This window comes from Phodopus roborovskii, unplaced genomic scaffold, assembly GCF_943737965.1.
Source record: "Phodopus roborovskii unplaced genomic scaffold, PHOROB, whole genome shotgun sequence".
Taxonomy (NCBI): Eukaryota; Metazoa; Chordata; class Mammalia; order Rodentia; family Cricetidae; genus Phodopus; species Phodopus roborovskii.
In genome coordinates, this window is record NW_026126433.1 from 9803828 (window position 1) to 10092185 (window position 288358).

Below are 288358 nucleotides of genomic sequence, written 5' to 3' on the forward strand. Positions count from 1 at the left end.
ACATATAATATTTCATGTAATGGCTTTATGCACTTATGTTATACTAAAATGAATGTTTTTACTTTTTACCTTTTTCTCTCCAACTTGTTTTTAATTATAAACATTGTCAAACATAGTGCAGAGTGTGATGGTATATGCCCATTAATACCAGCACTCAAAACAAAGAGGCAGAGGCAGACTCAGAGGCCCATATATGGGAGTTCAAGCCAGCCTGATTTACATAGTGAGTTCCAGGCCAGCCAGGGATACAAGGTGAGACACTGTTTAAAATCTCTAGGCCTCTGCCTGATCCATGGAAAGGATTGTAGTGCAGTGCTGGCGTTACAAGTGGAGGTCCTACCAAGATCGGGAAGAAAGGATCACCTAAGAGACCACCCTCGGCCAGCAAAGTAAGTGAATAAGGGTGTATTGAAGGATGGGTGCTAGTAACTCTAAGGAAATTCTCAGTGGGCAATTAGTGGCCCTGTTGAAGAGACAGCACACCAGAATTAAAATCAAGACAGCTAAAGAATTCATTGCCACATTAGAGAAACTTAGTTCCTGGTTTATGCACTCTGGAGGCTTCAACATCCCCAACTGGGAACAGGTAAAAGTAGATCTCCAAAAGGCTTATAAAGAAGAGGGGCCTGATAATTTCCCTATTGCCACCTTATCCCTTTGGTGTCTAGTTGAAGATGCGCTCCTGAGCAACAATGTCAAAGTAAAAGAACAAATGACAGAGATGAATAGGACTTTTGAGGAAGTACAAGATTTAGAATCTGTGAAATCTATCAGGGAACAAGAGGGATCTCAACTAGGAGATGATGGTCCTACTATAACTGATGAAGAAGATACTTTAGAAGCAGAAATTGAACAAGTAAAACAAAGAGTTGCTGCAACTGATGAGTGCAAATGCCATCTGCCATGGCACATCCCCTTTTCTTGTGATCCCTTTAGTAGGGCCTCTGTGCCTCGAGGGATAGAGAAGGAGGTCAAAGGTTTAATAACCAAGGTAGAAGCGTTAGGAAAGACAAGCTTTTCCTGTGACTGAGACAGTGGATCCTCAGGATAACAGGGTGAGGGAGCACAGCTGCTAAATTTCAAGGATATAAAACAACTTAAGGAGGCTGTCGCTGCTTATGGGCCCCATGCTCCTTTCATTCAGGCAATTTTTTGAGTCTTTCGCAGTATTAAATTGCACCCCTAGTGACTGGATGCAGCTCTGTAGAGACACACTGAGTGGGGGGGGGTGTGATTATTTGCTCTGGAGAGGTGAATTTCAAGAAAATTGCAAAGAACCCATTGCACCCATTGCAATGCTGCTGCCAGATTTCCTGCTAGGAATTTAGATATGTTCACAGGCACTGGGCAATATGCTGCCCTTGCTGCTCAAATTCTTTTTGACCCAGTGGTCTATGCACAAATTGCTGTTGCTGCTACTAATTTTGGAGGAAGTCACAATTGTTCTCAGCAGGTCTGCCGAGTGGTTAGCTGCTGGACATAAGAAGTAACAGCTGTTGTGGTCCGAGTATCTGGGATGGTACCTAAACGGAAGACCTCCCCTACAGATGACCAACTTGTGCAGCACAGAGGAAAAAGAGATTTCGGGATCATGGCTGGGAGTGTTATTGCCATTGCTGCCTTTGCCACTGCAGCAACAGTTTCAAGGATAGCCCTCTCCCAGTCTGTAAATACCACAAGCACAGTGGATCAACTACCATGTGAATTGGCTGAAGCCTTAGCCACCCAAAACACACTCGATATCTACTACAGATTGGCATTTCAAACTAAATCTACAAAGTAGCCTCCTATAAGCACAATTAGATTTATTGTGGGAGGCTGTAAGGAATATGGTTTTTCCACCCACCACCCAGTCTTGTCCCGCCGCCGTGCCAGCCCCAATTAATACACAGAGATTCTGTATTTGATATAATTCTGTTGGCCAGGTACTAGTTTCTTATCAGCTAGCTCTGTCTTAATTATTAACCCATTTCTATGTATTTCCAGGTGGTCTTCTTACCGGGAAAGGAGCCAGCGTCTCATCTCCCCAGTCTCTCCATCTCGACTCCTCCTTACTACTTCCTCTTCCTCCTTGTCTCCTAGGTCCTCCTATCTTCCTTTCCTATTGGCCAACAGTGCTTTATTCATTAACCAGTATGAGAAACATATATACATAATGGCATCTCCCATCAGGAGGTTCATGTGGCTTTTTGTTCTCTCTCTATTTCACATATAACTGTGTTATATCCGCTAAAATTAAGAATACATCAGTTGTTGTTATTTTTCTCCAGGGATCCTGGAATGATCAGTTTTTAAATTATACACATGCTTTAGCCATGCAGATCATTAACTTCAATGAAACCCGAGTACCACCTGCCAGCGCAAAAGACCTTTTACAAGGACTTCAACTTTCCAGAAGATTAATTAGAGAATGGATAAGCTCTCTCTCACTGGGGCTCATAGCCCTTGCCTTTGGTGGCAGCAGATCTGCTTGATCTGCCTATGTCACCACAGCAGTGGACAGGCCCAGGCCAACTTTCAAACAAGACAGATTCTACTGTCTTTAGCTCAAGAGAACACCTCTGCCCAAGTATGGCTGAACTTACAAATGAACTGATCACCAGAGACAAATAAGGCAGAAGGGGGCAAATATCCAACCTAAAACAGAAAGGTTACCAGCCTGGGTGACTTCTCCAATGATGGGTAAGGAATTACGCTGCCGTCCTCTGAGGCCTAAGACAGGTGTTAACTTATATTAAAAGAAAGGGGGACCTGTAGGACCCTGCATAGACATCCAAGACACCTTAAGCAAGCTTGAAGCTGTTGGCTGGAACATCTTGCCCCAGAATTGTTATTGGTACTCTTCCTGTTTTGCTAACACACATCTGCTGGGGAGGAGTTAAGCCTGAAAACTTGTACCCTTGACCCTTTTGTTTTCCACTGTGCTGTGAGTCAGTATACAAGCCCACCCCATCCCCTCAATGAATGGAATTTGCCATTCTGACATTGCTGTTGAACAAATGACCTGCTGTCTTGTCTCTTATTTCAATCTCTAGGCCTTTGCCCGGTTCATGGAATAGATTGTAGCGCAGGCGCTACATTCTAGGTTTAATAAACCTACCCCCCTTTTTGTTCCTCCAGGTAGCATCAGTAGCTGCTTTCTGTAGATTTTCTGCTTTGTGACAAATGTCCCATTCTTGTAGTCCTCTGCTGCCAAACTGAGCTCAGCTCACTCAGACCTTCTGGGGTTCTCTTCCTTTCTGAAAAGTCAACTGGGGATGACCTTTCTCACCTCTGCAAATACCTTCATGGTGTGTGCAAGGATTGTTTTGATCATTGCTGACTGTCTTCTTCGCCCCGTCATAAATTTGATACATCAAAAGACTGTAAAGATGCACAAAGCTGAAACCCCTGAAAGTCCCTGTAGACTCCATACTAAGAGTGACTAAGGCAGCATAAAAGGAATTCACAAGCAGTGAGGGGTGGGAGGCTCAGTGATACCAAGAAGCCAAGCATTGTAAGATCTGAAAGATAAAAGTTAGGAGAAATGAATGAAAAGTCTTTGTTTAAGTTTTCCACAAGGAATAATAACAATTCCTAACACCAGTCTTTGAACTCTCCAGAAAGAAGAAGGGGCCCCACGTCATCGTTTCCACTTGACTCAACCTGATGCATCTGGACTACAAACATCACCCTAAAACCAGTTTGAGACTGTTTTGCTCGAGACAACTCATGACTAGTTAGCTGTAATGGTGCACCTTCTTATTACACACTGGCCAGAGTTTCAGATAGAACTACAGTCAAGCATTTTCTGCCACACAGTGACTAGTTACATATGTCACAGCCAGTTCTGTTGAGAAATTTGGTTGCTAAAAAGTTTCTTCCTACAGGATCCCATGGAGCAATCATCGTCCCATTTCAGCAGGAAGTAACCTTAAGATAACGACACCCCCTTTCCCTACCCTTGGAATTTTGGGATAATAGTCATTTTCTTTGGGTTGGTTTTAGTTATTTAGGGTTGGGTATGGAAGGTGATACTTACACTCGGGTTTATCTTTTAGACAGGAATAGGGTATGGTTGGGAAAGGTATGATTTAGATAGGATATAGGTAGATTAGCCTATTTTCTTGTGAATTTGAGTAAGAGTGAGATAATAGTATTTTACAGCTTACATTGTTATATATTCTTATATGTGGTAAGCTATGTAAAATTAAGTTTATATTTTGTTATATTGTGTGAAATCTTTCCACTTATGTTTTATGCACATTACTTTACCATATTCTATGTATGTATACTTTTACTTATGTTCAAGACATTTTGTATATTGATACAATTTATGCACATTTATTCTTGCCATATTCTATGTATGTATACTTTTCTTTTATTCAAGACATTTTGTATATTGATACAATTTGGGGTATTTATCACGCTGCCCTTCATAGTTCTACCTCTTGTCTTGACATTTCTACTTTACCTCTATTTTAGGGATTTATATGTATGTATATGTACATAGTTATATTGTTTAGGTATTTGTTCCTACATTACTCAGCGAAGTTTCAATCAGTTTTTTAGCTAAGTTCCTGAGTATTACAAAATATCTTCACTCATGTTTCCTTTACCTATGAGATTAGTCAGATATAGATGCTTAATCTTCAATCACTTCATAGACATGCAGAACATGGCATTTAAATGTTTTAATATTAGCACTCCGTTGACATGAGACACTGTTGCTCCTGACAGCACGGTGCACTTTCCAGAAAATATGTTGGACACTGTTGTTGCTCCTGCTGGAGTTCATTCTCGCCTCAGCTAATGGCCTGTTGGGCAAAGAACTGCCCCCACCTTGACTACTGATTTGGACATGCAATCCTATGTGCTTGCAGGAGACAAATATAGAAGACTGCTGGACCTTGCCAAGTCAGGGTAAGACAGCCATTCTACCTCCCTGCTGTTGTTGTGGTCTGTCAAGTTCTCTTGGCCTTAGCCAAAACTGGGTGTACCAACGTTGCTGTGAGACCTAGGGTGACTGTCCAGGTAGCTTGCTGTTTCTGTTCTTGTTACACCTTTGGAAGTTGCCCATCCACACTTCCTGTCTACCCTAGTATCGTTATTTTCCTTCTCAGGTCTTGATGAGGTTGAAGATTAAACTATCACAACTATTATTCTCTCTTCCTAGTTAGATATATTAGGTACTAGACTTATGTTTTCCAGCTTAGGACAACTCTATTGTAAACTCTGTTATGCCTTTACCCTAGGACTAGATATGTAGGTCATTTTGTTCTCTATTTTCCTTTTCTTAGAGCACACTTGTTATTCACTGTTTTGTGTATAGTTTTGTATCAAGCCTAAATCTTTTCTTTAGACTAAAAGGGGAATTGTAGTGGGATATTTACTTTGTCTCCTTCTGTGGCACTGACCACGCCCATTTTGGGGTGGAGCCATGGGCGGAAGTGACCTGTGGAAGAAGATCTGAGGAAGAGCTGGGGAATGCTCTCTTGCTTGCTGGACTCGGACAGGAGAGCATCCGGTAGAACTTTCTGGTGTTCATCTGTCTAGGTTGTAAGTTATTTCTCCCTGAATAAACATCTATTTGGCCTCTTTGTTTATCCTGATCCTTATTTAACTGCAATAATGAAGTATACAATTTGAACTGAAGTTGTGAGTTAGTGGGAGAGCACTTAACTAGTATGCATAAGGGCTATGGGTTTGATTCCCAGTACTGCACTCCTGCCACCTTGCCTTCCCTGGCAATGATGAGTCACATCCTTCCAACCTTGCCTTCCAAAGTAAATAATGCCTTAAGTTGCTTTTGTCAAGTCACATTGTCATACCAGTGCAAGGACTTACTAATACATATCCCTGCCCTTTCCTCTGATGGCACAAGCCTTTGTCTCTAATGGAACTCTGTAACTAGCTTTGGTATTTCTTTTATCCACAGATACTATAGGTGAGACTTTCTGGCTTCCAGGAACTGATGAGTCAAATTTATCTGTCTATCTATCTATCTATCTATCTATCTATCTATCTATCTATCCATCCATCCATCTACCTATCTATCTACTATCTATCTACCTACCTATTATCTATCTATGTACCTATCTATTATCTATCTATCTTTTATCTATCTATCTATCTATTATCTATCTATCAGATAACACTAACTTTGGCAATTTTCTTAGCACTTTGACCTTGACCTCTTGATTGATCCATTCCTTCCCAAAAGTCCTTGCCTCAGCTCCTTCAACAATAACTTCAGAAACTTGATATGTAATGAAAAGTCATGTTTTTAATTTCTCCAGAATTTCATTCCTAACAACAAAAGAAGCAACACACATATGATGTGTGTGGTCTGGCTCAAAGCTAACATGTTTTGGTGCTGTCTATGGAGAGTACAACCTGGTGGACTCTTGGCTCCTGTCCCCCAAATCAAACGCAAGCTGAGTAGTGGAGAGCATGCCTACCTGGGAGCAGGATTTTAGGGGCTTGTTAACTGTCTCTCCATTGCTCATTCCAGCAGAGAACTATGTATAGAAGGGGAATTTCCTGTTCCTCTTCTCTGTATCTTTGTTTGGATTGCCTGCCTAGCTATATTTTGCCTGGCTATTGACTTTAACATCTTTATTCATCAACCAATAAATATTTGCAGCCTACAGAATATCCTACATCAACTAAGTGTTCTTTGAAGGTCTTAGACACATGGGGAGTGTGAAAATAAGAGGAAATGAGTAGCCAAGTTGAAAAACTATGCTGTAGTAATCAGACTTCCGTACCAAAGATTCACGTAGTCATTATGTAAACTCAAGTGGGAATCTCAGTGGATTTGTCACTGGCTCACATTACAAAAGAAACACTTGGGAAGAATTTTATTTTCCCCCAGCCTCAATATACTTAAGTATATTCCCATGCTGAATAGTGAGAGTCACATCTGTGTTGAATGGCTGGTTTTCTTCACCAAAGTAAAAGGTAATAGCCATCAGCTCACATACCTTATTTCTCTGAGTGAAAAAGTAGATATTTAGTTCTCCAAGACAACACCATTATTCCTGACTGCATTTTTCAGTATACATCACTTTCTCAAACTGTGACCCACCTAGAAGCTTCAAAATAGCAGAAACAAAAAGAAGGCATGATGTTTTAATGTTTCTATTTGCCATGAAATGATGCTTTCAAAAGTGAATTTTCTTTCTTTTTTTATAATTTTTTTATTTAATTTTATATAACAAAGTCCAATTAAATGAAAACAAACATTTATACACAATATTTGGGAATTTGGGCATCGTTCTTTCCAAACTACTTCCTGCTGGTAAGGGGCGCTGTCTTGGGGGATTCGAAGAAGATTCAGATATCCTAGCTGTAGTCTGTAGGGCTGTTTTGTCCAGCTGTTTGGAATGTAGGATCAGCTTGTACTCTGCTTCAGGCGGTCTGGCGTGATCAAACCACATTAGTCTGGAAGGAATCCACATCTTTTCATTTTCTGTGGAAACAAAAATAGAAATCCTTTTCCCCAGTAACTTGTTCTTCAACTTAAATTTTGGAGTCAAAGCATTTTTTTTTTTAATTTATTATTTTACATGTCGATCCCAGTTCCCCCTCCCTCCCTCCCTCCCTCCCTCCCCTCCAGCCTTCCCTCCCTCCTTCCCTCCCTTTTACCCTCTCTGCCCTCTCACACGCACTCTAAACACCCTCCCCTCACATCCCCCCACCACAATTCCATATGTAGGGGAATGCCATCCAGTTGTGGTCATGCAGATGTGACAGGTCCTGTGAAGTAGGGACTAGGGCTTCTCTCCTGTCTCTAGAATAAGGCAGTTATCCCTCCATGGGGGATATGTTTGCAAAGTCCTTTTGTGCACCAGGGATACATCCTGGCTCCACTGTCTGAGGTCTCTTAGACTGCTCAGACCTTCTGGCTGAGACCCATATTCAGGGGGGCCTGAGTCAGTCCCCTGCTGGCTTCCCAGCTATTAGTCTAGTGGCCCTTAGCTCCTCCTTGTTCAGGTAAGCTGTCTTCTCTATGTGCTTCTACCACATGGTCTTGTCCTCTCCATCTGTTTCTGGGTTCTAGTTCGACTCAGTGTTTATGTATGTGTGCTTGCTCCTATTTTCAACAGGCATTAGTTGAGGGCTCCATGGAGAAGTTAGTTGTTGATCTCACTCTCTGGGAAGGGCATTTATGATAGCCTTTCCATTGAAGCTGAGATTGTTAGTTGGGAGCAGTCTTGTAGTTCTCTTGACCTTTCTTTGTGTTCAACTTTATCTTCAAACCAATATTGGCTCCCTCTTTTATGTTCTCTCTCTCTCTCTCTCTCTCTCTCTCTCTCTCTCTCTCTCTCTTTCCTATCTTCCATTCCTAACCAGGCTCAATCCTCCTGGTCGCACATGCCTTCCTCTCCTCCCCCTCATTTTCTCCTACTTCTCTCTCCATTCACTGTCTTCCCCCCACTTCACCTGAGCTCTGGGGGACTTGTCCCTTCCCAGTTCTGTGAGGGACTTTATATGAATCTCTTTTGTGGCCTCCTCCTTGACCTAAAGGGTCAAAGAAAATTCTCTGCACCTCTCTCTCCCTTTTGATGTCTAACAAAAGACCACATAGGGCATTAATATATATGGTAAATAATGTGTGACAGGATCTTTCCATGTAGCCCTAGCTGCTCTGGAACACAATACATCCTCCTGGCCAGGCTTACACTTGGAGTCATTTGGCCATTCTTATAAGAGAACCCAATGGGAATATGAAGACTGTGACTTGAGGTTTTACAAACATGGAAAGAAAGTACACAATGAAGAAGCAGAATACCCCAAGAAATAATCAACTTATGAAGACAGGAAGAAATACATATGCTTGAATGAAGCAAGTGCGCTAATGTGAGAGGAATGTCATTTGGGTGTGTGTGGCTGCGAGACTCCATGCAGACTACCGGGCTCCCTCCTCCTTAAATCCAGACAGCTGCATATTGCTCTCTCACTGACTGGTAGAACAAGCAGAATGTCATACTCATAATAATTTGTGACTTCCAACACTAGGTTATAAAAGACATATGGCTTCTGCTTCACCTCATGGACCACTCATTCTTGGAGAAGCAGGCCACATAGCGCAAGGTCACCCAAGCAGCCCTATGGTGTAAAGATCTTCACTTTTCTTGTGTTTCAGGTGGTAACTTGGGTGTCAGTTTTGGAGAAATTGCCAAGCAGAAATGTGCACAACACAAAACCCAGTGGTTTAATGTGAAAGAATAGGGCTGCCTGTCTGAAAGAATTGAATCTTGGTACAGTTCTGTTACAAATAGAATGTGATGCATACCACTGTGTGAATAAAATTTATAAAACAGTATATACATTTTGCAACATATTGAAGTGAAAAGATAAACATAAAATTCATTGAAATAATCCTTATGATAAGGGGGGAAGTGACTGAGGTCCAAAGATGAAAAAAAAAAAATCAAGCAAGAAACATGATCTTAATATGTGGTCCTGGGTGGTAGACGGTTATTAACTGAATCCTTTGCAATGGAAACCTAAGTGCAGTTTATCCAAAGACAGGGAGAGAAAGATGGAAAAATAAGTCCAGATATTAAAGACATATGAAAGTGATAAAAGATATAGTTAACATCCAATGACATCCCAGACCAATCTGCAAACATAGAGAGGCCTGTGGACAGAGCTGGGCCCTTGTTCTGGGCAGAGCAATAGGTAATTAGAGTCAAGATGCCTTTCAATAAATGCCTAATTTTGGTTTGCATGGAGAGTCTTTGCATACTTGCAAGTGGTAACTTTCTTGTGAATGACAAAACATTATTTAAAAAGAAGCTCATGAAATAGTATGTGTGGATTTGCAAAAACTTCTTGTTACTTCTCATAAGTCACTGATAATTTTCCTACAGAGTTTTCTGGCACAATTCTAAGCCATCCCTTCTGCCTATTGTCTAGAAAATAGATAGCCAGATATGATGGGAAAACTACTTCATTTTAATCTTTCATAATCTTCTAAGTGAGATTTTTGAACTGACATTTAATTCCATTATCATAATGTTAACAATACTTCACATTTTAAAAATAACAATTGAGGCTTTTTAAATACCAAAAAAAGATTTACAAAATCAACTCCTTATTGCATTACTCTAATAGGAAAAATAGCTCCTATTCCTTTGGATTCTGCTCCAAGCTTTATGGATGGATGTAATCAGCCTCACATACCATTAGTGCAGGGAGGAGAGGGGAAAGATGGCAACCTTTCTGTTCATTTTTCACATCCTCAAACAACAGGCTCAGCATTACAATACATTTAAGATGAGTATGGAGAGGACTATAGTAGCTTCCGGGAAATGAGTTTATGCCCATAACAGATTTTTGGGGAGGAAGGTAACAAATAAAAATTGTGTATATTGGGGTTGGAGAGAGGCTCAGTAGTTAACAGCCCTTGATTCTCTTGCAGAGCACTGGAGATTGGTTCACAATTGTCTATGACTCCAGTTCAAAGGGACCTGATCCCCTCTTTTGGTCTCCCTGGGTACTAGGCACACAAATGGAACACATGCATACAGACAGAATACTAATACAAAGAAAATAAAATATTAAAATAAAATAAATTGTGTATATTTAAGATATATAATATGATGATTTGATATATAGAGACATAACAAATGATTAATAAAGCCATGACATGAGGACTTGTGGGTGAGAGCATTTAAGGTCTACCCTCAAGTATAAAACACAATTGTTATTTATGATAGCCTTGTCTTTGTTACTCTTCTATTGGTGTGTTGAAACACATTGACCAAGGCAACTTATTTTTACAAAAAGTGTTTAATTCGGCTTATGGTTTCAGAGGGTCAGGGTCCATAATGGAGAAAAGGAACATCTAACTCTTATCTTGACCTGTGGGTAGGAGGTAGAGAGACAGAAAGAGAGCATGCAAAACCTCAAAGTTCATCCCCAGTGACATGCCTCCTCCAATAAGGCCATAGATCTTAATCTTTCCTAAACAGCTACATCAGCCGGACACCACATATTCAAATGTACAAGCCTATGGTGCCATTCTCACTCACCACCACAAGCCTCATGTTGGACATTTGATTCTCAAGACTTCATCTTTTAACTGAAAGTCTGCAGTCTTTGACCAAATTTTTTCCATCTTCTCCATGCCTGGGTTCTGACAAGAACATTCTATTTACCTATACTGCCACAAATGGCAAGACTTCTTTATAATGGTCAAATGGCACATGTGTTTGTGTGTGTGTGTGTGTGTGTGTGTGTGTGTGTGTGTGTGTGTGTGTGTTGGAAATTCTGCTGTGGTGATAAAACAGCATGCCTAAGAGTAATTTGGGGAGGAAAGGTTTTATTTCACCCTAAAGTTACACATCACACTCAAGGCAGGAACCTGGAGGCAGGAACTGAAGCAGAGGACATGGAGGATGCTGCTTATTGGTTTGTTCCTCATAACTCAATTAGCTGCTGTCTTATACACCCATGACCACTATCCCAGGGGAGGTACCACCTCAATGAGCTGGGCCCTCCCATATCAATTATCAGTCCAAAAATTGCCCTCACAGGTTTGCCTACAAACCAATCTGGTAGGGGCATTTTCTCAGTTGAGGTCTCCCCTTCCCAAATGACTCCAGCCTTTATCAAGTTGACATAAAATTAGCCAAGACAATGTGCATGTGTAGTGTGATATATATGTATAAAGTCTTTGTATCCATTAACTTATTCACCTGTTGATGGGTACTGTATTAGTTAAGGGTATCTAAAGGAATGGAACCAATAGAATGAGTGTATATATATACACTCAATTACATTATATTTATTAGACTGGTTTACAGGCTGTGGTCTCAGGAGCCTAACATGCCCAGCTCAAGACAGGAAGGCTGAGAAGGTAGTAGTTGTTCAGCTCATCGTGTGCTGGATGTCTCAGCAATCCCAGTCCAGCCAGTGGATCCCTACAGGGTTCTTGGAGAGCTGCTGGTCTTTAGTCTACACTGGAATCCTGAACAAGTTGTGCTTGCTATTGGCCACAGGAACAGGACAAACAAATATGTTAACAAGAGTGAGGGCAACCAGGCAAACAGAAGAAGATCCCTTCTGCTATGGCCTTTTAGAAGGTGCTTCCCAGATTTAGGGTAGGATTTCTGCTTTAAATAATCCCAGTAGGGAAACCACATACTGGAGCACCAAGCAGCTTAGGTTTTAGTTGATTCCAGAGGTGGTTGAGTTGACAATGAAGACCATCATAGATACTTAGGTTGATTCCATACCTCAGCTTTGGTGAATAGTACTGTAGTGAATATGAAACACAAATATTCCTTTGATGAACCATATTAGTTACTTTCTTGTTTCTGTGATAAAAAATACCCTGACATGCAACACACAGGATAACATGGTTAATTCTGGCTTTAGTTCCAGAGGGAAAAATTCCATAAAGTCTGGGAAGGCCTGGCAGCAGGAAGATGAATAATGACATTTTCATCTACACACTTACACAGAGGAAGCCAAGAGACAAAACAGGGAGTGGGACAAGGCTATCAACCCTCAAACTTTGCCTTTTGTGATGGACTTCCTCCAGCAAGGCTCTGCCTTCCAAAGGTTCCATAACTCATCTGCCCCCCAAACAGCATTACCAGATGGAAACCAGGTTCAAATGCTTGAACCTATGGAGGACATTTCTCATTTAAACACCAATATGCATGGTTTTCAGCCCATATATGTCATACCAAAAATGGGATTGCTGGATTTTAGGCAGTTCTATGTTTAATTCTTTGGGGAACACCTCCAACCACTGGAGGGGTAAGTGTGGGCCTGTTTCTGGCCTGCCTTCTGGTGCCCTGCTCAGAGCGTCCTGAAGACTGAGGACTGCCTGCAGGGGGCCCACCCTAGTGGTTCCACCTCCAACCATGGGAGGAAGCAAGTGAGGGCCTGTTTCCAGCTTGCCTTCCAATGCCCTCCTTGGAGCGCCCGGAGGACTGAGAACTCAGTACTGCATTCCAGGGAGCCCAGCTCAACCAGAGTCTGCCAGCATCCTGGTCCAGCATCCAACCACGGGAAGAGTCCCACCACCACCCACTGGAGTAGGTGAACCATTGGACTATTGGAACTGCTTGCACCCACCAGAAGAGAACTTTGGTTCCATGCCCACCAGAAGAGGGAGAGACCCTATTAGTATGCACTGGAAGATGAGAAGGGTAGGTAACAGTATAAGAATAAGAATACAGTCCACAACAGAAATATCCATATGATGCCACCAGAGTCTAGGGACTCCACACCAGCAAGATTTGAACATCCCAGCACAGATTAAGCAGAAGAGAACAACCCGAAAAACATCTTTATGATGATGATAGAGACCCTCAAAAAGGTAATGATAAAATCCCTTAAAGGAATGGAAAAAAAGATCCAAGAAATGGGGGAAAACAATTCAAACAGTACATGAAAGCTGAAATAATGACAAAAAAAAAAAAAAAACAGTCTGAGGGAATGCTGGAAATAAAAAAGTTGGGTAACAGATCAGGAACAGATGCAAGCATAACCAACCAAATATATGAGATGGAAGAGAGAATCTCAAGCATTGAAGATACACTAGGAGAAATAGAAATAGATTTATTGACCAAAGAAAAGCTTAAGTCCAATAAATCCCTGACACAAAATATCCAGGAAATATGGGACACCATAAAAAGGCCAAACCTAAGAATAATAGGTATAGAGGAAGGTAAAGAAACCCAACTCAAAGGTACAGAAAATATATTCAACAAAATTGTAGAAGAAAATTTTCCCAACTTTAAGAAAGACATGTCAATGAAAGTACAAAAAGCTTATAGAACATCAAATAGAGTGGATTACAAAAGAAAGTACCCTCACCACATAATAATCAAAACACCAAACATACAGAATAGAGAAAGAATATTAAGAGCAGCAAAGGAAAAAGGCCAGGTAATATATAAAGGCAAACATATCAGAATTACACCTGACTTCTCCATGGAAACTCTGAAGGCCAGAAGGTCCTGGATAGATATTCTACCAACACTAAGAGATTATGGATACCATCTCAGGCTAAGCTTTCAATCACTATCGATGGAGAAACCAGGATATCCCATGACAAAACCAGACTTAAACAATACACATCAACTAATCAAACCCTACAAAAAGTTCTGGAAGGAAAACTCCAATCCAAGGAAATTAACTACACACACAAAAATATAGGCAGTAGATAATCCCACTTTACCAACAGCCAAAATGAAAATGGGAGGAAATCCACACACAATACCAACAACAACAGCAAATCAAACACAAGCAAGAATGAACAACCAATGGTCATTAATACCCCTCAATATTAATGGTCTCAACTCGCCTATAAAAAAGGCACAGTTTAATAGAATGGATATGAAGACAGAATCCATCATTCTGCTGCATTCAAGAAACACACCTCAACTCCAAAGACAGATGTCACCTCAGAGTGAGGGGTTGGGAAAAGACTTTCCAATCAAAAAAACCCAAGAAACAAGCGGGTGTAGCAATACTTATATCTAACAAATTAGACTTTAAAATCAATCAAAAGAGATGAAGAAGGTCATTTTTTATTCCTTGCAGGAAAAACCCATGAGGAAAGTCTCAATTCTGAACATCTATGCCCCAAATACAAAGGCACCCACATTTGTTAAAGAAACATTACTAAAACTCAAATCTTACATAAAACCTCACACACTTATAGTAGGAAATTTCAACACTCCACTCTCAACGCTAGACAGGTCCACCAGACAGAAGGTTAACAAACAAACACAGGAACTAACAGAAATTTTGACCCAATTGGGCTTAACAGATATTTATAGAACATTCCATCCAAACACAAAAGAATATACCTTCTTCTCAGCTCCACATGGAACCTTCTCTAAAATCAACCACGTACTTCACAATATAGTAAACCATGATAGGAAAAAAAAATAGAATAACCCCCTGTATCTCATCAGACCACCATGCTTTAAAGTTATAATTCAACAACAACACAAATTGCAGAAAACCTACAAACTCATGGAAATTGAACAATGCACAATTGCACCATTCCTGGGTCAAGGAAGAAATAAAGAAATTAAAAACTTCCTAGAATTCAATGAGAATGAAGACACAACATACCCAAACTTATGGGACACTTTAAAAGCAGTGCTAAGAGGAAAGTTCATAGTCCTAAGTGCCCACACGAAGAAACTGGAGACTAGTCACACTAGAGAATTAACAGCACAACTGAAAGCTCTAGAACAAAAAGAAGCAAATTCACCCAGGAGAAGTAGACACCACGAAATAATCAATTTGGGGGCTGAAATCAATAATGTAGAAACTAGGAGAACAACACAAAGAATCAATATAATAAAGAGTTTGTTCTTTGAGAAAATCAACAAGATAGACAAACCTTTATCCAAACTAATGAAAAGACACCACACACACACACACACACACACACAGAGAGAGAGAGAGAGAGAGAGAGAGAGAGAGAACATGCAAATTAACAAAATGAGAAATGAAAAGAGAGATATAACAAGAGACACTGGAAATACAGAGAATTTTCAGGTCATACTTTGAAAACATATACTCCACAAAAAATTGAAAATTTAATGGAAATGGACAATTTTCTGGATAGATATCACTTACCAAAATTAAATCAAGACCAAATAAGCAATTTAAATAGAACTATAACCCCTAATGAAATTGAGACAGTCATCAAAAGTCTCCAAAAAAAAAAAAAAAAAAAAGCCCAGTGCCAGATGTTTTCAATGCAGAATTCTACCAGAAATTCAAGGAACAGCTAATACCAATATTCCTCAAAGTGTTCCATACAATAGAAGCAGAAGGGTCATGGCCAAACTCTTTTTTACAAGGTTACAATTACTCTGGTACCCAAGCCACAAAAAGACACAACTAAGAAAGAGAACTACAGACTACTATCCCTAATGAACACTGATGCAAAAATACACAATACAATACTAGCAATTAAAATCCAAGAACACATCAGAGAAATCATCTACTATGACCAAGTAGGCTTCATCCTGGGGATGCAATATATGAAAATCCAGAATTTTAATCCACCATATAAACAAACTGAAAAAGAAAAACCAAATGATCATCTCACTAGATGCAGAAAAAGCCTTTGACAAAATCCAACACCACTTCATGCTAAAGGTCTTGGAGAGATCAGAGATAACAGTAACATACCTAAACATGATAAAAGCAATATACAGCAAACCAACAGCCAACATCAAACTAAATGGAGAAAAACTCCATGCAATTCCTTTAAAATCAGGAACGAAACAAGGCTGGCCACTTTCTCCATATATCTTCAATATTGTACTTCAGGTACTAGCTAGAGCAATAAGACAACAAAAGGAGATCAAGGGGATCCAAATTGGAAAGGAAGAAGTCAAACTTCCACTATTTGCAGATGGTATGATAATTTACATAAGTGATCCAAAAAACTCTACCAGGAAACTCCTACAGCTGATAAACACCTTCAGCAAAGTCAGGATGCAAAATTAACTCAAAAAGAATCAGTAGCCCTATTAAATACATACTGAGAAAGAAATCAGAGAAACATCACTCTTTACAATAGCCACAAACTACATAAAATATCTTAGGGTAACACTTACCAAATAAGTGAAAGACCTATATAAAAAGAACTTTGAGTCTTTACAGAAAGAAATTAAAGAAGATACCAGAAGACAGAAAGAACCCCCATGCTCTTGGATAGGTAGGATAAACATAGTCAAAATGGCAATCTTGCCAAAAGCAATCTACAGATTCAATGCAATTCCCATTAAAATCCCAGCACAATTCTTCACAGACCTTGAAAGAATAATCCTCAACTTTGTGTGGAAAAACAAAAGACCCAGGATAGCCAAAGCAATAGTGTACAATAAAGACAGGGGCATCACCATCCCTGTCTTCAAACTCTATTATAGAACTATAGTCCTGAACATAGCTTGGTATTGGCACAAAACCAGACAGATAGACCAATGTAATTGAATTGAAAATCCTGATATTAACCCACACACCTATGAACACCTGATTTTTGACAAATCAGCTAAAATTATACAATGGAAGGAGGAAAGCATTTTCAACAAATGGTGCTGGCACAACTGGATGACGGTGTGTAGAAGATCACAGATAGACCCATGTCTATTGCCATGCAAAAAAAACTTAAGTCCAAATGGATCAAAGACCTCAACATAAATCCTGCCACACTGAACCTCTTAGAAGAGAAAGTGGGAGGTACCTTCGAACTAATTGGTGCAGCAGACTGCTTCCTGAACATAACACTAGTACCACAGACACTAAGAGCGACAATTAATAAACGGGATCTCCTGAATCTGTGAAGTTTCTGTGAGGCAAAGGACACTGTCAACAAGACAAAACAGCAGCCCATAGAATGGGAAAAGATATTCACCAACCCCACATCTGACAAAGGGCTGATTTCCAAAATATACCTAGGACTCAAGAAGCTAGTCATCAAAACACCAAATAATCCAATTAAAATATGGGGTACAGAACTAAATAGAGAATTCTCAATAGAGTTATCCAAAATGACTGAAAGACACGTAAGAAAGTGCTCAACATCCTTAGCCATCGGGGAAATGCAAATCAAAACAACTCTGAGATACCATCTTACTCTTGTCAGAATGGCTAAAATCAAAAACACCAAAGACAGCTTATGGTGGAAAGGATGGGGAGAAAGTGGCACACTCCTGCACTGTTAGTGGGAGTGCAAACTTGTAAGCCACTTTGGAAATCAGTATGGCAGTTCTCAGGAAAATGGGAATTAGTCTACCTCAAAATCTAGTAATTCCCCTCTTAGGCATATACCCAAAAGAAGCGCATTCATACAGCAAAGATATCTGTTCAACTATGTTCATAGCAGCATTATTTGTAATAGCCAGAACCTGGAAGCAATCTAAATGCCCTCAACTGAAGAATGGATGGAAAAAAAATGATGTACATTTACACAATGGAGTACTACTCAGTGGAAAAAACAAAACAATGGAATTCTGAAATTTGCAGGGAAATGGATGGAACTAGAAGAAACCATCCTGAGTGAGGTAACCCAGTCACAAAAAGACAAACACGGTATGTACTGACTCATAAGTGGAATTTAGACACAGAGCAAAGGATTACCAGCCTACAATCCACACTGCCAGAAAAGCTAGGAAATAAGGAGGCTCCTAAGAGAGAAAACATGGTCCCCCAGAGAAAGGAAAAGGGACAAGATCTCCTGAGCAATTGGGAGCATATAGAGAGGGGAGAGGGAATAAGGAGAAAGAAAGGAAGAAGAGGAGGGAAAGGATGGGCATGAGGGAGCAGGAAAATTGAGACAGGGAAAGAATAAAGGAGAACAAGGAAAGAGATACCATAATAGAGGGAGCCATTTGAGATTTAAGGAGAAATCTGGCACTAGAGAAATGAACAAAGATCTACAAGAATGAACCCAGCAAACATCTAAGCAATAGTGGAGAAGCTTCTTTTAATGGCCTTCCACCATAATGAGATTGACCACCTTATATGCTATCCTTGATCCCTCATCTAGTAGCTGATGGAAGCAGAAGCAGACATCCACAGCTAATTACTGAGCAGAATTCCTGGAAACCAGTTGCAGAGAGGGAGAAGTGATGAGCAAAAGGGTCAAACTAGGATGGAGAAACACACAGAATCAGCTGACCTGAACAAGGGGAAGTTCATGAACCCAAGTCTGATAGCTGGAAAACCAGCATAGGACCCAGATTCCCTGAATGTGTGTGTTAGTTAGGAGGACTGGGCAGTCTTTGGGGCCTCTAGTAATGGGTCAGTATTTATCCATAGTATATGAATGGACTTTGGGAGCCCATCCCACATAGAGAGATATTTTCTCAGCCTAGACACGTGGGGGAGGGCCTAGACCCTGCCCCAAGTAATATGACAGACTGTAAAGTCTCTCCATGGAAGGCCTCTTTCTTCCTGGGGTGACTGGGATAGACTGGTTTTTGGTGCAGGTGATAGGGGAAGATGGGAGGGTGAGGGAACTGGGATTGACATGTAAAACAACCTTGTTTCAAATTTAAATTAAAAAGGATAAAAGAAAAAGCAACATAAAAAAAAAGAAATTAATTGCCCATAATGGCTGTTCCAACTATCATGAGAAATTTACAAACTCATTCTACCTGATGCTTATTGATGCCAGCTGTGTAAGCCCTCTACTGATGCCAGCTGCATAAGCCCCGGGCCAGCCTCTGGTTACTTGAAGTCAGTCATGCAGGGCAGATCCCCTCATGTTGAAAGCATTGCTCTAGGCAAGCTTCTTCCCCTTTGTCCATACTGCTCTCACTAATGACTGCTGGCTGAACTTATGCAAGGGGAACTCCAGAAGTAACAGTGCCATTTGACATTTCCTAGGTTATCTACTTCCATTCACTCAAGATAGCAAAGCAATGACAGCTCAAAGAAAAAGTTCTATCCATGTCTAACTTGTGAAACAATGAGTTTGACTGGAGTTGCACACAGGAACAAATTACAACCATCTAGAGATGTGGTCTCACCTCAGGCAGCATGGCCATCAGAGATCTCCACTGCAGTATGTGGAACTGATGGGTGTAGTGAGAGATCCACCCAGCTGCACCTGTGGCACTGGCCACGCCCTTTTAGGCGTGGTCACAGGTCCGTAGGTGAGTGTGTGATATTTGGTCTAGGGTCTGGGAGAGGCTTGCTCTTGATTCTGGCCTGGGTGTGGATCCTTGGAAGGGTAACTTGCAGATCATTGGTTTCTCGTGTAAGTGACTCCTCCAAAAATAAAATATATAACCCATATTTTATCTTTGTCCTGTGTATCTTAATCTGTACATCCTTAGATGGGTGAGGTGGTTGTGGCACAGGAAAGCAGAAGCGGGGAGGAGAGTCTCTCCTCACTCATTTTCCTTCTTTTGTTTTCTCCTTTATTCTTTCTCCATGTTCCTTTTCTTTTTCTTTTTTTAAAATCCTTGAAACAAGTAGAGAAGGATTTCAGAAATTTACTGTATTTCTGTCTATCTGTCTGTCTCTCTCTCCCCAGCTGGTGAGACATCAGTTTGAACTCTTCTACCATCAACAATGAATGCATCATAGAAACATAGACAAAAACATCTAGTATCTTCTTACCTTGGCCTCCTGTGTTATGTTTTCCCACTGGCCTGGTCTCATAGCTGTACCAGCCCCAAATAACACAGAGAGATACTGTATTAGATATAATGCTGCTGGCCTGTTACTAGTGTTTCTTATTGGCTAGCTCTGTCTCAAATATTAATCCATTCTATTAATCTAAGTATTTCCACCTGATCTTATCTTACTGGAGAGAGGGCCCGGAGTTCTACCCTGTTGGTCCTACATGTTGAATCTCCCCCTACGTCTCCCTGACTCCTCCTTGTCTTCTAGTCCCACTTATATTGCTTTCCTATTGGCCAACACTGCTTTATTCATTAACCAATACGAGAAACATATTTACAGAATGACATCTCCCATCATCTCCTCTTTTCTGTCTAAATAAAAAGAAAGGTTTTAACTTTAACATAGTAAAATATATAACAAAAGTTATCAAATAAAAACCACAGTAGTTAACAATGTTCAGCCCATTAACATTTAGTAAGATTTAAAGAAAATATTCTATCATCATTTGTGTGTCTAAAGTTCTATATGTAACTTTAATCCTAAGGAAAACTATAACCTTAACTATCTGTCTTCAACCCCATCAAAGACTACAGAAGGATAATATATAAACTCTAGAAATGACAGAGATATCTTGCTACATGATCAGTCACCAGAAGTTTGTCTATAATGTTCTATCTTCAGCCTAAAGGCCATAGTGTGTCTGGTAAACTGAACAAAGCAGGAAACTTTAAACTGTCCTCCTGTATTGGCAGTTTGTCAGTCACTTTTCTCTGTGTCCTTTCTGGCAGACTCTTCCATAAAGCAGGAATCCTGTAGCAATGTCCATCTTGTATCAGCAATCACTTTCCTGTAGGGCCTGCATGACCAGTTTATACAGCATAAATCAAATAGTCGAGACAAGAGCACTGGCCAACAGCATTATATCTAATACAGTGTCTCTGTGTGTTATTTGGGGCTGATGAGGCTCTGGGACCAGGCTGCTAGAAAAACATGCTTGTAACAGAATGGCACCTGCTCCATGCAGCACGAGAACTTTCACTTAAAACTTGACAAAAGCTTAAAAAGGGGTTTTAGAAACAAAAGAACAGAAACAAGCAAGGCTTCTTGGTAGGAGCATTTTTCTCGGTTGGGCCCTGTTTTGCTAGAGACAAGCAGCTCCTTTAAGAGAGGTTTCCTGACTCATCATAAGTCGCAAAAAACAAAAAACAAAAAACAAACAAAAACAAAAAACAAAACAAAACAAAACAAAACAAAAAACCGCACAGCTTTTAAGAAGCACTGCTAAAATTTCAATGGTGTGTATGTGCAGCTGGATAAAGTAGCTGGGTATGAGGGCACATGCCTTTAATTCCAGCACTTGGTAAGCAGAGGCAAACAATCTCTGTGGTTTCAAAGCGAACCTGGTATACAGAGTTAATTCCAGGACAGACAAAAGTTACACAGGAAAACCCTGTCTCAACAAATAAAAAATAGAAATAGAAGAAATAGAGTAATAAAAAAGCCACACAAAGATAGAAACAATCTGTATGCTATTATATTGTCTTTAAATTGTTTGACTGATGTGGAAATAGCAACAATTGTTAAAACAATTGCTGCTGGACTAATCCAATTTATATATTTTAAAAATGCTTTCACTTCAAAATTTAAGTCTAAGGACATGTTACTGGGGAAAAGGATTTCTATTTTTGTTTCCACAGAAAATGAAAAGCTGTGGATTCCTTCCGAACTAACATGGTTTGATCAAGCAAGATTCCCTGAAACAGTGTCCCAGATGATCTAACATTCAAAACAGCTGGGGCAAGGCAGCCTTGCAGACCACTATAGCCAGGATTTCTGGATCTTCTTAGGATCCCCATGACAGTGCCCCCTACCAACAGGAAGCATTTTGGAAAGAACAATGCCCAAATTCCCAAATATTGTTTATAAATGTTTGTTTCATTTAAATGATGTTGGTTATAAATGGTTAATGACCACAGCCAATCTCTTTAAAGGGAAAAGGGGGATTATGGTATAATATGAATACTTTGTTTTGAATGGATTTCATTTATACAATTTAAGGTCAATTTTATGATATGTATATGTTTAGGTATTGTGTTTATATAGCTCATTTAGGAATGTAATGTATAATTTAGTACAGATTATATTTACCTATAATAGTGAAAACTTATTGTTAGGTGAGTTAGGTTTTCTAGATATATAGAGATAAATTTGAGATGGATAGGCATTCTTCAAACCTTTCAAAGACCTACAGAATATGGAATTTAAAACAGTTTAGTGTTTTTCTTGACAGTGAGACATAACTGCTCCTGGAAATACCACCTGCATCAGAAAGGAAGATGGACATCAAAGAAATGTTTTATGAAGTTTGCTTTCAATATGGCAAGACTAGCCATTTGGTCAAGATACTGCTCTTGTCTGGACTGTTTGACTTTATGCTGTATAAACTGGGTGTGTAGGACCCACAGGAAAATGACTGCTGATACAAGATAGACATTGCTACAGGGTTTCTGCTTCATGGAGGAGTCTGCCAGACAGTCTACAGGATACAAAGAAAAGTGACTGACAAACTGCCAATGCAGGTGTACAGTTTAAAGTTTCCTGCTTTGCTGAGGAGTCTGGCAGACACACTATGACCTATAGGCTAAAGATGGAACATTACAGAGGAACTTTGGGTGACTGACCAGGCAAGTTGTCGCTGTCATTTCTAGAGTTTATATATTATCCTTCTGTGGTCTTTGAAAGAGTTGAAGACAAATAATTATGGTTATAGTTTTCCTTAGTTAAGATTAAAGATAAGTTACATATAGAACTTTAGACTCACAAAGATAGGATATATGATGAAATATTTTCTTTAAATCTTGCTAAATGTTAATGGACTAAACATTGTTAACTATGGTTCTTATTTGATAACTGTTTTGTTATATATTTTATTATGTTAAAATTAAAACCCTTCCTTTTAGACAGAAAAGAGGAGATGATGGGAGATGTTAAAAAATAAAGCATTGTTGGCCAATAGGAAAGCAAGATAGGCGGGACTAGGAGAGAAGCAGGAGTTGGGAAGAGGTAGGTAGGAGAGTCAACATGAAGGATGGAGAGAGCAGAATTCCGGACCCTTTCTCTGGTAAGCCAAGACCACACGGAAACATTTAGATTAATAGAAATGGGTTAATATTTAAGACAGAGCTAGCCAATAAGAAACACTGGTTACAGGCCAACAGCATTATATCTAATTCAGCATCTCTGTGTGTTATTTGGGGCTGATGTGGCTGTGGGACCAGGTTGGCAGAAAAGTGCTCGTAACACCTGTGTCTGCCTTCCTTCCAGCTTGAACCCTCTACCTGGAGATTGCTGTCATTTGATTGCTATCTTATTCCACATTCTGCTACTAGAAACAGAGTGGGAAATTTATAAACAATACAAATTAGCCCACAGTGTTGGATCTTGGGAAGCCCAGGAATGCATGTCAACGTCTGGTCAGGGTATGCTGCTTTAGGACAGGTCAGAAGGGCTAGGAGTTCACTCGAGAAAGGAAGAGAAAATTGGATTGAATGTGTTCTGCTTTCATGAGTCCACTCCTGTTGCTACTGTCCTGCTCTTTGGTAATGGGATCGATCCATTCACAGTGGCAGATCCCTGATGGCTTCATCATCTCTTCATGAAGGTTCCATTTCTTCATATTTGTTCAAAGGAAATTAAGTGAACTTGCAGTGGGGACATTCCTGTACCTCCAAGTGTAAGGGAGTTGAAAAGAGGTCAACATGGACAGTGTGAAGTGCTTGGAGGAGGCTGTAGCCCAGAAAGTCCTCATAGTAGCCGTTATTACTGCAGGTGGTGATTATGTCTTCCCTGGTGTCCTCAAGGAACGTGCTCCTCAAACTCCAATCTTGGGTGTTTTCTCTATGAACATTCAGTTGCCTCTTACTCTGCTCACTGTAATTTTGAAAATTGAAATAGCTCTGCACTCCATTTGCTAAACTAACAGAGTGCAGTGGGCACCCGGGTCTGACTTCTTCACTGAACTTTCCCCGATACCTTGATGGGATGTTGTTCAGTGTGTCATCATTGAATGCCATATTAATCTTTTAGAATAAATTAAAGAATTAGGTCATTTTTTAGAATAAACTAAATAATTAGGGTTAGAGTTAGTCACTGTGTCATTGCACCCCCTCCTTTGGAAGGAGTCTGTGCTACAAAGAATGCTGTGATTCTAAACTTGGCCTTCCTTGGGGCCTCCAATCATGTGTGTATAGAAGGATGTCAGAGACATATGGTGCCACCCCTAAGAAACACCTATTGACTCTGGTTCTGGAAAATCTCCACACAGAATGATAAATAAGTTTCAAACAGACACTGATTATATCAAAATTTTAATTGTATACTGAAGGCATGCTTCTATAAAAAAAAAACAAAAACAAAAACAAAAAAACCCTAGCCAAGGTACATAAATCCCTGGTTCCATACCAAAGCCAAAGCCAGATGTTAGTATCATTTGCAATGGCCCATGGAAGGCACACTCAGGATCACAGTGGTCCTTGATTTCAGTTCTCAGAAGATAAACCCAACCCAGTGCAATCGTCCAGCTGCACATATGCCCAGTTGCACTGTTTACAAGTGGTCAGCTGGAAAAGCTCAGTTCAGTCAAGCACATCTTTCCAAAAGCTAAACCATGTGAGTCTTGTTCCCAAAAGTATGTGACTACATTCCTAAGACAAACACATTTCAAAATTCTGGGTCCTGAGACAGGAAGGCTGGACAACTCTGCTGATGGGGAAAATGAAAAGTCCCCTGAATCTATTGATCTTCTGTAGAAGGACAGAAAGCCTTTCCCTAAAGAGAGGTAACATTTATTGTGTGTCATGTAAGCATGTGAGTGAGGCAGTATGCGTGGCATCATTCTAATAAAAGGCAATTATCAAAACTAGGAGGTCAGTTTGGACTTGACAATCCTTCAACCAGAGGCCTGACAGGGCCATTGACGCTACCACTTGGCATTTGCTCTTTGTGTCACCATGTGTGTGTTCCAGCTGCAGAACATCAACTTTGCATTTCAAACACTGCTGGATTAGTGTTTTGGGTTCATTCCATCTTCTATGACTAATTTAAGTAGAATAGTCAAAGGGAGGACATGATGTTCAGCTTCCTGGAATCCAGCAGGCCTAGAACAACACACAGTGAACTGCATTTATCTAGAATGAAGTGAAAAATGACTGTTGCTTAGAAACAGAGGGCAATCAAATCTGTGGTTTGGTTGGACTGCCATCCAATCTGACTTTAAAACTTGAAATTTAAAATGACTGTTGCAGCAAATTTCCCTTTATACAATGTTTGATTGCTTTTAAAATTAATAATCATGAATGGTAAAACAGGAAAGGTAAAACTAAAGCTAAATTAAACTATGAAATGGTTGATGCTTTTAGATTTTTGTTTTATGTTTTTGAGACTGGTCCTATGAAGTCCAGGCTGACCTTGGCCTCACTGCATAGTTGAGTGTTCCTTCTGCTTCTGCCTGGCAAGAGCTAGAATTACAGGAGTGTACCACTTTGCCTTGTTATAATGAACTCTTCCCATCACACGAGAAGCAGAACTATCTCATGTATAAACCGAATTATCATCAGAAATCACGTTATGGTGTTGCCTTTCTTTGGCATCCCTTCTCACTCAAATCAGGGCTGAGAAGTGACTCAGTGGGTAGAATGCTTTCTTTGGGAGCGTGATGGTCTGAGCTCAGATGCTCAAAGCTCATGTAAAAGCCAGGTGGCGACGTACAGGCACAGACAGGCAGATCTTTGGTGCTCACTGACCAGCCATCCTACCCAAAATGGCAGCCTCCAGTTCTACAGAGACCCTGTCTAAAAAACAAAGTAGTGAACAACAGTGGAGGGCAATAGAATGAGATCCTACATGGGGTAATGGGTACACGAACACACACACACAGGTCACAGGTTTTTTTTTTTTTTTGTTTTGTTTTTTTTTTGTTATTGTTGTTGTTCCATGGCAGACCCCCTGGGTACCTTCTCCAGCACACTCTTCAAGGTTGAGGGCTGGGTCACATCACTTCAGATCTACAAACTGCTACGAGTAACTGACCTTTTTAGAAGTTAGGAGAAAGATGAGGGGAGAAGAGGAGGGAGAGAAGAACATGGGGGAGCAGGAAAATTGAGTCATCAGAAGTATAGAAAAGAACAAGAAAAGGGATACCATAATAGAGGGAGTCATTATAGGTTTAAAGAGATTATCTCACACTAGGGGAATGTCCAGAGATCCACGAGGATGACCTCAACTAACAATCTGAGTAATAGTGAAGAGGCTACCTTAAATGTCCTACCCTGATAACGAGATTGATGACTACCTTATATGCCATCATAGAGGCCTCATCCAGTAGCTGATGGAAACAGAAGCAGACACCCACAGGTAAACACTGAGCTGAACTCCTGGAATCCAGTTGCAGAGAGGGGGTGATGAGCAAAGGGGTCAAGACCAGGCTACAAAAACCCTCAGAGACAGCTGACCTGAACAATGGGGAGCTCATGGACCCCCAGATTGATAGCTGGGAAACCAGCATAGGACTGACCCAGAAGACCCTGAACATGGATCTCAGTTAGAAGGCCTGGTTAGTCTAAGAGACCTCTGACAGTGGAACCAGGATGTATCCCCAGTGCTTGAAGGGACTTTGGGAACACATTCCCCATGGAGGAATACTCCCTTAGCCTAGAGACACGGGGGAGGAGATGCTGCTAGGCCCTATCCCAAATGATTTGACAGACTTTGATGATCCCTCATGGAAGGCCCTACCCTCCCTGGGGAGTTAATAGGGGAATGAGACGGGTGGGGGTGGGGATATGAGCTATGAGGTAGGCGTGGGAGGGAGAGGGAACTGGGATCGATATGTAAAATAAGAAAAATATATTAAATTAAAAATCTTTTTTAAAAAGAGGGGCTCAGATTAGAGATTAAGAATGACTGTAGGGAGAACTGCAGATTCTTAGGAAGAAACAGAAGGTAATGGAATGCACTAGGGAAGAATGGGGGCCAGCCAGAGGGGACAGGGGATGGGCAGTGGGGAAGGTGAGCAAATGAGAACCAAGTATAATGACACCTATGTATGAGACTATCAGGATAAAATGATGACCTCAAATAATTTAAAAGCAATGTAGACTTCATGTATGTATACATGAATATGTGCATGTATGTGTGTGTACACAGAAGGTAAAATTGGAGTGTCTTTCCTCTTGCTCTCTGCCTCATATTTTGCAAGGGTCTCGCTGAATCTAGAGCTTACGGAATGAGTTGACTGGCTGGCCAAAAACCTTGGAACTCTCTTGTCTCCCCCCTACCAGTGTTAGGGTTTCAAATGAAGGCGACCCTGCCCGTCTTCTCATACAGGTGCCAGAAATCCATACTCTGATGTTTATGCAACAGACCCTTTGCCATACAGAAAATCAACTCACCCAACTATACTGGCCCAATGACTTTGCAACTGTGTTAATTTATGATATATTACAATTTTCCTAAGTTCTTACATAAGAAATTAACTGTCCACAATTTTACCACCTGTGGACAAAATCATTTTTGAAAAGCACTTTAAAAACAAATATTTTTATTTCACAATGTGAAGCACAATCAGTCCCTTAAATTTCTTTGTGCTGCACTGAGGCTCAGGGTTAAGACCACCCCACTTCAAGGACACTTGGTTTGAAGGGAATTGCCACACCCCACTTGCTTGGTCTGTATCCACAGCAGCACCTTCAGGACATCACCATTTTCTACTCCTCACTTATTATAGACTTTTTTGCTTCTTGAAACAAAGATTGTTACAGAGATTGGCAGGACATTGGGTGAGGGCTGATGGGCACTTCAAAAGGTTGTGGTCAATCTGAAATGCTGAGCAGGTCTGAACTAGCTTTTCAGGGCACAAGCTATTCAAGTCTCTATCAGATATGATGATGTAGCTTTCAGAAGGGAGTAGTGGTGTCCAAGAATGATAGGCAATCAGCTCATGGTAGAGCTCATGCCCAAGCCCTGTGCGTCTTGGCAGACAGTTGAACTCTAAATAGTTGCCACAGGAAGGGATTCATTACAATGAATTTCCCACAAGGCCCCTCTAAGTAAATCTTTTTGAGAAGATATAGTGGGGAAAACTTGCCATGGAAACCAGCAGGAGGACTAAACCACTAAAACTCAGTGTGTTTTTTCAGCTCATTGGCTCCTCTTCTATACCATATATTCAGTCCACAAACATTGATTGGCACCTCCTTTGCATTGGGCTCTGTTTCAGGCTCTGAAGGCTAAATAACCCATGAAGTCCCTGCTATGTACAGCTCCCATTCTAGTAGGTGGAGACAAATAAACACAGATCACATGGTTCATAACAGTATAAAGTACCGGTCTGCATGCTTCATGTCCTCAGTCCAGGGTAACCATGAAGTAAAGAGAGGCTGACACTGGTTACAGCAGTCTATTGCACATCTTACATCATCCCTTCCTCTAACACAAGTCTCACTTTCCTTATCTATACAGTGGGGAAGGGTCAGAGTAAATGATTTATTATTGGTCCTTGCTGGTACTTTATGATCTTAGGAGAACATTGTGTGCAAAATCAAGAACCAGCTGGTTGACTGTTTTTATGTTTTAAATATTTTTTAAAATAAAGAACAATGAATCTTTAGGCATTCTATGCACATTGATTATTTTAAATGCAGTCTTATCTTTATCTGCAAAGTGTTTTATTCACTACAACTATGAAATGAAATCATCTCACCATCCTTGGCCATATAAGAAATAAGTTATTTATTCATAGAAACATATTCATTTTCATTGTTGATTACAAATCCCACCTTATTCGTGGAATGTTCCCTAGGGGTGACATCCTCCCTTGGATGTGACTGTTGCTCTGTTACTAACCCATAACACTGGCTTTGTGGTCCTGTATCATCTTTTAAACCAGCATATCTGTTCATGAAAACATGAGTCAAGAGTTGCTTTGAAGAGGATCCCAAAGGACCCCCAGGGTTGCAGGAACCCACAGATGCTCCTAGGATGCAACAACTCTGAAATTTGGTTTATCAAGGACACCATAGCATCTGAAAAGGAAAATGGATATGCACATTTCAGACTGGGACAATATGAATTACTATTGCAACTTCTTTGGAAGCCATGTTGGAATGTTACTGTATAGTTATCAATGCAAGCAAAGTAGCTCATCTTTATAATCAACTACTTTCCCCCTAAAGAAGACATAGTGGGAAAACTAGAGGGTAAATAAATAAGGTTAGATTCCTGCTTGTTAGCTGGAAGGACTCATAATGCCTCCAGTTCTTTTGGAAGACAAATTACATCCACCGGATTTCTCCATAAACAATCCAAGTTTTTTCCCAACTTGGTGGCTAACAGGGATGCTACATACTGTGGGGAATCTTGTCCCTTATATAACTGAACTGGATCCCCACTGACACCTGGGAGATTCTCTGTGTGTTTATCTGGTTGCTATGTTTTGGTACACCCTGCACATGTTTACAGAGTTTATCAGATGGGCTCAATGACAAGGACACAGCTTGGCAGTATCTTTGGGAACCAAGGGAAATTTCTTCTTCAGTATTGGAATTTAATGTCTTCCTGTTGTTAAGACATGCCATCGCTGTCCTCGGAAGTGCCTAGTTTGGGTAGCTTGGCAAAGCCTGTGAGTCCCTACGGTAACTGAAAAGGAACAAAAAGCAATTTCTTGGCTTAATAAATACCCTCATGTCAGAACTAAGTTGGTACAGCATCCTCTGGAACCTTGAAGACTCTCAAAGCAGCTCTCCACATCTTTCATTGATAAGCAATCTCTTACACAGGGCTGTATGGAAAAAGATGAGGGCATGCCTGGTGGGCCCTAGCTGTATAAATGAGCATCAGAGGAGAGCAAGAGAGTTCAGGCACTCTTGGCAACTTGGATCACAGTTCACAGTTACAGGCAGATTTGTGTTAGTACAGGAGATGGATTTTGTTTGAGCATATGCCATCAACAAGAACATAGCCACTTTTCTCAAGGCCAGGCAGGAAGAGTATTGAAGGTATGCTTATGCCAAGTGCCCTTACACCAATGTGACCACTGTCCCCTCATCTACTCCAAAGAGTCCAGTGAGATGGTCACGAGGGTTCATTGGACCTCACTTTGGCCGTGAGGTCCTTAGGGAAGTCACCATATGCAAATGTAGTCTTCAGATTGGAAGTCCCTGAGTTACAAAGGAGTTTGTCTTAAGTCCAAACCTCCATGGGCACAATTGCTTCTTTAGTTCCTACAGAAGGCAGCAGGTTTTCCTCAGATAAGAAATAAAAGGGGAATTGCACCAAGAAGCCTCGGATCTTTCTCAGTTCTTCCTCAGCACGGATGGGGTCATCTTTTGCTAATATGGGCTTGCTTATAAAGTCTCTCAACTGCATTAAATTGTGCACTTCATCATTTGGAAGGCAACGGAACACCTGTTAAAAATGCAAATTGGAAATTGAGTTATTTATTTAAAAACAAGCACAGGTTCCTTATGGAAAATGTTCATTCCAACAAGCAAAAAACTTTGTTTATGAAACATTAATTTTCTGTCAAAGCACAGGCTGAAGGGTTACTGTTTACATCTGGGCATAGTGGCACATGCCTGTAATGTCCAGCACATGCAAGCACATGTAGCACATGTAGTTGTTGTTTTTGTCTACAAAGACAGACTTGTTTCCATTTTAAAGTCCACACCCACACTCTTACTTCATAATCTATAGTGCTCATTACACCACAGAATAAAGACAAGCTGGCAGTAAGGAATGCTTGCTAGGAAGGACATTAAAAATAATAACCATCTTGAATTTCACTAGAGATCCCTGTCTAAGGGAGAAACATCCAACTCTCGTTCTCTGAATTTTAGTTTTGAAAGATATGCATGTCAACAAGTTCATTGTTAACAGTTGTTAACATGCAACCCTTTGCTAAGAGAAATATGTTTCAGACACTCCAGCACTTTACCCCTGCATATGCAGGAGTTACATGAAAATGAGGACAGGAACCCACAGAGTCAGCATCATTCCTGTACCCAAGAGATACAATTCCACAGGGCCATATGCAGGTTTATCCCATTATGACCAAAATGTCTTTTCTCTTCTTTTCTTCCCTATTTCGGGGGCTGAACAGGCAGTACAATGAGTTTGTAATGTTCTGTCAGCACTTGAGTTTCCTCATAATAACCTGGAGTCCTCAGTATGAAATGAAGCAACGTAGACAACTGTCCAGCCCCATGGAGAAGATGGCATGTCTGTGCAGAAGGGGCTCTTGGAGACCCCAACGGAAGGCAATTCTTACCCAGCTTCTCACATATGGTCAACAAATCTGGCTTTTTCCTGAGGTAACCTATTCTACCATCAAACAACACTTAACTCTTTAATAACCACAGGGAGGAAAGGAAAGCTCAGAGAGTCAAGCTGCCGCACACAGATTCCAGTGGGCACCAGCCAAGATGAGTTGAGCACACCCTAACCCTATTAACCTACATTCTCTTTGTCACTAAACATCATCAAAAGCTGCTTAGTCATGTGCTTTTGATGAGAGCCCTGCATCCTATGGAGGACAGGATATCACTAAGGCCTCTTCTAAATGATGACCCAGGGCCTTGTGCATGCTAGGCAAGTACCCAACCACTGAGCTACATCCCCAGCCCTTTGATCTTTGAGACTCAATAAAATTGTGATGAAAATGAATGAAAAAGGACAGAGACGGGGTGACAGCAGGTAAGTAAACCTCACCTTATCATAAATGGTAGCATTCCGAGCTGCTGTTGAAACCCAAATCTCCTTGAAGAATTTGTCACTCACAGGATCCTGAAGGTCCTCACTTGGATCAGAAAGATAACCAAGGACAAGCCTGAAATACAAGAACCTTCTAATTGAGTGACCAAGATAAGCTTACACTGGTAGCAGCAAGACAGATCAACCACAGAGACAGAGATCTTTCCAAGGGAAGACAAAGAAGCCATTAAACCCATTAAAACTTCATTTTTTTTTCTAAAACAATCCTTTTATGTAGCCCAGGATGATCAGCACCCAAACACTGGCCAAAAGGCAATGTGAGAAATCCTTTCCAAGGATTAGCTCACTAAATCCCAGCTGCAATTATGCCCACTTACAGATAGAGGAATTAAATCGGAAGAATATAAAATAATAAGATAAAGCAAAAGCCATATCAAGTCCAGACAATGTAGCTGTAATGTTTTAAGATTCATAACAAGATCTCTCTGTCAGCCGTTCCTTAGCTCCCTGTCTGGTCCTGCAAGTGATGCTGGGTAGCCTAGCACTTCCCCACTGTCCTCCTCATGTGCTTTGCTTTCATTAGAGCACTTGCAAAATTTTATGTCATTTTTTTCAACAGGTCCATTTGTCACTAATAGATTACAAATTATTTGGGAGAGCATGGCTTGGCTATTCTCATATCTCTGTGAGTGTCTGACATAAGAAATTATAAGTTAAGATGTCACCTAAACTGGTCACGTAGACTCAAGAGACAAGAAATAGCAAGAAGGGATAGAGAGAACATTAGTTGGTTTTCCAAAGGTCCTGAGTTCAATTCCCAGAAACCACATTGTGGCTCACAACCATCTATAATGAGATCTGGTGCCCTCTTTCAGACATACATGCAGGCAAAACACTGTGTGCATAGTAAATAAATAAATAAATATTAAAAAACAAAAAATAAATAGCAAGAGAAGTCACCAAGTGGGAACAAGACAGGTTTTAGGAATCATATTAAGAAAATATAATAACCCTTGTTCTTAAAGGAATCTGTAGATTAAAAAACAATCCCAGCCACTGATCATATAAGGAGACCTGGTTCAGAGAGTAAGCCCTGGAGCTTACACAAAGCCTTTCTCATATGCCTTGTGAACTCAGTAAACACCAGAAAGGCCTCTGCTAACTACAGAACAACAGGTACACAGGCCATATGAAGACTGCTTTTGATGGCAAGTGAATGAAAGGACATCCCACTGATGACATTAGACAGAAGGGAGATAGGACCTGGCTTATACAGTAAAATATAATTTCTAAGCAGAGGCAGGAGGGTTGCTGTACATTTGAGCAAAACATGGTATACACAGTGAATTTCAGGCCACAAGCCTAGGCTACAGAATGAGACTGTATATAAATAAATAAATATAGAAATAAGAATAACTGGACAAGGAGACTCATTCTATCCTGTGTGTATCTCTAGATCCAGATAGATAGATAGATGGATAGATGATAGAAATACATACACACACACACACACACACACACACACACAAAACTATATTAAAAACAGACTCTATGGGCAAGGGTTGAAACAGAAAGCAATCAGGATCCCTGACAGCAACACAGCTGAGACAATAGTGACTGTGGTTTAGGGAGCAATCGTTTTTGCCAGTAGAGGAGTAGTTGTTAGAAAACTGTTGGCTTTAAGGACAACTGACCTAGAAGTGGCCTTGCCATTTACTGGGTTGGCGGATTCTGTGCATAAGCTCAGCTAGTGTGCAGAGACTGGGAATTCTACCTTGAGTCTGCTAATCGATCATGTGAACACGTGTGGTAACACTGAGTAGGCATTTTGCTAAAGGGACCTGGAGTTTGAAAAGAGGCTTGGCTGAAAATACCAACTTTCCAATTGCCCTAGTTTATATGCTCATAAAACCATTTTTATTTTTGGAAAGAGTTCCCTAGAGGAGCGAGTATAAACAGTGAAGATAACCCAGTGTAGCTGGAGGGAAGAAAGGCAATGGACTAGGCTGGAGAAGGGCAGAGGACACAGAATCCCATAAACACATGGAAAACTAAGTCAAGGAGAATTTGTCAAATTTATACAAAACTGACGTCCGTGATCTAAATATGAAATGTCCCCAATAGGTTCATGTGTATGAACCTGTGATTGCCAGTGGAATCATGGCTTTGCTTTGGAAGATTGTGGGATCTACAGGATGTAAGCTTTTAGGAGAGGAAATATGGCAAGGGAAATGTATCCTGCAATGGGTCATTCCTCCCTCCCTCCCTCCCTCCTTCTCTGTCTCTCTTCCCTCTCTCTCCCTCCTCTTTCCCTCTCCCTCCTCTCTCCCTCTCCCCCCCCCCCCACCCTTCCTTCCTGAGGAGGGAAAGGATGGGACCAGGCACTTCATGCTCCTGCTGCATTGCTTTTCCTGCCATGGTGAACTTGGATCCCTTGAACTGTACGGTAAAGTAAACCATCTCATTAGACTCTGCTTCTTGCTGGCTGTTTGGTCACCACAATAGAAAAGTCAACCAGCACAGTGATGGCAGTTTAATAATGTGGATACCATTCAGTTGTCATCCTTTCTGTGCTCAAGCAAACGCAGACGTACATCACCGGTAATGGTTGTAGAATTTCCCATCATGTATAGTTTATGCAACCAATTATTTTATGATGGGCATTCGTGTCATTTCCAATAACAATAATAACTTCTCATTACAATGAGCAAATACCATAATGAATACACTTTAGACATAATATGTAACATTTGGTGGTTTTCTGCAATCATGAGGAGGAATTCTAGAATGAAAATTCCTGAGTTAACCAACATTTGAAACCAGGTGGTGGTGGACCACACCTGCTCCACTCCCAGCACCCAGGAGGCAGAGGCAGACTGATCTCTGTGAGTTACAGGCCAGCCTGTTTTACAGGGAGAGTTCCAGGACAGCCAGGGCTACAGGGAAGCCCTGCTTTGAAAACAAACAAACAAACAAACAAACAAATGAGAAAAGAAAAAAAGAGCAATTATAATTATTTAAGGACAGGCAGTAAGGCACTGTACACTCTTCACACATCTCCAACAACAACTTGCAAGAGTTCAATCTGTTTCACAGGTATTAAAGGCAACTGGTTTCCATCTCATTCTGTACTTTTTCTGCTACATAAAATCTCTCTAAATAACATACCAGGGGTATACTAAGATTATTAAATTTTATAGCCTCAGAAATTCCATTTCTATTTCAAATAATGTTTCCTTTTTATTACATGAGAATGACTGTAAAACAAAACAAAGCAAAACAAAAATGACCCAAACAATGTTTGCACACCCCTGGCTAGCTTCTGAGAATTCAGACAAAACTTTATTGCACTAAATCTGAAGAATAGAGAGGCTATGAAAATTAATTAATTAGAATAGCACCATTAACTTGGGACACATCTAAGAAGCTGGAAACTAAGCCTTAGAAGTATTTCCACGAATTTATTCTTTAAGTAAGAGGTGAGATAATGTATCCACTAATTTATGAGTTAAAGACTTGTTTGTGGGAAAGCCATTTAAATAAGTCTATAACAGACAATATTTAGTTCTAGAATACTTTCCTTTGTCAGTATTTAACTACATGAAAATGAACAACTAAATATATGAATAAGTTTGGGTGAGGACAATGTTAGAAAGAAAATGACTTTGCTTCTATGTCTTCAATATGTATTTGATATTTAATCACAAAATTAGGGAGACAGAAACATTGCAAAACAAATTATCTGTGTTCTTTCCATTGTGCACATCTCCCATCTTAAGTGACTCTGAGCTCACCTGTGTGGCTGATGGCTTCTAGTGAGTGGCAGTTGCATCTGTAAAGCCTGGTACTTCTCTAGGATTTAATGGACTGTTTGGCTCATAGTTGTGACATTCACTACAGACCCTGGAGGTTGATTCTGTCTCTATTTAGAATTGATTTCACATTGAAACGGGTCTCTCAGTTTCTATTCAAAAATAGCCCAGATGGAAATGTATTGAAGCTGCATGTTAAAGTGAAAAAATGGCTGTGCTCTAGGCTACAATACTTATCTATGGAACACTTCCAATAAAGGGAGGGAAAACTGACAAGTTTTGTGGTGCTTTTTAAATATATTATCTCTATTTGCCAATGGGGTAAAGTTAAAATCGTTGTTCAAGAACAACTGCCTTTTTAAGAGTGTGAAATTTTCCAGGAAAAATACTACACCTGGGAATTAACTTCTCATGAGAGGTATAGGTTCAGCATAAAGGGGAAAATGAAGTTTTACTAAAGATCAATCCTCCTGTTATAAAAATGCTAAAACTTCAGTAAAGAACAAAAAAACTGGGCATGGGGAGATGGCTCAGTTGATATAGGGCTTGCCTTGCATGTATGAGGATCTGAGTTCAAGCCCCCAAACTCACAGTTGTGCTGGTAAACCCAGTGTTGGATTTAGCTGGCTGATCCTGCAGGTCAGCCAGACAGCCTGGTGTAATTGATGAGGCTAGTGATTCAAGGCTTGCTGGAGCCAGCCTGGCCTAATTGGTGAACTCCAAGCCAGAGAGACCCTGCTTCATAAAGAAAACTGCACAGTGCCTGAGGAAGAACACAAAGTTGTCTCCTGACCTCCACATGCATGTATACACACAAGCACCTGTGCATACATGGGCAGTTGCACACACAGGCACAGGCACATATATAAGCATATGCACACACATGGACACATGCACCAACATGAACATGCACACACACACAAACATGCACACACATGAGTATGCACACACCAGCACAGGCACAGGCACACACATGGGTATGTGTACACACATGAACATGCACCCTGGCATGTGCATACACATGAGCACATGCACACATATGGGAACATGCACACACACATGAACATGCACACACACTGGCATGTGCACATATATGGGCACAAGCACACACCTGAACATGCACACACATGGACACATGCATACACATGGGCACAAGCACACACACTGGCATGTGCACACACATGAACATGCACACATGAGAAAAAGAGACATTCAGAGACAAGCAGAGAATAAAGTACTATATAAATTAAGGCTTATGCCGTCTTCATTAAGGTGACTCAATATTATGAAGACATCAATTATTTAATGTTGATCTGCTACACTGCCAGTTAAAAAGAAAACTAAGAACATAAGAGAATTTGAGTAAATAGTCCTAAAGTCCGTGTAAAAGAATAAATATTTAAATAGCCTTATTTGTTCTAAAAACTACACTGAGGAAGTAGTATGACTGAATAACATTAAAAGCTGAAGCCATGAAAATGAAAATGATGTCGCACTGGTGTGTAAGAAAACGGACTTTCAATATGATGTGACAAGAATAGGAGGAATCACAATTATGGCAATTGGCAGTATCATAAAGAAGCATTTAACATCAAATAAACTTCTGAGTGTGGTGGTGCACACCTATCATGTAAGCACTTGGTGGGTGGAGGCAGAAGGACCAGAAATGTAAGGTCAGCTCAAGCACAAAGGGAGTTCAGGCCATCCTAGGCTACACAAGATCTGATCTGAAGTGTGTGTGTGTGTGTGTGTGTGTGTGTGTATGTATGTATGTATGTATGTACATAAAGCAAGGTATGGTGACATAGGCCTTTAACCCCAGCATTACGAAGGCAAAAAGCAATCAGGTTTCTATGAGTTCCAATTCAGCTAGGGCTACATAAGGAGACCCTGTCTCAAAAACAAACAAATACACCAGCAAACGTTTAAAAAAAAAAGCAGGTAAATAACTACTAACCACACACACCTTTTGACCAGTTGAGGGAAAGAAAAATCTGGAGACCCTGTCTCATTTCCTACATCAAAACATTCTACTCTGTGAGGCATGGTGGTGGACATTTGAAATCCTACCACCAAAGAGGCTGAGATAGGAAGGTTTTGAGTTTAAGGTCAGCTTGGGCTATATAATAAAACCCCGTTAAAAAGAAAGACAGAAAGAAAGGAAAAAAAGGAAGAAAGAAAGGAAGGAAGGAGGGAAGGAAGGAAGAACACCGTTAAATGCAAAATGTAAACAAATACCAGGAAGAAAACAAAAACCAGAATCCAAAAGTAACTGTTGATCTTCGGCTAGGGAATATATTCTTAGCAAATAGGTAAAGGAAAAAAATAATAAATTTGATTAATAATTCACCCTAAATAAGAGTAAGAAGAAATTGCTCAACCATATTCAACAAAATAAGTAGTCATTAAAAGAAAGTTAATTTTCCAGGAAAAAAAAAAAAAATGGGAAAACTCACAAAAGGGCAAGAATTCTTGGCTACTAAACACATTAAAAAAAAAAAAAAAACCTTAAAATTCACAAAATAATGAAATTCCACTCAAAATTAAAAGTTGCCAAAAGATTAACTATAATAAGAGAGGTTGAAGAAATAGAGTGAGCCGTTAAATTGTTAGTGACTTAAGCTTCTCTTGTCTGAAAAAAAAGTGGCACATTTTTTGCTCACTTAAAAAACAAGCAAACATACAAAAATGCCTACCTCTTTTTATACCAGAAAAAAGTTGTGGCAGACATAAAGATATGATTTTAGGGAATTATGGCATACACACATGAAGTATGACACAAACATTAAAATGCTACAGAGTAACACTGACAAGGAAAAGCATGTGCAGCATTTAAATAATAAAGGATGTTCAGGGACCAGGAGTGAATCCCAGCACTAGGGAGGCAGAGGCAGGTGGATCTCTATGAGTTTGAGGCCAGTCTGGTCTACAGATTGAGTTCCAGGACAGCCAGGACTGTTATACAGAGAAACCCTGTCTAAAAAAAAAAAAAAAAAAAAAAAAAAAAAAAAAAAAAGATGAGGGATGAGGAGAAGGAAGAGGAGGAGGAGAATATAGAATATACAGGGAGGGGCTGGCCTGATGACTCAGCAGGTAAAGTTGATTGCCTCCAAGTCTAAAAACCTGAATTTGTCCTTCAGGACCCTCAATGTGAAAGGAAAGAACTGACTCCTACAAGCTAGCTATCCTCAGACTTTCACATTCATGTGCACACACATGCAATATATGTTAGTACATGTGTGGGGAAACAAAAGAATGCTAGATGCCAAATGTAAACATTATTAGCATACTGTGAGCTACGGAAAGGAAACCCTTACTGTATTGCCAGGGATAAGAACCCACGCAGGGGCTTCATCAAATGATTAAAGTAGAGCTGTATGATCCTACCCACAATCCTGTTAGTGAGTTCCCCCCAGAAAAGTTATTTCAGTGAGTCAGAAACAGCTGCAACCCCATGTTCACTCGGTGTTCCTCAGAAAAGCCAGAAAGCAGAAACAAACCACATGCCCATCAACTGATGAGTGAATACAAAAAACTCGGCTCATCCATACAAATTAATGCTATTCAGTCCCATTTCAGAATGAGATCCTGTCATTTGTGACCACACAGACGAAAGTAGTGATCATCAAGGAATAAGCCAGGTGTTGAAAGACAGGATGGTTTCACCATGTAGATGGAACATGAAAAAGACCTCACAGATGTTTGAAAACAGAATGATGGTTACCAGTGCTTGGACAACAAGGAAGGGGGTGTGAAACCTGGTAGGTAAATGATAACTAAGTCATTGTAGACATGAGTAAGAAGTTCTGGTGAGTGTCGCAGGAGACTTTGGATGGGTGTGGACTAGAGAGATAGTTTATTAAAAAAAAAAAAAAAAAAAAAAAAAAAAGGAAAAAAAGAGTCGCCCTGCAAGCCTGCTGACCTGAATTTGATTTCTGAAACCCATTTAACAAGCCAGAGGCAGCAGGGCACATCTTTAGTCCAGCACTCCTACAGTAATGCCGGTGGAAAGAGTCTCCCAGAAGCTAGGTCCAGCTAGTCTAGAGTACTCACCAGGGCAGAAACAACAGAGACCCCTGCCTCAGCAGGTGGGGAGAGAACTGTCTCCCCAAACCCAAAGCTGTCTTCTCATCTCCACATGTGCATCTTGGCACCGCCCAAACATGTATCATAAACATTTTAAGTGATCCTCACACTAATCTAGTGAACACATATACAAACACATCACATAACACTCCATAGATATCTGCAATCTATGTATCAAGTTAAAAACAAAGTTTAAAAACTATTGGCACTAGGCGGTGGAATTACAAGTGAATTTGCCTTTTTTTTTTTTTTTTTTTTTTTTTTTTGCCAAATTTCTACAAGAGAAAAATAGGTTGCAAAGCAGAATCCTGTCCCTCTCTAATTAGTATATACATATACGTAAAGATATATAAAGAAGGCCACTACTTTAAAGAGACTACTTAGGTTCACCCACCACTGAAAGGATATGGAGTATTTTCAGCTTAAAAAGTGAAACAATTATTTCTTTGTATGTGCTATAATAGGAAGCCAGTGGGTTGATTAGCAAAGTACTAATTTTGAATTCTCCCCTGCCAAACAAAACAAATTAACAGCACTTTTCTATAATACCAATGGTTTGAAAGAATTCTCATTGAGCCAAATAATTAGTAATAAAGGTGATAATACAGCAATATAAGCATTTGAAAGGTATGACTATTTTTTTGTTTTTGTTTTTGTTTTTTTTTTTTTGTTTTGTTTTGTTTTGTTTTGAGGCATGGCTCTGCTGAGTTCTGTGCACTGACAGCAAAGGACGGGTTTGTCTGGAATGAAGCTAGATCTGGGGAGCCAAGTCTGCCAGAACTGAAGAAGGAAGAAAGATGGCCATCAAGATGGCAATCCTATTGGTAAGAAATGCAGTGCCTAACACATGCTCTCCCTGTGTGTGAGCAAGTTGCCAAGTGGACCATTATCACAGGAAGGATGAAAACAGTGGAATCACAGGGCATCCCTCCTACAAGCAGTATAAAGCACAACCCTTGACTACATCAGAGGCACCTGGTATCTCTCACTGTAGAGGCCACTACTGCGAGCTCAAAGGTCCTTGCTCTCACAAACTAAGGAAACAGGAATGTCAAACCACAAGATGGTCTTTTCAATGGAAGAGATGTATAACTTGGTTTTCCACCCACAATGCTGGGGATGGAAGTGGTTAATAACCTGGTGATTTATGGTATCTGTAGGGCCAGGCCATACCAAGATCCCACAGCAGGATAGGAGGTTGCCAATACTCTAGGTGTTCTTTGCATTATCTTTATGTTCAGGAGTTCCCCCAAGCTCCCCTAACCAGGACAAGAATTGGCTAACAGCTCAGATGACCTGTACACTATCTGTAGGACTGAGACTACACCAGATCCTCCCCTAGGTTCTTAAGATAACGCATGTAGCCTATCTCTTCCATCTTCATGGAAGAAGTGACATGTACTATGAGAAGAGTTTCTTTGATGTAATTATGCCTCCTATGCACAGGGGATTGTGTTACAATGGGAAACTTTTTTTTCAAAACTGCACTGTACTTAATTATGCCTATAATAAACTACTCAGGGTCAGGGTAGTCTGAACCAACACTGGCTAACTAAGTCATGTGAACCTGATTTCCTCCTTGCCTCACTCAGATTGGCACTCGGCTGGCCCTGGTGATCACAGAGAACCCTACAGGTCACAAGTGAAATGACATCAGAGAAAGGGCAGTTCTAGAATCATAAGGAGCTCCTGACAAGTTCTACTGTTCGGGGAGAGGTCAAGGTGTTGACAGACCATTCAGATTAATACCTCCAGGAAGTTTTACCTGTTCCTTGCTTAGTTCTGAGGTAAGGAGCTAGAAGTTAGTGAACAAAGGAGTGACATGTTTAGAAGGGTGACTGTTGGTGATAGACTAAAGGAGCCGTGTGCAGTTAACCCTAGCCAGAGCCAACAACAGCACTTAGTCCCTTAGATTCACACAGTTTCATAGCCCTCAGCACCCTGTCTGTCTTGAAGACCAGGGACCTCTCATGTCTGGAATCCTTTTAAACTTGGGAAATGCAGTGTTCATACTTAAATCTACTGCCACAACCACTAGGACACTTTTACAAGTACTTAATATATCCTTGCAATTTCTTTTGTGTGCCTGAAGTTGCTCATGTCACAGTGCATGCGAGGTCAGAGGACAACTTGAGGACATTGGTTTTCTCCTTCACCATGCCCCCATGTGTGGGTGACAACTTGAGGATTCTCTCCTTCCACCTTGTAAGCTAAGGGGATTGAACTCAGGTCATTGGGCTAGGTGGGGAGTGCCTTTACCTACAGAAGTACCTTCGTATTTAGGTTTTTAAAAGTGAAGTTACTTTTAAAAACTTAAACAAATCCTACCTAGATGGTTTGATCTGGCCTGACCTAAAACTGATTACATTTAAAATGGTAGTTTGTGCTATTATACATAAAGATGACAGCTTATTTAAAACACATACACACATATGTACATACATATATATATAGAGAGAGAGAGAGAGAGGGGGGAGTCATTTTTTTATACTATTGTGTATATCCTCCACTCTGAGAGACATTGTTCTATATTAAAAAAGAATCCAGCATGACAGGAGTGCCAAGAATGAGATGTCACCCTGAGCCCTAGCTCTCACTGTGGCTGTGGAACTAATAACAGAATCATGGCTCTGTAGGGATCACCTGAAGCAATGTAGCCGGAGTCCTTGGGCAAAGCGGCCAGCTTGGTATTCTTTTCCATCCATTGTTGATGGGACTGTCTCCGTGTCCTGCACTATGACAGCCATTTCACTGTCTCGCTTCCCCAGCATGCTCCGGTCATTGATGTTGGCAGAACCTAAAAGGAGAAACAACAGAAATGGACAACTTCTCATGACAGCCACTGCCAATGGCCAGCCCTATCCATGCTTCTTGGCTCACAACACCCCAGTTTTGTTAAAGTGATCTAGGGAAGATGTAGTTTACGGAGGTAGGGACCTCTATAGCATTAGCCCATGTGACCCTTGATCATTCTAAAGCAGTCTAGATTCTCAATGTCATCATCTTTATTAGTGATTAGCTCAGGAGATGGCATGTGGCATGGTTCCAGACCATAGAACATGAAGGAAAGCTTCCAAGGAGCTTCTGAGAAAGCAGAACTTTATACTATCTTTCCTATCCTTTGGATATTGACCTCAGAAGATCCATCATAAGGGGCTAATCCAACAAGCTGAGGCTGAAGGATGGGCTAACCCAAGAAGCCAAGGCTGAAGGACAGAGAGAGAATGCTCATAAGATGGAGAGATGGCTCAATAGCCACAAGTGCTTCCTGCTCTTCCAGAGGACCCAAGTTCATTCCCAGCACCCATGTCCAGTGGCTCACAACATCCCATAACTCTAGAGCCAGATGATCTGATGCCTTCTTCTGGCCTCCATGGACACCCTCTCATATGGAAATACACACAATACAGATAAATGAAAATAATTGATAAAAAAAAAAAGAAACCCTACAAAATGCTGTGGAATATTACTTTAACTATGCAAAAGTGTGTTGCATTTGTTTAACTAGGAAAAGATGTATTACATTTGTTTATGCTGCATTATGTAAAGATGTGTTGCTATTTCACCTTGCCTGCCTAAGGCATCTGATTGGTCTAATAAAAATCTGAACTGGTGGGGATGGTGGGCAGAGAGAGTAAGAGGAGAGAAGAGAGGAGAGAATGAGAGAAAGCTAGGGAGATGCCCAGGGCCAGCCAGGCAGCAAGACACAGTAGGACATACAAAATGAAAGAAAGGTAAAAAGCCCTGAGGCAAAACAACGATGGAGAGAAATAGATTGATTTCAGTCATAAAAGCTAGTGGGACAATTATAAGATAAGGCCAAGGGTGCACAACAAATATTAAGCCTCTGTGTCATGATTTCAGGGTTGGCAGTCCAAGACAGCCTGCTGCAACAAAATCTGGAAGACTCTAAATAGTTAACACTAGAGCTTTCTTATATTGTTTATGATACAATACATTCTCCTTATTGTTTCACATACCTGCATTTAAAAAGATGCTGATTACTTGAGTCATGAAGGTGTTCAAAGAAAACAGCACACCAACCAGTTCAGTACAGAAGTTGGTGGGTTTTTGTAAAAAAACAAAAACAAGAATAAGCTTTCTAGTCTTCAAGTTATACAACCAGGAACATTAAATGCAGGTCACAGTTCCTGGCTAATCTGAAATACAGTTTGCCATTGATGCTGTAATTCTGCACCTCCACTTATTTGGCAGGCCACAGCTTTGGTATCAACTTTCTCTATTTTGAAACCTCAATTCAGGGAGGTAGTAGGGCATGCCTTTAATCCCAGCACTCAGGAGGCAGAGGCAGGCAGATCTTTGTGAGTTTAAGGCCAGCCTGGTCTAGAGATAAAACCTTTTTTACTTGAAAAGGACCAATCTTTTATTTACTTTTTCTGAGTGTACTAAATATTCCTTTCAATCATCTGATTCCTCACAATAGAAGAAACACTGTGGTGGATTATGGTAAAGCATAGATTAGCTTTAATATTTACACCATGAGGTTTGACAGCTTTTTTTCAATTGTTTTCAATTACATGATTTCCTCTCTTCCCCTTCCTCCTCCTAGCCCTTCCAATGCTCCTTGCATTGCCTTTTCTCAAATTTATGGCCTCATTTTGTTATATATGTTCATATATAACAATAGTGATAGTGTTATATGTATAAATGCATAAACACAACCTGTTTAGTTCAATTAGAGTTACTTGAATGTATATGATTCCAGGGCTGACCATTTGGTACTGGATAATCAATTAGGAGGTCCATCCAGTGAGAGATTATTTCTTCCACCCTCAGCATTCCTTGGTTCCCTGCAGCTCTTTGTTTAGTTGTGAACCCTGTGAAACGTCATCCTTCCATGTTACTTGTTGTATTTGTTCAGGTCTTATTTCAGCTGTTGTGTTGGTGAGACCAGGGCTGCAGGTAGGGAGAATTTGCTGGAGTGTGTCATTTGCATCCCCTTCTCTAGCCCAAGCATTCCTTCCTAAGTGCATGAATGGAACTCCCCTGGTTCTTCTTTGGGATTTCACTCTCTTCTTGTCCTAAGCAGAGGCCACTCAGGAACTGGGTCTGCAGGACTGTCTGGTCCTTCTCTAGCCAAGATGAGAATCTGTGAGGTGGAAGCCAGCCTGGAACCCCATATATAGCCCCAAATCCCTCCTGTGGCAGTGGTCCCTGACTCCAGAGGGCAGTGGTACACTCCTGGCAGTGTGAGCTGAAATGTAAGTGCTGTCTGAAGAAGCCAGTGTAACAGACTATAGAAACAATGGGCACCAAAGAAAGGAGAAATCCCCCCAGATATCCCATGCTGGGTGAAAGAAAAGACTGCAGCCAGGCAGGAACTTGTTTCCTGGCAAGAGATTTCACAGTTGTAACAACTTATCAGACCACCTCCCAGCATGAGACTGAAGCTCACACTGATGGGCAGGACCACACCTTGATGGGCACTGCTTAGATGCTCATAACGTCAGCTCTCTGTTTAAACTTCACAGTCTTTCTGCAGAACCCTAAAGATGGACTTAAAGGCTTCACAGGGTCTCTTTTTCTCAAGATGGCCACATTGAATAAATTCCCCTCCCCCCTTTTTTCTGTTTCCATTATTAAACTGGCTCTTTTAATTGCCTTGATGAGGATGTGCGGCTTGGGGCACAGGCTGTAAATGCTGGGTGAGCATGGCGATCCACCCGCAATCGCAATATAAGGTAGGCAGAGACAGCAATTCCTGGAGCAGGTTGGCTAACTAGATAGTGTTGTTGGGTTTTCCTTTACTCTAGCCCTACACTGGGCATCAAGACTTTGATATTCTTTGCTCTTACTCTTTATTCTTTTGAGGGGCCCACCACCCAGCTCTCAAATAAATCACACACAGAGGCTTATTCTTTCTTGTAAATGCCTGACCTTAGCCTGTCTTTGTTTCTAGTCAGTTTTTTCTTAAATTGACCCATCTACCTTTTGCCTGAGGAGATTACATGGCATATACAGCAACAAAATTAGATTAGCTGAAATTACCTTTGCCTTACACAGAGACTTATACTGACAGGCAAAGAATGATGTAGAAAGATGATAAAAGTGGTCTATAAAGATGTAAAATGTAAACATTTTATTAAGCCAGAATTTGAGTAACTATAGCAGCTTTGGCTTGAGAGTATTTCTTGGGCACTCTGACCAAGAGTTAATAACACACTGCTTGGGACATGGCAGTATGCCTGGGATTGCTTGAAGCTTGTTTTGGTCTAATGTCCTTGTACCACAAAAGCTACCAGCCCGAGAACAGGCTGTCATATGTCCCCAGATTCTTAAAAATTGGGTTTTGGGGTTGATGAGTAAAGATGGTTATGAACGGTAACTTCATCAATGACGTTAAAACTTGAAGGAAAATGATTGGAAATGATAGCTCTGTTCTACCATAGTTTATTAATGATGACTAAAAGATGAACAAGAGAAAATGTTAAACATATGTCCCAAAACAAAAATGTGATCTATGTTTTGGAACAACATGAATGTATCCCTACTTAATAAATTTTGTATAAATAAATAAAGACGCACTCTGGTTGCAAATCAGGCAGGAAGCAAAGTCTTCCCAACCACCATGGCCTGGCTCATTTCCTTGCCTCATCTACTCCTTACATCCCAGGCTGGGATCTGTATCTCTACAGGGGGGTGTGCTTCTTTGTCTTTCTTTCCTAAAATGAAATTAAGTGTCCTATGTCCAATTCCTCCCGTTGCTGCTCTTGCATACACCCATCTTCAGATCCTGCCTGAATCCTGAGCTGGACTCTGGCACTGACCTTTTTGCTCAGTATTTGTCCTCAGTGTTTGTACTGTTGATAACAAATATGTACTATCTGTATACTAACTTTTATGGAGCTGATTTGTTTTAATTAAGCCAACACCTTGATCGTTTAAAAACCATTTCTGCATCTGTTATAGGAAAATGGGTAATTTCTAAATACAGCAAAATACAAAGAAAAGTATATGAAAACAAACCTTGTATCAGTTACAGAAGGGCACTGATCTTAAAACAGAGATATGTCATTTCACTAAAACACAGTTCTGTCCACTTCACCCATATCAGCAAAGCTGACAGCTCCACATCTTGATCGAGAGTATCCAAGACATAAACATTAGAAAAAATACTGGTAAGCATGGACAGTAACACTTTAGCATCCTTCTGGCTTTGACTGTTACCTGACCTTGGATCTGTAGGAAAGGTCACATGATATGGGATTAAACACCTCTTGTTCAAAACAGTTTCATTGCTGATTTCCTCTCCTCCCAATCCCAGAAACCTAGGCAATTGGACTCAAATAAGAATAAGGGAATAATAATTAATAAAATTAGGGCTATTGATATGGCTCAGTATGAAATGACACTTGCTGCCAAGCCTGAAGATTGGAGTTCAATCCCCAGTACCTTCTTGGTGGAAGCTCATTCAAGTTGGCCTCCGACTTGTACACAGAAAAACATAGCATGTATAAAATCAACCAAATAAACAAAATAAACACTTTAAAAAGAGTCAATGAGGTCAGGCAGATGAACAGATGTGTGGTGTAAGCCCTGCTTCTAAATGGTGTGTGCATACAAGTCCCTTCCATTGCTCTGCATCTCTAATTCTATATAGATTAAAAACAAAAGCAACAAAAATAGGCCGGGGTGGGGGGGTCGGAGATGCAAAAGAAAATGACTGTCTCTGAAACAGTTTAGGTGTTACATGACAAATCTCAACTGCCAATGAAACATGGAAAAGCAAGGACAATTGAGGCTCAGGGATATCAGTGACAAGAAGCACCAGCAGAGACCACACACTTACCAATAATCACTGTGTTGTCATCAGCAATTAGCAGCTTGCTGTGGACATAGATGAGCTCAGTGACTAGGTTCCCTTCCAGCTCTGCATGTGTTCTCAGACCACAAAAGGAAATGTAATTTATCCACTGATTACCAACTGTGGATCAAAAAGAAAATACATCAATTTTGTTTTCCAAGACATATATATCACTTAAGCAGGTTATTTATAATTGTAAAATTTAGTCAGGAATTTTTTTCTGATAAAGGGAATTTACATTGATAGCTTGAAGGAGCATCCTAGTCTCATTCTGTTTCTGTGACAAAACACTCTGACCAACAGCAACTTAGGGGAGGAGATCATTCATCTGATTTATCTTTTCAGGTCCCAGTCCATCACTGAGGAAAGGAAGTCAGGGCAGGAGCTCAAGGCAAGGACTTAAGCAGACCAAAGGAAGGACACTTGCTAGTTAACTCTCTGGCTTGCCATTTCTGGCTCAGGCTTAATCATTTCTCATCTGTTCTAGAACCACTACCCAAGGTGGACTGGGCACGCTACATCAATTAACAGTAAAAGTATCACTCATAGATACATCCACAGGTCAATATGAGGTAAGCAACTCCTCAATTAAGGTTCCCTTCTTAGATGACTCTAGACTGTGTCATCAAAGGTAGCTAAGACAGTGACTATATTTTTAAAAATCATATTGAAATGTCTTCTGCCTTTTGCTGAGACACTCTAAAAATGTACTCCAATCTGAGCCATTTAATGATTTGGTGAGTTAACTACTGAGGAGTAGAGGCAGAAAGGACAACACAAGATTTCAGTATCATGGCTGCTTCTGTCTGTTGACACCTGCAGCAGGCAGTTTAAGCCAGAGGACAAAGGCATGTCAAAAACCATAAAACACATTCAGCACTAAATAGCAGTCAGTCTGCTGACTACATAGAAATGTTGCCAGTTAAATAATCCTCCTCCAGGATGGGGAGGAGGGCTGTGAACTGCTACCTTCATGACATGGCCACTGTACTCAGGAACTCACAGCAACTGTGATTACCTGTACAGGAAGGGGCCCCATCCACATTCCATCCTAGGTGGGGAGGGGCTTCTGAGAGGCCCCATCCTCCTTGAAAAGCTATTGGCACTTAATGGTTGCTGGGGAAAGGGGAGCCATTTTCTTTAGAGGTGTAGCCACTGCTAAGTTGCCTGTGTTCTTGCAAGCAATGCTAATTAATCTCAGTGATGCCCTAAAAAAGTAAAGAAACACAAAAGCAGGAATGGAGAGGTTGGGGAGGAGATGAGAGAGAGCAACGAGAGATGAAAGTGAAAATACATTATATACATATATGCAATTGTCATTTAAAAATTCTCCCTTCTAGGACTTTGCAAACGTGTGCCCCATGGAGGGATAACTGCCTTATTCTAGAGATAGGAGAGAAGCCCTAGTCCCTACTTCACAGGACTTGTCAGATCTACATGACCCCAACTGGATGGCATTCCCCTACATATGGTATTGTGGTGGGGGGTTGGGAGGGGAGGGTGTTTAGAGTGCATGTGAGAGGGCAGAGAGGGCAAAAGGGAGGGAAGGAGGGAGGGAGGGCTAGAGGGAAGGGAGGGAGGGAGGGAGAGGGAACTGGGATCGACATGTAAAATAATAAATTAAAAAAAAAAAAAAAAACAAAACTCTTTGACTCCAAAATTTAAGTTGAAGAACAAGTTACTGGGGGAAAAGGATTTCTATTTTTGTTTCCACAGAAAATGAAAAGATGTGGATTCCTTCCAGACTAATGTGGTTTGATCACGCCAGACCGCCTGAAACAGAGTACAAGCTGATCCTACATTCCAAACAGCTGGACAAAACAGCCCTACAGACTACAGCTAGGATATCTGAATCTTCTTCGAATCCCCCAAGACAGCGCCCCTTACCAGCAGGAAGTAGTTTGGAAAGAACGACGCCCAAATTCCCAAATATTGTGTATAAATGTTTGTTTTCATTTTATTGGACTTTGTTATATAAAATTAAATAAAAAAATTCTCCCTTCTAGATCACTAATACTAAGAAAAGAAAATAAGCTTTATTATGTTCCATACTGGGAAATTTGGTTTAGAGTGAACAGTACCAGGTTTGTACTGTAAATGGCTATTTACTTATCTTACCACAAGACAAGACCTGCATTCCACACCTAACTATAATGACTACCATGGTCTGCGTGTTGGTCACAAGGTTTTATGGTCCCCCTCCTTCACTGTTTTCTCCTGCACCTACATCTAAGACTCAGAAAAAAATGTGTGTTGGGGGGGGCAAACTGTCATGAATTCTAACAAAGAAAATTGAGACCCTGTCTTTCTTGAGATTATGAAACATAGTAACAGACCCAGTGGTAACTTATGTTCCTTTTGCTAAGTGGCCTAACTTTTACAGATGTTGTAGAATATATTTTTCTGGCACCAGTGCTATGCTACATAGCTTGGCATCCTCGTCATTACTCAAGGCCACAGTGCCCAAGCTTTTGATTCCTTCTTATCATCTAGGGTGGCTTCATGATCCCGAGTATAACATTTTAAGCCACAAAGCCGTTTTTCAATGGACTTACAGAGAAAAGCCTTTGCCAAAGTAAATATTTTTAAAACAGTGATTCTCCTATTAGAAGTTTCCATGCACATTAAACAAGAGTTCTCAGTGTGCATAGTCCACGCCCATCTCTAGGACTTGCTCAAGGTGGATTACAGAGTTGCATGTGTGGTTCCATGGAGGATGGTTTGTGGAGGTGTTTAAGCCCCCAGAGAAGTTAAAAGGAGGGCAGGAAGGGGAGACAAGGAGAGGTAGTGGAGGAGAAGGAAGAGATGGGAAGGAGAAGGAAGAGCTAAAATGTCAGCATATAGAAGCACAGCATGAAAAGACAGTGAGAGCCCAAAAATTATCCCAGACTGGACATAAGGATCAGAGCAATGTTCTGGTGGGTAAAGGCTATTGCCTCACAAACCTGACTTTGAACCTTGGAACCCATGGGAAGGTAGAAGGAGAGAACTGATTCCTGAAAGTTGCCCTCTGTCCTCCACATTTGAGATGTCACTTGTTTTCCACCAGCAATAATTAATGAATACATTATTTTAAGAATCTGAAAGTATTTAACAATCATTTTTAAAAGACTATTAACTAGTTGCCAGCAGCTTGGATTTTAAGATGTGCAATAGCGTATGTATGGTATCTGAAGCTCATGTTTGCACTATTCTGCAGCAGGCCTTGTCAATCACTTGTCAATCAGCGATGCCCAGCCACAGTGCATACCACCTTCTACTCTGCCTCACTCAAACAGTGGGGCTCAGAAAGTAGAAGGTGACCAAGAAGAAAGCTTAAGGGCAGGAGCTGGGATGGAAGGAGGAGGAAGAGAGGAAGGAGAGAGGACAGAGAAAAAGAAAAAGTCTCGCTGTGACTTATCAGATACAACTGGCATGCAGCTACCCCGACCTCATGTGCTAGTTGAAGGAAGACAGACATAACATTACTAGTATTTTATTCTATGATGAAAACTGACTTCATAGAAAACAAATACAAAGTTGGTGATGTGAACGTGGTGTTACAATTCGGAACATGAGTGACTTTTGAGGGAAACAAAAATCCAACAACACAAATAAACACCTTTGTGAAAAAGGGAAAGTCCTGTGGCATCCCCAGGTGCTGTGGAGACAACATTCCAGAACTAACTATGATTGGCATTGATGTCTGGGTACCAAAAGGAAGGGTGGGCTCTCCATGAATGCTGGAAGCTTACAAGACACTTTTGATTTAAAACAACAAAACAAAACAAAAATACCAAGAATTAACACAGGCTTATTACTTAAAATTGGACTTTGGGATATCTGTGTATTTATAATCCTGCTTGAATACCCCTGGCCACTAATTTACTTGGCCCTAAAAGGTTATAATTTACAAAAACTCTAAAAGTGATAAGGAAATGTTTTAAACTGGACACCATGTCTCTGGAGAGATTATAGGCCCAGAGACTGGCTGGGGCTGGAATTCTTTGCAGGGACTTAACTTCCTCACAGCTGCAGTTTTGTTATTGAAAATAACTAGAGCACCAACCTCTGCATACCCATTCCTCCACCCAGTCAGGGAGCAGGCTGCTGGGGCTTAAAACCCACCAGCACTAACTGAAACAAAACCAACAATGTGACCCTCTGCTTCAGCAAAGGGCACTGTGTAGTTAATCTTTTCTCTCCATGTTCAGAGTATGAACACTCCCCCACAGAGAAGCCTTATTTTGATTTGCTCCCAGGGTGCTTAGAAATTTTCCCCCATCCAGGCTTACCATTGAAATTGTTTCTTGTGTTAAAATCCAATTTATTTCCCCTGAATGGCAAAGGCGAGAAAAGGGTCTGGAGCCAAAGAAAGAACTTTATCTTAAGCTCGGGACATTTCCACAGCTGAGAAAGGAAAGAATACGCTTGCATTCCTTTCTCTCCTATAACCTCACCTTCATCTTGCAAGCCCCATCAGGCAGCATGGGATGCCTTTCCTACTCTATTTATCAATGTGTCTTGTATACAGATTGATTCATCAACCCACAGCTATCAAGGTAACACTCTAGGACATCTGCTCTCTCTTGGGCACAATTAGGTGATATGCATAACTGTGCTTGAACAGACCAGACCACTAGAGAACACTTCCTAAATACACAGCACAGATAGACATTTGTGTGCATGTGTAATATACCTGTAGAACAGTGGTTCTTATCCTGTGGGACATGACCCTTTTGGGGATTGCATATCAGATATTTATATTACAATTCATAACAGTAGCAAAATTACAGCTATGAAGTAGCAACAAAATTAATTTGATGGTTCAGGGTCACCACATAAGGAAATGTATTAAAGGGTCACAGTATGAGGAAGGTTGAGGACAAATGCTGTGGGGAAGTTTAAGCCTATCTATCTATCTATCTGTCTGTCTGTCTGTCTGTCTGTCTGTCCATTCATCCATCCATCTATTTATTTATTTATTCATTTTAGGGAGACAGAGTCTCACTATGTAGCTCTGGCTGTCCTGGAACTTACTCTGTAGACCAGGCTGGCCTTGAACTCACAGAGTCCTGCCTCTGCCTCCCGAGTGCTGGGATTAAAGATGTGGATTACCACATCTAAACCCATTTAGTTTTTCAAAGCAATGAAGTCCCCTAAAAATCCATAAAGTCTATAAATATCTCCACAAAACTCTATAGCATGAACCCCACCCCCACTTTAACTGTATACTACAGGTCTGGGAATGTGGATCGGGGACAGTGTGTTTGCTTAACATGTGCAAGACTCTCTACTCAATACCAGAAGTGCAAATAAATAGTGTGCACCTCACTTTTAAGATACTTTATTCCCCCATGCCCATCTAAGTCTCCCCAGACTTTAGCAATCACTATAGAACTTTCTATTGCTATGGATTTGCCTATAAAAGACATTTCATAAAAGTGTAACTATACAGCATGTGACCTCTTGTACCTGGCTTCTTTCGGTTAGCCCAGTACTTACATGGTTTCACCCATACTTAGCACATAACATTTAATTTCTCATTATCATTTATCAGTACTTCCTCATCATTATGATGAACAGAAAGATACAGAGCAGGAGACCCAATGTACATTTCTGGACTTCTTGTGTGCACAAACATGCTCATAAAATTTATACATTGATCAGCTATTGGACATTGTACAGTTTTCTCACCTTGACTATTTTAACTATGAGTACACATGTGCAAATTTTTGTACAGATGCATTTTCTATACTAAGGAAAATTTCTGGCTTATACAGAACTCTGTCTAACCTCTGAGGAAGTACTGACCTGACCTGTTTTCAAATAACACTGTGCCAATTTGCTTTCCCAACTGCAATGCATGAGGGTTTGGGTTCCACTATTTATACATCATTGTCAATACCTGATCACTATTTTAGCTATCCTACAAGGTGTGAACTTGTATCTTATTGTAGTTTTCCCCAATGGCTAATGACATTGAGCATCTTTCATGTATTTATTAGTCATCTCTGTATCTTCTTTGAAATCAAATGTCCATTTAGATTTTTTTGTCTTAAAAATGAGCTATTTTTGATTATTACTGAGTTATATGAATTTTATACATATTCTAGATACTAATCTCTCATATATATACATATATACATATGATATATATATCATATATATATATATATATATATATATATATGATGAGCAAACATTTTTCTCTCACTTTTTTTCTTCTCTCCTCCACTTAAGAATGTACTAGAAAGAACTACATCAGTGAAAGGTGGTACCTTGCTTTGTTTCCTTCCTCATCATCAAACATTATGGAAAATGGTTATGGTATAGGCTGTAAGAAGTACTATGAGCTAGTGGACCAGTAGGATTAACACAGTATAAATGTCCATCTTAGCAGAAGCCATCTATGAATTCAATGCAGTCCCCATAAAAATTGAAAAAAAAATAGTCAATTTAATATAGAAAAACAATCTCCCACCCCCCCCAGAATATCTAAAATAATCTTATGCCATGAAAGAACTTCTGGAGGCATCACCATTCCTGATTTCAAGCTCTACTAAGGAACTATAATAATAAAAACAGCATAGTGCTACCATAAAAATAGACAGATGGATCAATTGGAATTGAGTCAAAGATCCAGACATTAATCCACATACTCATGAACACTCAATTTTTTGACAAAGAAGCTAAAATTATAAAATGGAAAAACAAAAGCATCTTCAACAAATGGTGCCGGCATAACTGGATATCAACATGTAGAAGAATGCAAATTGATCTATGTCTATCTCCATGCACACAACTCAAGTCCAAGTGGATAAATCATCTCAACATAAATCCAGATACACTGGGAGGAAAGGAGCTGAGAATATATGTAGACAGTCCTTGTGAAATTCCTCAGTTAGCATTGAAATTATAAAAATAAATAATAAGAGTACAGAGATGCATACACTATTTATTACCCATGTACTCCGTGCACAGGTATTTTCATGTGAACATTGATTCAGGCAATTCAATGAGAAGTGGTTTACCTCAGAAGAGCATTTGTGAAGACATTTGTGTGAAGAAAGAACTTCTGTAAGCACACTACATGAACATCCATGGATAGATACCATGGCAGTTCATTTGATTAGAATCGGAGGTGTGAGTGTGAGGAGTTTTCTAGATTAAGTTAGTTACAGTGGGAAGTTCTTTTCTAGTGTGAGCAGCACTGTTTCCAGACTGAATAAAAAGGACAAAAGGTACAGCAGCATTCATCCTGCTCTGCTTCCTGCCTGAATTCATCTGCTTCCTGATTGAATTCAATGTGCCCAGCCTCCAAAGCATCTGCTGCCCTGACTTTCTGCCATGACCTAGTATACCTTCCAGCTGTAAACCTGAATAACCCTCCTCCCTTTAGCCGCTTTGTCAAATAAGGGTCAGAATGACAAGGAGAATAATGGATAGATGTTGCCACCTCATCTTCATAGCTATTTCTATCAACTCCTGATGTTTTCTCGAAACAGTCACAGAAGAGAAGGAAAACACTTACGCGCTGGCTTTAATTGTCCAAGGATGGAGTTATCTCCTCTGCACATGGTTCTGAAAACATGGAAAGGCATAGTTACGGAGGTTCCAACAACCAAGGCTAACAGCAATATCTGTGGATGTTACCCTAGCCCAAGTGAAAATGGGACAAGTACTTCCATGAGAAAATGCTTTGCCCATTTTCAAAAGTTAAAACTGCAATAGGATTTTTCTGTAATCTTACTGAAAAAAGTTATTTTGATGAGAATCTTTGGAAAATCTATAAAACTGATGTCACATTTCAGAAAGAGAGATGGTCTATGAGTGAACTTTCCCTTAGAAAATTTTGTGACAGCAAAGATAAGATTTAGGAGTCTTCACAGATAAGAGCATTTATAAAATCATCTTGCTTTCTGGGGTGAAAAGGACAAACTCTCATCAGAGCATCAATAAGTAAGCAGACTATTATAAGGTCTAAATTTATTATAAAGTCTGAACTATCATAAAAATAGCCCTCACATTGGGCTGTTTCCATCAAGTCATCAAAAGCCTGTAAATGAAAGAGGGAGACATTTCCTTCTGTGATACAGTTTTGGAAAGATGTCCAAGCTTCCACACGGCACCTCTCATGTATACTCCTGTAAACAACACTAACAGAACTCACTGGTTCATAAAGACAGAGAAGGGAAAGAAAACATGAGAGATTAGTAGAGAAGAGGTAGGGGATGGCCTAAGTGAGAGGGGACAAAAGAGAATAAAGGAGTGGATATGATTAAAACTGTATGCATGTAAGAAAAAAATTATAATAAAAACATTATAATCAGTATATGCTAATAAGAAATTTAAAACTTAAAATAAAAATTATTTGAGCTTGATGACAATAAAAAGAAAAAAATAAAATTCTGTGTTCTATCTGCCTATTGTATGAATGTAATTAAAAATATAGCCATGCATGGAAAAGCTGATATTACTAAAATCTACACCAGCAAATAGAGATGTTTTTGCATGACAAAAGGTTTGGGTTGCTGAACAACAAACAGTCAAATATGCATTTCATTCAGCTGGTTTAAAAATCAAAGAAACAGTCATAGGAAATACTCACAACTGACATTATTCCAAAAGTAGTATTTGAATTGCCAAGAAAGCAGAGAACAATTAAACATCATGACATGTGCTCAGAAGAAAAAAATCTTGGTTATGTATTAAGTCAGATAACATTAGATATGGATCCATCTTTAGTACAAGTACATAGAAAAAATATTTGACACTGCTTCAGCACCAATATTTACTTCAAACCCTGGCAGATATACAGACACAAGTTACAAGAGTCAGTGGAAAAAAGAAACCACCTGCTGGGCATGGCGGTTCATGCCTTTAATCCCATGCAAGAAGACCTGTTCCACATGCTGGGCATGGTGGTGCATGCCTTTAATCCCATGCATGAAGACCTGTTCCGTGCATGCTTTAATCCCATGCATGAAGACCAGGGTTCATTCTTAGCACTGCAAACTAGGCATAGTGGCACACATTTATATCACAGTACTTGGAAGATAAAGGGAAAAAGATCAGACATTCAGAGCCATCCTCAGCTACAGGGAGTTCAAGTCCAGTCTGGGTCATATGGGGCTTAGTATCAAACACTGCCACAATCCCACCCAATGGTGCTCTCAAACCATGTTATCAGAAGCAGCTGGGTTCCTCTGAAGCTAAGCATGAGGCATGTAACCCTCCTCACCCGTGTGACCAAGGCCCTGAGCCCTTCTCTGCTTGGTCCTCTATAAAGTCGTCTTCTCCACTCCCACCCTAAAAAAGGATGACTGGAAAAGTGTGAAACTTATAAAGAAATATTATGGTTGTCATCTCTGCTCTGTCTAACTGATGCCACCCAAATTATGTCATGTTAGCACTTATTTTCTTGCTTTAGTTTTCCTTACTTACTGAAAAGAATGAAGGTATTAGTAGTATAAAGATAATTTTCATTAATATTGTGTATTAAAAATAAAATAAAATAGGCACTAGTTGGGTATTCAGGAGGCAGAGGTAGGGGACACACTGAAGTTCAAAGCCAGCCCTTGTCCACATAGCAAGTTCCAGGCAGCCATAGCTACATAGTGAGACCCAGAAGAGTAGAGGAGAGAGAATGTGGGGGAGAAGGAGAGAGAGATGGAAAGTGAGAGGAGAGAGGGAGAGGTACAGTCAGAGCAGAGAGAGCTTCATCATGTATTACTGTGACATTTGAATTTTATCACTTAGTGAAGACTAAGGTTTAGATCATGTGTAGTTGAAATGCACCTGTAGTTGAAGTGCATTATTGCCTGTAGAGCGTTCCCTCCGCCTGTGGAGATATCGCCTTCGAATCCCGGCAGCAGTGGTATCACGATGTACACCCGGTATCTCTGGCCTTCCCTGCAAAAGCACGTGCACAGAAATTCACAAATGGAAAAAAAAAAAAAAAAAAGGTACCAGTTACATCACCAGTCAAGCAGGTCACGAGGCTTTGTAGACAACATGAATGCTTCCACACAAACAACCACCTATGCTTAGCTTGGATGGCTCTTGGACCCCAGCTATCACTGTGGAGTGCTATGCTGAGTGATAAACTCAATTTGGCAGTAAAATGGAATTGTATCTACTTTCTCTTCTACACTTGGCAGGACAGAATGTGATTTGAAATAAGTCTTGCTGGATCTCTCAGAAGAGGGTATAGGAAATGGCTTACACAAAGTTTAGGGAAAGTTGCTATCACAATGATATAATTTTAAATCAGATTCTATTCTAAATATATGAATCCCTATGTGTATATATAGATAGACATATAATATAACAAGTTACAGCCACAGGGATTCAGCCCACAGCTTGGCAAGTTGTGGGCATTCCATTTGTAACCGGGTGCTTCCCAGAGCCCATGTCTTAGATGCAAACACACAGGAGTCAGTATATCTTCCAAACAGAATAGTCATTGTTTAGGAACTCTAAAGGTCCAGCCACAGTATGTTACCAGGGATTCTTCAAGAATTCTGAGTGACTAGTGACAATTTTTATTTTATTTTTTAAACATTTACATGTGTATTCATGCATGTGTGTGTTCATGCACACATGTGTGCACGAGCGCAGTCAGAGAACAACTTTTAAGAGTCAGTTCTCTTTCTACCTTGCGAGTCCTGGGGATCAAACTCAGTATCAGTCTTGGCAGCAAGGACATTCACTGGCTGGGTCACCTCAGTGATCCTTATTTTATTTAAAAATAATTATTGTGTGCATGCAGCATGAGCACACATAAGCTACAGTCAACATATGGAGGTTATAGATTAACCTTATGCAATTGGTTCTCTTATCCCTCTTTCCAAGGATTGAACTCAGATCTCCAGGTTTGGTGGCAAGCTCCTTTACCCACTGAGTCAGCCCCAACCAGTACTCATTTTTAAATCCCCAGCACATATAACACAGTATCTTCAGGCCAACTTTTAAAGGAAACTGAAGCTCCTTAACGATAGATATAACAACAGAAGAAAATGATGTATACTCAGAAACCCATAATATTATGCTAATAAGCATTTCTAGTCGTTTGACTCTGAGGCAGGATATTGTCATCTCCAAAGATCATGCCGGAGAATGGTACAATAGAGTCAGGGAAACCCTCTCATAATGCTTTGTCTAAGTTTAACATGTAGCGTCAGGCTGTGTGTGTAGCTGTCCTCAGCCACAGGTTGGATGGCCCAGGAGGCAGCACTTACTGTGAGAGTCCCAGACTGCTAAAGCCTCCGGAGTTGTTTGTAGAACACACATGAAGAGAAAACTTGGAAATGAGTGTGGATACCCACAGTGCACAAATAGCTCGCTTGAGGACATTTTCTTCGCTGCTGGCTAATTCTCGTAGGTCATCTTGCTTAAACCTTTTGTATTGTCAGAGCGAGCTATCTTCTTATGAACAGCGCAAGTGCCCCTTCTCATGAGATTTTTCACTACTCTGATGGCTCAGATCTGACTACTGGGCAGTGTGTGACAGAAGCGACTGTCAAGGGACAGCAGTGTGGAAACTCAGCCTGGCAGCTGGGCTGAGAAATGAGGCATTTGAAGTAAGCTGCTGCAATGTCAAGAATTACTCACTAGATGGCAACCATATCTTGGGTTGGAAAGAATACAAAGAAACTGAACAGCCTAAGCATGGGCTGGATTAGGAGAGAAGGCACAGTCTTTAAATGGTAAACAGGACGAGAGGAAAGATCAGGAAGCCCTAAGCCATTTTCCCACAGCACCATTTAAAAGCTCAGATGCATGCAAATGGAGACCTAAGGACCAGAGCCACACCATTTGGCCTCCACTGCTTTTCTAGTTAAAATCATATACCAGTGAGATCCCCCACAATCACCCCAGTGATGCCACTGTGCCCCACCCACCCCGGAGAAGCATGGCTCCTCAGCTCCTGGACCAGGATGGACTTTGCTTCTAGGTCACATTCATTAGTGAAGTTCTCTGACATGCAGTCAGAACCGGGTCACACTGTCCTCTTCTTTCCCACAGACAGTGGCCAGGAAGCTGACCCACAGGCTCTGTGCCTCACTCCATAATGACATGCTCGTGGCCTGGGCTGAGGGCTGACCTGCTCCAACAAACAGGGTGGACTGTCCACATGCATTTCTATTTTAGGCAGCATTCAGTAGAGAACCCACGTTCTCAGTGAGTACTGTTGGCTGGAGAGGACGGGGTCAGGTTGAAAGAATGTTTCAGTAGAGAATAGGTCAAGCTACTTTTTTATTTTAACTTTAATTACATTCTATTTGAATTTTCATTATGGAAAATATAATAAAATGAAAAAGTGGGCAATTTTGACCATCATAAGATATGTCTCTTCATCAGTAATTGTGTGCATAATTTTAAGTGACTACCTTCTCTATTCAAAGCTTTTTAGCATCGTAGATAGAAATGTCCCTTCCCAGAGTCCCTGGTGATCTCTAGGGACTTTCTGTCTGGATTTTGCATGTGAGTGTCCTTTGGGGGGAATCTAACTTATTTTTCTTAGAATAGTACCCTCAAGGTCCATCTTCACTATGGAGTGTGTCAGAGTTCCTTCTTTGTGGCTGGATTCTATGTTGTGTATACACTTTCATCTGCTGGTGGCTTTTGTCTTGTGGCTATTGGGAATAAAGCTGCTATCAATATTGCATTATTAGGCAGGGCATGCTGGCATACGCCTTTAATTATGGCACTCAGATGCAGGGCCATGCCTAGGAGTTCCAGGTTGGACTGGTCTACATAGTGAGTTCTAGGCAAGCTAGGACAACAGAGTAAGGCTCACTTAAAAAAAAAACAAACACCAAAACGGAAACAGTCTAGTAGTCAGGATTGGCATATCGTGTCAGTCCTTTTTGGGTATATACTCAAGAATGGAAATATTGAGTCATATGGTTATTCTATGCTTAGTACTCCCAGGAATCAAAAAAATAAATAAGACTTTCCACTGAGCAATGCAGTGCAAAATATAAGAGAATTATACAGAGAAAACAACAAAACGTCTCTCTTCTTTTGTACCCACCTCTGTTCCCTCCCTGAGGGTTCTCATACTCAATGACCTCCATGGCCCTGTAGACACAGTCCATGATCTAAACACATATATGTATTCCTCTCTTCCACACAAGGCTAGAATGTTGTGACTACTTTCCTGAATGCTATTTTTCTTTAATTCACTCAACAGAAAAAAAAAAAAACATATATATATATATATATATATATATATATATATATATATATATAATCACTCCTCAACCCTGTCACTCTTGAAGACCTGGTCTTAGTGATGCTGTCCTGTGGTCCTTGGGTTTTTTTTTTTTTTTATAATGAAAAGGTGACTTTAAAAGAGAGCCCATGGGAAGACTGAGAAGTGGCCTATGAGAATCCTATAAAGCATCCTTGCAGTCTGTACTCTGTGAGACTCTACATCCATATCATCTCACTTCTGGGCTCTCTCATTCCTGTGGAAGCCTTTGGCTGCTTTGACATGGTGGCTCTTAGCTCCCTGGATGATGAAAATATTAATATCAATAAACTAGCAGAAATGACATATTTCACTGTTGTTGATAAAGGGGAGAAAGGGCTCTGGAATTTCACCTATAAGGTTGAAGTTGCATGAAGATAAAACCCTGTGTGTCACAACGTCCAGTTTGTGGAGTTCTAGCTGTGAAGGTGCCAATCTCTCTGGAAACATGGCACCCTCAGAGCATCAGCAGCCATGGGGGGAAGAAGTCCCTAATATGCAAAATGACTTGTATTTAAAAGCAATGTGAGAGCTGATGAGCAACAAGCCGTGAGTAATGACCTGTCAAACAGACAGTTGCTTCTTCTGCTTGAGTTAAGATATAATTTTATAAAATGACATCTTCAAGGGTCTTGTTAAAATGAGTTTTTCTTTTAAAATTCATGAGCTCTTATGGCAATGTGACATAAGAGCTAAACAATGGAAATAAATGTTCAACAACAGAAAGACAACTAAGTAATGTTATAGCTGCTGGAACTGCTCAATAGCAAAATATTTCAGGTATCATGTTTAAAATGGCCCCAAGCAAAGCAATAAGAGAACACAAATATTGCGGCTAATCTGGAGCTGCCCAGGCAACTCTCTTGCATGTGCTCACTTCGTGCTTTGTGCCTGGAACTGTGAAGCAGGCATTGTTCTTAGAATGTGTACTTTCAGAATGGGGCGGGGGAGCTAGACAAAGACCCAGAGATCTGAGGCAGGAGGAATAAGAAAGAAGTGCAGGGGTTGGAGAGGTAGTTCTGGGGTGAGGAGTATGCATTACTTCTCTTGAGGAATCTGGGTTCCAGTACCCAAGTCAGATAGGAGCTCAGAGCAACTTGCAACTCCAGTTCCAGAGGCTCCTACACCCTCTTCTGGACTCTGCAGGAACTGCACTCATGTACAACTCCCTATACAGAGACACACATGCATACATAGAAGGTCTTGCAAAAAATGGAAGATCTTGCTGAGGCAGTGGTACTCGCTCCTTTAATCCCAGCACTCAGGAGGCAAAGGCAGGTGGATCTCTGTGAGTTCAAGGCAAGCCTGGTCTACAGAATGAATTCCAGGACAGCCAGGGCTACACAGAGAAGCCCTGTCTTGAAAAACAAAAAAACAAAACAAAACAAAAAACAAAAACAAAAACAAATTTCAATAAATAGTAGGTCTTTTTTTAATTAAGAATAAAAGAAGTAAGAGAGAGCTATCAAAAACTTTTCTTCCATCCTGAGCAGAATTCCAGAGGAAACACAGCAGGCTCCAGCCCACTTCCTTCGTACTTATTTTATATGATACTTTTTTAATTTGTGTGTTTGTAAGTTTTCATGTGTGTGAATATGTATTCATGTGTCTACATATGTGTATGGAAGCCAGAGGTCAAACTCAGGTGTCATTATTCTGAACCTTGTCCCCTTGTTTTTTAAGACAGGTCTCTGACTGGCTTGGAACTTGTCAATTGGGCTAGGCCAGCCAATGATCTGCAGGGATTCGGCTCTTGGGGCTGCACATTTGTGTGACCATGACCAGCCTTTTTATGTACATCATGGGTATTGCACTCAGTCTTCATGCTTTACTGACAGCTCTCTCTCCAGCCCATGGGTGTGGGCTATTGAAGATAAATATCTTAAGGCTTTCTATTGTTATAAAGCTGTTTGCACCTTTAAAAAGCAGAGAAACTGTAGGTGACAGTCTCTCTATTCCCTTCCTGTTCTCTCTCTCTCTCTCTCTCTCTCTCTCTCTCTCTCTCTCTCTCTCTCTCTGTCTCTTTCCCTTCCCCTCTTAACCTCTCCTTCCTGGGGCCTGAGCATCTTGCTTGCTCTCTCAGCGTATGGAGGGCAGTTAGGAGAAGTGGGTCAACTCACAGCTAGGTCTCAGGACCTGTAGGGAAAACCCAAGGAAGCTCAGGGCCCTTCTGCAGTGATGAGCAGTTGGGGCAGGGGGCTTGCTGATGTTAACTGGGAGACCCTGAGGATATAAACTATGCAGCAACAATGAACGCGGCCAGAAACAGGAGCAATTGCAGTTGTGACTCCTCCTGTGGACCTTTCAGAGAGGGAATTTTAGACTGTGGTGGGATCAGTCATGCTGGACTTAGATCCGAAGCCTCTTGGAAGTTCAGGGACATAACCCTTTTATTTTTGTGCTTGGCAAATCTTTTAAGATGTGATAAATCATTCTGATTGCCCCCCCCTTCTCATTTGTCCAAGACAGAATTTACTAAGATCTTCCAGTGTGCTAGAAATGTCTACATGACTTAACATTGATCTTTACCAACTTTGCAAGAGGCCGTGTAAGCTGTGCAGATCACATTACATACAAACACACACAGGAATGTTCTCATTGCTGTCTTTTGAAAATGGCAAGCTTTGAAATGTAAGAAGGTTGGGTTACCCAGTCTATCTGACTTCATTTGGTAAGACATATCCCCAAAAGAAACCCCACAAAATAATTTATTAAACCCAACTGTTCTCCACCCCATCCCAGTCAGTATATGTCAGGCGCAAACGATTGCTGCCCTCAGCTTTATGCTCCTTTTTGTACCTAGATGCTGAGATGACCGTAAAATTGTTTTGAAATAAAATAAAATAAAAGCAATAAAATTATTTCAAACAAAACTTCTCAAGTTGTTGTCATCAGTGCCGTGATGTAACCTCTTCTTTAAAAATTCCCTAGAGCTTAGAAGATAGCCCACAGGGGGAAAAAGAAAGAAAAAGAAAAAAGAAAAGCTGGCACTTGTCATACTGAAAATGTTTCTCCTTCTTTTTCTGATAACTACAGGGCTGATCTTGAGCACACTGACTCTGCTCCCAGTCTGGCATGCCTTTCCATTGCACAAAATTACAGGATATGAAAATTATAGGATAGAGATAGCCTCTAACTGAAAGAAACTATCCACCAAATAATTTAAGAAACAAAATATTTGTATAGTTTTAAGTAAAATAGCTTTCTTGTCTTTTTTGAAAGCATAACGATTAAAAATGCCCACTTCCTTAGAAACAAGGGAAGTCTGAAGATTGGTGATGAGGAGGAGAAGCTAAAGTCCTAGATAACCCATTACGAAGTTTCCAATACTAGACCAAATACCTGGCAAAGTCTACGAAAGGGAGTATCTTAGTTAGGGTTTCTACTGTGATAGAGAGACACCATGACCACAGCAACTCCTTTAATGTAAAACATTTAATTGAGGTGGCTGCTACAGTTCAGAGGTTCAGTCCATTATCATCATGGCCCAAACCATGGCAGCATGCAGGCAGACATGGTGCAGGCTATATCTTGATCACAAGACAACGGGAAGTAGACTGAGACACTGGTTGTTATCTTGAACATATATGAGACCTCAAAGTCTGCCTCTACAGTAACACACTTCCTCCAACAAGAATAGTACTACTCCCTTATGAGATTATGGGGGCTACTTATGTTCAAACTACCACAGGGAACAACTTATTTTTGCTTACAGTGTGAAAGGACACAGTCCATCATGGTGGGGAGGACATGGTGGCAGGATCTAGGGCATTGGTTGCATTGCCTCCTCAATTAGAAAGTAGAATGGACAGGAAATAGGACCAGGCTACACAACTTTAAGGCCTGGGTTGGGGGTGTACCTCATATGGCAGAATGCTTACCACCTAGCATGTATAATGCCCTGGGTTGGATGTTCATCACTGCATAAATAACGTCTGGTATCACATGACAGTAATTCCAGGACTTGAGAGGTAGAAAGAAGATCAGAAATCTAAGGTCATTCTTGGCTACACAGTGATATCCAGGTTAACCTGGACCACCACCACCACCACATTAACTCCTACACCCAGTGGTCCACTTCTTCCAGTGAGGTTCTGCCTTCTAAAGGACCCACAACCCAAAACAACATATGGGTAGGAGTCCACATGTTCAAACATATGAGCCTATGGGAGACATTTCACAGCACTTGCTGACAGGCTTTGAGCCCCGGTTCCTCCATCAATAGGCCAGTATGTGTCCCTTAGTTGTGGTGATATATTATTTATGATTTATTAAAGCTTGCCTGAAGATTCAAAAAGCAAAGTCAGCCTGGAGCCTTTAATTCTGGGACTCGGGATTAAGAAGTAGACAGATCTCTGTTAGTTCAAGGCCACCATGGCCTACACAAGAGTGAAGAGCAACAGAGATCATGCCCAGGACTTGAGGGGTGGAAAGAAGGAGATCAGGTCCTGGGCACCTGGGATCATGCATCTTTAATCCCAGCCTTAGGGAGGTATATAAGATAGGAGCAAGGTCTCAGAGCTAGCATTCATTCTCCAGCCACACTGAGGATGGGAAGGTCTCAGTCAGGATTCTCCAGACACACTGAGGAGAGGCAGCACTTTGAGGCTTGGTAAAGAGCTCCTGGATCAACTCTTTTAGCCTGAGCTAGAGATGAGAACTAGTGACAGGCTGCTTTGTTTTCCTGATTTTCAGCTTGAAGCTTGAACCCCAATATCAGTCACAGGGCCCTTTTATGTTTCGAATTATTCTTAGTCTCAGTTGCAATTTTTTCTAGGGTGAGAGGCATTACATATCCAGCCCCACAAAGTTGAAGATTGAATGAAGCAATTCATGACAAGCATCTATCAGAAAGACTCAAAAATTAAAATTAGAGTTAAAGCTTTTGTATCACCCAAGAATGACAGGGCAGACAGCAGCCTGACACAAGGCAAAACTAAGCTGAGCTGGCAGGACGGCGCTGGCAAGCACCTCTCATTTTATGACTCTAGAGGTGTGTCATTACAATGAGAAATCCAGGCAAGGTAGTCTAGTGGGCAAGGATGCTTGCCGCCAAGCCCAACAACCTGAGCTCAACACTAAGATCCACGCAGTAGAAGGAGAGAACTAACTTTCACAAGTTGTCCTTGATCTCACAAGTGTTCAGTGGCATGTATATAACTACACACACACACACACACACACACACACACACACACACAGAGTGCAATAAAAGTTTAAAAAAAAAAAAAGAAATAGAAAAGTCAATTGGACAGAGAAATCTGCTGTAGTCCTGAAAGGTTCCCCCAAGGCGGAATGCCTCAGTTGTGAGCCAGTGTTTGGAAACTAAAGTAAGAATTTTTTTTTTAATTAAAAGTAAATTAATTTTGTTTTTCAAAGCAAGTTTTATTCTATAGTATGCATATAACAACTTAAAATAGGTCCAATTAAACATTGTTTTAGTTGGAATCTTTGTTTCTAGCACAAATAAGAACTTTGGTTTAGTGACTACAGCTCTTTATACTCCTGATTTAGAGTGTGGAGTGTGTTTCCAGATGAAGATGGCCCTGGAATGCTATGATTCCACATGAACTGGTGCTTTGTCGCCTAACTGACACCATGAACACTCACATAGACGGTGTCATTGTTCTCTTTGTTGATGAAGAAACACCATTAGAAAAACACAAACCGATAGACTGGAAAGGCCACATATCTGTGGATAGCACAGCAGGAAAGGGCCCTGAGCCCCAGGCAGCTGGTCCCCAAGGATACTAGAGTTCATTATTGGTCACTGTTCATAGGAGCTTGCCAGCTATAACTCCCCACAGTTTTAAGAACTGTAGTTAAACAATATTTAAAACCTGAATATTGTTTACAGTAGTTTAATGGTACAGTTTTCAATGCCATTCAGTTTTAACAGACAACTGCCATTGTCACTGTATATCAAGTTTCTGGTGGTATTCATGTGAGATGCATGCACTCTCTCATTCTCCTAGTTTTCTACCAAGGCAGGGAAATTTTGTGCATCAAAATAGGCAGACCCAAGATGGTCCCCAGACATCATTCATTCATGACACATAGTGCCTTAAAATGTTTCTATCTAGATTGGTTATTATTATTCTATCCCTTTGGTTACTCAGCCATGGTGACTGAGATGATTTGAGATAGAGAGTCATGACTTATCATGCCTGCCCAGACACACTTGAATTGTCAAAGGCATGTTATAAGTGGGCTGGGAGCTGGTTTCAACTCTGAGATGGATTCAGGAATTACAGTAGACATGTTGTTTTCTGCAGCAATTCCCTGGCTTCTCTTTGGTTATTGTGGAATGAACATTGGCTTGAGACTCTAGGTCACGGGCCATAGCAGAGAGACCTGGCAGAATCCCATTTCTGTGGAGAATGATGGTTGTGTAAAAGGAAGTAAATGGCTCTGAGGAACTGGGACTAGGCTCTATTCCGACACTGGCAGAAAAACAAGACAGCCTAGTAGAAAGAGCTGGCACCTTGGGGATGCATATCTACCTGAGGTGGGAAGGCCCTGGCTAAGGGCCCATAGTCTTTGGCCAGACCTGGCAGTCTGCTGCCACTTCCCTGCACCTGCTTTGTGCTCTCATATAGTACTTCTCTGGCCACTGAGCTAGACTTGTTGCTAAGAATGTGCTTTGGCAAGGGACATCGATGAATGAAGAGGAAAGGCCCAGGCCACAGCTGAGAAAAACAGTTCGCACCTCTCAGGCAGTCTACAAATGGGGCTTTGTCTTGTTCCTTGACCTTGCCTAAGGAAACTAGCCCACAGCCTTCAAGTTAAGTGAAATCAAGAGGTCCAGTCTGTGGCAGACACTGCCTCCACACTCCTATGAATCAGAATCAGCTGTCACGGGGCTGCTGGGAAACATGTAATCAGAAAAATATCATAAATTCCTTTCTGCTCTAAAATGCTAGAATGTAGCAATATTCCAACTTTTTTAGTGCGAATTAAAATGGTAGAGAAAATGTTCTTGGGTTGCAGTGACAGCTCAGTCAGTGAGGTATTCGTTCTGCAGGCATGGTGACCTGGCCCAGAATTCACATTTCAAAAGCTAGGTGTGATAGTGCATGATTTTAATCGTGTTGCCAGGAGGTGGACACAGAAGCATCTTTGAGGCTGACTGGCCGCTTAGCCTTCCCTACTTTGTGAATTTTAGGCTAGTGAGCGACTGTCTCAAAAAGAGAAAGAGAGAAAGAATGAATGAAAGAAAGATAGGTAGATAGATAGGTGATAGGTAGACAGATAAATGAAAAGATCGGAAGTTGACCTATTTGTTTTTGAGACAGTCTCTGCACAACCTGGCTATCCTGGAACTATGTAGACCATTCTGGCCTTGAACTCAGATCTGACAGCAATACTTCACATTCTCAAGCATTTCTGACTTCACTTTTGTACATTTTAATCAATTATTCAATCTTCTTGTCTAGTGATAGCCTGTAGCTCCTAAGGAATGCAAGTGTGGAAGCTGAGACTATCCTCTGGCCTACACACAAACACACATACACACACACACACACACACACACACACACACACACACTCACTCACCCTTACCCTCACCTTCACATGTATATACATACACACAGAAAAAAAATATCCTCTCAGGCTCCCAAACTACCCAACCCAGTCTTGCAGGGAACTACCAGGAGAGATGGAAGTTCTAGTTCACTCAATTACATTTATTTGTTAATCATAGTTCCAAAATTCACAATCCACCATTCACTGCAATGAGCTCATTAGCTAACTTGATATTTTTCTGTGATTTATTTCAACTTCATAAAGCCACATTTTTTCCCCTCTTGCTAAATGTACTTTCTAAATAAAGCAGTTACCTGCGCATCAATGAGATGTCAAAACTGACAGGAAAATAATGCATTTTTTCAAATTCCCCCAATTTCTCCAGAGACTAGGGAGACCAGGAACGTGAGAAATCTCTGTGTTCATGTATATGTCCAACCATAAGCAAGCTTGCTTATAAATCCTTCCATCTAGGAAACTGCAATTGAGCCAATGTGAGGCAAACTGCAGTTTTACAGGCGCCTGAGGCTGATTCTAATGAGCAGTGCAGTGTGAGGACTGCTGAGCTGTGGACAAGATGCACAGAATGCAGGGCTCCCCAGCCCCCTCAGCCATTCATCCCCACTGCTGAGAGGCCTGGCTGCTGACTCACATTAACAACCTTCTCCAGATTTCACCCTGCATAGGCCAAAGGAGCCTGCCTCATTAGTTCCCACTCCCTGGGACCAGTGTGCACGTAATGACTGGCGAAGGAGAAAGAGCCAGAGAAGTCTACCCCCAGCTACCTCCACACGAGGAATCCCCATGTGGCAAATGCACCTTTCTTCCTAACCATCTATGGATCCTATTTACATGCTATCAGGAAACACTTGGTCCTTCAAAATCCCAAAGCCTAGGGGCTCAACACTATCATTGTCTATTGCTGAAAAGCAGCCTAGACAAATGTGGTGGTATATACTGTCAATTTGACAAGGTCTAGAATCACTGAAGACACAGATTTCTGGGCATGTCTGGAAGAGAGTTACTAGATTAGGTCAAGTGACATGGACATGGCCACTCTGAATGAAGGCAGCACCATCCCATGGACTGGGGCCTCAGACTGAGTTAAAACAAGGACAGTGAGCTGAGTGTCACTGTTCATCCCTGCTTCCTGACTACAGATGGAAGGTAAGCATCACCTTGCATCCTGCCATGCCTTCCCCCACTGTGGTGGACTGTATCCTTAAACTGTGAGACAAAGCAAAGCCTTTCTGCCTCAAATGGCCTTTGTAGGTGTTTTGTCACAGCAACACGAAAAGTAAATAACAGAACAAGGCCTATGATTTTTTTTTAGAATATCCACAACTACAAGACCCACTTTCACAATTGTGAAGGTTCAATAAGATGATGTGAGTAAAAACTACAAAACAGATAAAATATTGGTAGTTACCACTAAAGATGTCATTCATTCTAAAATCTCTATACGATATATTTAAAAAGATGGAGAATTGGTTCTATCTCTAGATGTGTATAAATGTGACATTAACTGCATACATTCAAAGACTTTAAATAGTGAGATGTAATAGTTCTGTTGACTTTGCTACTTTTGCATAGAACTCAAATTAGCCACAAAAAGAAAAAAAAAAAAAAAAGAAAAAAAAAGAAAGAAAATTAGTCCCAGAGGCCAAACAACTTAGTAAGGGGAGGAAAGTCCCTTCTGACCATACTGGGTGCATTCAGGGTGCTGTGGCCATAGTCTGTTCAACCAGCAGCTGGGACATGAGTCTACATCCATAAACACAGCGAAGGTGGACTGCTAACTCACACAAAATACAAAAATAGCTCAACGTGAGTCAAAGATAGGAATATTAACAGATAAAACAAACAAACAAAAAAGTATTGGGACAGCAAGATAGCTCAGTGGGCACATGTGCACCCACACACACACACACACACCAAATCAAAAAGATAACATTTTTTAAATGAAAAAAAATTCTTAGAAGAAAATATCTGTAAAGGCTGCCAGAGAAGGAAGTGCTCGCTGCTGGTCCTGGTCACATGAGCTTCATCCCTGGGACCCACATGGAGGCAGGAGGAGAGAACTGACTCAAAAGCTCTACACAGGGGCCATGGCATGTGCTGTGTGTGGGTGTACCATGTGTGCACACATATGTAATAGTAATAACATTATTAAAATAAACATAACAAAAGCGGTCAACGACACCTACTTTGTGAATATGCTAAGCCGTTGCACTGTTCAGTTGATTGGGGAACTGTACAGTATATGGATATGATTAGAATAAGACCGTTGAGAAATAATTCCATGAGCTAACAAAGTATGACATTTTGGAAACGAGAATTTAAATATAACTCTGTGGCAACGTTTTCTGTCTGTTTGGTTTGTTTGTGTGAGCATAGTTCACTATCTTCCATGAGATAAATCAGAACACAAACCCCATATGTGGGAAAAAAGGCAAGCCAGGAAGCTGATTACATACTGGAAAAATCCAGATTCCCACCAAGATAACTGAATATTTCTCAGCAACTGACTCACAAGACAACAGAGTCCGTTTTCCACATAAGCTTGTGGAGCCGCCACCACAGTGAAGCAAGAGCAGCTACAGTGCTTCGGTTCAAACTTTAGTTCAAAGCAAACCTTACCTGTGGGCTTTTAGGATTCTCTGGGCAATAGCATCGCCCACCTTGTTGAACACAACTTTATCATCAGCGCAGCTTATGAAAAACTGATTCTGTGAGAAAAAATAATACACTGTGTAAAAGGCCTTGTTTTCTCTGGAAGATGGAGAATAAGGGGACAGACACTATATTGATATAAAAATGGTTCACACATGGGTATGTTGAGGCCACTGAATCTCACAGGAAAAGTTAACAGCTCAGAGTATGGGAAGTGCAATCTGACCCCAGGTCGCATGAGCATTAGGTCATTCTGTGCTTATAACAGCTTCCTTAAGTGGAAGGCTATGTGGCTTTCCTAACTCACATGTCGAAATTATTTTCTAAGAATGCTATGGACATTTCCAAGTTAGGTTTCCTTTTGATTCCTACAGCATGCATATGCTTGGAATTGAAAGTTCTGCACTGGCAGCGTCCTGTCTTGGGCTGGAGGCCAGCTCGTTTAGCACAGGGTCTCTCCAGCATTCCCTAGCACCTACTTTCACCTTGCTGTCTGGCTTTGGAGCTCTCCTGTGTTCTGTACTTATATTTTAAGAAGTTTCTAATATCTTTCAAATAATTTTTTTCTTTTTGATGTGCATGGTCATGTTTGTGGACACATATGTTTGTGCTGATCTGAGTGCCATATGTGCATGGTCATGTGTGTGGGCACATGTTTGTATTGGTCAGAGTGTCCATTTATGCATGGTTTTGTGTGTGTGTGTGTGTGTGTGTGTGTGTGTGTGTGTGTGTGTGTTTGTGTGTGTGTGTGTGTGTGTGTGTGTGTGAAACAACTCTTACTATACAAAGAAGGTCATCATACCTCATCAGCTACAAGAACAGACTGCCACATGCCATGGCTCTCTCTCTCTCTCTCTCTCTCTCTCTCTCTCTCTCTCAGACTAAGGAAAATGCTTACTGTTTGCCATGATGGTTATCACCCAGATAAATGTCTACAACCATGAATACCCACATGGCACGGCTGACCTCATTCGATGCCATGCTGGCAAGAGAAACAAAAGTTGATAGTACTAGTCATGATGGTCAACTTGATGGAATTTACAATGACCATAGAAAAGAGCCCATGGGCATGTTGGTGAGAGGCTTTATACAGATTAGGTTAACTAAGGAGGTAGGACCCACCCTAAATGTGAACAGCACTGGTCCACAAACTGGGACCACAGATTTATTAAAAAGGAGAAGAACCCATATCTATCCCCCTGCTTCCTGGCTGTGTGTGATGTGACCAGACACCTCCTGCTCCTGCTGCCATACTTCCCTGCCATGACAGACTATATTCTTCAGAACTGGGAGCCAAAACAGAACCCTTTCTGCCTTAATGGCTTTTGTCAGCTATCTTACCACAGCATCAAAAAAAGTAACTAAGATACTGGTGTTAATGCTATTTTAAAAATGAAACAAAATGGCTGGATGCTGGGTGAGGCAACTGTTACATCTTTTGCAATGACAGCATCATCCTCACATTTAATGATAAGAAACATCTTACTAAACTCCAGAGTGGACTTTCCTGATTTCTACTAACATGCTTTATCTACTGCATGATCTCATGTGGGATACACACACATTTAGGCTGCTAATATTTTTCATCAGCTTTCTCTTTCCCCAGGTCTGGGGAATAAGTACAGCTACAGTTGTTTGCTAATGCTTTGTAATCAGCTGTCTCTCTGTGGAAGGGAAGAGTAAAGGACTCTAGAAGAGGAAAAATGGGGCTGAAATGGTTTTTCAGAAAATCCATTTCTGGCTACACATTCTATTTTTGTTCAATGGAAAAATAAAACCAGGGTAGAGGAGGGAGATATGTATTGGTTTGGGTGTCCCCCCACTATGGAGATTATTTTTCTCAGGGGTTCCAAAGAGTCTGTACTACTTCTGTATCTACTTTGAAGTTCAGTTAAAGTTCCCACACTAAACTTGATGCTCTCAGATTTTCTCAGGGGCTTTGAACACAACCTGTGTTCTGAAAAGACTTTATCATAAACAGTGGCTCTCAGCTTTAATATCCTCATATCACCCATTCCCATATTCCCTTCCTTGTCTTTTCCTACTCCAGGGTTCCCCACAGCAGGGGTATCCTGTAGGTCCTCTGTGTGAGCAACTTACCCTGTGTGTGTGAATGTATATGTGTGTGTATGAGCATGTGTGCATGTGTGTGCTCTACTGAAATAGTGCACACTTCATGATTTTATGCTAGACCTTCTAACCATACCCCAGTGAAAACCTCCACATCATGTTGGTGTTGTTTTAGCAAAACGTGTATTCATAAGCTGATACATGCCAGTACCACAAGGTTCCATGAATCTTGAGTTAAAGATGGTGCAGAGTGAATTCAGGGAAGCACAAATGACCACAATCAGTATTTCCCTGAAACCCTTTGTAACTCAGTCCATGCTTATTAATTCTGAATCCTGAACTGGGGTCCCTACAGTTTTGTATGATGCTTGGTGTCCTGGTTAGTTGGGTTTTTTGTTTTGTTTTGTTCGTTTGTTTTTGTCAACTCAACACAAACTAAAGTTATCCAGGAAGAAGAACATAAATTGAGAAAATGCCTCCATCAGACTGCTCATAGGCAGGTAATTCTGGGAAGCATTTTCCTATTTGATGTTTGATATGGCAGCGTCTAGTCCTTCCATGGGCATTGCCAAATTACCAACCCTGGGCAGGTAGTCCAGGGCGATACAAGAAAGCAGGGTGAGCCAGTAAGCCATGCTCCTCCATGGTCTCTGCTTCAGTTCCTGCCTCCAAGTTCCTGCCCTGACTTCCCTCACTGATGAACTATGACATGGAAATGCAAGCCAAATAAACTCTTTTCCTTCCCCCAGATTGCTTTGGGCCATGGTGTTTATCACAGCAATAGGAACCGAGACACTTAGGAAGGCAGCAACATAACTGACTTACTGACATACTTACTTCAATGTAGATGTAGTGTTTACTGTTCTCTATTACGTTGATGTAGGCAGAGTGGATTGACTCCTCATGGTGCTTTATTCCAGCAGACCAATCAGCAGCAGATCGGAGCAACTGTAAGACAGCGATCAGCAACGAGCAAACATCAGACAACAGAGATGGCACTATTTGTACTGATGAGATGAAGTCACTCCCTCTAAACCAATGGCCACAGTCCCACATGGTGCAAGGGTGAGTTGGGGCACACCCAGAATCCACCCTTGTGATAGCTCATCTTAGTTGTCAGCTTGTCACGCCTGGGAAGAATGAACCTCAACTAAAGACTAAAGAATGCCTCCACACACTGGCCTGTGGGCAAGTCTACAGGGCATTTTCTTGGTGTCTAATTGATGTAGGAGGACCAGGCTTGCTGTGAGCAATGCCACCCCTAGGCAGGTAGGCCTGGGCTGTATCAAAAAGGTGTGAATGGAAGCCAGGGAGCAAGCCAGTAAGCAGTGTTTCCCCACAGCTCCAGCTATAGTTCCCTGGATGATGAGCCAAAACCTGTAGGATATAATAAAGCCTTTACTCCCCAGTTTCTTTTTGGTCATGGCATTTGTTATAGCAACAGAAATTATATCCATTCAAAGATTGAAGACTTGCGTTGTGGTTCCTACAAGGAATTTTTCGAAGACTTATTTAGGTCATTACAATTAACATAACTTTGTCCTCTTTCCCTGTGACAGTCCTTCAGCTGTGCCTACATGCAGGTCAAAGACCCTGATGTAGGGCAGAGATTAGTGACTGATGTGTCTATCAGCAAACCTCATACCTAGTAAACACTTTGTAACTGTTGGCTAATGATGACAGCATAAGCAGGTACAGTTGAGCTATGGCAGATCACATCAAAGAGAGAGGAGGAGAGCAGATACAGAACAGACCATGTATGGCCCTGCATGTGTGTGTGGGGTCGGGGGGGGAGGGCAGGGGAACAGTGGAGGCATCCCATAGACTCTCCAACACTAAATGACCTTCATTTGGCAATCCTTCCAGGGTTTTAAGTGTTGCAGTATGACTTTTACATATAGTAAGTGCTTACTATATACCTCTTGGTTTTCTTAAGCAACTTTGTATCATTGCAGAAAAACTATCAGAGGCCTGAGTATGTAGCAGCTGGTAGAGTGTCTGCCTACCATACACAAAGCTCTATTTGCCATCCCTAGTACCCCATAAACCAGATGTCATTGCCATACACCTGTGATCTCAGCATCTGGAGAGTGGAGGCAGGAGGCTCAGAAGTTCAAGTCATCCTTGGCTACATAGTCAGATTAAGGCAAGCCTGAACTACATGAGACCCTGTCCCACAACTGTGAAAGCGAGAAAAAAAGGTAAGGGGGGAATAAAGGGTAAAAGGGGAAGAAGGAGGAGAAGAACTATAAAAATATATTTGTTGTTTCTAATTTTAAATGAATATTGAAACCGTTCCTCATGAACTAGGACTGTAAAATAAAACCCAGGAGATAATCCGTTTTCTACCAGTTACCTATAAAAAGGTCTGGAAAAATACATAGCAATTTTAAAATAATATGTACCAGCCTAAGGGAAAGTAAAGCTAGTGCTTGCTAGAAGTCATCATCTGTGTCACCCTCAAAATAAAATCTTGATCTGATATGGGGTTCTTACTCGACAGTATTCCCCCAGCACATGCCGCTTTATTTCAATTTTATCAGGTACATGCATGTGAATATATAAAGTGGAAAATGTAACCATGCACACAAATCAACTTAATATTATCCAGGAAATAGCAGGTTCTCCAAGGACCTGTGTTATCAGTCACCAGATAGAAATAAAGATTAGCTGGGCAGGTGTGGCACACACTTTAATCCCAATACTCAGGAGGCAGAGACAGAAGCAGGCAGATCTCTGTGTGTTCGAGACCAGCCTGGCCTACAGAGCAAGCTCCAGGACAGCTAAGGCTACACAGAGACACCCTGTCTTGAAAACCAAAACCAAAACCAAACAAAAAAGAATAAACAGAAGTTTCAACTTTTGTCTGTTTAAATTAATGGAACATAAATAATACTGCTAAGCAGCATGAGCCTGAAAATGCAGACTGCATTGGAAGCTTCTTAGAGCACTCCTTAAGTCTCTAACACCAGAGACAGCCTGGCATCTGGAAGTGCACAGTGGGAAGCAGGCCCCACAGCATTAGCAACTTCACTTTGGCCATGCCAATGCCATGGAGGTTCAATACCCTCTACTGAACAACAGAGTGCGCTCTGCCCCCGCCCTTACCTCCCAGCCCTTCCTTATCTCCCTGAACCACTGTTAAGACAAAATGGCAGAACAAACAAATTGGCCTCGCCATAGTGAGACCTCCTTTGTATGTTAACCTAAAAACTTAATTATAAATCCTAACATGGTTATAAATACATGTGGCACTTAGTAATTCAGAGCTCTGTCAAGTTACTGGCTAAATCATAAGCAACCCTGATTGGAAGCCCCATCCTTCCTGAGATACAGAAACCTGCACTTCTTTCTCGTTGTCAAAACCTGCTCTGATTCAGACTCAGTACACTCATGTATGAAGGGTAAAAATTTGCAGCAACCAAATGTCATAGCAGGTGTCAACCTGCATGTCACAATAGTTTGGAGTGTCTTCCAAGCTATAATGAAAGGAAATTCTTGGGGCAGGGTACACTGGTAGGCAACTCTTAGGTTCATTAGCCATGCCTACCAGGAAGAAAAGCAAGGAAATCAGATGCCATTTTCCATGAGGGATAGGTAATCAGAGGGATTTAAATGCTTAAGGTCAAGCTGTGTGTCCAGAAAGCATACCCGTTGTATGGGACAGACCACATACGAAAGTGGAGGATCTCAAAATGCTCACAACACCCAAATACAGGAAATTGCCCAATTCCCGAGGGCTCGTGGTTATAAAACCATTGCCTAAGTCCAAGTTTTAACTCGTAATGGAAAGTCACTTCAATAAAAAGTCATTATCTGGGAACAAACTTGAAAGTTAAATTTTAAGCAAAAGAGAAAAAAGGAAAAACTATTTGGGGTTATTAGTCATTTAATTTTCTAATTAGTTGAAACTTGCTTGTTACCACAAGAGCAATTGAAACTAATTTCCTTTTGGACCTGCCTGCATTTTTGCCTTTGGAACCCTGAAGTTGTAGAAGATCATCCCAATTTCTGTGCATCTTTGATGGTCTAGAAAGTTCTATCGGTAGCCAAGACCATCAAGCATGTGCCGATTCATTTCCATTTGTTTTCTATTTGAGAGTTGGTCTCTTTGTTTCCTTGACCTCACCAGCTTGTCTCATATTCATAGTTTTGAAACAATATAATTGAGACGAGCCTCAGGGCCATCCCCTCACATGCAAAATAATACACCAAATGTGCTGGGAATGAAATCTAACCTATACTTCTCTGACCTCAAATTTGAATACACATCATGAAAATGGCATAAATCTGACTTGATGGTTTAGGGACAAAAATCAGAACGAGGACCAGAAATTTTCCTTTGTACAGTGTCCTATTTTTTAAACCAAAAATAGCCTTCTCATTAACCACAACCCTTCCCCTCCCATACAATGGGCCTAAGATGAATACATAAAGAACAGAAAATGTCTCTTGCAGGAAAACCTTAGGACAGTATAGTATCTGCCCCAAGTTTATTTCTCCTGAATGCTTCTATTCCCTGTAAATCAAGTGTTAGGATGGATGCGACTCCCAGACTAGAGAGAGCATCAAAGGGCTCACTCTAACAGAACAGAGAAGGGTTTTCCCAGTGGGAGATTCTTGTTTTGTTTTCTATTATGAAACAGGGCTTCATGTACCACAGGCTGGAGTCAAAGTCATTATGTAGGCAAGGATGATCTTGAACTTCTGCTCCTTCTGCTTCTACTTTCCTGGCACTAAGATTACAGATGTGCACCACCATGCTTTGTGTAGGCCACATGAGCCAGTCAAAGATGGCGCCCAGGGGAAGTCAGATGGGCGAGTCCTGAGTTGTTTACAACAACAACAACAAAAAAAGATTGGTTGCCTTGATGGAACCAGATGAGGTCACTGCATGAACAATTCCTTTTTACTAGGTAAAACATAGGGTGCCTAGGCTCCTGATAGGCTGCCCTTTGAAACCACTGACTGGCTGTTTTCCCACTCTGTGGTTTTTTTCCTTTAAAAGATTAAAAGATGCTTGCTATGGGACAATAAACAAGTTCCTGCTTGACTAGACTCCCTGTTGCATATGACTGTTGTCTCCAGGATTCTGGGAGGCTGGGAACCTGGCAGTGCACTTACCTTTCCTCAGACCCAGCTCAACCTTCCCTGGTTGGGCTAAGCCCCCTGCACTTTGTGTAATTGTTGAATTTCATGTATGCAGATAGTGTGTTTAGATCAAGCCCTCCCTTCATTCTTTCCCTCTCTTTAGTCCCTCCCTATCTACACCATTCCCTCACAGCCTCATGCATTATTTTTTTGAGATCCACTGTGTCCACCTAGTGCTGTCAGTATACACATGGGTGCAGGATCATGTACTGGAGTGTGTGTAGCCTTTCTGATCAATGTGCAGAGAATGAGGGGCTGTGGAGTGAGCGGCCCTAAACAGGACATCTGTATCACAGTGTCTTTGGCACACACAGGAGCAGTTGCATAAGTGAACCATCAGTGTCTGTGACTACATACACAAGACCAAGGCCAAACAATGCCTTAGCATGTGGTGGGGTGTCACAAAGCTGGCATTCTGGGTCTTATGGGATGCCGAGGACCAAGCCCAAGGCTTCAGGCACACTAGGCATCAACCAGCAGGGCTACAGCCATAGCGCTAAGTACAAGGGTTGAGAAAGGACTGAGCGTGAGTTGTCCTGACCCTACCAGACCCTGATGTGGGCTCCTTAAAGGGAACCACTCATTCTCTCCCCTCAGATCCTTAACTTCATGTAACCAGAAAGTAACCCTAGGTTAGGCACTAAGATGATGAAAAGTTAACTATAAAAATATTGGGTTTTGAGGATCCAAAGGACAAAAGCAATTACAGAACTCAGGAATAATGTATTTTCTACTTCGGTGACCTTGTGATGTCAGCAGCCACCATCTGACCGCTACTTATGTAACCAACTGTACCTACGGCACTGCAATTCCTTTTCATATTTTTTTCCCTCTGAGATCCACCAAGATGGGTTTAATTATCTGGTCCCAAGTTCTAGCAGCAGCTTCTATTTAGTAATAAGCAACTATAATGCCTTTAAAAGTCAGGGTATGTAGGCATTTGAGTTTTATGTGAGCTCTGAGCTACATCAGGGGGAGTCAATAAAAGATAATACAGTACAGTGCCCCGTCATTTGTTAAATATGAAAGGGTCCCTGTGGCCTGAATAGAGCTAAGATCTGATTCACACACATCTTTCCCGTGAGGAAGGGGGTGGTCTGCTAAGGCCTCATGCCGCTGGCACCTGCACTGGGATACTGTGCTTTCCCTGACTCGCTGGTTTTCTGATGCATTGACTGTGCTTAGCTGACTAATGTCCCATGTTCCTAGAAGTGCTGCCTCAAACTTTTTCACCTCTTTACCAGTGCTGCCTCAAACTTTTTCACCTCTTTACCTGTACTCTCAGATACATTGTGTCAAACAGAATAGACCTACAGTGGAGCTGTGGGAGCATCTCGGTGGTGACCTCAGCTCACATGCTGGCCCATGAAGCATTCCACACTCACATTCCTTTCTCAAGATGCCCTCAATGATATGTAGCTAATTTTCTTCCATTTTAGTCCCTCTATTTCAGTGTGTCTGTCTTTCCTATGCATTCTGTCCCTTCCTTGCATTCCTAGTTTAGCAGCACAGAGCATTAGTTCTTTCTGAGACCTCCATTGCCCTGGCTTTCACTAGAAAGTTTTTCATATGTATGCAACTCAACCTCCAGAGTATTCAGACAGAAATAGATGGGAAGAACTGAATGAGAAGTCTTTGGGAATGGTCCTTTGGCCCACAAGCCCTTTGGTGGCTCCCTGGAACATTAGCATAACAAAGGCATCCCCCCCCAAAGAAGCCTTGGAATCCCTTTGTTGTAAAAGTCTTATCAGCATTTCACAGGCAAAAGCCAGTTTCTGAACTGCTGTCACTGGTTCATCTTCAGGGTAATGGGCAAATTCAAGGTCACTGAGGCATCTTCAGAGCCCTCTTCTGGCCTTACACCAGCCCTCTCCAAGGGCAGTGATTTACACCAGGTGGCCTCATTCCTCAAGCACAAGAACCAGCTCTGTCCCTCCTTGTTGGCAAGCACTGAGGGCATCCAGGAGGGCTGCCAAGAGGATTTTCAATCTCACACTTTCTCTTCCCAGCAAACTGTGTTTCCAGAGACAGCAAGAGTGATTTTTATCTCCCCCGATGCAAATGATGATTTAAAGTGTAAAGAGCTGGTGCTTAAACATATGTTTTTATAAACATATGGTACTTAAACATGCTGGCTGAGTCGGTGAATGAATGAGTGTTGGTGTAATCAGCAGTAAGCTAAAATATCTCAGCAATGTATATGCATATATGTTTAAATCATCATATATACTGAGTTATTTATGTATGTATGTGGGCACACACTTGCCACAGGAGAGGTGTGAAGGTCCTGCAGGAGTTTCCTGCTACCATCTGAGTGCAGTATACCAAACTCAAATCGTCAGGCACGGCCACAAGCTCCCACCCCATGCCATCCCGACAGCTAACAGAAGCTAGCCTTGGTAAGGTGACCCCCACACCAATTTTAATGCAAGTTCAAATCTTAAATCCTCTTCTTTTCTTAATGCCAGCATCCTTGTTTCGTCTCTCAGAATGAGTAAGCTCTCTCTTTACCACATAGAATAAATTAAATAGGTTCATACAATTGAATGTTTGTATGTCTCTTTAAACTGACATGATTACATATCTACTACAGGTACTAGTCTCAAGTGGTTTGTCCAGTTTTTTTCTTTCTTGTGTGTTTGCGTGTGGGTGGTTAGGTGCATTGCCCTTGTGTGCATGGGTACACATGCACTTATGTGTCATTGCTGTGGAGGCCACAGGACAAGCCTGGGTATTACTGCTTTTGATCTTTCCACCTAAGTTTTGTGAGACAAGATCTCTCATTGGGCTGGGGCTCATGAGGTTGGCTGGCTGGTGAGTCCCAGGATCCTTATTCCTCCCCTCCCCAGTGCTAGGACTACAAGTTCACATCCCCATGTATAGCTTCTTTATCTGGGTTCTGGAGATCACACTCTGAGCCCGCTGCTTGCGTGGCAAGGACTTCACCAACCTAGCTATCTCCTCAGCCCTGCCTTGTTCTTTACCTTGTATTATTTTGTCTCTGTTGTAGGATAAGTTTACATTTGCTGGGCACACACCTGTGCTTGCACACAGTGCAAAGTAAGAGATTCAGACACTTCATTTGTAAAAGCAGGCTCACTACACCCCTGCCTGAGCTAGGTCAAGCCACACTGGTGACATGAACAGCAAGCAGGGCACGGGGCTTCTAGCCAAACAATGTTTTGGATATTACAGAGACAATGCCAAAGGTATCCCATACTCATTCTGTCCTTGCATAACTTCAAGACATATGAGAGGCCATTGATAAAGGGAACCAACTGCTGACCACTGAGCCCCAGCTGGTATTCACCAGAAGTGGGTGGCCCTGGATAAGCCCCAGAGTCCACTGGTCAGAGTTTTCTTGTTTGTAACTTGCTGTGGTTGGACTAGAAGCTGTAAAATTTTATGACTCCATTAAACAACTTCCTGTTGTTTTAAAAGGGCCTCTAAAAGGTATGTGGTTAATTAAGAACTAAGATTCTATTGAATGAGAACTCACTTCTCAGACTCCAAGTTTCAGCCTCATCCCTGGTTCTTGAGCAGCACTGGCCCCAGGTTTACATTGTAAGTGTTGTTGGGGTCACCTGTCCAGGAATTATGGGGACATCTCAAGGAGTCATGGGAACAGCTATGCCTGCACTGTGTGGTCTTTGGAGGGCATGTGTTTATTAGACAATACAGGACAACATATTTTAGAAAGATGACAAACTGTCATTAAGAGTAAATACAACACTGAATTTTCAAAGATCCACTTAGGTGTGCCTCACAAAAATCTGTAGTAAAGGTGGCAGGCAATTAGTCCCATCACAAAGACATTACCCAGCAGTACGTTCCTCACCTGCACATTGGCGGGGACCGCCCCAGGCACCTGATACCTCAGCTCATGCGCAGTGCTTTGAGATTTTGGAAGCAGGAAAGGGTACGAAAGGGAGCGGTATTTTGGCTTCATGATCTAAAACAGAAAAAAGAAAATTCAAAAGAGATTCAAATGAGAAAAAGGTCCTTTATTTCTCACTTTGTAGTTCCTGGGAACCAAAAAAGTTGTAAGTTAAAAGTTTTCTAAGTTAAAAGCTGGAAGTTGTCTTTGTTTTCTGTGTCCATTCTTCTCCCTCCACCTTTGTAGCAGGCATGAATCCTTCTTATAGTACAAGAGAAAAGCAGATGCGATCCACAGTTACGGCAATATATAATTGCAAAAATGAAATTCCTATTTTGTGGGCTGTTTTACTATGTTGTAAATGTCTTACCACAGCAATTAGGCTTGATTTCATTTTTTAAAACTTCAAAGTAAAATAGGACTAAGAATCATGATTTGATTTACATTATTCAGGAATTTTGGAGCTCATCTGTCACCTTATAATTCTGGATGCTAAGGCAAGAGGAATACTGTGAGGTTCAGGCCATGGTGGGCTACATAGGAACACTGTCTCAAAAAACAAAGTTTTTACTACTGTTAATTAACATTTTAACTAATTCTAGTTGTATTTGAACCATTAGAAGTGATGTAGAAATACTTTTTCTAGGAAGAGATTTTATACCTAAAAATATTATTGAGTGTTGTGTTAATTTATCCTCTTAGGAGCACAGCATAGAAGTATAGAAAAAAATCCAACTGTAAATATTAGCCATATTTTTATTTTTGACAGTACAGTAGATTAAAAGTAATATTGAGCCAGAAAGTGGTGGCGCACACCTTTAATCCCAGCACCCAGAAGGCATAGGAAGGCAGATCTCTGTGAGTCTGAGGCCAGCCTGACTTACAGAGTGGGCTACACTGAAAAACTGTTGAAAAAACCAAGTAATAAAAGTAATACTGCTTTGCTTACTCATGCATCCTCTCCAAACTTGAATTGAAAATACTGCACTGATTTTTTGTTGTTGTTGTTGTTGTTGTTGTTACTTTCACATGAATGGTAAGTAAATTGATACCTTAAGTTGTTTGTAAAAATAAAATAAGTCAACTAGGTCCCTTTTCCAGGTTATGAGAGTAGCCAGCATCGTTATTTCAAAGAAATGCAGTGGGCCTTAAGAGCACCAATGATTTGGCTGAATTTGTGCATGTTACGGTTTTGCTGTTATAGCAATGGCAGCATGTAAGAGGGCTCCATCTGGAGAAAAGAAATGGCTCCAGCTCATCCTGCTTGCTCTGCCCAAAGCCAGCTCCACAGTCCAGTGCCAGCACAAGGCCAGAACAACCCAAGATCGGAAGGGTGAGCCTCTCATCTAAACAAGCCCCACAGACCCTATAATAGTGTCTACATGCCTACTGACTTTGTCTCTGCAAATACTTAACCCTTGCATTTTGGGGTTCAAAGGCTTAAATTTACAGGCCTTGCATCTATCACTCCACATGGGAATTGTCTGTCATAATATTCTAAAAAAAAAAAAAAAAAAAAACCAGTCCCTATTTTGTAGTGCTCCAAAGCCCAGCACTATGAAAATGATATTCCCAACAATAGACAACAATAGATGGTGTCACAGATGTGGCCACAGCAGCCCTTTTCTTCCAACCCTCTGAGCTTCTCCTCAGCCAGAGACTAATGTGGGACAAGTTGTAACAACATTGGTACCTTCGTGAAGTTCCAGCGCTGGATGAAATGCCGAGCCACGTCTCGAGCTGCCTTCCCATGAAGCACAGAACCAATATCATGCCAAGGCATCCGGGGAGTGGAGTACCTGTCAATGAAATCTGCCCAGGGGCACCGGGCAGGGACCCATTGCCAAGTTCAGTGCCAGGAGACAGAAATACTCTGACCTCAACTAGGATACATCATAATCATGGTCAAAGGAAACATAGATATTCAATCAAGAAACTCAATCAACCACTCCCTTCTACGGACCATACTGTATGTTCAATTTTAATCTGCAGACAAGGCAAGATGTGAATTGGTACAAATAATCTATGCCTGAATGCTTGATAGAATCTCCCTTTGATCTGTGGAAATAACAACAGGCTATCAATACATACAACACCACTCTGCTTACCTCTTAAACATACAATCACAATCACTAAGACACATCTCTCTAAGGAAAGAAGATTGAGAAAATAGATACAAAAGAATATGACCAAAAGAGGGCCACCTTCTGGTGGAAAATTTCAGTTTATATCCTAAAATACAGTGATGGGAAATTTGGAAATTTTAAGTTTCATGTTTCTTACTACTACAACAAAGGATTCTTATGGGTATGACCCAATTGGATTTCCAAATTTTAACCAAATTTTCAAAGATAAAAATAAAACAGCCATTGAGGATCTTTAGGTAGTTAATGGTAGGCAGGGGAGGGAATGGCATTTTCTTCAGCGCTGAAGCCACTTCTTGTCACCTGTGCTCCTGTAGGTAACGCCTTACCTATGCTCTTGATAACGAACCTAATTAAACTCACTAGACCATCAGGAGCACAAGGGTTTCTCATTGGGAAGAGAAAGGAGACCAATGGGAATAGGAGCAGGGAAAAGGATAATGCAGGAGGTGGGGAGAACCAAAATATATACATGTATGAAAATTCCATAATAAAACTCACTACATATAATTAGTACGTACAAGTTAAAAACGTGAAATTAACAAAACAGAAGGCACTTATATCGTGCACATGCATAGTTGAGATGCCCCAAAGTGAAAAGCAGACTAGAACCTGCAGCCGCCCTCCTCTCCAATACTCACCAGCAAAAGGCTTGTCCAGCTGAACCCAGTCCTTGAAGACAAAGTTGCAGTAATCCTTCCCATGCCAAAACCTGGTCTCCCCATGTAGCTCTCCCACGCCTGTTTGCACACTTCGGATGGAGCCAGTATCTGTGAACATTGCAAGACTGACTCAGAGGCTGAGAGCTAAGTAGGCCCAGAAACTAAACATTCCATATACCCTCACTTTCCTTCCTGAATCCTGTTACTAGGGCAGCCCTATGTCCATTTGGCCAAGGACTGTGGGCTGACGTAGTATTCCAACCCTCACGAGATTCTCTTTAAGTAGCAATGGAGGTCCTAACCAGAGTCATCATTAGTTAACATGGAAGTTAACATTCTTGGCAGTTGAGTAGCTTATTCCCACAGCCTACCAGGTCAGGAAGAATAGACCACAGAGTAAACTATAAAAGATTCCCCAGGTGGGACTTGAAGAGACCACTAAAGCCAAGTGAGGTGGGGGTACACTAGACAGAGGCAACAGGAGCCAGGCTACCTCTTCCCTTACCAACATGGTGGATACGTATGCCTCCCTCATCTCAAAAAAAGCTCATCTCATACTTATAGGCAGTCCATGCTCCAGCCCCAGAATTAGATAGCTACATGGCACCCAGTGTCTACATTTGGGGTCATAAAGCCTTACATGTAAAGAGTATGATTTGGCCTAGATGACAGCTAAGATCTTTCAGTCTTTAACATTCTATATGCCTGTTATCACAAACATCATCCATAAAAATATAACAGAGAGAAGCTTACAATCGCGGCACTACAGCAGCAGTTTGCAGCAGCGTTCCATAGAGCCCAATGGACCACTCTACTTAAGAAAGTTTAGGGATGTGTCAGACAACAAAGCAGGGGTTCTTAGAAGCAGAACTGAAACCACAAATGCAGTACTTGGCACAAAAGAGGCATTAGGCAGGCAGACATGGGGTGCAAGAATGATTGTTAAATGAGTACTAATAGTACCATTTGAAGTCGCCAGTGAGAGAGCTGCTGGCCACCGCATATTGCCACTGCCATATCACCCTAGAACTGTTCTTGTAAAATGCAAAGTTGTTTATAAACCTCTCTAGAATCACCTCCCTTCTACAGGGATTTAGTGTGTGTAGAAGTTGCTTCCCAAACCTATAGCCATCTGTCTTTTTCTTCCCCATTTTCCCTTCGCTTAGCCCCGGGCTTCAGCATGTCTTATTTGTCACTGTATTTTGGCTGGCTGACCTGCCTTGCTTCTGTGCAGTTTGTGTGTCACCCATTCTGTGTAGAATGTCCTTCCCTCCCTTTGGTCTGATCTCTTAGTCATTCGTTATAAGCCATATCATCCTGGACTCAAGAGAGACACAACAGACCCCTGCAAGGATTGGTGTCACCAGCATCGATGTTGTCCTATCTGGAAATGCCCTCCCAACACCTTTGACCAGGCCAGGCAATTGCATAAAATGCTGAGTGGTTAACCCTCCTCCAGGAGTCTATAAACTCAAGGTGGTTACCCTATCACTTCACCACCTGCTGTAGTTCCTAGCATCCAGGAAGTAATTAATCAGTGTTTGCAGAACATATTTTATGCAGTCACCACACACCTAATATTGTATCACAAAATTAATAATTAACTTTGCAAAGCTCATTAAATATATTGTATGAAAGATGGTTTAAATTGTCAATGTCGACTAAAGCAAATAATGTTTGAGATAGACTACTATTACCTTCTCTCAGTCATTGGCTTTCCTGTTGTAGGCCTACCCCTGGAAGGAAAGAGCACATGCGGGCTGTGGGCTGCCCAGTAGACTCTTCATAGAAAGCATGGACATTGTTGGGAAGGGGGGGGCTTCAGAGGAGGAGGTAGGAAAGGGAGAGTGAGAATACAAAATAAACGATGAGTCAATTCCAAATTTGTGAACAGAGAGATGGCTTAGTAGATAAAGGTACCTGCAACCCAGCCTAGCTCTAAATCAATGCCCAAGACTCAGATGGTGAAAGAACTGACTCACTCAAGTTGTCCTCTGATGTCCACAGACCCGCCAGTGCCACATACACACAGGTGCACCCACCACCACCACACACACTGTGATTAAAAAGTTAGCTGTGTGTGGTGATTATAAGTATATGCATACACATAACTGATTTTCATCAATTTGAGAAATGAAGTTAAGGCTTTAACAACGACACCCATACACTTGTTGAAATATTATGGTAGTTGGTTATCATTTTGAGAATGAAATGAAAGTAACTTTCTAGTCTCAGAAAACTGGATTCAGATGCCTGCAATGGAAATGTGCTTTTGTTTGTACCAAGGCTCAAGTATTCCACAAGACGGCGGTCCCCCTCACAACACATGGAGGCAGCCGAGCACACATGGACATCTGTGAGCAGGAACAGCGGCACCACATCTGGCTCCCCAATGACATCATCGCAACTGCAACTGCATCTCTTCTCCTTGGGTGCCTCGTGCCAGTTTTCTACACCCTTGTCTGTCAGCAGCCAAAGTTTGCACAAGGGAGTCTTCCTGTTCCTGGCAGGAGTCTCCAGGCCTTGCTGTGGTTGCCTCTTTTTTGTATACCTAATACTAAAATTGCCAGCATCCTACAGCATCAATACCTGCCCACCCTGGGTGACTCAGTTCCACCCTCTCAGGTGTCTGTGCTGCTCTCTCTGCTACTCTGCCCAACTATCTTCACATCCTCCCATCAGTTCCAAAACCATAAGGACATCGTAATGATTCTTCTGGAAATTTCCATTCCCTTCAGTCTTGAGCACATTGATACAACCTGGTTGGATCCCTTTACATCAAGTATTTCCTTCATGAATCTTTACCTTTAACCAACTCCCATCATGGTGTTCTCCAGCATTTTTTGAATTAGACTCTTTCAGCCCGACTCTCTGAAGCCTCCATAACTGACCAACCAACAGCCCAGTCCTCACAAATCAATCCTTAATCAAAACCCCCAATTTCTCAAACTCCGAGAACCCAATGGTGTGTTCATGGTTCATTTCTTGTCAGACGCTACCCTGAACTGACATGGAAGCTTTCCTGACTGCATTGTCTCTACTCACACTGCACATATGCAAAGCTTGCTTACATCGCCTGCATTGCTGGAGCCTGGTGGAAGGCCACATAACACAGGGTGTAGATAGGACATCGCTTTTCTAAACCCTAGCACATGCTAATTGTGGGAGCATATCTGACTGCAGGGCTTCCTGTCGACCTCTGTGGGTTTGTCCCACTGCGTAGTTAAGTTTGAAAACTGAAAATGAGTGCTTTTGGTACTACTTTCAAACCTATGCCCTAAGACAGAATATTATTCTAAAACCACTGTTCTCCCCTTTCCTAGTCTCTACCTTCCAAGTTTTTTGTAGTATTGGGGCCTCATACATGCTAGGCTAGCACTCTTCCACTGAGCTACATCCCTAATACCCTACCTTTTGAATCTATATAGTCACATCCAAGGGTAGTTCCAATCCAGGCCCTGAATGTATGCATTTTTGAAAATGTTCAGTCTCCAAATTTCTAATTTCCAAGCATGTGTGAGGGTTTGTGACTTTGCCTTGGGTCTGTTAATAAGGTCCCACCAGCAGCGAGAGAACTAACCACCGAGCTAATCAGTAAAACATTCCAAACTACTTCATGATCAGCTAGCAGACAGTACGCTGGTTTTCTTTAGTTTCTTGCTTTGTTTTGTCTTGTTTTCAGACAAGATCTATCTAGCCCTAGCTGGCCTTAAACTCACTATGTAAGCCAGGCTGGCCTGGAGTTTGGCACAGTTCTCTGCCTCTGTCCCCCAAATGCTGAGACTGCAGCTACATACCACCACGTGGGCCTGAGATAAGCTTCTTGGAGAAACACTAAGTCTTTTGCACCCAGTGCAATGCAGCCCAGATACGTCTGGAGAAGCCATAGCTTACTATTATCATCCCAATCATTATGAAATCCTGCTTGCTGGTCTGGTCAGTATTACTTACAAAGGAAAGCTTAGCAAATGCTTCCCAAATGTTAGAGGAATCAAATTCTATATTTAAAACAGTGTCAAGCAAAGCAATAGACACCTGGAACTCTCCTTAGACATAATTCTGAAAAGAGAAATCCTTGAGGGCAGCTAGGTGCTTTTCTAGTTAAAATGCATATTACAGAATCTACCATGGCTACTGACCTCATAAAGTGGAATTGAGTTTAGTGTAGTCTTTCTGTTTAAAACTGGCAGTGAGTTCTCCTGTGCTGAGAGCATAGCACCAAGTTCCTTGTGCCCACAGAAAGCACCAAGTTCCTTGTGCCCACAGAAACCAGTAATGTTGAATTAAGCACACAGGATTGTCTTTTCAATGGGAAAGATGAAAAACCTGTTCTTCCATCTAGAAAGCTGAGAATTGGGAGTGATAAATGTTTGGTGTTCTGGGTCATCTATTGGGCCAGGCCATATTAAGCTTCCATAACCAAGACTGTGGTGATTGGTAATCTAAATGACTCTTATAGTCAGTCAGAGGCTGCCCCAGCTCCCAGAACCAGAGGTGGCCAACAGCTCTGTGCTATCTGTATGACCAGACCAGGCCAGACCTTTAGGCCCTTATGCTAGCACAGGTATCCTGCCCCTAGAATCCATCTTCTTTGAGGAAATGAGTTGAGTTTCAATGTAATTTTGTTTTCTTAGGCACTGGGGATTATATTGCACTAGAAAGCCTTTTTGCAGACTATACTGAGGTGAAATACAATGGGAAGAGACAGACTCTTTCCAGCCTCCCAGAGTATGAGACAGGTTGACCTAGTCAGTCTGACAATCTGCGCCTTGTTTTCATACTTCTCTCTTCATGCACTTCTCCTCCCCACATGGACACCTGCAAGACCCTTCACATCTGTACCCTGCATTGTGACCTCTGCATGGTGAGGCATGCTGGGAGCCCCTTCCATGTGGCTATCTGTGCATTACCACTATCCACTGACTCTCCAGAGATCAAATTCTGACAGCAGCCTTCTTGTTTTGCTAATATTCCCATCTCCATAGTCACATTTCTAGAACATCCCAATTATCCCTGGCCATGTGTTCTTTGAACTTGCTTAGGACACCACCCCAGATAGTTTCCTCATTCTCCTCCTCTCCTTTTTGACCTCCAGTTGAAACTCAACCCATAAGAGTGTGATTCTTTGATCAGGTTACATAAAATAGTAATTTATGCCTGTATGTTCACACCATTGGCTTCCACTCTGATATACTATGAGCAATGGTCTGTGTGTGTAACCCCATCCTTATTACATTAATTTCATCCATATTACTTAGGAGGGTGGTTGGCATATCATAGGAGCTCAGTATATATTTATTCAATCGAGCATATAAGGGGGCTGGAGAGGTGGCTCGGAGGTTAGAATGCATGCTGTAACTTCAGGGGACCCAGATTTGGCTTCCAGCACCCACCAGAAACACACACACACTCACATAGTTAGGGTTAAAATAAATCTTTGAAAAGCCATGTGAGCTTCTGCTTTAATGACTGCTCTGTCACATTAAGGATGACCCAATCCCCTACTTCCTTATCATTCCCAGAGGCTAAAATCTGGGTTGTTTACTTCTTCCTTTTCTCTTAAACACGTCTCCAGTCAGTGAGTGGAGGGGACTGTGGTTGCATGTCACAGATACTTCCCCACAGCATCATGTCCTAGATCATCACTGTGGCTCTCGTGCCCTCAGATGGGGTAGCCTAATGTGCCACACACCTTTCTGCCTCTTGCACACCACTAACCATCAGCATGCAGACCCTTTCACACTTCAGCAACCTTATCCTTCCATCTCATTTAGATCTCAATTATAAAGCAGCAAACTCGCACACCAGAATGCCACTTCTCAGAACTGCCTTAACTAAGGATTCTTCTTAATATTTATAGCTGCTGGTACCCTGTCTTGGTCCCCTTAGTTACCCAAAGGCTTCCAGACCTCTGAACAGTGAGGTGCACGTAGGCACGGGAATAAATGAAAGTTGTTCCTAAACTTAATATGCCAATCAAGAACTAACCTCACATTAACTAAGACATCTCCCATGTAATATTTTCCATTTTAAATTATGTGTTAATATTAGAATTTACAAGATGAATGGTTACACTGAGCTTTGTTTCATTACATATAGTTAATGCACTTTAAAAATTGCTGTGTCTGGGTCCATGTGATGGCTTGCCACCAAGCCTGGAGACCTGAGTTCAATCCCTTGGCCCCACAGAGTGGAAAGAGAAGACCAACTCCTGCAAGTTGTTCTCTGACCTCTACACAGGCACCATGGCCTAGGCATACACACACACACACACACACACACACACACACACACACACACACACACACACATCATTAAAACGCAATTTAAAAGCTGGATTCCTAAAGAATGCTGGAGCCACTCCTCAAGTTCCAGCCTTACTAGTGAGGCTCCCTGGATACTCATCCCAGACTGTCCTCCAACATCCTAATCTAGTAGAACAGAACCTTAGCCTCAGGATGAAGCTGAGGCCAACATGGATGGAGTGTTTACATTTCTGCTAAGTCACACATGTGAATACCGAACACGAGGGTGCTGATGAACTGGGATTACACTGGGCAAGTGAGTCTCTTGCCATCCAGTTAGGTTTTCTCATGTGTGACACGTGAGATAATATTCCTGCCTGGCATGACAAGCATCGGGGCAGTGTGGGACCATCTGAACACTTGGCTGCTGATTTATTGTAGTGATCCCTCATCATTAGGTCAGATCAGTTGCCAAAACTTTCTTCTTTCCAACCTCCATAATTAGTCCCCAATTAATTCATTCCTCACATATTTGATGCTTCTCATAAAAAGTATCAGACTACATTTTTTAACCAGTCCCATGTAAAACATGAAAGTTCTATCAAAAAACTTTGTGATTTTTTTCAACAAATGCAACAAAAAAGTTGCATTTTTCCCCATCTTGTATGGGACTCTGTGCCTTGAGTGTATCCTCTTAACACCAGTCACTGTACCTCAGCTGCAAGTGGCATGTCGTATTATCAAGTAAGATGTTGGTCTTTCCATTCCAGTGCTCATTTCTTTCCTGTCCTGCCTATCCCCTCAGACTTCCTGTCTTCACCTACCTCCTCAAGTTACTGTCAGACCCTGAACAGAGGCTCCCTCCTCAAAACATTGCTGCTAGGTGAGCCAGAGGATGTCCTTCTGCCTTGCCCAGAGTTTGTGTGTGTACTCATGCGTGTGCACACTCATGAATGCATGCCTTGTGCCACAGGGTTGTTGAGTGTGTTTTCTCTCTTCACCGATAGAGTGTAGGTTCTCAGAAGTACACAGCTTGCACTGGTATGAAGCAGCGCCTACCTAACGTGAGACACGAAGGCTGAGCAGAAAGCTGGTATGAACACACACTCACTGTGCTCGTGCAACAGAGGAAGCAACAAACGCTGACACCCATGGGGTTCTGACGCTAGCAACTCACTTACCAGTGCTGTGCCTAGTGAGGCCCTGCTTGGACTCACCGGAAGGGCAGAAGAGTTTCAAGTGGGGCCTTAAACCATGGATTAAACTCTGGTGACTTCTAGAGTGGTTAAAATAACCTGGGGAAAGTTGAGAGTTCTTTTTCGTTTTACAAAGAAACATATTTACATATACATGCATGTGTGCGTACATGTATACATCAAATTTTCTAAACTTGAAAGCAAGCTTAGTTCTTTTTTAAAACAAACACATCTATAGAATCAGCCATGAGATCTATTGTGATAGAAAAAAATCACACTGCTCTAAGCATGATTTACAAAGAATAGTAAGAATATAGAACATCTGATGTCTGCTGATACAAACAGTATATTTCTGGATGAAAAGAAATACATTCCTTTAAAAGGCTTACTAATTACACCTAATGCCTTCCTTTTCCCTTCATAGCCTATCATGTTTTAGAAAGCTTTAGTCATTATGTGACCATCAAAAGTATCAATAGTGTTTATAGTGATTGTTATGATTACTTTGTATTGATAATATGTTTTTTTTTTTTTAATGAAGCAGAGGAGACTGGACATGGAGCTCAATTGGTAGCATGCTTGCTTACATGCACAGAACCCTTGGTTTAATCCCCAAACCTTATAAAACAGGCACGGTAGTACATGCCTGCAATTCCAGCATGGGATGGACAGGGGCCCAAGATCAGTCTCCACCACATAGTGAGTTTGAGACCAGCCTGGGCTGCATGAGACCCTGCCTCAAAACACGAACAGTGCCAGAGGCACTATGGTGTCACACAGGATGGCATGGCATTCAACGCCACCACAGATCCTTTAGAAAGCAAGTAGGCAAGGACTGGCTGCAAACATCACAGCACAGCTCTAGGGAAGACTCACTGGAGGCACTGTCGATGCTGCTGAGGCTGTCCGCGTTGTGCAGCTGGCGACGGTGCAGTTGCCGATACAGGCTGAATTTGGAGAATTTCCGGGGCTTTCCTACTCCTTTCAGCTTGCCGTCTGTCTCATCGACACTCTTCAGAATAGGCTCCGTTTTATGAGATCCATGGTTATCCTTGAGGCTTAAGGATTCCATAGACTCTATTGCTGCTGCCTGGGAGTTATTTAAAAAAAAAAAAAAAAAAAAAAAAAGGCCATGCATAGAGTATACTGCAATGGGGTTTTCAACGAAGTAGAGCCTAGAGGCAGTTTACAAATGGTGACCCATGATGGCCCCAGAACAGACTCTCCACAGAGTCTCAGGCCAAACTCTGTTTGTTTGTTTGTTTGTTTGTTTGTTTGTGGATAGATCTCTCTCCACAGACCTAGCTACCCTGGATCTTTCTATGTGGATCAGGCTAATGTCAAATTCAGAGATCCACCTGCCTCAGCCTCACACATTCTGGGATTAAAGATTCATGCCACCACGCCCAGCTAAAATTCTCAAAATTTCATTTCACTGATGCTTTTACCTCACAGTAATTACACCACGTAAATTCACTGTCAAAGCACACAACCTCTCAGATGAACTGACTTCCTCTGTCAGTACTTTGTTGCTGTGGTTTGACTGTAAAATGCCCCCCCCAGGCTGTTTGAACACTTAGTGCCCCGTAGGTGGCAGTGTTCTGGAAGGTTTTAGGAGGTAGAACCTTGCATGGGGGAGGTGAGTCCCTGGGGGTGGAGTTTGAGATTTGATGGCTTGTCTTCTCATGCTTCCTAAGTGCAGATGGAATGGGGTGAACAGGAGTCAAGCTCCTACATCCACACCTTCAGCAGCACGATGGGCTGTACTCCTTAACGTGTGGCATTGACCCTGCATCCCTTAAGCTGCTTCTCATCAGATATTCAGTCACAGAAAGGAGAACGGTTGACAGATATATCTAGGCAGAGCTCTTTCTCAATCCTCAGAAAAGCCAGAAGCATATCCAGCAGTAAGTAAGAACAGCCCATGAAATGTTTGGATAAGGATATTGCATTTGGGCAGAGTAGAGCTGAAACACAGCAATTATTTAGACAGCTCCTGATTAGCAGGCACTTTGAGAAGTCACTAGTTAATGTCCTGCTCCAATGCACTCTAAATAACCCCAGGCTGATCTACTGATTTTTGTGGGTCTGTAAGTGGGAAAATGCTAAAAACAAACAGATGCCAGCCATAGCTGAGCACACTTTGATAAGAGAACAAAACCCAACTCCAGCAGCCGCCTGGCATGGGCTTCTTACTCTTATTTAACCTAAATATTGACTGTCATACTTTTTTGTTGTTGTTGTTCATGAACATCTTTTCTCAAATAGAAAATTAAATTTGAATAGAAAAACAGAGCAATGATTGAGATCACATACTCTATACTGAACTCGCTCTCTCTCCTTGCAGGAGGGGAGCTGAAAGAGACCAGGTTCGGGTTAGGCAGGCAGTGTAGACTTCTAAAGCAAGGCAGGTGTGTCCACCTCAGCTCTCAGATGCCACCTGGGGATCACTGTGTATGTAGGTTTAGACAAACCTGTCGATTTTGTGCTATACCACGAAGGTGGCAGATACTCACTGTGAGAGAGCCCATAGACAGTCCCGAGGTGATCCTCTTCACACTGCCCACATCTGTGAGTCTGTGTTCATTGTCGTCCCACCTTCCATAGGCCAGGTCAATGCCACCCACGAAAGCCACCGATTGGTCGATAATGACAAGCTTCTCATGATGAGCCCACAGATAGACACTGGATGACACGTGGTCTGGGTGCCTCATCACCTGAAGACAGGAGAAATCCACAGAGAATGTGATTTATAAGTGCCCTCCACACCACAATAAAATAGATCTGCTTCCTCCCTGAAAACATTTTAAAAAATAATTCAGGCACAAAGATGCCGTCTACATATGACAAAGAGAGTCCCACAAATTTCAAATTTTATTCTCAGCATTAGCAGAAAAAGACACCCATCTAGTGTTTCTTTTCTTGTTTTCATTTTTTTTTAAAGGACTATGCTGGCTGGTCTTGAACTTGAGAACCCCCCCCCCCCCTGTCTCAGCTTCCTTAATGCTGACATTCCAAGTGCCACATGTGCCCTCCATGGTTTAAGTCCTCAACCAGATGAGGTGGTTTGAAGAAGCTGTCCTTTGACTCGAATGGCAACCAGTAAAGCTATGTCAACTTAACAGCTATAGGTTCTCTTTCCACCCCCTCCAACAGTTACCCTTGGTATAAATAAATGATTAAGTAAATAAAGTACTTAGCCAGCATGCATTTGTGTAAAGACATTTGATGAATTATCTTCATACCCTGATGATACAAGCACACGGGTATCTACACAGCTCCTCATGTGAAGGTACTCGGAGGCACTGATAAACGACTTTCAGAACTATTCCCTACATGACCCACTGGACCTCTCTTATGCTCATGTTTGTAAGTGGGAAGACACCAAAAATGTCGGCTAATGCTTTTATTTATTGTCAGAGAATACATAAGACATGAAACTTGTCACATTTCCACTTGTGATGTGCAGTTTTCCCGGTCCTGAGAAGGGCTGCTGTCAGGCCTCCTTTAAATCCTGGGTGGGGTTCATCAGGACAGCCATAGACTCACTGCCACTGTGCTTTGCCCTGCGGAGGCGTTTTCAGCATTGGTCAGCTCTCCTGACTGGCTAAGCCCATCCAGATTTCACACCTTTTCCTGGACTAGCCTGGGCAAGTTTTGGGCGGTGTGCCTGGTTACCCAGTGTGCCTGCGTTCACAGTAATCTCTTAGAATCCTTCCCATCCCACTGTAAATTGTCAGTGTGCCCTCACCTTCAACTTCTTATCTTCAGAAACCAGAGGCTTTCCTTTATCTCCTCCTTCTGACTAAAGGTTTCTTGAACTGGTCGACTCTTCTAGGAACCAACTACTGGCCACCAATTTTCTTCTTTCTTTTTCACTTGTTCTGCCTGGGACACATCTGTGCCCGCGTCTTATAATGTCCTCCCTCCCATTCTCTTTACATTTGTTTTGTTCTCTTTTGTCTGGATCCTTAAGTTGTAAGTTAAACTGACATGTTGAGACCTTATCTTGTTCCTAATGAAGGACTCATAGCTACAAACACCTCCCCTTTGTGCTGTTTTTGTTCATTCCTGTGAGCTTTGATACTTCTTTTATTTTCATTTGACTCTAAGGACAAATTTTATGTCTTCTCCTCCTTCCACAGGGGCTCACTATATAGCTTGGCTAGTCTAGAGCTTACCATGTAGACCAGGCTGTCCTCAAACACATAGAAATCCTCCTGCCTCTGCCTCCTGAGTGCTGGGATTAAAGGAGTGAGCCACCATGCCAGCCTGAGTTCTTCTTTTAAAAACTTTTACAAGTTTATTTATTTATTTGTTTGTTTGTTTTGAGATAGGGTTTCTATGTGTAGCTCTGGATGTCCTAGAACAAATTCTGTAGACCAGGCTGTCTTTGAACTCAGAGATATATTGCTGGGATTAAAGGCAGGCACTATTGCCACTGGCTTAATGTATTTAAATTAGCATACAGAATGATGAGCTTCATTATGAAGTTTTTACATATGTCATACCTTGTTCTTGTTTGTTCTCTCTCCCTTTTCTTCCTGACCTCAAATAAGCCCCCTACTTCCATGTGACACACGTATGTGTGTTTTTCTGTCTCTGTCTCTCTCCCTTTCTCCTTTTTCCCTCTCTCTCCCTCTCCCTCTGTCTTTCTCCCTGTCTTCCCCCTCTCTCTGTCTTATCTCACTCTCTCTGTCTCTCTCCCTTTCTCTCTCTCCCTTTCTCTCCCTCCCCTTGTTTCTCTCTTCCCCTCTTTCTCTGTCTCTCTCATTCCCCCTCTCTGTCTCTCTTCCTCTCCCTCCGTATCTCCCCCTTAACCCCCACCACGGTCTCACTATGTAGCTCTGGCTAACCTAGACTTTAGTACATAGCCTAGACTGGTCCAGTGCTGACAACAATTATCCTTCTGCTTCAACCTCCCAAGCACCGAGATCACAGCTGTAGCTACCACACCCCATCTGACAGCTTCTTTAGGGTGATGTTTAGGAGCTCATCCCTGTGGGTCATCTTTCAGTATTTCACTCATGTCTACGGTTGAACAATAAAGATGCCCTACTTATCCATTTGTCATCTGATTAGCATTCAAGCTGTTCAGGCCTCTTAGCTACTATGAGGCCTGTTACTAGGCACAGTTCTACGTAAGTCTGTATGGAGATCTATGTTCTCACTTCTTTTGGGTGCATACCTAGAGGGAGACTGCTAGAGCATATGGTAACTATATCCTTGACTGTAGAGGAACTAGCAGATAGCTTTCCAAAGTGTCTGTGCTATTATTCACTCTAAACATGTATAATCTCTACATTCTCAGCAATACTAGATATTACCTGACCACTGACTATAGCTCCCCTAGTGAATATGAAGTAGCATCTAGCTGGAGTTTTGATTTGCATTTTCCTGTTTTACCATCTTCTTGTGTGGCTTGGCCATTGGACTCTTCTGAAGTGTCCATTCAGAGCCTTGGCTCATTTTAAAATGTCTTCAAATGGTTGAATTATGCAAGGACTCTCTGTATAGGCTGAAAGCACACCCCTTCTCAGGTCTATGATTTGTTAATATTTTCCTCTTTCTGTAGTTTGCTTTCTCATGGTGTCCTTTGTTGTTTATTTTCCCCCCTTTTCTCATTTTTTCTTTACTTTTCCCCCATTTCATCACTATATTTACCCTCGTGTATTCCAGAAATTTTCCACATGTCTCTGCCTAAGGCACCATCTGATTAGTGTAATAAAAAGCTGGCCAGCCAATAGGTAGGCGGGAGATAATAGGCAGGACTTCCAGGCAGAGAGAACTCCAAGAAGAAGAAAGATGGGATTTGCCAGTGAGATGCAGGGGAAGCAGGATGTGCAATAAGATGGGGTAACAAGATGTGTGGCAGAACGCACACACACAAAAAATATGGGTTAATTTAAGACATAAGAACTAGTTAAGAAAAAGCCTAAGCTAAGGCCAAATTTTCATAATTAATAAGTTGCTGTGTTATTATTTGGGTGCTAATGATCCAAAGATAGTCAACAAGAAAGCTGGCTTCACCCCATCCTGGAAATATCAGCCCCTATTCCAACTGCCTATCCCAGTACTCTCCCTCCATCTCTCCCACACCTGATCCCTCCTGTTTCCATCCCTACCCGCCCCCATCCACCCATGAGATCTATTCTAATCTAATCTCCCCAGTGAGATCCAGGCATCCCTGCCTTGAGCCCTCTTTGTCACCTAGCCTCTCTGGGTCTGTGGGTTATAGCATGCTTATCCTTTATTTTATAGCTAATATCCAGTTATAAGTGAGTACACACCATGTTTGTCTTTCTAGGTCTGGGATGATTTTCTCTAATTCCATCCAGTTGCCTATAAGTTTCATGATGTCAACATTTTTAACAGTTGAGTAATACTCTATTGTGTAAATATACCACATTTTCTTTATTCATACTTTAGTTGAGGGATATCTAGGTTGTTTCTGGTTTCTGTTTATTATGAATAAAACTACTATGAACATAGTTGAGCAAGTGTCCTTGTGGTAGGATGGAGTTATCCTCCAGTAGTGGGATAACTGAGGTAGACTGATTGCCAGTTTCCTGAGAAACCACCGTTTGTTTTATTCTTTTCAGTTGCTGATGTCACAAAATCACACCAGGTGACTTATCCTCTGAGCTGATTTCTAACCAAGTGAGATACACAATTGTAGCATATTTTAAACCTGCTAGAGAGCTGGTGAGTCTTGTGTCTTGATGGCTGAATGATATTTATCAATAGACTACCGAGATTTCAAGGAGCTTTTTCAAGCATTTCACACTAGATACTGTTGATCTCAAAATCTACAGAATTTCAAAACCTAGAAGTCTCTTTACTGCTATCAGCAATCAGAGAATTTGGTGGCCACTTTACATCCATCCAAGTGGTTCCAGGATTGTCTTAACAGCAATATGGAGAACAGACAGAAGTCCTGATTAAAACAGTGCAGGATGCAAGTTCTTGGCTCAACTTTCATTTTCAGTTATCAGGGTTAGACTAGAGAAATGTAAGATCTACTCACCCCCATCAACAGAGGGAATACAAGGAAAAATATTTCGGCTGTTCAGTTCAGACAGATCTCAGAAGCATCCTTAGTCATCAAAGAAATGTAAATCAAAACCATTTTAAGATTACATCTTGAGTGGGCAGAAGAGTTATCCGTAGGAAAACAAACAGCAACAAATGCTTAGTTTAGTTTCAGTTACTGTTGGTGGAGTAAACTGGCACAGCCACTATGGAAATCAGTGTGGAGGTTTCTCTAGAAAACTAAGCCTGGAGTAGTGGTGTATGCTTTTGATTCCAGCACCTGGGAGACAGACAGGCAGGAGGATCTCTGTGTGTCAGAGGCCAGCCTGGTCCCATAGAGAGGTACAGGCCAACGAAACTACCTAGTGAGATCATTTTTCCAAAAAAAAGAAGAAGAAGAAGAAGAAAGGAAAGAAAGAGAGAGGGAGGGAGGGAAGGGCAGAGGAATGGAGGAATGGAGGGACAGAGGGATGGAGGGACAGAGGGAAGAAGGGAAGAAGGAAGGAAAAAAGGAAGGAAGAAAGAAAGGAAGGAAGGAAGGAAGGAAGGAAGGAAGGAAGGAAGGGAAGGAGAAGACAACTAAAATGAAAACTGTCATGGAGCTCAGCTCTATTATTGGGTATACAAAGAACTAAGTTACACCACACCGATTCTTGCACATCCGTACTCACAATGGTAAGCAAATGGAACCGCTCTAGATGCTCACTGATTGCCGAATGAAGACTACGTGGTATGTACACATGATAGAATGTTATTTAGTAGTAACAGATGAAATAACGACATTTGCAGGAAAATGATGGAAAAGGAAACTATTAAAGTAACCCAGGCCTAGAAAGACAAATGCCACATGTTTCCTCTCATGTGTGGATCCTAGATTTAAACATTCATATGCACACATACCTATGGGGTATGAGTAGGGTCAAGAAACTGAAAGGGGGTTTTAAGAGGGGAAGAGAAGTCTGAAGGGAATGGGGAGTAGGAAAGAGGGTATGAAAATGCATGCAACAAGAAAGCAAAATACAGGGTTCTGTGGGGAAGAAGGGAAGAGGGAGCAGCAGACTGGGCAAAGGAAATGGGGAAGGAGAATAGAAAACAACAAGGTGTGTCTGGAATACCCATCCCTTGGGTATTTGTATGCTAATTTTGAAATGCAAAACAAGGAAGTGTGATACTGCTTGTATCTCTGAGGATTTGATGATGTTTATTCAAAGTGAAGATTAAGGGAATCTACACAGAAAGGCTCCTATGGGATAGTAAGCACTGGTACCTTTATGTTGGGGTGCAGCCGCATCAATGTCCGCTTGCTGTATTCACTGTTGATCCCGAGGGCTAATTCCACCTCTTTGTAAAGCATTATGAAAATCCGAACGCCTTGTTGCTGTCACAAGAAAACAGGAATGAACACCAGGAGGGCTGTGGCTGCCTTCCCTCCTTTCTTCCCCATGCTAGGGCTCCTTTATTCTAGAAACTGGTATCACAACACCTAACAAACAGGTAGTGAAAGGAATGGCATGTATTATTTCAAGACTCAAATAGAAAATATAGAACTTAGGTGGGGTGGCAAATTCCAGCACTGGGAAGATAGAGTCAGGAGTAACAGGAGTTCAAGGCCCGCCTCAGTTACAGAGTGAGTTCAAGGCCAGCCTAGGCTACATATCCCAAAAGAAAACCATCCTCTGTCCCTTCGTACAAGTATTGGCCCACTCATAGATCCAGGATACAGAGACTGACATCTCAGCTCCTGAGGGTATCCAGCAGTCTTAGTGCCTTTCTAGACATCCCCAAGCACTCCACTGTGACCTGAGCCCTTGAAGCAACAGCGAGCACCAAATGTGCCCCCAATGTCTCTGGAAAAATAATGGTTTAAATGGAGAAAACAGCTCTGAATCTTCAAAGATGAATGTGTTCGGTTTTAGCTCACAATTTGATTCATAATGCCTATGCTACTAGCCAAAGGACCTCACTGTAGCAGTAGTTGTGTGATGTGGACACGCAAATTAACGGAATCTGCCCCTAGACTAAGTCAGAAGAACACAAACAGGGCTGTTGGGAGCCATTGCACTGTCAATCTAAGTCAGAAAGAGCCCGGTGAACTCCTCAGGAGATGTACCACCTGAATAACAAGAGTCATGTGTCTTTACAACACTACAACTTCAAATGACATTAAGAGTTCATGCTTTTAGGCAACAGACAATGGGGATAAAGGAATAAAAGACATAAAAATATAGGCAAGAAGGGAACAGGTTGATTTTTGGTGACCTGGCCAGTCAGTGCTCTGTAATTAAACACCAACTGAGGCCTCAAAAGGAAAATTAGATTATTTTTTTCTCTTTTTCTATTTAAATATTTTAAAATTTATCACTGAACTATGGTCTACATTAAAAAAGAAGTCTCTTGAGGGAAAAGTCTAATTTAATCTCAGCACTCAGGAGGCAGAAGCAGGCAGATCTCTGAGTTTGAGACCAGCTTGATCTACAAGAGTTTGTTCCAGAATAGCCTCCAGTGCCACAGAGAACCCCAGTCTTGAAAGAAAAAAAACAACAAAGTTTATAACCCAAAATTTCAACCTAAGTATTATATGCATATACCTGACGTCATTCCTTGTGGTTCATTTATTTCAAATGTGTGAAAGTCTATTTTTGTTTTTAGAGAGTGTTTCTCTAAGTCTTTTGTGTGTATGGGTGTGTGTGGTGGTGTGTAGCACACATGCACTTCCATGTGTTTCCACAGGAGGTGGTGAGTGTGGCGATGTGTGGTACATATGCATTCCCATGCACAGGACCCCATGAGTGTGCTGATGTATGGCACGCGTGCATTTGTCCATATGTGAACAAGGAAAGGCCGTGTACCCCCCCCCCATCACTCTCTCCCTTAGTCCTTTGAGGCAGGTCTCTCCCTGAAACTGGAGCTCATTGTTCATCTAGGCTGGCAAGCCTCAGCACTGGGAGACAGGTCCACACTAAATCCTGCCCAGCTTGTGTCCTGTCGACATTAATCTGAACTCAGGTCCTCATGTTTTTGCAACAAACATCCTTAAACACTGCTCCATCTCTCCACGCCTCCAAATTCTGCCTTTTGAGCTTTAAACATTATTATTCATTAAGCACAGTGTTTGCAAATTAGGTACTTAGTCTAAATCCTACAGTTTCCCACTGGTGGGTCTTTGAGATAAAGATGTTAACTGTAGTAGATTGCACTAATACCTTCCTAATATTACACCTGGTATTTTATTCACTTGAATAAGGTGAATATAAAGGAAATAGCATATAGATTTTGTACCCTCTTATCTTAAATACCAATGACTAACAAGGAAGTAATTATACAAATGTTATCTTTAATAGGACTTGACATATATACTAACACTTATACCTATAATAGGCAGTTAATACCTGGCAGATCCCAACATAATAAAGCAATAATTTCCCTTTTGTGTACCATATCACAGCTCAGGCATAAACTCCGTAAGTGGCAAAGTGTGCACCATTATCACACAGCCATAAACTCCATAATGGCAAAGTGTGTACCATATTATTGTGCAGCCACAAACTCCTGAGACACCAAGTGTGCACCTATCACAATGAAGTCATAAACTGTATAAATGGCAAAGGAAATTCATTCCTTTGCAATAAAGCCATTTGCTCTGTTGTAACAGTGCAGGCTTATGAAACCATGAAAGCTATTTTGATAAATCAAGAGCCAAATCTATAGAAGATAATGCTGTTTGTAATTAAAAAGTAATACTTTGAAGCGGTCTTCCTACATGCAAACAACTATTGTGCAGAGATAGTAAATCAGTAAAACAATGCCATTCATAAAAGCTTAAAAGAAAAAAAATAAAACTACCTCAGAATAAACATAACCAAATGAATGAGAGTCTTCTATAAAAGACATTTCAAACATGAAGAAAATTCATTAAGACAACCTGCTAGAGGTGTAGCCTGCTTGCCTGGGTTCAGTCCCCAACACTGCATAAACCAGGTGTGGTGGTGCCTGAAGCCAGAGGGTTACAAGTTCAAGGTCATCCTTGGCTGTACAGTGAGTTCAATGTCAGCCTGGATATATAACTGTGTGGTATATTAGAAGGACATAGAAAGATCTATGTTCTACGATTGGCAGAATTTATTTTGTGAAAATGACCCCCCAATGCCACCTACAAGTTCAATACCATCATTACAAAAATTCCAATGACATTGTTCATAGAAAAAAGAAAAATCCTAAAGTTTATGAAATTCACAGAAATGTAAAAGCAATGCTGAGCAAAAATCAATGCTGGACATACCATTGTGATACCTGATTTCAAGTTACACTACAGAGCAAGAGTAACAAAAACAGCATGGTACTGGCACAAAAACCAAGACGTATCTCAATGGAATAGAAGGGAGGGCCAAGAATTAAAGTCACTCATTATAGCCACCTGCTTTCTGGCAAAAAGTTAAAAAAAAAAAAAAAAAGTCTTAGCAAAACGACGTCCTCTTCAACAAATGGTCTTGGTAGAACTGGGTTTCAAAGTGTAGAGGAATGAAACCATATCCTGATGTCTCATCCCATACAAAAGTCAGCTTCAGGCCAGGCACAGTGGGGCATGACTTTCACCCCAGCACCCCGGAGGCAGATGAAAGGATCTCTGTGAGTTCGAGGCCAGCCTGGTCTACACAACAAGTTTCAGGCCAGCCAGGACTACATAGTGAGGCCCTTTAGTAGAGAAGAAGGGCACTATTGGTAAGGAAGAAGGTTCTCTGGAGGGACCTCTGTGAGATAACACGTTTCTTATCTTTGCTGAACTTAAGCGAACAAAGTTCTGGAGTGAACTGAAACGGCAGACAAGCATTCGGTTCTCCTTCCTAAGTATCTTGTAGATACGGCAGCACAACATGACAAACACAGGGGCATTTTAGGGGCTTTGAATACACAAAATACACATGAAGACAAGTGAAAAGAATACAATAGAAATCAACAAACCCCATCTCGTAGCCAGCTTCTGATTATTCAAAGTAGTGCAGTCCAAGTATTTCCAAAGCAAAGCCAAGTCTGTCTGCTGTCTGCCTGTCATTATCCTATACACTCTCACCCCAGAGAAACAATTCATTGTTTGCCAAGAACTCCTCTTGGGGTGCAATATGGCAGGTAATGGGAAACAAATGGTGAAAGTTAAAATCCCTGTGTGGTGGTGTTCAGCTGTAATTCCAGCATTTTAGAAGAGTGGGCGGAAGTATCAGGAGTTAGATGTTAGCCTGGGCTCTCTGAGATCTCGTCTCAAAATACTGAGGGCAGAATGTGGGCCTGTGAGATTAAGGCACTTGCCTCCAAGCTGGATGACCTGAATCTGAATTCCACATCTCTTGAATTGTCCTCTGACTTGCCACACATGTGTACAGACACAAATTTAAAATATCACTTAAGAAAAGAAATTTAAAGCAATAGTCATATCCACACTATTTAAAGATAAGGGACACTAGGTTACCACAGCAAAATGCCCATGTATTTTTAACCAGTTTTGTGTAAAATATGGTCCTGTAAGCCATTCCAGTCTCCTATTTAGGATCTCTGGTTTTCTGGGTAGAGGGTTATCGCTTTGTCTCCCTTCTCTAGTGTGGACATCTTTCCCTTTGATGACAACCATCGGTCCAGCAGTCTTGTGGTACAAAAGGAAAAAAAAATCAACTTGATGACAAACTCAATGTTAAAAGCAAGACCCTTTGACTGTTGCCATCTAACTGCTCAGGAAAATCCCTCTGGTGTCAATCTCATATTTCTAAGACTGAAACATGCACGACTGTGGTGCAGAGTTCTGGATACTATAACTGTGGCAACTTATCATGTGCTGTGTGTGTGTGTGTGTGTGTGTGTGTGTGTACATGTGCTGTGTGTGTATGCATATGCTGTGTGTGTATTGCTGTGTGTGTGCATGTGCTACGTGTGTGTGTGCTGCATGTGTGCGTGTGCTGTGTATGTGCATGTGCTGTGTGTACATGTGCTGTGTGTCCATATGCTATGTATGTATATGTGCTGTGTATGTACATGTGCTATGTGTATGCATGTGCCATGTGTACACATGTGCTGTGTGTGTATGTGATGTGTGTGTGTGCATGTGCTGTGTGTGTGTACATATACTGTGTGTGTATGTGATGTGTGTGTGCATGTGCTGTGTGTGTGTGTACATATACTGTGTGTATGCGATGTGTATGTGCATGTGCTGTGTGTATGCATGTGTTTTGTGTGTGTGTGTGTGTGTATGTGTGTGTGTGTTGGTTTTCAAGCTCTAAAGCAGTGGTTCATAAGCTGTGTGTGGAACAACCCTTTCACAGGGGTTACCTAAGACCATTGGAAAACAGATATTTACATTAGGATTCATAACAGTAGCAAAATTACAGTTATGAAGTAGCAATGAAATAGTTTTATGGTTGGGGTCACCATAACATCAGGAACTGTGCTGAAGAGTTGCAGCATTTTAAAGGCTGAGAACCACTGCTCTAAAGTCACAAGTTATAAGTGTATTTGAAAAAACTTATTTTGAGACAGTTTCAAAAGGCCCAGGCTGACCTTGATGTTGCCATACTGCCTCGGCTGGCCTTGAACTCCTAATCCTTCTTCTACTTCCTAAGTGTTGTCATTAAAGGTCACCGCAATTAGTTTCCTATGCTCCTTGGGATAAAATCCAGCCAGCACCTCCTATAGGCTAAGCAGGTACCCCAACTATGACCCAGCCTCGTGTTTACATGTTTACATCTGTGTGAGCCCTGTGGAAACACTCACTGCTTTCCGTTTGAGGATGCAGTCCAGCCTCCAGCGGTTGCCTTCCACCACTGGGCGCTTCAGGAAGATTTCTGGACTTAACCTGAAATCACAAAACCAAAAAGAAAGGGACTGAAACAAAAGATTAAGGTCTCTGTGTCGCGTGTCACCATTGTGACAGGTCTCTGCCCCAAGGCGATAAGCAACCTCACAGAGAAAATTTTGTCCAATCAAAATAATTCAAGACCCATACCTCTAATCTCAACATTTGGGAGGTGGAGGCAGCAGGGTCACAAGTTCAAAGCCACTCTCAATTACATAGCTGGAACACATGAGATCCTGTCTCACACACATGAACACACACACCACATCAGAAAAAAAAAAAAAACAAAAACAAAAAAGGCGGTCCATGTTTGCAGCTGCAGGATGGGTGCTGTGTGGGCAAGATGCTTAGGGGGGTCTAGACATGGCTAAATACTAAGGGGATAACCAAAACCCTGAAATTTCTAGGCCATTTCCCCAACCTCAGGATTGCTCAACTTTGGGTATCTCATTAAAAGAGACAGCACCCTCTTAAAATGGGCATTTAACTCCAGCTAGCTGAATGTCCTCTGACACATTCGTACACACAGTGAGTTATAAAGGCAGTATCTGTGGGTACCTGGGGCTCTCTGATCAGGGACACCAATTTTGATCAGGACATTAAATTCTGTGAAGGCGAAATGTACCCCTGGGCTCTTTTCCCTTAGTAAGTCCGGCTGCGGGTAGCCAAGAAAACCCCCAGAGTCACATTCCCCGCAACCCCTTTACAGGGGTCTAAAGGCAGCTCAAGGCCAGTCTCTATCCAATGTAACTCCTGGGTAATGAATTCTCCCACAAATGGGAGCCTGGTGGAGCAGTTCTCACCGGTCTGTAACTCCAGTTTTAGGGGATCTGACACCCTTACACAGACACACATAAAGGCAAAACACCAGTGCACATAAATTAAAAACAAATACTTTTTAAAAAAAACTGGAGTGCTTACTAAGAAACTTATCAACTTGAACATACAGGACTCCTATAGAGAGAGGTTGGTGAGATGGCTCAGGGAGTAAAAGTTCTAAGCCTAATAACAACCTGAGTTCAATCCCAAGGACCTGTGTGGTAGAAGAGGGCAGACTCCTGCAAGTTGTCCTCTGTCCTCTGTATGGGTGCTCATGTGCATACACATGCATATATACACATAACATGTAATTTTATAAAGATCTCTGTGCAGATCAGTACAAAACACTACTAAAAACCTAAAATGAACTATGCTATACTCGTTAATTGAAGGGCTCGGTGAAGGGCAGAAAAAGGATTTGCAGCGCATGTCAGCAGTTTATTGGTCTGAAGAAAAACCTCGAAATGGATTAGCACAGAGAACCCTCGTTGCAGCTTGGCAAGAAAGAACAGGATTGCCTAAAGAGGCAGCAGCAGAGAGCCCACGAGCAGAGACGATTCCAGTCAGAGCAGAACTGATCCCAAGAGGGTGACAACAGCCCCTTACACTGGCACTGTTTCAGGGTCACATGTCAGAGCTGGGTGAGTCAAAACCCCCATTTCCAGCCAGTGTACTAATTAGGGAAGCTGTGAGGAATTAGGAAACTGTTGGGCGACTGCGTAGAGGGGAGAGCTCAGCCATGCAGTCCGTGATGAAGCTGTCTATGGTCTCATTCACAGGCTGTCCCTGTGAAGATTTAACCACAGAAAAATTCACCTGAGGAGTTGAAGGAATTAACGGATAGATTGTGGCCATGCCACAGATCAACCACCAGGTGGCAGACATTATATAGAGCATACAACAGCAAAGCAAAGACTTTGGAACTAAAACTGGCATTAAAACTCCAACCCTAGAGGATGGAGAGATGGAGGGGCAGTTAAGGCCACTTGTTGCTCTAGCAGAGGACCCAGGTTCAGTTCCCAGCACACACATGATAGTTCACAGCCATCCATAACTTCATGCCAGGAAGTCTGGCACCCTCTTCTGCCTTCTGCCAGCACACGGTACATACACACACATGCCAGCAAACACTCATACACATAAAAATGAAGTAAGTATTTCTAAAAGGAATTGTTAAGCACCCCAAATGCTGCTTGGAATTTTCTGCCCAATTCAAATGAAGCCATGGTCTGCTAAAGAAAACACTCAAAAAAAAAAAAAAAAAAGCCAGTGGCATTTATTTAACAAAAGTTAATTTGTTATTATGTGCCCAGTATTTCTTTTGAATTTCATTCTAGAAAATATGATCTTCTAGTGGTACACATACCTTTAATCGCAGCATGCTGAAGGCAGAGCCAGGGGGATCTCTGTGAGTTTGAGGCCAGCCTGGTCTACAGAGCAAGTTCCAGGATAGCCAGGCTACAGAGAAACCCTGTATCAAAGAAAAAGAGAGAGGGAGGGAGGGAGGGAGAGAGGAAAGTAGGGAGGAAGGAAGGAAGAAAGGAAGGAAGGAGGAAGGAAGAAAACACTGTCCACAAATTTAAGTAAACCTGAAAGTCTTACCTCATCATGTTAAATTTTCTATAATACAATTTAAAAAAAATAATGGGCACACAACAACAAAAGAGTCAACTCGTACTGTTTACATATGTTTAAAAACCATATCTATGTATTTATTTGTGTATGTGAGTTTGTGTGAGTGGGGGCGTGGGGTGTACTGAACATTTGGAGCTCAAAGAACAATTTGTAGGAATCTGAAGGTAGCTCACAGGGGAAATATTTAAAATAGGAAGCTAGCCTTGGAGACTGTGAGATGACATGAAGGTGATCTGAGAACTGGAGGCTTTGGAAGAGGACACATAAGACAATAGATTCAAGAACCTCGGAGTACCAAACAGGATAAACTCCAAATCACCTCGGAGTACCAAACAGGATAAACTCCAAATCATAACCAAACTGATGAAAACCAAACAGTTGAAATTTTTTGAAAGCTCTAAAGAGAAAAATAGCACATTGCTGAAAGTTTCTCCTCAGAAGTACTGGAGACCAGAATGAAAAGCACTGTTTAAGCAGAATGCATAAAGATCCTGACAATAAAGACACCCAGATCCAGAAGGAATTCCCCAGAGCTGCAGAGAAAAAAGAGTAATGGGGGAACAAGTGTTCCCAAAGTACATGAGGCTATGCTCAGTGTTTAAAGGAATGGCTGATTAAATAAATACATAAATAAAACCACGAGGGGCTGCTGCATGCTCTCTGGAAGAATGTATACTGAGGATTTTCCTGACAGGAAGTCACCATGGAGGCATCATTTCAAAATATGTACTGTGATTAGATGCAGGCCCAGGGCTGCTGCAGGAACAAATAGCACCTAATTCACTCTCCTTTAGGAAGTAGAGGAGAAGTCACACAGGTCCCCACTCCTTGGATGTTTAAATGAAAGTCGTGAATTTTACTGTCCAGAACCTTCAAAAGAGGTGCTACTTTCTTGCATGAAAATAAACTCCTTTCTCTCATTCACACCCCTGCTGAAGTTTTAGAGATCATTTTATGAATCTGGTATGGCATTGAGCTTTGGACTTATTTTCATGAGTGCTGAGGCAGTATTCAATATTTGGCAGTGACTAAATTCTATCTGGTTCTCATAATGGAGATCTGATATTGGCGGCTTATTGGTGGAGGTCACAGGTACCAAAGGATAGCCCTAATGACAAAGAATCATCTTTCTCAAAATGTCACCACACAGGGAAAGAGGACCCAGAGCTACAGATTTCCATATAACTGAAGTGAAGCAGAAAATTGCTTCACATTTCTGTTGTTCTCCCCTGTCTCCTAATCTAGGATTAAAAGAAAATAAATCAGGGAGCTATTTTCAAGCTTCATATATGAGTAATATCTGAAAGACGTAAGAAAGAGACAAAAGCAAAATTTCAGTGCCTGAATCCCAGCACTCAGGATGCTGAGGCAGGAGGACTGCTGTGTGTTAAAGGCTAGCTTGGGCCATGCAGTGAATTCCAGTCTATCCAGGCTGCAAAGCAAGACCATATCTCTCAAGGGAGTGTGTGTATGGGGGTAGAATGAATTTATAAAGTCACTTCTGTTTCTATGAGGGAACATATTCCAGGCCATTTTCATCTCCATCTCAGGCAGTGTTAGCGTCTGTGATGGGCTTCAATGTTCTAAGATAACGGGTACCCGGAATTGAAGACAGGCTACAAACACAAAGCCAATACCAACTCCACAGGTTGCATTCCCCAAAACTAATGAGCTTTAGAAGAAATTTCCCATGACTTCGGTACTGTGGGCATCATGACTGCCATGGTGGTTTTCATAACAGGCTAGACAGTTAAAATCTGATGCAAGGCCAGAAGAGCTGCCCAGGCCCAGTCCTTTCAACAGTAATAGCAGGAGCAGCTATTTCAGTGTTGTGTTGAAGGGAAAGTTCAGGAGCTGTTCCCTGGACCGACTGAAGGATGTGGTAGGAGAGGGAAAGATAGCTTTCCTGTCTCCACAGCCACACTTGCACAGTCATGTAGCTGCACAAACATTTGCATCCAAAACCACTCAAGTTAAATACTTTAAGAAGATACTTGCAGTAGTTAATATTGGTTGTCCACTATAACAGAATCTAAATCACCTTGGAAACAAAGCTCCAGGCAGGTCCTTGAGGGAGTTTTTACATTGAGGTAACTGAAGTGGGAAGATTTGTCCTAAATATGGGAGAGCATCATCTATGGGCTGGCATCCCAGACAGAATGAAAAGGAGCATGTGCACAGAACACAGGGTTCATCTCCCTCTGCTTCATGACCACACTCCCAAAGTGACAGCCCTCACACGCCTGCCACCAGGCCTGTCTACCACAACATGACAACTGTACCCTCAAACTGTGAGCCAAGACAAGCCCTTCCTTCTTCACAGCAATTAGAAAAGTGACCAATATAACATTTGAAGGACAATTTTGGAAAAGACTTTCACTGCAGTCTCCTATTTAGTTGGTTGAGGCTTGGCCAAGCCATCGCTTGTTTCCATAGTGTGGAATTCTCCAATGGCACACTTCTAAACAGATGCTTCCAGAGAGCATTCTCCTGAACAAATACTAACCACCAATCAGTGATGAAAATCTCTTCTGCCGCCTCTTCCATTGCATTGGCGATATCTTCAAAGTAACCTTTGGCGTTCACGTACCTGGAAGATACAGGGTTTGTTCCTTGGTTTCTTTTGATGTTTCTTATTTTTATAAAACAAGACAAAAAGTAAACACACCCTAGGCCAAGGCAAAGCATAGACGGCTCTGTCTGTCTGATCTAGATTACCACCATTTTCCTTGGCATAACTGGAAACAAGATTGCAAATATGATCTTGCCTCAGTCTATTATCTGGAAAGGCAGTTTGGAGACAGACCCAAAAGAGGGCAGCATGCCAATCGCTCTCAGAGAGCTGCCTTATCAAATGGGATTTTCAACTGAGTCTAAAAACAGACCAGCTCAAATCCATGGGAGGAAAACATAAAGAGGTGACATTTTGCTCTTCTTTTCTGGACTGGGTTTCAGGTAGCTTAGATGGGCCTTTGACTCATGGGGCCAAACCTGACCATAAACTAATGATCTGCTTGCTCCTACTCCACAGTTGCTGGGATTACAAACCCATACCACCATGCCTGCTTTTGGGGGGGTAGTGGGGATCCAACCAGAGATTCATGCTAAGTAAGTGCTGTCTGACTATGTACCCAGCCCTGAAGTTGATTTTTTTAAAATCAGATTTCTATCTAGGCACAGTGGTGCAGGCTTGCAATCACAGCATGTGGGAGGTGAGGCAGGAGGATCAGGAGTTCAAGGTCATCTTTGGCTACTTTGCAAGTTCAAGGTCCACAGGGGCTTCACTAGATGCTGTCTCACAAAACAAATCAAACTTCAAAATCTAAAGGCAGGGAGTCTCACCACTGAGGATGCTGAAATACCAAAATTGAAAGACTAACCTGTGATCACGGCTTTAAGTGTGATCCTCAGCCCTGCAACGGCCTAGGAAACGGGAGACCTTGGGAGATCCCCAAGTAAATCACTGGTTTAGTGTTCATGCTGATTCAAGGTGAATTTGAACCGTTAGGTTATTAGATGGACTCCTGTGAGCAGAAACACCTCACCATTTAGCTAACGTGTTCTCGTGGACAGCGGCGTAGGAACCAAAGCGATGGTCTTTGAGGAAGTCAGTGCCATGCTTCTGGATGAACTCTTCGATAGCTCCTCCCCACCAGCGAGCATGGCGGTAGCTGTTACATTTTAAAATCAGTGTCCTTTAAAGGAAAGCAAAAGCGGGTGTTAGGGGTTAACTCTGAGTTCTAGCTCTTAAAACAAATCTAAAGATGAAACGTGTCACAGCGAACATGAATTGATATTCCTAGTTACCGAACATTTGAAAAAGCAAGCTCCTAAAACACCTGGGTAGAGTTCCTTACAACACTCACTGGGTCAGAACTGACTTTTCAGGCTTCCTGCTCACTCAAGCATGCAGACATACAGGAAGGGGTTGAAGTCAACCTTGAACTGCACTGGGGAATGAGGAGGGTTTGGAGAAGGTACAGAGTGAGTTCACACTTCTTTTGGAGTTTTTCTAACACAGTTTCCTTTGTACTGACTACCCTGGCTTCTGCTGCCCTTAAGGGAGATCTACTTCTTGGAATCCTGCACAACTATACAAAGCAGCATTCCCGACTCCTCTAGTCCTAATGGGCCGAGGCCAAAGCATAAAAGTCAGTCCCTCCCCATGAGAGCAGACCTGAGAAACCAGCAATGGGAAAAGGACTCCCTTCCTCCCTCCCCCTCTCTATCCCTCCCACTGAATGTGCAGTGAAAGTGGTGAACAGCCATCTTGCAGCAAGGAGGAAACTAGTCTGAGGATGAGGCAGATTCCACAGCTAAGAAAACCTAGGAAATGTGTCCTAATGATGTAGTTTAGCTTGAGAATTAATCACCCAATATGACTAACTAATTTGCTCTGCAATAAGCTAGGTTTTTCTATCACTTGAGTAAGGTATCTTAACTTGTTACATAATTAAAAATATTGAGAATAAATTGTGGTGGATTACAGAAAAAATAAAAATAAAAAACAACTTTATCCCAAGTGTCAGAATGAATTTCTATTACCAAGAATGAAAATAACTTACTAGAACTTAAGTTCAAAGGCCAAGGCACTGGCACTAGCTGCCCTATGCCATGTTGATAAAACAGAACTGAGAAGGCAGAGTTTTACTTTTGCTTGATTGTTTGGGGGTGCCAGAGAGGGGGTATACAACAGTTTTCATGGAAAACAAGGAAGATGCCATATGAACAGATTGTATAATTCATTATTTATAAAGATGAAAAGTGTCCAAACAACTCCTCTGAATACTTCACAGATGGATGCTGGCTTTAGAAAGCTACTGTTCCACAGGAGGGCTGGTGTGATGTGGTAGGGAGGCGAGAGGCATAGGGTGCGAGAGAAGCAACCCCAACAGGTGTAACAATGCAGTCATACAGGAGCAAGAGGGCTCAGGAATTGCCTGGGGTCAACCTACCCTTGGGGAAAACCTGTTCTGGGAAGATGGTTGTGTGGGAGAGATGAGTACCAGGCAGAGACCCAGCGGTGGAGGAAGGGAAACTATTCCAAGCATAGAAATAGAATGAGGGCCAGCCAGATGGCTCAGCAGACAAAAGTGTTGCAGGGCAAGCCTGATGACTTAAATTCCATCCCTGAGACCCATGTAAAGACAGAAGAAATGTAACAAAGTTTCCCTGTGACTTCCACATATATGATATTGCACTCATGCATCCCTATTCACACATACAATACACACACACACATACACACACACACACAAATAAATGGATGAATAAATAATAGAAGGAGCAAGAGGGTGGAGGCAAAACATAAATGTGTGAGAAGGGATCGTAAAGAACTGCCAACACAGAAGACTGTGGGGGGGGCATTTACAAATAGAGAGAGAAATAACCCTAAGTAAATAGAGAAATGGGTCTTGTCAGCTGAAATGACAAGGAGCCTGGAAGGAGACTGAAGAACCCAGGATTTAAACATCCAATGCCTCCTTCTAACCTCTGCAGGCACCAGTATTAATTCACATGCACATAACACACACACACACACACACACACACACACACACAGAGAGAGAGAGAGAGAGAGAGAGAGAGAGAGAGAGAGAGAGAGAGAGAGAGATAAAGAGAGAGAGGCAACGGTAAGTTCTATTACTTCTGAAAGATGATGAACTCCAAGCAGCGATCATAAACATTTAACTCTAATTTACTCCTTTTTCATGGGAGAGAGAAAATGTTGGCCTTAAAGAGAATGGGCAGAAATATGTTTTAAACATTAGAAAGATTTACCTTGAAAGATTATCGATTCGAAGTCCATATTTCGTTTCTGTCTCTTTCCTTCCCACTTTTATTCTGAATTCTTTGTCTACAAGGAGAACGAAGGCGATGGCCCCACTGTCTGGTTTCATATACAACAGGAAAGAGTCTTTTACTATTAACCACCTGGAAGGAGACAACAGGAGGTTTCAGAGCTGAAAAACTGAAGTGAAAGAATCAACTATTATTCAATGTCATGTCTCATGTGGCAAATTTGTGCCTTTTAAAGATCACTATGAAGCAAGAGCTAGAGACGTGGCTCAATGGCACAGTGCTTACCTAGCATGTACGGGGTCTGATTCCCAGCAGGGAGAGTATTTACTACAAAAACAAGTCTGTCGATTGTCCTCTGTGTGTGGATACCAAGCAATTAAAAAGAATTCATTCATTCTTGGAAGAACATCCCAGTGTTGACAGAAAGCACCAATGAGCCCCTTAATGAAGAATGGAACAGGGTGGAGCTTGCTCACACAAACCATCATAAAGGCAACTGAGTCTAGAAAACTTAATAACTACATCCAGTACTTCACACATTCTGCTGTTCATTTGAAAATATTTCTGGCATAAGGATCATTAATGAATGGTGTTCAACAGAAGAGAACTAGCTTTGAAAACTGCTTCATTCAATTCAATACTCAAAAGCTTCATGATGGAGTAGAGTGCAAAGTGGGTGTAGCGTAAATGCAGCTCAAATAGAAAGCAGCTCAAGTAGAAAGCATGCAAATATTTGTTCCCAGAGGAGCTGGTAAGCCCCAGGGAGGTGTAGGTAAAAGCCAGGATCCTTCTTGGGTAAATGGGTAGGTGCTAGAAGGAATAGGGGTTATGGGTACAGGAGGAACATCTTGGTCCTGGATGCAAAGAGCTGGGTAAGAGGAGCCCAACAAGTGGAGTAGGGTCAAGGTCATCCTGCTGAGTAGAGAGACAGCAAAGACACCGAAGTGAAGAAACACTTTGAGTTTGGGGACAAGTGTGTGTGCAGTGACAGCAGGACATGAGTTAAGACCACAGTGAAGGGATGAAAGCTAAAGATCACATGCCCACTCCAAAATAAGTAAATAAATGTAAAAGAAATCTAGAACAGTTCTTTACTAAAGCTACTAGCCACAGTGTACTTCAGTCTCTACTTTATGAATAGAGACAAAACCACATTGACTTCTACATAGTCTTACTGCATTTGGCTTTTCCTGTAGGCTGCCTCTTCCATGATCACCACAAGGAGATGGGGCAGGTAGCCTGCTGCTGTGGACTATTAGGTGAAGATGTGTTACATTTGATTATGCTGTGGAACATGTGCTTAATAATGCAAAGCTGTGTTGCATTCTTTTATGTTGCATTTGTTTAACTCTGTGAAGCTCTGTTACTTTGCCTGTCTAAAACACCCAATTAATCTAACCAACAGCTGAACACCCAGTGTCAAGGTAGGAGAAAGGATAAATAGAAGAAGAGGGAGGAGCAAGAACAGGAGAAAAAGAAGGGAAGAGGACACGGGGGGGGGGGGGGGGGTGTGCTACACAGCAAGCTATAGAGTAAGAAGAAAGGTATATAGTAGAGAAAGGGAAAGCCCAGGGGCAAAAGCTAGACAGGATACTTTAAGTTAGAAGAGCTGGCTAGAAATAAGCCAAGCTAACATCAGGCATTCATAAGAAAGAATAAATCTTCTTGTGATTATTTGGGAGTTGGGTGTCATACCCCACAAAGAGTAAGAAATGAAAACAGCCAACTACAGCCTACAGGAAAAAAAAAAAAAAGTACATATGATACAGTTACTAAAAGGAAAATTACCAAGGTCCAGGCAAACCACAAAGGTTAATGCATCTAGAGGGACAGAACACCAAAATGGAACTGAGCCGAAAGAATGAAAGAGAGAGAGAGAGACAGAGAGAGAGAGAAAGAGAAAGGAAAGGCAGGCTGGCAGGCAGGCAGACAGGCAGGAAGAAAGGAAGGAAGGAAGGAAGGAAGGAAGGAAGGAAGGAAGGAAGGAAGGAAGGAAGGAAGGAAGGAAGATGAGGTCTCATCTCAACACTTGGGAGGCCAAAACAGGGAGAGTGTTATAAGTTCCAATCCAATTCCAGTGCTGGAGTTAAAGGCAAGCACCACCATGGCCAGCCAAAAAGTCTAAAAATTGAAAACTAAGCATTGTGAATAAATGTCGCCTCGAAACACCAGTCAAGCCATATGGAAGATTCCCACACTACCTGTCCTCTGAACGCTATCATCTGTTTATGATGTCTGATACCTGAGATTCATCAGCTATGACTCAGGACATGCAAATACAGCAGTGAGGCTATAGTCTCTACACAAACATGTACCAAATTTAAAACAGCAACATTTCCTTCCAGGAAGAATCATAGTTTTGTTTTCCAAATGAAACATGATTCCTTCCCAGCAACAAAATCTTCCCCTACCATTGTTAGCCCTCCTCCAGGACAGGGCAGAGCTCAGAACTGGATTCTTGGAACCTTTGATGAGGCTCCTGGGGCTGCAGTCAATGCTGCAACCCCGATCCCTTGCCATCACATAGCCTGGGTCTTCCACCCACAACCCCATCACCACTTAAATCCATACCACTTCTGCCATGTCCCCACTTGCACAAGACCTTATTTTCCTCAGAGCCCCATGAGCCCAAGGGCTTGCTTCTACAGTGGCTGGAAGCTTCAGTAAGAATTCATGCATGGACTTATCGTAAATGTCGAATTCTCCTGCTATGTGCACATATTATTTGCATCCAATGTATGATGCTGGAATCATGTTGAGTGTTTTACTTTGGTAAGTGACAGCACACCCACTGCCATTGTTCAGTGTTGACCGATTCCTTCAATCAGTAGTTACTGGCATGCCTGACTCATCCCAACAATGTGGTGCTGACCACTGATGACTCCACAAACTGACTCTTCCAGTCTGGTCTGCTCACAGGCTGCAGAACTCTGGCAGCCCAGAGTCTCCGGGAAGAAAAAGAAGTCACTGGGGTTTAAAGCTTAAGTGTAGAAAGCTGTGTCTGGCACACAGCAGATGCCTTGGGACAAGGGGGAGGAGTGGCCAGCAGAGCCACAGGAGGCTGTGAAAACCACCCTCAGGAGAGGCCACCATTGGAGAAGAGAAGCCCTGGTGTCTGCTAAGCCCTGCAACTTCATCCTCTTCCTGCTTGCATGATGAGCTTGTGTTACCCATGATCCTCCAGAGCTCCCATCACCGTTCTTCTTCCTGCCTTCCTCTGCCACTGCTTCCTCACAATATCTAACAAACCTCTTGTACCTCAGCCTGTGCCCAAGCTTCTGTCCAGCTGAGGGTAAGAAGACAGCTCATGTGGGAATCTCTGGCTTTCCTATACCATTGCTTATATTCTAAGGAACTGCAAGGTCACATTTGAGAGCTGTTCATGCCACTAAACATCTGTAATGCCCCACTTGGGAAGAGGAGGAAGGAGTACCGGGTGTTGTGGGATATTTGTGCAGACCGTGAAGATGTACTGCAGTAATTGTAACAAGAAGCTGAATGGTCAATAGCTAGGCAGGAGGTATAGATGGGACTCCCTGGCAGAAAGAGAACTCTGGGAAGAAGAAATGTGGAGTTGCCAGGCAGACAGAGAGGAAGCAGTTTGGGCAGTGCAAAGATGAGGTAACGTACCATGTACCAAAGCACAGATTAAAAAATACGGGTTAATTTAAGTTATAAGAACTAGTTAGGAACAAGCCTAAGTGAAGGTCAGGCATTCATAATTAAAGTAAGTCTCTGTGTTGTTTGTGACCTGGAAGTCCCAACAAGAAAGTACTGCTACAACCAGGAATTCAAGTTTCACGTAGACATATAACCGCTGGGTTCAGACAGGGCTACAACTCAAAACAAAACAAGCAAGCAAAGCTAGTATATAAACACCTAAATGCTCAGTTTATTCAATCAAATACACAAAACTCCCAAGTCCTACCTTTTTGACCATCGGTAGCAGGCTCTTCCTTGGCCACAGCAATTCAAACCTGGTATCCTGTGTCCCCCGGATCTTTTCATGATCATCCCCTCCCTGAAGGAGATATCACGTTAAGCTGTCAAGTTCACATTTACAGTTCACACTTGCCTTGCTCAGCCTCACAGCCGGGGTATAAGCCATCTCTCATATTACTCCCCACCTCCCCCACTGCCCACTTGCCCACTGCTCTCTATCAGCCTGGGCACACAGCAGAGACTCTTATAAGCACTGTGGCCACATGTAGCCCTTTTGGCTTTTGTGGGCCAGTGAGTTTGTCAGACACAATGTTGGATCTTTGCACCCTGGCTTCTGGATCTTAAGGCTAAATCCTCCCTGCAGTCACTGTGGCTGCAGCTGAGATGGGGTTTGCCCCACCCAGAGTCTAGTACATTTGGCTTCACACACAATCGTATCCATCAAGTCATAAAATTAGACCAAAGCTACTGGCTACGCAAGTGGTGATTTTTTTAGCTGGGTATGGTAGCATGTGCCTATCATCCCAGCATTTGGGTGGTAGAGACAGGAGAATCAGTAGTTCAAGGCCATCCTCATCTACATAAAAGAGTTCTAGGCAAGCCTGGGCTACACGAGAACCCATCTCAAAACAACAAAAATAAAACAAACCTAATGTCTTGATTTTGAAAGATGTGCAATAACAATAACTTAAGGAAAATAATTTTGAAATAGCAAGTAGCATTGATCTTAACCAAAATTGAAGTGTAAGCTTTGGGGCTGGAGCAATGACTCAGTGGGTAAGAACACCCAGTACTCTCTCGGAGGACCAGCACCCACATCTTTGGGTTCACAGTAAGTCCAGAGATCAGACACCCTCCTCTGAGCTCTGTAGAGGCACCTGCACTTGTGTGTACATACCCACACAAACATACACGGACACACAACTAAAATTAGTAAAACAATAATCATTCAAAAGGGTAAGCCCTAATAGTGTGAAGGAAAATTAGCCACGGAGGAAACTCCCTACCTATTTATGCAACATGTATTATGAAGTATTACTTTTAAGTCCTCATTTAAAGGAGTTGTAATAGCTGGCATAAGTGACTGGCAGAAGGTGTCTTATGCATTTGATCCCTCACCGCTGTGAGAGTACTGACTGTGTACTGAGTGTTCCCACTGGTGGGTTAGCTAGCAAGCTGTCAGGGCTCTAGGAAATGAGAGAGCTGCCGCCACTGTTCCCTGCAGGGGCGCTCTGGTCCATATGAGCATCTCACTCTAGTTTGGCAGGAGACGCCCCAAGAAGGCCCAGCTGTCCCATCATTGTCACCAGCTATGGTATCAGGCATTCATACCCACCAGCTTCTTCATATATCTCTGTGTAAAGACCCAACCCTGGAACTTACAGGCCCTTTGGTCCCAAATCATGGATGAAAGACAGCTGGCTTATATCAAGGAACTCTGTCTGAAAAATGAAACCACAAAAAAACACTTTAGAAAGCAAAATGGGGGATGGGGGAGAAGGAAGGGGAGAAGAAGTAAAAGAAGACATTTATGGGCACCTAAGCCATGTATTGGGTCCACCAAATATAATCACTCTACAGACTAGATGGGTCAATAACAGCAGTCGAGCTGCAGAGAAAAGGAAGAAAGTGATGAAAATTCACACGGCCTAGGAGGCCAGAGACTCAGGAGCATCAGGTGCTGCAGAACTTCCCCTGCACCACGAGTCCAGTGTGCTCTTCACACACACCTGGCAGGGGCTCTGCCACTCAACTACATTCCAAGTCTCCGCCCTTAGAGACCGGGTTCCACTAAGTTGTCCAGCTGGACCAGGAGTCACTCAGTGGCCCAGACCTTGAACTGTACCCATCACGTGCTGGAGAATTTGGGCTTGCAGGTCTGAGCTACCAGCCCCACTAGTAAAATTGTTGGGATGGGCAGTAATGACTCTCACTGATATGGTTTGCTGTGGGTTTTCTACATGCTCACAGTGTACTCAGTGGTTCTTCGAGAATTCTCCTAAACACCCTTTGATACTACTCTTTCCCAGCATAAAAAGGAGACTAAGCTTAACACAAGCATAGGTAGAGCTTTTTTTTTTTTTTTTTTTTTTTTTTTTTTGCATCAAAACAATAAAAACAGACAAATATTTTGGTCTCTGTGGGCCCTTGACTTCTTGTTACAAATGCACAGCTTTTCCCCTGTAATGTGAACATAGACTGGGGTTGGGGGAGGGGGACAGGTGTGCACAAGTGGGTGTGGCCATAGCAAATGAGACTTTGTGAATACAAGATACAAATATAAAAAAACAGGTCTCAGCTACTGGAGAGGTTAGACCTGGGGACCAGAAAATTGAAGTCATCCTGAGCTATACAGTGAGTTCAAGGTTAGCACGGACTGCATGAGGCCCTGTGGAAAGAAGGGGGGAGGGAGGGAGGGAAGGAAGGAAGGAAAAATGGTTACAAAAACTATTCTTAACATGTAAAAATAACGTGTTTGTTTGGCACAAAGGTTCTGATCTGCCAATCCATGGTTTAGGGAAACTAACCCACCAAAACCATATAGCAAGGGGTGGTAGAACTGATATCAAGTCAGATCAAAGTCAGAATGTCATTCAACATTCACCTCTGTTTGCATTCTCTCTCTCTCTCTCTCTCTCTCTCTCTCTCTCTCTCTCTGTCTCCCGTGTGTGTGTGTGTGTGTGTGTGTGTGTGTGTGTGTGTGTGTGTGTGTGTGTTATTGTCTTGTTTTGATTTTGAGAATAATCTCAAGCCCCATATCCTCCTGCCTCAGTACTGGAATCATGTATGTACCGCCATACCCAGCTCAACATTTGTCTCTTTCAGGTGAGTTCCCTGCATATGAGAGTGAGGGAGGGCACAGTGCAAACCTAGAGGGAGGCAGTGAAACACGGGGATTTACCCAGGCCAGGGGTTCTCTCGAAAGTGTTTGCAACAACTAGAATTAAACATGGGAGGCTCCCAATGTACAGGTTCCTTTTTAAAGCCCCGTGTACCAGTGATGCTTGGACCGGGGCAGCAATAGCCAGATAGAAAACAAAGACAAACTGGGAATGCAGCTCAGTTGGCAGGGTGCTGCCTTCTCTCCCCAGCTCCTCAGAAACTGATCGAAGCTCGACACACCTGCAATCCCGGTGCTGGGGAGGCACAGGTAGAGAAATCAGAAGTTCAAGGTCATTTCCTGCCACAGAGTGTATGTGAAACAGAAACCCTTAAGAGAAAAGATATTCACCCAGGATGGGGAGGCAGACGGGAGATTACACAAGCAACAGAGTCCAGTGAGAGAATCATCTAGTCACACGGTAGTCATGATCCCTAGAGCAGGGTGCGGCTGGATGGTCAGAGGAAGCAATACCTGGCTTCTAACTGGGATTAACAAAAGGAAACAGCATTTCTCCTTGAAATGTTTATATGTTTAAAAACATCTACTGTCAGCTTTGGGGAAAAAAAAAACTATCTCAGATACATCAGGATTTTGGAGGTTCAATCAAACTCCTGCATGTCTTTTGAAGAAAGTAAACTTTTCGGATTTAAAAGGACTTAAATAATGTCGAATCCCCACTGAATATATTTACACATGGCACTTTTAAAAATAAGGGCTCTGAAAGCCCAGGTCTTTGGTTTTCATTCCGTATATAAAACATTATGACTCAGCTCTGCACAGTTTCTATTTGTCGATCACATCCACACTGTCCTTTTTGAACATCTTGCTTTGTATTATAAGGGAAAGCAATCCTCAGAGGCCCCTTTCATGCCACAAGGAGCAGCATTGAAAAAATGGCCGAACAGTAAGCTAAAAGACAAAGGAAGACAAGAGCTTCCAGAAGGACCACATGCAGGTATAGATGGAGAGAGGCAGGACCAGGTAATCCAAGGATCTCTGCCTCTCTCCTTTACACACCAGCTGACATAGCTATAGCAGACTAAGACACCCAATCTATGGAGAGAAGAAACAGCAGACAAAGCTCATGGTTGTGTGTGCACCGGCCCCCCCCCCCACCCCATGATTCAACCATAGAAAAACAACACACAAACCACTTAATTTGAAAAGGCAGCCTTTCAAACCAGCACAGCTTCTCTCTGCTGCTATGGAAACCATGCCTCTTTATGCCTTACCTATTCCTCAACTCCAGTTAATTTTACTTGCCCTACAAAAGGAGGGAGAAGCAAACTCAGAATTATTGATCTGAGACATATTTATAGTGTTTTATCTAATGTTTCAAGCTAATCCACACCCTGGAGAGAAGTCACCTCAGCAGAGGGTTCATGACTGACCAACAGTCCGGTCTAGACTGCCAAGGGCTGCCAGCAATCCTTTTCTCGGAAACTGGCATTTTGTCCTATGTCCAGATTTTAATCTTAAGGGGAACAATACTGTTACTTATCCCACTTCCTCTAATTCCCTGGGAGAAAAGCATTTTCCAGTTTGCTCCTAAAATGCCCAAATTGTAGATTCTGTCTGACGCCCAATCCCAGAACAATATCAGACCACAAGATTTCCTGCCTGCAGCTTTTTTCCTGGTGTTGCACAGCTCAGTCAGATAACGACTGTGTGTGTCTGTGTGTGTCTGTGTGTGTGTCTCTGTGTGTGTGTGTGTGATTATGTCAGTAGAAGTGCAAATACTCTGACAGTTCTCAAAAACGAGGATGAAAAGAGGGAAATGTTGTCCTTGCTTTAAAGAGTCTACAAATGACTATTATGGCAAGATAGAACCTTGCAGACTAGAGCCAAATTATCTTGGACTATTTAGTGTCCCTTTGAAAACCCGTCATTGTCATCCCCATGTCTGACCTAACTTCCCTGTGACTACCAAAGCTTCACAATGCAAACTTAGCCAACCACCAGCTCCCATAAGTTCAAAGGCGAAGAGGCCCATCAAATATTACCCACAACCATGTCTGGGTTGCCCTGCTTTGTGCTCACCCACCTACTTGTCCCCACTGATGTGACTGAGGATTTTCTTTGTTCTATAACTATTGAGATCTCATGTAACCACTTCCCCAGGGGAAGGTGGGATCTGGGGAAGCTGGAGGCTGTGTTCCCAGTACATGATCAATCATATTTGGCCCCCAAATCATCTGTTACTCTCTTTGAGATGAGCACTACAGTTTTACAGTGTTTGGCCATTTTACAAATTAGTAAGGAGAACTTAATGAGGCACTCTCCCTGAGGGTGAGGGGGAGCTGACATTGAGTCTTCTTAAAAGCTAGGCTACTCTATGGGAGCTAGAAGAAGGAGATAAAGACAAAAGAAGTCTCCATGCTCCTGAGGGGAAACCAACAAAGGCTGGTATAACAGGAAGGGAAGAACTAGTCATGGCCAGCTTCAAATGCCTCTCAGCAAAGTAGACCCCAGCCTTTGAGGGTAAATCTCCTAAACCAACACTGGAACAGCAACCCTTTCTTGGGCCTTTAAAGTCGTTCACCTGAGTCCAAATAAGCCATAGCATGGCAATAGTTCCCAAATCCTTCCGATGAGAACTGCCCAGACTTCTGCTAAAAAATACAGGTTCCAAAGACAGCTGGTTAATTTGGTTGTTTGTAGGTTTGTTTGAAGTGGTGGTTTTATCTTTGTGAGATTAGCCTGGGGTGACCTCAAACTATGTAGCTGAGGATGACATTGAATTTGTGATTCTCTTGCTTCCTTCTAGCTCCCAATGACTGGGATCACAGCATTCAGCACCAGAGCTGGCTTGTGCAGTTCTGGGACTTGAACCGAGAGCAGACATTCTATAAACTGAGCTACACCCTAGCCCTTAGATACAGATCTGCACAGTCCTAGAGTTAAACATGTATCCTATCCAGTCCCTTAACTTATGGCCAGTGGTTTGTCTTAAAGACCTGAACTAAGGGCTGAGGACACAGCTCAGTGGGTAAAGTAGTTATCATGTAAACATGAACCTGACTTCAGATCTCCAGTACCCTTATAAAAACCCTGGGCATGGCAGCTAATACCTGTATCCCAGACCTGGGAGGAGGAAGGTCCACAGCCAGCCAGCCTTGCTAACTGGTGAGTTCCAGGTTCAGTGAGAGATCATGTCTCAAATGTCAGTTGAAAAGAGATAGAGGTGGACATAAGACTTTAACCTATGACCTCTACATGTACATACAAGTGAACCTCTAAACATCCATATATCACACGCCAAAACAAAAGCCTTGAGTTAACTTCAAACAGGCTTGCTCTATAAAGTAGAAGCATGTTACATTGCAAAATAAATAACTTTCAATGTGTCCTTTGTATTTGGGATTTTAAATATTCTGTTATTACAGGAAACACAGACTGTAATCTAATTTTACAAAATGATAGGCTGTCTGTGAATCTAGTCTTGCGACTGGGTGAAATTTAGCATGAACAGAAATGTTAGCAAATTAAGATATATCAATAGCACCCTTGCTTGAGTCATTTAGGGACCATCTGGTCAACCATCAGGAACAAGTGGGAAGGGGACATTCATTAGGTTGGGAGCTACTTTTTCTCCTCCAAAAGTGGTGCTTATAAGGTACCCTGGGGTTTATAAATACAATGTGGCTTCAATTTGGAAAGATTTCTGTGACTGGAAAAGTAATTAAACCAAACATCTTTTAAAAATATACACATCCTTTACTCCACATTACAATCTAAAATGTAATAATACATCTGGAAAGAGAGAAGACTGAAGTCAGCAAGTACTACTCTAAGCCAAAAGAAATGGTGCAGGTCAAGTCACTGGCAGAGGAGCAAGAGAGAGGGAGGGCAGATGCTAGGTCACACGTGCACAGCTCTGAAGTAAAAGGGGCAGCACTCCTGAGCTCAGAGAACACAGCTGGGAACTGCTTTCCTCATTAAAACAGTGGGGGTTTGTTGATAGCACAAGTTCCTAAATCCTAGGTGGAATAGGACCTCCCTCTATGCTTGTCTTGAGAACCAGCAGGTGAGACTCACACTGCTCCAAATGCTCAGACACCGGGGTTACCAAGCCCTGAAAGGCTCCTCAAATCCATACCCCCTCACTGCAGGCCACCGCAGAAGCATCAGAAGTCTCGGTCAGGCCATGTGTGTAAATAGGGACCAACTGGGTGTGTTTGGCCCAGCAGATAGTAGTGGGGAAGCTCTTGCACAAGAAACAGTAGTGCCAGGCCCTTTCCCTTCCTCTCCCCCTCTTTAGTCCCTGTTTTATGAGTCACCATTCTCCAAGGCAGAGGCCAAGGCGCACCTGGGCGGATTCACACATTCTACATGCAATACTTCCGTGTGGCCAACCTCAGTCTGTGCCTCCAGAAAGAAATATTATAATCCAGGCATTTACCTCGTTCAAACCTCAGCAGAGCTGGAAGCTAATCTTTTAAAAAACACTCCACTCCCCATTCAAGGGCCTCTGGGAAGCAAAGCTCTGTTTGCTGACACTGCAAAGCCTAGTTCCTCCTGCTGGCTTACTGTGGGCCTTCCAGGCTCAGCCTCTGTGGCCCCTCTCAGCCCTACCATTCTCTGCCTTTTCTTATATTTTGCAAGAGGTCTTTCTTTCCCTGGTTTTCCCATGCCTCTCACTTTCAGAAGAAAACACCAGTCAGATGGAAGTGAAATTTGGCTCCATCTTATCTGGGTGTATGCAACTCTACTTGACAGTTTGCATTAAAATGTTTTGTTTTGGTTTTGGTCATTCTAAAACCCTGAGGGGAGGAGAGGGCTGATTTAGCATTCCAACTTCATTTGGATCTATTGATACAGACAGACCGAGTTCTACTTAGTATTTTAAACATAACTCTGTCGTCATTGTAAACTGGATGGACAGCCAAAGCAATTTTGTATTTCTTAATTTAGTGCAGCTCAAGAACCCAGCGCACTTATGTTCAAAACTAACTACAGTTTAGGATCCTATAGGTTCCTTTAAGACCACTAAAGGGTACTTACCGTGGCATGGTAGTTTCTGTACATGGGCATCTTTAGTATCTTTGTCAAGTAATCTTCCAATTGCTTCTACAATAGACAAAATATTTTGGAGACAGTTGAACACAATCATGTCTGTAGGAATTTTAAACAATCACAATGATGAGATCAGGTCTCATTTAAATATCTATCAGTCAATTTATTCTACTCTATGGTCAGTCAGTAAGGTGTAACACCTATCATTCGCTTTGGGTGTTAGTTAAAGCTCTTCTTGCTATTAGTGTTTAACTTTCAATATGCTTGGGCCTTTGATTTGTTATTTTCATTATTATTGTGACAAAATGGCCAACAAGAAAGGCTTCAATCTGGCCTACAGTTTGAGAGAATACAGTCCACTGGGGGCCAGAAGAGACTGTGGCAAGAATGGGAGGCTGGCTGGTCTCTCAGCACTCAGTCAGTGGCAGAGCAGGGAATGCTGGAGCTCAGTTCACTCTTTCCTTTGTATTCAGTCCCGAGCCCTAGCCTATGAGTGCTCATGGTTAAGGTCAACCTAATCCAGAGAAGCTTCCTAGGCATGTCCCTCTAGAGGCTCCTCTCCTTGAGACCCTGTCAGGTGGCAGTGCTAACCTTAATGCTAACAAGCCTCTCCGTATGTGATTTTACTCCCCTGTATTAGCAGAACAGGATTGCCCATAAGAGTTATTTTTTTTTAATTTATTTTAAACACAGTTGCTTGTAGAATAGTTTGGTGGTCTCTGTTCTCTGCAGCATACACATTTCAGATTCCATAACTGAACTGATTTTAAAAAATGACAGAATTACTAATATGATAGTAAATCTATCCCCTGCCTTGGTAGCAGTCAGACACTGAAGCAGGGTGGCCAGAAATGCCCTTGTCTTCTTTCTCCTGTTTGTGCTCCATCTTGCTGAGTTCAGACTGTAACCAACCCATCTAAGGAGGAGGAATGTGATTTCACACGTATTCAAATGAGCTCTTAGAAATCAAATAAATGGGTGGAAATGTCTGCTTTTTAGGAGTGGCTCTCAAAACCTACTGGAATATTCTGTCTTCATCTCCCCTCAAGCCCAGGGAGGTCCCATCAGGAAGATAGCTATCCATCATCTAACAAGCACTCTGCCTCCTCCTTAGCTTGGGAGACAAGGAGATGTCTAAGTTCCAGAGAAGCCAAGCTAGCTGTCAGTCAGCCTGGGGCTGTGGGGGAGGAGAGGAGTCAACCACATCCCCCCCCCTCCTAGGTGCTAGGTCCTTACAGTGCTGAGAAAAGATTTCAAAAGTTCTCAAGAGCCAGAGAGAAGGCTCAGCAGGTAAAGGGGTGTTCCACACAAGCCTCTGATCTTGAGAAGCCATGAAGAAGACATGGAAGGAGAAAACTGACTCCACAAGTTGTCTTCTAATCACTACATACACATTCTATGAGGTACATGGGCATACACACACACACACACACACACACACACACACACATACACACACACTAGTAATAAGTACAATAACATTTCCATAAAACAGCAGAACAGAGAGAGACTCACCCTCCTGCCAAAGAACTGCTCCTCCTGGATTGTGTTTTCTGATGAACGGGGCAGACTGGGCATCTCTCGGGGCTCTTCTTTGACATTTTGTCTTCTAAAAGTATGTCTAAAATTCAGACACATGCAAAACGAACAGCTATTTCACTCTTCTTGACTATCTCATATTCCATGTCATGGCTTATTATTTTCATTCCTGTCAATGTTTAAAACATTCTCTTATAGCCCAGGCTGGGCTTCCAACTCACTATGTAGCCAAGACTAGCCTTGAATTCCTGGTCCTCTTGTCCCAAAGCACTGGGGACCACAGGCTTGCACCAATGCATGCAGCTGAGGGGGCTAACTTTTAAAAGAACTATGCAATTGAAAATGTCTATCCCAAATGGAACAGGTAGCCTATGAAAAGGATAAAACACACTTCTGTTCATGCACAGTGGGCTAACGATGTTAGTTCTGCTGTGGTTACCTTTTGGTGGGGATGGGGATTCGGATGAAGGCTTTGTACTTGAGCAGCTCTCTATGAAACTCTTGGAAGTGCTTGAATTTCCTCTTCACTTGCCATGTGAATTCCCCATGTGTTAACTCAATAGTGTACAGATTGATGCTTGGCACCTACCGTGACATACGTTTAAAAAAAAAAATGATCATTAACTTAGATGGGGAAAGTTCTGAAATTTCTCAGCAAAAAAACAAAAACAAAAAAAAAACCCAAAACAAAACAAAACAAAACAAAAAAACAAAAAAACAAAACCACAGCTAATTGCCAAGTAATAGTAAAGTACACTTAAGTTGTTTATTTTGTGTTAGTATTTAGCATTTTAAAAAATATACTATCTTTATTAATTTGTTTAGAATTTTATGCAGTCTATTTTGATCATATTCACCCTGAGACCCTCCCCCTAACTCCTCCCAGATCTACTCCCTACCTTCTACCTCTTCTCTCCTTACTTTCTGTCTCTTTTAAAATAACTCACCCATTTCAATTAGTGCCCATATATGCATGTAAAGGGACCACCCACTGGAGTATGGTGAGTTCACCAGGGGCCATACCCTTAAAGAAAATTAACTCTCGATTTCCCAGTGGCCATTCATTATAGGTGGCATCTCAGTTAGGGATCTAGGACTTGACATTTTCTTTTAAAGCAAACAATGATACAAATATTTTCCCAAATGTTTACGTGATAAATTACATGAAACAAGCTATGGGTCACACAGACAAACCTCTACCAACCCCTTTCCCTCAATGTATAGACTGTACCACACCTGCACACATTTAAACACTGGAAATGAAGGAGATGGTGAGTGAGACCCTGATAAGCACCAATGGCCCTAGTCACACATGGACAGTGAAGACTTGCTACAGATTAAGAGGAGGCAGGAACAAGGGCCTTGGGGCAGGCAGGACCAGCATCTTAGTCCTTTCTGTCCTAAACAAATGGCACATATCATGATAGTACATCTTCTTCTAAAAAAAAAAAAAAAAAAAAAAAAAAAAAAACATTCCAAGGCCCAACCTTGTCTACCCAAACCCCTGCCGGAGGCACTGCCAGGCTTCAAGAACACTGGATAGAGAAAATTATTATAGTTTTGTGTATATCATGCATAATGTGAGTGTGATCTTGTCAGTATCAGTGATAAGTCTTTAAAGTATAAGAACCAAATTACATTTTAAGTTTTAATTACTATGCCTCAGAGATCCATAAAACAAAATTGCCTTCTGATCTGCAAGCCCCTGACCAAGGACAGAAATGCTGGAGGCTATTGTTTATGGGAGATAACAAGCCACAAGTTTTCACTCCCTAAACAAGCTTGTTTGACCCATCTACACCAGATGTGCTTGATCACATGTGGGCAGACTATGTCAGGATGTACCTTTGCCCCTGATTTGATGTAGACAAGAAGTATGCGGGCAGGAAATACATGAGATGTATGCTTGCTTCTGATTTGATGTAGGTAGGAGGTATGCAGGCAGGAAGTACATCAGTATGTATTCTTGCCCCTGATTGGACCTTGTTGGAAATGCAGTGAATTAAGGGTTTGCCTTTTTAAACCTCTGTAAAATGTGCTCAGGGCCATTTTCTGAGAAACCAGAGATGGACAGGTCCAGAAAGTCCACCAACCTGACAATATATTTAATTCAAGCTTACTTCAAATTTGACCTGAAACTGTGGTAGTGGCCTTCTTAACCAATGGGATTAGCAATAGAAAATATAGAAGGTAAGCACCGTTAGATCCAGTGTTCAGATGAGGGCACAGGAACTGAGAGGTTCAGTAATCTGTTCAAGATTTCAAATCAAAGACACAAACTCACCCCAGTAGTCAGGCTCTAGAGTTTGTACGTAAGCTCTATACAGTATGCCTTGCCATTAAAAGATAGCAGGAAAATAAGAGGTAAAGGGCATTAGAGACATGGCTCATCAAGAGATGGGAACCTAACACAAAGAAAAAGCCTAAAGCAGGGCTCAGTAGCACCACCTAGATTCAGAAGCAGTGAATAAAACCAATGTCTATAATCCTAGCACTCAGTAGATACAAGAGTTCAAGGTTGGCATCAGGTACATAGCAACAATGTATTTGAAAGTTAAGGACTGGTGGAGCTACACCAGACTATCTCTGAAAGAGAAGAACAGGAAAGATAGAGGGGGAAGGAAGAAAAAAAAGCCACCAGGGTGGTGTCAATTGGAGTCTGCAGAACAAAATCAGACAGATCACACCTCCAAAACAGCAGGAAGGCACAATCGCCCAGTTGCCCCCAACAGACTGGGAGCACTGGGAGGTGGGAGAGTGGGAGGTGAGGGGGGCAGGGGGTGAGTGAATGAGGGGATAGGGCCAGGGGGCATAGAGGAGTGAGGAGGGTGGGCGGGGCAGTGTTGACTGGCCCTTGACTAAAGGTTATGATTCTGTGTGTGTCTGAAGGCCGAAGCCAGTGGTGGCCTACTTGACTACTATTTAACCTGAGGGACAAAGGTCCCCTACTACTATTAAATCCAAGCAGCAACAAGCAAGCGGCTACCCAGACCCTTTCCTGATCCAGTCTGTTTGTGAGGGTGCAGCTTTGCTCCACAGAGACGGTCTACTCCAAAGCCTTGTCGTGTCAGAGAAAACAGAAAGGGCGTAGTATCAGGCGCTCCAGGGACTGAAGGTGACATGTAGGGGACTGAGGAAACGATCCAGGGGGCTGAAGGATAGAGTCCCCAGAATAAATGAGAGACAGAATTTGCCAACAGAATTCTCTCAGCAGTGCCTCTGGATATAGCATCTACAATCCAATGTCCAGACATTTCTTTTTCTTTAAGAGATAAGTAGCATTCATGGTTTCTTGCTATAGAAGGCTTTGGAAAAGCAAAATTCCTCTTGACTTATACTTGGCCTTCATTTTAGAATGGAATAAAGAAACAAGGAGGAAGGACAGGACCGCTCATAGGTATGGTGGAGGAGAAGGGTTATTGTAGATGGAAGGGAGAGGCTAGATGGAGTGCATCTGGGAGAGTCCAGAGTGAACATGACCCTGCTCCAAGCCACGGGAGGAGAGGGGGAGGGGAGAGCCAGGACAGTGAGCCGCAGACAAAAATGGCTGGACTATATAGAGAAGGGCTTCTGGGGGAAAGGAAGCCCAGGCCTGGGCTGGAGAACTTACAGCTAGGGCACAAGGTATTCCAGTCATACCCTGTACCAGGTAGGGACTGAGGGATGCTGGGGGAACCTGGTGGCCAGGCCCACTTCAATATGTTTAATAGGTACCTCAGTTAGCCTTTGTTTTAGGTCTGAGATCTAACAAATATAACCCAAAAGCCCAAGTAAAAAAGGAATACTGGAGAGAAAGCGGCCTCTTGCCATTTATTAACTAAACACATTTTCTAGAATGGCATTGTTCTTATTTGTTTCTTTTCAGGCATGTGCATATCTGTGTGCCTGTGGGCAAGTCCATATGTCACAGACCTCAAGTGGAGGTCAAAGGACAACTTCCAGTAGGCAGTTCCTGCTCCCTCACCTGGTTTCAGAGATCAATGTAGCTTCTCCGGCTTGGCAGCAAGAGCCTTTACCTATTAAACCACCTCACCTGCTCTTGAATGCTACCCAAAATTAAAAACAAAGAAACACTGTAGCAGCATAGCTATTCATACCTATAATCTCAACCCTGGGGAGGTAGAGGAAGGAGGAGAAAGAGATGACAGCCAGGCTTGGCTCTGTGAGACCCCATCTCCAACAACAAGGATCACTTCATAAGGGAAAAGAAGTAGATAAGAATAAAGAATGTATGCGAGGGAAGCGAAATCCTGAGATGTAAAGAGAACTTAGAAGTTGTTGTGGATATTAGTCTAAGATGTGTTACATTTGTTTATGCTGTGGGACATTTGTTTAGTGATGCATTCTTTTACTTAATTCTGTGAAGTTGCCTTACTTTGCCTGCCTAAGACACCTGATTAGCCTAATAAAGAGCTGAACGGCCAATAGCAGGAGAGAGGGATAGGTGGGGCTGGCAGGCAGAGAGAATAAATAGAAGGAGAAAATAGAGGGACAAGGAACAAGAAGGAGAGGAGGACATCAGCAAGCCACGGAGTAAGGAGTAAAGAAGGATGTGTAGAATAGAGAAAAAAATCCCAGAAGCAAAAGATGGACAGGATAATTCAAATTAAGAAAAGCTGGCACGAAACAAGCCAAGTTAAGGTCAGGCATTCATAAGTAAGAATAAGTCGCTGAATTATTATTTGGGAGCTGGGTGGTGGGCCCTCCAAAGAGCAAAGAGTATATATATATATATTTAAAAAAAAAAAAAAAGAAGCAACTACATGAAGCGAAGTGGTAACTAAAGCTCAGCCAACAGCATCACAGCTGGGAGAAAGGAATCTGGAGTCAGGGATGTTGATTGACACATAGTTGACAAAACCCAAACCCGGATGAACCCAAAGTGCACTGACCCTGGTTGTAGACGTGAAGCGCTCTACTTCGAGCACTTGTGCTTTCACAGGACAGCCGGAGAGGTAGGTCTGGATATTGGGCTCCTTAAATCCTTGAGTGTTGTAAATGGAAGAGAACGGGATGTACTCTGCAAAGGACAGAGGGAACAGGTTATTCCAGTCACAGACAGAAGCAGCTGCACCTTTTCACAGTCTAAGATGGGGCTGTTGAAATGCTCAGTGGGTTAGGCTGCTGCCAGGAAGCCTGATGACCCAAGTTTCACCCAGGAGACCCACATGACTGTTTTGGGAAGGGAGCTGACATAAAAGTGACCCCCACACACCCCTGCTTTATTAGGAGACAGGGCCTCAGGACCAAGGGAGCCAAGGCTGGGCTGTGAGATGGGAGAGCACTAAGGAACACTATATTTTAGCAGAGACAGCATGATGGGGTCTTAAAGAGGAAGAGAGGCTTCCTCTTAAAGTCTGGACAGGAGAGGTACAGCTTAAAGCAAGAGTAGGAGGCAATTGAGGGGCACAGAGTGACAGGGAAGTCCAGAAAAGGGCATGCAGAGTAATCCCAGAGACAAAGGAACAGAAACAACTTCCCAGGGGTCAGTGGAAGTTACACACCTTGTGACTCAGTCTGGGATAGCCTGCACAACAAGGAAATAAGTGAGGTACTGGGCAGAACCAAAAACTAGGGGCTGTGAAGCCATAAGACAGCATGGCCTGACTCTGTCCCAGAGCTGCTGGGAAACATGTGATCTGATCATGTAGACTGTGGGATCTTGTCATTCAGAAAGATCAATGTCTTAAAGAGACAGAGCCATGATCAAACAGAATATCAAAAAAAAAAAAAAAAAAAATCATAGTTAAACTAGTAAGTTTCTGGAAGCCCTCTTTCTAAGAAAGTCTGTCGCTCTATGTTATTTACCTCTGTGCCCTGCAACCAACCCTGAGGAAGTCCTACCAGTCCCTCCTTTGTCTGTCCTTACCTTCCTGAGACTTGGGGTCTCCAGGAGATGCATCATACTCCACCTCCTCTCCCTCAAAGTGGAGTTCCCGCGTGTCCAGGTTATCTATCAGATTGCTCATGTCTACGGCGATTTTCTGCAGTGCCGAAGAGTCCACCCTGGGCTCGCTCTTCAGTGACATGCTGACTGCTCAGAGGTCAGCAGAGGGGCTGAGGAGGAAGAACAGTCTGCACTCAGACCCACTGGAAATCCCCTTCACACAGTTTGACACCAGGCTTAGCTACAGCATGGACAAAGACACCAACTCTAGGTGGGGCCTGCATGTCCCAAACAGCCTTTCTATTGATCCCACTGCACACACTCAAACACTTCCTACCTCGTTAGCTAACATGGAGCAAAGCGATTACAGAGAAGAAAGAAAGGCAACCCCACATGGAACAGACTGCCAGCATCTCATGGCCTTTTATGCACTTAAGTGAGGAGACCGAGTAGAGGGTAACTGGAATGCTTTTTCAGAGATAAAGATATGCCTCCTTGTTTAACAAGTATTTGCAAATAAACAATACAAAACAGCCTGTCATGATGGCCCACACCCTTAATCCCAGTGCTCTAGAGACATAGGCAGGCACATACGAGTTAGTTGAACTCCAGCCTGGGCTACAGAGTGAGTTCCAGAAAAGCCAAGGCTGCATAGTAAGACTGTGCCTCAAAATGAAGGAAGAAAGGAAGGAAGGGAGGGAGGAGGGAGGGAGGAAGGGAGGGAGAGGGAGAGAGGGAAAGAAGAAGGGAGGAAGGGAGGGAGGTGCATGTAGAATACAAGTAAAATAAGTCATCCTTTCCTAAAGAAAATCAAGGGACTTTTATCACCTGATGAGATGGTTGAATGGGCAAAGGACCTTGCCACCCAAGCCTGATGACTTGAGTTGGACCCTAGAAACCACACTGAAAAGACTAGTATTGATGACACCTGAAGTTCTCTGACACTCACTAGCAATATCATTTGACAGCAGGCAATGTCACACACAAGCAATAATGAAAAGAAAATTTTTATGACAGTGTAGCCTTTACACATTTTCTCAGGGGCTGGCTTCCCCAGTGATGTGTATTACCACTAGGAGATATGAGGCCATGACCTTGCATGAGCTGTGGTGTATGTGTTTTAAAAGGAAATGGATTAATATACCTGTTCATAAAGATGCCAGAGGTGTTAGGATTACATTTCTCTACCCTTGTTATGAAAGCTGGTGGGTTCTATTTCATCCTGACACTTCATAACATGAGTCGTTGCACATCGGCACCCAGGGAGAAGACTTAATATAGATTTTATTTTCATCTAAAATGTGGAGGTTTAAGCCCTGAGCACTACTGACAGAGTTGGATGAAAAGTTCGTGCTGCTCAATATAGAAACCATCGCTGACACCGCCAGGCCTAAATTGAGAGGAATCTCACCTGCCTAACTGTTCTGCACATGCTCATTGTCTACTGTAGCTCACAAACATTAACTTAGCATTCACCGTGTATAAGAAGCAACCACAATGATGAAAATATAAAAACAGGAGGCAGTTCAGTGAACAAAATCACTTGCCGTGTACAAATCTTGAGTTCAGCCTCCGGATCTCACAGTGGAGAGTCAGTCATCCTCTGACTTCCACATGTGTACAGTGGCTCACTCATGCACACACACACACACACACACACACACACACACACACACACACTCATGTAAACATATTTACACACACTGATAGATCAAATAAAAATTTTACAAAATGTGATGAGTTAAGGAACACTGTGGTTGGACTTAGGCTTGTTTCTAACTAGCTCTCATGACTTTAATTAACCCATATTTTTATTAATCTATGTCCTACCGTGTGACTTTTACCTCTACCACATTTTGTATATCCCACTCATTCTCTGTCTGACTGGCTTCTCCACCCTTCTTCTTCCTCCCAGCATTCTCTCTGCCCTGAAAATCCTGCCAGCAATCAGCCACTTAGCTTTTAATTAAACCAGTCACAGTGACATAATTTCATACAGTATAAAGGAATATTCCACCAAAGAACACTTGTTGTATGGGTTGGGGAAACAGCTACATAACCCCAAGTTCATCCCAGGCCTCCTCCAAGGTCTTGAACTTCCTGAGAATAGAATGCTCTGAGAAGAGCCATCTGGCCTGATTATGGTTCTATGGAGAGTGTGGGTGTGCCATGTAGGGCCAACATAGGTAGCTCTTAAGATAACACATCTCCAAAAACCTAACACACAGCCTCTATTGCCTCTGTGTCTGGGAGAGATCTTGTTTGGAAATGCAAAGCCAGGTAGAGGAGGGAAGTTCTGGGTTACCCTGCACACGTGATTATACATCGAATTGAGTAACTATACTTCATTCTCTCCCTCTGTATGGAAGTTTAAATTTATACCCTCCTTTTGCCAAATTATTGGGCTATCATTGCCTGTATCTCTTCCTTTCAATCCTCTCTCTCTCTCATTTCTTTTTAATTTTAGGAGATATATAAATTGCCTTGAAAGTGCTGATATTCACACATATCCTGGGGAAAGTCTTTGGAAATGCTAACTGTAATGGCATGAACAGGAAATGAAATTTTCCTACAATTTTGTATTCACAGGTCAAAGCCATTTCAGCCTTAGGGTCTTAGCTTTCTCATTTACAAATTTCACTCCCAGAGTCACTTTAACAATAAAGCCTTAACTATATATACAAGGTTCCATAAAGTTGTTTAATCACCACGATATTTTAAATACCTATCCATCTTTCTATCTCCAGGAATTACTCCAAGTAGCTTTGCATTTAAATAAGAGAGTAGGTGGCAGAATGCCTTCCAGCCAAAATTATCTAAGTAATGTTTGTTCAGCTCCCTTTGGGGAGGTGTTGCCTTGAGCCACAAGTAAAATATTTGTTTCCTTTTCTACTAATTCAACAAAGAGTCACTTGTTAGATGCCAACCATGAGCCAAGATTTGCATTATTTAAAAGACAAGGTAATGAGAAGTAAGAGATAAGGAAAACTGAGTCAGAAATTACATCATATTATTATCATTTGTTAACTTTTAAGGATCTTAGAGGATTTTATTGATTAAATACACTTATGGCTAACTCTCCCAACTTCCTCATCATAGTAAAGGAAAGGTATTCTAAATGACATTCCTTTTGGGTAAAGCACTAGTCTATAATTAAACAAACACATACATATATTTAATATACAGAGTCTACTCTATATGTTGGGGTAAGCAAGGAAAACGTATTGGCTCAAGCTAAAACGAATACCTTCTTTCAGGCCAAGAGAAAAGAAGCACGCTAACACATGGGAAAACATTAACTGAAAGAAAAAGGAGAACAGAAACAGAAAGAGTAAAAGAAAAAACACCACATTATTTAATTTAAAACATCTATGGTATGATAAAAGCAATTTTAGCACAATTGTGTTCTTTAACACTTCAGAATTATGATTGCTTTATGAAATTTAGGTATTTGTCCAAGGGCATTCAACTTTTGTCAGGGTTGCCTCTTACATTTTTAAAGATTTCTTTTTTTAATTCTGTGAATATGTGTATGTCTGTATGTGAATATATGCATGGGAGTGTTGGAGGAGTTCAGAAGGCGGCAGAGGCCCAGAAGCTTGAATAACAGGGGTTGTGAGGTACTCTACGTGGCTGATGGGAATGTAAACATGCTCTGTCTTGTCAGAACACCATGACCATGGCAACTCTTAGATTACAGTTTCAAAAGTTTAGTCCATTATCATCATGACAGGGAGCATGGCTGCACACAGGCAGACATGGTCCTGGAGAAGGAGTTGAAATTTCTACATCCAGATCCACAGGCAGCAGGAGAAAAAAGACACTGGGCCTAGCATGGGCTTTGAAAACTCAGAGCCCACCCCCAATGACACAGTTCTCCCAATAAGACCACACCCCCCAGTCCTTCCCAAGTAGTGCCACTCCATTATGAGTAAGAAGTCAAATGTAAGAGCCTCTGGGGGCCATTTGTATTCAAACCATCACTTGCTCCTAACTGACCATTAAGTGATCTCTTTACAAAGTGGGTTTGACTGGTACTAACATAGTATACACTTGGTTATTGAGCTTCACATGCATTGGTTTTATTTTATGGCTTCAACGACCAGAAATTTAATCTTTTCTATAAAGCCTGTGCCCTATGACAGTAAGAGAGATGTTCTCTAGTTTAAATACCACACCTTGTGGGGATCACCTGAACCCACTGTCCCTACAGTGATGGAAACACGTCAGGACAGCTCTCAGAATTTCCATGATTCCTGACATAGGATCATAAGAAATTTTAGGGGACCCAACAGGTATGTATATTTACACATCAGATTGTGAAGATTTACCCACTAACAGCAGTAAAGAGAAGGCATGATTAGAGCATTGTTGCTTTACTGGACTCCATACCACTTCATGAGTTTTTGCGCCACAATTCTATTGCAGGTGTTAGTGTTCAGAATCAAATGGTGAGGTCATGTTTGTTCCTCTGCTGGTCTTCACCTGGCAGTCATGCGGCATTTCAATTAGAGCCGACTACCTTGGGGGGGAGAGCAGCTGCCATAGCTTCAGCCTGAGTTACCCAGCAGCCCACTCTCTTATCTCTTCTAGTCTAAACTGTGAGTCTTTATCTCACTCTGTACAAAGAAGAGATGATGGCGCAGCAAGAGAAGAGCAGCTGCTGTAATTCTGTTTGCCAGTGTTATCTGGGAAGTAAATACAGTTGTTTTTCTTTCTTTCTTTTATCTGGTTTTGAATACTAGAGTCAAAATTCTTTTGTAGCAACCATTTGATAATTTCACCATTCAGTGAAGGAAGCAGAGAAGTAGGTTTTCTCTTTTTTTAAAAAAAAATGCATTATTGTTGTTGTTGTTTAGAGACAGGGTTCTCTGTGTGTATCCCTAGGTGTCCTGGAACTCACTCTATAGACCAGGCTGGCCTCAGACTCACAGATATCCACCTGCCTCTATCACCAGGGTGCTGAGATTAAAGATGTGTGCCACCACCACCCGGCTTTTCTTTAATTTCCAACAGGACTGGGAAAGAGAATAGGTGTTTTCCTTTTCACACAATAAACACATAAACATATTCTTAGCTAAATAACAATAACACTGCCAGCTGCAGTTATTGATGCTAAAGTAAACATTAACGTTAGTTACCATTTGAGTATGTCCCACGTGCCAGGCACTGTACAATCTATGGCCATCTTGGGAGCTGGGTTCACTGGCAGCAATACTCTGAAGAGTGGCTTAGGAAAGAGGGGACAGGGTTGCATGTCCAGGAAGTGAGGGAACCAACTCTCTAACTCCAAAGTTCAGTTAGCAGACCATCTGCCACTAGAGGTTGGGAAGGGAAGGTCACTAAGAGACACTCACCCGGAATAGGATTAAAGCATAGAAATACATTATATGAAAAAATTAGTAGAAACTAATACAAATCTATTTTTAAAAGGAACAATAACAATGAAACCTCTAGCATTTTAGTCTGTGAAGTCAACTGTGTCTTGGTTACAGCTCCCTTGCTTCCTTTTTTCCTGTATAATCTTTAGAGTCCTTCCAAGTTTCCCCCATGTAATCTACAGGGTCCTTCCATGTTTTCCCTATGTAGTCTACAGGGTCCTTCCATGTTTCCCCCATGTAATCTACAGGGTCCTTCCATGTTTTCCCTATGTAGTCTACAGGGTCCTTCCATGTTTCCCCCATGTAATCTACAGGGTCCTTCCATGTTTTCCCTATGTAGTCTACAGGGTCCTTCCATGTTTTCCCTATGTAATCTACAGGGTCCTTCCATGTTTTCCCTATGTAATCTACAGGGTCCTTCCATGTTTTCCCTATGTAATCTACAGGGTCCTTCCATGTTTTCCCTATGTAATCTACAGGGTCCTTCCATGTTTTCCCTGTATAATCTTTAGGGTCCTTCCATGTTTTCCCCATGTAATCTACAGGGTCCTTCCAATCACAGGGTCCTTCCATGTTTCCCCCATGTAATCTACAGGGTCCTTCCATGTTTCCCCCATGTAATCTACAGGGTCCTTCCATGTTTTTTCTTTGTTCTTTGTTCTTAGCAAAAGAATAAGCAGATGGATTCCAAAGCCCAAAACAAAATCATAACTATGAACATGAATTAGAATTAAACCATTGATTAATAGGATTTATGGTCTACCATAGTGCATGATGGCAGGGCCATCCATATCACAGAACTCCCTATTATTACACAGAAGCTATTTATATGGATGTTGCCTAAAGCATAAAATTCATAACTGAAAATTCAAAAACTGATAAATCTCCAGTGATACAGTAAGCCTTGAGTAAATATTTTGAGGTTAGCTGATTTTGAATAAAGTATTGACATATTTCATCTTCTAAACTACCTATTTTGAAAAAATAAAACATGTTTTAAAGAAAAACCTTTTAATATTTTCTTGGGTCCTAGAAATTTGTTAACAAGAATATAGCATCCACAAAGATCAGTGGGAAATCTATTAAACCCCTTCACCAAAAAATTAAATGTCAGGGGCTGGAGAGATGACTCAATGGTTGCTCTTCCAAAGGACCTGGGTTCAACCCCCAGCAACCCCTTAACAGCTCACAACCACCTAAATTCCAGTCCCAGGGCATCTGATACCTTCTTCTGGCCTCCATAGGCCTCATATGATATGTAGACCTATATTCAGACAAAAGGCCCATACACTTAAAATAATAAAAGTAATTTTAAAAATGTAAACTAAATGTCAATGGTACAGAGAAGGTCAGACAACCATGACAGCTCTGTCCTTATTGTCAGTGGCTGACAACCATCAGTCCCAGAATGTCTGTGTTCCTCTGACAGCTACATTACCACTCTCAGCTGAGGAAACTGTGACAGATATACATCTACAGGCAAAGGTGATCCTGGCTGACAATGTGCCCTCTGACTCGGTGAAAAGATTTGCACAGGTAAGCTCGTTTGGTTGTAGCTGTCTTCAGTGCTGACATGCTAGGCAGTGTCTAGCCTTCTACCTCTACTTAGCTGCCTAAAGTAGCATGACATCTAGCAGCTGTCCTTCCAGTTCCGCCTGTTGGCCAAGTCCTCTGACTTCTGGACTGTACCACACAAACTGTAGGGAAGTCAGCAAGCTTTCCATTGGAAACTCCACAGTGGATGGAATTAACCATCAAGACCCTGCCCTCCTCATCCTCCCTGGTCTGGGTCCTTGCCCTCCCTTCCCCTCATGCAATTCTTCCATGGTCCTGAAATGGAACTGTCCACTTGTTTTCCATTACAGTGGCTCCTGCTTGCTTCACAGAAGTGCTGAAATATCAACCGTTACCTTGACAAGGTCTAGAATCACCTGGGACACAAGCCTCCAGGCCCATCTGTGACGGAGCTTCTCCATAGGATTAACTGAGCTGGGAAGACAAGCCCTCAGTGCGAGTGACACCAACACATGGGCTGGAAGTCTGGACTGAATAAAGAAAAGGAAGCAAGCCGGCCCCTAGCATTCTTTCCTCTCTGCATCCTGACTCCTGACACACCTGCCTCCATGCTGTTGTTGTCATGATGGACTGTACCCTCAAACTGTGAACCCAAATAACTCTTCACTCTTTAAGTTGCTTTTGCCAAGTGAGAAAAGTAACTAACATGGGTTGAGTAATCTTTGTGACTTGGGTGACACTTGTGAGCCTAAAGCCCCACAATGCACAGCTGTTGCTATACAGCATATATTTCCTGGGCCTGTGAGTGTCCTTCTCTAATGTGCACATTGAGAAGCTGTGTCCATTGAACTGAAGTGACATTCTGAGGGTGGAGTGTGTCCTCTCCAGGAGGTGGGGACACTCCTGGGGAAGGATGGGGTAACGCCATGACCACTCAGATCTCACATAACACATACGCAGCAATTATTTGTTATTAATGAGGGAGCAGTCCACAGCAAATCTGCTGTCTACAGGCATCTAATACAGACCACAGAAAAATGTCTTCCTCCTAAACTGCAGAGGCCCTCAAATGCAGTGACCTTCTGGTTGGGAAAGGTATCAAGAAGACAACAAAAATGTATCATTGGCAACTGACAGAGAATTGCTATGAGAATTTACTCCACCAGGCCTTTGCCAAGAGCTCCTCCTGTACCACCTCAAGTAGTCCTGACAACAGCTTCCAAACCAGTACCAGTGCAACTCTCATGATATCAATAACCAGACAAGCTGGCCCAGGAGACAGGAACACCAGCTAGCAGCTGAGCTCTAGCTCATCTGAAAGTCACAGGCCCATATCTACTGTCCTACACTTGCAACCATGCCAGGAAGAACAGACTGTGTGATGTGGAATGGCTTTCCTGTCCTGCCTCAAGCCTATGTGGACAGCCTGCTGCTCTGGCTGGTGCTAAGTGTGATTTCTAAGAATCGTCTCCTCTCAGAACTCCACAGCAAATCTGACTTGGAAGAACAATCTTCCATTACTTCTCTTCTCCAGCCTTCATGGTAAACCCTTCATATAAAATGTCTAACAACAGTATGATTTTCTCCCAAAGGTGTCAAGATTGGAAGAGATGCTGATAAGAAACCTGTACTCAGATCCTTTGAACCCAGGAGTCATATTTGCCCCCAAATTTCCCTAAATCCTTGGACCTACTTGTGTACTTATCCTGGCAAGAGCTTTCCATTTAATTTAGTTCATGCATCCTGGAGCTGACTATTGCCCCCTTGCAGGAACCAGATGATTCTAGTTTGTCTCTGTTCTATGTTTCAGAGGCACATCCAACTGCTATGGGAAAGTGATACCTACATTCATTGAGTTCCTACTCTGGGCCAACCAATGAAACGTGAGCTATCTGCACCAAACACATTCTTCAGACAGCTGAAAATGAAAAACTATGCTCAAGCTACAGAACACCACACCTTTCTATTCTAAATTGTCTTAGTTACTTTTCTATTGCTGTGACAAAATACCACAACCAAGGCAACTAGTAAAAGCAAGTGCTTCATTCGGGACTCATGGTTCCAGCAGGCTAGAATCCATGACTGTCAAGGAGGAGAGCATGCAGCAGGTAGGCAGGCATGAGTCTGCAGCAGGAACTGAAAGCTCACATCTAGAAACACAAACCTGAGACACAAACAAGGGACTAACTGGATAGGGCATGGGCTTTCAAACCTCAAAGCCTACCCACAGTGACACACCTCCTCCAGCAAAGGCCACACCCCCTACTTATTTCTTCCCAAGCAGTTGACCAACTGGGGACTAAGTATCCAAGCATATGAGCCTATGATGGCCATTGTTTTTCAAATTACCACATAAATAAATACTCAACTTTTTATGGCCAAGAATTGAACAGTCACACAATTCTTTTTAAGAAAGGGTGATAATGGCACATGAATTATGGAGAAAACTTTACTCTTATGGAAAAAGTTATTATACTAAGCAAGGTGAGATAAGCATCTCAACAAGATACACTTAGTCCACCAATGTTTTTAGTGAACAAAATAAATGCAACCCCTCAACACACAAATAACATTCACCTGTATGGAGATGACATAAAGAAATTATTTCCTTTCGGTAACTGAGAAAATCCACTAAAACTATATACATGAACTGGGGGTTACTTTTTGATAAGCCCAAATGATGAATAGCACAGCAAGAATGGTGTGACAATAGCCAAAGTAGCCAAAGCTGTACCTGCCACCTGCATGTGAGTTGCAGTCACACTGCCCATACCTGGCAACCAGGGTCTGATTGATACCATGGAGACTACACAGATCTGAGATCCTATGCAGCCCACTCACCAGTCATGTCTAACCAAGAGAAAACGGCGCTGAACACCTTTAGTACCAGCAGCAGCTGACCTCTGGCCAAATCTGGGGCCTCTCCACTGGGGACCAAGCCAGACTGTAAAATTCATTTTCTTACTCCTTACAAACCTCATGCTGTTGACAAAAAGCAATTAGAGACATCTATGTATGCACATAGGATAAAGGTGGGGAGGGGTGTTTTGTTTTCCAGTTGGATTGGTTAGCTGCTAAGTTTTTTTTTTTTTTTTTTTTTTTTGAGACAGGGTCTCAGGTAGCCCAGGCTTCCCTGAACTCCTGATCCTCCTGCTTCTGTCCTTCAAGTGCTGGGATTACAGGCCTGGTAGTTTTTAATTATTTCCACTATGGTTGCTTCCTTTCCTGAAAAGTGCTTGTGTCTTATACAGACTGCCCCATTTAGCTAGAAGAACTTGATTCCCTTGTGTAAACTGCTTATCAACAAAATTTTTTCCCAGGTATCTAAAATCTGACTCCATCCAAAGGAATGAGCCAACAGCCCACATTGTAACAAGCATAGGCAACACAGAGAGCCCTTTCAGTGACCCAGCAGGTTCACCTACAGCCCAAAGGAAGTTGACACATGCACAGGTGCCATCTCTTCCTGGCTTTCTCCATGCTAATTAGCTCTCACACTTTATCACAAGTGCTGGTAAACACAGAAACATCTATTGAGGCTTTTAGAGGCCACAGAGTTGATACACCTAAGGGGGAACTGAAATTAAGAAGTTAGCCCTATCAGATGAGCTAGTGGAGGTGTGTATGGGGTGTTGCCTTACAGTGAGCAGGTACCACTGCAGAGCATCCCATCCAGGGCTGGCTGAGCGAGGAAAGCAAACCCAAAAGCAGCTTGCATTCCTGCCTTGGCTTCCCTTCATGATAGACCATAAAGTGTAAAAAGAAATATTTTTTTTCCTTTCTTCCAAAGATGCTTTGGCCATGGTGTCTGTCACAATAATGGAAAGCAGGTAGGACAGTATCCTCTGTATGAACCAGAGCTCAGGTTAAAATGAGGTTTGTCCTATGCCACCAGCTCTTCTAAGAACTGTGAGGCTCTGCCCACACACGGGAACCAACAGTAAGGAATGGGTTTTGAGGATGAGCTGGTGATGCATGCTGCAGAAAACACTACCACCGAGCCAGGCACAATGGTGAACACTTTCAGTTCTGGCACTTGAGAAGCAGCAAAGGGGGGGGGAGGGGGACTCTGTGTGAGCTTGCAGCAAGCCTGGGCTGCACAAAGAGTTCCAGGACAGCCATGGCCACATGGAGAGACTGTCTCAAAAACAAACAAACAAAACCCACAAATCACTGCTACCAAATTCTGGCAGCAGAACAGATTAAAATAGCACATGTGTCCCTTTCCACTAGAGACACAGAATTGTGGAGTAAGCTGCAATTGTTATGCAGAAATATTCATTCAAGGGTAATGATGTCAGGGATAAGAAAAACAATAATGAAGAAAAACTTCAGTGTCCAACTGGACTGGGTACAGATAGGTACACTGGACTTGAATCTGGAAGGGCTCAAAGAGGTGTTTTCTTCATTGCTATTGTTGTTTTTGTTTGTTTTATTTTTGAAGCAGGGTCTCAACCCAAGAGCTCTTCAAGCTCACTATGTCGCCTAGGATGACTTTGAACTTCTGATCCTCTTGCATCCACTTTCTGAATACTAGAATTACAGGCATGTGCTACCAGGCCAATTCTATGTGATGCTGGAGATGGAGGTGGAGGCTGAGGCCCCGGATTAGATCCTCAGCCCTGAGAAATGCACAGTCTAACAACCACCCAACCACAGTGGGTGTGAGGGTATCAAAAAACACCCTACATGATGGTCTATGTCACTAACATCAAAGACAGTCATGAGTCACCCTACATAGAATAGGCAGGATGAAGAGGAGGAGATGGGGATTAAAACTCATTTGTTTAAGGGGCCAGAGAGAGGGCTCAACATGTAAAGGCAGTTGCCCTGAAAAATTGGTCACCTGAGTTAGATCCCTGGAGCCCACATAAAGACAGGTGGAAAGACCAGTTTTATAGATTATCATCTGATCTTCCCATTAGCACACCACATATGCCCATATATACATCATACATGCATGCACACACACACATACACACACACAGAACAATAATAAATGAAAATTTGCAGAACCTATTTGTCAGAGCCTGCTACAACATATCAGCTAGGTTACCTGAGTAGGGGGGTGAGGAATGAGGAAAGGCAGATAAAAGAAAAAGAGACAGAAACACAGGATGGATTTGGGACAACTGTCCAGCCCATGCCTTTCAGAACACTGGACAGCCCTGAGTTGGATTTAGACCCTGCTTATATACAGACTAGAGGCAAAGCAGAACAAAGAGCAGCATAGTCAATTAATTAGCTCCCTGTGTTGTCCTTGAATTGAGGAGCAGCCAGGTTCACTATCTATCATGTGAGTCCCGCTAGCAGCAAGCAGCTATATTGCCTATCTCTATGTGCCTTTCTGCTGACATCAGAAGCTTGTTAGATATGCTCTTTTCCATGGGCTTAATCAGAACTTTCTCATGGCTCTCAAGGAGACCAAAACAAGCAAGCTTGAACTCTCATGTCTTATAGGTCAGAATAAACTCCAGATGGAAACTGAGTCACTTGTGGGCTCCCACACCTATTTATCTGGAATATTTTGTATGATTATCTAAGAACAACTGAATTTAAAGACAAGTTACTTAAAAAAAGGATTTCTAGTTTTGTTTCCACAAAAAATAAAAAGCTGTGGATTCCTTCCAGACTAATGTGGTTTGATCAAGCCAGACCGCCTGAAACAGAGTACCAGGTGATCCTACATTCAAAACAGCTGAACAAAACAGCCTTACAGACTACAGCCAAGATTTCTGCGTCTTCTCAGGATCCCCCATGACAGCGCCCCCTGTCAACAAAAAGTAGTTTAGAAAGAACGACGCCCAAATTCCCAAATATTGTTTATAAATGTTTGTTTTCATTTAAATGGACTTGGTTATAAATGGTTAATGAATACAGCCAATTCTTTTTAAAGGTAAAAAGGGGATTATGGTATAGATATGAATACTTTGTTTTTGAATGGATTTTCATTTATTGATACAAATTTAAAGTCAATTTGATGATATGTATATTTCTCCTCTTGTTTAGGTATTGTGTTTATTGAGCTCAGTTAGAAATGTAATGTATAATGTAGTACAGATTATAGATAGTTACCTATGATAGTCAGAACTTATAGTTAAGTTAGTTAGGATTTCTAGATATACAGAGATGTATTTGAGATGGATAGGCATTCTTCAAACCTTTCAAAGACCTACAGAATATGGCATTTAAAATGGCTTAGGGTGAGACATAAATGCTCCTGGCAACACCACCTGCGTCAGAAAGGAAGATGGACATTGAAGAAACTCGTTATAGAGTTTGCTTCTAGTATGGCAAGACTAGCCATTTGGACAAGATACTGCTCTTGTCTGGACTGTTTGACTTGATGCTGTATAAACTGGACATGCAGGACCTACAGAAAAGTGACTGCTGATTCAAGATGGACACTGCTACAGAGTTCCTACTTCATGGAAGAATCTGCCAGACAGTCTGCAGGACACAGAGAAAAGTGACTGATAAACTGCCAATACAAGAAGACAGTTTAAAGTTTCCTGTGTTGCTAAAGAGTCTGCTAGACACACTATGGCCTATGGGCTGAAGATGGAAGATTACAAAAGAACCTTGGGTGACCAGGCAGTGAGTTGTCTCTGTCATTTCTAGAGCTTATATACTATCCTTCTGTGGTCTTTGAGGGAGTTGAAGACAGATAGTTATGGTTATAGTTTTCCTTAGTCAGGATTAAAGATAAGTTACATATAGGACTTTAGACTCACAAAGATGGAATAGATGATGAAATAGTTTCTTAAATCTTGATAAATGTTAATGGACTAAATATTGTTAACTGTGATTCTTATTTGATAACTGTTGTGTTATATATTTTACTATGCTAAGGTTAAAACCCTTCTTTTTATTTAGACAGAAAAGAGGAGATGATGGGAGATGTCATTCTGTATATGTTTCTCATACTGGTTAATAATAAAGCACTGTTGGCCAATAGCAAAGGAAGATAGGAGGGACTAGGAGACAAGGAGGAAATAGGAAGTAGTAAGGAGGAGTCAAGATGGAGAGTCTGGAGAGAGCTGGACGCCAGCCGCCTCCCCGGTAAGAGAAGGCCATGTGAAAATACATAGATCAGAAGAAATGGGTTCATAATTAAAGGCAGAGCTAGCCGATAAGAAACAAGTAACCGGGCCAACAGTATTGTATCAAATACAGAGTCTCTGTGTATTATTTGGGGCTGGCGGCACAGCGGCAGGACAATACCAGGCGGCGGATGGAAACCAAACTCGTTACAAACAACAAAAAGAATAAACAAGTGGAAGGCACAAGATAATGAAAATCCAGATGTTCAAAAATTGTGGTCTTGAATGTTTGCTTTTCAGTGTTAATTTACTATTTCAAATTCCATGCACTATCCCACCAACCTTGACAATATTAAAACTCATATCAGAAGTTACAAAAATAAGTAGATAAGACATGTCTTCATATATATATATATATATATATGTATATATACATATATATATATATATGTATATATATTTGCTATAAGCCTGTAGTGTGGTGATATATTATTTATGATTTAATAAAGCAACTGGAGATCAAAATCCAAAGCTATCCACAAACCATAGAGTCCAGGCAGTGGTGGTACACACCTTCAGTCCCAGGACTGGGAGACAGAGAAAGATGGATCTCTGTTAGTTCAAGGCCACACTGAGCTACACAAAACTGATCCAGTCTAAAAGAGAAACAGCTCACACAAAGGTGATCTCAGCACTTGGGATCACACGCCTTTAATCCCTGCACTAGGGAGGTGGAGACAGGAGTGATATGGCTGGGTAGAGAAAGGAATACAAGGTGGGAGGAGACAGGAACTCCTAGGATTGCAGACTGAGGCTTGGTGGAAAGCAGTGCAGTCTGCATTGTACTCTGAGGCTTTGTGGAGACAGGATCACCCATTTCTGTCTGAGATAGACAGGGGTAAGAGCTAGTGGCTGCCTGGTTTGCTTCTCTGGTTTTCCACTTGAACCCACATATCAGTCTCTGGGATTTTATTATTCATGTTACACTAGAGGAATACAAAGGTATATTAAAACAAGTGGGAACCAAATAAAGACCCCAAAATCATGTGTGTAAATATGTCATTTATGACAATTTATGATGGAAAACATTAGAGAGGTTAGATTCTTCAGTAAGTGATGCTGAAACTGGCAATTCATAAAAGGGATACTAAGTAAAATTAGTTCTTTCCCTGAGATTCCCCCCCCCCAAAAAAAAAAACACTTCTGGATTATAGTCCTTTGTGTAGACAACATATGTTTTTAGTATTATAGTCTAACTGTGCAAAACAAAATTCTAAATCTTTGAAATAAAATATATATGTAAAAAATGCTACTAGTACCTTAAGAGAAGGAAAAAAACACAACCAGAGTGGGGATTCTGGCCTTTAATCCTAGCATCCCTGTGAAAGAGGCAGAAGAATGCAAATGTGAGCCTAGCCTGAGCTAAGTGACACACCCTGTCTGTGTGTAACCAAGCAAGCAAGCAAACAAACAAGTAGAAAAATCACCGTGGAAATGCTGAGAAAGTCAACCAGGCTGAAGTTTAATACTTTTATTAGATAAGTAGCAAAACTATATAAACTTAAAAAGAATCCCAGCTTGAAAGAAAAGATGACTAGAACATAAAAATAATGTCTATAAATATGAAAGCAAAAGAGCCAGAGATAATAGAGGGTAGGTTGGGTACATATCAGCATCTCAACACGGTAACTGTGGAGTAATATAGTCCTTCAGCCTTGCTGGCCACCGTATTCTCACCGAAACAAGGGCCTTTTCACCCTGTTGCACTGATAAGCTTTGTGCAAGTTCACAGCCACTTCATACCAGAGGGGAAATGAAACTCTCATTCACTACTCATCAGAATGTAAGCTAAATAAACTTACTGAAGCAATGTGGTAGCAGCCAATGAACTTAAAGATGGCACAACCTACTGTCCCACAAGTCTTCCCTTAGACACAATCATAAAAGATCTCCTCCATAAGGGTGTAAAAGAACATGCTCTGAAACACTGAGCACAATTTAAAAAAAATTGGATAACTAAGACACACACCCATGAGAGCAGACACACAAGCATTACACACAAATGGCAAGCATATCATCCCAGTACTCAAGGGGTAGACGTGCCCAGAAGAGAAGGTCAGGATCATCTTCAACTGCATACAACAATGGAGTCCATCCCAGGCTACAAGAGACCCAGACTTAAAACAAAACAAAGAAACCAAAATGGTGTGTGAAAGAGGCAGAAGCAGGTTGATCTCTGTGAGGTCGAGGCCAGACTGCTCTACATAGTGAGTTCCAGGACAGCCAAGACTGTCTAATACAGAGACAGTCCCTGCCTCAATAAACAAAAGAAAGAAAACAACACAAAACAAACAAAACAACATTAAAAAAGACCTTGCAACCCAGGAAATAAATACAGCAAAATTATGTTTTAGCAAGGCATGGTGGCACACACCTGTCATCCAGCACTCAGATAGCAGAGACAGAAGGCTCACCCATAAGGAGTTTTGTTACAATAGCAAAAGTAACTTTAGAGGTCAATAGAGAAATGATAAAGATCCAGTGAAACCTCCAGTTAAAGGTGGCCGAAAACTCACATCATAGCTGGGTTAGGGTTGAGACATGAGTGGCGTGGGCTCCAGGAAGAGCTCTGCTATTTAGTGATCTGAGCAATGATTAACAGGTGAATGGCATGCCATCATTGTCGCACTGTCCCTGAGGGCCTGGTCTCCCCATTACCCTTGTACTTTCTGTCACATTAAACACCTCCCCCCCCCCCTGGTTGCCTGATGCTACCTCTAAGCTCTTCCTAATGCCTTTCTGCTTTCCCAGAATTCATTCCCGGAAAGCAAATGACAACGCACCCCTTGGCTATATATACTCCACAGTGAAGCTCTTCGGGGGTACCTGTTCCTCAGTGTAGCACATGTCCCGCTTCCTCTGTGAACTCTGGGGGTGGGAGCAGCTGGATCATCCCCACCCTTACACTACTGGGCGTATTCACTACCCATGTGCAGACTTGCCTTGCACTCCAAATGTGTGGCAGGACAGCCTTGGACTTCTGATCCACCTGCCTCTCCCTGCTGATTACTTTGATTACAGGTGTAAGCCATGGCAGGTTTATGTAGTTATAGAAGCCTGGGTCTTCCACATACTATGCTAGCACTATCCCAATCAGGCTGACTGTGGCGGTGGACCTGTGACCTTTTACTTCACTTACAGTATACTGTATTGCTTTTATATTACTGTGTTTACTTTATTTCTACTATACTGTTTTATTTTTTTATGCTGTATATTATACTGGATGGCTTACACTCTCTGAGCTCCGATGTTTTTTCCCCTGCCTAGGGTAACCCTACCTCGTAGGATGGTAGAATAATGCGTGTAAAACACTTCCTCCTGCTCCTGACACTGAGTGTGTTAACAGTTAACAATGACTATCACCAAAGGGACAGCACGTCAGTCATTGGGCACTAACAATCCAGTGGAATGAAGTGAAAAATTAAAAGCAACAGACCTGCTTACTCAGTGCCAAACAGACTGAAAAACAACCCAGCCCAGGTGTTCTTCGTCTCCAATAAACAAATCTGGTCTTTTCCTTGCTTAATTGAGGTTATCTACTCAAGGTTTCTTCACTCTTACTGTGCCATGAGCACCCTAGGAACCTGGAATGACAATAGTGTGAAATCTGTCCAGAATCCCTCGTGGTGCCCTTAAGGTGGACCTCTCATAGGACGGTAGCCCATTTTCCTCTTTGACCCCACTACTCCTCCTCCTTTAGTCTTTGCATCCAAACTTGAGAAGCTGTTAGCTCCTAGGCAGCTCTAGAAGAAATCTAGCCTGGGACTGGGAGGTGGCTCAGTTACAGGGTCTGCCTTACAAGTGTACAGATGTGAGTTCCATTCCCCAGAGCCATGCTTTAAAAGGTATGGTAGCATGTGCTGCAATCCCAGTGATGGAGGCTCTGGATAGCAAGCACAGGGGATTTTCTGGATAGCCAACCCAATCAGTAAGCTCTCAGTCCTGAATAGAGACCCCCTCACAAAAACCAAGTGGATAGCTCCTGAAGAACCACTCAAGATTGACCGTTGACCACACCACAGAGAGAGAGAGAGAGAGAGAGAGAGAGAGAGAGAGAGAGAGAGCCCACTACCACAACTACCACCACCTCCAATCAATAACATGACTTCTACCCGATGCCTTAAGTATCTATTGAGAGCAACAGAATTATGCAAATTCCTCACTCAGAGGACATGTGTTTGTATGCATTTATATGAAGGATCAGAAATTAGTGTGATAAAATTCATACTAGTTCATGCATTTGGTGGCAAGTACTGTTAAGATCCCAGGGAACCTTCAGAATGACTAAGAAAGCAATACTTGTATCCACTAAGGCCAGCACATGTGATGACCTGAGCATCCGTTTAGCCCAACTCCTGTCAATGCCCTGAGAAGGCAAAGCTTGAGACAGAGGAGAATAGAACTTGGCCTCTACATACATGATCTGCCCAGACATGTTTCAAGAGTGGATTATTTCCTAAGCATGAAGTTTGAATCACTGCTCCAAATATGTCAGCAAGCCAACCAGACAGGCAGGATAAACCAATTAATCTCTTCGGGCTTCCAGACTCCACCCACTGGGTGTAGACTGGATGCTTACTGGAAAGAACCAGTTCAGTTTTCACTCTAGAAGCTTCACTGTCCTGCACTGGGCTAAGGAACAGAGCTATCCTGAGAACAACTCTCTTCACAGACACCCTGCCCAAGTTAGGGAGATTCGAGTTGCATCCCTGGAACGATGCTGCAAGGTGTGGTGCTCCAGGCCCAGAATCCCAGTGTTTGGGAGGCTGTGAGTCAAAGGCCAGCCTGAGCTCTAATGTGACTTCCAGGTCAATCTAGACTACAAAGTGAGGACCTATTTCCAAAAATAAGAGAGAGAAGGGGTAGGAAAGAGACAGACAGACAGGCAGGCAGGCAGAGATAGCAAGAAAACCAAGGTATTCATCAGTCAGTCAGCTGACTGTACTATCTTGCTTTCTGGTCAAGACACTTCAAGAACAGGCCAAGCCTCCTGTCAGTGTAACAGTCATTCCTTCAACCTCAGTGTGGTGAGCACACACTCAGTGCTGAACACCACACTGTGTGGATGGGATGTAAATAACCAATACCTTTCCGTTTGCAATGGAGAGGGGACTTTGGGACCAGCATTTCCCACTCCCTCTCACCTTACTTGGGCAATGAATACCTTCCTTATCAAACCTCTTGGGGAGCCCTTCCTGCTGCCCTGTACTTTAGCCACCCAGACCTGTTTCCAACCCTCCTTTCTCTGTTCCCTTCATCATCAACTCCCGACCTTCCTTCATCCCTTAAAACTTAAGCACATCCCCCAGAAGGACCCCTCTGCTACCACTTCTCTCTTACTGTGACTCATGGTCAGACTTCTCAAAGTATCCATTCCCTTGCTCAACTGGACCAGACTAGACAAGCTTCACTCAGATAGACTGTCCCCCTTCCTCCTGGCCCAGTGACCATCTATAGACCCCCTTTTTGTGTACGTGTGTGTGTGTGTGTGTGTGTGTGTGTGTGTGTGTGTGTGTGTGTGTAAGCCAGGGAACAACCTTTGGAGTCATTCCTCAGGAACTATTCTTTTTAATTTTTATTTATTTATTTATTTATTTATTTATTTATTTATTTATTTTGAAATAGGGTCTCCCTATGACCTGGAGTTTACTAAATAGGTTTGGCTTGGTGTCCAGTAATCCCAGGAATCTGCCTGCTTTCCTGGCAAGGGGTTACCAGGATGGCACCACCATGCCTAGCTTTTTTATTTTTCCTCCCCCTTGGGTGGGGGAGGATTCAAGACAGGATTTCTCTGTAGCCCTGGCTGTCCTGAAACTCGCTCTGTAGCACACTCTGGCTTCAAACTCAGAGATCCATCTGCCTCTGCCTCCAAACCTTTTTTTCCCTCTCTTTTAAACATGGATTTTGGGTATAGGTGTCAGGTGTTTAAACACATACACACTGAACCTCCTCCCCAGCACTCAGGCTTCTTTGTCTGATAGACTCAGTGGACCTAGCTGATGCTTCTTCCTCCAGGAAGCCTCCTGGGACTTGGCTGGCAGGTTGTACACCTTTCCTTAGTGCCTCTGCTACTGCCACTGAGTCCTTAGAGCATGAATCACTGACCTTCTGCTTGGCTTTATCACCCCCCCCCCACGAACACTGAGCGCCTATAGGTGAAAGGTCATGTCTAGGTCCCAAGTCCCTGGCTCTATTGGTCCCCCAATCGCTACTTGTGGGGAAAACAGGGAATGAATAGATGCAAATAAGACTTAGAGGTCAAGATATGAGCAGGATAGAGAAAACATGTAGTTTTCAGGTCTATACAGAACTGAGTTTTCCTGCTAATCTTACAGAGAAAATAATAGTATTCTCAGTTCTCTTTCTCCAAAGCTGTAAATGGCTCAATGTGCCTATGGTGACACTCTATAACCAGCTGGCCTGAGATTCAAATCCTGACCTCTGAAGTTCATGGTCACTGATTTCTCCTTTACTTACAAACTATTTACTCCAGATTCCATTTACATTCTCCTCATCAAAAGCTGGTGTGTGAAAACCACCCTGTCCTGTACATAATCAACTACTCATAAGAATGAAATCACAAACACATCAGATAGGCAGCTGATAGTCATACATACATACAGACAGACAGACAGATATATGTAACACACACATACACACACTCACACACTGCCTCAAATGAGGGAATCACAATTGTATCTGGTAGTAAAAGTATGTAGACCACTTTTATCTAAGAATGCCCTTGATACCCAGCAACACCGAGTATCCAACAAGCTGCAAATTCTCCATCAGCCTTGCACATTTGTTCCTGGAGTCAATTGCATCATCCTCTCCTTTTTTTCTGAAATTCAGTGCTAACATCTATCTCCCTGTGAACTTCCCCATTGGCCAACCCCATAAGTAATCTCTACTCACTATGCCTAAGATAGATTTCATTGTTTTATATTTTATTTTGTGGCATGATTGAATGTAGCCAGAGATGATCTTGGCTCCCTCCTGCCAAGTAAGAGATTTGAGCCACCACCTCAGTTTATGTAGTGATAGGGATTGCAGCCAAGGCCTCATTCAGGCAAGGCAAGCTTTCTACTAAGGCCCAGTCCAAGCCTTGAAACACACTTCTTCATCCTCTAACCATAGAACATTTCCTGTCTTTTGCTTGCTTCTTGAATTCAAAAGCATCATCTACCCAGATGCATAGAGTGGAATCTTGAGGTTCATTCTTAGCAATTCTCCGTATTAATCAGCTAATAAGTCCTGCCAGACTCTAAAGATCTCCTCTATGACCACAACATTTTCTTACTCTCAGTACAGCAGGTCTAAGGACATGAGATAAGGTGCTTCGAGGTTAGGCACTGGGTACGGGCAAGTGGTATTAGGGTCTTATAGTCAATGGCCTTCTGGGAAGGGTAGTCTTGGTCCTAAGGACCTGTAGCTAAATGGTTTTCAGAAAGGAAATTTTGACTGCTCAAATGGGATTTTATAGGATATGAAATATCACTTTCAGTGTTTATTTTTCATTACCCTTCTAAACAGTGATGTTCACTCCCAAATATAAAATCATTCTCTACTTAAGTAGAAAAGGAGCTCCTTCCACATTCCAAGTCCCTCCAGGGCATAATAGCTTCCAGATGAGCCTCAGCTGTACAAAGCAATGCCTTAGAGGGGTCAGCAGAATCCAGTCCCAGGGCTGTGGTGAAGACTCGGGGCACCCCAGTTGGTGAAGTGCTTGCCTTGCAAACATGAGAACTTGAATTTGATCACCAGAACTCATGTTACAACTATAAGAAGCCAGACATAGTGGCATGCACTTGGGATCCCAAGCCTGGGGAGGTGAATTCGTGATGCTGGCAGTTCCATCCCAATGAGAGACCCCCCCAAACAAGGTGTTTGACAGCTAATGAATGATTGACAGCTGAGGGTAGCTCTGGACACCATATGTTTGCACACACACACACACACACAGAGAGAGAGAGAGAGAGAGAGAGAGAGAGAGAGAGAGAGAGAGAGAGAAATAAAAGAGCTAAAGTAAAGCAAGCAAAGAGGATGGGGTGTAGAGCATGAGTTCAGATGGAAGAAAGGATTGGAAACACAACAAAGGACATGCCATGCTTAATAACCAGGAGACACAGTTGACAGACAATTGATTCGCCCATTAAAAAGGCACTGATAAAAAGTTAATAAAAAGTCACAAAGTAACTAAGAAATGCATAAGTTAACAGAGTTTACAAGCTCTTTGTTGGGCTAGAGCAATGGCTCAACCATTAAAGGCTAGGCTCACAGCCCAAAAGATAAGAGTTCATCCCCCAGCACCCATGGCCGTCTCTCCAGGTAGTTTCCCTGGATTCTTAAATCTCTACATTCATTTTCCTTTCTGCCTTCATGGATGCCTTCTGTTTGTTTGTTTTCCTTTGCAAATAGCAAACTATTTGGAACTATTAGGAACTATTCCAATAGAGATATATTTTTGATCTGATATTATTTTCATTATATACAATAAAGTAAAATTACGAAGCATTAAACAAAGTTCTTTGATATCTGCCCAACTATGTAAGAGGAAGAAATATTGACAAACAGTATGAACTGGGCATGGTGGCACTCAACAGTAATCTTAGCACTTGGGAGGTAGAGGCAGGAAGATCCAGAGCTCAAGAGGTTGATCTTGGCTCCATGAGACCCTGTCACCAAAAACAAAGCAACAAAAATGTAGTATGGACAGGCTTGGGCACACATAGTTCTAAAGAAGAGAAAAATTATAATTGCAGAAACCACTCTGACAGCAAACTGAAGACCATCAAATTATATACTACCTCAAGTGGGTTCATTTTATAGGTAGTGAGCTATATACAAAAAAAAAAAAAAAAAAAAGGGAAGGAAGGAAAAGTTGAAAAGAACAAGCAATAATAAAAAGCCAACCAGCCTGCACCCTTGTTTAAAGGAAAAGCAAGTGATTTTCTCTGAGCCCAAGAAAGGAAAACCAGCAACTGGAATCATTTCTATATTCCTTATTTTAAAAAAAAAATCAGTACTTAAAACATGCAGATGAGAGGGGAAGAGAGATATTGTCACATGCTGCAAAAAGCCCTGTCAAGGCCTATAGGAACACCACCTTCAATTCCAGCAGCGGAAGAGTCTGCTCAGAGGTGATTAATTCTCCCCAAGTGTCATGTTGGGCACTTTGCCCAGACTAACATCTTTTGAAGTTTGTATCACACAACACACTGTGAAATATTTAGAAAGAGCACCTTACACGTCTCAGTGACTAAAAGAAGAAACATTCTGCATCAATGGTGATTTCCTTTCTAAGACAGGGTTCGAAACAAAGGTCCCAAGGTGAGATACGCGAAGGTGCCGAGCTCCCAAGGGTATGCTCTGGCACTATTAGAACAGAGGCAGCATGCAAGGTTGCTGGGAAAGCAGTCCAGCAAAGGCTTTGCAAACCATCTTAAAGGTGGATGCCAATCACCAAAGCGAGTGTACACTCCGGGTATGAGCCAGCAGAGAAGAGCCGGAGCATGCCATGCTTTGCCAACTTACTCAAACAAGCAGGTCAGAATGAAACAAAAACCTGTCTCTTAATTTCCACGATTGTAGCTAATACACAAACTCATGGAACCAAATGGAAGAGATATTTTGTTTTTACAAGTTATACTCAAAAGGGATGAAGGCAGCTGAGACCCAGTACAGACAAGGAGGGTGTCAACAAGAATTTGAGGGGGATGAGAGAAAGTCCTGGGGTGAATATGATCAAAATAAATATACATGTATGAAAATACAACAACCCAACATGTTATTGTGTGGACTTGACATATATGCTAATAAAAGCTTTCTGAAGTTAGATGTCGTAACTGCTGTTCGCTAACACATAGGGGCCACAGGATTAAAGCTGGTCTACAACCAGCTTTGTTTTTATTGTACCCTCCCAATTTAAGAAACTGCCAGTCATCACACACAGAAGAATCACTGGCCTTAGAGTCAAGTTTTAGATCTGATTTAAGAGGGTCACAAGTTCAGGCCCAGTCTGAGCTACCTAGCTGGTCTAAAAAAAAAAAAAAAAAAAAAAAAAAAGATCTCAGAGCAGACCATGCAAGATGATTAAGATGATTCCGTGAGTGAAATGCATATCATCAAATTCAAGGACCTGAGTTTGAATCTCAGGACCAACATGGTGTAAGGAGAGAACCAACTCTTCCAATGTGTCCTATAGCATGTGCTATAACATGCACATGCATGTGCATGCACACACATATGCAAACACAGTAAATATTAATTTTAAAATTAAAAGAAAAAAAGCAACCCCCCAAACCAAGCCAGGTATGGTAACACAGAATTATAATTCTCACACTTAGAAGTTAGAGAATTAGAAGTTCAAGGCCATCCCAGGATACATGAGACCCTGATGGGAGATGCCATTCTGTAAATATGTTGCTCATACTGGCTAATGAATAAAGTGCTGTTGGCCAATAGGAAAGCAAGATCGGAGGGACTAGGAACAAGGAGAAAAGAGGAAGTAGTAGGGAGGAGTCAACATGGGGAGACTGGAGAGAGCAAAACACCAGTCCACTCTCCGGTAAGATGAGACCACGTGGAAATACTTAGATTAATAGAAATGGGTTAATACTTAAAACAAAGCTAGCCGATAAGAAACAAGTAACTGGCCAACAGAATTATATCTAATACAGAGTCTCTGTGTGTTATTTGTGGCTGGCACGATGGTGGCCAGAAAAACTACTCACAACAAGACCCTGTCCTGACAGAAAAATACAAATTAAAACAAAAATCAATAGCAAAATGAGATAGTTGACTTTTACTCTTTACATGCTCTGGCTCTTCTCTGCTGGCTCATACCCTGAGCGTACACTTGCTTTGGTGATTGGCATCTGCCTTTTAAGATGGTTTGCAAAGCCTTTGCTGGACTGCTTTCCCAGCAACCTTGCATGCTGCCTCTGTTCTAATAGTAGGTGTTCAATAAATGCTTCCTGAATTGCTTCAGATTGTTAATATTCAGCAAGCACTTAGTAGATGTTTTACATGCAACATCTCATTTAATCAGCACAGTAATACTACAAATTATGCTTTCATACCATTTGCATGTTTTGCATGAACAAGTCAAGCTTTACAGAGATTACTAACAGGCACATAGGATTCTTCTGCTCGGTGGTAGAAAGGATGAAAGAGTTCTTATATTCAGTGTGCTTGGCTGCTAGGAACTGGCCAGTGTAATCAAAGTAGTCAGTAAACATATGAGGCTCCCTTGCCTACTGTTTGCTTTCCAGCCCCATCTCTGGAGAAGCTGAGCAGTGAGGTTCAGAGACCCTGCTGGGCCTCACAACCACACACAGTAAAAACAGGATCCTAGCCACACTCAGAAACCAAAGTGCCCATTTTAATAAGGTTCTCAGAGGCTACATGTGCTCGGTTTCAGTTTCAGAGACGTGATTTGAACTAACTCCAAATTAACACACTTCCTTCCAACAGGAAGAAAGAAGATGAAGAAGGAAGACGTGACTTGAGACGGACACTAGAGACAATGCAACCAGCTTGCCTGGCTGCAACAGACCTTCCCTGGAAGGAGCTAACAAAAGGGGCAACAGCTGAATCCACAGGAAGTGTTCAACTTTGAGGCCAGCCTGAACTACATGGGAGAGACCCTGTCTCAAAACCCAAAAGGCCCACATCGTGTATGTAGAATGTTCTATAACTCCACTTGATTCAGAAATTTGCATACCTATGTCTTTGGAAGCATGCATCATGAAACGCAAATATACTATGTTGGGCTAGGGAGATGGCCCAGTTGGTAAGGTGTTTGTCATCTTCAGTTTAGATTTCCAGCACCCATATAAGTAGTCAAGCATGGAGATGAGTGCTTGTCATCCCAGCATCAGGGACAGGCAGACCTCTGGGGTTAAGCTAGTCCACCCTAGTTCTCAGTGAGAGAGCAGCTCAAACAAACAAACAAACAAAAAAAAACATGAAGTACAAATATCGCTCAAGGAACAACACCAAAAGTGACCTCTGGTCTCCACTTGAGCATGGTAAACACACACACACACACCACACACACACACACACTCATTCATCTCCTCAAGTCCCTCGGGCACAGAGCTGTGCACACTGGCAGCTCATGGTATAGGATCATACCTTCCTCACTCACCCACAGGAATTGTTTCTTATCAAGGCTGAGCCACCATTTTGAATACTGACACATTTATAAATACATGTACAACAGTAAGCCTAACTTAAGTTTATACTGGGTTTAAATGAGACTCCTTTCAATAAAATTCATGGTTCACTGTTTGTGTGGCATGTCATCTTCAGACATGAAATTCAGCTTCAAAGAGAAGGTCAGCCTCCTCTCCATGAGACGGTGAGTCAGAAGCTAAAGGAACACCACGCAGGTTGCTCAGCGTTGCTCTCCTGTTTCGATGGAGTTACCAGACTGCCTACAGAGGCCTTTGCCAGAAGATGATGTTCAATCACCATTTTTTTATTTCCATTTTAAAAGGCTGAGGATATGAAGCACCCACTTCACATACATGAAGCCCAAATTTGGTCCCTAGCACCGCATAAAACCCAGTATGGTGGCACATACCTATAGTTTCAACACTTGGTAGGTAGAGACAAGAGGGTCAGAAGTTCAGGGTCATCTGCTGATATATAGCAAGTTTGAGGCCAGTTTGTCTGAGCTACATGAAACCCTGTCTTAGAAATAAAAGTAACAATGAATTAATGAATTGAATTCATTTCTTGGTTATAAGGCTTCTTCTTGGAACTAATAAAAAAACTCTCTCTCTCTCTCTCTCTGTCCCTCTCTCTCTTTCTCTCTCTCTCTCTCTCTCTCACCCCCAAGGTTTCCTGTAGCCCAAATTTGCCTTGAACTCACTACGTAGACAATAGCCTTCAATGCCTAACCCTTCCTCCTCCTCCTCCTCCTCCTGAGTGGCTGGGATTTTGAGTGGAGCACCGTGCCACAAGGAAATCTTTATACATGTTTACATTTTTGTCATTCAATTTGCACCAGTGAATTCTTCTATAAAGTCTCCAGTTTTACACACATAACACTTGCTACTGTTCTTTATCTTTACCTCTGTTTGGAAAGAGTTAGAACAATGAGAAAATCAATCTAATCACTCACCCAGACATTGGCTAGAAAGTTTGCAAGGTACCTTTACCTTCCATAGGCCATAAAAAGGACTACTTCTGATTTTCAGCACTCTTCTTTTTCCTGCTGTATGAGTTGAGTGTGTATGTGTACTGTGCTCACAAATATGCATGCCTGTGTCTACAGAGGTCAGAGGAGAATGTCAACACCCCCTCTCCTCTCTCTTTCTCCTTTCTCTTTCTTTCCTTCTCTCTCTGTTTCTCTGTCTCTGTCTCTCTCTCTCTCTCTCTCTCTCTCGTGTGTGTGTGTGTGTGTGTGTGTGTGTGTGTGTGTGCGCGCGCGCGCGCTTACCTAAGACTGCTGAAGCTGGAGCTAGAGTGGCAGCCAGCGAGCCCCAGTGACCCTCCTCTCTCTGCTCCCTATGACACTAGAGTTACCATGTCTGATTTTTCACATGGGTGCTGGAGTGTGAACTCAGGACTTCCCTTCAAGCTTGCACAGCAAACACTCTTACCCATGGAACCCTCTCCCCAGCCCCTGAATTCTCCACATTCTCAACCTGTGGAGAATCATCCTTTGGCTTCTGAAATTGTCTGTGAACTGCATCACAGAAAAGGAAGTTGGTGAGCATGCTTGAAGTTGAAGAGCCAGCAGGAAACTAAACAGAGCTTCAATGACAAGTCCAGAGGCCACTGCATCCCAGATACACATTAACTAGTGAAGGAGTCCTTGACCTGGTAAACCCACAGGTCAGAGCAATGCTGGGAGTAAACCATATCTGTGGGTCGGCATACCAGCACCACATTCCCAGTTCAAATGACACCAGCAATGGACCCTATTAAAGCCTTGCAATGGGACTTGCAAGATGATTCAGTAGGTGTAGGCACTTACCCCACTCCTGATGACATGACTTCATCCCCTGGACACATACACACACTCTCTCTCTCAAATCTATAACTATAAAAAGGCACATGCAGACAGCATTGTTTTTTCAGAGCTGATGCAGACTAGGGAAGAGTTGGAATGCAAGCAGTAGCCATGAAAAGCAGCTGAGAAACCAGGGCTTTAGTACTTGGAACATGGCATTCAGTAGGAACAGCAAAAAGGGAACTACAGATAGCTTTAGGATTGATGGAGTGAATATGTGTGAGGGTCAGCTCCCAGTCTAAGAGACCCATACATGTCATCACTAGCATGGGGCTCGTTCCATGGACAGTGATCCAGTAAGGCCCTGAATTAATTAACTCTTAAAAGATCTAATTTTTGTTTTTTTTGTGTATGGATGGTTTGTCTACATGAATATCATTATACCATGTATATGTAGTGCCTGAAGATGCCAGAAGAGACCATCAGATACTCTACAACAAGTTACATACATGTGTTAGTCATTGAGCAGGTGCTGGGACCCAGATTATATGGAATAGCACCCAGGGCTCCTTACTGCTGAGCCATTTTTTCAGCCCACCTAATTAATCCATTTAAGATATGAACAAGGTGTGTGTGTGTCCTCATGCTAGGCCAACTCATCTACCTACCCACTGTAAGACATGAATAAAATTTTATGTGTTGCTGCAGTTGGTGAGAATCACTCTTGTTTGGATGGAAACAGTCTCCTTTGTTGCCTCGTAACTGACTTGTTCACAAAGGAACCTTCCCTCCATACACTGAGGAACAGTCTCTATCCATATTGCACCAGCTGCTGCTGAAGTGGAGTTGAGTGTTCATGTGACTTTGGACTATAGCCTATCAGCATGGATTCAAACACCGGTAGTTAATGCTATAATGAACTTTGGTATCTGGCCACATTGTCAAATGTCTAATTTTATCTAAATCTCTCTGAGCAAAGGTGGTAGGCTTATGCCACAGAAAAGTCCATTGCTTCCCTCAGGATGACAGTCTACAATCTGCCAAGGTGAAGGGTGCCCAATGGAAGGCCCTGGCAGACTTAATCCCCAGGTGCTATTATTCTGGCTTTAGGACTAATACAGCCTTGTTGTCCTTACTAGGCAATGTTAATTTCTATTGGTATAGTTTTGAAGACAGTTTGGGTTTTGATTCTAGACAACTCATAAGTGCTCACACTACCCTACCCTACCCTACCCTACCCAAACACACACACACACACACACACACACACACACACACACAGAGCCAGGTGTGATGTGTTGTTTAGTGAGATACTGAACACCCTAATATTGTGAGTCCATATCCCATAGGTATGAGACTAGACTAAACATGATCAACATTTCTCCCAGCTTGGGCTGTCATTTGATCACATCTGCCCATTATTCTCTCATCTCAAAAGGAAAGAGAATAAAAAAAAAAAGTTTGCTGAAAATCTGCTGTGCCTGGGCATGGTCACATATGCCTGTAACCTTAGCACTTGGGAATTAGAGTCAAGTGGATCTTTCTGAGTGCAAAGGCCAGCTTAGTGGTCTACACCAAAAGTTCTATCTAGACCTATCTCAATCCTATCTCAACAACAATTACAAAGTTAGTTAATCATTTAATTAAAGAAGAAGAAGAAGGAGAAGAAGGAGAAGGAGAAAAGAGTTCTGGGGGATGTGAAATAATCCTGTATACTGTGAAAATGTGTTGTTCTCCTTGCTAATAAAGGCTGATTGGAAGTATAGGTAGGACAACCAAACTAGGGACTGGGAAGAAAGAAGAGACACTAGTAAATACAGAGTGGAGCAAGACAGTCATGCCATGTTGAGAAAAGGTACCAAGCTACGTGATAAAGCACAGATAAAAAGTATGGATTAATTTAAATGTAGGAGTTAGCTAGGAACAAGCCTGAGCTATCGACTGGGCATTTACAATCAATATTAAGTCTCTGTGTCAATTATCTGGGAACTGGCAGGTGAAAAAGAAATGTCTGCCTACACCTGGGTAAGAGCTAAGGACATAAGGACAAGGTAACACTTGCCTAGCATGGGCCAGGCCCTGGAGTCAACTACCAGAACCCCATAAAGTAAATAGAAAAAGGAAAGATGAGAGGAGGGAAGGATGGGGAGTGGAGGAGAAGGTAATGGAGTAAGAAAAACAGGAATAAAAAGAAAGAAAACCTGCTATAAATGTTAGCTGTCGTTATTATTTATATATTCTTTGATAACTTCCTGCCAACACTAATAGCTGTGGTTCCATGTTTGCATATTTCCTTCCTTTGTTTTTATTTAGTAGTATATAAATATCCTTGCAACTAACTTATATTCTTACTAGAATTTAAGCAAACTCCAAACAAAAGAAATAAAATGGTACCTACCAGTTTATTTTCACTGAACAATAACTAATACTTGCTCAATATGTGTAATCCCTCAACACTGTGGTGACATTTTCTGTCATTACAAACAGCCCTCTGAGGTAAATACTGATGTTATTTCTATTTTAGAAATGCTGTAATGCTGTAATTGAATCTTCCAGAGTAGGTAATTCACCAAAGGTGGCAATTGATACGAGTGGTCTACCCAAGAATCTGATAACTTAACTTATCTACAGCCATCTCATATTAATTATTAGTTCCCAAAACTGAATAGGGAAAAAATCCATAGTTCTTAAAGAAAAAAAAAACTGAGTCTGGTAAAAAATAGGTGACAAAATTGTATCCTTTTGTCTTACTCTCACTCTTCCGGACACCAGAGAAGAGCAAGGCCCCACACAGTGATGAGGACACGCTCACTGAAGCAGCCTTTGAGGGTTGTGGGGTATCTGACACCTGTAAATCCCTAGTTTGTGTTGATTAAACAATGTCAACCTTAGGTCAGGAGGCTGAGTTAGCACTAGTTGACAGAAAGTAATCATAGAGAGTCATATTGTGTCTGTAAGATGATGGACAGACACACAGGAAGTAGTAGGGAGGGACTTAGTGTTGCCTGGGCTCTTTTGTTTTGGTGTAGCAGAAGGACACTCTCTTCTGGAGATACAGCAAAGAGTCGTCAGCTAATTGCTACTCAATCTCTCTGAGTTAGTGGGTTTTCACCACAGCCTTTAACTCCCAAGTCATATTGATAAGTAGAACAATAGAAACTTAATTAATGGCTATATTTGGTGGCAGCGAAAAAGCTGGCACCTGAAGAAACAGAATTTCCGCCAGGCTGCAGCCTGAGTGGCTGGCCCTGGCAGGAAAGCCGGCTGGGAACTATGGAGCTATATTTGCTAGCTAAGACAGCAGCAGACTAAAGCACAGCCTCTGTGTCAATGGAACAACAACATCTGAGCATCAACCTCAATTTCCAGAAGTCTGACTCACTGATTCACTCAGATGAACGTCTCAGAATGGGTAACGCCCAAGCATATAGAAAGCAGAACAAAGGCTGTCTAGGGCTAGTACAGAAAAGAGGTAAGTTTCTTAGAGAGAGATGAATACATTTTAAAATGCATTGTTGTTATGGGCACAAAACTTCATGCTAAACAACACCAAAGTGTTAGGGTTTAGCTTTATAACATGTCAATTATACAGTATCAAGAACAATATTCAAACACAATTTCCAGAGTCAGTGAGATGGCTGAGCAGATTTTAAGGTACTTGCTGCTAAGCCATGGAACCTGAGTTCAGTCACTAGGAAGTTCATGGGAGGAGGCAAACAGCTCCTACAATTGTGAAACGTGCTTATACATACACATAAATAAAAAAAAAACAATAACAAAATAAAGATTTGCAAACTGAAAGTGGTGGTGCAGGACTGTGAGCCTAGCACTTAGGAAGAAGAGGCAAGAAGACCAAGAAGACCTGGGCTGCATGAACTCCTTCCTCAAGGAAACTAAAACAACAATGAGAAAAATAACATCCAAGATTCAGGATCAAATGTCCTTTAGTAACCCCATGTGACTGATCTCTTCCAGAATAAACATGGGAACCAGATGTATGAACCAAGAACAAAATGTTCAGACAACTATCATGAGAACCATGGCTATGCTTGGAGGCCGTTTGGTTTTCCTTGGGAGTGGTGGTCAGCCTTTCGCACCATTCAGTTAGAGCTGGGGTATTTACTTGGACTTTTCCCAACCTAGATTAAATGGAAATACTGTTTTATTCATTGTCACAGAAATGTGTTAAATTGGACAGATGTGAAGAGTAGAAACGGTAACAATGGGACAATGGAAGAAATTCCAAAGCTCCCCTGGAACCTGTGGCCCTGAAGGCTCACTCCTCCTGACCCTCAGTGACCTCTGTTAAATGAGAACTGGGAAAAAGAAAGCTATTCCCAGGTTTCTCCCATCTTCATTACCCCATCTTCTCTGAAGATGCCTCGGGATGCTGGCATGCTCTCCCAGCACATCATCACTGCTGTCAGAATAAGCAAGTGTCATAAACACACTGCATACGTGGAAACATGTGCATCCAAAGGTCTTTCAAGGATTAAGTGAAATCATCCCATCCTATATAAAGTCATCTTGTCTCAACTCTCTCCTGTCAACCCCAATCTCTCCTGATTTGTATGATAAAAATAATCAATTCTTGGACTGGGCAGATGATCCAGTGGATAAGGCACTTGCTGGGCAAACATGAGGATATAAGTGTGGATCCTCGGCTTCCTGGGACAGCCAGGAGGTGACACAATCCTGTCCCCAAGCACTGCAGGGATATCAGAGTCCTAAGGGTTCACACTCTCCATCCACAGTCACAGTCTAGGCTAAGGTAGTGAGCTCCAGATTCAGTGAGGCTGAGACTCAGAACAGAAAGACACGTGATGAAGGAGCAACCGAGGAAGACATGCCTAGAACAACCTCTGGCCTCCACACAGGCTACGCACACAAATACTACTCATAAATAATAACAATAGTAATAAATTCCTATTAAAGAAAACTTAGCTGGGCATGGTGGCACATGCCTTTAATCCCAACACCTGTGAAGCCAAAGAAGGTAGATCTCTGTGAGTCAGAGGTTACTCAGATCTACACACCAAGTCCCAGGGCAGATGTACTTTACAGAGAGACATTCTATCTCAAAAAAAAAAAAAAAAGGAAAAACTGTAATGTAAAAACTTTGGTATTACCTTAAGCACTTCTATGGCTGGGTTCTGGGTATGGGAGCTGGGTTGGTAGAATTTGATGAATATGCATGAAGCCTGTGCTCAGATCTGTCACTGTGTTAATAAGATGTGGTAGCACACATCTGTACTCTAGCACTTGGGACACCTCCCAAGTCTAGTGGATCACAAATTCAAGGTCATTCCAGGCTACATATTGAGTTTAAGGCCAACCTGGGACACATGGAAACCCCCCCCCCCCGTGTGTGTGTGTGTGTGTGTGTGTGTGTGTGTGTGTGTGTGTGTGTGAAACACAGAGACAGAGGCAGAGAGAGACATTCACACAAACAAAAAAACAGCTTTATTCTAGTTGGGCTTCATTAAATTTTGTAAATATATTTGCCAACTGTTTATGTTTTAGCTAAGTTGAGAGTAAGTTGTTCATCCAACATTTTTAAATGAGTGTTTACAATTTTTAAGGAAACTTCACATCTCATAGTCTTGGCTTTCTGCAGAGCTTCAGAAAGCCCTGGGGACCTAGAGAGTAACCCAAGCTTTTCTTTTTATCAGCAGGAAGTCACACTGGCAGGAATGAGGACAGAAAACTAAACAGTAAGAAGTTTCCTAGTCTTAGTGATTTGATAACTTTAGCATTAAAAAGTCTAAAAAATCCCAGGACTAATTTTGGTCAGTAGAAGACAGAATGCAACCCAGTAGAACTCATTCACCGTATCAACTTGACACCTACAGCCTTCATAGGTGGTGTTTGGGGAGGGGGTGTGTGGGTGAGCATGCACATGTGAGCTTGATCTCATGGAGACAGGCCACAATCACACTTCTTCCTCACTCCCTCTTCACCTTACTTTGGATACTGGAGCTTTAAGAACTGATTTGGCTATGCTGGCTGGCCAGCAAGTCCAGGGGATCCCCCTGTGTGTGCCACCCCGGTGCTGGGACCACAGGTGAACATGGTTGTATCAGGCTTGCTTTTTTTTTTTTTTTTTTTTCCTTTCCGTTCACCACTGCTAGGGTCCTCGTGCTTGTGAGCAACCACTTTACTAACTGGCCATATTAACTGGCCTTATTTACTAACCACAGCCAACCTCTATATTCTGTGATTAGTCACTGGGCTTTGCCACAGGTCACCAACAGAGCGGGTAGGGAAGCACAGTACAAGTTCACACATATCTAAGTGGGAAAGGACAGGAAGGGCATGCCTTCCCGAGTGCCAGTGGGTAACGGGTAACGGTGATGTACCTTTGATGGAGTATCAGCATATATGTCAGCATTTACATGGTCACTTGTCATTAATAATAAACACCAGGGGACACTTTGTAAGAAAGTAAACCTGTCTTTCCCAGCACAGAACTCCCTCTGAGACACAACACTGTGACTGATTTTGCCTTACTGGACTCTCTGGGACAATTGCTAACTGTAAATGGGGATAATTAAGACAGCCAAGCTTTTAGGGGTGAAAAGCAGATTGAATAAAAGACTCAGAAGAGTGGCCACACCAGGAAATGCCTTTTGAGTGGTAGTTCTTACTCTGGTGACCATTGTGCTAACATTCCTTCTGTGGCCATTCCTAAGCCACTCCAGAACACATCAGCTCAAACTTCCTTCGGATTCTTCAGAGCTGGTGAGGGTGTGGCTTAATAAACTCTGAGAGGCTAATCTGTCAACTTTTACAATCCTGGGAAGTTAATTATTATTGTCATTCTGAAAACAGTGAATTCCCAGGATCATTCTGTCTCTCCATGTTTGGTGTATGAACACAATACCTCTATGCATGCCAATGTCTTGAGTTAGCAAGGCTAAGGATGGAGTTAAGGATGGCAAAGGCAGAGGACACAGTGTTCTCTCCCTAAATAAAATCTGACAGGGCCACACACTGTGGCTCCAGAGCCTCTCAAACTTATACATCACAGATGAAGACTATGGAATGGGGCGTGGTCTGAAGGATGAATGAATTCAATGATCGAGTGAAAACGTGTTGACAGAAAAGCCACCCCTTAGCCCACAGTCACTCTCAGCTACTCGTGTCCTTCCGCCAAGGCCTGTCCCTCTAGCACCATTCATTTCAGATGTGGGTCAACTTAGGGTGGAATTGTTTGCCCAAGGCCTATCTCCAACCTTGCCTTAGATTCACTCTAAAAGAATAATTGCCATTGCATGCTTCTGGATCATCAGCTGGGTCATAAAGTGCCTGATGGACATGGGACATCTGCAACACCCTGACTGGAAACCAGATGTGGGATAAAAATTAACCAGTTTAAAGCTCAACTTGAGATATGGTGGCCTAGAACCACCGAAATGCTGATGTCTGTTTAACCTGAGCCAGAAACTGCAGTGATATAGGGTGTGCTAGACTGGTCTGTCAAGGTGATGAGATCTGTGTGACTGTCCTAAGGTGCGGGTCTTGACTGCTGACTTCAGCCCTGGCACAGCCTTCCCATTCCTTATGTTTGGAGAAAGCATAATTTCATGTATATATGCTCTAGAAAAGTCCCTAAAATGTGGCTTGTAGGGATTTTCCCACTCATTGCATTATTTGTCATTTTGTATCCTTCTATTTTCAACCAGGGTACGTTGTTACTGTTTTCATTGCTAGATGAAAAAGCTCGGAAGTACAACAGAACAAGCTGAGATCTTCCGAAGCATAAGACATGCTCATCCAGCACAGGGGAGGGATCAATGTGTGGAATGTTTTAATACTTATCTTTAAAATCATCAGGTATCAATAATCAGGTTGATAAATGCTCTCCTTTATATGTAAATTAATAGCCTGTAGCCAGGCATCGTGTCTCACACCTTTAATCCCAGCCCTCAGGAGGCAGAGGTAGGTGAATCTCTGAGTTCAAGGCCAGCCTGGGCTATGGAGCTAATTCCAGGACAGCCAGGGCTACACAAAGAGACTCTGTCTAGAATTCCACGCCAAAAGACTTTACTAATTAGTAACTACACAGCAGCATAGCCTTATGCAGCAGGAGCAGACAGTGTATCCATGCAGTACAGCAAAGCCAGAGCCATCTTTATCTTCCTAGGAAGCCAAAGTCTGCCTGGTGGATTTAAAGGAAGTATCTGGGGAGGTGGGGACAATAATGTGACTGTGCCATCCTCTGAGAGGTGTAAAGTACATGGTTATAATCTCAAATGGGTCACAGCCTTCACTTTATAGCATCAGCCTCAGCATAGAAAGGAAATAGCAAAAGTCTTTAAGTTTAGCATCTTAAAGGCACACACACACACACACACACACACACACGTATGAATTTCTGCTTCCCCTTTCCCTCCATCTTTAAAGATAATAAATAAAAAAAAGATAATAAATGACACCAATGTCCTGCCTGTCCCAAGGGGACAAAAAGAGAAGAGAATGGCAATGCAATAATGGACACATATTAGCACATTTAAAAATTAGTTGATTCACTTGGACAGGTGCATATTTACACATACAAGGCAGAGATGCTATGGTTCCTAAAAAGTACAGGCTTTCAAATACTGTCGAATGCAACCCCTCTTGCAGAGTGGTCACATGTCAGATGGCTCCTAGGCAAAGGCATGGAGGGAAAATTGCTCCCTAGCTCTTTAACTCCAGTAAAGTGAACGAGCTATTCTCTTGGCACTTAATTTTATTGGCTTTATTTCTTTATTATTATTAACATGACTTTCATGATTTACACATCACACTCCAATCTTACAGTCACACTTATTTTTAGGGTGACCATTTATTCTAGAGAGCAGCCCACCTGGATGCTGCATCCACATTGGCTGTTCTGTAGGTGTTTCACAGGGCATTCAGAAAAGCACCAGGGTTTCCAGGGTAAAATGAAGTGACATCTGATCCACTGTGACTCTGAGGAGTAGGCCCCAGGGGAAACTATATCCAACAAGTGGATGAGAGAAAATGGGACTTGCTAGAATACAACACACTGCTTAGCTCAAACACTAAAATAAAATCAGAGCTCTGCCTACATGTTCTTGGAGGACACAGAGAAAGTCACTACCAAAAAGTAAAACAATAAGAAATGCTTACAAACATTCACGACCCTTTAAATTACCACTCCAACACGCAGAGTTTTGTCTTGGCTCCATTTGGATTGACAGAAAAAATATCTTAGTCAGCAGAATGTAAGCTCCAGCCCCGCAGGATCAAGGGACTCGAAAGTATTCTTTTCTAACACAGCAATAGGACAAGCCTCCTCTTTTCTGTCACCCCATCTCCCTGCCAGCACAGAAAAAAATCGGACACAAAACAGAAAGTTCAAAATATTACTAACCTGAGGCCCCTGGGTAATAGAGTCGCTCCATTTTACTTTAAAGAACGAATCCTCCTATGAAACTAATGTCCAAAGCAGTTGAAAGTCGGGTTGGGAGAAAACTGTTGCCCCAAGAACCCAAGTAAACAGGGAACACCGTCCTGTTCCAAGCTCAGCTCTGGCAGGCTCCCTAAAGACAATTCAAGCCAGCCAAGCCCACAGAGCACTTCAGCCTATAAGCTTCAGTGATGAACTTGAAACCACACCCCATATGCTAAATAGACACTCTGCTGTTGGAAAGGAAAGCCACAGGAGAATGCACTGAGGCTCCTCAGGACTTCAGTTCCCCGAGAAAACCAGAGCACACACAAACAATTCATACTTGTCTCCCCTAGACACTGCATTACAGGGGCTGATTCACATTAAACAAAGGCAACATAGTCTCCCCTCTAGGGGGCCATGACACGACTTTCATAAGTGGTGCTGATCACGAAACATACAGCAGTGTAATTTCACATTTTATGAGGGAGATGTATGACATTATTGTTTCCTAGAGGCAAACTCACATCACTAGCTTTCAAATTTTTACATAGAAAAAGCTTATTACTCATCAAAGCTCAAACATGAATATAGCCCTCAAGGAAAATGTGACAAAGGACTTCCTAAAGATGGGTCTGACTTGGTGTCTGTAAATCTGTGTCAACTTTCTCAAGTCAGTTCATCACTTAGGATACATTTGTAAGATAAAAAGGATTTTTTGTTTTGTTTTGTTTTGTTTCCCAAGGGACCAGGGTGATGGTTCAACAAGGAGGTATGTGCCAAGACTGAAGACTGATCAATCACCAGGACCCACATGTGAAGGACAGAACTGACTCCCAGGGGTCATCCCCTGACCCCGACATGTTCATTCACACTCACTGGAACACAAGTGTACTCACAAAAAACAAAATGTTAAAAGATATTTTCAAGTGGAATCACTATTATCTTTCCATATCATATACCATGGTTTCAAAATAAGCAAATGTAATTGACAATTTTTTTTGAGTGGCTAGACCCTAAAACAGAGCAAATATAGTTCCAGTAGACCGCCACTCGGCTCTTTAACAAAATGCACTCACAGTAAATCCAGTTGGCCCTACTTTTCAACCGCAGAAACGATGCTAATTATTAGCAATGACTTTCTCTTCTATTATATATAAAGTTCTAATGTATTTCAATAATATCTACTTTAACATAACAGTCCAGATTTCCTCTAGGGCAAGAAAAGCCAAGCAGACTTACATGCATCTCTGCTAAAACTGTTCCTCAACACCCATTCAATGGAACGGACTTGAGCACATTAGTTCAACAATGTCAGGCAGGAAAACCCAGACACACCTCCATCTCCCTCACCCAGGCTTGAGTTCAACAGAAGAATGTCAGCACTGGGAGGAAAACCAGCCACAGGCAGGTAGGTAGCTAGTGGCTTAAAAAGGGCCAGTACCCCACCTGCTGGCAGAGACAGGAGAAGCCAAGACTGTTATAACAGACTTCAGGGGAGGAAGTCCTGGTGTTGGAAGAACAGTAAGAACCATCCATGACAACACTGACGTCACAAGCAGTGTGCTGTTAGGAATCATCAAAACGTTTCACCTGCAAAAGTAGACTATTTATGGAAAATGTTGATGCCCAAACAATTAAACTTAAAGCCTTCTCTTTTGTGCAGTTCTGATTTGCCAACATATTTGATGATTTTCATTCCCAAGGACACCTCTATCTTCTAACACATTTTCTCCCCCCTCCCCACAAGAAGTCTCGCTGACATCAGCAGCAGCTGTGAAATAGAAATGTACAAATAGACCCCAACCCAGCTAGATGAGCTGGTGGTGGGAGTGTGCCTCCTTCGTTCCACAAAGCTTCTTCTCCCGGGGTGTGGAGGTGCACACCTGTGATCCCAGCACCCAGGAGGGAGAGGAAGGAGAATCTCAGGGTCAGCCTTGGTCACAGTGAAACCCTATCTTAAAAAAGAAAGTCTGTCATCAGGATCTATCTTTCCCGTGTAATGTACTTCCTTTTAGGAAGTGGGGATACAGCATGCTTTCCTGCTGTGCACAAAGTTCCAGGTTCACTCTCTAGAACCAGTAGGTGTGCTCGCTCTTCTGGAATTCCAGCACTTGGGATGCAGAGGGAAGAAGAGGAGAGACCAGAAGCTCACAGCCATCCTCAGCTACAGGGTGTGACACCAGCCTGGGCTATTCCAGAGTCTGTCTCAATGAGAGGGGGGAAAAATTCGCCTAGAAGATAGCTCAGGAAAGTGCAAGCACAAGGACCTGGGTTCAAATCCCAAGGACCTACATAAAGCTAGAGATGGTAGCACATGTCTATGATCTCTCAGACACATGGGAAGCCAGCCAGCTGGGCACACAGCACAATGGGGTGGGGGTGGGGTGACAGGGGACAGAAACCTTTCCTCAAGCTAGGTGGAAGTAGAAGAACCCACACCTGAGGCTGACCTCTGACCTCCACAGGTGTGGCCAGGAGTGTGCTTGCCAGGACTCACAAAGAAGTCCTTTAGTGTCAAATAAGCTAATGTTTCTAAAATCCAAGCCTGATACTAACTTCAGTGAGGGTAAAAAACATTTAAACGACAGCAAAATGAAATTACATTGGGATGCAACTTCTAAATAAGCCCAAGTATAGCTGGGTGGTGGTGTCACATGCCTTTAATCCCAGTGCTTGGGAGATAGAGGCACTCAGATCTCTGTGAGTTCAAGACCAACCTGGTCTACAGAGCTATGCAGAAAAACCCTGTCTTGAAAAACAAACAAACAAAACTAAGTAAAAGCCCAAGCATTTAAGTAAAATGAATAATACAGGTATCATTGAAGAGTCAGGAATGGATGCCAGGTTGCCTCACCACTACAAAACCACACCTGGCTAACTGCAGAAAAGCACAGCTGTCCAAGAATGAGTGTCTTGACTCCACACAGCCACAGAGCCAGGCCTAGAGAGAAAGCTACTGGTCCTAACTATGAGTTTCTCACCCTCCACATCTATGGGTCAACCAACCTCAGACAGAAAATAGCTGTGGGGAAAACAAGTCTGTACTGAACATGTCTGAACTTTTTCTTGTCATGATCCCTAAGCAATTGCAGTTTGACAGCATAATTGCTGTTATACTGTAAAATAGTCACTGTATGACATAGCAACTCTTTAAATAGCATAATGTTATGCCATGTATCATAAGGAATCTTGCTTGAGGCCAGTTAAAGCCTATGGAAGACACATAGGTTTCAGGCAAATCATATATTATTTTATATAAAGGATGTGTATAATCCAAATCAATGAGTACCCAGGGAAGGTTTGCAGTGATTTCCATTGGCCACAGACACTGTATTGAAGTGGCCACATCCTTGGCCAGACTGTGGTTGGCATGCTGGAGAAGGGAAGCAGACAAGGACTTCTGGGACAGTCCTCAATAGACTCTCCAGAGAAACAGCATAGAAACCTGGACAGCCAGAAGGGACAGGGGAAGGGAGGTGTGCCCAGACAGAAGACACTTGCTCATCCTGCCAAGGCAGAAAGGGGCATGGAGTGGCAATGAGCACCTACAGAGGATGCAAGTTCATCCTGGAAGATTGGTAGAACATGCCATGGGGAAGGAAGGAGGAAGGCAAATCCTGACTTCACCTGATGAAGGTTCTAGTGTGACTAGGGAGCATGGTGCAGAGACAAGAAGGAGGCACCAAGCAGAGAAGAAGACAGAAGACATCCACAACAGGAAGGACAGGTACATGGTTTTCAAATGTCCAAGTTCAGGGCCCAGATAGAGCCCAGCTGATAGCACACTTGACTAGTATGCCAAAAGTCCTGGGTTCAACAGCTCAGCATAAATCAGATGCAGTGGGGTAAACCTGTAATCCCAGGTAGAAACAGGAGGATCAGAAGTTCAAGGTCATCTTCAGCTACTTGATAAATTCAGGGCCAGTCTGGACTAGAGACCTTGTCTCCAAAAAATAACTAAGGAAGCCAGCAGGCATGATAGCTCATTGAATAAATACATTTGCTGCCAAGCCAGAAGACCTGGATTTGAACCCTGGGACCCACATGGTAGAAGAAGAGAGAAGAGAATCAAACAAATGATGCAGGCTGTCCTCTAACCTACACACACACACATACACGGTGGCATACACACACATGCATATACTCATGAGTGATGAATGGATGAAATGATAAATAAGGGTAAGTACTTGCCACACAAACATGAAGATGGGAGTTAGGATCTCCAGAACTCAACTTGCAGTAGTGTACTTCTGTAATCCCAATGTTCTCATGGGGGAGATGAGACACAGACACGGGAAAATCCTCAGGATATTTGGGCCCTGGCATATGCAGAGATGAGAAGCAAAAAACTGCCGCCTCAAACAAGGTAGAAGGTGAGTACCAACAGCCAAGGTGGACCTCTGACCTTCACACAGTGTGTATCTGCACACATGCACACAATCATACACAGGGAGAAAGATAAAATACTAAGTAAATTAATGGATGAATAAAATACAATAAAAATAAACAAAATGCTCAAGTTTATAGTGGCAGTGTCATCGAGAATGCTGGAGAGGGGATAGAGAGATGGTTCAGTGGTTAAGAGCACTTGCTGCCCTTCCAGTCCCCCCCCCCCCCCGACACACACACACATGGTTGCTTGCAACATCCATAATTCCAGTTCCAGGGGAGCCGATGCCCTCTTCTGGCCTCTGGGCACCCATGTAGTGTACAAATGTATATGCAGGGAAAACACCCATATACAGAAACATAAGATGATAAATAAATAAGGCTGTACAGGGACCTGGGCATTGGGAAGATGTCTCAGGAGTTAAGAGTGCTTCCTGCTCTTCTACAGGATTTCAGGTCTAAACACCCACATCAGGAAGCTCATGGTCTCCAAGCCTCTCCCACCTCTCTCTCTCTCTCTCTCTCTCTCTCTCTCATGCACACACTCATGCACACAATGTAAAACCCTTTTGAAACTTAGAAAAAGAAGGCTCCTGGACTAAGCCTGATAGCACCATGGTCCCTCAGGAACACAGATGGGTGCTGAGCTGACTAGAGGGTGGAAACATTGTTCCCAGAGCAAATGGACACAAGAGGAATGGGCCAAGGAACAAGAGGAACCAGAGTGATCATGCCCAGCACAATTGTGGAAGACTAGACCCTGCTGCCATCAATCCTGACCACAGGAGTTCTATCCAGACCCCCACATGGTGGGGACAGAACTGACTCCACATAGCTGTACTCCCAGGTGCCATGACCAAATAAATAAAGTTCTTAATTTAAAAAGAACATTCTTTCCTGTGACCTATCATTAATAAAAGTCAAAGATGTTTTCATAGCATGTCACGGTGTCACTGACATCTCAGAGTATGGTTCCCATGCATCCTAAGTTCAGAACAGTAGTGACAATAGAGCCACCTCCTCAATGTCACTATGCACTTTAAACAAGAGGACTGCACAGGATTACAACATCTGTTTATTGTCATGTCTATGACTCTTAGTTACTGTAATCCTGAGCACTTTAATTCGATGCATTTCATTCTATGCAGTAAAGAGTATTCTCTTCAAGAGGACTTTTTAGTTCCCTTGGAATGTCAGAGGTCCCTGTGGCACACAAAGTAAAGAATATTTGATCTGTGGGGGTGAGGTGACTCAGCTGGTAGTGTACCCATGATGCATATGTGGGATCTGGGTTTGGTCCCTAGCAAGACATTAACCAGGTGTGGTAGTGCATGCCAATAACCCCAGTATTCTAGAAAAAAAAAAAAAAGGCAGGGGGAATCATGTGATATGTGGTGAGGTGGAGAATAGCTTATCCAAGCATTTGAGAGGCAAAGGCAGGCAGATCTCAGGAGTTCCACAACAGCTAGGGCTACCAAGAGAAATCTTGGTTCAGGAAACAAGAAGGAGGAGGAGAATGAGAAAGAGGAGAAGGAGAAGGAGAGGGAGAAGAAGGAGAAGGGGAAGAAGAAGGAGAAGAAGAAGAAGAAAGAGAAAGCTTAAGGTCATCCTGAGCTAAATACTAAGTTCAAGAAAATTAGCCTGTGTTACATAAGACCTGCCTTTAAAATAAAAAGTACATGGAAAAAAACGGGGGGGAGGTGATTGTAAGAAGACTCTGAAGACCTTTAATCCCGGCTCTCATGAGGCAGAGGCAGGTGGATCTCTTGAGTTTGAGTGCAGCCTGGTCTACAGAGTGAGTTCCATGACAGCCAGGGCTACACAGAGAGACCCTGTCTAGAAAAATAACAACAACAAAAGATTCTCAGGAGTAGCATTCAGAAAAGCATCCCCAGGGTGGCAAGATGGTTCACTGGATAAAGGTGTTTGCCTCAAAGCCTGGTGAACTGAGCTTGACCCTCAGGACCATGTAAAGGTGGGAGGGCAGAACCAACTCCTCGAAGTCATCTTCTGATCTCTACATGTGTGCCCTGGCATACTTTCCCCACAATAATAAAATAAAAAGCAAAAAGAGAAAACACTAGCATCAGTAGAAGCCAGAATTCAGTTGCACAATTTAAAATTGGGATTTCTAATGCCTTTCAGGTCCTGCCTCCATACCCTAATTAAAAAAAATTCATCTTGTCACTGACAGAAACAGCACGCCTCTATATATGCTAGCTCCTCAGCTCAACAAGCACCTCAGACAGGCAGGCACCCCAGCCTGCTTTTAACCTCATCAGAAACTGCTGGGTATGACAATACCACTCCCCGACCCCAACACTGGGCTAGGCCTATTGGCGTGGGATATCGGTCACCCACATAGTGGACCCTCATAGTCACCCATGAATACAGGAGAGCCCACTCTTGTCAGTGGTCAGAACCCATCATAAGAAGTTCCAGTGAGTGCAGAGCCTACTGATGACCCCACCCATCTCCAGGTTTCTATTCATAGCCACAGCTCTTCTGATTGCCAACATGTGAATTATGAGATTTACTATATACACCTGTCTAATTTTTCCATCATCCATAACCCAAACAGAAGCCTCTGTTAAAGCAATTAGTTTGGAATTAGATGGACTAGCTGACATGGGCCTTTGTTCTCTGCTCTCTGTGCCTGCCAACTGGCATTCCTTATTTGATCTGTGACTCGTGTTGCCAGGATGTCCAGAAAGGACAATGATACTCATTGTTGCCATGTCTACTCCATGATCTGCCGCAGCTCTCATGGTTCCTCCTGTTTGTGAACTTTATTTTGCTGTTCTTACTTTTACAGGGTTATTTCCTTAACTATTGGAAATTACTTTGAAATCTAGTCCACCCCTCCAAAATGTAACACCGTTTTGAGAACTGATAGCACAAAATTGAAAGTGCTGGTTTAAAAACCCTTTATAGTTTATATTTGGACTTTTTAAGATTTATTTTATTTTGAACTATGTAGACATTTTGTGTGTGTGTGTGTGTGTGTGTGTGTGTGTGTGTGTGTGTGTGTGCCTGATGCTAGGAAAGCCTGTCAGATCCTCTGGACTGGAGTTACACAAGGTTGTGAGCTGTCACATTAATGGTAATTTGGCTTTATCCAATAGAGAAATCTGTGAGGTAAAAATAAAAAGTTGAAGGGGTTTAGGAATATAGCTCATTTGGTAGGACCCTTACAAAGCCTGCATAAAACCCCAGCTTTGATTACCAGCACCTCATAAATGGAACTTGGTGGTACACACCCGTGATCCCAGCACTTTAGAGGAGGATGGAGAATCAGAAATTCAAGCTCACAGTCAACTATATTCCTGGACTCCAGCAACAGATCTATACCCTTCTGCTGGTGACCTGAACGCTGTGCACATTCTACAAGGCTATAGAGGAAGGAAGAAAGGGTGACACATAGGCCCTGTCCTCTCAGGAGGAACAAAATCAATGGGCAACAAGCCCAAGATAATTTCTGTTCTCAGCCAATAACGGAATATTTCCTTCCTTCCCTAAACCATTCAAGTAAGGGATTCCTGTTGCCCATGCTTCCTTTAGCCAGAAGCTTAGTGCCTTCCCCCCCCCCCCGCATTGCCCAGTTTGGCTATTTAAATATGGCATAGCACTTAACTTTACGTGTGTCTTAGTTACATTTCTATTGCTGTGATTACACACCATCACCAAAGCAACTTAGAGAAGAAAGTTCTTTGCAGTTTACACTGCCGGTGGGTTAGTTAGAGTCCTTGGTCATCGTGGCCAGCAGCATGACAGCAGGCAGGCAAGCATGATGCTGGAGCAGCAGCTGAGCGATTCCATCTTGATCCACAAGCATGAGGCAGAGAGCTGACTGGGTAGGACATGGGCTTCTGAAACCTCAAACCCACCCCAGTGACACACCTCCTCCAAAAAGGCCACACCTCCTAATCCTCCCCCAAATAGTCACACCAACTAGGGACCAAGCATTCAAACATACCAGCCTATGGGAGCCCTTCTCATTTAACCTCCCATACCATGTGTCATCTGTCCCCTGTTTTGTCATGATCTTACCTTACCACCCAGTCCAGGGTGGAGCTGAAAACGCTGAAAGTCAAGGTACAATTAATACCCCCACGCTAGGGGTTAGGAACATGACCCAGTTGGTAGACTTCCCTGGGTTTGGTGTCCAGCACCACACAAATTAAGCACAGTGGTAAACACATGAAATCCTAGTACAGCATTAGAACTTCAAGGCCGTAATGGCCACACAGTGAGTTGATGGCCAGCCTCAACTATGTGAGACCTCAAAAAAGAATGGAAGCCAGGAGACCTGCCTCAAAAGGAAGCTAGATGGACCACATTATAATTTAAAAACTATTCATTTGTAGTTTAATATATGATATATCCTGATAACATTGCCCATCTATCCTTTCATCCCCACTTCTCCAACAAGTCCTCTATTATTTTTTGTTCCCCATTCTATTTCATTTGACTTGACTATTATAATTCAACTTGTTACCATAAGGATGCTAAGAGTAACAATAGCCTAGAGTTTGGCAAAGTCAAACATCACAAAAGCCTACTTTTGAATAAAGATTGAACATCCTGTCATTTAAGGAATACTGTACCAAAACAGAAAATAGGACAGGACAGTCTGTGGGTACAGTCATGTCACCAAGTAGGAAGTCATTAGGTAAGACCATCATATATCAGGACCATCTGTGGGGACATCAGGGCTTGTGAATTCCTACTCCTGCCACTGAAAGCAAACCCTGCAAACAGTGTATTATAGACAAATCCCATCTCCCAGGGCATTCATCTGTATTGATCAATCCTAAGCAAATTAAGTCATCTCTATTGTTTGACAGTCACAAAATAAGCAAAGTGATAGCACCATTGTGTATCATACTCGATATCTTATGTTCCACTCATGTGCAGCCAATATGGTAGATAATGCTATTATCTCCATTTCTCAGATGTAGAAAACTAAGCCAGAAAGGTTGACTTGGCCGAGGTCATTTATTCAACATTTATTTAACACATACTATGTCATGAGCACTGTTATCACAATGAATTATACAAAACCAAAAGTCCATGCCTTCAGGGAGATGATATTCTATTAGGTAAAATAGACTACCAAAAATTAAAACATGCAGGGTGAACACATTAACTTACTCATAGAGTTTTGATTTGAAGAGCAGAGGGATGGATGGGGAGGTGGCTCAATTGGTAGAGTTTGCATAGCGCTCACACAGCCCTAGGTTCAATGCCTAGGACCACAGAAACTGTCTACTTGGTCAGTGTCACACACCTGTAACTCCAGTACTTTCAAGGTGGGGGCAAGAAAGTCAGGAATTCAAAGCTATTCTCAGTTACAGGATAAGTTCAAAGCCAGTCTGCATTGTCTGAGCCAACCTCTTAAGTATGTCATCAAAAAAGGGGGGGCAGACATATAGGGCAAAATAGAGGGGACTTGAGATGAAGGAGAAGGAGGTGTTTTTAGACTTTTAGTGAAACACAGGCAATGTGGATATTTATGGGGTACAGTGTGACCTTTCTAGATAAGTGTACAATGTGTCATGATCAGGTTTACACGGGGAACTTGAAAATCCTACATTAGTAACTGATGTCAACCCCAATTATCCTGCTCAACTGTATATAGAATACAGATGTTGATTTTTCATTACAATGCATCCTGGTACCCGCTAGCCCTCCTCTCTTTGCCTTCCCTCCCCAGTACCCTTCCTAGGCTCAGGGAGGCACTATTCTCCTTGAGGGTTAGCACATCAATGTTTTAGCTTCCACATATAAATAAAGACAAGTGGTATTTGTCTTTCTGTACCTAGCTTATCTCATTTAACATGATGCAAGGGGAAATCTTTAAAGAGGACACTATAGAAATGTAAATAATAAAGACGATCCAATGAGCTAAGGAAGTCTAACGATGAGAGATGTAGTAGGAGGATGCAAAATAGGCAGAAATAGAACTCAGGAGAGCACACTTGTTAAAGACCAGGGTCTGGGGGATCAGAATGACAGCAGGATACAGGAGGGTTTCATTGTGGGGAGATAGGGTTGTTCTTGCTGTCTTCTAGGTTCTCCATTACCTAAGATCCTTAGCTGAGGAAGAAAATGTAGGTTTGGGGGAAGAAACAGGAGATATGCAGTAAGATAAGACAATGAACTCACTGGAGAATATGATACAGCTGCCAAGAAGTGTGACTGGAGGCAAGGTGAGGCGCTGGAGGGGAAGACTAATCCCACATCATCAGAGCTGTGGAAGAGTGTTTCCCAGGCACTCTCAACTGTTGGGGGAAAGTGCAGAGCTGTGATTTGATTTTAACATGGTTGGGCTTGCTAGAAAGTCTGATAGGAAGAGAAGCAGAAAAAATAATCACACGTGTTGTGGCTAATCTTTAAAACATATTTTATGTGTTTTCTCACTCTGTCTGTCTGTCTGTCTCCCTCTGTGTGTGTGTCCATAGATGACAACTTGCTGGAGTTGGTTCATTCCTTCCACCCAGGGTCCCAGGGTCAAACTCAGTTCATCAGGTTTGGCAGCAAGCTCCTTCAGTCACTGAGCCACCTCACCAGCCCTCAATTTAACTTTGAACAGATACAAGATTCATTAATGCCTGGCTGAATTAATAAAAGTGAATTTGCAAACCCACAGAACTAAAGAAAAGACCCAGTCTCAGCTTGTCTTTCTGAACCAAAGAGGGGCTGCATCAGGAAAGGGAACTCAGATTCTACATTACAAAGTCCTGTCTACCAACTACGTAATTAAATAAAAAACACAGAATGCCAGAGACCACTGCAGCTTGGAGGACAGTTTTAGTAGTTCCATTCTATAAAAATATATGACCAGATGCTATTTAAGGATGCTGTATTGTTTATTTTCCACGAATAAAGATTAGGTCTTTTATGTATGTATATATGCACACATATACAGTAGATACAAGAAAATACATCAACCCGATGTTTCCACTAGAAGAGTAACATGGGACCCTCCAGCCAACTCTCATGAAAGTGTTGCAGCCAATCACACAAAGATGGTCCTCCATTTACATGGTCAATCCACATTTCCTTGGCTTCACCATGATATCAAAGCCAAGGGCATTTAGTAGTGACTGGACTTCCAGTTTTAAATTTGGATCTTGTCCTGAGTTAATGACAAGTGATCTGTAGTGATGCTGGGTAGTGATAGCCCTCTCTGGTTCCCTTCAGCCATATAATCAGGATACTCTACAGTGTCCTGTGTGGTTTGGCAGTGATTTATTAAGTGATTTTAGGTGTGTGTGCATGTGTGTGCTCATGTATGTGCACAGGTGTACCTGTGTGCAGGTGTGGTGTGCATACAGGTGTAGAGGTTAGCTTTGGGTTATCATTCCTCAGAGGATGCCCTATAACTCTGTTCGTTTTTTTTCTTTTTCAGGCAATCTCTCACTGGCCTGAACCCTGCTGTTTCTGTGAGGCTGGCTGAACACTGTTCCCCAGCAATCTTCCTGACTGGGCTTCCCCGGCACTGGGATCACAGACCGTGCCACTCCTGACTTCTTTAACGTGGGTTCTGAGGGTGGAACTCGGGTTTTTATGCCTGGAACTTTACTGAGAGCCCCCACCACCACCAGCAGCCCATTAAGTGTATTTTCATAATTTATTTTCCTTTTAAACTTGTGTGTTTTCATGCACACAAATATGTACACGTGTATGCACACACAGAGGCCACTGGGAAACACTCAGAGCCCTGTTCTATCTCTGCATCTCATGAGAAGTTGAGGATCACCTGTGAATTTTCTGCACATACAATGCCTCACACTAACACCTTCTGTGGATTTGTTACCATTACTGTAAACCTTCCAGCCTTTGCCATCCACACCTCCTTCTGTAAAATGTACCTAGCAGTGCTGATGAGTGCATAAATTCAGCAGGGTATCAGGCATCCAGCACAGCTCCAAAATAAATGTGGGCCCTACCCTGGGAAAGCTGACCAATTAGGACCATTCTGCTCTCTTGCCTCTGGCTTCATCTAAGGTCCCAAAGGCTGCCTGCCATGCAGAAGTTCCCATGAACAATCACTTAGCCAGGCTTCCAATGATCCTGTCCATTGAGTCAGAATTCATTAGAATTCAACAGAGGCCTCATGGCTGGGTTTCTATGCTAGAACATACCATCTCCCCGGAGTTGTTCTCCCCTTTCTTCCTTTCCTTGGCAATTCCTCCATTGTCCTTGTGAAATAAATGCCTGGGTACCCCCAAATGGCCAATACTTCTTCATCACTCCTTCTGCAAGAGCTGATTATGTACAAAAGCAAACAAGCAAACAAAAACAAAAAACCAACCAACCCCTTGATCATACATAATGTTTACCTAAGAGGAAGTATGATGGATTTGTATGTACACCTAGAAAGGTTTCTGGAATATATCAAACATGCTATGACTCATTTAGATGTCATCATTTCCAGTAATAAAATAAAGATCATTCCCTTTGTTAGCATTTATGGTATGGTATATGCCCTCTGGGTGGGGGTGGGCAGACTATCACAGAGGAGGCTAATACAAGTTGATGGACAGAAGTCACCTTCCTAGTAACAGGAACGGTGTCTGCTGCAACTGGCAAGATGTCTCAATGGGTAGGAGGGCTTGCCACCAACACAGGCCATGTGAATTTGACCACTGGGCTCCACCCACCTGAAGAGAAGAGAGAACTGACTCCCAAACAGCTGTTTATTTCTCTCTCTCTCTCTACACACACACACACACACACACACACACAAATAAATAAATGCAAACAGGAGAAGGAAGATAATAGCAATAATGATATTCTTGGATTATCATTTGTGGAAAGTAAATACATTTCCCTGGTAAGTTAATAAAATTTAGATACAAGTATTAATTTGACTTCTAAAAAAGAAGACAAAGATTTTTTTACCCCCTTCAGGAAAGTGTCCTAAATAGATAGCCCAGTCTGGCCTCAATTTATTCTGTAGCCAAAGTTGACCTGGGTCTTTTAATCCCCCTGTCTCTACCTGCTGAGTCTGGGATTAAAGGCAGGCACTACTGTTGCCTGACTTCCTCTTTATCCACTGAGTTTGATCCCATCCCTGACAATGATTTTTGAAAAGAAGCTATTATAACTGCAAGCCTTAAGGACAACATTAGCTTTCAAACTTGGGGTATAGCTGCCTTTTCTTTCTGAAAAGAGTGACAGGGGAGTCTGTGGTCCCTAAACCAACAAGGAGGGTGACTGACAAACACTACACTCAGGTTCAGCAGCTACCAACACCCTGGAGTGTGGAGTGGTGGTCCCAAGACTCCTTGTCCAACTGAACTCCTTCGGAAGGATCTCAGTAAACCACGTGGTTTGACACTGCTTCCCTAATAACCCATTTCCCCACTTCCCAAATACAAATCAGGAGTTCAAGGACAGTCTGGGCTACAGGAGTCCCTGTCTCAAACAAACAAACGAAGGCAAAACAAAATTCAGTAAGCCAGCAGTTCTCAACCTGTGGATTGAGACCCCTTTGGCAACCCTCCATCTCCAAAAATATTTACACTGAAATTCACAACAGTAGCAAAATTATAGTTATGAAGTAGCAACAAGAATAAATTTATGACTGGAGTCACCACAACAATGAGGAACCATATTAAAGGGTTGCAGCATTAGAAAGGTTAAGAACCATTGCAATAGGCGAATGTTTATTATACTGCCGAAATGTTCTTAAAACTCATCATGTCTCTTAAAAACTGTCCAGGAAAATGTTACAGGGACTCCGATGGGACAAACAGCTCTGACTGTCGCTTTCCACATGTGTCAAAGCACCCACTGTCAAGCCTGACTTGAGAGGACAAAGAAGACTATTTATTAATGTTCCATCTAGCTGCTTCTACTTGTTTGAGCTTAACTTCTCTGCTGTCAACTGAATGTGTGACACAGGCTGGTAGCTGAGTGTGTGATACAGGCCTGTCATCCCAGTGCTTTAGAGGCTGAGGCAGGAAGATCTTGGGAGTTTAAGGCCAGCCTGGGGTACAAATTGAGACCTGTCTAAAGCAACTAATAGTAATAATAAACAAACAAACAAAAATCCCTTACGTTAGCATGAATACTAATTTAAACCTTTCTTTGTTTCGTTTCTTTGAAGCAGCATCTTACCCTATCACTGAGCTTAGCCTAGAACTTACTATGTAGCCCAGGCTGGCTCCAACACATGGAAATCCTCTTACTGTCTCTCAGATGTTGAGGTTACTGGCATGAGCTACCATGTCTGGCTCTGCATCTGTTAATGGGACCTTTATTCCAGTGCCCACTGAATACCTACTATGCGATGGGAAATCTGTAGATAGTGAAGGGTCAAGTCTGAATTAAGAAATGGACCTCACAAAACCAGAGAACTTAAGGAGGAGGCAGTGTCCATGGCCTAACGAACAAAAGTATGCAAATACACAGACATTTAGGGAGGACAGAGAAATAACTCAGCATGCAGGAAAGTATGCATCAGCATAGACTCTACGAAGGTACAGGATGCCTATCTACAACAGAGGATGAGTGTCCCGGTACAGGAGCACCCAAGGCAAGTTCTAGCACCAAAAGTCCTTATAGAGGAAGACTAAGGAAGTGGGAGAGACAGATTTGAATCCAATGAGGAACATAGGACGTTTTAAGTTTGAATCTGAGTTTTGGAAAAACACCTTATTTGTAAATTTGGCAGCAGAGAACAATCAATGCTCTGTGAGGAAAGAGCTCACAGGGCTCAGGGCTACAGTGAGAAATGTGGGGTACACACGAGGAAGGGCTTGGTGGAGCAGAAAGAGCAGGGAGGCAGGAAGGCCAGCATCCACCTTCCTCACTGAGGCAAGGAGGCCAGATGCATAAAAGCGGGAAGAACATAGGAGAAGAAAAAAGGAAACCAACAGGGCCCATGCTGGCCAGGCAGCTGGATAGCTGCCCAGACTGTTGGCTGGGCTGGGTAATTCCAAGGCCAGGGGTTCCAGGGGGCTGGAGAGAGCTGGGGAGGAGACAACTCTGACGTAATGCTGCAGCCTCCAGAACTTCTTTCACACAGGCGGGCCAAGTCAGAAGGGTGAAAGGCCACAGGAAAGGGAGTGAAGAGATGGTCTGTGCACTGGGGGAGACTCACGCATGAAGGGCACTTACAGGAAAGATAGGATCCTGGTTACGGGGCTCAGAGCCGTTGTGATTTGAATGTGAAATTCCCTCCATGGTTGTATATTTGAGCTTGTGGGCCCTGGCTCCTGGCGCTGTGTTGGAAGGTTGTGGAACTTTTAGGAGGTGGAGTTTCACTCCAGAAGGAGCTACAGGGGGCTGGCCTTGATGTTCTAGAGTCCAGCCTCAAGTCCTGTCCACTGTCTGCTTCCTGGCTGCAGATGCACCATGAGCACACATTAAGGTCTCTGACCGTGCCTTCCCTGCCATGATGGACGGTGTCTCTTTACACTGTAAACAGAAATAACTCCTTCTTCCTTTCAGTACCATTCTGTCAGATGGCTTGCCACAGATGAGAAAAGTGCCTAAGAGAGTAACCAGAAAGTGGGGGAATAAGGTGATTCCCCCAGATAGTCCAAGAAAAGAGAAGCACACAGAGCAAGACTTCCGAGCTGTGGATGGGCACGGGGCTCCCTTCTGAGGGTTTTCTTGGAGGAGAAAGCAAAGAGGCCAATGGCGGGGAAAGAGGCATGGGTGCTCACTGTTGCTCGAGTGTGCCACATCTTGTTCTAAGCTCTCGGAATATGAACACGAACACTGCCCTGCTCCTGTGGAACTTAGGAGGTCAGGAGTTCTAGGACAGTCTCAGTTACACAGCCTAGGGCTACATGAGACTCTGGGGAAAACCCAAACAAGCACATGAAAAATTGAAAACTTAACATTCATCATTTGTTAAAATTTTAACAAATGAGACACAGAGACATGGCTCAGTGGATAAGGGCTCTTTGGCATGCAAGCCTGATGCCATGAATTCAATGACTAGAAGAAGTATGAAGGTGATAGGAAAACCAACTCCCACACGTTGTCCTCAGACCTCGATACCCACACCATGACATGGGCATGCACGCAGACATTTTATGTTTTCACGGTTTTAAATGTTTAGTAGTTTGTTTACTTAGTTTTTTATCAATGTTTTTTGAAGTTGCTCCATTTAGCAGAGACCTCCTATTCCCCGCTGTCTTCGGCTTCATATAGACATTCAGGAACAGGAGAGGTCAAATGACCCAAATGCTGCCTATTGCTTTTGTAATGAGACAATCAAACCTAACTTCCCCAATGCAGAAATAGTCCAGGCTACTTACTAAGATAATCCATTAGTGCTTGCATGAGGGGACTGTGTAAACTGAATTCTATATGTGGTATATTTATTTCGCTCTTTCCTGCATGCACTGCATTTGTACTCATACCCACTGCCTGCCAGACAGGGCAAATATAAAGGGCACAACAAAGGAAACACAACAGCTCACTTGGACAGCAGTGGGGGCAAGCGAGGCCGCTGCAGAAGCAATTCCTGTGGATAACGCGGTGGCAACACGACACAACACGGCGAGGATATACTTTAGATGCAGGGTTGGGGAAGGCATCTCGAATGACCACTGTGAATGTGGCGCTGTAAAGGGAGTGACTGGGCAAGCACACTCATATCTACTCCAGTGAGCAGCACTCCCTGCTCTCCTCGGAGGAGATCACACCCACTTCCTAGAAGAGCATAGCAGGGTATGGTGCCTCTGTGGTGAAACCACGCCCCCACACCCTGGGAGGATCTGGGGCTCTTCCTTCAGGGCATCCTCAAAATCTTTATTATAGCCTTTTCCCACTTCCTCCTACAAGTCCTAGATATGGCATCCTGCCCACAAGGCACGCCTGAGTGTGGCGGCTCCGTGTCCTCTGAGAATAGCCATGCTGCTATGGATCAGTGAAGGGCTGGGAAGACCCTTCAATGGGTAAAGTGCTGACTTTACAAGCAAGAGTACCTGAGTCTGGACACCAGCACCCACATAAACGAATGGCATGGCTACATGTCTGTACCACAACTCCAGTGCTGGGGATAGAGACCGTGTACCACATGCTGCCATGAAGTGATACATGTACGGACCTTTAATCCTAGCACTTAAGGGTGGAGACAGCATGAAGATCAGGTATTCAAGACCAGCCTCAGGTATACAGGAAGTTCAAGGCCAGTCCAGGTCACTTGAAACTCTGCATGCCTTTAACCCCAGCACACAGGAGGCTAAGGCAGGTAGATCTCTGTGCACATAAATCTACACAGAGTATTCCAGGCCAGCCAGGACTATGTAGTGAGACCCTGTCACAAACAAAACAAAATAAACATCTATCATGAATACCAGATGACCTTCCAGTCTCTCCACCTGTGAATCATACTCTGGTAAAATCTCATGTGACTCTTGGACCAATAGTGTCTGTCACTGAGCTTACACTAAGCAGAAGACCAGAAAGAACTTTGCACTGTAGGGATGTCAGAAAGCCTCCATTGAGAGTGGCATCTGCAGGAAGAATGGACCCAACTAGGGCAGAAAAATCCCAAACTAAAGGAGCATCTCTGCTTGAAACAAACATTTGCAACTTGTTACTCATTTCTGTTTCCAGAACTTAAATCTGGAGGTGAAGTGGCTCAGCAAGTATGGGCACTGGACACCAAGTGCAGAGCCTAAGGATCTGGGTTCCATCCTGCAGACTCATGTAGGAGAACACAGAGCAGACTCCTGCTAGCTCCTCTCCACCCTGTGGCACACACACAAAAACAAGAATATAAAAATTTAATTAAAAAGGAACTTCCAGGGCTGGGTACATGACTTTAATCCCAGCACTTAGGAAGCAGAGGCAGGTGGATATCTGTGAATTGGAGGCCAGCCTGGTCTACAAAGTGAGTTCCAGAACAGTTGGGACTATATACAGATACCCAGTCTCAGGAAGAAAAAGAAAAGAAAAGAAAGAAAAAGAAAGAAAGAAAGAAAAAAAAAGAAAGAAAAAAAGAAAAGGAACTTAAATCTGATAGAACACTGACCTCTTTTTATAAGCAAACAAAAATAAGTGGACCCCTAAACCTCCCAAATGTTGACTCAATGCCAGTTCCATTAGCTAAGTGGCTGTATTTCCACCCAATACTTCTGGCTCCCAAGAATAGAAGCATGAGGTTATTTCAAAGGACTAACATTCAAAATAACTGTAGAAAATTCCTTTGCTTTGAACTAAAAAAGCAACAATGACTATTTTAAATAGTTTGCTGCTGGAAAATGCCTGGTAACATTTGTTGCATTCTGTGTTTTAATTGCTTATAATGTTAGTCTTTAATTGTACATAGTGAAGTGCATCTAAATGGGCTTTGCCCATTGTAAATGGATCATTTTATTATGATAAAGTCATAAATGAGCTGTCCAGATAGCTCGCTGGGTAAAAGCATTTGCTACCAAGCCTGATGACCTGAATTTTATCTCTGGGACCCTCATGGTGGAAGAAGAGACTTGACTCCAAAAAGTTATTCTATGACCTCCAAAGAAGCACAGTGGCATTCACAAACACACACACACACACACACACACACACACACACACAGGCACACACACACGCACAATTGCAGTGGCATTCACAAGCATGAACACATACGTACTCATGCACACATGCACACACATGCACATGTACACACACATACACTCATGCACACACACATACACACACATGCTCATGCACACATATGCTCACACACACATGCACACACAATATATTCATGCACACACACATACACACATATATGCACACATACACATATGCTCATACACACACATACACATGCACAAACACACAGAGAAACAAATGTAAAAAATAAAGAAAAATATCAGTGAGCATGTGTATACAGAAGATCAAACAGGGGCAGATAAGGAAAAATATTAGAGCAGTTAAAAACTTAGTTATATTTCCATTAGTTTTAAACAGTGTTAAATGTTACTGCATTAGATGTGTTCACAATGGCAGATGAACCTCAAAATTCTTCAGTCATCTCATGCAAAATAAAAAACCAATGTCTTAACTACCTATGATACATGGGAAATTAGAACAAAAAGTAAAAAGAATAAACTGCCTAACTAGTTCCAGACTGCTATTTGAAGTGATAATTACAATAGCATCCACACAGCTCTGTCAGATACCAGAAATGAGGACATACTCACTGACTTTCTGTCACTACTTTGCAATTAAATAGTAATATGTGACATGCTGATTTCATTGGGATGAACCTCAGTCCTGAAAGCGCCCTTTCTTGGTGTGTCTAGTCAGGGTCGGCCACTCTGACACTCTTGTCAGAGCTGAAATGCGGAAGGAGGCACACCATTTTACAGTGTACGAACATTCATACACCATGCTCCCTCACTACCAATCAACTGCTGTGAAAGGATTCTGGAGTCCCTGACAGGCCCGAATTCTCCATTGACAGGCCTTTACGAACCCCACACTTGGGTTAACTGCAGGCCTCCACTTCTGTTCAGGGTGGTTCTGTTTGAACTACCTCTTTCTACTCTGCCTGGTCAACCCTGCAGGTGAGTAAGTCATTTCCTGTAATAAACCCCTAAATACATATAATTTACTAACCCCATGTCTGTGGCAACCTTAGCTAGCTCCTGACATACAATTTCTCCTGGCGAGAGGACACAGGAAAGGCTTCTGATGTGAAATCATCCAGAAAGACACAGGGGACTTTTCTTAGTATATAGCTACAATGGCAATGGGAAGACAAGACATAGTGTGGCTAGGTGCAGCAGCTGAGGTGACTGAGCTCTGGCTGGTGGCAGTGTTAGAATATGAGGCAGGTCCCTCACAGGGAGGCAGAACCGTACCTTCATTCTTTGCCCACAATGTGAATGGGATATGCCAAGCACCAGACTGCTTCTCCGACAAGGCCCATGTCTTGGAGATGCCACATTGGAATAGCTACAGACGTAGGAGGAATACCTTGGCGCTAACCATGCCAGCTCTCGAGTGCCTGCATCTAAACGGCCCTTGCAAGAGAAGTTGACACTGCCTTGGGATCTGTGACACTCTTAAAAAACACAATAACGCAATTCCTAAATGTCTTTCTCCCACTTCCCTTTTTCTCAGCAACAGACTTCCACATTTAAGTTGCTATGCTATACAGAATAGCAATGTTAAACTTCACTGCTCTGCGCAGAGGACACGTTAAATGTTTAGGAGGATAAGAACAGACACACAGCCTCAGTAAATAGCCCATCCTTATTTTTACGTACATCTAGGCTTCGGCACAAGAACATGAGAAAAGTTTTTACCATCTGCAATGAATGCCTTTACAAAACCACACACTTTAATTCCCATGGAATAGGATTTCATACGTCAAGCCTGTGATTATAGCCAAACTCACTCACTCAACAGATATGGCTGTAGAGATTTTACTTTTCAATATCTCCAGATAAGGTTCTGGCCTTTTCATATGAGAGTCATCTTATTTCCTAGACCAACAATCTCTTGCATGTCCAGGGCATACTACTAAATGTATTCTGTGCATGTATTCGTGTGTTAGTGTGTGTCTGTGTCTCTGTGTATGTATCACCAGAAAACAGCTTATGAGAGAGAATTCCTCCTTACACCATATGGACTCCAGGAATCAAACTCAAGGCATCAGGTTGGTGGCACACACCTTCTGATCCAGTGTACCTTTTGCTGAATGCCAACTCAACTATGTGGCCATTCAGAACCCTATCTGCTCAGCAGTCTTTTAACATGCCTGGTAACAGAATCACCAAGAGTGACACACATTCTGGGCCAGCTTGAGGTCTGTTGTGTCACTAAATTACAGTAAAGAACCTGCCTGACACATCAGGCAGGAGGCAAGTGAGGGGAAAAATACCAGGCCAGTGACTAAGGGGAAAATATAGTGACTATGGACAAGACCTGTACTCTATCAAACAGGAAAACAGTGACACTTCCCATCCTTCAGTGTGTGTAATTGTGTCTGGTAGGGCTCACAGCATTGACAAGGTACAGAGGTGTCAAATATCTTCATGGTCCCAGGCCATTCCCAGTATCACAGCAAATCTGATCCCTCGCCATAGGCAGGAAGGAGGGATTCACGATTGTGATCCCGATCCCAGCTCTGAATACACCAACAGTACAATGGTCCCCCTGTTCCCAGCCTGGGTCACAATGCCCAGGCCCTTTGTTTATGTTGCTTCCTTCCTTTCACAGGCTCTCCTCAGGGGTCCCGGCTGGTGAGTTCTGGGCTTCTCTGCCAACACCCCCCTTAAACACACATGCTCAGAGTTCTTCTATCTCTGTAAGTCTATTTGGCACCCAAGTCTCTTGCCATTCTGTGTTCCCACAAAAAAGGGAGTCTAGGAGACATTTGTAAACTTAGACGAAGCTTCCCTCTTCCAAACACCACTCTCCCTCTGTTCTCTCTCTGGAATACCCAGGGCCCTCTGAATTCCCACAGGTATCTATTTCATTAAGTTCAAGTCAAATATGATCTTGAATCTCAGAGCGGTCCTCCCTCCTGTCCTGTGCCGAAGCCTAAGCTGCATTCCAGTTGAAGCTCCTGACCCAACTGCATCTACAACCATCGTTTTTATCTTCTTGTCTGCATGCAGTCTATGAAGTGTAAGCTGGGGGACAACTCAAAAAGAACTTCCTACATTCCAGGAGCAAGAATGGATCTGGGATCCTGCTCATCAGTGTGCCCCTGGGAATCTGCAAAAGGGAGAGGGTACCTTAAGCCCAGAGCCTATTTGAGCCTTTGGAAAGGGGAAGAGGCTCTCTGTTCTTGCCTAAAGGCAGACTCTAGCAGCCAAAGCAGCTAGTGAGAGGCCACAGGAAGAACTAGGGAGGGCTGCCTCCCACTCCCTACCCCCTCACTTCCCCTCCCTCCTCTAGTTGTCTTGTTGTTGTCCCCCCCACCCCTTTTTGCCCCCCCCCCCCACGTGAGTCACAGGGAACCACATCCAGCACCTCCAGGCTCCAGTCAATATAGGGACTAGGAAGGTGCTGCAGAGTGAATACAGGGTCCCAGCATCGGTTAGCGAGTCCTCTCACCTAGAAGCTCACACTGGTGAATACAAGTCCTGACATCTGACCAGCTACAGGTGGTGAGTGGTCTCCAAGCAGGGAGCACAGCAAAAAATTGTGAATGGGGTGGGGCTCTGGAAACATGTGAGATGGCTCCAAGATATCACCAAGGATATGTAAAGGAGAGTTTTATTAAAGGGTCTGCATTTGGGGGCAAGGGGCATTCTGGTGCATGCAAATCACAGCTACTTGGAATTTAAGGCAGGGAGATAACAAGCTTGAGGCCAGAGTGGGCTCTGCAATGAGACCAGTCTCAAGAACAAATTAAGTTTAAAGAGGACTATGGAACCACGTGCCTGAAATCCCAGCACTTGGGAGGTTAGGGGCGGGAGGATCAAGTTAAAGGCCAGCATTGGTTACATGAAGGGGTCATTGGAGACCAGCCTGGGCTACACGAATAAGATCTTGCCCCAAAAAGGACTTGAGCCCTACAGTTAGATCTTTATGCTGTTCCTTATTAACATGGACCTCAGTTAAAATCATAGAAGTGGGATCTGAGGACATTCTTAACCCGTTTCATGTTCTTACAACTCACTCAGAGCCTTTGTCCTCCTCTACAAGGCGTTCTACAAACTGCTACCACAGTAATCTTGTCAAACATAATTCCAATGGTATCCTGGGCTCCAGAGAAAAACCTGGAAATGTTACAAGTCACTTGTGAGACGTAGCAATGACTAAAAATTAAATTAAAGAAACGTTTATTAAGCCCAGGGGCAATAAAATACTCAAAATTGACTGCCGCTTTATGGTTTTACATCTCGTTAATTCCTCCCCTCTGGGGACACTCTTGTCTGTTTACCAGTGTGAAACACAGTGTATTGTGTTGCTACATCCCCCCCACTGTCCCATAAGTTGGATATATCCACATGGAAATTGAAAAACACTGCACACCACAGTTGATTTTTTGTTGTTAGTCCTGAGAAGGCAGTGGGTAAGGGTGGTGCACTGTTTGTGGTTGTCACACCGTGCATAAACAAACAATTGAGGAGTATTCTTCTAGCAAAGCATTGAATTCACAAGCACGATGATGCTTGGTGAAGAAGTGAGGCGAAGGATGCGTCGGGCCTCACATTTATTTCATCCTGATACTGAAAGGCAAACAGGAGACTTGCGTTCATGTTCACCGATTGTCAACCACAAAATAGCCATGAATACGGGAGTTTAGCAAAACCCGAATGACGGTGACCTTGAGCTCTGATATTTCAGTCTACACCTCCCAAGTGCTAGAATTATAGGCCTGAGCCAGCATTCCTGACTGGAGATATGTGAAGTGTCATTAGATAAAGGGGGAGTCATGTCCCTTTGGGCCTTCTGGATATAAAGCAGCTGCACAGCGCCTGGCTGTGAGACCTCCCTTGTGGTGTTGACGTGGAAGCTGGCTGCCATTCTCTTAATATGTTCATTTGTTCCTCTCCTCTGTATACTGTAAATGCGAGCACTGTTTAGTAACTGAGCTATGCACATTTTCTACATAAGTAGGGCAGGTATTTCATACAGCTCTCTGTTTTCACATCCCAATCATACCACATATGCATAGACAGTTCTTTCTTTCCCATTAGTAGTGGTGGTAGTCCTGGCTTTGAACCCAGCTCTCCCCCTGAATTAAATCCTCAGTACCTACAAACTCTTTCTAACTAAGGAACAACTCTTCCTCAATTAGTCCTCCACTGCACTAATCATAAACACCTATAAAAACTGGTCGGCAAAGCTGGGTATGGTAGCACAATCCTTTAGTTCCAGCTTCCAGAAAGCAAAGGAAGGAAGATCTCTGTGAGTTCAAAGCCAGCCTGGTCTGTGTAAGTGGTTCCAGGGCTATATAGTGAGTTAGAGCCTGCCTCAAAACAAACAAACAAACAAACATGGTCAGCAAATGTTTGATGAATCAGATTCAATTTTTGAGTAGGCTATTTTCTGGTCTTCAGAGAAGGGCAAAGTGTCTTGGGCAATAAAGAATCATAGTTGAATGGATGCTACTCATCTTGGGAGGTAGGAGGAGGAAACATTTAGTTCAATGGACTCCCAGGACCAGAGCAGAAATCTGTGGACACTCCAGGAGCCAGAGACAGATGCTCATAAAATGTAGACTAGGGTTCGCCTGTGTCATAAATCAGGGTTGAAAACTATGGGATTTCCACCCAGAGCTTCAGTTGCTTCTCTCGTGATACTGGTGTGGCCAGAAATTACAGAACCTGTACTTTCCCAAGCACTCTTAAGCATTAGAATTCTTAGAAGCAGGCCTGGAGAGGTTGTTAAGTGGTTAGCGTCTATATTGTTCCTATACTGTTCCTGAAGTCTGATTCCCAACACCCATGTCAGGCAGCCCACAGCTGCCTGTAAATCAAGTTCCAGGGGATCCAGTGCCACTTTCTGTGATCTGTGGGCACCAAGAATACATGTGGTACACATATAAAATGTATGATAAACATATGCACATAAAATAAAAATGACTTAGCAATAATAAGTAATACTAAAAGATTCTAAGCAGAAGGACCAGCATGAACAAAACATCAAGGATGGCAAGACTCTCTGTTCCTTTGGGGCAGGTGTGACACAAAGGGAACTAAAACAGGAGGGAAACAGAGGGTGCTTCTGCTACAACAAAGAGCTTGTCCCCATCTGTGTGAAAGTGAGTTATGCCAGGTGGCTTATAAGGAATGCCATCAAGAAACAGGTTGAAGAGCCAAAGACAATGGTTAAGGTGGAGTCCCAGCCTATACACAGTTTTGTAGAGCTGGCCTAGGCTGGAGGAAGCTGGCTGCTGGAACCCTGGGGCCTTCTGGGAAGTTCTCTGAGATTCCTCTCAGAACAGCGCACCTAGAGAAGAAAAGGGAGCAGCTCTGTTCTGCCATCAGTTAAAGGTGCCCCTCTGCCCACCTCTGGGGAGGAGAGTCCCATAGTGACACATTGGTGGCACTGTATGTGGCTACTAGGACTCTTCATAGAACTGGCAATTAGCAATGATGGGAATCAAAGGTGAGTTGGAGAGGATTTGAAGGCTTGCATAAAGGAGGCAAGTGCAGGGGCTATTGTGATTTTTCTTTTCTTTTCTTTTTCTTTCTTTTTTTTTTTTTTTTTGTTTGTTTGTTTGTTTTGAGACAGTATCTCATGAAGCCCCAGCTGGCCGTGAACACACCATGTAACCCAAACTGGTATCTTGAATATCTGATCCTCTTGCTACCCTTCCCAGATGTTAGGACTAAAGGAATGTGCCAGTGCACCTGGTTTATGTTGGGTGATAGTGGAGCTCGAGCTAGAAGGCAGGCTTCGTGCATGTTAGACATATGCTGTACATACTGAGCCACAGCTGTGTTCCTCCACAGAGAAACATAGGCATCTATGTATACTGTATACACGTCCACTGTAAAGATGCTTAGATAACATATAGCATGCAACTTTAAATAATAAAATATAAATAGTCTTCATTAATAAAGTTTTTGTTCTAACACATCCTGTTAGGTTCTGCAGAACTCCTTTATTCATAGCCAAACTATGCTGAAAGAAGATCCCCATGTTTCCTTTCAGTGTAAGAAGGACCCGGTGCATTCCCGAGCCTCACTTATCAACTAAGCATCGTGCTTATGAATTCAATAGTTTTCCAGAAGAATACTCCTCATTTAACATTGCTGCATTTAACATCTTATGCATAACATTCCTGAAAACCGAACACTGAGTCCTAAGGAACTGGGAATAACACTAGAATTGTATATTACCTTGGTAGCAATCTGTAGAAATGTGTTTGAAAAGCAGGAGTTCTGACTACATCTTCCTCTCCACTGATCTTTCACTCATCCTCCCCACCCCCAAAGAATCAGTCCCCACATTTGCAATACTTCATTATTGTCACCTCAGGCCCATCTTCAGTCCATCCCACATCTGGGTTGGGCTGCCTCAATGTTTTTGGTTTGGTTTGGTTTGGTTTTTCCAAGACAGGGTTTCTCTGTGAAGCCCTGGCTATCCTGAAACTTGCTTTATAGGCCAGGCTGGCCTTGAACTCACAGAGATACGACTGCCTCTGCCTCCCAGGTGCTAGGATTAAAGGTGTGCACCACCACCACACAGCTATAATTTCTTAACTACTCTCCTCAAATCACCTTCTCCCCAAGCCAACCATCATAATCCTATGGCTGTCAATAGGCACAGTTACGGCCATGCTTGCTGACCAAGTCAAACCCCAGAACACCTCAGCACGAAATTCCAGCTCTCATCTTGGAACATTTGCTGCTCTTGCAGAGGACCTGGGTTCCGGCATCTGTGTACAGCAAGCAATACTCAATAGCCTGCAAGTATAGCTCCAGATGATCTGACATGCTCTTCCCACCTCCACAGGCACCTTCCTAAACATGGGTGGCCCCAGTCCCTGGGCTGGAGTTCCAAACTGCACAAAGAGGAGGGAGTGAGCTGGGCACCAACATTCTCACTCTCTGCTTCCTAACTGTGCAGGCAGTGTGAACAGCTGCCTCGTGCTCCTGCCACAGGGACTCCCCCACCATGACAGCCTGCACCTCCTTCCATGATTGCTTTTGCCAGGTATTTTGTCACACCACCCAGAAAGCTAAGTGGTATATGCAAATACCTTACTAATGGGAAAAGGGCTGTCATGCACCACCATGAATAAGTATTTCAAACTTACTTATTTTGGGTCTCCTCTGTAAATGAAGGTGGCTAAATTTCTTCTTCTTCTTTCCATTGCTAGAATATTTGAGAGGCTTTATTACAACTTAATCTCTAACTTTCCTCGAATGTGTCATAAGGTTTTCATTTTCCGTGACTCATTTGCTAAACAACAGACAAATAAATAAATGTCAGACTCTTGACACTCTCAGGACACCGAATCCAGGTAACGTAAGTGAGACTGGCCTACCATATAATCAGAGTGGCAGGAGCTGAGGTGGGACCCAAACAAAGGAAACAGATGCAAATGTTGAGAAAGAGCCTGCAGAGACAATAAGAAGCCAGTGTCCAGGAATCAGCCACTTAAACAGCCTCTGCTAATGTAACTCTCAACCCATGGCAACAGGCCTGAATTTTACCATTAGCCCCTGTCTGGGCAAACAATTCCAGGCCTACCCCTGAGGGGAAGAAGATCCAGGGTGGCTGAGGGACACAAGGGCCAGTTCAGGGTCTGAAGAGCCAAGTCAGCTTGAGACCTTTTTACTGGTGCTTTGATGTCACCCTTGCATGCAGGCATATATGCAAACAGAACACAGAATACATAATAAATAAATACATCTTTAAAAATTAAAATGAAATAACTAACATTTTTTAACAGGGTCTGGTAATGTAGCTTAGTGGTAGAAATCTTGCCTAATATACTCAAAGTCCTGAATTTCACCCCAACAATACACACACATATACCACATACACACCACACACCACACTCACACAGATATACACCACACACACACACACACACGCACACACACACAAATACCTACACACACCATACACACAAACCACACACCCCCCACACACACCTACACCACACACACATACACACCACACTCACACAGACATACACACCACACATACAGACACACATACACCACACATACATAGACACACACACATCACACACACACACACACACACACACACACACACACACACACACCAAAATTCAAATACAGTTGTTCAAAAGTAAAATATAACTAAATAAGAAAGACAGCCCTGGATAATACCTCAAAGCATAAGATAAATAGCATTAGTTCATACCATGTAAATAATTAAATAAATAAGTGAATGAGTTTAGAGACAAATATTTTATGCAAAATTGCAAATTTCAGTAGCTACTCACCCTTCCTAAGAAGTGTTTAGTAATACCTTGCCCCCAGACTATGGCTGCCTTCACAAGATGTGTATACCATCGACAGGGTAGAGAACATAATAGAAATAGCTACAATCAAACATGTCCTCAGGCAGCAATCAAAGCCAATGCCACTCATAAAGTCAGTCTGATCATGTGCTTCTTGTTATGAAGTCAATGGAATGGCATTTCACCTCTGTGGTTTCCCTCTCCAAACCCACAATCCCAGTCTGTTCATAAGAAGTCATCAGGAAACCCAAATGATAGACATTCACCAAAATTCCTAGCCAGTATTACTCTTCAAAACTGCTAGGGTCATCAGAAAAAAGGGAAGTCCTAGACAGTAGAGCCACCACAGCGCAGAAGCAGGTTACTACTAAATTGCAAACTGTAAGGAGGTGTCTTAGACAGGATACAGGCAAAGCAAAAGCCAATTAGGAGCAAATGAATTCTGAATAAAGCATGGACTTTAGTTAGTAATGAGATACTACATTACAGAGGCAACTACACAGAGGAGCCGTGCAATGTGTGGCCCAATGCAGTCCTTCAACCACATATCCACAGAAGCCAAAGGCTAACATCCCTTGGTGTCCCTTTGAGGATGGTGTCCCTTTGGGGAGAGACCTCCATAACCTGTCTGTACATCTAAAACAAACACAATTTTTAAGTATATAAAATTGGGTTTTAAAAACACTTTACATATTATTATTGTAAATATGTATGAGGTCCCGTTCCACTGTACTCTGGAATGGGCAACAATCCCACTCATGAATTTAATCACCTCCCAAAGATGCCAGTTCATATCTCCATAGCCTTGAGGGCAGGATTTTAACACATCAGCTTTAGGAGAAAATAAAAAGATCATAACATTACTTGAAAATCCACTATCAAGGAAAGCTGATCCCTATTGTCAGGTCAAAATACCAGCCCACTTCAGGTGATCTGGCTCAATTCTACACAGTGCAGCCCTGGTTCAAATGGATTAATGCATGTATACCCGGCTTTCTGATATCACAGCACTGGCATGATGTCATCATCTATAAACTCCATTACCGAGAACTGCACAATCAAGTTAGAAAAATAATCTTTCCTGTTTCAAGTAATTTTTCATATTTGTGTTGGGCTGAATGCATATCATTTCTTAACCACATGGAGCCTACAAGTTCTAGATTGTCAGCACTGGGCCACAGGAATCACTTCTTAGACACACTAGCTCCTATTGAACACTCTTGGCACCAAAGACTCTGTATCTAGTAGATTCCCCAATGTCAGCACGAGCAGGGACCCCTGTGAGTGCAGGATGAAGGCTTTCATTGTAACCTATTAACCTTGTTTGCAACAGATCTGCAGAAATTGCCTCACTGTTAGTCAACACAATCCTATTTCCTCCATTGAAGTGAGTCAGGACGCACGTGGCTAACACATACTTCTAGCTTCCGGGTAGCTCATAGAGTGAGAGATGACCTCCTAGTCTGAAGCATCCCAACCAAAAACTACTATTAGGATACGAAAAAGGAAAAGGTCTCCTCCAAGTCTGCCATATTTGCTTCATGCGGCTTTCCAGTTTGCGAGATCCCTCCGATCACATAGTACTTACCCACAGGACAATTACAGGCAACCAAACCAAGTTCCTCTGAAAACTCACAGAGAAATTTCTGTAAATTCACAGAGAAAGGCCCAGGTTTTCTTTCTTGTCTACTGACAGCAGCACTTGTTCCAAATTACTGAGGTTTCTCAACATTGAGTATCTGTGAGGGCGGAGATGAAAGACAAAGAGAAACAGATGAGTGACTTGGGAACCCAGGGTTAAGATCAATATTGGATGCATTTAATGATATGAAGGCAGGCTCATCTAACAAGTAGCTAATGAACACCTTCTATATAGAAGGCACATACCTGCTCTCACGGAGTTCCTGTGTAGAAACCGCAGCCATTGAAATAACCCAAGGCAAAAAGGCTAAATTCAGGTGAGACAATAGACAGATCAGTGTGGCCTGAGGTGAGCTTTCCCTGTCCAAGAACATAACATTTGGCCATTTTTGTCATTGATCCAAAGGACAGACAAGTGGGGGCAAGATGCTCCAGTCAGAAAGAGAGAACAAGGCAGCTGCATTACAATAGTCAAAATCAACTACTGTTCCACAGAGGCCTAAGGAAATGTAAACCCACCTGCCTCTCCAGCTAATCTCCATCTGTAGCCAAGGAGGGAGAAATGTGTTACCTCCAGGGATGAGGTCTGGCATGAGGAATAGGGTAATGCACAAATTAACACCTCAAGTTAGTTTCTCAGGCCCAGAATTTGTATTTAAACATAAAAAAAACGAGGCTATAAAGCAAGGTGGACCAGAAGCCAAATTAGCTGATACTGAGCAAGGCACACACGTCCAGGGGCTCTCTTAGAAAGAACCCTCAGGAGGGTCCAAGCAGGCAAAGTCTCAAGGAAACATGCACTATACTCACTTGAGTCCCATCCCCCCAAGAATGTCAATTTTATAGGTGCACAGGAGACTCTGAGGAATCTGTATTCTGTTAAGTTTCTTTAGCAAGACTTTAGAAGTGCTGTGATGGGGAAGAGCTCTTCCGGGAAAGGGGGCTTCAGAAGTACCCTACTCTACAGAAATAGAAAGAACATAACTCAGAGATAAGCTGAACTAAAACCCTTATACCTCTTCCAGCAGGTGAACAACAAGCAGGGAATATGGTATAACTGCATGTATTCCTTCCCAACCAACCACATCTCTAGATTCACCAGGACAGGTAAAAGAAAAGAAGGGGGCCCAGTGGGAAAGAAGCAGGGAGTGGGAAAGCGTCAGCCATACACAGGTAATGTGCCTGGAGTGCTGTGGAAGCTCACAATTCAGGTGGGGGAGGGGAGGGCAGCCCCACTGCAGTGTTTGCCAGTTCCCATGATGCACATATTCCCACTGTAGATATTCTTAAGCTGCCAATATTACATCACTACAGAACACGCAGCTCGGAAAGAAACAGTACTTACAGCATTGCTACTGCACAAAAGCAACGTATATAATTTCAGAAGAATAGAAAGCAGTGAGTGTAATAACCAGTAAAAGATGGGTTTTCAAACGTTGTAGCCTTTGTTGTTAATGTAAATGTTTAATGTAAATTCAGGAAGTTTTTGTTTTGTTGTTTTGTTTGTTTGTTTGTTTTGGTTTTTCGAGACAGGGTTTCTCAGTAGCTTCAGAGCTTTATCCTGGAACTAACTCTGTAGATCAGGCTGGTCTCAGACTCACAGAGATCTGCCTGTCTCTGCCTCCTGAGTGCCGGGATCAAAAGTGTGCCACCACCTCCCAGCTAGGAAATTTTAAATTCAGAAATTTTGATTTTTTTTTTTATTTATGGGTGTTATGCCTGCATGCATGTCCATGTGCATTCCATGCCCACAGAAGCCAGAGGAGAGCATTGGATCCTCTGGAACTGGAGTTGTAGACAGTTGTGAGCTGAAACGTGGGTGCGGGAATCAAATGCAGGCCTTTTAGAAGAGCAACCAGTGATCTTAACCTCTGAGTCGTCTCTGCAGACCCAGATATCTGGACTTCTAACAATGACATGCTTTCACAATTAGCTCACCAAATTCCTGAAAAATAGAAACACCAGCTCTCAAAATGAACCAATTCTATCCATTACAAAACTTCAGAACTATTGTCTTAAGTCGGGTTGTGGTGGCACACATCTTCAATTTCAGCACTTAGGAGGCAGAGGCAAGGGACTGGAGTGTGAAGTCATTCTCAGCTACACAGTGAGTTCAAGGCCCATATGGGTTTTATGAGACCCTGTGTCAAAAACTAAGAAATCATTAATATAAAATACTATAATAAATATGTCCTCCTTTACATGTTTACTTTCTTTGGATTATTGTCGTTTATATTCCCTAAATCAAAATACATGCCTATATTAAACATATTGCCAAGTTTCTCTGTGAAACGATCATATGGATTCTGTTCTGCCATGAAATATTAGAATGGTTTCTGTTTTTATTTAGATTTATTGACTGTAAGAAGAAATCATATTTTTTTGTTTTGTTTTGGAGGAGGGAGGAGTCCCATGCTGGTGACTGAGCCTAGGGCTTCGTGAATGCAAGTCCAAGTGCCCTAAAACTTAACTACAGCCCCAGTGACAAGCTTTCCCTGCTGCTGTCCTGAATGGGAACACTCCTCCCCTCCCCCACCCTACCCCTGCCATCCCCTGGGATTCTGGGGGCAGATGCTAAGGTATAGCCTCCCTCTTGCTACAGTACAGCCAAGAAGCCCAAAACATGAAGAAGTGACAGAACACCCAACATCCTTCTGCAGTGTACACACATGCAACACACACAAACACACAGCACGATTTTAAATGAGAAGTTGATACTGCCAGGGGGGGTTCTTCTCATGTTTAACATGAAGCTAAACAATGTGAAGAGAGTTTTTTTTTCTAACATAGCATGAGCTAGCTCATTCTTACATAGGCACCCCACCATTTGAAAAATATATGTCTATACTTACACACACTAGAAAACATCAATGACTTATATGCATTCAATCAAATGCTTGATGGCACACATGTAATCCCAGCATTTGAGAGGCAGGAGTAAGAGGATAGCCACATAGTTGAGGACAGCCTGGGCAACATAATGAAAGTCTGCCTCCAAAACAAACAAACAAACAAACAAGAAACATTGCCTGGATAATGTCACCCACATACCCTACAATTGCGATTACCAAAGACATGGTTCCTGTCTTTAGTGTGACTAGCTAGTTCTGCCACCAGAATCTTCTCCCTGACTCCTACCATGAGAGTCTCATAGAACCCACTCTCACCCAAGAACTTCCCGGCACACAGCTTATCTCTGCTGAGTTCATTCCCCACAGGGCCACATTCTTTTGTCCGTGCTAGCACTGTCTTCACTTGTTTGCTTTTTTTGTGTGTGAATGTTTCTCTGGTTAGATTGGGGGGGGGCAGTGTATAAAGCAGGAGAAACTAACATTTATGGTGCCATTTATATGTCCAGGGCTCTGCCCAGACATTGTTCCCTACACTTCCTGAGAACAACATGAGAGAGCTATTTTATCTTCACTATACAGGTGGGGAAATGGAGCCCAGTACTGACTGACAAATCACTCAGACGCAGCCTGCCCAGGCACTGGCCCATTGCCAGCTTTGAGCCAGGAAACTGACAGATTTGGGCATGGGATTAGAGGTGAGACAGTAGTTATACATGCCTACATTAAGATATTTAGTGCTTTTATCCACTGACTGTCTCTCCAGCCCAAAGAAGGAGAAATCCAATTCCCAAAAGCTGCCTCAATTCTTCATGCACATACAGAAACATACACACACATACACACACACACATACACACACACATCACATACACACTACACACCATACACTAAGCACTACACACAGCCCACATATACATACACATAACACACACACACACACACACACACACCACAATAATAAAATTATAACACACTTAGAATCATTAGTACCTTATCAGGCAATTTTTCCTGCTCAGGACAATATGATCTGGTTGGATTTCTGACACAACCCTCTCTCCCTTTTCTAAAAATATTTTTGACAACCCTATAATGTTAGGATAAAAAAAAATCCTATCTTCCTTCCCAAATCCTATAAACACACACACACACACACACACACACACACACACACACACACACAGTATATAAGACATGTATAAAGGTTTGTGCCTACAATCCCAGGCCATGGGAGGTGGAGGCAGGAGGATCACAGATTCAAGGTCAGCCCAGTTAATAGAGAGTTCAAGGTGAGCCTGTGCTATCTGATACCCTGTCTGAAAAACAAAACAATTACAACAAAACTAGAACAAAGTAGTTAAATGGCACAGTGAAGGACATATAAACAAAACATCAATCATGACATCTGACTTTCCTGAAATGTCTACAGATCTTTAATGATTGGCCATTGTCCTTCACCACTGACTTCTTCATTCAACTCCCATGGCCTGCAAACTGCTGTATATACAGATGTCATCTGTGGCCTCCAAGACTGCCTTCTCCCAGAATATAGACAGCAAGCCACACAGATACAGGGATTCTAACACCATTGTGCTCCCCGAAAACCCGCCTGGATTACAGCAGCATAAAGCAAGGGATTTCTGGAGAGAGATCCACTGTAGCTTTTTTTTATTTTTTTAAACTAACATGCTGGTTAGGTTTTTGTTGCTGTCAACTAGAGTCATCTGTAAAGAGCAAACTCAATTGAGAAAATAGGCCTGTGGGGTACTTTCTTAGTGAATGGCTGATGTGAGAGGGAGCCCACTGTGGGCAGTGCTACACTGAGGCAGGTGGTCCTGGGTTATGTAAGAAAGCAGGCGACCCCAGCTAAGACTCCTAATAACGGCAGACATGTAGCCTGAACTAGTCATCTCCTGTGACCAGGCAAGACTTCAAGCAGAGGGAGTGGTATGCCAATCCAGTCACATAACCTACAGTCTGTCCTGCCTATGGGATGGGGTAAGGGTGGCCTAGAGATTGAGGGAGTGGCCAGCCAATGACTGGTCTAGTCTAAAATCCATGCCAGGAGAGTAAGCCCACCCCTGACACTGCCCGGAGCACCAGGACCCACAGGCTGGATGACCCAGAGACCTAGGACAGAACCAAATATGACTGGAGGGGAAAAAAAAAGTCAATGTGATGATGCCTAATGATATTCTGCTTTACTCATAAATTGGTGCCTAGCTAAGCTGTCATCAGAGAGGCTTCACCCAGCAACTGATGGAAACAGATTCGGAGGCCCACAGTCAGACATTAGCCAAAGATTGGGGAATCCTGCATAAGAGGGGAATAAAGGGTTGTAGGAGCCAGAGGAGTCAAGAACATCACAAGAAAACCCACAGAACCAACTAACCTGGGTTCGTGTGGGATCACAGAGACAAACTGACAACCAGGGAGCGTGCATTGCTCTCTATGTTACAGTTGTGTCGCTTGGTCCTCTCTTGTGGGACTCCTAACAACAAGAACAGGGTTGTCTCCAACTCCTTTACTGGCTTTTGGGACCCTTCTCCTCATCCTGGGTCACCTTGTCCAGACTTAATACATGGGGAGGGGAGGTGCTTAGTCTTACTGCAACTTGATATGACAGTCTTTCTCCTGTTAATTGTTGATGCACATGGGAGACCTGCCCTTTTCTCAACTGAAATGGGGGGAGGACTGGATTGGGGGTGGGAAACAGAAGGGGGGCTGGGAGGAGAGAAAGGAAACTGCAGCCAGAATGTAAAAGAAATAAATTTAAAATAGTAAAAAGAAAAAAAGAAAAGAAAGGAAGAAAGTCAGTAAGCAGCATTGGTCTGTGGCCTCTGCTTCAGTTCCTGCATCCAGTTTGTTGTCTTGAATCCCTGTCCTGACCTCCTCAATGATGTTATGAAGTGTAAGTGGAAACCAGCCCCCACCCCAGTTGCTTTTGGTGGTGGTGTTTATCACAGAACTAGAAAGCAAACTATGATACTTAGCAACAGTTTGAGCACTAAGCTTGCTTAAAGACAGCCAGTGCCTTTGATTTTCCCCAAGCCTGGCCCTTCCTACGAGTCTCCATGTTTTTTACAGACACCTGCCATAGGTTCTATTACATGGTCTCCCTCCACTCGTTACAGCCTTAGCTCTGTTTTTCTCTGTCCTGTGCCAATACCCAGACTCCCTTTTCCAAAGGGGCTGTCTGTACAAGCCTACTTTGAAAAGAATCACTGTTTAGTATAAACATTTTTCTGTTTTTAATATACAGTTTGCAGGGCCAGACGTGGTGGCACACACCTTTAATCCCAGCACTCTGGAGGTAGAGGCAGGCAGATCTCTGTGAGTTCAAGGCCAGCCTGGTCTACAAAATGAGTTCTAGGAAAGCTAGGACTGTTACACAGAGAAACCCTGTCTCGAAAACCAAGTATATATACACTGAGTCTGTAAGTCTTAGCTGCAGAACTAACTCCTGCTTACCTCTAAAGAACTAAGTAGGCTATTTTTACTTCCTGCTGCTCTTGGCTGATTTCCCCCTGTATGTCACAGGAAAGATTTCCAAGTCTAGATTCCCAAATGTTCAAAAATGATTAAGTACAAAATAAAATGTTCCCCTCATCCAGAGGCAAGCCTTGGGCCATAAAACAAGATGTTCCCTTCATCCAGAAGACAGCCCAATGCCACCAGCCATGCAGTAGCTTGGGAAGGAGATTGGAAATCCAGGGCAACATCCCATGGCCCAGAATCAATGCAAGCATCCACTCTGGCCTCTTGACACAACCTGGGCCCTTATTTAGCAAATCGGCTCCAGTGTGGTTCTTAAAATACTGGAGTGTGTTAAGGGTGTAGCTCAGTTGGCAGAATGCATTCAAGCATGCTTAAAGCCCAGAGTTCAGTTCTCAACACTGCATAAAATCATGACATGGTGAGGAAGGCTTGTAATACTAGCACTTGGAGGAGGAAACATGAGAATCAGAAGTTATCCTAGACTACAGAGGTCCATATCAAGTTCAAAGCCAGCCTGGCCTACCTGTGTGTAGATAGATAGATAGATAGATAGATAGATAGATAGATAGATAGATAGATATCACAGCCCAGGAATTGGGGGAATCTGGCCCAGCATTAGACACAACCCTCCACCAGCAACATGACCACAATCCATTTTGCCTCCTATTTCAAAAAATGAAGGAGTTGAACTGATGAACTGATTGGGTAAGTTGCTGTGATACTTGCAATTTTGACATTTTATTTATGCTTAAGAACAAGGACAAAATGGGAAAAAACAAAAAACCTAGAAAGGTGGCTAGTTAGGAAGGTAGAATCCAAGTCTATTCTCTTAGAAAGATAGAAATACAAAAGCTATAGAGTCAGGCAGCTCTGCCTTGTGCTAACTGTGAACTCAAGTGCCTCTGACTGCTTTATCTATGTAAAAGAGACATTTTTACCTGCATTCAATGGTGTCAAAAACCAAGTGGACATCATGTAAGTGTTGATTAAACTAATAATGTATCTTATTTTATCATTGTAATGATTATTCAATAAATAGAAAACTTGATAAAGTTTCACAATAGAAAAAACAAAAACCAAAACTGGGAACCTATGGGACAGCTACCTAACATATGCTGTTGTCAAAATACCCACCACTGAAACATCTGGGGTCCAGATTTGCTGTGGCACTGTGAGTTCAGGGAAACATGGAGTTATAATGCATTCCCACTGAACTATGTGACACAATGTATGATTCCCTTTTTAACCAGAAACGGTCCAGACTTACTGGAAGCTGAGGTTCTGCTTCTCATCTGAACCCTGAAACATCTCTTAACCACACCTTAGCAAATACATTTTCTGTGCTCTATTGAGACTTGAAGAACTGTAAACATAAAACGTGTCCTCCCACAGGACAGCTTTTCTCCTGCACACAATGACTCAGTGGACTACAGGTTTAAAGACCATATCTCATGTGCCATGTCCTCTAACCTATCTTTAGCATATGGCTGGGGAAGACAGGAAACTGCTAAACCCAGCAACTTCATCAGAAAGGTCTTCGGGTGCTAAAAATGTGTCATCTTCTGGGCTAATATGTGATATGGATTGGTCCCACTGTACTGCTAAAGGGGACAAAGTGATTAAGATGTTGTTGTTGTTGTTACATATGCAGAAAAGGAAGTACCAAGAATAACTCCCTTCCCTATTCTCATCTCTAGATAGCCAGGATCTCAAAGTGCTTCCAACACAAATTCAAATTAACTTACCAACTGGCCCTCAAATAGGCTTCCTCATCTCATGGAGGCAGGATTTACTATACACTCTATCTGGCTATGCCTTTTGTCACTCTCTTTAAATGTGCATATCATGCTGACAATGTAGCTCAACTGCTAGTGCTTGCCTATCAAGTACAACACAATACAGGTACAGTGGTGCATGCCTGTGGTCCCAGCACTCAGGGTGGAGGAAGGCAGCTCAGAGGCACAAGTCATCTGTAACCCAGCAAGTTCAGAGAAGCCATGTGAAAAGCATGGTGAAAAGCGCCATGTGAAAAGAAAAGTGGATTTTTTTTTTTTTTTTTGAGCTAGGAATGATGGTACAGACCTACAATTCCAGCATTTGGGAGGTACAGGCAGAGGCAGAGGCAGAAAGATGAGTAACTTATAGTCTTCTTCACCTATATAGTGAACTCCAGGGTCATACAGGAAACCCTACCTCAAAAACAATTCTTTTCAAGTGCACTTCTTTAAAGCTATGGAAAAGAAAAGAAAAGAAAAAGAAAAAAAAAAAGAATACAACTTCACTCAGTGAGAAAACCGAAGCTTGCAATGTAATCATCATCATCAAGGAGTTATTAATCCCCTGGAAGGAAGATGAGAAGAGCTTTGGGAATGGAGGGGCAATAATAGCACAGTGACAGACTGTATTGAGTGCAACCAAACATCTTAGATTGTTAAGATGGCAAAGTCATGTGCATATTGTGACATGTGTCAAAATAAAATCAAACATGAAACTTTTTTTAAAACTTTAGAAGTGGGACTGGAATGATGGCTCAGCACTTGAGAGTATACTGCCCTTGCGAAGGCCCTGGACTCAGTTCATATCACCCAGCTTGGGCACACACACACACACACACACACACACACACACACACACACACACACTGGCCTTCTTAGGCACCAGCACCCATATGCACATACCTACACCACCAGCACAAACATTCACATAGTTAAATGTGGATAATTAAATAAATTAAAATAAATCTTTAAAATATGTTGAAGTTAAAAGTTGATAGATTTTGTCATTGTAATGTTTTTAATTGTGCAGGGTTACATAAGACCATTTATAAATTTAGATTAAGAAATACATACTAAGTGAACTTCTGATGAGTAGGATTCTGCATTAACTATGTGCTACTGAGGTAGGTATCAGTACATCAATAAACCTAAGTGAGCCTGTAGGGAATGTAACACCAGGGTGTGTAACACACTGATAACAGAAATAAACCAGCAAGGACACCATCTTCTTAAAACCTTCACCACTCACTTTTTATTTGTAAAGCTAATTGTACTGGGTCACAAAAAGCTCAGATACTAGTTTAGGTCATTTAAAGGCTGCTTACAAATTCAAGCTAACCACTTGTGTGCCAAGAAGCACTGACTATGCAAAGAAATTCTTGCATAAATAGTCATACAGAATAGTCCTAGGGAAGCCTGGCAGGAGAGCCACTGAAGTTCCTGGCCAGCTAGCTGCAGGGGCCCTCAGCAGATAATCTGGAGTGGGCCAAGCTGAAACTAGTGGGCCTGGCTAATTAATAGGTTTGTTCCTTCCAAGGACAGACCTAGAAATGGTCAAATGCATACGCCCCTGTGGTCCTTAAGATTGTCCTTGTATTTTGAGCTTCATGAAGGAAGGCAGTGATCAGAGATTAGGGGGGAGGGAGAGGGGGAGAGGACAAACATAGGCGTGGCAGGTAGTCCTAGGGTAATGGGGAAGGGATGGGAAAAAATCCTAAAAAGTCCTGATGTGTAAACCAAGCCCTTAAGAGGAGGAGGCTGGAAGAGTCCTCAACCTCTGCTACACAGCCTTTAAGGGGAGCCTGGGCTACAGAAAGTTTGTTTCACATAAACAGTCCCATGGCTTAGAGGACCTCACTCCCTGACCAGAGAATTCAGTCTCAAACATCTTGGGTCAGAGCTAAAACAACAAACCGCCCCCCTTGAACACGCCCTGCTCTTAGAAGCCCTTGTCTCCTCTCCACTTCTATGCTGTACATCTTTGGCCCCAAGGCAGCAGCTGTGTGGCTAAACGCCTGGGACTGTGCTTCAGCTGGACACGAAACCGCTGGAATGCAACACTTCCTGGTTGGCCGGGGATGTTGGTGCCATCGCCATCAGCCCACAGCGTTAACCAGCGCAGGGAGCGCGAAACCATCTAGTTAGTGGGAGCGTTCAGAGCCACTGCACTCCGGCCCGAGGAAGTGGGGTGGGGTGCATCCTGCAGAGTTCGCCTGGGATCTGCGGGGACTTGGGGAGCGTGTCTAGGGTACCAACAGCAGACCCTGCGCTCCGGGCAGCGGTCCTCTCCTGCGGCCACTGTGTGAGCAGATCCCACCGGCTCAGACTTTGCAGGAATTAAGACTACGGGGTGGGGTGGGGGAAGGGGGGTAAGAGGGGGTGTCCCGGGGAACCTCCAGGGACGCCGCAGCTGAGATCAGCTCCAAGAGGGCCAGGAAAGGCGGGACGAAGCAAGAGGGTTAGGACGCCCTGCGGGCTCGGAAGCCCCATAAGCCTGGCCCTCGTGGCTCCTACCTGCGGGCCTGGGCACGAGCACACACGCTTCAGCGGCGGGGGCGGCGGCTTCTGGGGTCCCCGCGCAGCTGGGGCGGCTGGAGGAGGGGAAGGCGCAGGGACTCTCCGCCCGGAACTCGCCAGACAGTCTGCTGGGTGGGGCGGGGCGGCGTCGGCCAGTGGCGGTGACAGAGCCTCTGCCTCTGGCCTTCCTGCGCCTAGGTTCTTACACTTTCTTCTCCCCATGTTTCCTAACCCAGCCGCAGTTATCCGAGGGGTGCATGCTAGTGTTGCCCTTACCAAGTTCACTTCCCTAATCTCTGAGGCCAGTCCTTGTCTATGACATCTAATCACAGTTGCTATGACTGTTATAAGCCAACAGCTAGCCAACTGGTGAAATATTCCTGGCCTGAGTGACATACTTAACTAGGTGCTTCTTGGAGGTCAACTGTGTAGGTGTTATGGCCTGTTTACAAGTAAGGAAACAGAGTCTGGAAAGAGTGAAGTAACCAGCCTGGTCGGCCCAGCCAAGATTGGAAAGACAAGAATCTCCTCTAAAGCCCCGCTGCTCTTCCTCCCCACTCTCCCTGGTGTGTGTGTGTGTGTGTGTGTGTGTGTGTGTGTGTGTGTGTGTGTGTGTGTGTGTGTGTGTGTGTGTGTTTGGTTGGGTTAGGTTGGGTGATTTTGTTTTGTTTTTCTTTTGTTGTTTAGATAAGACTCTGCTATATAATCTGGTTGACTATGGAGACCAGGTAGATCTCAAACGAAGTGACCCCTGCCTCAGTCAGACAATACCCTCATACCGCACACTTCTCCGTCACACTTACTATCAGTATGGGGTCTAATTCAGAAATCTTAACGGGAAAAATAAAATCAAATGGGAGGAAACCATGAGAAATTCCCATTACACCTATGGAATTGTCCAAATAACAATTTTGCAATTTAGCCCACTTAAGATAGTCTTCATCAAGTGAAAACCGGTGCCCACGTGGTTTTAATAGAAACCCTTTTGGAATATAATTTTGAGTACAGGTTGGTTCCAAGTTGGTTACACAACACTGCATCCAGCAATGTCCAAAGATGCAATGATCCCCTGTACATTAAACTGCTAATGTCATAGGCCTTTTGAAACTATTTATTAACTATGACACAGTGAGACAGACCTGAAAGACTCTCAGAGCGTGGACCTTCACGCTCCAACTCAGGAAAGGCAACACCCCAAATCACTCACGAAAAATGGTCTTAATGCAAACAACATGAGGACTTTTTTATTCCAAGTGCACTGGGGTCCACAGTAATACGCCACACATGGGGTAGAGGACTGAGGACCACGAGTGCAGAATTGAGACAGCTTTTATAGGGTTTACAACAAAGCCCACGCATTGTAAACAAATCATCTCATAGCAGCAAGAGCTGGTGCGGTGGGAGCCAATCAATTTAAACCATTTTATAGATTTTAGACCAATCATTTTAAATCATCCAAGCCCACGCTTTATAGACCAATCAGTTTTCTATAGCCCCAGAAGTCTGCATTTGCTCAGGTTCCTAGGTGGGGTGACAAATGGCAGTTAGGCTAGGTCACTGGGGCAGGGGTTTCACAAGCAGTTTGTGAAGTCAGATAAGTGGCAAGGAGTGCGACCTTTTGCCTATTTACTGACAGAGGACAGGGTCTGGAATTTGAGGTGTTTAGGGCTTTTTAGATAGCATTTCTAAACTTTCAGCTTTCTGGGGTCACTGGAGAGTTAGACTGTATTTTCCATCCTTTCAGACCCAGTTACATAATGTCTTACTATGCTCACGGCACTGCATGAAATGAAAAATATTTCACTCCAGACATAGGAGGAGCTGACATTAGAGTGTAGACTCAGTTTCCTGTAACCTGTAACTGCCCAGCCCTCCCTAGCTGCATTCTTGTCTTTTGACTTGTCTTTTGTCTTGTCTAATAATCAAAGAGCCATGCAGCCATTGCTCTTTCCTTGATAACATAAATAATTGGTGTCTTTTGAATCTTATGATTCTCACAGATTTTTGCAATTATATGCATGGCCTTCTGAAAAGCAGAGTATTGCCTAAGAGGAGTTTGGCAAGATAATGACAAGCATGTAACTGAAAGGCTACCTGAGCCTCCTTCCTTGCTTTGTCTACTTTGCTAGTCTCAGTGACCTGATAAGCACAGGCCTGAGCTACTGCACTCCTCCAAGCTTGTCTTTAGATAACGTCAGATGTTTGGTTGAGAAGCACCAACTGTAAAATTACATACTGCTTTTTTAAAGTCATCATTGAAACGTTTGGCATTACAACATAACAATAGGTCTTTCTGGCAACTGTAATTATAAACAAAACAAGTACTGTGCGATAACCAGGATTCTGCCCCCTGAGGTGTCAGCCAGCAGGGAAGTGAAGCTGAAGCTAACATAAATGTTAGACATGCTAGAATTCTACAGGTCATTGCTCTTATCCTCTGAGATTTTATGATGGTTCTTTCTTTTCAGGGGTGTCCGAGGAAAATGACTAAGAAAAGCCTATAATACCAGCACTCCCAAGAAGACTTCCTTGAGCTTGAGCCAGCCTAGCCTGCTCAGTGAGATCTGTGTGGGTGGGGGGGAGACTAAAATATTCTGTCCCATCTGCAGGTGTGTGAGGATGTTGGGAGGGGGTTCTATGTCGAGGGAAGACATAGAACGATGAATGGGGTGGCAGTATTCCCTGGGGTCCTGACTGCATGGAATGAGAATGTGAGATGGATGTCATCTGTCATCTCTCCCTGTTTCCGGATTTCGGGGCAATGTGACTGTGCCACCATGCCTTCCTGCCATGGTGGACTGTGAACCTCAAACTGTGAGCTTGGATGAATTCTTCCACTTTTCAGCAGCTTCTTGACAGGTGACAGCAAGGGGATAAGCAAATAGTACATACATTTATCTCAGCGTTGGTGTTCATAATCACACAAGTTTCTTTTCTAAATCTTTTAAAACTTTCATCTTCTCTTCTGAATATAAAAGTAATATATGTTTACTTCATAATGTTTGCATTTGTATTTTGCAAAAACACACGGTTTTTGGAAACCGTAGGAACAATTTTAATGAAACTTAATACGTTTTTAATGCACAAAAAGACTTACTTATGAGTTGAGAATATCATATCAATTCATAGCACATAAAAAACAAAACTGTTTGGTAATACAAATTTGGCCAGATGATTTATCTACAGTATATTCAGGGATGACACTATCTGCACAAAATAGATACAGATGGAGAATGGGAAGTTCAGAGTCTATCTTGGACAATGACCTCTGTCTTAGTTAAGAGTTTTATTGCTGTGGAGAGAAGCCATGACCACAGCAACTCTTATAAAGGGGCTGGCTTACACATCAGAGATTTTGTCCATTATCATCATGGTGGAAAGCACGACAGTATCCAGGCAGACATGGTGCTGGAGAAGGAGTTTTATATCTGTTTTGGCAAAAGACAGGAAGGGAGAGAGATTCTGGGCCTTCTGGAACCTCAAAAACCCACCCCCATTGACACACTTCCTGGAACAAGGACAAGGCCTCAAGTCCTAATCCATTCAAACTCTATGAGTCTATGTGGGAACATTTTCATTCAAATCATCAGATTCCAATCCCTGGACCCCATAGCTTTGTGGCCATATCATAATGCAAAATGCCTTTAATCCAACATCAAAAGTTGGACCACTGTTTAAAATGTCCACAGTTCAAAGTCTCTGATACTCATGGCAATCTCTGATTGCCCCCTATAAAATCAAAGTGAAAAACAGATCACATACTTCCAACATACAATGTAAAGGATAAACATTACCATTCCAAAGGGGAAGAAATGCTGGGCTGAAACAAGACCAGAACACCAAACTCTGCATCTCCATGTCTGATGTCAGAGCTCTCTTCAGATCTCCAACTCCTTTCAGCTTGGTTGATGCAACACACTTCTTTCTCTTGGGCTGGTTCCCCTCCCTGTTAGCAGATCTCCTAAGCAGGTATCCCACAGCTTTGGCATCTCCAACATCTTGAAGTCTCCAAGATAATCCAGGCTTTACCTCCACAGCTTCATGAAGGGACATCCCTCACACATGCCTGGCCTCAGGAGCTTTCCTTAGCCGTGGAGAGATATTTCACAGGCCTTTTCTTAAATCCTTGACTCTAAAGCCATAACCACATGGCGAAAGCTGCCAACTTCCGTTGCTTGCTGGGACTAGAACACAGCCTTCTTGCTCAATTAAATCTTCATCAGTTTTGTTTTCTATGGTTTCCATCATTGCCTAGGTTTGGCTGTTCTGAAACTGGATCTGTAGACCAGACTGGCCTCAGACTTTAAGATCTGCCTGCCTGTGCCTTCGGAGGGCAGGAATTAAAGGTGTGCACCACAATGCCCAGCTCTAGACCCTAGGCTAGCATCTAGAAATCATTCAGGTGCTTGCTAGAAGAGGGCTACCTCATACCCATGAATCAGAACCCACATTTGATTAATTTATTTGAATCCACAATTAATAAATTTAAGTTTATTGTGTTCTGAGAAAGGGTCTGGCCATAAACTCAATGTATGGCTGAGGATGACTTGGAACTCCTATTATCTTGACTACATTCCCAAATTCTAGGATTACAGGCTCTCTCCACCATCCCTGTTTTATGGGGTGCTGAGGATAGAACCAGGGGGCTCCATGCATGCTAAACACTCTACAAAATGGGCTCTATCATCAGCTCCCAGAAGAATACTGCACATACAAATGTGAGAGGTAAGCAGTAATTAGAATTGTTATGTCTCATGTCAAGCCATATTCATCAAAGTTACCGCAGACATCCAACTCCCTTGTTATACAGTGTGGTTGGCAGATAATTTTGCAGATACTCTGTTTTATTTTAATTCCCTTTCTGTTTTTTCTCCTTTATTATTAGTGTGTTATGTGCGTTTTTGAAATGGTGAGTTAATGTCAAGGTAATAAGGAAGCTTCCTCCAGTAGAAGACATGCTGCTCTGAGAACCAGGGGCTAAGGGGAAGTTCACTAAGGATAAAATGCTCAGATTTTGAGACTAAAGAGAGTGTTATACCAAAGATGGGCTTATGAAAACCCGTGCCAACTCAAGTGAGGACAGAATGCTACTTGGGCTACAGGAAAAATTGGATCTCAGGATTTTTATAAATAGCTCCAAAAACCATTCCCATTGCTTTAATTCAATGCATGAAAATCTTGCAGCAACTCTGCTCTCTCATGTCTCTGTCAGAGTACAAAAGTGAATCAGCTGAAGGCTATTGAGACAGCTAGTGACACACCATGTCTAAGTGTGTTCATCAGGGTGTTTCTGGGAGAGATTGGCATAGGAAGTCAAGGACAGGAACTCCAGCAGGGCAGGAACCTGGAGGCAGGAGATGATGCAGAGGCCACACAGGAGTGCTGCTTACTGGCTTGCTCCTCCTTGCTTGTTCAGCCTACTTTCTTATAGAATCCAGAACCCCCAGCCTAGGTATGGTCCCACCCACAATGGGCTGGGCCCTCTTCCATTAATCACTAATTATGAAAATGCCTTATAGGCCTGCCTACAACGGGAACTTATGCAGGCATTTTTCTTAAATGAGGCTCCCTCCTTTCAGATGAGCCCAGCTTTTGTTCAGATGACATAAAACTATCCAGCACACACAAGTTTGGTGGGTGCCATTCAACCCATTGAAGCAGAAAGAACAAAATGGTAGGGATACGACCAATTGAGTCTCTCTGAGGTAGGACCTACATCTTCTGCCCTTCGGTGCCTACATGTTTTCTCTCAGAGCCGGACATGGATTGGGATTTACCCATTGTAGGAATTAAGACCTTGGCTAAGAATTCACTTCCCCCTGCTGCCCTCAGGGCATTTCTCCTTTGTTTTCTGCAACCTTGGGGTGGGGCCCTACAAACGCCCTAACCGGTCCTTGGAACCTGAGATGACTAACCGCCCCCCCCCCTCCATTTACCCATCCTCCATCTGGTGCCAGGTTATATAAGCCAGCCCCCAGACTAAAATAAAATAAGAAAAAGCCTTCTTAACATCAAGCAAGAGTCCTGTGTTGTCAGTCCCGACACCCTCCGCAGAAGCTCAGTCCCCTGTCCTGCGGGCGTGACAACCCATTGCCTGGAGCTGCTCTAACAGCTTGGCAGCCTTTGGCTTGGGAATAGCACAGTATAGAACTTCTTAGCCTCTGTAACTGTGTAAGCCACTTCCTCCTAGTGAGTCTATAGTTATTTTTATGTGTGTGTATAGTTGTGGCTACTGAATATATATACAATATATACATTAGTTTCATTTCTCAGGAAAAAATATAATATATATAAACATGTACAAACAACATTTTTGAGCTTATATATAAAACAAAATTGGATTCTGGATTCAGAAACTAAGGTGGTTTTTGTTTGGGTTTGGTTTGGTTTGGTTTATTTGGAGTTAATAGGGGATGAGATCCAGACTTCATTGTTGTGCAATATTATTTTAAGATGTATTACATTTGTTTTAATGATACAAAGATATGTTGCACTCTTTTGTGTTGCATTTGTTTAACTCTGTGAAGTTGGTTACTTTGACTGTCTAAAATACTTGATTGGTCTAATAAAGAGCTGAATGGCCAGTAGCAAGGCCAAAAGATTAGGTGGTGCTGACAGGAAAAGAAAACTAATAAAAGGAGAAATCTGGGGGGAAAATGTCAAGGAACAAGAAAACTAAAAGGAGAGAAGGACATCAGGAGGGGCCATTCACCCAACCACACAACCAGCAATGGAGTAAGAAAGGAAAAAAAAAGTTATACAGAAATTATGAAAGGTAAGACCCCAGAAGCAAAAGATAGATGGCATAATGTAAGAAAATCTGGCTGGAAACAAGCCAAGCTAAGGCCTAAGGCCAGGAATTTATAAAAAGACTCTGCCTTCCCATGTGATTATTTGGGTGCTGGCACCCTGAAAAGAGCAAAGAGAAACAAAAACAAAATAAAAAAAAAAAAAAAAACCCAGCTACCAGGCTACCCCATACCTGTCTGGAGCCCCATCTTTAACTAAATACCTAGCATCACTTAGTGTTACGTTGCCAATCAATAAATGTCCTAACCCCTTAGTAGCTCCACCATTAATCCTGAGTGCACAATCAAATTACAGGTATAATAGTACTGATAGTATTTAATTAAGCAGATTCTAGCACAGGCCTGATCCATATGATTTTTTGCTTGCACCGTATAGCAAGCATCACATATTATACAATTTGATTCTTTCAAAAGTTACTTGATCACATTTGTTTCCTATATTGTTTCCCTTACCCTATTTTTTTTTTTTTTTTTTATCATTTTCACTTCAGAGAAATGTCTCCACAGACTCACCGAGGTTGCTGAGCAGGTAAAGCAGTATTCAAAGCACTTATGTCAGTTAGACCCCTGCCCACATGATAAAGGGAGAGAGCTGATTCTTAAAAGTGATCCACAGACTTCCACAGACCTGCCATAGCTTACACCTGATGGGAGATGTCATTCTGTAAATAAGTTTTTCTTATTGGTTAATGAATAAAGTACTGTTGACAAATAGGAAGGCAAGATAGGTGGGACTTGGAGACAAGGAGGATTCTGGGAGATGTGGTAGGGAGGAGAGTCAAGATGTAGGGACTAGAGAGGAAGAGATCCAGACCCTCTCTCCAATAAGATAAGACCACATGAAAATATTTATATTGATAGAAATGGTTAATATTTAAGACAGAGCTAGCCAGTAAGAAATGCTAGTAACAGACCAACAGCTTTATATCTAATACAGTGTCTCTGTGTGTTATTTGGGACTGACCCGGCTGTGGGACCAGGATGGTGGGAAAACAGCTAGTAACAAAATGGCATCTACAACGTGGGTCCTAAGTTAAAACTTGACAAAAGCTTTAAAAGGGATTTTAGAAACAAAAGAACAGAGACAAGCAAGTCTTCTTGGTAGCAGCATTTTTCTTGGTCAGGCTCTGTTTTGCTAGAGACAAGCAGAGAGACTCATGCGGCTCCCTTAAGGGAGGTTTCTTGACTCAGCATAGTGGCAAACCTTGCTAACAACTGAATGGTGTGTACAAGAGCTGGCAGTGGCATGCTGCTTGATGGCAGCTTAGACCAAGGCAGTGAGCACAGCTCTCACTGCTGGTGGTAAATGTACCCCCCTCCCCACCATCTTGGATATACGGTGGCTAAAACAGCTATAGCTTTAATTTTAACAATGTCGTTTAGCAGATAAAAGACTCGTGGCCAGAAAAGGATAAAGATTTACAGTGAAGACAGGTTCAGATTAAGAAAAACCTCTAAAGATTTACAGTATGTTTAAAAATATACATAGGCTTGGGAGAGAAAAAGAAACAGGATAAAGTGGTTAAAAAAAATAGAAAGAGAGTAGCTGAGTGTAGTGTTGCCTTTAATTCCAGCACTTGGAAGGCAGAGGCAGGTGGATCTCTGTGAGTTCAAAGTCAACCTGGTATACGAAGTTAATTCCAGGACAGACAAAAGTTACACAAAGAAACCCTGTCTCAATAAATAAAAAAATAGAAATAAAAGAAATGGAGTAATAAAAAAAGCCACATAAAAATGGAAAATACACAGAGAGTCTGCATACTGTCTGTATGCTGTTGTGTTGTTTTTGAATTGCTTAATTGCTAAGGAAGGAATAACTGCTAAAACACACTTGATTATCAATGCTGAATTAATCCAATTTATATATTTTAAAAATGCTTTGACTTCAAAATTTAAGTCTAAGGACAGGTTACTGGGAAAAAGAATTTCTATTTTTGTTTTCACAGAAAATGAAAACTATGGATTCCTTCCAGACTAACACAGTTTGATCAAGCAAGACCTCCTGAAACAGTGTCCCAGGTTATCCAACATTCAAAATAGCTAGGACAAGGCAGCCTTGCAGACTGCTACAGCCAGAATTTCAGCATCTTCTTAGGATCCCCCATGACAGCGCCCCTACTGGCAGGAAGCACTTTGGAAAGAACAACATCCAGATTCCCAAATATTGTCTATAAATGTTTGTTTTCATCTAAATGGGGTTGTTTATAAATGGTTAATGATCACAGTCAATCTCTTTTTAAAGGAAAAAGGGGGAAAATGGTAGAGGAATGAATATTTTGCATTGGTATGGATTTTCATTTATTGATACAATTTAAGTTCAATTTTGTGATATGTATATTTATCCTCTTGTTTAGGTATTGTGTTTATATAGCTCATTTTAAAATATAATATGTAATTAAGTACAGATTATAGATGGTCACCTATAATAGTCAAAACTTATAGTTAAGTTAGTTAGGTTTTATAGATATACAGAAATATATTTCAATTGGATAGTCATTCTTCAAACCTTTCAAAGAGCTACAGAATATGACATTTAAAATGGTTTAGGGTTTTTCTTAACAGCGAGGCACAACTGATCCTGGCAACACTACCTACGTCAAAAAGGAAGATGAACATTGAAGAAACTTGTTATGGAGTTTGCTTTCAATATGCCAAGACTAGCCATTTGGGCAAGATACTGCTCTTGTCTGGACTATTTGACTTTATGCTGTATAAACTAGACATGCAGGACCCACAGAAAAGTGACTGCTGAAACAAGATGGGCATTGCTACAGAGTTCCTGCTTCATGGAAGAGTCTGCCAGACAGTCTGCAGGACACAGAGAAAAGTGACTGACAACTGACAACACAGGTGGGACAGTTTGAAATTTCCTTTTTTGTGAGGAGTCTGCTAGACACACAATGACCTATAGACTGAAGACTGAACGTTACAGAAGAACTTGGGTGACTGATTAGGCATCAAGTTTTATCTGTCATTTCTAGAGTTTATATATTATCCTTCTGTGGTCTTTGATGGAGTTGAAGACAGATAGTTATGGTTATAGTTTTCCTTAGTTTAAAGGTAAGTTACATATAAGACTTTAGACTCACAAAGATAGACTATATGATGGAATATTTTCTTTAAATCTTGCTAAATGTTAAGGGACTAAATATTGTTAACAATAGTTCTTATTTGATAACTTTTTTGTTATATTTTTTACTATGTTAAAGTTAAAACACTTCTTTTTATTTTAGACAGAAAAGAGGAGATGATGGGAGATGTCATTCTATAAATATGTTTCTCTTATTGGGTAATGAATAAAGTACTGTTGGCAAATAGGAAGGCAAGATAGGCAGGACTGGGAGACAAGGAGGATTCTGGGAGATGTAGTAGGGAGGAGAGTCAAGATGTTGGAACTTAAGAGGAAGAGGTCTGGACCCTCTCTCTGGTAAGATAAGACAACATGGAAATACTTAGTTGATAGAAATGAGTTAATATTTAAGACAGAGCTAGCCAATAAGAAACATTAGTAATAGGCCAGCAGTTTTATATCTATCTAATACAATGTCTCTGTGTGTTATTTGAGGCTGATGCAACTCTGGGACCAGGCTGTCAGGCAAACTTCTCATAACACACACCCCTCTTACACACATATGCCATGGCATGTGTCAGTTTGATACAAAACTTGACACATCTGGAAAGAGGAATTCTCTGGCTTTCAAGACACAGGGTTTCTCTGTGTAGCTCTGGCTGTCCTAGACCTCTCTCTACAGACCAGGTTGCCCTCAAACTCAGATCCAACTGCCTCTGAGTACTGAGATTAATGGTGTATGCCACCAAACCTTGCTGAAAGAGTTACTCTTAATTGGGATATTGCTTCCATCACATTGATCAGTGGGTGTTCCTCCCCAGTATTGTTTATTTTAGTTGCTAGTTGATGTGAGAGGTTCAAGCCCACAGGGGGAGGTGTCATCCCTGGGCAGGTGGACCTGGCCTGTAATAAAAATATTAGCTGAGCAAGCCAGAGAGCAAGCCAGTAAGTAGCATTCTCCCATGGTGTCTGTATCAGTTTCTGTTTCTAGGTTCCAGCACTGAGCTCCTGCCCTGGCTTTCCTTGAAGGTGGGCTACATAACCTGTCCAAATAAACCCTTCCCTCCTCAACCTGCTTTTGGTCAAGGTAAAATAAAACATAAAAGCAGAATAGGAAATACACACATATAAAGTAAAAATATCTTTTGACATCTCACTGGACAATGGTTCTGTCAATAAAAAGATGTAATGAATACTTAATATTTTGTTGAGCAGGACAGCAAACTTTTGCAGTTTCAGCATGCTGGAGGTTATGGAAGGGTGCTTGGTCGAGGTCAGCTTGAACTACATAGAGAAACCCTGTTTCAAAAATCAAAGCAGAACAAAAACAAAAGAAATTGGTTTTATGAATACTTGTGTATGGGGAGACTTGTATTTTTGTGAAAATAAAGATTCATACCAGGAAAAAAAGTAACAAAACATTATTTCAGTTTTTATGTTTTAAAACCATCTAATATTTTCTCCCCACTTTACAGGGGATAGTGAAAATATCTCTTTCCTTTGAATTGCATAGCTTCTTATTTATGTCTAGGAGTTCTGATTTTGCAAATAACATAAATGCATCTTTAGAGAATTATTTTGTTCATGTTTTGTACATGTCTGATAATGTACCTATGTGTAGATGGATGCACGGGAGGCCAGAGGAGGATATTAGGTTTTCTGCTAGGGTCTTCTGCCTGGTTTCTTCAGTCAGGGTCTCTGTCTGACTGAACCTGCACTGGGTTGGCAGCCAGCACACTTCACCTCTATCCCACCACACCCAATCCTACTCCCAGCCCTGTCTCCAGCAGTGCTGGCGTTACAGGCATGGGGGCAGCTCACACCTGGCTTTTTAGTTGGGTTCTGGGGATTTGAATTCAGATCCTCAAATTTACATAGTGAGTAATCCTACCCCTGCCCTCTAATTATATTCTATTGGTTATTATATAAATAGTTTACCTGCTTACAACTAATAAAAACAGATTGATTTCATACAAAGTATTCATAGATCAAACAACATAAAAATCGGACCAGCAGGGTGGCTCTGAAGGTAAAGTACCTAATGGCTTGAGTTGGATCCCCAGGACCCATGGTGGAAAGAAAGAACCAAACTGTTCTCTAATTGCCACACATATGTCTTTCAGTCATCCCATTTATACACAACAGGCACACAAATTTATAAATTTACTTAAAGATCTGTAATTTAAAAAGAAAAACAGCCAGGCTATTATTTAAGAGAGGTGGTCTTTTATAATGTCTATTTATGAATAATTCAGATTTACTAGTTGCAAATGAAAAATGATTCCATTTCTTTTTCTTCTATTTCCATTTGTATTTTGTCTCTATGCAGTTAGTTGGCTGCACGCCACTAAGAGCATATGGATAATAAGCAATGTAAATTTGAAACTTTGCATTAATTACTTATATCAACAAAATTTTGCATTTTACTACTGAAGATAAAAATGAATGAGGGGAGTCCCTTCAAAGAAATACAGTCTACAGAGAGGCTGAGCAGTGACTTTCTAAGTTAAGAAATCATTTACTTGTAGTGAGGAAGAAGGCGGAGGAAACAAATGGAAAACTATGGACTAGGATCTAGTTCATTCCTCGGGAGACTGTTGTATAGCACCTGTGAAGTCCTGTGTTCAATGTGTGGCACCTGGTGAGCCTGCTATAGTGAACAACATGCTTGTAGTCCCAGCACTCAGTAAGGTCAAATCAGAGGGATCAGGAGTTCAAAGCCTCCCTTGGTGAGTTACAGACTAGTCTAGGATGTAAGAGGTCCTTTGTTAAATAAATCAGAAAATAAGCGAAGGCAACAAGCATAAACTTTTAGAAAACCTCTGCCCATTTGTAAGGAGTACAGTTTTTCCACCCACCACCCGGTCTTGTCCCGCCACCGCGCCAGCCCCAATTAACACACTGAGACTCTGTATTTGATATAATTCTGTTGACCCGTTACTTGTTTCTTATCAGCTAGCTCTGTCTTAAGTATTAACCCATTTCTGTTAATCTAATATTTCCACGAGGTCTTCTTACCAGGGAAAGGGGCCAGCGACTCGTCTCCCCAGTCTCTCCATCTTGACTCCTCCTCATTACTTCCTCTTTCCTCCTCATCTCCTAGTCCCGCCTATCTTCCTTTCCTATTGGCCAACAGTGCTTTATTCATTAACCAGTATGAGAAACATATATACATAATGGCATCTCCCATCATCTCCTCTTTTCTGTCTAAATAAAAAGAAGGGTTTTAACCTTAACATAGCAAAATATATCACATAACAATTATCAAGTAAGAATCACAGTTAACAATATTTAGTCCATTAACATTTAGCAAGATTAAAGGAAATTATTCTATCGTCTATCCTATATTTGTGAGTCTAAAGTCCTATATGTAACTTATCTTTAAGTTTAACTAAGGAAAACTATAACCATAACTATCTGTCTTCAACTCCTTCAAAGACCACAGAAGGATAGTATATAAACTCTAGAAATGACAGAGACATCTTGCCTGGTCAGTCACCAGAAGTTCTTCTGTAATCTTCCATCTTCAGCCCATAGGCCATAGTGTGTCTAGCAGACTCTTCAGCAAATTAGGAAACTTTAAACTGTCTTCTTGTATTGGCAGTTTGTCAGTCACTTTTCTCTGTGTCCTGCAGACTGTCTGGAAGGCTCTTCCATGAAGCAGGAACTCTGTAGTAATGTCTATCTTGAATCAGCAGTCACTTTTCTGTGGGTCCTGCATGTCCAGTTTATACATCATAAAGTCAAACAGTCCAGACAAGAGCAGTATCTTGTCCAAATGGCTAGTCTTGCCATATTGGAGGCAAACTCCATAACGGGTTTCTTTAATGTCCATCTTCATCTTCCTTTCTGATGCAGGTGGTGTTGCCAGGAGCATTTATGTCTTACTGTCAAGAAAAACCTAAACCATTTTAAATGCCATATTCTGTAGGTCTTTGAAAGGTTTGAAGAATACCTATTCATCTTAAATACATGTCTGTATATCTAGAAATCCTAACTAACTTAACTATAAGTTTTGACTATTATGGGTAGCTATCTAAAATTTGTACTAAATTTGTACTAAATTTGTACTAAATTATATAAACACAACATCTAAACAAGAGGAGAAATATACTTAATCACAAAATTGACCTTAAATTGTATCAATACATGAAAATCCATTTCAAAACAAAGTATCCATTTCTATACCATAATCCCCTTTTTACCTTTAAAAAGAATCGGCTGTGATCATTAACCATTTATAACCAACCCCATTTAAATGAAAACAAACATTTATAAACAATATTTGGGAATTTGGGCGTCGTTCTTTCCAAACTACTTCCTGCTGGTAAAGGGTGCTGTCATGGGGGAATCCTAAGAAGACACAGAAATCCTTGTTTTAGTCTGCAAGGCTGGCTTGTCCCAACTGTTTTGAATGTTGGATCACCTGGGACATTGTTTCAGTGGGTCTGGCTTGCTCAAACCACATTAGTCTGGGAGGAATCCACAGCTTTTCATTTTCTGTGGAAACAAAAATAGAAATCCTTTTCCCCAGTAACTTGTCCTTAGACTTAAATTTTGGAGTCAAAGCATTTTTAAAATAAATAATTAGAATTAATTCAGCAGCATTTATTTTAACAGTTGTTTTCTCAGCAGTCAAACAATACAAAGACAATATAATATCGTACATTATCCAGATTTGCTCCATTTATGGCTTTTTTATTATTCTGTTTCTTTTCTATTTTTTGAGACAGGGTTTCTCCATGTAACTCTTATCTGTCCTGGAATTCACTCTGCATACCAGGTTTACTTTGCAAATCACAGAGATCTGCTTGCCTCTGTCTCCCAAGTGCTGGGATTAAAGGTGTGTGCCACCACACCGAGCTCCTCCCTGTATTTTTAAAACCATTTTATTTCTTTTCTTTCCCAAGCCTACATATATTTTAGAACATACTGTAAACCTTTAGCACTTTTTCTTAATGTAAATTTTATCTTTTTCTGGCCACGAGTCTTTTATCTGGTAAACAACATTGCTAAAATGGAAGTCATTGTTGTTTCTGCCGAGTTTTGCCAAAGATGGCGGCGGGTACTTTTACCGCCAGCACTGAAAGCTGTGGTCAATTCCTTGGTCTATGCTGCATCTAGCAGCATGCTGTCGGCTTGGAGATGTGGTCACTGCCATCGCCATCTCTCATGCACACCAATAAATTGTTAGCTGTGCTTTTTAAAAGCCTTGCAGTGTTTTGCCGCTTATGCTGAGTCAGGGACCTTCCCTTAAAGGAGCCTCGAGAATATCTGCTTGTCTCTCGCAAAGCAGAGTCCAACAGATAAAAATGCTGCTACTAAGAAGCCTTGCTTGTCTCTGTTCCTTTGTTTCTAAAACCCTTTTTTATGCTTTTGTTAAATTTTAAGTGGAAGTTTTTATTAGCCACGTGGGCACCCTTTGTAAGCAGTACGGTTTTTCCACCCACCGCCCGGTCTTGTCCCGCCACCACACCAGCCCCAATTAACACACTGAGACTCTGTATTTGATATAATTCTGTTGACCTGTTACTTGTTTCTTATCGGCTAGCTCTGTCTTAAGTATTAACCCATTTCTGTTAATCTAATATTTCCACGTGGTCTTCTCACCGGGGAAAGGGGCCAGCGACTCGTCTCCCCAGTCTCTCCATCTTGACTCCTCCTTATTACTTCCTCTTTCCTCCTCATCTCCTAGTCCCGCCTATCTTCCTTTCCTATTGGCCAACAGTGCTTTATTCATTAACCAGTATGAGAAACATATATACATAATGGCATCTCCCATCACCCATTCCTGTCTGATGTAGACCGTGGTGGTGTCTCCACTGTGGCCCACAAGAAAGGAAGATTGATGACAATCCTTGCAAGTGTCAGTCTGCAAAAAAGACAAACCTAAGCAACTTTGAATCCTTCTCACTTGTAACACCCTTGCACTGAAAGCCCTGATGGAAAGGGTTCATTATGACACAGGGAGCTATGGGTAGTGTCCCCCACCCCACCCCCCTCTTTGTGTTTGTGATAGCATGAGAACAGGGTGCATGCACATTTGGAGAACTGAATGCCATACAGGGATGAGTGATGAGGCAAGCACCATTGATGTCAAATATTAACAGGCCTCTGGTGTGCATGCTTCTGTGGAAGGGAAAACTGTCGGTGGTGACCCTAAAGGCCAGTAGGTGCCAACAGGCTGTGGTGGGAATTGTCAAACACCCCAGACATTGATCAAGATAGAGCAAGGTGTGAAGCTGACTGGCCCGTTTTTCCATGCCTCCCCTCCCATCCCCTTCCCCACCCCCACTCCACCCCCACACCCCCGACCCAGATCTAAACTCAGGAGAGTGGGGAGAAGGAACTGGGCAGAAGAAGAAACGTAAAGGTGGACAGGACTCTTGAGAGGTTGAGCTGCTCAGAGCCAGGACAGTGAGCAGGAGGGGAAACTTCTGTGGCCACAGTACCCGAGTTCCAGCCCCAGGGCTGGGTAGCCCTCTTCTCTAGGGCTTCAGCTTTATGGGCTAGCTAGGAATTACATCTCATTTTGATTTATACACCAAAGCTCCAGAGAGGAGGGAACTGTAATCCAGGAGGTGGATACAGGAGAATGAGAAGTTCAAGGTCACCCGTCACAGTCTAGTGAGTTTGAGGCCAGCTTGGGCTGTATGAGTAAATCAACCAACCAGGGTTTATTGAGCCATTGTGGCTGGACCACTTCAGGACAGTTCCCACAGCTTCTAGCAATTAAGACAGCTACTGGAAAATTTTCACTGGGTCAGCTCTATGGTCATTACTTTATAACAGAACTCAGGAAAAGAAAGTCTTAAGTGATTTTCATTACACCTACACTAGTTACAGATAAAATGTTTGGGTTTTTCACAGGCAGCAAAAGGGACATTTGTTACAGAAGGAACAGTTGCCTGGAGTTAATTGGGACACAGAACAAGAAATGTCCCAGTTACGGGAACTGAGTAAAAGTTCAAACATACACTCAGGAGAGTGAAAGGGTCTTTGTTCTTTGACATAAAGCTTGCTAACTGGTGAACTGTCTCCATCCCTCATCCTTTCTGTTCTCTGGCCCTTGAAATTAAATTGAGGATATCTTATAAGTTCTATTGTACCTTTAATAGAAATAAAATGACACTGATCCCAGCACATAAAATGCTGAGGCAGGAGCAACTGATTACAAAGTGAGTGTGACAGCCTGTGCTGCAAAGCATTATCTCGTCTCAAAAAATCCTGGGTCAAGTCCTAGCACAGCACAAACTAGCATGGTGGTGTGCTCCTATAACACTAACACTGGTGTGTGAGTGTGCCCACTCATGAGTGTGTGTGCAAGTGTGGGTATGTGTGCATGCACCTGTCAAAAGTTCCTGATAAAACGAAAATATCCCAAACAACAAAACCCTGTGGCAGGATAGATGCTTGCCCAACCATGTTTATTGCTACATTATTCACAGTAGCCAAGGTAGGAGGCCCATGCCCATAGGAAGAGGGATGGTTACAGAAAATGTGGTATATACTCTGTATTAATCAGGGTTCTCCAAAGTCACAGAACTTACAAAATGAATATATATATACATATATATATATATGTATATGTGTGTGTGTGTGTGTGTGTGAATTTATTGGAGTGACTTACAAGCTATAATCCAACAATGCCTAGCTATGAATGAGTCCAAGAATGTAGTAATTTCTCAGTCCCACCAGACTGAGTGTCTGAGGTGGACTTCTGTATACACTGGAATCCAGAAGAAGTAGACTCCGTGCTGATAGGAGAGAGTAGGCAGACAAAGAACTAGGGAAAGCTTCCTTCCTCTGTGTCCTTATATAGGCTTCTAGCAGAAGATGGCTGTACTTTCCCACCTCAATATCTGGATTAAAGACATGTGTCATTCAGTTTCAATATTGGATCATAGGTGTGCCCTCCATTTCTGGATTGTAGTTCATTCCAGGCATAGTCAGGATGACAACCAAGAACAGCTATCACATATACAATGGAGTTTTATTTGACCGTAATGAAGAAGAAAATTCAATTGTTATTGGAGCGTGGATGGCAATGGAGATCACTGCATAAAGAGAAAAAAAATTAAAAAGCCAAATGTTACAGCTGGCTTTGAAGCCCCACTTATACAGTCCCAAAAAGCCAGGTTCAGCCACCCACCCCACCATGCTAATTAAAGAAACAGACAGGATGCCAGGTATTGTACCACACGTTTTAATGCTTTTCATTCTAGCATTGTCAGACACTGACAGGATCACTAAAGTTCTAGGCCAGCCTGCTCTACATAGCAAATTCTAGGCTATCTGGGGCTATATTGAGAGTTACGTGTACTCTTCCCACCAGCCTGGTCCCAGTTCTGCGTCAGCCCCAAGTAACACACAAAGACTCTATTAGTTATAAGGCTGTTGGCCAATGACTGGGGCTTCTTATTGGGTAGTTCTGTGTTAATTTCTATCCAATTTCTATCCATGTAAGTATTTCCACGTGGCCTTATCTTGCCGGAGAAAGAGTCTGGACCTCTTAGTCCTCTGGTGTCCTACATCTCTACCGTTGTACCTACATTTCCCAGAATCCTCCTCATCGTCTAGATCCACCTTCCCTATTCGCCAACAATGTTTTATTCACCAACCAATAAGAGAAACATACTTACAGAATGTCATCTCCCATCAAGACCCCGTCTCAAATAAACAAATGACAGACAAGCAAAGAAAGGAAGTTTACTTGATGCATTGGGAAGATGAAGATGTAAAGGGAGACAGAGATCTCAAGTCACCTTGGAACACTGATAGGAGCTTTGGATTAAACAGCTCTAAGAGGTGTGCAGAGTCAAGCAGTTTGTCAAGGGGTGGTTGCATCCATTGTCTCAGCTTGGTCCTACAATGTGATTGGATTTGTTCCTTGGTTTGATACAAGGTTTCATTTTATAGTCTGTCTTAGGGTTTATATTGCTGCGAAGGGAACCATGACAGCCTGCACACAACTCTTGTAAAGGAAAGCATTTAATTGGGGCTTGTTTACATTTCAGAGATTTAGTCCCTTGTCATCATGGTGAGAAGCATGGTGGCTGGTGGTACACAGGCAGACATGGTACTAGAGAAGGAGCGGAAAGTTCTATATGTGGAACAGCAAGAAGAGAGAAAGTCATGGAACCTGGCCTGAGCTTCTGAAAGCTCAAAGCCCAGTGACATACTTCCTCCACCAAGGCCATACATTCTAATAGTGCCACCCCCTTGAGCCTATGGGGGCCATCCTCATTCAAATCACCATATAATCCAAGCTGTTGTGGAGCTTACAGCAATCCTCCTGCCTTTCCTGCCAAGCATTAGGATGAAAGACATCAGCTGTGACCCAGCTTGATTAATTGCTCACTGCTCATCGCTACCATCACAAAGGGGCCCAGTGTGGTTCCACCTGGCTGTGTGCACAGAGTGCAGCCTCCTGCTCATATATGATTGCTCTGATCTGAGAAATATCTGTCCTTCCAACTGTGCTGATCCTGGAAGCTGAGGGATTGCTCTGAAACCTGAAAGCAAAGTTAATTAAAATGCTTTTTTATGTGATAAAATGTGAATAAAATTATTAAAATTTGAGCTTGATCCCAGCATAGTGGCTTAAGCCTATAATTCCAACATGAGAAATCAATATCTTCCTTAACTATATACAATTTTGAGGTCCAAGCGGGCTACTTGAGACTTAGACTCAGGCAACAATAACTCCTAAATGAACTCAAAAATCAACCTCCTCTTTTTTTTTTTGGCCTGGAGCTGAGAATTATTATTCAAAAATGAAGAAAAACATGTCCCTTTTGTAGTCTATGTCTACTGAGTTAAATGTGCAGAAAGTAACCCTGTAAGGAAAAATATCTAGAAGACATCCACAGTTGAGATCCAGAGCAATAGTCTCATCCAGCAGGCTTGTAGGGGGATTATCAATGAGACAGGAAAGTGCTTTCAGGTCAGAGTTCTAGGACACTTACAGGAGAACACCATAATGGAGTGCAATGTGCAAAGGTTCTAGGTGTAGCTGAACACCATCTCTCAAACAAGGACAGCATGGGCATCCCCAGTGAGAGAGGACTGGGACGTGCTGCTGTGTGATTTGCTTACCCTAATTTCCAGTTCCTGCTTTGCATTCCAATCGGAAGGATATCATTGACATTTTTGTGTGTTTTATCTATTTGCATCTGTGTCTGTGTCCATACAAGTGTGTGTGCAGGCATGCAAACTTTTCATGAATTTGGACAAGAAGAGAGTGCAGGTGTCCTTTATCACTTTGCCTATTCCTTTGAGGGAGCATCTCTCCCTGAACCCGGAGCTCAGGATTTTCTGAGCTTTGTGGGAAGCTGGCAACTGCAGCAAGACTCCCATCTGTCTCTGCCCCACTTGGAGCTGGAATTACAAGGTATTTGCAGGATACACAGGTTGTTCCATGGATGCTGGATCCAAACACTGGTCCGTAGGATTGCAGAGCGAGGGATCTTAACTGTGCTCCCCCATCCCCAGACACACACACACACACACACACACACACACACACACACACACACACCATGCATCCCAAGCTGGTCTCAGTCTCACTCTGTAGGTGAAGATGACCTTGAACTCCTGATTCTTCTCTTCTAACTTTCAAATGCTAGAACTGCATTGTGACTAGCTCACATTAACTCTTTAATGTAAAGCCAGCATTTGGTCTCCTCTATCCTTATACTCTCCAAAGGCCTCCAGACCACAGGGATCAAATTTCAGAAATATTTGAGGGGCTGGAGAGATGCCTCAGCAGTTAAGAATGCTTGCTGTTCTTCTAGAGAACTGAAGTTTGATGTTCAGCACTGATCTCTATCTGCTCACAACCACCTGTAACTCTAGCTCCAGGTCCAATGGGTATCTCTGCTCTCTGCAGGTATACCCCCGACACACGCTTGCATATAAACATATATGAAAACAAAACCAAGTCAATCTTTACAAGGGACATTTGACATGAGCATATTGATATATCCTAGTAATATCAGTTGAAGCAAGAGTGAGAATTCAACAGCCATCTTGACCACATGCTGACGCCCTGAAAAAAAAAAAAAAGGCATAGTTCACTTACCAGTGCTAATACCACTGGAGAAAATGGCCCTCTCCCACCCCTACTGCCCGCTTCCCTTCCCTCCTTTCCCTTCTCTCCCCTCCTCTCCTTTTCTCTTCCCTTCCTTTCCTTTCCCTCCCCTCCTCTCCCCTTCCCTTATCTCCCCTCTCCTCCTCTCTCTATCATTCTTAGTGTTCACTCTAGAGACCAGGAAGTTGTGATCCCTTGCCTCCATAGACACAAGCCACTATGCGCTACTTTTTCCTGTGCCCATATCCCCTTAGTTTGGGGGCTTGTAGGAGGAGGCAAACACCCAGGGAACAGTCTTTAGTGAAGTAGCATTGAATAACTTAGGTGGAAATTTTAAGTAATTGTGTTTATTAAATTTGAAGATAGAAACTGCATGAAAATGTCAGATTGAATATTTACAATGGCTTCAATAAAGCAGAAAACCAGGTAAAGATGTCCAAGAAGTTAAACTGTAGTAAGTATAGCGTTTGACAGATCTACTCCACATACCTTAAGTAGGACATTTGGCCCAACAAGACCCAGTATAAGCTGGGGTGTAGTTCAGTTGGTACCAGGCTTACCTAGCATGATGATGTCCTTGGTTCCACCCCAACAACTCAGAAACACTCCTGGGAAACACTCGGGAAACATGGAAGTACATGCCCATACTTCCAGAGGTTGAAACCAGAAGATTGGGTCAGCTACACAGTGACTTCAAGCCAGCCAGAGCTATATGAGGCCTTGTCTCTTTTTGTTTGTTTGTTTGTTTGTTTTTGAGACAGTGCCTTACTATCCAGCTCTGGCCACACCTGAACTCACTATGTGGATGAGGCTGGCCTGGAATTCAGTCTCCTGGGTGCTAGGATTAAAGGCATACACTACTATACCACCTGAGACCAGACTCAAAGAGGAGAAAAAAAAAAAGTAGTCAGATAACACATAACTCTACCAAGAAGCTTTTTCTTTCTTTATATACAATCATCTTAAATATTTTACTTCTTGGGTGTGGTGATGAGGCACGAATGTACCATGGCCCCAGAAAGGATAGCTTTCAGTGGCCATTCTCCCCTTCCACTGTGTGGGTCCCACTGGGTTCTCAGCTTTGGCAGTAGGCACCTTTGCAGCCCAAGCAGCTTGGCTCCCTGTGGTAGCAGCTATGATAACATGGTTAGGCTCATCACTGAATTTTTTGAATTGTGGGCTTCATTTTTAACTGACATCAAACAATCCCCCAGCCTGAACTCAAACCAAACTCTGCTCTTTGTATGAAGATCCTTAGTTGGGAGTGGGGTGTGGCTCGGTGGCAGAGTCTCTGTCAAACATGCAGGAGGCTCTGGATTCAGGCCTCAGGACTGAAAATACAGAAAGTCCTCCCGTGGTTTAGCACTGGCCCCCAATGCATGTAAAATTGAGTTTCATAATTTCTTTTTTTCTGTATCATGGAAGTGGGAAAATTATATATGGCCTGAAATGGATTGCCCTTGGGTTAACGTGTGTAGTCTTGCCTCTATAGCACAGAACATGCTTCTGTTCAATATGTATAGAAATTCACTATTAGAAAACAGAACATGCAATGAGGCAACAGGGTGGAATTTTGGCTTTTGTTTCACTTTTAGTAAAATTTTGTCTCAAATTTGGAATAAAATTGAAACATAGTTGTCAAACTGTATTGTAACTAGTTTTTAATAGACAATAAAACTCACAGTCATTTCCTGGAATTATGTAAATGAAACCTGATGGTGGAAAGAAAAGAATGGGAAAGATTAGTAGAAGCTCACCCACCAGGATTTTTATAACTTTGATCATTTAGCAGAAAGAAAAGCCAAAAGTAAATATTTAGTAATGTGTGGAGGTGTCAGACATGTAAATATAAGTCTATTTTCATAGGTTTTTAATGGCTTTTTAAAATCTGTGTGTTACATGTAGGTATCCATAAGTGTGTTCACATGTGTGTGTACGTGTGGAGGCCAGAGGTTGGCATCAGGTGCCTTGATCTACTGCTTCCCACCGATTTTGGACACTACAGGCTCTGTTACACTGGCTGAGCAGAGAGCCCTAGGTCATCCAGCCATGCCACCCCAGCCCTAGGTTATAAACCCAAGCCAACACGTCTGGCTTCCATGTGGTGCTAGGGATCCAAACCAGGTCAGTTACTGTTCTATTGCTGTGAAGAGACACCATGACCACGGCAACTCTTACAAAGGAGAACACTTAACTGGGGCGGCTCAAATCTTCAGAGGCTTAGCCCATTATCATCATGGTGGGACATGGTGGTGTGCTGGCAGACATGGTGCTGGAGGAGCTGAGTGTTCTATATCTTGACTTGCAGGGACATGGCCTATGACACTACGTGTGACTTTAGCTTGTATGAGACCTCAAAGCCTGTCTCCACAGTGACACACTTCCTCCAACATTGCCACACCCACTCTTACAAAGCCACGCCTCGTAACAGTGCCACTCCCTTTGGGGGCCATTTTCTTTCAACCCACCACACCAGGGTTCATGTGCTTTTGCAGCACAAACTATACCATTTCTCCATCCCTGCTTTCACGTTTCTCACCCCTATGAGCACGTCCACAGACTTAGCAATGGAAAAGTCACATTATCCAAGAAGGCACAGCCTACTCACTTTGTCTTCTCTTTCTATCGTTCATGTACCATTTATGTCTTTCAAAATTTTTTCCCCGTTCTTACGGGAAATGGATAATTCGATGGATCTGTAAACGTCTGTTCCTGGAGCTAAAGAGAGCAGGGTCAGTTTTGCCTACCTCTGCTAGCCACACAGTGAAAAGAGGGGAGGAGGGGTTTCCTACCTCACCTTATCTGCATCTCTCCTGTATGGGAGCAGGGAAAGGGCCCCCTTGACAAGGAAGACATGGAGAATAATTGTAGCACAAATAATAAAAACCCAGAGACAGATATTGGGGTTCAAGCTACAAGGTGAAGATCAGAGAAGCAAAGCAGCCAAGCCAGTAGCTCTTACCTCTACCCAGCTGAAATGGCAATCCTGTCTTTACAAATCCTCAGAGGCAAAAGCCCCTCACCAAGCATCAGACTGCTGACTCTCCTCAGTGTAGAGGGAGAATGAATGCCTCATCCGTGTCTAAATGTTCCAACTGATTATCACAAAGTTCCACAGCACACTGTCAAAGGACAGAAATGAATAGAATGTTCAGGAAGAAGGACCATTCATGCTTAGGGAAGAGAGAGCTGGGAGAACAGTTTGTAAAATCAGAATTTAGCCAAGTATTTAATTCTGTCAACCCTTAGGCCAGCACTGTAAAAATGAGAAGAAACGCTCTTTGGGACAGGTTGAAGGCCTGTGCTGTGGGCCCAGCAGCTAACTTTTCACAGCTTCTTTCCATTGTTCTCCAGGCTCTGGGATAAATTAAGATTTCCATCTTTTCACTTTCCTTTCTCCCTCCCTTCCTCCAGTGCTCCACATCACCTCTTTGAGACATCATCTCATCTATCCCAGGCTGGAGGCTAGGCTCCCTATATTCTTGAGGGTGACCTTGGACTTCCCATCATCCTGCCCCCACTTCCTGAGTGCTGAGGTCACAGGCATGTGCCAGCAGGCTGATTTTATGCAGCTAAGAGCTGACCTAAGGTTTTGTGGAGGCAACTACTCTGTCGATTGAACTACATTCTCAAGCCCCTTCCTATGCCCTTGCTATCTCTGTGCAAGTATGTGTTTACATGTATGCACACATGTGTGGAGGTCAGAGGCTGACATGAAGAGCCGTCATCAGTTGCTCTCTACTTCCTGAGACAGAATCTCTCCCTGAGCCTGAAGCTTGCTGACATGGGTATTCTGACGGAGCCCAGACGATTCTTTCACCCTGTGCTGTTATCACAGGGTATATATCACAGTCACATTGGGGTTTGGGTTTTTTTTTTTTTTTTTTAAACATGGATGCCAGGAATGGAACTCAGGTAGGTTCTCCTGCTTACAAGGCAAGCATCTTACCACTGAGTCATCTTCCCAGCCCTCCCTTCCCACTTTTCAACAAAAGAGGTAGGGATAGGGGTGGATTTCAGTAGAAGAATGCATGCTTAAGGCTTCAGGATCCAACAGCACTAACAAAACAATAAAATAAAAGGCAAGCTCTAGGAGCGCTGTGAGCCTGTTGCCTGACTGCTGCTCCTCTAACCAGTAAGTAGTAAATAACAAAATGGGAAATAGATAACACAGTAGCAGCAATAAGCTGTGTGTTGGTTTGTTATATACATCCAGAAAGGCTTCAAATTTAGCATCAGGCAATCACAGCACAAACTTGTAGGCCTTGAACCTCTGCGCTGTGCCAAACCACCTGACTATCCAATTCTACAGAACCAAGCGACAATTCCGAGGACTCACACTCAAACGTTGAAACTTTGAGTCTTTAAAAATGGGTTGTTGTTCGGTTGTCCACTTGTTTGTCAGCTTCTTTCAGACACTGTAGCCCAGGATTCACGGCAATCTTCCTGCCTCAGCTGGTTTAAAGAACCATAACTCGATGGTTCTTTAAAACTTAAAGGTAAATTGAAAATTATCTTTTTTCCTAAACTCTCTGTGATGGTTAATGCTCCCAACTTGTCAGGATGCAGGACACCTTAGGAGACAAATATCAGAGGGTATCTGGGAGTTCCTACACTGAATTAATAGAGGTGAGAAGGTCCACCCTGAATGTGGGTGACACCATTCCATGTTAGGGTCCCAAGATTTAATTAAGAGGTGAAAGTAAATTGAGGGCCAGCATTATTCTCTCTGTGCCCTGGCTGCAGAGGACAGTGTGACAGAGCTGACCCCTTCCTGTTACCACGTGTCCCCTGCATTGACGGTCTGCATTCCCCTGGACTTTCAGCAAGATAAAGCCCTCTTAACTTACACTACTTCTGTCAGGTGTCGGGTCACAGCAATCAGAAATGCTGTGACAAGTAAGTTGTCTGGTAATGATGCACCCATCACTAGATGGAGTGAAAGTGTTTCTTTCTGCCTTTTGTCACTAGAATATTGTTCGTTCTCTCCCACTCAAACATGTGTGGGAGTGCAAATCCCCAAAGAACAGTGTCCCTTTTTTTCATAATTTGTTTTTCTATAAACAAACTTTATCTGTGGCCTTGTGGCAGACAGTCAGTTCCAGGAAACACCCAGCTGACAATGTCATTCGCCTCGAACTGCGCAGAATATAAAAACAGAGTCTAAGTAAATATTTGATTAGGACAATTACAAAAGTCTAGCTTTGGAGTAGCCTTTCCAAGGGAATGTCTTGATTATTTCTTCCCAGAGCTCCTGTTTCAGTGGATTCAGTCTGTCACACCTGCCCCATTCAGAGGAAGCTGAACATGAGGTTGGTTGTGCTGGCAGAGGATGACTGAAAGAGAGTGTAATTGAAGAGGTTAGGCTCCCTCCACCTAGCAAGTGTGTCTATAAATAGCAGTAGAGCAGCACCTAGTGCTAAACACAGACATAGCAGAGGGACAGGAATAGCGGGCATTGAAGGTTAACTATGGATATGACAGGCTAAGCATGGTTAATTCTTAATGTCCCTCTGGTTCCGTGTGTAACTCTTCAGTTGGCTTATTCCTTCATTCTTTCCATTTTTGGTGACACACATTCTTTTCAGGGGACTTGACTATTAGATAAGGTGGCCTTGTTTGGCCACAGCTTTGTCAGTTTGCTTTGCATCCACAATGAGGATGAACTGGAAGCACTTCGTCATTTAGAAGCTGCACAGATGCTCCCTTTTCCTATTGTGGAGACAAGCAACACCAAGGACAGAAATCTGGGTTGAAAAGTAAAACACAGGAGTCTTTCTATACAATGCTAATGCCATAGATCTGCCACCAAAGGATGATGTTTGTAATGAGACCCACACAAAAGGTATATTCAGATTATCAATTTTTCTATTTTAGAAAAGATCATGATATCATCTGAATGGAGATACAATGGACAAATAGTTTACATGGTCCAATTCCCTCCCTCTCTCTCTTCCTTCCTTCCTTCCTTCCTTCCTCCTTCCCTCCCTCTTTTCTGTCCCTTCCTCCCTTCCTTCCTCCCTCCCTCCCTCCTCTCTCTTTCTTCTTTTCTTATCAGGATCTCAGCCATTCCAGGCTGGCCTTGAACTCACTGTGTAGCTAATGAGTACCCCGAACTCCCTGCTTCTACTCCCCAAAATGCTTGGATTACAAGTGTGCACCACCACACCAGGTGTGCAATGGAGGGGTGGGGCCCAAGGCTTCATACTTGCTAGGCAAACAAGCTACTATCTGACTCTGTCCCCAGCCTCATTCGATTAGCATGAGCAGAACCTGATTTACAGCCCATCCTCCAGCAAGTTTTCTTCCTGTAAGGTCACAACAAGAAAATCAATAGAGCCCCAAGAACAACTGGGAGAGCAGCAGGTGAGAACATGTTTTGGTTGGTAGGGGGAGCTCTGAGCAGGCACACTGGTGTGAGAGGGTGGAACATACATTTACCTCAGCTGGTTTCCCCATCTGTGTGAAAACAGAAACCAGAGCTTCTGGCATTTTAGCGTTACTTGGAAAGCGCAGAAAAAGGACTATGTTTCTAGATTGATCACAGATCTCTAGAGGTTCAATAGACTCTTATACCATCCCCTCCAAGACTCATAGATGATGGGAGATGTCATTCTGTATATGTTTCTCATACTGGTTAATAATAAAGCACTGTTGGCCAATAGGAAAAGAAGATAGGAGGGACTAGGAGACAAGGAGGAAATAGGAAGTAGGAAGGAGGAGTTAAGATGGAGAGTCTGGAGAGAGCTGGACGCCAGCCGCCTCCCCGGTAAGAGAAGGCCATGTGAAAATAAATAGATCAGCAGAAATGGGTTAATACTTAAGACAAAGCTAGCCAATAAGAAACTAGTACCTGGCCAACAGTATTATATCAAATACAGAGACTCTGTGTATTATTTGGGGCTGGCGCGGCAGTAGGACCAGACAGGGCGGCGGGTAGAAAAACCATACTAGTTACAAATGGCGCCCAATGTGGCTAGTAACAGTACTCGTTACACATAGAACATTGAAGAAGAGGAAGATAGATCAGAAAAGCAGAAAAATAGAGAGTATCTGCAAAAATCTCAACTTTTGAGCAAGACATATCCTTGGAAACCATGAACTCAAGCAGCTGTCCATGCCTACACTGGGTCAGCACACGAGTGGGCCATTCAACTGTCAAGTATAGATGGAGCAGGGCTCAGGGGTTCTACCCTCACTGCCAAACGATCTGCTCTAATAGAATCAGAAAGCAACCATTACCTTCATCCATGTACGCATCCATAACCCCATCAGACCCTACTGACACTTCCCAGTCAAACAGCCACAAAAATGGTTAACTAAATAGGTCACAAAACCAACCCAAAGTCATGATGCTGGAAAAGGGACTGGCAGGGCTATGATATGTTGTGTGGTATGAGCGATAGGGATGGGAGGGAAGTAAGAGAGGGTGTGGAGGAGTTAGTAATTAGAATGCAGTATATTCATGCATGAAATTATCAAATACCAAAATTAACCAATAAAAAAGCAATCATAATTTTCTTCTAGAGGTCTGCTGTACCCAGTCTTTGCCAGCCATTTGCCTTTAAGCTCTTCTCAAGAAGCTGGGAAAAGCAACCCCCCAACATGGTAGCTCACAGCCATCTGTAACTCAGGTCCTTCTTGGGGATCTGATGCCCCCCTCTGGCCTCTATAGGCACTGCATACACAGGGTGTACAGATGTGAACACGGGTGAAACCTTCAATACACGTAAAGTAATAAAAGGAAAAACTTTTTAAAGAAGGTGGAAAAGAGTAATGATTCCATGACTGCTGTCTGCTCAGATGTTTTCATCTCTTCACAGCACAGACAACCATTAGCTGATGGCTCAACCATTAGCTCACAGCTGAGGTTAACAAATCTAAAGCTGCTGAACATTTAACTGGTAGCTTGCTAGCTACCCTGACTGCCATTGTCCTCCCAGGATAAAGGGAAGCTTCTTTCCAGGGATACTGGGTGAAATGTCTCAAGCAGGGACCCAGCTAGTCCAATCCCAGCGCTCTTGGATCTTACTGTCTTTGGCTTGTACATAGGAGCTCTATGACTTGATCTCAACTTTCCAGACCACAGGGCAAGGAATGAAGGCTTCTTTGGGACAGGCAGTATGGTCTCACAGGTATTTCTGCTCCTAGGGTAAAAACCCAGAGATAAAGCATATCAGAAACTGTCAAGTCCTGTCTCCACATTCACTGAGGATACCAAGAGTAGGAAGGGTTGCAACTTATACAAGGTCATTGTTCCTTTCCTGTTCCATTAGGAGCTTTTTGTTTGTTTGTTTCTAGAAACTTCCATATAGCAGATGTTCAAGTCCAAGGAATGAAGCACTGAAAAACTTAATCCTCAGTTATACTCTAGGTGAAAATGAAAAGTTACACACACACACACACACACACACACAGAGAGAGAGAGAGAGATGCAAACACACCTACACATGTGCACACACATGTGTACACACACACACACACACACACTTTGACATTGTATGCATTGTTGCCATTGGGGGTGCATGCCATGATGCACATGTAGAGATAAAATGATAACTCTGTGGAACTGGCTCTCTCCTATCTTTACTTGGATTCTGGAAATAGCTCGGCATGTCAGGCGCAAACATCAGTGTTTTTCTCAATGAGCCACCTGCCTGGCCGTGACTTTTTATATTTGTGTATAGAAACAAAGCTTTGGTTTTTAGCTTAATTTAAAAGAATGGTGGGGGTGGTGGGGAGAAAGAATAAGCAGTCTCTGCTCAGTTCTTTTTTAAATGTGGGAGTAAAACCATTGTCTGATGCTGACATTTCATTGGTGTATCAGCTCCATCACCATTCCCTCTCAGCTGTGTCTGGATGGAGCCCAGCTCTGTGTGCTTGCTAAAGTGTTCGCATGCACACCCTCAAAGGGGCAGGGGGAGGAGGGAGGGGAGGAGGGAGGGGAGGAGGGAGGGAGGGGCAGAGAAGCCTTAATCACCAGAGTCAAGGAAGCAGAACTCAGCACAGGATTGATACCACCTCACAAGGTGTCGGCAATATGTCACCACTACTGGATGGCAAAGTGAATCAAGGGATACTTGACTCTCTCTTTTTAAAAAACAGATATGTCAACACACGGAGTTAAATGATGGTGCATTTCCTAATTAAAAGGACTAAGCCTGAGGTGATGGTTCATAGGGGTACTCCTAGAACTTTGAGGGCAGAGGCAAATTCAAGGCTAGCCTGGTCTATTCATCAAGTTCCCAACCAGTCAGGACTACATAGTGAGATACATATATATACACATACACATATACATACAAGTCTGTACATTCGTAAACACATGAGTCAAAGCTTTCTCTCTTAAAGCAACCTTTAAAACAAACAAAATCAGAATTTTCTGGGTACCTGGAGTATCTTCCTCACTTTGATTTGCTTATTTTTGTCCTTTTCTCTCTTTCACTTTCCTCTACTCTTTAAACATTTTGGGACCTGTGCACAAGCAGCTGGAAGCTTCCATGGTTTCTGTGTTCCCAGGCCAATGCTTCCAGGTGCAGACTTTAGATTTGTGATCTCCACAGAAAGCTGTTTGTGGCCCCAGGAGTCTTTTCCTTTTGGTTCCAACTTAACTCCTTCCTGTCCTCTCCATCTTCCCCACACCTCTCTCCTCAGACATCCTACAGCTTCTCCCTTCTTGCTGGCTAAGTTCCTCACCCCTCTTGGTGGCCAGAGTGACAGTCTGTCACACCACTGTCCCCATTGTGATTTCTCTATTTCCATGGTGTAACAAGATAGGAGTGGCCTTTGCATAGGACAATGCCTATAGTGGCCTGTGGGAGGCTGCTGGCAGGAAGAAGAGCAAAAGTTCCAGCTGCTCCCTGAGCTGAAAAGTCTGGGCTGATGCAGATGACTAGCTGTACAAGCTTGCTGGTGACAGTCAAGTTGTCTTGCCCCCCTCCCCCCTAAAAACAACAGGGAAAGGCTGATAGATCCCAGATGATTTCAAAGCACACTTCGGGGGAGGTATACCGAAAGCAGATACAGCTGGAATTAGGTTAAGTATAGGTTGGTGCAGCAAACACTAAGTAGGTCCAAATATCTTGCAGATTGGAGGGTTTCAAATTGAAATTTGTCAGTTGCCACTTAGGGATAATAAACATTGAACTTTGCCTTCTGTCAGCCCCGGGTCATTATGAGGAAAGAGAGTTTACTCAGAGTTGAAACTGAACAAGCAGAACAAGCATTAGAATCCAACTGTGTGTGGACATTGGGAAGGCTTACATGGGTTGAGAAATGGGCTCTTTAAAAGAAACAGAAGTCTAAGCATGAGGTGGACCTCCACAGTGCAGCCTGGTTAGAGATCTGGGTTAGCTGGCTGCTGAAGGAGCTGTGTTTCCCTGCACCATCAAAACTCACTGAGCTGGCACACTCGATTTTAAACTTGCCATTTTCAAACCTCCAGAACTGTCTTAGCATCCTTCTTATTCTTTTTAATGACTTAAATATTTAAATAATGTTAAAGTGTTCAGGCAATGTCTCTAGTTCCTGAATTTATCTAATTGTTTCTTTTTTTAAAAAAATTAGAGTCCATTGAGATATTCTTGTATAAATGCTACACAGGTGACCCTGTGTGGGCCATTCTGTCATATTAGGAGGCAGTGATATCGGTTTGTCCTGTTACAGGTCATAGTTTGACCATTTGTTACTATGGCAACTGACATGTTCTACAGTGCTACTCTCTCCCTTTGATAGCCTTCCCTGAACTCTGCTGGGGTCAGTTACTATGCAGTGTCACCAGGGTTATTATTATTATTATTTTAATTTTTGGCATTTTATTTTACATATTAGAAAGAATATTTGATACTAAATTAAGGGTCTTTCTTTCTTGAGATAGATAGATAGTTAGAAAGAGAGAGAGAGAGAACACAGGTATGGCACATACGTGGTTGTAGGAGGGCAAGTAAGGCATCCACCTCAAGCTTTCACTGTGAGGTAGGGCCCTTCCCTCAGGGTTTGCTGAGCTAGTTGGCCTGACAGAGTCCAGGAAATTCTTTTATACTCTTCTCTTGTCTCTATATACCCCATCTTGCCTAGTGAATACCAGGATTACACACACTCATACACACACACACACGCTCACACACTCATACACACAGTCACACACACATACACAGTCACACACTCATACACACATACACTCCCCACACACTCACATAGTCATACACATTCATATACACCCACATATTCACACACACACTCATACACACTTGTTCACAGACATCACAGCCACACACTCATATGCACACACTCACACACAGTCGAACACACTCATATACTACACACAAACACACATTCATAGACTCTCTCTCACACACACACACACACAGGTTCTGAGAATTCTAATCCTGATCTTCATTCTTGAGCATTCTTGAGCAGCAGGCACTTTATCTCCCCATCTCCCCATCACCGCCACACACTTTTAAACAGAGTCTCATGGAGCTGGTTCTAATTTGCTACTGTCAAAGGGTGACCTTGAATTCCAGATCCTCCACCTCTACCTGCCTTGGGATTATAGGCATATGTTACAAAGCCAGCAGATTCAGACCTTTCTGATAGCAGAGTGTATACTATACCTTCTATATGGGTGACCACCCCTCAATTCTGAAAATAAGACAGATGTCTGGGACTACTAGCAGAATACATTTGAGTACATCTCTCTTTGGAAGTCCTATTCTCTTTTTCTTTTTCTTTTCTTTTCTTTTTATTTTTCAAATAAATGGATCTCTCCTGTAATTTTAAACCTTTTTAAACCCTAAAACTCTAGCACCCACAGGGCTGTTATTCATAGGGATCACATGTGAAGGAATGTGCTTAAAAAGACACAGGATGATAGAGTCAGCATCCCCCCTCTGCATCCCATCCCACCTTTGTGATTCCTTGCTTGATTGTGTGCAGTATGCAGGAGAGAGCTGAATTCAAAGGTTGGCTTACGATGGCTTTTTTGTTAGTTTTAATTTTTTTGCTTGTTTGTTTGTGGGAATGGTTGAGATAGAGATTTGCCGTGTAGTCCAAGTTGATAGGGAATTACTGATTTTCCACCCTCAGCTTCCCAAGTGCTGGGATTACAGGCATTCGACACCCAACATTACTTTGGTTAGGGATTTTTGTTTGATTTTGTCTTCATTGACCAAGTGGGATTGACATGTTGGTGGAGCCCCCCCCCCATTCTTCCTTGAGCCAAGATCTTGGGGTTTCTTTGGGTTGGAGAGAAAAAAGGTGTGCAGATACTTTGACTGGGCTGCCTTCTGGAAGAATTTACAGAATTCCTATTCTAGAAAAATGCTGCCAAGAAGAAGGCTCCCCTGGTGGTGGTAGCTGCCAGTGCCTAGGTACAGAGCCCTGGCTGCCAGAGTGGAAGCTGGGAACAGGTGCACACCCACTTCTGTTCTCCCTGGAAGGCGTCCTTGCTTTAACAGTTATCATAAACCCAACCTCTCTGAAAATGATGGAGGGAGATGCCCCTGGTTCCACCTCACTTCTTACTGGCTCATATTTGGTGTTAATACTCTTAAACCACTCATAAAGTTGTATTGACCACATCTGCCTTAATCCGGAATGTTACAGGCACTTAAAGTCATTGTCTTTATTTGCCATCCTTTGCACTGTGTACTGTTAAATATGAGGATTTCAACAGTCTGTTTTCCAAACGTGCAAATAGCAGAGAGTGAGCTGACCTGGAGTGTGCAAGCAAGCACACCACAGAGCTGTAATCTTGAGATAAGAAGTAGAGGAAAAAGTCAAAACAGCTCAACCAAATACAAATGCAGACAAATCTGTCTTTCCCCCAGACCCTTTCCCTGGGTATGAGGGAACAAACTGGCCTTGGCGTAGGCTCTAGTGAACTTGAACTCACATACACTCACCCTCTTGGGCCCAAATGCAGACTGGACAGACTAACATCTCCATGAATTGATTCAGCAAGTATTTACTAATGTGGATCTGCTCCATAGACTCAGTCTTAAACTGTCAAAAACCAGTCTTAAGCTTCTGGAGAGGTCATGCATATTTACTGGATTCAGGAGACTCACAAGTTCTCTGCCCTCCAGGAACTTCTCTAGGATCTAGTCCACAGTGTTGTGAGGACTTAGGGCACAGCGACCACACCAGACAGTCTGAGCAGCTTTCCCAGATTCTGTGTAGCTGGGATGCAACTGCTTTAAAATCTGGGTCAACCCCAGGAATAGCTATGATAGAGCAGAAGACAGAACAGGGAATCAGGCAGAGGACTGGTGAGAGGTGTCCCCTTCCAGTGTGTGGGAGGGCCCTTCGGGGATCCGTTCAACTGATCAGAAGAGACCCGCTTAATGTCCCCAAACTGACAAACAATGGAATCAATGTCAGAGCCATGTTACAGGAACCTCGAAGAAGGGTGACTTCAGGATGTGCCCTGTGCATCTACACGTGTGAGCTCAACTGGCACTCTGGCCCAGCCACCTGGTGAGATAACCTTTAGGATCTCCTGCTTCTCTGATGAAGAAACAGACCCAGAGGTAGCTTGTTCTTCCTCTAGGATACAAACCCAGTAGAGGGTGAAGCCAGAATGAACCACTACTCTGCCTGACTTCAAACCCATGTTCTCGGTTGATGAGACAGCACTTGCCTCTATACTTGAAAACCTAAGCTTGAGCCCTGGGCCCAACACGGGGGAAGAAGAGAACTGACTGCTTCAAGTTGTCATACTATAGCACGAGCGCCCCCTTCAACACACACACACAGAGTAAATGTAATTACTTTAAAATGTAATTAATATGTATGGCTATTTTGCCTTCATGTATGTGTGTGCACCACATGTATGTCTGGTGTCCAAGGACACCAGAAGAGGGTATCATATCCCCTGAGACTAGAGTTATGGACAGTTGTGAGCCAGCAAATGGAGAGTGGGAACCAAACCCAAGTTCTCTGGAAGGGCAGCAGTCATGCTCTTAACCAGTAAGCCACCTCTCCAGCACCAATAAATGCAATTGAAAATAGCTGAGCATGATGCCTATAATATCAGCCCTTGGGAGACAGAGGCAGGAAGATCTCCCCAAATTCAAGGCCAACCTGGTCTCCATAGCAAGTTCCCAGACCTTGTCTAAAATAATAATAATGAAGAATTGTATGGAACTAAACTTGGAAAGGAAAGAATTGTTTGCTTAAACCATTTAAATATAATGCAAAGTGGAGAGTGGTCGGCGTATGTGATTCTTGCCCTGTTTTGTGGGAACTTCTGCTGGGAATGTGGCTCTATTGTACACAGAGGATGTTGGCTTTATGCTGTAACCACCAGGCAGGTTGAGTTCAGAAACAATTAGCTCAGTCAGTGAGCCTTTGAATCTGATTAAGCCAGGAAGTGGTCACTCCCCAGGACACAGCAAATGAAGAGAGTGAAGGCAGCCACTCCAAAATGAGAAATCAGTCATTGTCGTCATCGTCGTCTCCCCCTACTGCCCCCCCCCCGAAAAAGGACAGTGTTAAGAGTTTATCCTGTCTAAGTTACACCCAGGGCTCTATCATTCCTTCCATTCACCTTTGGAGAAACAATAGCTATCATCTGCAGGATTCTGTCACCCATGTTTGCAGTCATCGCAGCTACAGTCTCTAAGAAACTGATGTTTACGGAGGCGTAGCTTTCCCTGTGTTTTGGTAGCGAATTGTCTCAGAGCGAAGACTCAAGTCACAAAGGAAGATGAAGTGCCTCTACCAGGCTGCTGGCTGGACCCTGCTTGCTCTAGGGGGCCTCAGTGTCTTCTCAGGAGTCCTTGCCTTCTTCCCGGTTTTTTCCAGCAAGTTTTGGTACGCAGGATGGAGCGTTTGGATTGCCTGTCCCATCTGGAACGGGGCTTTGGTAGGGCATATCTCATTAAAACACTGATGTAAAGGGAGGTGAGAGGAGAGGGGAAGTAAAATAATATATTGGTTAAGAGTTTTCCAATAATTCAATTTTTCCTGTAGAAAATCATAATACTGAAGTTTCTATTAACTGAAATTTAAACATGTATTTGTTAGCATTGTTTCATGCGTATTTGTAGGTCATGAATACAGCAATGAAATGTTCAAGAAATTGTTATGGGGTATGGTGGCACAGACCTGTAACCCCAGCACCTGGAAGACTGAGGCAGGGACATGAGCTGGAGGCTAGCCTGGGCTACACAGTGAAGCTTTGATTATTATGCAGCTGTCCATCCCTCACAAGCTCGTGTCACCACACTGGACTTGGTTTTGACTAAGACTGAATATATTTGATATAGGCTGAGCATACAATTTATGCAAGAGAAATGACATGAGTGTCTCTAGCCATGTCACTATTGAGTGGCTACAGGAGATGGAGGGAGGCAGGCTGGGGCTGGGCACGGAGTCAGAGACACAGGGTGTAGGGAAATAGCCTGTGTTTAATCTCTGAGTTTTATATTCTCACTATGTGGTTCAAAGCAGGAGTCTTGGCCAGTTAGTTCCTTCTTGCTTTTTTCCTGTGCTGTGGGGATAGTCACGGGTAAAAAAGACACCATGTGAACAATTGTCTAACCATAAGATACTCGGAGAGGATGAAGTCAATTTGTACAGACTTCTGAGAGCTTTGTACTCAATTGTTAGCTAACACCAAGCCTTTCCCTTACCCTGTGCTCTGTCCAGACTCTGTTCTTACCCACTCCCTATCAACCCAGCTCTGATGTCCTGTTCCCTGGAGTGCAGCTTCCTGGACCTCAGAGCCAGACAGTTTGCCCTTAGCTCATATCTGCCCCTCCACATTCATGGCTGCCATTTTGAGAATGCCAAGGTGTGTTTCACCCCAGATTTGCTCTGGGGGGGGGGGTCCTTTGTCTAAAACCTTCCTGTAGCTGGCTGGCTGCCAAAACACGTTTTCAAAGGCAGGATCTCATGTGTCTCAAGCTGTTCTAGAACTCCCTATGAAGTCTAGAGCTTCTGGCCTTCCCACTTCCAACTTCTCAGTGCTGGGTTGACAAGCAAACACCCCGATGGCCAGCTTCTGCCATGCTGGAGGTCTAGCCCAGAGCTTCATGCTTCAAGGCAAGACTGAGCTGCACACCCAACTCCCCACCATCAATTCTTAACCAAGTGCCACCTTCCCACCTGCGTCTTCCCTTTTTTACCCCCTTTTAAATTGCAATCCCCTAGAGGCCAGCAGAAATGACTCAGCGGGAAAAGGTGCTTGTTGACAAGTTCGATACCTGGAACCCACATGTTGGAGAAGAGAACCCATTCCTATCAGAGGTCCTGTGACCTCCACACATGTGCTATGGTACCCATGTGCCCACTCTCCCAGCCCCACACAAAACAGACAACTAAAGCAAATAGCTTTAAAATTGTCATCCCTACCCCCATCTGTGGTACCCAGCCTTATGACCCACCCCATCTACATTACTAATAACTTAACTGCCTACTTTGCCTCATGCAAGGACATGGTTCTGCCTCTGTTTTGTTTTATTCCATCTCCAGAGCTTAGAACAAAGACAGCCACCCCACAGATTTGGGGGGAAAATACCATTTGATGGATGCTGTTGACTGAAGATTACTCCTGGGCCCTGCATTCTGGCAACACAGACTGTGTCATAGAGTTGACCTCTGATTAGGTTTTGGGGACTACAGATAAGGCTGGGGTCTGTGCAGGAGGAACCCCCCCCCCAGGAAGCAGTGCAGTTCTTACTCCTCCCATGTCTAAATTCAGAACAATAGTTTTTTTTCCTCTTGAGTTTTCTACTAAGCTACAGTTTTGTCTGATGAAGGTCAGCCTCAAAAGGCCTCTACCTTACTCCCCACCACCCCTGCCAATCACTTCTTTAATGGCTGCTGAGACACAAACTCCAGTGAAATAATGACTTATGTATTTCAATCATATTGCCATTTCCTTTACAAATGACTCCGGTCTTTTGTTTTTTTTTTTTTTTTTTGTTTTTGTTTTTGTTTTTGTTTTTGAGATATATAAGAGAGAAGTTTTTCATATGATATAGTCCCTTGAATTCATTCGAAGCTTTTATTCAAATCTTTTTAAAGTCGGGCCCCGTGTTTGGTTCACACACCCTCCTAACGCTGTTCTGAAAGCCCCATGGCACACGGTTCTCCTAGTATGTCTGAGCAAGGTTATTTAAAGGCATCAGCTGCTAGGAAGCTTGCAGCCAGCAGGTCACAGTACCTTCAGCGCTGAGCCCTGATAATCCTGGAACACATGGCCTGCAGAGCCATCTCTGATAGAGATTGGGTCCCCTAAGTCTGATCAAAGGACCCACAACTAGAGAGCCTGGGGTCTTGTCCAGAAACAAGCCACAGCCTAGCTCCCAGAGTCTTGAGATTACATGATCAGAGTTCCACTTGAGCCCTGCAGAGAAGGCTTTTCTCACTGTTACAGAAGGAGCTTGGCTATGTGGGAGCTTAGCAGTCATGGGACTTCCATATCTACCCGACAGTAGCAAAGGAAAGGCAATGTTTGGCACGAAGGCAGAGTTTACTCAGTACTAATGAAGAATGGAAAAAGGAGGCCTCAGTACAGGCCCAGGTTCAACTCCAGATACTACAGCACAAGAGAGAATGTAGGTCAAGGAACAAGCAGGGTGTGGGACAGTGGATAGGAAATTACTAAGAGGAAACAGTGAGGAGAAATGATAGGGATTTTTGCTGAGGACAGACTAGGTGATCAGGCATTGTCTGCCAGGTGATGCTGAAGGATGAAGAGACCGAGTGCATAGTTAATCAAACATTACTGGCTTTGAGGATGAGCTGCTCTATTGATCTATTGCTATGTTTTATTTATTCAATTCATCTATTGTGTGTGCCCCTGTGCTCCTGTGGAGGGCAGAGAGCAACATTCAGTAGCCAGTTCTCTCCTTCTGCCCTGGGGGTGGAGGGGTCAAACTCAGGTCTTCAGCTTGGTAGAAAGTGCCTTTACCTGCTGAGCCGTCTCATATGCCCCCAACTAAGACTTTACAAGGAAGTGCTGATTCTGGTAATTTGCCTGAAGTCAGGCTAAGCAAACTGATCTTTGTCAATGGTTCATTTCCCACTTAAATGGTCTAAGCCTGTCTAGAAACAAATTAGTCATCTCGTCATCCAAACCAATTCTTTCTTCTCCAACTTCCCTTTCTTTGTGTTGGGAAATCAATTTCAAACCAAAAATGACCTTTGACTCAATTCTTTCTGCTAAAGTAGACTCTTCTCAGATTGTGCAAACACTGGGGATCTGTGCAGCAGGGTCAGTACTGGGGATCTATGTGGCAGGGTCAGCACTGGGGATCTGTGCAGCAGAGTCAGCACTGGGGATCTGTAGCCAGCAGGGTCAGCACTGGGGATCTGTGCAGCAGAGTCAGCACTGGGGATCTGTAGCCAGCAGGGTCAGCACTGGGGATCTATAGACGGCAGGGTCAGGGCTGGGGATCTATAGATGGCAGAATCAGCACTGGGGATCTGTGCAGCAGAGTCAGCACTGGGGATCTATAGATGGCAGGGCCAGCACTGGGGATCTGTAGATGGCAGAATCAGCACTGGGGATCTATAGATGGCAGAGTCAGCACTGGGGATCTATAGATGGCAGAGTCAGCACTGGGGATCTATAGATGGCAGGGCCAGCACTGGGGATCTATAGATGGCAGGGTCAGCACTGGGGATCTATAGATGGCAGGGTCAGCACTGGGGATCTATAGATGGCAGGGTCAGCACTGGGGATCTATAGACGGCAGGGTCAGCACTGGGGATCTGTGCAGCAGAGTCAGCACTGGGGATCTGTAGCCAGCAGGGTCAGCACTGGGGATCTATAGACGGCAGGGTCAGGGCTGGGGATCTATAGATGGCAGAGTCAGGCTAGATTACTCTGGGGCCTCAGCAGTGCTTGTTAGGCAGCTGCCACTTACCAGCTCTGGCAGGAGGGATGAGATTCTAAAGACATAGGTTCACCCCTCCCTTTGTTCATGAAGCTATGGAAACAATGGACCCCAAGGAATTGGAACTCCCTCAGGGGTCTCATGCTGAGAGAAGGAAGGAAAAAGTACCCATCTCTACATGAAGGCTCCACATAGTTCCCATAGCTTGGCAGACCACCTTGATAGATCGAATGCAGGCAGTTATGGGTCAGTCGTGGTGGGTGCACATACTGACCAATACTGCTTAGTTGCTCACATTTCTTATCCTCTGAAGATACATGTCATTTGGGAACCAGAATGTGAACTTGGAGGATCAGTATTTCTTCTTCCTCCTAACATGCCCACCTTTCTCTAATTCTCTCTACTGTCATTATTTGGCCTTTTGAGGATAGGTGGCTTAGTCAGGCTTGCTCATCCTGCCAAGGCCCAAGCTAAAAGTTTTAGTGCCATGCTGTCAGATCTAGGCCTGCACTGTGGAGCAATGCCCTAAGGCAGCCCTGATTAAATCACCTGCCATGGGGCATTGCATTTTCCCAGCATGTGTCCTAATGTACACCTTCCTTCTGCTCCTGGCTGTGCTCCTTCCCTTTTCCACCCTACTCAGAGTTTATGTCTAGGCAACCCTGAAGGCCAAGCCTAATAGATATATGCATTAGCAGATTATAAAACCAATGTATCGGGCAGCCAACAGCAATTGTAATGAATGGAATACAATAGAATAGAGAAGATACGGCACTGAATATATCAGATATAAAATTAGACTGATAGGATTCGGGATGTAGCTCAGTTGGGCAGGTGCTTGCTTAGCATTTGTGAGGCCCTAGGCTGGATCTCCAGCACCACCTAAACTGGGCGTGGTGGTGAAGAATGCCAGTACTTGGGAGGCAGAAGCAGGAAGAGCAGAAGTTCTAAGTCACCCTCAGGGGAGTTGGAGGCTAACCCGAGGCATGTGACATTGTAACCACCCTAGAAGGAATGAAGATGTCTAAAGAGACACCATGCCTTCCCTTTGACCATGAAACCTTCGAAAAAGTGAATTCTAAGTAATTGGAGTATCCCCAGGATTCCCAGACAACTTTGGGACAACAATGGCAGGAACCCACCTTGGTCAGCTGCGACTGCTCACCTGTGCCTGCTTACTTTTGGCTCTGTTTAAACCCAAACCTCCTAGGAAGACACTAAAGAAGAACTTGGCAGAGACGGGTGGACCTCTCAGTACTTCACACTGGGAGGATAGGTGGCTGATGTGGCTTGTTAGGGCTACAAAGGTCCCTAATAGCACTGCTAACAAGACCCTGTTAAAAAAAAAAAAAAAAAAAAAAAAAAGGTTTGTAACTAAACCAAGATACAAGTTGTACTGCCCGATGTAAGTCAAGTTTCAAGTCTAAAGAGCAGGATCCTGCAGGGACCCCAAGGCCACACCTGTTCCAGTCCAGCCTGCATGAAACATCTGCCTCAGATGTCTAAACTCTCGTGTGATCAGGCTAGCTTCTTCAAAGTCACCGAGCTACTTGACCATCCCTGGATTCACTGCAGCTGTACTGACCTAACCTGTGAGGTCCTCCACACACACACACACACACACACACACACACACACCTCCCCCCCCCACTCCCCACCCCCCCCCCACCCCCGTGTAACATAGATTTCAACTCTGATTTTCTGCTTTTTCCACCAAAACCCCACCCTGCTGCAGGCCTGGCTCCTCCCTGTCTGTGCCCCAAGCACAATGTCACTCCCGCACCTCTGCAGATGCTGGTCTCCAGCTGGCCTGCTCTCACCTGTCATGGCCATGGAAATGGAAGCCATCCTTCAACCTTGCTCCGGGCTCGATTTGTCCTGGAGCCTTCATCCCTTTCCCAACCACACTCAACACCACAACCACACACTTCTTGTATCCCAAACTCTCATTCTTGTCTATTTTTATTTTGTTTTTGTTAATAAATTTGTTGTTTTGTTCTTAATGTGTGTGTGTGTGAGAGAGAGAGAGAGAGAGAGAGAGAGAGAGAGAGAGAGAATCTCGGAGTCAGAGGCCAAAAGAGATCCATCAGGCCCCTTGGCACTGGCACCAGGCCTGCCATGGGTGTTGGAAATGAACTCAGGTTCTCTATGAGAACTATATACACTCTTAACTGCCGAGCCATCTTTTCACAGCCTCTCCAATGGGGATGTTGTATGTGTTCATTATTTTTTGATCTAGATCACAAATCCCAGTGAGAGAGGAATCGTGCTTCATGCAGTTACTTGGTGCTCTTGTTCGTCTCATACAGCCTCTTAGCTTCCTTTGAAAAGCAGGAGAATAGCTTCACGTCAGTTCATTGAACTTTAGTCTTAAGAGCCTAGTTTCGATGTGAAATGTCCTCCATAAGGTGAGGGGCTTGAACACTTGGTCCCTGGCTAGTGGCACTATCTGAGAAGCTTTGGGACATGGACTCTCACTGGAAAAAGTCAGTCACGCAGGGCAGATCCTGAGGCCTTGTAGCTCAGGTCCATCATGAGTATAGCTGCAACTGAACAGCCAGCCTCCTGCTCCTGCTGCCATGTCTTCTTGTCCACGATGAACAGTATCTCCCTGAAATTCAGCCAATATACAATTCTCCCTCCCTGGAGCTGCTTGCATGGCAGAAATAAGAAAGTAACTAACTCAGGGTCCCACATAGTGCAGGCTGGCCTCAGATTCTCTGTGTAACGGAAGGTGACACTGAATTTCAGACCCTCCTGCCTCTGTGGACCGAGTGCTAGGACTACAAACGTGTGCCACCATGCCCACTTCACGAGAAGCTGGGATCACAGTCAGCGCTTTGTGTGTCGGGAAGGCATGCTGCTGGCAGAAGTGCATCTTCAGCCTCATTGTACACATGCAGTGTGTTAACACTGGCGTGCGCACCACCGTATCTGCCCTGTACTCAGTCGGTATGAGACTTGCTATCATCCCTTATCTGCACCAGGATTGCCTCACTCCTTGTTGTAGCAGACCCACAATAGATGCTAAGCTGTACATTCTTCTATCTTCGTATGATGCCTCTAAAACTGCTTCCTTCAATTCACTTGCTTCTGGGAACGGTGTGCTGTACTTAAGCAGCTTTAACATCTAGTAGAAGGGCTCACAATTACCAGGAAGGCAAGCCAATAGCATGGCAGAGGGAGGGAGTGCTCTCTTTCCTCCAGCAGAGGCTCAGCACCTCCCTCCCTGTCCTTCCTCAACCCACACTGATGGACCAGTCCTTTGCTTCCCAGTCACCCTCTTCTTCCTCCTTTTCATTTCCCTCTTGACTTCTGCTTCCTTCTCTCCAGTCTCTTCCTTTTTCACCCTTTCCTCTTCTTATCTAAATATAGGAGGTGGCATCAGGAAGGTAGGTGGATATGCTCAGCTCTGGCACCCCGTCCCATCAGCCAAGAGAATATAACAAGTTACCTAACAGCCATATCCTAGGCTGCTACTCAGTGAAAGAGCTTTGTCAGAGCTGTGTGTAAACAAAAGGCAAAATTCAAGCTGGCTGCTGCGACCAAAATAACAGGAAACTGCAATTCTGCAGTGATTTTCAGCTTTCAAAAGGAAAGAAACTCCTGCCAACATGCTTACGACAAGCTAGACTCTCAGCATCCCATAATGGAAGCTGTCTTCCAGAGCTCAGCCAGCAGACAGGAGTAGTCCACTACTCTCCTGCTTCTGAGCTTCTCTGATTGATGACAGGTGAGTGCTGTGTCACTCTGGAAGTTAGACAGCCCGGGGCTCCAGTTCTCTGCTTAGTAAGTCTCCCATTTGTTGTACGGTGTGTGCTGCCTCTGCCTCCCTAACATCCCCTGGCAAGGTCTCTCTAGCAGAAGCAAGCCAGGAGCCTCTTTCAACTACAGATGGTCCTGATTTTATCCACAGGACATTCATGGTAGACACATGCCAAGTCTGCTATCTTGGGCTCGGCAGCCAGAGCCATGTGTGAGCAGGAGTTTCCATCTCCCAGTTTCTCTAAATCCAAGTTTCAAAACAGTAAACACACCAAACTTGGAACTCTGCAAGCAACATCCCACTAGATCACATGGGCAAAGCTCTGCTTTCCCGATTGAATCCAGCAGTTTCATGTATGCCATCATATTTAGTCCTCTGCCAGAATCAAAATTGTGCTGTTCTGAAACCTTTCCACAGTCCCTTAGTCTCTTCTGAACTTTCTCTCTGGACCTCAGAAGCTCATGCTTTGCTTAAGAGTGAGAATTTCTGTGGTTTGGGGAGAAGTGGTTTCTAGTCTCAATAACCACAAATAGCTCCTTCATCAGACCTCACGATGAATCCAAGATGAGCTCAGAGATTCTTTTTCCATTATCTACTGTAACATTCTGGACACACCATACGCTCCTTTATTAACTATTTTCCTTCTGTGCTTTGAGTCTCTTTTTTTAACATGGACTATAGAAAAAAATCTTCATAAAAGTAGACACCACTGCACCCAGAACACTAAATGTCATGCTGCACATTGTCCTAACGACTGTCTTTGTTGGTTAGGAGACAGTGGTCATGTGTCTGCATCCCATCGGCAGGTCAAGGCCACAAAATGAAAAGCAAGCTGTGAAAGACCAGGCCCTTGCTAGGAACACTTCAGGCCTTGAAAACAGGTCTCTGCTCCAGTTTGTCCCATTTGCAGCTTTATAAATTTGCTGGAAAGATGAAAACAGAATCTTGGGGTGGCAACAAGGTTCAGTGAGTAAAGATGCTTGCAGCCAATCCCCAGTACCCACATGGTAGAAGGAGAGAACCAGACCCATCCCTTTATCTGACTTACATATACGCTGGGTGGTGGTTGGGGGGCAAATAAACATAATGTTAAAAATCCCTAAAACTTAAAGTGTGTGTGTGTGTTACTTTTCTGTTGCTATGATTAAAAATACCACAACCAAAAGCAACATCAGAGCTTATTTTGGCTTATGGTTCCAGAGGGTTAGAATGATGGCAGGAAAGCATGGCATGCCAGCAGGAGGAAGAAGGTGACTCTGTACATTTCAGCCACACACAGAAAGCAGAGAGTGTGCAGGAAATGTGGCAAGACTATGACTCCTCAAGGTCCACCCTCAGAAAGGCTCCAAGTCCTTAAGAGTCTACAAAAAAAAAAAAAAAAACCCAAACCAAAACAAAAAACAAACAAACAACAGAACAAACAAACAAACAAAAACAGTATCACCCATTTGGAACCAAGGGTTCAAATCTGAGCTTACAGGGCCATTTCTCACTCAAACCATCTCACAAAGCAAAGGACAAGACCTATGAAGCAAGATTTAACTGTGACGACATGACAGTAGCAGAAGGGGTGACTGTGACTGCAAAGGCAACACAGAGAATGGAAAATGAGTTGGTGTGACTCATGTCCTGAGGACTCTAATGGCTTATTTTCCTCCCTGTCAACACAGTTCCTCTCACGGATGAAGAAGGGATCAGAGCTGTAAATCCATTTCACCCTTTGCCCTGCCTTCTAGCTTGTGATAAAGTTGTCAAGCTGTGCGACAGATTGAACTCTTTGCAGAGGTCCCTTCGATTGTGGATGTTATTTTTTTCCAATTCTCTTTTCACAGGCCATCGCAGCTGGGGCACTTGTACTGCTTGCTCACAGACAGTGGAGCCAGAGACACTTGGTAAATACAGAAATGTCAGCAGGGATGGTAGAGTGGTCTTGACAGTCGTGTGTGTGTGTGTGTGTGTGTGTGTGTGTGTGTATGTGTGAGAGTATTGTGAGTATGTATGTGAATGTGTGTGTATGTGAGTGTGTGTGAGTGTGTATGTGAATGTGTGTGAGTATGTGAGTGTGTGTGTGTATGTGTGAATGTGTGTGTGTGAATTGTGAGAGTGTGTGTGAGTCTGTGTGAGTCTGTGTGTGTGAATGTGTGTATGTGAGTATGTGAGTGTGTATGTGTGTGTGTGAATGTGTATGTGTGTGTGAATTGTGAGAGTGTGTGAGTGTGTGTGTGAATGTGTGTGAGTGTGTGTGAGTATGTGTGAATGTGTGTGAACTGTGAGTGTGTGTGTGTGAGTCTGTGAGTGTGTGTACGAGAGAGAGTGTGTGTGTGAATGTGTGTGAGTGTGTGTGTGTGAATGTGTGTGAATGTATGTGTGTGAATTGTGAGTGTGTGAGTGTGTGTGAGTGTGTGAGCGTGTGTGTGAGAGAGTATGTGTGTGTATGTGTGAGTGTGTGTGAATGTGTGTGAGTGTGTGTGAATGTGAGCATGTGTGTGAATGAGAGTGTGTGAGTGTGTGAGTGTATGTGAGTATGTGTGTGTGAGTTTGCGTGTATATGTGAGTTTGTATGAATGTGTGTGTGTGAGTATGTGAGTGTGTATGAATGTGTGTGTATGTGTGTGTGAATGTGTGAGAGAGAGTGTGTGTGAGCCTGTGAGCGTGTGTGTGTGTGTGTGTGTGTGTGTAAAGACTGGGTCTCATGTATCCCAGGTTGTGCTTAAATTTGTCATGTAGCTGATGCTGACCTCAAATTTCTAACCTTCCTTCTTCCATCTCCTAAGTGCTGGGATGACAGGTATGTGCCCAATTTTATAAACTATGTTTAAAATGTATAATTTTTATCCAGTTCTTACTCCAATAATTTCTCTAAGTTATGACTATTGTTTGGGGTCAGTACAACTAAATTTAATGTAGGGATGAAATGACATTCTCTTGTTTAAATAATGTAAGTGCCCATGGTATGTGAATGTTGGGGAGGGATGTAGATTGAACCCAAGACCCAGTGCCTGTTACACAAGCACCCTACCCACTGAATTATACCCCCAGACGTTCACATCTCAACTCCTCGGCCTGACATCACCTTCCAGGCTCTCTCAGATCTGAGAAAGAATGAGAACTCCAAGCTCTTCCCATGCCACAGAAGGAGTGCACTGTCTGCTTTTGGCCTCATTTCTGTGGCAAAGGCTGTAGACAGGTCAGCAGGACCTTGGCCCTGACTGAGAAGGTCTGGATAGGTCTGAAAGGCAGCCTTTCTGAGAGGCTCCTCAGCAGTGTAACACAACCCAACCACAGATGGCATCCTGAGTAGCGAGGTCCCAGAGAAGGTCTTTCTCTTCCCAACACCAACTGGTACTCTGTGTATGATAGGGAATAAACAAATATAACTTTATTGAATTGATTTCATATTAGATGAAATTGGTTGACATGATTTCCTCCTGTAGATTTTTTTGGTAGTGTTGTGGCCAAATTCTGAACCCCCCCCCCAAATCACCAAGAGACCCATTCCAATGCAAAAGCAAGTTTTCACAAGCTAACCCCATTAATTCGGGCCCATTGTCCATTCATTGTAGCAGATGACTGGGGAAAGACTCTGACTAACTGAAAGGGAGGGAATTCATAAGGCAGCATAAGGGAAGTGTCTAGGAGTATATAACAGTCTCGGGATTGGTGTGCTCCTGGGCTTGGACAACCCATTTTATTGGTCAACCGTTGCTATGACCCATAGGCCCTCCCAGGGTGTTTGCTATGCTCTGCATGTCACTGTTGTGCCATTTTTACTGTAAAGCACTCCCAGAGCCATAAAGCACATCCTGAGTCCTGCCAGCTAACTTCTGATTGGTTCCTTGCCGCGAGGACGGTATATGACCTCCTAGTGACTAGGGCAGACCTAACAAGGTCAGACATGTGCTGAGTCAGAGGCCTACATGTCTGTTCTGCAGCCTGTCATGGGGCTGCAAAAGAAGGGGCTGGCCCCTTCAGTAGTAAGGGAAAAGGGTCCTAAAAAGAAGGTTGAGGGGGCTAAGGGTAGAGTTCAGTATTAGAGTGCTAGCCTAGCATACAGAAGGCCTTGGGTCTAAATTGTAAGTGGCAGCACTAAGGGTGGGATGGTGTGAGGTGGGTAGGGTGGAGTGAGAAGTAATCCACTGTGGCACTCAAGATGTAGAAGCAGGAGTTCAAGGCCAACCTTGGCAACAGACACCAGCCTGGGTTACATGAGACTCTACCTAGATGAGATATAGAAGTTTCCATGTAAAGGAAATGAATGGCCACCAGCTGTCCCTTCAAGTAACACTTTGTTTCTGCTTATTTTCAGTGGGAAGCTGGCTTCACCTTCGTAATTCTGAGCTCTATGGGATGCCCACTTCATTTTGCAATAGCCTTGGAATCTGCCCTCCTCGGTCCATATTGCTTCTACTCCTTTTCAGGGGTGGGAGGAACCAATTATCTTGGGTATGCCATCACCTTTCCCTTCCCATACACAAAGTTTCCATCAGTCTGCATGGATCCGCTCCACTATGAAGAGTATCACCTGGCACTCCAAGCCCTGGACCTGTGCCTGAGCTTCATCCTGTTCTGTGTGTCCCTGGGAGTGTTCATCAAACTTTCTGCCGGACTGATGCAGAATGGACACATAAGTGTAAGATTTCAACAGAGGGAGGCTGGACTTGCTCAATCCTGAGTGGTGAAGGGGAAGGCTGATGGGGCTCCCTAAGAGTTCTCAATCTATCCGCTGCATGGCAACCAGGGTCCAGCATGTTACAGGCACTCAATAATTGATTTGGGATGAATGGGGGTGGGGTATGGAGGGACTAAATGGTTCATTCCCCAATAGTAGGCACCACTTGCAATTTTTATCTCAACCTCAACTGCGTATAGGAATAAGACAATGGTACATATGCAATCTCACCTCTTCAGTGTTTATCTCTTTCTAGTTCCCCTTCTACTTTCATGTCTCTCTCTCTCTCTCTCTCTCTCTCTCTCTCTCTCTGGTGCATATATATGTACATGCATGAGCTCAGTTGACCCAATGGGTTTCACTGAGGTTTCTTTAGGATCATGGTTAAGAGGACATTTACTGGAACATGGGAAGTTAACCAGTGGCTACACCACTGAAGAAAACATCTCCCATTGCTCCAGTAATCATTAACTACCGAGAGTCCCCATGGAAGGGGTGAGACCTCTTGAGTGCCTCCCCAGTCCTCCCCATGGCAGAGTGTTGACTGATCCAGTCTTGGGAACAGGTCTTAGGTCTTGTTCAAGTAAGGGCAGCAGCTGTGAGTTCATGAGCTTACTGGCCATGTTGTGTCTAGAAGCATTTCACAGCCTGCCTCGCAATCCTCCAGCTTTTGCATTCTCCCCCAGCCATGCATGTTTAGGCTGAGCATACAATTGTCACACTCAGCACTTTGAGCAGTTGTGAATCTGTAGTAGATGCCATCTTCTACAAAGTAAGTATTTTCAGAGGAAGACTGGGCTTCAAAAGGCAACTCCTGCCTCATGCCACACATGGGGTAGTGCCACAACAAAATGCTGTACAATCTGCTATGTGAAATAAAAAAGTCAGATTCATGGAACAGAGGGTAGTGCAGTTATTGACAGATGTTGGGGGTTCAAGAAATGGGGAATATCTTTGTTAAAGAATATAAATTTTCAGATGTATGTAAGTGGTTTGGGGAGTATAATGTAATCATGAGGCTACAGATAACACTACTGCATCACACACACACAAGATTTGCTAAGAGAACACACACAATACATTAATATATATGTATATACATACATACATACATACACACATACATAATGTGTACAATTATGCTATTCTGATCAGGGTCTGGCCTTATACTCTGCATCCTCATAACTTAGCTTTCCAAATGCTTGGACTGTGGGTATGAGCCAGTACATCTGGTCTTTAGGAGTAAATCCTATATGAATGCACATGTGTGAATTGGGGATATACTGCCCATGTATGCATGTGGAAACCCAAGGAAGATGTTAAGTGACTTTCCTTATTGCTCTCCTCCTTTGAGGCAGGATCTCTCAATGACCCAGAAACTTACCTATTGGACTAGACTGGCTTACCTGTGAATTCTTGGGATATGCCTGTTTCTACCCAGCTTTTATGTGGGTGCCCATGCTCCCAGGTTTGCACAGCAAGTGCTCTCTTACCCATTGAACCGCCTCCCTAGGTCCCTTAAGTAGTAAGCCTTAAGTGTTCTCACCATGTAAATACGTGCTACAAACACACACAGTAATGTGTGAGCTGACTGACCTGATGACAGGTTCGTTAACTTGACTGTGGAAAGACTTTTGCCGACACATTGTATTGCACAACTTCAATTTAGATGGTATTACTTACCAAGTTTGTTTCACTATATCTGAGAAAAGTTTCTTACTTACAGAAGATGCCTGTGCCCACCCTATTCTTCATAGGGTGTAAGAGCAGGGTGGGTGTTTCTTCTGGGAAAATGAGTATTAAAATAAACTTACCTCAAATTTCAAACCTTAAAAAATAGTTTTGCTTTATGTCGCAAGTCGGTATCTCTGTAGCTCAAACTAACCTGGAACTCACTATGTAACTAGGATGACTTCAACATCTTGGCAATCCCAGCCTCCTATATACTGGAATTATGGCTGTGCTTCACTGTTCCTGACTCTCACACTCACATATTTTTAAATTTTTAATTCATGTATGGATGTTTTATCTATATGTATGTCTGTGGAGCACATCATGCAATGTCTGTGGAGGCCATGGAACTGGAGGTACTGATGGTTGTGAACGGTCACGGGGTGGGTGCTAGACACAGAAGCTGAGTCCCTTGTAAGAGCAGCCAGTGCTCTTGCCTGCTGAACATCTTGCCAGCCACAAACCAAAATTTAAATCATGTTTTAACATGTTCCTTTGTAATCCCTTTGGTATTAGAGTAAAGTTAACCATTTGCTTTATTTTACCACATTAAGCTTTACCATGTAATTTTTTCTTAAATAGAGATTACTAAAAGTTTTGTGGAAACTGACTGTAGAAACATCTTCTATGCTTTAAATATTAGTCAAATATGGATTTTAATTTGGAGGCTAAACAACACAAAGAAGTTCTCTTAGAGTTTCTGTTTGGGTCATGATAGCGAAGTTTGCATATCACAAACCAAGCTGAACTTCCTACTTCTTCCAAGAGGGCTAGTTACAATAGCAATGCATGATCTTAGCCAGCTTCAGACTATGTGGTGCTGTTTGCATCTTACAGGTTATATGCTCTGCCTAACCAGTTCATTTAAGGGCTGGGGGTGTTAGAATACTTGCCTAGCATACACAAAGCTATGTGTGTGTTCCTCAGCACCACAAAAACTGGGTATGGTTTGCACACATCTGTAATCCAAGCTCTCAGGAGGCAGAAGCAAGAGGATCAAGAGTTCAAAGTCATCCTGGCTATATAGAAAATTCAACCCTCATGAGGTGCATGAGACCAGCCTCAAACAAACCAGGGAAAACATAACTTGCCTCAGATCACCCAGCTAAGGGGCAGAATCCGTTTGAGAATGCAGGGCACCTTCTGACCAAGCCTGGTTCATCTGACTTGCCTTTTTGCTTCCTTATTACTACTGCTGGCCTGCTGGCCTGCTGGCCCTAGCCCTAGCCCAGCCAGGCTTGAAGGTGGAAGACACAAGTGACTTGTGCCCCTGCCTCTTCCAGGTATGGCTGATAACAGTCCTGTGCTGTTGAAGAGCCTTCCTCAGGCAGGAATGTTCCCACTGCAAACTCTGCTTTTGTGATTCAGATTTGTATCTACTGGGGTCAGGCAGTGCCCACTGGTTTATTTTCTTCCAACTTGGTTCTGTGTACCCCAACCGCCAAGCAGGAATATAGGAAGTTGGCACTCTCAATACCTTTTGTGGTCAGTCTCATCCTCGCAGGCTTCTACATAAGTCTACAAAGGAAATCCTGTCCATTCCTAAAGCAGAGCTGGTTTTACAGGCAGGCCTGCCAAGCCAAGCCAAGCCAACCCACACCGCCTCAGTCCCTGAACTACCAGGGCATTTGGAAATTTAGGACTTGAGGTTTCACCCAGATAGTGAATAGCCCACATCTTCTAGAGTTCTTGTTAGATATGACCTGTGACTATGAGAACCAGTGAAGCACCAGCCATCATAATCTCCACTATAAGGAGGCATATGGCTGTCCTCCTTATGTGTGATGCTGGAAATACCTACACTTGGCATGGATGGAGGGTAGGGAGAAAGGAAGGAAAACTGGATGAAGTGTTTGCTAAGTGACCTCAAAAGCTATGCGGGGAGGCTACCTGAAGCCCCTGGAGAGAGCAAATGAACAGGAAGCAGAAGTTGTAACTTGTAGGTCTCAACTCTTTGGGGCTCGAACGACTTTTTCACAGGGGTGGCATATCAGACATCTTACATATCACATATTTGCACTACGATTCATAACAGTAGCAACATTACAGTTAAGAGTAGCAAGGCCATAATTTTATGGCCAGGGGTCACCACAACATGAGGAACTATATTAAAGCATCACAGCCTTAGAAATGTTGAGAACCACTGGGCTAGAGAGACAGTGCACCATCTTGAAAGTCACTCTTATTGCTCCAGCAGAGCTTCTCAGCCCACAGAACCCACGGCTACTGTAATACACTTCTCAGAGCACGCGACATCAGAAGCACTCTGGCAGGTTAGACCATTTGCGTGTTATCTGTTTTGAGATAGTGTCTCCTGTAACCCAGTCTCAAGCTCACTGCATAGCTCAGGATGACTCTGGTCCTCCGCCTTCACACCCAGGGTACTGGAACTACAGACAGGCTCTAATGAGCCTGGCTTCAGGGTTCTTATTAAAACATATTTCTGGACCCCACCTGAATCCAGTGTCAGAATCCTGAGAAAAAACACAAACAATATGCATTTTTAACACACATCCTGGGAAATTCTAATAGTTATAAAAGTCAAAGAATTGACATTATAACTTGTTTCTTTCTTTCTTTCCTTCCTTTTTTTTTTTTTTTTCTTGTTTCAAACTAAAGTATCAAATAACCCAGGCTAGCCTTGAACTTGCAATGTAACCAAGACTAACCTTGAACTGGTTGACATTCCTGCTTCTCCCTCCTAAATTCTGGGATTGTAAGTGTGAACCACTACACCTGGTTTATAAAGTGGTGGGAATTAAAATCATGGGCGCATGCATACTAGGCAAGTCCTCTACCAATTGAGCCATGTCCCCAGCCCCTTAGACCATATTTCTTTATGAAAGAATCTCCTCATGCTACCATTTCTGGACAGAGGTCCCATCTCCCTATCTGCTTACAATGCAGCACCAAATTTAGGTAAACATCTAGATAAACTTACTAAGTGGCATTTCCTGACAGAGCAATTTTGGATGATTTGACACTGCTTAATCCAGAATGGCAGCAGATCGAGTTTCATTAGCCACTATGTGGGACTGACATAATGGGACCTGAAGGTCTACATTAGTAGACATGGCTCTGCCCCTTGGTGCATATTTGCACAGCCCAACCAAGCCAGTCTTCACATCTCAAAATATTGGACACAATTTCCAGCAGTGAAATTAGTATATTATATATCAAAATTTCAAAAAATATAGGCTTAGAAGAAATTGATGTACCTAGGTATAGACCCCTCCATGTATAATGAGCCAACAGACAGCTATATAGGTTTTTTTCCTTTATAACATTTATGTTTAAGGGGGATGCTCAGGTGCCCATGGCAACTGCAATACACTCAATATGTATGTGGAGGTCAAAGGACATCTTCTGGGAGCTGGATCTCTCCTTCCACTATGAGAACTCTGGGAATAGAACTTTGGTCATCAGGCTTGGCAGCAAGCCTACTCACCCATTGAGCCACCTTACCATCCTTATTACTAGAAAGTGGCTGAGTAATATTTTTGTTCTGCTTTTATTCTTCCTAATAATACCCTAGATTTTAATTTAAATTATGATACACATTGTAAAACATGCTCCTGGCTGGTACTTTTGCTTTCTTACAAATAAAGCATTGATAATGCTTTAAAATGGCAAGTTCAAGTGTCCCTCCAAACATCCCATTCTTCAGATCACAGTACAACATTGTGAGAGTCAGGTGGCTCTGTCTTGTACAAAGAGAAAAATTATCAAAAATGCATTATGAACATACACAATCCTCTGACAAATAATAATTTATGTTTGAAAAACAAAGAAAGGTAAAGAAAACAGTGATGACTTGAAGGGACATGGGAGAACATGGTGTGCACGGCAGGGTTGGGGATCACACTTGTTCTCTAACAATCAGAGTTACACCTTTCTGAGGGTTTTCCCCACAAGTTCAGATACATGTTGTCAGGAATGAGCTAGGCATTTGCTAGGACTACATGATGTGTGTGTGTGTGTGTGTGTGTGGTCCTTCTGTATGCTGAGAATATATGTTTCTTTTATTGGTTTAATAAAATGCTGATTGGCCAGTAGCCGGGCAGGAAGTATAGGCAGGACTATCAAGACAAGGAGAATTCCTGGAAGAGAGAGAAAGAGAGAGAGAATGAGAGGTGGGAGAGAGAGTCTTGAGGGAAAACCTATGTAGCTGCCAGAAAGATAGGATACCAGGTATTCTTCAGTAAGCCAAGACCACATAGAAATACTTAGATTAATATAAATGGTTAATAATTAAGAGAGCTAGCCAATAAGAAGCCTGAGCCATCAGCCAAACAGTTTATAATTAATACAAGCCTCTATGTCTTTACTTGGGACTAAATGGCTGGGACCAGGCAGAACAGAAATTTTCATCTTCAACCACACTAACTTCCCTCCTTCAAAACTGTCTTTTGTAGAACTGAAGTCATCTTGTTACAGGGCACTCGGAGAAAGAACAGTTCAATCCCAACCAAATCACACTGAGAATTGATAGAAAGAGGCATGGAGTATTTGAAGACTGTGAGAAGCATGAAGACATGTTTGGCTGCTCTGACTTCAGTGGCCGGGTGGGAAGGACTCTGGACTGCAAAAACAGGATGGACCACCTGCCCCACACAGCCCCACACACAATTTAGGTAGGACAACAAAACCAGAAACACCATACCCAGAACTGTCTCCTTTCTTGGTCCAGTAAGTAATAAAGCTCTGGGAAAATAAGAGTGAGGACTTCTGGCACCCTTCAGGCCTCCCCCCCCCATGGGATGGTTCCTTTTATTTTTCTTTCATTATTTTTTTGTTATGTTTGTGTCTTTCTTAATGAAAAGGGGTAGGAAAACATCCCCCTCCTTGTCATATGAATGGGGATTTACTTTTTTTTAATGAATGGAGATGTGCTTGCTTCGCATAAAAGATGCTGGTAAACCCTTCAAGTGCAATTTAAAGACACTTGAGCAAAATATTTATTAATGGGCAGCCCTTTCCCACAGTAGGAGATAAATAAGCTGCTGTGCAATGACCCAAATCTTGAGCAGAATTCTCTGCCTCATTGTAGATATACATGTATTTTTGAGATAGTATCTCACTATGTAGATGGGGCTGGGATGGAACTCTGAGCAATCCTCCTGCCTCTGCTTCGGCAGGCATGGTCCAGCACACACAGCTTCTGTAAATGTACTTTGAAATGGATTCACCTGAGACTATTTTTGTTGTTGTTGTTGTTTCGAGACAGGGTTTCTCTGTGGCTTTGGAGCCTGTCCTGGAACTAGCTCTTGTAGACCAGGCTGGCCTCAAACTCAGAGAGATCCTCCTGCCTCTGCCTCCCGAGTGCTGGGATTAAAGGCATGTTCCACCACTGCCTGGTCACCTGAGGCTATTTTTAACTTTTTGTTAATATACAGTAATTGCTCATAGTAATTATCATTGTGATGTTTTCGTATGTGTAAAGTCCACTTTGATCATATTCGCACCCCATCACCCTCTCTCAATAAGATCTTTGTAGGAATACTGGGACTAAATCGCTTTAGTCAGATACAGTAGGGTTGAAGTAGGCCCTCATAACAGTCAGAATCCACTGTATTTCTTCCTCTTGTAGTCTATTGCATTGTCTTGCATTGTCTTCAGATTAGTCAGTAGAGGAATCAGAATCTAGAAGAATAACCACAGGGCTGGGGAGACAGATTTTGGGGTGTGTGTGTTAAAGTGCCAAAGCAGAGACAGCAGATCCTTAGGGCTCATGGACCAACCAGGCTAGTGGAAATATGGAGCTCCAGGTTCAGTGGGGGACCTGTCTCAAGGACAAGGAGAGAGATAGAAAGAAGCTGACATCAGCTTCCAGCCTCCATATGAGCACACGTAGGTGATAGTGCCAGCCCATGCACACAGCCAAAACACATACTACAGTGAAAGGGGGTGGGAGAAGAAGGAGAGGGGAGATGGGAGCGGGAGAGAGAGGAGAGCAAAGAGATGGAGAGAGAGAGAGAGAGAGAGAGAGAGAGAGAGAGAGACGGGGAGAGAGAAGAGAGAATGCCGAGAGGAGATGGGGGAGAGAGAGGAAAGAGGAGAGAGAGGAGAAAAGATAGAGAGTGAGAAGATGGAGAGAGGAGAGTGAGGAGACAAAGAGGAGAGAGAGAGAGAGAGAGAGAGAGAGAGAGAGAGAGAGAGAGAATCAAGATGTAGGTATTCCCACTTCTGCACCCTCGAGTTCTGTGAAAGTGCAGAGACATGAAGTCTGATCATAGGAGGTGCTGTCTACCAACCACTTACCAACTATAGTCACTAGCTGCAGGTACTGTCTGCAAGAGCCCTGCTTATATGTCCCTCAATACTAAGAAGTTTATGTGCCCATTTCTCAGATGAGGACACTTGTCCTCTTGCAGAGCCTGGACTCTTGTCCAGTTTGACTCTTGTAGGGTCAGTCAGGCCCCTGACCACCATACCTTCTCAAGCAGGGTATCATCAATCTTGTGACCTTACAGAGGCATACTTCTCTCATTCCCCAATGACAATCTTTCTTGAGGCTTCCCACTGGTTCTTAGGATCCTTGCACTTCACCTAATCAGTGGGGACACACAAGAGATGAGTGAAGGGTAGTGAGATGAACATGGGTCTTGTGGTCAACTTGTGTGGGTGGCTAGAGAGGAGGGCTGACTCCTTGACAACCGCACTGGGTCAGCTTTCACTGAGAAACCATCATTAGCTTCGGCCTATTGCCATTTGCCACACATATAGCTTCACCTTTATTTTCTCTCTTTTATTTGAATTAGAGACAATGTTATTTTCTGTATCTATCCCAGTTCTCTCTCCCTCCCATTTCCCATGTCCACCATCAACCCCCAATCCATCCCCCTTCTGCTCCATAGAAAGAGTGAGGCCTTATTATTATTATTATTATTATTATTATTATTATTATTATTAAAGTCTGTCACACCACTTGAGGCAGGGCCTAGGCCCTCCCCTGTGTGTCTAGGCTGAGAGAGTATCCCCAGCTTCACCCTTTAAAACAGATACCCCTGTGGACTTATTTTTCCTTTCTATCAAATAATAATCTAAAAATACTATTAATAAATTTGTGTTTGAATAGAAATTAATCACATTTAAAAAACAATCAGGGACTGGTGGCCACTACCAGTTGCTGTACAAGGATTGAAAATTCTAGGCTACAGAGTGTGTCCAAGGCCAGCCTAGGGAAGCCTGACTTAAAAGGGGAATAGAAACCCCTGGAATGTAACTGTGGAGTTCTTGCCCAGCATGTGTGGCCCTAGGTTCAGTTGTGAGTACTAAAAAGAAAGGAAGGGAAGCAGGAGAGGAGGAAAGAAAGAGACGGTTTGAAACAATATGATTTATGATTTATTATTATTATTAAAAATTAGAACTTTGGGAACTGGAGCAATGGCCCAGTCAGTACTGGTCTTACCATGTCAACATCAGGAACTGAGTTTGACTCCAGCACCTCCATAGCATCTGGGTGTAGCAGTACATATCTGTACCCACCAGGCACTGGGTAGGAGACAGGCCCAGTCCTGCAGCCCACTGGCTTGCCAGGCTGGCCGGCTTGGCAAGCTGATAGACAGTGACTGAGGAAGACACCCAGTGCCTTCCCTCTGCTGTCCACAGGTATGCACACACAGGACAATATTCACCTCTGCACTCAAATGTGTATGGACATACACTCACACACAAACATCCACACTCACATGCACACATAGTACCCTCATAGCACAAGGCAGGCAGAATCTTGATTTAAAAAACAAAAACAAAAACAAAAAAAAAAAAAAAAAAAAAACCCCAAAGGCCTTAATTCTCCAGAACTGGGAAAGAATTTAAAGAACACTGCAGTACTAATGTATAAGCTGACTTAGTGGAGTCCATTCTATATGGAGAGATACCTTGCCCAGCCCAGACACAGGGGTGTGGGACTGAAGAGGAACCTTGGCCCTGCCTCAACAAGACGATGGGCAGACTTAGTAGACTTCCTCTTGGAGGCTGTACCTTCTCCAAGGAACAGATGGGAGGAGAGGGGAAGAGTTGAGGGAGTGAAAGGCAAGGAGGGAGGGGGAACTGGTATTGGAATAAATTAATGAAAAATGAGAAGAAAAAAGAACCCTGCACTTAACACTTACAAAGATTTCTGGGTGATCACAATGGTGCTGAAAAAAGAAAGAAAGATGAATCCAGCTCCAGTCAGAAGGTGCCGATGTGGGTTTCCTACTTTACGGTATTATGTTAAACCCTGGCTAGCTATTCCAGGATGCTTGGGTTCGAGTCTCATAGAGGAAGAAAACAGAGACATGATTAGGATGAGAAGTGGAGCATGAGCATGAGGAGTGGCATGTGACTCCCCTGCACCCTGGCCTGAGGATGTGGGAGGGACTGTGTGGGCTGCGCCGCTGTCTTGGCACACATCCTGTATGGCCTATTTGGCTCATCGTGTGGAGGGGCGCTGCACAGGCAGCCTCCCTACCACTTTCCGGATCTCTCACAGTTTATGTCCTTGAAATGAAAATTTCATTTCTTCTGACATACTATCCAGACAGTAGTTTGAGATCACAGAAGGGAGCACTATCTGAAAACAAGTAGATAAGGAGGTTTCTATTTGTTTTGTTTTGTTTTGTTTTAAGGAATGCATAGCTCTTTCCCTGTTTGAATCCACTCATGTGTCCCTAGGTTACATTACATTGCTGAGTTAGGTGGTCAGCCCATGACATAGTACGTACTAGGAACATTACTCATGCGAGAAGCACATGTCTGTCTACTCAGAGCTCCTCAGATCACTCTAACCACTTTCTTATTTTGTTAAATTTTTTACCTCAACCACTTCAGAGCAAAATTCTCCTTTACCCAATATTCATCCGGTCATATCAAACTGACAAGAATTCTTGCGTTGGCTGTCTGGGAAAACAAACACCTTTCCATCATATTATTGAGTAGATAAGGGACAGGTCTCCATTTACTTGCAAGAAGAGGAGGAAGAGGACAAAGAAGAGAATGAGGAGAAGAGTTGTTTTTAAAATATTTCCCTAAATAATCAGCAGAGAGAAGAGACAGCCTACAGAATGATACCAAGCAAGGGATTAGTATTTAGAATATAGAAAGAAATGCAAACCGTAAACACCAAAGAGCCACACAATCAATAAATGGGCCGGTGAAATGAATCGACAGTCTCCAAAAGAAGAAATATGGATAAACAGTACATATCTGAAAAAGTACAATGTCCTTAGCCTTCGGGGAAACATGAGCCTAAGCGGTTTCTGAGATTTCGTCTCATGCCACTCAGGATGGCTATCGTCTCTAAACAGCAATGGGCACTGCTGAGAGTGTGGAGGCGGAGCTCCCTTGTGCTGCTGCTGGGGTGTAAACCAGTGCAGCCACTGTGGACATCAGCGTGGAGTCTGCCCCAAATCATACGGCCTAGCTGCACCACTGCTGGGTGGAGGCCCGAGGGTGTGAAATCAACACAGAGACACCCGCCCATGCTTACTGCTGCAGTACTCACAACTGGCAGGTGATGGGATGAGCGGAGATCTCCAACAATAGATGAAGGGATGAAGAGAATATGCTGCATGTACACAGTGGAATTCTATTTGATTGTGAAGAAAAATGAAATCATAGCCTTTGCGAGAATGGATAGAACTGACTGTCATTATGCTAGGCAAAGTAAGCCAGACCCACAAAGTGTATTCTGCATGTTTTCTTTTACATGTGGAATCTACATCTAAATTCAAATGTATGTGCATATAGATAACGTGATACATGCTTGTAATCTCAATAAGTAGGCATCCAATACAGGACGATCATGAATTTGAGTCAGCCTGCTCTATATAGCAAAACCTTGTCTTAAAAAACTAAGACTAAAGGCAAGAGAGGGGACTCTGTAGTAAAGAGGAGTTCTGGCTCTTCCAGAGAACCTGAGTTTGGCTCCTACCACAGATATCATGCAGCTCACAACTGCCTGTAATTCTAGCTCCAGGAGCTAAAGGCAGGACATGCACACATGCATATAAACGTAAAACTCCCACAATATGAAATGAAGAGAAAGTAAGGTATTTCTCTCCTCTCTTATACTGTAGGGTAACCTCATGTCACAAGTGGAAAAGGGGGCTGTGGCATCAGAACCTCTTGGACATTTACCATATGAATCTGTGAAGATGGTCTTCCTCTTAAATGTCCACTTTCAGAAACTCAAGTATTACTCCAAATATTCATCATTCATACTCACTTCCCACAAACTTCAGTGAAGAGGGAGAGAGAACTAGAATGTCCTCAAGCTGTACTGACTAAGACTAAAGGAACATAAGACTTGGGAGCAAGAGGCCAGGTGAGGGACAGCAGTGTCTGGTGTAGGGATGACTTGTGGGAATAGGGAAGAGGACACACATTTTACAGATTGCATTATGCAGGGTCCTCTAGAGGAACAAACCCACCAGCCTCCTCACATCATGTTAAGGCAGGTTTACAAGATCACCTACTGACTAGTTGGGTCCCACCATGGCTGTCTGAGGCTAGACAGCTAGAGAAGGCAATAGCTGATGAATCTGAGCAGTTAGAAATCTCAGAACCAAAGAGATCAGTGACACAGCTCCAGGGTGAGGCTGAAGGTCTGCCAGCCCCACAGAGTCAAAGGCTCAAGTCTGGAATCCAACAGCAGCAGCAATGAGGGCCCCTACTCAGTAGGAAAGAACATGCGCACAGGCCTGTCTTCGTCCACCTCTTGGTTCCATCTATGTCCCCAGCCCACTGGACCATACTACCCACCTTAAGGGTAGGTCTTTCTTCCTGGATTCACTGACCCACATGCCAATCCTCTTTCAAAATGCCCTCATGGCCACGCTCAGAAGTATGATTTGTCCATTTTCTGGACGGCCTTTAATCTGGTCAGGTAGACATCCAAGATTCAGCACCACAGAGTATTCAGAAGGTGGACCCTAGAGGACTCAGAGACAGTTACCTTGGAGATAGGAGGTGCACACAGATGCAAAAGGATCATGAGAGGTAAAATTGAGTGACCAACTTTATTGTGAGTCAGTCTTAACGAGTAAACTGTTCCCAGACTCTGATTATTAGTAAAAAACCACTGTGAGTACCAAAGAGAAAGCCGAGGCCAGCAAGTCCAGCCAGAGTCCTGGAATACTCCAGACCTAAGTTGTTTACATAGTCCATACAAATGGTGCCTTGCCCTTGAACTCATAATAAATCTAGTGTTCGATGCCATGGGCTGTAAGAGTCTTAATTTAACTCAGTATTATGAAATGATTTATGTATGTGTTTCTTTTCCTGTTGCTATGACTAAATGCCTGACAAAAGCAACTTGAGGAAGAGTTGGTTTGTGCTCCCAGTCTGAGGGTCTGGTGGGGAAGTCAGAGGAAGTGTGAGGTAGTTGGCCACACTGGGCCTGTCGTTAGGAAGCAGAGAGAGATGACTGTTGCTGCTCAGCTCTTTCTCTCCTTTTTATTCGGTGTTGGGCCCTTGCTCATCCAGTGATGCTGCCGACACTTAGGGTGGGTCTTTCCACCTCAGTTAACTCTCTCTAGAAACTCTTTCACAGACATGCACAGAGGTCTATCTGCTAGGTAATTCTAGGGCTTGCCATATTGATAATACTAACCATCACAATTTTCTCTGCTTTCCCTTTCTCTCATGATAAAGAGCTGGGGTAAGGACTCAAGTGTGGCCAGGTTCTGTTGATCCTTTCCAATATGTGTGTCCCTTGACCTCTCCACAGCTTTTGAACTCCTCTAGAGAATCTCTCCTTCAATGTTCATGCATTAGCCCATGGTTCCCTGTTTTCTCCTCTTCTTCCCAGTCTCTCCTCCTTTACTTGGATTACCTCTTAGGATGGTGGCCTTGTTACCAATCTTCTAGTTCTGCAGCCTCACACACATCTCCATTTCTACGACTGAATGCAGTCTCCTGTTCTAATGAGCCATACACCTGTCTGATCCCTGAACACCTTCCCTAGGTGTCCACAGGCTCATCACCTGGTACCCAAGACATTGCTGGGGCTGGGAGTCTCCTCTCAGGTTCTCGGTCCTCTTCCTTAATCTCCACCTCAGTCCCCAGTACTCATGACACTGTGTCCAGCCAGAGACCTGACACTGTCCCAGACTCCTCCCACCTCAGATCAGCTAACAAATCCTAGCAACTGCCATCTAAAGAGTCTCCATTGTCTCCTGGAAGCACTGATTGCTGGGTCAGGTTCCACTCCATATTCTCTCACTCCAGGATTTATCCTTTCTATCTATTCTAGAAGCTGGATTCCAGAATAATCTCTATCAAGTTCAAATCTGCTTTTATCATTCACTGGCTTTATATCTGTGGTGTATGGTGCCCATTGGCTTATAGATTTAAATACTTGGTCACAAGGGAGTGGCATGATTTGAAAGGATTAGCCTTTCAAGGTGTGGCCTTGTTGGAGGAGACTTGTCACTGGTGGGGGAGGGGTTGAGTTTCATAAAACCCATTCCAATTCCAGAGTCTCTCTCTTCCTGCTGCTAGAAGGTTCAGATGTAAACTCTTAGCTCCTGCTCCAAAATCATGTCTGCTGGCCTTCTGCCATGCTTCCTGCCATGGGGATTAAAGGACTAAACCTCTGAAACTATAAGCAAGCCCGATTAAATGTTTTCTTTTACAACAGTTGCCGAAGTCATGGTGTCTCTTTTCATCAAAGTACTGACTAAGACAATATCCCTTTATGCTACCCTGTCATCCTCAGGCTATCATCCAAACCTCAGCCCTGACATAGCCTGGTGCATTCAACTCTTTTCTGAGTCTATGAGTGTCTCTGTTACCTTCTCTACAAGTCTTTGTCTTTCTAAAAATTCTTTTGTAATTTCATACATGAATACAATGTATTTATATCATATGAACCTATTGCTTTCCCCTCCACTTCCAGACCCCCTCCAAATTTCATTTCTTCTCTTCCTCTTCCTCCTCACCTAGTCTAGTTAGTGTTGCCTGTATGCGCATGAATACTGGACTATCCACTTGAACTTGGGTAACAACACCCTTGAAGAAAACTGACTCTCTTCCCCAATAGCCATCAACTACCAGTAGCTCCTTGGGTAGGGATGGGGCCTTGGGAACACCTCTCATCCATGCTAGAATGTTGCCTGGCTAGATCATATATAGGTCTTGCTCAGGTAAGCACAGTTGCTATGAGTTCGAGTTCAATGACCCTGTCATGTCTAGAAGACAGCTTCGCAGAAGTCCTCTGACTTTTGTATCTTACTAATTTTCCTCCCCTCTTCCCTGATGTTTCCTAAACTTGAGTGGAAAGGGGTGTGACATAGTTGTCCTCAAATTTAGGACTGAGCCTATGAGTTGGTTTTCCTTCCAGCCACTACTGGACTAAGCAGACCTGCGCACTCCGGTGCTAACTGCATTCCATGCTGATGCCCAGTGACGTGCCTTTACCTCTTTCTTGATAGGCTTCAAACTTTGATGGAAGAGGCCATGGCAATTCAACTCTGATTTATTTCTTATTTCTCACTTCCAGGATGTTATGTAGTTTAAAAACTAATTTTAAAAAAATCCCACTTTTGGGGATTGTTTAGTGAACCAATAAATCTCCTCTATTGATTCTTTTCATCTGGGCCTTAGTTATCAAAATATTATTGATAACCCATTCATTTTACAAATAATACAGTTGTCCTTCATTTGACATGGGTTCCAAATTCTCTTGTTCAATCAATCTCAGATCAAAAATCTTGAGGAAGTATTGTCATTTTATACTGGGGACTTGAGTAGCACAAATTGTTGTATCTAAGGGCAGCCTTAGAACCAATCCTCTGGGGTACCAAGGGCTGACTGCCTGTTAAAAATGTCAACTTGGGGGCTGCAGAGATTTCTCAGTGGTTAATACCATTGGTTGCTATTCCAGAGGATCCACGTTTTATACCCAGCTCTGACATGGCAGCTCACAATGGTCTCTACCTCCAGTGTCAGGGGCTCCAATGCCCTGTCTGGCCTCTACAGGCATTCTGGACACATGGCACATAGATATACCTGCAAGCAAAACACCCATGCATGTAAAAGAAAACATTTTTAAAAACATTTTAAATTGTATGAATCAGTATATGCTACAACTCCAGCACTTGAGAGGCCAAGACAACCTGGACTGAGTTTGAGGCCAGCCTGGGACATATAGCAAGGCATGTCTAAAGGAGGAGGCAGGAGAAGAAAGTGAGGAAGGGAGGGGGAGAGGGAGGAAGAGAGGGAGGGAAGGAGAGAGAGAGGGAGATAGGGAGGGAGGCAAAAGAGTAAAATATCAATAGCAGGACAAGTTCAAGAAAATGCCCAAGCAAAACGGCAAGATTTAATGACAAGGATTTCTTTCTTGGAAATCTATCTTCTAAAGTCTTCATAATTGGCAATACAATAGTACAAATGGCTCTTTCTAGTTATTTCTTGATGGTTGGTCAGCAAACCTATGGATTTTAAAAATTATTTTAATGTATGCATGTGTATGTTTCTCTATGTGGGTGTGTACATGAAGGCCAGAGGACAACACTAGCTGTCATCCTCAGGAAGGTCAGTCACTTTCTGGATGCCAGTCAGCTCTCTCTGGCTTAAGCTGACCAAACAGTGAGCACATGTTAGGGAGAAAAATGTAATATAAAGACTTAGTGAAATAATCTTGAGGTATATTGTCAATGGTCATCATCTTTCTGCAGTTTTACTTGGATTTTAGCATCAGGGTTTCTTCTTCTGTCTTTCTTTATCCGGAGAGTATCATGGTTATATCAATTACATCAAGGAAATAATTAAAATGGGCAGTAGTTTAAACAGTTGTAGCACAAAACAATATATTGAGATGAAACAAATCCCCTCAGGAGACTGCAAATAATTCTTTCTCTGTGTGCATGTGTCTCTGTATGTTCCTTCCCATGTGCCTGTGTTCATGTGTGTGTGTATGTATATAGAGCCCAAAGAACAATTCTTTCTGTGTGTATGTTTCTGTATGTCCCTCCATGTGTACACATGTTCACGTGTGTACACATGCATGCGTGTGCATGTATATATAGCCCAAAAAACAGTCTCAGACATCAACCTCAGAGTACTCTCCATGCTGTTTTTTGAGACAGGGTCCTAGACTTCACCAAGTAGCGCAGTGTTTCTGCCTAGAAGCCATAGGTATCTTCCTGTCTCTGCTTTCTCAGCTCTGTGGTAACCAAGTGCCACCACACATGCTCTTTGTTTTCATGTATATTATAGAGATGGGACTCCGTTTTTCATGCTTGCAGCAAGCATTTTACCAACAGAGCTATCTCTACACCCTCAAACAATTCTACTTAAGGTGTAAAATAATTGGTTTGGTGTGATTGAGACAGAGTCTGGTTATGTAGCCCAGAATCAAGCTGCTCACTCAGAATGTAGCCTGGAGCAGCGTCAAACATGAGATCTTCTGTTTCTGCCTCCTCAGTACTGGGTTCACAGGCTGGCTGCCCCATAAACCCTGCCAAAACCTATAACCATACTGTCAATATTTTAGAAGGAATTTAACTAGATATAAGAACAATTTAATGACATAATGGCTCCTTTGTAGAAGACTTCGTAAAATGTCTCTTTAGTCCATGGGGTGTGTGAGAGGTCACTTCCTGCTCATGCAGACATCAGACCTGGATGGCAGTGTGGAGTGCCAGCTAAGCTGGCTATTGTTCTCCTATGACAGGGAAAGTAGTAGGAATTGCATGGGGCTATCACTGGACAATCATAGTGTACTCTATTTTCTGAGTATCTACTGTGTTCTAGGCACTATTTTCTAGACCAGGAGTTGGCAAACTATAGCCCATGGGCTAAAGATGACCAATTGTCTCTTGGGAAGTTATGAATCTAAACTTAAGAATAGCTCTATTTATCACTACTATTATTAGTAGTAGTAGTAATATAGATTGCATTAAAGAAAGTTGACTCTCAAATCTAATTTCTGGGCAAGAAAGAAGGCTTATAAGGTGAAGGTTGCTGTCTAGTCTACTGACCTGAGTTCAATCCCCAAGACCCACATGATAGGAGATAATCAACTCCCAAAAGTTTTCCTCTGACCTCTACATACACTCAGTGTCATGTGTGTCTACACCTTCGTATGTACACTAAATAAATGTAAATAAATTAATTTAATTTTCAACTTTCCTTTAACTTTTAGAGACATATTTCACCAAATATTAAGACACTGGACATTAAGAAAGAGGTTCATTCTAGTCTTCGGGTTCCAATGTGGCTAGTTTTCTTCTGAGAAATCTCCTAGCATTATTATAAAACCCAAGACATGATCCTACTTTTTGTAATTTTAACACACTGCTTAACAACAAGGTTTCTTATACTTTTTTTAAATGTTTGGGGAAAAAAATAAAAATTTCATGGCACTTTAGAGTTCCATCATATATAGATTTTCACATCCATAGACAAAGTCCTATTAGAAGACAGCCATGCCTGGCTGAGGCTGCTCTCACCTGCAGAGGCAGAGCTGAGTATCAGTGACAAAAACCGTGTGACCAGTTAAACCTAAAATATGCGTCATCTAGCTCCTGGCAGAAAAGTACCATCTCTTTTTTAAGCACTTGGCATGTGCTGGACACAACAAATGTACAGTCCACCTTCAAACAGGAGGGACAGAGAATAAATAACATACATTATTTTAAAAAAATAGATCAGTGTATTGAAAGGTGGTTATCAAAACAAATAAAGGACCAGAAGCAGAAGGGAACATAGGGTGAATAGGAGAGCAGGACACAATATTAAATTTCATTTTTATGTCTTCCCAGCTAAAGCTAAAATCTCACGTAAGCCTACGGCAGTCATATTTTAAGTCTAACATCAATTAGCATGTTACAGGGAATTTACTATGGCCATGCAATCAAGAAAAATCTCCAAGAAGTAATGTAAGTGGGGTGGAATTTGTACCCAAGGGACAGCAGGTGTCTGCAGAGCTGCTTCAGCATTTTTAAGGGTGCAGGAAGAAGCCAATGCTCATGGCACTGTGTGTGGGTGGGAATGCATAATATGAGTTCGTGTATGTGCGTGCGCGCATGTGTATGTTCCCATGCGCGCTTGTGTGTGCACACACGCTAGGATAGAACAGAGATCATATCAGAAAGTCTCATCTCTCACTAAACTGGAAGCTAGGCTGGCAAGCAAGTAAGCCCCAGGGTCCATTTGTCTTCACCGCACAATGCAAGGGTTACAGGCAGCTGCAGTCCTGCTTGGCTTTTTACCTAGCCCTTCATTGGCACTTTGGCCCTCCGGCAGCTCGGGGTTTAATCATCTCCTCTAACCCTTCCCACCTGGGTATCTGTGCAGCTTTCAGCAACTCACAATCGAATCACCTGAGCCCATTTGCTGCTTTGGAGAACAGAGCAGCCGCATCCTCAACCAGGGAGGAATGACATCATTTCTAATGCTACAGAAGTGCTTAAGATATGTTCACTTCCTTCCTTCACTTCTAATGAAGTCCAAGTTCTTAGCTCCCAGTTAATGATTTCCCTAAGTTCCCTTTAATCTCCTGTTACGTTTTGGAAAGCCCCAAGCCAATCCAGAGGACACAAACGGCAAATGACCAAGATCTCCTCTTCCTCACACAGCCCCTGCCCATAAAGGCACAGGCCTGCCCATGTGTTCCTGCCAGAGCTTTGGTTGCACATGCTTCTGCCGCTCTCTCCACCACTGTCACCAATGTGACTCTCTCTGCTGACGCCTGGTAAACCCTTAAGTGCTTCCATGATGCTAGGATCCGAGTCATCCCTCAGTTGTTTCTGGGACACAAAAACGGCTAAATTAAACTTCAGAAGCAAAACTGAATTTTCTTTGATAAACTGTACTAATAAATCTCTTCCCCCACCTCTTCCTAGGGTCAAAAGAACGGACAATAAATTTGGAGTGTGTTCCCCTTAAATTGGCATTAATATGTGGTCATTATTTTGAAATATTTACAAAGTAATTGTGTTCCTTAAACTTCCCCCCTTTATATTCTTATGAAACAAAATGGAAACAACTGTACATTTTGGTCCTTCCTCTAACATTTTAAAATATACGTATTATGATGTAGAAATTAAAATATTATTGTTGTCATATACATATGAAAATCTACAATATAAATTTATAGCCAATGAGTGATTTGTTTTCATTTTTATTATTCCACAAGTGGAGTTTCATTTGATGACAATCCCATATCACATAAATTAAGTGACAATCTTTCAGTATGTTTTCATTGCCACCACCAATGTGACTCTAAATCTTCACAATACAAAACATAGAAGTGTGGTCTGCAGGAGGACATCACCCTCCCCCCCACATCTGTCCCCCACATCACCCTCCTACCCACATCTGCCTCCTCCACATCTCCCTCCCACAACATCTGTCCCCCCACATCACCCTCCCACCCACATCTGTCCCCCACATCACCCTCCCACCCACATCTGCCTCCTCCACATCTCCCTCCCACAACATCTGTACCCCCACATCACCCTCCCACAACATCTGTCCCCCCACATCACCCTCCCACCCACATCTGTCCCCCCACATCACCCTCCCACCCTCATCTGTCCCCCCTACATCACCCTCCCACCCACATCTGTCTCCCAGCTACATCTGTCCCCCCCACATCTATCTCTCCTCTATATCACCCTCCCACCCTAATCTGTACCCCCCCATCTTGTTTTGGGCACTAATAACAATCTACTTACAAGCCTAGAATGGCCCTCCATTGGTCGATCACTTCACCTGTAGTATGTGTGAGGCCTGGGTTTGATCTGGAGCACTCCACAAAAGTGGGTGTGACAGTGACACCTGTAATTCCAGCACTTGGGAGGGAGAGGCAGAAGTTTAAGGCCATCTCTGTCACAGAGTGAGTTTGAGGTTCGCCTGAGCTACATGAAACCCTGTTTTTAAAATCCTGTCAGCAGACCTGCAAGGTGGCTCAGCCAGCAAACACACTTGCTACCCTGCCGGACAACCTGAGGTCAATCCCGGAGGCCCTCATAGTGGAAGGAGAGAACCAACTCCCACACTTAGCCTGCTGTCTTCCACACATATGCTGTTTTAAACTCCTACTGACACACACATAAATGATTTTCTAAATTACAATTGAAAAAGCCCCAACCAGACAAACAAGGAAGAACTTAGATACATTAGGCTAATGTCTTAATAAATTCTCCAAGATCTATATTCTCTTACAGTACAGTCTTGCCCAAGATGTCACCCCATGCTTTCTCAGGTGGAGCAGAACGGAGCTTCTTAGATTCTCCACAATTTGGTCTTGGTTTGTGGCTCTCTACAGCTTGGTGTGGGCTTTGAGTTATTGACCCAGATTAGTTACATCTGTAGCCCTGGGACCCTGTAGGAACTGGGAATAGTTGGATCCCAGCTCTAGGAAGCCCCACCACCCCACATGTGGATTCTAGCACAGTCTGGAACACACAGGGATTCTGCAACAAAAAAAGGACAGAACTTTGAAATGGAAAATGCCTGCATGAGGAAACTTCTTCCTTTTTCATTATAGGACAGACTCTCAATTTCCTCATGGTCCAATAGGGATAATCAGAGTAGCTAATCCATAGTCCTGCTGAGAGAAATCAGTGAGATTCCAGGAGTAAAGTGCACAGAAGAAAGCCCTGTCCACCTGGGATTCTCTAAAAATCCAGGGATGGTGAGATGGCTCAATCATCAATCCTGCTGCTCTGGTTTCTATTCCCAGATCACATTTAATGGGGACAGCGAGAAATGACTTCACAGAGTTGTCCTTTGACCTCCAGACATGCACTGTGTGGCACATGCATGCCTGCACGTACACACAGACACACACACACACACACACATACACACAGAAGTTTAAGGGTTTGGACTTCATTCAACACATTTAGTAGATGTCTTCAAACATCAGCCAGGATGGATTCCACTCATTGAAAACAGATAAGTTCAGAGTAAACATTTTAGACATAACATTTTAGACATAAGACATAAACACCTTCATCTCACAGATGCAATGTCTACAACTGAGAGAGGCTTCATGACTTGTTCAAGGGCATAGAGCTGAAACACCACTATCTAAGAATCCAGTGCACGCCTCCCAGACCCCAGGTCTTCAGTCAACACACTGCTATCTGACTCATAATGGAATGATAAGATTTCTAGCTGTAGGCCTAGTGATTGCACACATGGGGACTTCATATTGTATAATGTCCGAATTAATAACATTTGAGCATCCCCATAAGTATGCTTACTCATACACACACATCCTGCTTTCTTATTGATGTCCCACTTTGTGCTGAAATAATTTAAGGTGGCCCTTGGGCATTTTATCAACAAGGCAGATGTCTGGTTGCTACCACACCCCTCTAAGGCCTGGACAGCTTAGAAGGGAGGGAAGAAAATCCTTGGAAAATGTGCATGATCTGAGAGTCCAGAAATAGACCCAGTTTTGGTGGAGCCGTGTGGAACAGTGCAATCGCATATACCTTAGGTTAAGCAGAACTACTCATAACATTAAGAACCACACAAACTGCATAGTGTTTGCCATTCTGGTCACAGAGGAAAGAGCAGGCATTTGAACATGCCTTTGCCTGGGAGAAATAAAAGGGTTAATTCTCCCCCACCGTGTGCCAAAAAATGTCTTGTTTACAGACTGGAACAAATATGGCACCTTTGTTTTAAACAGTCCATTTCCAGTTTTGGGTGGCTGTTGAGGCTCCTGAGCTACTGACAGAGGCCGGAGCAGGAAAATGGGCTGGGTTACTTAACTTTGAATGTGGACACGTGGATTGTGGGAAGGAAACTATTTAAAATGGGGCTTAGGGAAAGGGGGAAGAAATCCCCTTTCCCCAGCTGAGATTTTTCCAGGATGTCGTCATACAATCTCCAAGACTGCCATGGAACAGTAAGTAGATGGCTCTCATTGGCTGTATGCAAATGATCTGAGAGCACTAGTTTCCTGACAGAGGAAAACTTAGATCAGAGCAAGGATGCAGCCTGAGCCTGACTCTCTGCAGTTGTGAAAGAACAGAGTCATTCTTGACAGGGCAATTTCAGCCCTTGACATTCCAGGAAATAATTCCATAATGTCACTCGAGCTAGGGTTTCACCCATCCTAAGACATGGAGACACAAGTGTGGTGTTAAGATTTAAGTGTTCACCCAGACTTTAATACCAAACCCAGAGCAAAAACCATGTGAGGAGGCTGAATTTCACTGAAATGCCACTAGTAATTAAGCCCAGTAGAAGGAAAGAAAAGGCTGCTGCCAGGAAACTGCAGACATAATCTGAAACCCATTTCCTCTCCATGTTACAGACAGGGGTCCATGCCCTGTCCCAGATGTGACACCCAGATAAGGTGTCTGGGTCATTCGTACCTGCAGAAGTTAGCAACATCCTGGAGGCGTCCGGCCTTTCTGAGGTCTGCTGGCCTGTACATTTCAATGTGTTTAATTTTCTCCAAGAGCAGGACAGCTGAGAAAGGTCAGGAGATGCAGGTTAAAAGCCCGGAATCAGACCAGGGCCCCACACTATGACATCATTTTCTTGCAATGCAGTGAAGCAATGACAATTCCATGAAGGGGAGGGCAGATGACTAGGGAGGCCTGGCAGTCTCAGTGAGTCCCAGAATTTGCAGGGGAAGGGCCTGCCTAGCTCAACTATTGCCTCTTTATTAATATCCTTGGATTCAGATTTCAGAAGAGAGGATTAAAAGAGGGGCTGGGAGAAAGAAGAGGTGTGGGGAGGGACGAAGCTAGATGTAAGAGAGCACAGTGAGGGAGAATGGGGTGGGGGAAGAGAGGGAGAGGGACTGAGAACCTGGTCCACTACTATTTATTAACAGTCCCGCAGCTGGTCCAAGGAAAGCATTGGAATTAAAACCTGCTTTACTGTCCAACTGCCAGTCCTGGTGCAGGACTCCGTCCACACTTTTCTGACTCAAACAACTGCCTCATGACCAGTGACAGAGGACTTCGTTGCAATGACCTTCCTCGAGATATGCACACAAAGGCTTCTTCACTCAGCTACAGAGGGTAATAGCAGACAGAAGAAACGGCACTGTGCAAGGCCCTGCACAACTTGCCAGCAGCCCCACAGAGGAATCTTCTTTGCCACCATGCACTTTCATCAACTCTAGGGTGGGAGGATCATCCCCTGAGAACTAGACTTTCCCTGTGAGTTTCCTGAGCCATCCCCCTCCTCCTCCTGAGAAGGGATGTTTCAGTCCATCAGAAGCAGCTGTAAACCTTATCCTGGGCACAGGGTGGAGTGGATGACCACTTTCCTAAGTAGCCCTGTGAGTGTGTGAATACCCTCCTAGGGGGAGGGAGTATCTAAATTTGAAAATTTGCCTGATTATGAAGCTTGGGCAAAATAAGCCTCCCAAGTGGGCAGCCCCAAACACATATAGGTAGTTTTTCAGGACTGACAATGTACCTTCACAGACCATAGGAGGCTTGTTGGCTCCATGAGATGAGCAAGGCTAGGCATCAGTCTGGCCCTTGTGATCTTGTATAATGTGCACAATTGCGGTGGCACTACTGGTCTCCCCAATGGCAGAGCCTGGTCTGGATTCCATCCAACTGGTCCAGCCCTGAATCAAGTCAAGGATTTAAGGGCTCTGGCCAACACACAGAGAGGCTGCATCAGAGCAGCCTGCTGTTCCACCTCTGAACAGGTAACAGGGTTTGGAGAACTGGGCTTCTGCCCCGCACTTCTGCTCACTGGCTGGGTGGCTGCTTCCTGTAACAGTGTTTGTTCTCTTTGTCACACCCCGTGCAGGAACTGCACGATGGCTATAAGCACACCTTTAGAACTTGGTCATTTTCCTTTCTTCTCCCCACGTACATCCTCTTGGAAGTTAGCAGTAGCCACCAAACATTAACCACAGGTAAGGCAGAATATCACAGCTCCTTGATACATTAATATATATTAAACAAACAAACAAACAAAAAACCAATTGATATTAACTCACTTTTACAATGCCACTTCCTAGTCTCCTTGATGGGGACTGTCCCAATCATGCCAGACCAACACTGCACCACCAGGTGGCTTATCTAAATTGGGTTTTAGGTAATTATTTTACAGTAACTGGGGTGAGGGGGCTATGCAGAGACAGACACACTCTCTGGAAAAGTCACACACAGCTGAGAGGATGGCTCAAAACCCAGTCTTTTCCTCCCCCTCTTTCTCTCTCATTCTCTGGGGAGGGGGTAGTCATCTTTAAATGAGCCACACTATCCCAAAGATCTATTGAAAGCTCTAGATGTTATATGGCCAAGAAGCATAGCAAATCTAGAGAGACAGAGCGTCACTTAAATGCCCACAATTACTGAGGTTTCTTTTTCTGCCAAATTGGCATTCTTATGCTCTCGGATCACTCCCTTTGAGCAGTTCTGATTCTCTACAGTTAACTCTAGAGGGAAAGGTAATTTATTTTACACTGGCATATTTGATCACAAAATCTGGAGCTTGGATTTTTCACCATTTGAATAACCCTCATGCTTGTCCACACACGTTGAAAGTGTTGTTTAACTTAAATACACAGATCAGACTCATTGCAGACTACCCTTTCACCTTGCTCTAGGCGAGGAGGAAGATCAAAGCTGCCAGGGTTTTTCCAGGATGACCCCTGCTTTGTTCTGAACGTTTCACCGATCTCCTGTTTGTAGAAGCTCCTACAAAACCTCCTTCTTATAAACAAGCCCCCATTGCTCATTTGGCATCCCAGGGACGGGGGATTCACCCCATGGGTAGAGTCCTGTCTTAGCAGTGTCTTTTATGGCTATAGCACCAACTCTTTCAAACTTTTAAACCCCACAGTGTTAAAGCAATGAAAAGTATGTAGGGTTTGCCAGGTGACTAGAGGGACTGGAAATGGCTAAGTTCTAATAAGTCTGAAGCCAAGCAACGAAAAGCAGCCTTGAAATACACATGTATTTTTAAAAAGTGAGCATGGCTTATTAAGTCATTGATTCTTTTCAGATAGGAGGAGACTAGAGAGTAAATAATGATAACTGATTTCACTTAGCCCATAAATTATTATTGATTAATAATAATAAGGGCACCAGATTGTATATTTTTAATATATCACAATGATTTGGATAAGTAAATCTTCCAACCCAGGGGTCAACAAGAGGCTCAGTGGGGAAGGGCACTTTCCACTAAGACTAATGACCCATGTTCCATCCCTGAGACACACCTCCTAGTGTCAAGCTGTCCTCTGGCCTCCACATATGCCACGCTATGTGTACACATATGCACATGTGCACACACATGAATAAATAATTGTAAAAATAACAATAACAGCAAACTCCAGCCTATAAAACAGAGCTGACATAGAAGATAAACCATAAAGAAGTTTGAACAAGTTACACACCAATAAAAGGAATGAAAAATCAAACCCTTGGGGGAGGGGGGAGTGATCCTCTGTTTTCCCACACATGAAACAAAGGAACCAAACTTTGTTGTCATGTCCAGGATCCTGAGACTTAAAATACATGTGCTAACTAATGTAAAAAGTTAAGCCTCCACATGCTTTGTTTGGCAAACTTCATGAAAAAGATAAGCTCAATGGAATTATGACTTCAGACAGAGAAATGGATGTTATCACAGACCAAGGAAACAACAAGAAGGAAAAGACGGAGCTCGGTCACAGATATGAAAGAATGTCTGTTTGCCACAGGCAGCCAGGACAGGAGGGAGATCAGCCTGAGAGCACCTTGCTCAAGCCAATCAATCAACAAGGATTTAATTTGACTCAGGTTACTTTATTTGTCAAGGGACTCTTAAGGGGGCGCCTGAGATAACATGGCTGAGGATTATATGCCCCGCTGAGTGTAGTAGACTGCAAAAATATCCTAGCGACCAGCTCTGTAAGACTAGGGAGGGAAAGGGCCTGGGTAACCAGAGAGGGCTTAGGAAATATTCAAAGAATGCTCTGAGGTTGAGCTGAAACAGAGGGGCCTGGCTGGGGACTGTAAAGAAAGGGCAGTTGCAAGCAGGCAGAGAATGGGAACCAAAATGGATTTATCCTCTTCAAGTAGACTACACAGCCAGCACTTGGGAGGGGACATCACGGATACAAAAAAGCACTTTGACCGTGAACCAAAGAATAAGCTGTAGATGTCCTCAAAATATAAAGATCCCTTGATGTACAAGATTTCCCACCGTACTCCATTCTCCCAGAGAGAAATATAAGGGAAGCACACAGTGCTTCTCCAGGCTGGGTTCTCTGACATGAAAACCAGGAAGTGAGTGTACTGCTCTTGTTGCCATGCCTGCCCGGAAGCTGAAACAGAACTGAGATGGATTCTAGGACTTAGATACCCCACCCTTTCTCTCCTTTATTCCCTTCTTTATCTTCCATTCCCATCTGCCATTACAAGCTGTCTCCTTCTTTCATCTTTTTCAAGGATATTGAATCCTCTGGGTCAGGCACACCGGAACCTTTTGGAGGGCAGATGGTGTGTGAGTGTGAAATGGCAAGCAGGAGGTATGCGCTTTTAATATTAGCTTTGCCTATGACTCATCCTGTGTTTAGGTCTTGAGGCTTGATGTTTATTCTTGGGATATAGTTCAGGCATTTTCCAGATGAGGAAGGGCTTTGGGGCATCTAGCTGGCTTTTCCTAATAACTCACGCAGTCCTCCTCATCTTGTTTAAGTATGGCTTATTTCTCTGAGGGTCTTTGATCCCCTGGCTGCAGACACTCTGGCACCAGGGAGCCTTAAAGGTCAAGGAGCGAAGATACACACAGAGGTGGGTGAAATCGGGGGACACTTGTTAGCAACCTCTGAGAACCGGTGGGGTGAACAATGACTTCTAAGATAGATGGGTGGTGTCGTCCACAGTATGAATAACTGCTCACTCAGCTGGGGCAGGGACCCAGCAGGTGTGTCCTGGGACACGGCTGTTTGCAAGAGAGCCTTTAAACCCTGTTTCCTTTAATCCACGTGGATTGTCAATATTCAACACCATGAAGTCTGAAAGCAACAATATGTACTTGAGTCTCAGTTTCCTCGTCTGGGGAATAAAGGACCTGGACCCATTCATCTCCTGAGGCTCCTTGCAGTTTTTTTTTTTTTTTTTAATTTATTTGCATTGGTGCCCTGGAACTGTAGTTACAGACAGTCATGAGCTGACATATAGGCACTGGGAATTGAACTCAGGTCCTCTGGAAGAGCAGCCAGTGCTCTCAACTGCTGATCCATCTCTCCAGCACCCTCCTTGCAGCTTTAATTGCTATGATTTTTTTTTTAATTTATCAAATTCTCCTTACAGTCATTTGACTCCACAGGGCACAGATGCATTCTCTTCCAGTACAGTGTGAAATAGTACACAGACACAGAAAACTCTGCATAAATGGAAATACTGATTGGCAAGGTGTACTCGCTAAAGGCACTAAGTTATACTAAGGACCTGCTAGATGAGTGTGATGGTTAGTTCTAAGTGTCAATGCGACCATTTAGATTCACTTAGAAACAGAGTCTTGCTAGATCAGGTTGGCCTGTGAACTTCTATGTGGGAGATTGTCTTCATGATATTAATTAACTTGGAAAGACCCAGCCTACCTGGGGTGGCACCTCCCTGGGTTTGGGTTTTGGGCTGTATGAGAGAGGAGGAGGTGAACTGAGTACTAACTATGCATGTATTGGTTTCTCTCTGCTCTTAACTCTGCTTCCTACTGTGATGGATTTGTGATTTAACATGTTCCCCCC

General features: G+C 42.8%; 2 protein-coding genes and 1 non-coding gene across 6 annotated transcripts; 1 reads left to right on the forward strand and 2 right to left on the reverse strand.

Moving 5' to 3' along the window:
- Positions 1–27695: 27695 nt before the first annotated feature.
- On the reverse strand, positions 27696–211774 carry Pld1 (phospholipase D1). 4 transcript variants are annotated; one of them, XM_051185893.1, is made up of 27 exons: positions 211694–211774; positions 133761–133948; positions 132784–132911; positions 128331–128476; positions 127868–127973; positions 126341–126406; positions 119836–119894; positions 118439–118531; positions 114490–114642; positions 112255–112404; positions 111216–111299; positions 106174–106255; positions 100688–100798; positions 94905–95105; positions 93265–93478; positions 92374–92487; positions 84927–85055; positions 83835–83953; positions 82103–82216; positions 73951–74061; positions 71011–71099; positions 57385–57498; positions 55118–55167; positions 47590–47724; positions 42423–42576; positions 31879–31996; positions 27696–30576 (listed from the first exon to the last, which is right to left on the reverse strand). In XM_051185893.1, exons 2-27 carry the CDS (start codon positions 133918–133920, stop codon positions 30352–30354), a joined length of 3225 nt encoding a protein of 1074 aa, XP_051041850.1. In that variant the 5' UTR covers positions 133921–133948; positions 211694–211774; the 3' UTR covers positions 27696–30351. The 4 variants fall into 4 exon arrangements, with proteins under 4 accessions (XP_051041850.1, XP_051041851.1, XP_051041849.1 ...); XM_051185894.1 differs by lacking the exon at positions 211694–211774 and adding an exon at positions 171126–171281 and having other exon boundaries at positions 92410–92487; XM_051185892.1 differs by lacking the exon at positions 211694–211774 and adding an exon at positions 171126–171281.
- Positions 211775–247377: 35603 nt separating this feature from the next.
- Positions 247378–260134, forward strand: Tmem212 (transmembrane protein 212). Its single transcript, XM_051185707.1, has 3 exons — positions 247378–247536; positions 257117–257176; positions 259591–260134. Exons 1-3 carry the CDS (start codon positions 247378–247380, stop codon positions 259954–259956), a joined length of 585 nt encoding a protein of 194 aa, XP_051041664.1. The 3' UTR covers positions 259957–260134.
- A 17687-nt stretch (positions 260135–277821) lies between these two features.
- LOC127223790 (small nucleolar RNA SNORA81) lies at positions 277822–277988 on the reverse strand. Its single transcript, XR_007834668.1, has one exon. It is a non-coding gene; the product is annotated as a small nucleolar RNA SNORA81 (small nucleolar RNA).
- Between the last annotated feature and the right edge of the window lie 10370 nt (positions 277989–288358).

Excerpts from the sequence above, each read along its gene's own strand:
- Pld1 (XM_051185893.1), bottom strand. The coding sequence starts at position 133,920 with ATGTCACTGAAGAGCGAGCCCAGGGTGGACTCTTCGGCACTGCAGAAA. Across the intron at positions 95,106-100,687 it reads GGCTGCACCCCAACATAAAG|GTGATGAGGCACCCAGACCA; the intron begins GTACCAGTGCTT and ends TCCTGTCTTCAG. Across the intron at positions 31,997-42,422 it reads CTCCGGCTACATTGCTTCAG|GCTTGTCCTTGGTTATCTTT; the intron begins GTGATCCCTACA and ends CTTGTATTTCAG.
- Tmem212 (XM_051185707.1), top strand. The coding sequence starts at position 247,378 with ATGAAGTGCCTCTACCAGGCTGCTGGCTGGACCCTGCTTGCTCTAGGG. Across the intron at positions 247,537-257,116 it reads CCATCTGGAACGGGGCTTTG|GCCATCGCAGCTGGGGCACT; the intron begins GTAGGGCATATC and ends CTCTTTTCACAG. Across the intron at positions 257,177-259,590 it reads AGTGGAGCCAGAGACACTTG|TGGGAAGCTGGCTTCACCTT; the intron begins GTAAATACAGAA and ends GCTTATTTTCAG.